At 45.6% G+C, this 253,566-nt stretch overlaps 1 long non-coding RNA gene across 1 annotated transcript; it reads right to left on the minus strand.

Moving 5' to 3' along the window:
- Positions 1-71,263: 71,263 nt before the first annotated feature.
- Positions 71,264-239,739, minus strand: LOC147662654 (uncharacterized). The gene is made up of 3 exons (XR_015305512.1): positions 239,647-239,739; positions 178,769-178,895; positions 71,264-71,410 (listed from the first exon to the last, which is right to left on the minus strand). It is a non-coding gene; the product is annotated as an uncharacterized LOC147662654 (long non-coding RNA).
- Positions 239,740-253,566: the final 13,827 nt, after the last annotated feature.

The following is a 253,566-nucleotide window of genomic DNA, read 5'->3' on the forward strand; positions in this document are numbered from 1 at the left end:
TCAAAGTAAGTACATATGTAAAACACAGTACATGTGAGAGTTGACATCTATAAATAACTGTGCATAAGAGCCAGTGAATGTGTGAGTGGCTGTATGGATCATTGTGAACATGTATCAGAGATTGTATAAGAGAGTAAAGTAAATATGTGTTAGTATATGTTTGAATAAGTAAGGTGTGTATAACTGTATAGTTGAGAAAATGGAGGTGTGATTGATTTTTGGCATAACTGACTAGGTGTGTGAGTAACTCCATGGATGAGTGACAGTCTGTGACTGTCTGTTTACACTGATTGTATCTAAGGTTATATTTGAGTCTGAAGAGGTTCATGGTATTATCACACGAATGATATCATCAGTGATGTGATCAGTCATGTCAAATGAGATGTTATCAGTGATGTCATTTGAGATGTCATCAGTGATGTCATCAGTGATGTCACTAACCATGTCATGAATGATGTAATATGTGACATCATCAGCAGTGGATTGCGGGTGCGCGATATATAGTTAGCGCATCTAACTATATATGGAATTTCAATGGTTTTATGCGAGTAAAATAAGGTTTTGTAAATGCAAATCCCTAACTATATATGGCCTAAAACCAATGGTTTTTTCATTGAATTTTCAAGGTTTTGTAAATGCAAATTCCTAACTATATATCGACTATAACCTATGGTTTTTTCTGTGAATTTCAATGGTTTTTTAATAGCAAATATCAAAAGCTGTCAAATGTCAAGTACGTGATAGGTAAAAACGTTTTTGTGTTTATGCACGCTGATGTGCTTTGAACGCTGCCCCCCCCCCACTCCCCTCTTTTCTCTTAGTAGTACTCTCTCTTTGCAGATAGTGAACGGTAGTTAACGCAGGCCTTTACCCCTGTTGTAATCCGTCGTACCTGCTTGTCTTTCCATTTGATTGATTATTATCCAAGCATTTACTGTTTTAGAATTGGTTCTCTTTGGATCATTCTCTATTTACAAACAAGCACAAAGTCGCAATACTCTGTTTAGTCTTTGCAGATAGTGAAAAATCGTGTAAAAAAATAAAAGTAATCGAGCAAAATCAGTAGACCACTAATTCGATCTCTTTTTGACCTCGGTAAAATACAAACATTAGGAACAACCCTTCATGAGAAATACGAAAATAGTGAAATGAACTGAGCTCCACACCATGAGGGCTGCAAGACAGCTCGACTCCTCCACCCACCCCGCCCAAAATAACGACAAACCTTATGCAAATATTATAAATATACACAACACACCAGCAAAGAAACAGGGTAAAACATTTTATTAAATAACTATTTACATAACTATTTCATACTTTTTATTGCCCGATCCGGCTAGCTCAATCGATCGAGCATGAAACTCATGCACTGATAGCAAGCGTTGAGAGTTTGTAGAACGATGGCTTCAGATTTTCCACATACGGTGTAGTGGCGCGAACTGGCAGGGGGCGTTTGGATTCTACCCCTTCCCCAAATAAGATTTTCATACGTGAATGTTCGTTCATGCTTTTTGTCCCTGAGTTGCTTCCATGTCACTGCCTTACACAAATGGCATAAGTCCTGGTTGTTGAGTGCCATACTTCAGAGTTCTAAGCAGCTCTTGTAACACTGTTTAAACCTTATTTGCACCTGCTGCAGCTTCACTATTCAAAGTAAGTGGGGTCCATTTGTGGACCTGACTGCATTGGAAAACAATGTGATATGGTGCCTCCCTAAACCGCTTGACGGAGGCCCCCGAGGGGCGGTGAGATGGCGCGGACTGAGAGGGGGCGCTTGGCTCCTGCCCCCTCCCCAAGTCGTGTTGCTCTGGTGTGGCCTGAGATCGCCCCCGGCATAGGCGGCCGGCTCCCGGGGTCCAGCGGAATTTTCTCCCTTTTGATGACTCTTCCATTCTGGACCTTGTCCCACAATCCGTTTGACCTGAAGACACGTTGTCGTGGGGCGCCCCTTTACCGTTTTAGTTGCCATTCCGCCCGCTTTTGGTACTCTGTGCCTCTTCCGCCATTCAGCTGTTTACCGCCCGCTCTTGCAACTACAACGTCTCGCTCACCATGTAGTTGAGTTGCTCCCGCTCTTAAGATTTAACCGAACTTTTTGGACTGCTGAAAGCGGTTGTATTCCGACCGCTGGTTGGTGGAGACATTTTGACTATATTCTGGACCTGCATTGTCGCGTAATGCGTCATATGACGCGACGCGTTAGCGCACCCGGAAGTGCTCCGGTGTGCAAGGCGCAGCTTCCCGGAAACGATCCAGAGCGCGCCGCGCAGCGCGTAACGTAAGCATAACAGGTCATGTGACTTGTTAATAAAACTTTTCATTGGTTAATTTTACTTTTCTTTTCCTAATTATGTAAGACTAGGTCATGTGACCTAAAAATAACACTTTTCATTGGATTAAAACATTTTTTTTCCCAAACGATGAAAGCCCCACCTTGTTTCTGGATGTTTCAGACTGAAGCTGGCGTCACCATGAGAGCACCACCATCTCGTAGCTCCGTCGTGGCCATTCCGCAAGCAATCATGGCAGCCGCTCCCCACCGGAAGCCTGCAGGAGTCGACGACCCCCAAGACTTTTGTACAATCTTCAAGGCTGAGGGGACGCTTTCGAGAATGGAACCCAAGCCCTGGCAGACAAGCGTCCGAGTTCCAAGGTGTCCCAGAGTCATCTTACTGGACCAGGCCCAAATCCGAAGAGCCGGCCGACATTTTAAGAGTCCTGTGGAAGCCGCCTATCGCTGCACCGCAAGAGTGGGAGCAACTCAACTACATGGTGAGCGAGACGCTCTAGCCGTAAGAGCGGGCGCTAAACAGCTGAATGGCGGAAAAGGCACAGTGTAGCAAAAGCGGGCGGAATGGCGACTGAAACGATAAAGGGGCGCCCCACTACAGCAGACAAGCCTCCGCCATGTGCTTCAAAACTGCATATGTATCTCGTGATATCAAGGTTCGGCAACCAGTACACAACAAGCAGTTACGAGTCCCATTTACACCGGCACCATTTTGGGCGCGGCCGGGCAGGTCCAGGATCTAGTCAAACATAACATATGAGGCTGACTTCTCTGAAGCAGTTGACGAACAGCAGGACCTAGCAAATAAACATGAAGTCTCTAAAGCTGTTAACTCACTGCAGGACAAAACAAGTAAACCTGAAACCTCTGGAATAATTGTCGCTCAAAAGAACAACACACAAAACTCTGTAGAGCCTGAAGAAAAAAAAACAGAAGGGCACTGTAGTTTCAGACACACTTAACACTAATGACTAAACAAAGATATCGTCTGTTTATGAAGCAGTTATCATCTTCACAGAATTGACAAAGAAGTGTGCAGACACCAATGCTATTAAGAAACACAAGGAAATCCTAACGCATCAGCATTCTCGGAAGAGGTTGACACAGATAACATCTTAAGGAACAAAGAAAGACCTGTTCACTCTTGACACCCCAGGTGCTGTGTATGTTGCACTATAGTGCTGCATCGAGAAAACGGACAACCCTATTGATGTGGATTTTTCATTATTGATTATTGTAAAGAAATGGCGACTCCCCCCTTTAGCAGATTAGCTAAATGTTTGCGTAGTTTAGGCATAAAAGTTATATTATTGTTGTTGTTATCTGTTGTGCCTGAGTTTTCCTCCTTTCCAGTTGCTCAGCCAGAGTGAGTGTTATGTCTGTGTGGAATGTTGGAGTGCGTGATGTCAGAGAGTTCAGAATGTGAGTGTGCCTGTGTGTCTGTGGAATGACAGTTGATGAGTGTGGGCTGAGCAACAACATCTAGCTCCTGGTGGGACCTTATATGACTGACTAATTTACTTTCTACTGATTAACTGATGTAACTACATGGATCTTGTACCGATCTACAAATAAACTTACATCTTGGGTAAACTACTTGGCCTCCTCTGGATTCATATCATCTTTTACCCACAACATTATCGTTATAGTTCTGGTTAATTTCAAAAAATAGTTAAATATATTTACAGTGCAGACACCAATGCTATTAAGAAACACAAGGAAATCCTAACGCATCAGCATTCTCGGAAGAGGTTGACACAGATAACATCTTAAGGAACAAAGAAAGACCTGTTCACTCTTGACACCCCAGGTGCTGTGTATGTTGCACTATAGTGCTGCATCGGGAAAACGGACAACCCTATTGATGTGGATTTTTCATTATTGATTATTGTAAAGAAATGGCGACTCCCCCCTTTAGCAGATTAGCTAAATGTTTGCGTAATTTAGGCATAAAAGTTATATTATTGTTGTTGTTGTTGTTATCGTTATAGTTCTGGTTAATTTAAAAAAATAGTTAAATATATTTACAGTGCAGACACCAATGCTATTAAGAAACACAAGGAAATCCTAACGCATCAGCATTCTCGGAAGAGGTTGACACAGATAACATCTTAAGGAACAAAGAAAGACCTGTTCACTCTTGACACCCCAGGTGCTGTGTATGTTGCACTATAGTGCTGCATCGAGAAAACGGACAACCCTATTGATGTGGATTTTTCATTATTGATTATTGTAAAGAAATGGCGACTCCCCCCTTTAGCAGATTAGCTAAATGTTTGCGTAGTTTAGGCATAAAAGTTATATTATTGTTGTTGTTGTTATCGTTATAGTTCTGGTTAATTTAAAAAAATAGTTAAATATATTTACAGTTTTTGTTGCGTTCGTTATATTTAAAAGTTAATAAAGTTTTAAAATCTATATATGTTTAAAAAATCGGGTGAATGGGGCCTTGAATCGGGTTATTGTCATGTGTGGGCTTTGCAAGTGTACTGCTACAAGATCGGACATTTCAAACTCAAATGCACGTTCTTTTTCTTACCTTTCCGAAGCATGGAGCGCAATAGCAGGCAGAGAAAGGGTGATGCACGTGTTGAACACTGCCTGGCCTGGCAAGTTGCTGACAGTGCCCCCCCGCCCGCTCCTGAAAGAGGGCACACACACACCGCCGCCCCGAGTACTTCACAAATCTTTAAAAGACCATGCGCTTGTTCATGAGGCTTAAATGGTTTATCACCCCTTCTAGAACCCCTGCATCGACCCTCTGACGTTTCCTGGAAGAATTAGCACGTAACACAATACCAAGCCCTGTCAGCTGAAACCCCCGAGAAATCATGGGGCATATTATCAAGGGGGTTTATTTCCGCTTTTTTGGCTTTAAAAGCCAAAAAAAAAAGAGATAAAATTATCTCCCTATTACCAAGCTGTCGCTAACACCAGTTAGTGACAGCTAAAAGGAGATAGCGACCATCTTGGGCCCCGCTTTGCATATCAGTGATATTTATCACTAATGACATGCAAAGTGGGCGTGCCAAGATTTTAGCGACTGGAAACAGTCCCTAACCATCGCTATCTCCTATTACCAACTTTTGGAGATATTCGCGCTAAGCGCGAATATCTCCAAAACCTAACACCTGCCCTGAGCAGTTTTTAGCCATGTTATCCAATGGGAAGTGGATAACATGGCTAAGAGCATTTGCTGGATAATGCATGAATATCGCTGACTTTTCAACAATATTCATGCATTGCGGCCGTTTTTTATCGCATTTGCGATAAACCTTGCTAATAGCAAGGTTTATGTGCGATAAAATTCGCCGATGTGCGGCGATAATTTTTGTCTCTAAACAAGTTAGAGACAAAAATTATCGCTAGTTGTTGGTAATATGCCCCCGGGTTTTTGCTTGCAGAAATCGGGAGGCGAAAGACTAGCACTGAAATCAGTAGTCTCACGCCTGAATCGGGAGGGTTGGCATGTCTGGATACTCTACAGCTGGGGCCATAAACTACATCCGCAGGGCTAGGTGATAGCCTAGGTCCGGCCTGGACAATCGGACACAGAGGAAGAGGAGTGTCAGAGGGTGCGTTAGTGAATAGGGTGAAAGGGAGGTGTCGGGCGGCCACAGGGTGTGATTCTCAGAGAAGAGCAGCGCAGATGGGGGGAAGTATATGGCCCATGCATGAGAGAGAGAGCGGGGGTGACCAGTGCGTGGGGGAGATGCTTGCGAGGGTGGGGAGCCATGCTGAGGATCGGCGGCGTGCAGAGAGTGGGCCTGGTCAAGGCATCTAAAATGGCTGCCGTGCACGACAAAATTGTGGCATTGGACAAAAACGCAAGATGGCGCAGACAATGTTTATCAATAAGGATTCATTTATAACAAAATATTCACTCGCAGTGACAAAATGGTGGTCAACACTTCCTGATTTCCATCGAATCGAACGTTAACAGACGTCACGCAGCAAAAAAAAAAAAAAAAAGCTCACGCACACAGCAGTTTTTAGCCATGTTATCCAATGGAAGGTGGATAACATGGCTAAGAGCATTTGCTGGATAATGCATGAATATCGCTGACTTTTCAGCGATATTCATGCATTGTGGCCGATGTGCGGCGATAATTTTTGTCTCTAAACAATTAAAACGAAGCACAAAATGGCGAATTCCCGTTTCGCTACCAGTTTGCGGCCCAGTTCGCGGCCCGTGAAGCGCTTCTACCGTGAAAAATCATTTTTTTTTTATTTTCCCCACGGGACCCTTTAATAACCCCAACAACATTCCTAGGGGGTCAAGAGGGGTATACCTTGCCCCCTTTCAATAAATTCCCCCTTCGTTTTTCACCTCTTCTTCTCTCTCGATCCTACCGAGAGATAAGATGGCGGCCGCTCCGGACTGTTTAGAATGTTGACAGACACCGGAGAGCCAATCAGCTTTCTGCGCGCAAAGTTCCGTTTCGCGAAAAGTAAGCGAACCGGACCGCAGCCCGGAGCGCTGTTACAGATATATATCTTGTTTTGAACGTTAATTTCTCAAAAACTACTGGAGCACATATCTTGAGACCTAGCAAAGGCACATCGGGCTAACAGTCCCTACAATTTTGCCAAGTTTCGTGCAAATCCATTCAGCCGTTCGAGCTAAAAGTGAGTCCAACCGCCCTATGGAAATTAACATGGGAAAAACGCGTTTTGGGACCCCCCTTTTTTCTCGGCCCCCCCTCGACAAACCCCCCCAAATTTTCAAGGGCTGCTCAGAAACAAAATGTGCCATTTTCCAGAAAATTTCAGCCGATTCCGTCCACAAACGCCAAAGTTATTAGACATAGAATTTTCAAAAATCCCATAGGGAATAAATCCTAACTATATATACCTACTGGCGAGACGCCAGTAGGTAATATATATATATATATATATATATATATATATATATATATATATATATATATATATATATATATATATATATATATATATATATATATAGATAGATAGATATATATATATATATACATATATATATATATAGATATATATTTAAATAATAATAAAAAAGGATAAAAAAAGATTTGCCTTAGTCAATGGTTTGAAATATCCTGAATTACAAATCTTTTTCACACGTTACATACAAAAAACACTTTCTTGTGTATTCATACAATTCTACACACAAATTATAACGACCTTCTCTTTAAAAACTGTATATTTTCTTTAATGTAGTGTCTGATTTATAAACAAACTAATGTTGACGCAGTGTTTCGGCGGCTCTTTTAATGTTCCTCCGCCTTCTTCAGGACTTAATACAATACATTTCTTGTTAAAAACCAACTTAAAATCCAAGACACCATAATTGGAAGAATATAATTTGAAGAAAATATCTTTCTAAAAAACGTGCACCACAACCGGAAGGATACGCACATTTTAAGAAAATGACCCGCTTAGGAGGTCTTGGATTTTTAGCTTGGTTTTTAATAAGAAATGTATTGTATTAAATACATTTGTACAGTTTTTAAAGTGAAGGTTTTTATAATTTGAGTGTAGAATTGCATGAATACATAAGAAAGTGTTTTTTTATACTTAAAGAAACAGTAACAGCGCTAAATTTGTTTTTTTGCATGTTGCTTAAACCTTCAGTTTCATAAAGCATCTGCTGTTTACAAAAGCTGGGTCCTTTTGATTCCCTGCTCGGCCATTGGCCTTCAACAGTACCCAACTCTGAACACTTTCATGAATTAAATGCAAGGGCTAGCGCAGAACACAAGTCCCAGCCAAGGGCAGCTCTTCGACTCCCACTGCCAAAAATGCTCTGCCTATTACATATCTCCCATCCATTTGTGGATACTCCGATGTAGTGTTCGGGGGCTTGCCAGACTTAAACAGCTTCTCCAGATTTGTGGGTTTACTGGCTTGCATCCTGGTCGTCGGAGGTTTTGGGCAAGTGAAACCTGAGCCTAACTATAACATCCCTGTAACCTTTGTTTTTGCAGTGTGTGTGTGTATCTATACGAGAGCAACAGGAGCGCTTCAGGATTGTGGACATTATAGCAGAGGTAAGCCGGTGCCAACACTGTCCATCCCTTGTGAGGGGTGGGATTGCCACACCTCGGCGGATGTTCGGTATTCCCGCCTCCCGGGGCAGCGGCGGAGCGCGGTACGATTGACACCACTGCCTATCCACTCAAAAGTCGAATCAGCACTCCGCTTGCACACAGCATTGTGTGCACGTTTATGTTTCCAATTTTTGCCACCCAGTGCCTGCATTTGCCATAACTCATTATAGGCAATTTGATATTAGCAATAAAACGAGAAAACAGACTGGTAGTTCGGCATAATAATGCTGAACTACCAGTGTGTTTTCACGTTTTATTGTATTGTAGTCATCACATGATGCACAGTTGTAATGAGTTAAAATGGTGGCAAAAACGTTATGAGATTGTTGGTGAACAAGCCTGTTTGACAGGCGAAACGCGTTCAACGATTGCAGCTGACCATTAAATTATAATTTTTCACGAAGACACAGCATCGGCTTTCTTTTATGGAAGCAGTAAAAAAATAAAATACATATATATATATATATATATCTCAAACACTCTTCTCCTTGTACAGTCAGTCATGCACCCACTGAATTATCCATACAGGCACTCATACACCCACTGATTCACCAATACACCTTGGTATATTTTTCACACATACATTTTTTTAAAACAATCAGTCCCTGGGTGATGTCATCAGTGATGTCAGTGACCATGTCATGAGTGATGTAATCTGTGAGGTCATAAGCAGTCCATTGCGGGGGCACAGGTTATAACTGCTGAATTTCACAATTTTGCATAAGTGAAACCTGAGCCTAACTCTAACATCTCTGTAACCTTTGTTTTTTTCAGTGAATTTCGAAGTTTAAAAGAAAATCAGTTTCCTGACTATAAGGGCCCTGTAACCTTTATTTTTTTCCATGAATTTCTAAGGTTTCTCAAATTATATTTCCTAACTATAATGTCCCTGTAACCTTTGGTTTTTTAAGTAAATTGCCCAGGGCTGTAGGGGTCCATGTGCCCCCCCGCCCCCATTAATGGAAGCTAAAGCCGCAGGGAGGTAGCGGCCACTTGGGCTGCAGGGAGGTCCGCTTGGCCCTCAAATTTTTTTATTGTAAAGCCTCAGGGAGTTGGCGGTCCTCAGGGCTGCGAGGGGGTCTAAGAGCCCCCCAATTAATTAAGTAAACAAGGTTGAGGTCCCCAGGGCGAAGAAATGCCAAGCCAAATCCCGCACATAAAACAAGCCAAATACCACGGGGAGGTAGTGGTCACTGGGGTTTAATTAAACCCTAGGAGAATGGCCTCGTGCACCCAGTCTTTTATTTTTATCATGCCCTCCGGGATTTGGCCCACACAGGGAATTTATTTATAACACACGAAGGAGCCCATGCACATTTTTTTTAACCAGCAGATTCGCAGCAAAATTTAAAAAAAGCTTTTAGACTTTGGTGGGGTCCCTGGAAGACAACCCTCCCCACCCCCCACTATATCTAGGGAGGTCAGGGTATTCTTATCCTTTGCCTTTACTTTATTTTTTACTTTTTTTGTGTGACTCTGCTTTAAGCCAAGTCCCAAGATGGCTGCCAACGATTCCTGGTTGAAGTGTTGGCAGCCAATCAAATTTTAGTAGGATCCGCAAGTCCACTGCAAGGACTCCCGGCCCCAGACATCTATATTTTTTATAGTGAAATATCTCTAAAACTACTGAACGTATTAACAACAAAACACAAAAAGCATGCTTTCTGGACCAACATCTATCTTGCTGCCAAATTTGGTGTAATTCCGTTGAGCAGTTTGGGCTGTAGTTATGTTTAAAAAATGAAAAATCCCCATAGACATAACATGGGGAAAACGCATTTTGAGGCCCCATTTTTTCTCGGCCCTCAGTTCACCCTAAAACTTTCAACATAACAGCTGAACCAAAAAGGGGAAGTTTAGTGAATAATTTGTGAAGATCCGTCAAGCGGCGCCAAAATTAGTGGCAAAACAAAAAAAGCTTTTCCAATGGAAACTTTGGCCCTGACTAGAACTACCTTCTGGCTATCGCAAGTAGGTGATATATATAATAAATATTACCTACTGGAAGTAGCCAGTATGTAGATATAGTTAAGACGTAGTTTCCATATGTAGAGCGTTTTTTCATTTGCCAATAACTTTGGCGTCACTTGACGAATCCTTGTAGAAAACTAGCTTGCCAGTCACTTTAGGTGCGGTCTTGAAAATTTTGGGGTGATCCGTCAAGCGGGGGCTGAGAAAAAGGGAAGGTCACAAAATGCTATTACTCCATGTTAATTTCAATAGGAAACTTTAGACACGGCTACAGCCCGAACTGCTGAACAGAAATAAACCAAATTTGGCAGAAAGGTAGTTGTTGGTCCAGAAAGCGCCCTTTTTGTTAAATGGTGTAAATCTGTTCAGTAGTTGTGGAGAAATGTTAAGATTTTTAACTATACAACAGGGGACTGGAGGATCCACGTCCCCATCTGAGATGTCCTTCTGAGATCTGATTGCCTGCAAACACTTCAAGCCACGAAGAGTTGGCTGCCATCCTGTGACTCGGTTGAACCAAGTGACTGGAAAGAAACGTTAAAAAACAGAAAAGGGGGCAGGGTAGAAATATCCTGACTCCCCTTGGCTTCTTGGGGGTGGAGGGGGTTTTTACAAGGACCCCGCAGGGCCAAAATGCATTTAAAAAACAATTATTGCGTCGGGAATTGTGCTGAATCCGTGACTCCCGCTTAAAATATATTTTTTAAACGAAGCGCGGTGGGCCAGGAACCAGGGTCCAGTGTACAATACTTAGAAGGGGGTGATTTGGCCCTCCTCCTTGGATTATCAAATCCCTGGGGACCGCCACCTCCCTGGGGCATTATGAAAATTATCTGGAGATTGCCTAGGGCAACCCCCGTACCCCGGAGAACACTTTTTATTTATTTTATTTAAGGAGTTTACTAATAATAATAATAATCCACATTTGTAAAGCGCGAACAATCACCCCTAAGGGTCTCCAGGCGCTGGGGCCGTTGGGAAGATTAAGCAAGCCATTGCCCAGAGTCACATGGTGCTGGGCTAATCTGCCACGGGCACCGGGAATCGAAACGTGATCCCCAGATCCCAGCGTCAGTCGCCCTGGCCGCGGCGCCACATCTCTCCCCTCACTACATCCCAAGGGCACATTATTGGATGTGGGGGCACTTTACATGGTCAGGACCTGGTGGATGGGGTCTTGTGGCCCAAATTTGGCCCTGGGAGAGGAGGAAGTTGTAAGGCCCCCCTCCTCTTTTTTAAAATAAAGTGGCCAGACCCCAGGGGATGGGGTTCCCGGGCCGAAATAGGCCTGAGAGGGGGACAGCATGTACCCCTCCCTTTAAATAAAAAAAAAGAAATGCCAGGCCTCCGGGGAATAGGGTCCACAGGGCTGAAATCAGACTGGGGAGGGGGGTGTGCACTGCTGGTTGGCAGATGAAGGCCCCTTGGCTCTTGAGGGTGTCAGGACTAAAGCGGACTTCTTTCCCCAACCAGCAGAGCACTAGGAAGCACGTTTGCAGAGTAGTGGAGAAAGGGGGCGTGGCTTCCAACAATCTCTTAGCAATCCAGCTTGTAGGACTTACTGGAGGTAACAGGAGAGATAGTTGGCCCCCAAGGATGCTTTGGGGGCCTACTACCCCTACTGCTACCTCCAGTAAGTCACACATAGTGGGATTGGGAAGAGGTCTTCGGGGGCCACAACCCCTTTCTCCACCACTCTACAAACACACCTCCTGGCGCACTACTGGTTGGGGGATAAAGTTCACTTTACTTTTGAGGGACCTTGAGGACCAAGAAGCCCTCCCGGTACCTCCTGTAAGTCCTACACAGTTGCTTCCTGAGAGTTGGTCGGAGGACCAGCCCCCTTTTTTCCACCACTCTGCAAATGCAACTACTACTTAAAAAAACATAGAAATTCACTGATAAAACCAAAGGTTACAGAGCCATTATAGTTAGGAAAAGTAATTTTTTAAAAACTTCTAAATTCACTGAAAAAAACAAATGTTACTGGGGTGTTATAGTTAGGCTCAGGTTTCTCATCCAAAACCAGTGAAATTCAGTAGTCATAGTTAGCTGAGTTAACTATAACTTGTGCCCCCACAATGAACTGCTTATGACCTCACATATCATATTTAAGGGTTCCTGTTTTCTGTTTTTATATATATTTACAGATAAATACAGACAGAAAACAATGTGCTTTCTCTCTGCATTTATTTTTAAAAGTGGATAAATACGGCAAATTGTACTTCTCTTGAGTGACTTACTGTGCTGTCCTTCATGAATAGTAGCTCAATGGCTGAGAAGATAGACAGCATGGGAAATTAAAAACACAGGATGAAATTTCTATAAATAATGGCATATGTCAACATGCATTTGTGGTATAATGTGAAAATGTAGTGGATGTATATGTGTTATTTTGCAGCTTAAATAGCTAAATCACAAAAGACATCAAAGTATTGAGTGCATGTCTATCAGTCAAATAAATATGGAAATGTACAGATTTACAACTTTATTTATACACAGAACACAAAATAAATATGGATAAATACAGATAAAATGCCCAGAAAATAAATATGGATGAATACAGACAGAAATGTTAAAAAAATACCATTAAACTGGGAGCCCTAATTATATCACACTTGACATTGTCAGTGACATCACTGATGACATCACTGATGAAGTCATCCACAGAATCAATGACGCACCCACTCACCCTATAGAACCTTTTTTACACCCACTACCACACAACCATTCACAAACCCATTCACAGACCCACACCAGTAATTAAACACTGCTCACTGATTCATAAATCAACACACACATCCACTCATTCACCCATACAGTCACTCATACACCCACTCAGCCCCTTTACAGCCATTGACATATCCACTCATACACCCATACAGTCATTCACACAGTCAGACACCCATGCAGGTACTCACACACCGAGTCACTCACTCATACAATCACACAGCCACTTATTCCCCCAGACAGACACACACACACTCACTTACTCATACAGATACTAACACATACTCACTCACCTATACAGTCACTGACAAGCACATACTTACCTATACAGCTACTGTCACATTCACTCACACACCCATAGTCACTTATATACCCCATCACTCATCTACACTGCCTTTCACATACCCAGTTACTCACCCATATAACACTGACACATCCACTTACCCACACAGCCATATACACACTCACCCATACACCCCTCACACACGCACTCACTAACCCATACAGCCACTGACTCATCCATACAGGTATTCACATACCCTCTCACCCACCAACACAGAAACACAGACAACAATACAGGTACTCAGACAACCAATCACTAACTGATACAGCAACTCACGTACCCACTCACACACCCATGCAGCCACTTAGGACACCAACTGACAGACTGATACAGAAATTCACACAACCAGTCACTCACCCATACATTCACTAAGACACCTAATCACTCTGTTAAATAGTCACAAACACTTGCTGAAACATTCATAAGGCACTCATACACCCACTGATTTCAGCAATACACCTTAGTATATATATATTTGGCACTCAAACTTTTTAAAAACACTCACAGTTACCAGATTATATAATCAGTGATGTCATGTGAGATGTCATCAGTGAGGTCACTGACCATGTCATGGGTGATGTAATATATGAGATCATAAGCTGTGCATTGCGGGGGAGTGAGTTATAGTTAGCTCAGCTAATTCTCACTTATGAATTTCACTGGTTTTGTAAAAGTGAAAAATGAGCCTAACTATAATGTCCCAGTAATCTTTGTTTTTTTCAGTGAATAAATTAGTGCCACTTACAAAAGTTTATTCCAGTGTCAGAGTCTGTACGCAAATCTGTCTCTTATTAAAACTCCTTGAATAACGGTTATCAGTGACTTTTAAGGACACACAAAGCTCTGTTAACACCTCAATGTCAGCAGGCAGTGAGTAGGTGCGTGGCACTGTACTGCCCTAATTTACCTGTGCACCATTTGCATGTGGTGATTCTTCCACATATTTTTGGAAACACACCACTTACTGGGGCATTTCCATAGGAAATAGTATCTAAGAGCAATCTTACACCAGAGACGTGCTACCTGCATGGCATGTGACTGATGTGCTGTTGCCAGAGCCTTCTGTCACAATGCACATCTTCTACGTAGCTGACAGTGTGAACTGCACCAGCTGCCACTCGCTGGTTTCTCTCTCCTTTAACAGTAGGTCTAAACCCAAAGTTCAATAGAAAGCTATCAATCAGAAGTGGATGGTGGGATTATCTGCAGAGCTATCCAACTAAAACACTAAGAAGTTGAGACAGACAGTGGAACAGGACAGGAGATCTGAGGAGTGTCCTGACTGCTGGCTTTCCTCTTCGCCTGGCAAGTATAGTTGTATGGAATGGTGAAAGACAGTCACTGTAGGGTAGAGGGACGCTATGATTATTGCCTTCATTCTACCCCAGGGAGAACACTATCAAGATCCCAAATAAGAGGCAACACACTGTTTGTATGTGAGGAGAAAACACAGTAGTCCAGCACATTTGAGAGACATACATTGCTATCCCTACTGATGGAAAGACTGAACCAACACTTGATAGTAGCAATGACATCCTAGCTGAGCTACCCAAAGCCTCTGTAGCACCTCTCAAAGCTGTTTTACGCAACTCTGCACTCCTTGTCATGGGATCAATAAAATCAAAGGACATTACTCCACTGGCTGTCAAGTGAGGCGAGATTGACTTTAAATTTGCCTGCCTCATGCACAAGGTGCTTCACCTTGAGCTACCGTTCTACATAGGAAATAAACTTAAGACAAAGGGTTGACCAAGAAACACCAGAGGCTAATGTACATTTCTCTATAACAATGTTTCTTTAATTCTCAACCAATCCTTATCCTCTCAAGCTTCTAGAACGTACAATAGCCTTAGTGATGAACTCAGACTCAAACTTCCTGTCCTTTTGTAGAGCTCTAAACCAACTGTTACTTGCTTGATTCTTGCTGTTTCTCGTGTAGTTTATTCTACATGTATATATAGGGTCTCTATGTTGATGTTATCTAGTTCTGTGTAGGGATAAACAGTGGAGAGTAACCCTTGAACCAAAAGGGAACTGGGTAATTCACAATATTTAAACAAAAGTGTTCCCTTGGTAAATGCCTTCTTAGTCTACTCTGAAACTCTTTTATTCAGCCTAATCACTAACATTCCACATTCCAATGTCTCTTATTCAAACCTCATTCCCATCATACTTAGACTTTACTCATCCACTGGGTGTAAGTAGAACCACAAAGGGCACTTAACCCAACAGAAAATGTTCTACCTCACAATGCCAATTGTACATTATGTTCCATTTAATTAAAACAATTAAAAACATTTTTCCTCCAATTTATCTTTTGAAGTATTCGCTCATCAGTTTATAGCAAATTCTCAAATATCTGCAGTTCAATTATGTATTTACTGCTTTGTTACACTTTACAATACATACTAATAATATTTAATATAACATGAAAAAAATATATATACACAATATTAATAAAACCACAGAGGTATATTGTCGACGCATTTTGGTGGATCCTTGCTTTCGCGCCACTTTCCTCAGGACAGTTAAAACACACTATTCTAAGTCTAAGTATGATGGGCATGAGGTTTGAATAAGAGATATTGGAATGTGGAATGTAAGTGATTAGGCTGAATACAAGAGTTTCAGAGTAGACTAAGAAGGCATTTACGAAGGGAACACCTTTGTCTAAATATCTAGTTCTGTGTAAACACTCAATTGCTCATGTGTTGAGATCTATTGTATATAAATATCTCAATAAACTAAAATAAACGGGAAGGATATGACGTTATCTTGAGTGTAACAATTCCAATTGTTAAAGACAAATAAAACATCTGTACAGTAACTGAGAGGATAAAAGGATGGAAAGATAATTTCCAAGAGAGCAAAGTTGTTGTATAGTATTTTAGGACCCTAGTGTAATTTTACCGATGTATGCCCTTATATAGGTATAAATCACCATATCCTTATATAGGTATAGAAATCATAACCATATTTAGACATAGCTCATGCAGTCCAAATACGGCATGGCTACTTCCACTAGTTCCGAAAATCCACAACGATGTCTTGGAAAACTCGGCTTCAGCAGCTAGGGACTTCCCCTTGCTTGAATATTGATTTGTCCAAGAACTCATGGAGTTTTCAAAGAACTGAGAGTCTTTGATGACGTTATTATGACCAACTTTACGTCAAACTCGGCACCTTCAAGGTATAAATATACCCACACTTGCTCAAGCAAACACACAGTGGTTTGGAGCGGTTCGACTATCTACTTGCCCGACGCATCTAGCTGCAGCAAGTGCCGAAGGTAGCCGACCCTCCAATAACGCACTGAGAGAGACGCTGACCCTGTTCACAGACCAGGCCGCTCCCACACTGCCGCACAGCTTCATCTGGGTGTCAGCCTCCCTGCTGCCCCGAGCGTGAGATCGCTCCTGCTGTGCCCTTGCTCGCGTGACGCTGTGCAAGTAGTGTGCTGCCTCTCTCCGTTACTGTATTTGTTGTTTAGTGTTAATTCTTCTTTTTCCTGTTCTTGCGCCGTTAATCCCTGTCCCCCCTCCCCCGTTTCTCTTCTGTTACCCCGCGTACCGCAGCTACTCCCCGAAGCCATGCCCCCTTGCCACCCCGCTCCCGCCTCCCAGCTGCTCCTCCCTCCATGCCTTAATTGGCGGCCGCTGCGCGACCGCGCCGCTGGCGCGCCGGAGGCACGCCAGTGGCTAGCCCGTCTGCGCCCGTTCGTGCCTGAACCGCGCCCAGCGCCAGAACCCCTGGACCCCGCGTACGCCACGATGCCAGACTCCACTACGACGTCAACACCCTCCACGATCTCCACACCGGTCGAGACCACTGCTGCTTCCTGGCCACCCGAAACGCACTCAAGGACCCTTCTCTTGCCACTTCACATGCGACAGAACCTCGAAACCCTCAAGGTTCGGACCCAACCACCTCCACTGCATACTCCTCAATACCCGCTCCGCACGCAAACACGCCGTCGAGCTCTGGGACCTGCTCGACACCTCCGCCCCAGACGTTGCCTTCCTGACCGAGACCTGGTGGAACGAGTCCTCAGCACCTGACATCGCCATTGCCATCCCGGACGGCTACAAGATCTCCCACAGAAACCGATCCAACGGAATAGGAGGAGGAATAGCCATCATCCACAAGTCCACCCTCCAGGTCCCCACCGTCCAGGTCCACACCCTCACAGACGACTCCCTCAACTCCGCCGAACACCTACATTTCCAGATTCACACAGACCCCAACACCACCCTCAGAGACCCCCCAGGCCCTCTTCAGCAACTCCATCGCCGACCTCGCCAGCACCCACGCACTCACCTCCACGGACTATATCCTCCTCGGGGATCTGAACTTCCACCTCGAGAACAACAACAACTCCAACTCGCCACTCTGAAAGACTACCTCGCCAACCTCGGACTCAGACAACTCGTCAACGAACCCACCCACGCCGCCGGCCACATGCTTGACCCGGTCTTCTCCACAAGCACCAACGTCGCCTTCAACCACACCACCGAACTCCACTGGACCGACCACTGCTACATCCATTTCACCTTCACAAAACCAACAATGCACCACTGCACTCAACAATTGCCCCGCCGTTGCTGGAGCAAAGTCACAGAAGACCACCTGTCCGCCACACTCGCCCAGAACCCATCCACCGACCCAGACACCACAGCCCGCAACCTCAGACCGTGGATCAACGACTGCGCCAACACCCTTGCCCCGCTCAAGAAATCCCCCAACAACCACACCAGCAAGAAAGCCACCTGGTTCACTGAAGAGCTCCAGACCTCCAAGCGTACACGCCGAAAACTGGAGAAGAAATGGCTCCATGAGCGCACACCATACAACCTAGCAGCCCTTAAGGACGCCACCCGCAGACACCACCACCTCATTAGAGCAGCCAAGAGATCCTCCTTCAAAGCTCGCCTGGACAACAACGCACACAACAGCAAAGAGCTCTTCAGCATAGTGAAGGAGCTCTCCAAACCCAGCGCCAACGACATCCCACCCTCACAGGATCTGTGCGACTCGCTGGCCACCTTCTTCCACCGCAAGATCGCTGACATCCACAACATCTTCAACACTGTGACCACCCAGACCACGGCAGACCTCACCCCTCCCGCAAACACCACCGGCACCAACCTCCTGACCGCCTGGTCCAACATCAACGACGAAGAGACACGCAAGATCATGAACTCCATCTACTCAGGATCACCGTCAGACCACTACCCACACCACATATTCAACAAAGCAGACACATACATCGCACCCCAACTGCGGAAGGTTATCAACATTTCCTTCGAGGCAGCGAGAATCCCTGAAAGCTGGAAGCACGCCGAAATCAACGCCCTCCTCAAGAAGCCCAAGGCGGACCCCAGGGACCTCAAGAACTTCCGGCCCATCTCCCTGCTCCCTTTTCCGGCGAAGGTCATTGAGAAAGTCGTCAACATGCAACTGGCCCGCCACCTAGAGGACAACAACATCTTAGATCCATCCCAGTCCGGCTTCAGACGAAACCACAGCACCGAGACAGCCCTCATCGCCGTCACAGACGACATCAGGCGCCAACTAGACAACGCGAAACATCAGCCCTCATCCTTCTGGACCTGTCAGCCGCTTTCGACACGGTCTGCCACCACACAACATGCCTCCAAGAACCCGGAATCCAAGAGAAGGCCCTGGACTGGACCACGTCCTTCCTCTCTGGCAGAACCCAGAGAGTCCGCCTCCCACCCTTCTGATCCGAAGCCACCGACATCATCTGCGGCGTACCCCAGGGCTCATCCCTCAGCCAGACCCTGTTCAACATCTACATGGCCACCCTCGCACAAGTGGCCCGCCAGCACGACCTCAACATCTTCTCCTACGCCAATAACACCCAGCTCATCCTATCCCTCACCAAGGACCCGCACATCGCCAAAACCAACCTCCACGAGGGAATGAAGGTAGTCGCCGAGTGGATGAGGAGCAGCCGTCTGAAACTGAACTCGGACAAGACAGAGATCCTCATCCTCGGCCCCACCCCCTCCGCCTGGGACGACTCCTGGTGGCCGCCTACAATGGGAACAGCACCGACACCCACGGACTACGCACGCAACCTAGGATTCATCCTCGATTCCTCCCTCTCCATGTCGAAGCAGGACAACACCATCTCCTCCTCCTGCTACAACACCCTCCGTATGCTCCGCAGAATCTACAAATGGATCCCAACCGAAACGAGAAGAACGGGACCCAAGTCCTCGTCAGCAGCAGTCTGGACTACGGCAACGCACTCTACGCAGGAATCTCTTTTAAACACCTATGAAGACTGTAAGGCATCCAAAACGTCTCCGCCCGACTGATCCTCAACATCCCCCGCCGCAGCCACATCACCCCCCACCTGAGAGACCTACACTGGCTCCCCGTCAACAAGAGGATCACCTTCAAGCTCCTCACCCACGCGCACAATGCACTCCACAACACGGGACCAGCCTACCTGAACAGCAGACTCAGCTTCCACATCCCCACCCGCCAACTTCGCTCCGCTAGCCTCGCCCTCGCCGCCGTCCCCCGCATCCAACGAGCGACCTCCGGGGGCAGATCCTTCTCCTTCCTCGCCGCCAAGACCTGGAACACCCTACCTACCCACCTGCGGCAGACCCAAGACCTGCTCACCTTTAGAAGACTCCTCAAGACCTGGCTCTTCGAGCAATAGCAGCACCCCCCTCCCCTCAGCGCCTTGAGACCCTCACGGGTGAGTAGTGTGCTTTAAAAATGCATTGATTGATTGATTGAACGATTTCTTGGAAAACTCGGCTTCAGCAGCTAGGGACTTCCCCTTGCTTGAATATTGATTTGTCAAAGAACTCATAGAGTTTTCAAAGAACTGAGAGTCTTTGATGACGTTATTATGTCTAACTTTACATCAAACTCGGCACCTTCAAGGTATAAATATACCCACACTTGCTCAAGCAAACGCACAGTGGTTTGGAGCAGTTAGACTATCTACTTGCCCGACGCCTCTCGCTGCAGCAAGTGCCGAAGGTAGTTGATCCTCCAGCAGACGCACTGAGAGAGACGCTGTCTTTTCTCCTGTTCTCCTGCCGAGAAATCCAGCTCCAGTGTTTCCAAGCTACCCTTGCGGGTTGTTGGGAAATCGAGTCCCGAGACAGAGAGATACTAGACCTCCTTCATTCTGAACCAAGGTACGGAGCTGATTAGACCCTAAGAGAAATCTTGGATAGATTCTTGGCAAAGAATACTAAACGTATGCTACATCTCACTTACTTCCTCCCTCGTACTAGACTTAGGTTAGGTACATTGGGTAGGCGTATTTTAGAAGCACCAGTTGAGTACTTTTAGTCTTTATTTATAAATGTATGTATTTTATGGCTTAGAAACCATACCATGCTTTTACAGTATTATTTTATAATACTCTTCTTGCTGTACGCATTGTACTTTACAGCCAGTGTTATGATTGTAGCAGTTTATTTCTTTTGCATGAGAAAGAAGACTGTTCCATAAATACTTTTTATTGAAAACACCCGTCTCTCTATTTCTCTGCACCTCTGGTGAAACTAAGCATGCACGATTGACTCAGTGAAATATCTATCTATTGTTTCCGCGACTCTAGAGATATATTTCTTATTCTTGGGGAACAAAGTTGTCATGTTTATGCAGTTGTCAGAAACTAATACCTTCTTATTTATACGAGTAAGTTTCTAGTGACCTCTGAGCTAGCTGGCACTCACAATTAAGTCTCATATATTCGATAGAGACCTAGTCGACATAAGTCCTACGTCAATTCTATAATATATATTATTCCAATGCGCAGAGCCTATTGAGAATATAGGAACTACACTACATGGCGCCCAACGTGTGGTAAGGCACTAATTTAACGCTAGATACTAAAGTAACTCAGTCCTGCTTTTCACAGAGACCCCTTTTTCCCGTAAAATACTACAATAGACATCTGGAGTGGGTAAAAGGAAAAAATATCTGCCATAACTGAGTAGGACGAAAACCCTATTTATTTGTTTTTGGCTTTGTTCAACGTTGAAGGATACAGTGTTCCAAAATACACTTTATCTTTGTTTCCTTGAAACTTGCTCTGCAAGTTTTCGGTCAACAAAATGACTGAAGACGAGAACGGTGGAGCTGCAGCAGCAGACCGACCAGGCTTTGACACAACAGGTTTTAATGAAGATGACGATGATGCTATATTCATCCCGGAAAACGTACGGAAAGCCATCACTATAAAGCTTATAACAATTTGGCCTATCATCGAGAGGTGGTAGGGTGATATTTGTCATAGAGGCACATGAATATCGGCAGACAGAGGTATTCTATTCATGGATTGTCTTTCCACAAGCAAATCCAACAACACATGTGTTTCACTTCTACAAAGAAGAGGAAACTCCAGCGGAATACGTTCCTTTCGAGGACATTGAAATTCGACTAACTTACCAAGAGCATCAGCTCTGGTTTAAAGGCGCCCTACAACATCAAAATCACATTACCAGGCTCGGTCCACTAGGTAGACCAGGAGCAACATGGCGGTACTAGCCAGCTATACGCCACATCCTGCAATTGAACAAATGACAGGTCCAGAGCTATTAGCTCAGCTAAAACAATTAATTAAAATACATAGACAATTGGTCCAATATGTCATGCAGACTTTAACAGTCCAACCGGCTATCAGGATTCCACAGCACACCCCTCACCAGGGGAACACAAATAAAATTACACCACAGACTATACAATCAGTCATTGGTAAATTGCCCGCAAAACGGGAACACATTCCATTCTGGTTAGCTCAAAAGATTACTCAAATAGAGGCAGTATTTCCCGATAGTACACCTCATGAGAAACACAGGATTCTAACAATCTGTTTACCAATGGGGATTGCACCACACCTGGAGGATTGTGACACTTGGGGTACAATCGACACAAAAACACATGGTGTTCAGTCCATGGCGGTAATACCAGACGTCCTGAAACAGATTCAAAATGAATACAGGGCAGAGCCTGCCTTAAATCTGGGTATGAAGTTACTTAAAGATTTCAGGCAGGTCTCCGCTATAATATTAGCTAATATTGAAGGTGAAGCAGCATCAGTGGCAATCCGCCAAAAACTAAAAGAACTTGAACTGAGCAACCGTATGAACTTGCCAGAATAATAGAAAAATCCTATGAAGAACTAGGTAGAGATAGTTTGGGAGGGAAACTAGTAAAACCTGAAATAACAGAAAATCCTGAAAAAGTTTATATTAAAAATAATCTCACTGCTCCAAAAAAGAAGTGGGAAAACACTAAACAGACACATCCTAAAGAGAAGCATTCTCAATCCAGAGGAAGGTTTCCCCAAAGGAAACACTCTGAAAAAAGGTATAACCTCAGAAATAGGAATAATTTGAAAAAACCTGATAGATATCAAGACACTGATACACGTTCCTCTCGTACCTTTCAGACTTCCTTGCAGAAATCCGAAATAAGAGGACAATCAGAACACAAGGAAGAACGTGTGAAGTCCAAAGACGATCAACACGTTCCAAAAAATAAGAAAACTCAATTCACCAAGAAGAAGGTAGCAAGTCTTAAAATTAGACATGCCGAGGATCTTGAGGACCCAACTCAAGAACGGGGAGTGGGCCCAGACAATGCTAGACAGCGCAGCAGAAGTTACCATAGCTCGCAAGATCCTGAAGGATCATCTGGAGACAGTGGACTTGAATGAGTACATTCAAGTTGAAACTGCAGACACCAGGGTTAGTGTACCCCATAAGTTATATGAAGTAACACTCCGGATAGAGGGGGACATAACTAGAAAAATAAGAGCACTCTTTTGAGAGAAGCTCTCTAAGGGTTATGACATTCTTCTAGCTGAAAAAGACTGGCCACCTAAATTTGTCAGGGAGTGCCCACATGGCGAAGAAGTAATTATGCCAGCCTTCTCAAATCATATTCCTGTTCATAAAAAATACACCTATGCCAGAAAATGGGCTGTAGCCCAGGCTCCAGCATTATATAAAAATCATGTGAGATGGATGAGGACTCTCCTCACCATAAGATCCAGTTACAAAATACACCTACTGCTCAGAGATAGTACCAAGTAAAGCAAGAAGCTAAAAAACAGGTCAGGGAGAGCTTATATCAACTTGAATACCAAGGGGGGATTGAAATGTGTACCTCGTCTATGAACAATCCTTTGTTTCCTGTCTCCAAACCAGACAGTACATATTGTCTAGTTTTGGACTACAGACATCTAAACTCTTATAGCAAAACTTTTTGCAGTACAAAATGCACACAGTGCAGCACAGATGAATAACATTGTGCGCAAGAAATATAAAACCACATTAGATATTTCAAACAGTTTCTTCTGTCACAACAATGCACCTGAAAACAGGTATTTGACCGCTTTCTAAATTATGGGGACACAACAACACTTTTGTCGTCTACCCCAGGGATTCAAGAAAAGTGCAGGGTTATTTTCAGCCAGAGTAACAGAGTTACTACAAACGTATGATGATGAGGCATTATCTTATGTCGATATCCATCTAACAGACGATGATTTGGACAGGCACCTGAACAGGGTGAATACCATTATACTTGGATTTGCCTCTGAAGGGTACAAATTCAACTTTAAAAAATCAAGAATTGCCCACCTCATCGTCCTATTTTTGGGATACAAACTTTCAAGTGAATGCAAGAGCCTGGCAGCAAACTTTTTAGAGATATGTGCGCTGCTCCAACCTCCAAAAACACTGAAAAACTGACAGTCAGTTCTAGGATTCCAGAATTTCGGAAGAACTTACATTCTAAATTACGCAGAAAGGGTTAAACCTCTCTAAGAACTAATCAAACCTGATTTCAAACCAACTAAATGGACTCAAAAACACACAGAAATTTTATGTTCAGTGCAAACAGACATGTTAGCAACAACACATTTACAGGCACGTGTAAACGAACGCAACCTTGTAATCCGGATCATCCCAGGGAGATGCGGATTCACGTACTTAACTTTACTTTACTTTGTGGATTTATAGAGCGCAAATGAATCATCCCCGAGGGGATCTCTCGGCGCTCTGCGAAAAGGGAGATAGATGGGGATGCATATCTAGAATAGCCATGTCTTTAAAAGTCTCTTAAAGTTGGTTAGCTCACCGCAGGACCTGGTGTTCTGTGGCAGCATATTCCAATGGTTTGCCGCCAGATAGGAAAAGGCTCTACCGCCATTACATGCCCTCCGTATTTTCTGGGTGCACAGAAGGTTGGTATTGCTGGACCATTAATGAAGATGAAAAGGTACCAATTGCTTACAAATCACACTTGTACACACAAGCTGAAATGAAATTCACTTCAACAGAAAAAATTCTGACAGCGGTTCAAACTGCAGTAGAAAAAGAGAGAGCCCTCGCACAGGGAAAACGCATAAAGGTTGTTACACCTGTACCTGCCTTAGAGGCAGTGACAAAAGCGAGCATTCCAAATGCAAAAGCTTTACATCTGAGATGGATACAATGGGTTATTTATCTTGCTGCAACAGACGTTGAATACATTTTTGATCCATTCTTGAAAACTCAAGAATTTCTCCAATATGATCAAGAATGTCCTCTGCCTAATAAGATTCTGCCTCTAGAACATTACGGATGTATAATTTATACAGACGGATCAGCCCAGGGGGAAAACAAGCTTATAGTGCTGCGTGCGCGATTGTTAAAGGTCGCTGGCGCGATGGTAAATTCCAACCTATGATCACAAAAACTCAATCCCTAGGAGACTGTACAGCTCAGCGAGCTGAACTACAGGCTTTCAAGATGGCGCTTGAAAATACAGATCGCGAATTCCCCACACTCATAGTGTGCGATTCGTATTACTGCGTACAGTCTTACAATGAATACTTGCAGAATTGGGTTCAAAACGGTTTCAAAGATGCAAAAGGTGGCACAATCAAGCATAAATTGCTTTGGGAACAAGTAGTTCTATTACAGAAAGAACTACAAAAGACTCACGTGATCCATACACTGAGTCATCAGTGTGATGGCGTTCACGTTGCAGGGAATTCATTGGCTGATGAAGCCGCGAAGGCAGCTGTGCAAACGGCTTCCGTAGCTGCAATCACTTGTTCAAAAACAAAAATAGACGGTGAAACAATGCTAGCTGTCAATGCCACAAGCAAAGGATGCGGAGCAACGTTACCTCTAAACTATCCACTCGAGTATACATACGTAATTGATGCAAACTCTGTTCCTTTTGCTCGAATCCCTGGAGTGGGGGATAGGGTAATACCAAACAGGAATCGGAGAAGTGCTTTGATTCCAGAAGCACATATGGGAGAGAGTCTGATACATCAAGGGATCTCAAAATCTCTACTAGAATTAAAAGAGATGTACTGGTGCCGGGGATGAGCGCCCAAATTTACGAATTTGGAATTAATTGTGATGTCTGTTACAGAGATCACAGCTTTGAGCGCCGCCAGATACCTGACTACAGTGTAGCCAGTCCAGTACAGACACCATTGTTAGACAGCATTAGACTTTCTACAAGCAGACATCAGCATGGAGGAATGCGGTCCCACAACTACTAGGACAAGATTCATTTGGATGTGGCCTCAGCACTCGGCTGACGCTTGAACTGTTATAAAAGATTTGCGAGTCTTTATGGGCACATACGCAATAGGCAAGCTACATTCTGACCAGGGTCCTGCGTTTAGCTCTCGAGCTTACAAGGAGGCCATGGCCAGCTTGGGCGTTGCATTGCGGTACTCAAGTCCATTCCATCCTGGGGGAAATTCGGTAGTGGAAAGAAAAAACTGTGATATAAAGCAATCTAAAACAGCTAGGGTATTAGGTTCGTGTGACGAATGGGTCAAACATCTAATAAGTGTCCAACGTAGTCTTAATAATCTGCCAAGAAGTTCTCTGGGTGGAATCACTCCATATGAAATCCTTTTTGGTACTAGAATGCTTGTCCAGGACCTTGATCGTCATACAGCGCTGCCATTGATTTATTCATTTAAATTAGCTCGCATTGTAGGAGCGCTTCATTTGCTCACACCGCTGATAGCAATTTAACCATCCCGCAGTACTGAACCGTCTGAACTGCATTCATCGCTGATAATTTCTCATTCATTTCTCACTGCACGGTTTAATTGCAAACATCGATATTAATCAACTAGCCTACTCAAATTGCAAGATTGTCATCTTTGTTATTAATGAGCCTTTAGAACGCTGAATCACCTCGCCTGCTAAGTAATTGCTGAGATATTTGTGCCTTCGCTGTGTTGCCTTGACTGACTTTTATCTCGTGTCTTCTGCAAACTTTGCATTATTTTGCCTGTTTGCTCCGTCCCGCTGGCCATTTTGTTGTTGATATTATTGTTGTCGCCCTGCCCGAGTCTCCGCCCCGCTCCCGCCTTCCCAGCTCACCCTCCCTCCCACTAAGTCTATCAGGGGCCGCTGGGAAGATCGCGCTGTGACCGTCCTGCTTTCCACAAACACGGCCGCTCCTCCACGCTGCTCCCGACCTGCCTCCCCTAACTGCCTGATATCGTTGATCTCCTCAGCTGCTTGCACTCGTCGCTACCACGATTTCATCTCGCTTTGCAGGACCGCTTATTTGCATACAGCGCTGCTATTCATTTATTTATTTAATTAGCTCGCATTGTAGGAGCGCTTCACTTGTTTGCATACAGCGCTGCTATTCATTTATTTATTTATTAGCTCGCATTGTAGGAGCGCTTCATCTGTTTGCATACAGCGCTGCTATTCATTTATTTATTTGCTCGCATTGTAGGAGCGCTTCATCTGTTTGCATACAGCGCTGCTATTCATTTATTTATTTAATTAGCTCGCATTGTAGGAGCGCTTCATTTGTTTGCATACAGCGCTGCCATTGATTTATTCATTTAAATTAGCTCGCATTGTAGGAGCGCTTCATTTGCTCACACCGCTGATAGCAATTTAACCATCCCGCAGTACTGAACCGTCTGAACTGCATTCATCGCTGATAATTTCTCATTCATTTCTCACTGCACGCTTTAATTGCAAACATCGATATTAATCAACTAGCCTACTCAAATTGCAAGATTGTCATCTTTGTTATTAATGAGCCTTTAGAACGCTGAATCACCTCGCCTGCTAAGTAATTGCTGAGATATTTGTGCCTTCGCTGTGTTGCCTTGACTGACTTTTATCTCGTGTCTTCTGCAAACTTTGCATTATTTTGCCTGTTTGCTCCGTCCCGCCGGCCATTTTGTTGTTGATATTATTGTTGTCGCCCTGCCCGAGTCTCTGCCCCGCTCCCGCCTTCCCAGCTCACCCTCCCTCGCCCCTCCCCTCCCACTATCCACATATGACAGATGCATTTGCGCGCAGCGTTCACGCGCAGCGATCGCGCCCCATTCGCGCCGAAGGTGCGCCAAAGGTAAGCCCGTCTACGCCCGTCCGCGCCTGGACCGCGCCCAGCGCCAGACCCCCTGGCCCTCGTACCACCTACCTCACCCGGATTACATACGACGCCACCACCCTCTTAGCTCTAAACCCCGGCCTTCTCCCCAACTGCGTCCAAGCCGCTCCTAGACACACCCATGGACCCTTCTCTTGCAACTCCTGCAAGTTCGACGGCACCAAGAACAACTCCTCATCCTCGAACACAAAACAGTTATCTGACCCCAACCACCTAAAATGCATCCTGCTCAACACCCGCTCGGTCCACAGGCACGCCATCGACCTCTGGAATCTACTAGACACCATCTCTCCGGACGTCGCCTTCCTAACAGAAACATGGATGAACGCCTCTTCCGCCCCAGACATCACCATTGCCATCCCGGAAGGCTACAAGATCATCCGTAAGGACCGCACCGACCAAACAGGAGGAGGCATCGCTATCATCCATAAGAACTCCATCCGCATCTCTTCCAGCTCAGACTTCAACCTTACCAGCACCGAACACCTTCACTTCCAGATCCACACCGATCCCAAGACCACACTCAGAGGCACCCTCCTCTACCGACCTCCAGGATCCCGTGCACAATTCAGCGACGACATCACTGACTTTATCACCCCTCACGCCCTCCCTTCCGAAGAATACATTCTACTGGGAGACCTCAACTTTCACCTGGAAAAGAGCAATGACAGCAACGCCACCACCCTTCTGGACAATCTCGCCAACCTCGGACTCAAACAACTTGTCACTACCCCCACCCACATCGCAGGTCACATACTCGACCCTATCTTCACCTCCAGCAAACATGTCTCCTTCAGTCACACCACAACTCTACATTGGACGGACCACAGCTGCGTTCACTTTAGCTACAATAAGACCACAACTCACAACCATCCTCAACCTACTCTGCGAAGAAACTGGAACAAAATCACCATCGACCAGATCTCCTCATCGCTTCTTCAAAACCCCCCTGTCTACTCCTCAAACCCCGACCAAGCAGCCATTAACCTCACCCAATGGCTATCCAACAGCGCCGACACCCTAGCACCATTGAAAAAACGCCAAATCAAGCTAGGCAGCAAAAGCGCCTCCTGGTTCAACGACGATCTTAAGAAATCTAAGAAACTCTGTCGCTCCCTCGAAAAGGCCTGGAAAAAAAGACCCAAACACCAGCACCAGAGACGCCTTCAAAAACGCCACCCGCATACACCACCAAATAATATGGTCTGCCAAGAAAGCCGCATTCAAAGACCGACTAGATAACAACGCCCACAACAGCAAGGAATTATTCAACATCGTCAAAGAATTTACCAACCCTTCAGCCAACTCCAACAACATCACCCCCTCTCAAGCCCTCTGCAACTCCCTAGCCTCATTTTTCCACAACAAAATCGCAGACATCCACAACAGCTTCGACAACCGATCCGGAGACCAACCCACCCAACCCTCTGCAGGACCTTCACATCCTTAATGACTGGAACCCAATCTCCACTGAGGACACCATCCGTCTGATGAACTCCATCCACTTAGGATCCCCCACTGACCCATGCCCTCACCACATCTTCAACAAAGCGGACTCCATCATAGCACCACACCTCCGAGACGTCATCAACTGCTCCTTCAACTCCGCCACCTTCCCGGAAAGCTGGAAACATGCCGAACTTAGCGCCCTTCTGAAAAAACCCACAGCTGACCCCACCGAACTCAAAAACTACCGCCCCATCTCGCTCCTTCCATTCCCGGCCAAAGTCATCGAGAAAGCTGTCAACAACCAGCTCGCCGCATTCCTCGAAACCAACAAATCCCTCAACTCCTCACAGTCCGGCTTCCGAGCCAAACACAGCACTGAGACCGCCCTCATCGCAGCCACAGACGACATTCGAACTCTACTGGACAATGGAGACACAGTCGCCCTCATCCTCCTCGACCTCTCCGCAGCCTTCGACACAGTCTGTCATAGCACCCTATTACAACGCCTCAGAAACATCGGAATCCAAGGAAAAGCACTGGATTGGATCACCTCGTTCCTCACCGGAAGAACCCAAAGAGTCCGCCTCCCACCATTCAAGTCAGAGGCCACTGAAGTCATTTGCGGTGTGCCACAAGGATCTTCACTCAGCCCCACCCTCTTCAACGTATACATGAGCCCCCTCGCGGTCATCGCACGCCAACACAACCTCAACATCATCTCATACGCTGATGACACTCAACTGATCCTATCACTCACCAAAGACCCGAACACTGCCAAAACCAACCTACATGAAGGAATGAAAGAAGTAGCCGAGTGGATGAAGCACAGCAGACTAAAACTGAACTCAGACAAAACAGAAGTCCTTATTCTAGGTACCTCCCCCTCCGCCTGGGATGACTCTTGGTGGCCAGAGGCCCTCGGAAAAGCACCCATCCCGACGGACCACGCACGGAACCTGGGCGTCATCCTGGATTCTTCACTCTCCATGTACAGACAAGTCAACGCCGTTTCATCATCCTGCTTCAATATTCTCCGCATGCTCAAAAAAACATTCCGCTGGATCCCCACTGAAACTGGAAAAACTGTCACCCACGCTTTGGTCACGAGCCGCCTGGACTACGGAAACACACTATACGCCGGTACCACCGCAAAACTCCAGAAAAAACTCCAACGTTTTCAGAACGCTTCAGCCAGACTCATACTAGACATCCCGCGTAAAGACCACATCTCTGGTCACCTGAAAAACCTCCACTGGCTCCCCGTCAATAAAAGGATTACTTTCCGCCTCCTAACCCACGCACACAAAGCACTCTACGAACTTGGACCCGAATGCCTTAACACACGACTTTCCTTCTACACCCCTTCCCGCCAACTACGATCCTCCAACCAAGCCCTTGCTACTGTACCTCGCATCAACAAAACCACCATGGGAGGCAGATCCTTCTCCTACCTGGCAGCTAAAACCTGGAACTCACTTCCCACGCACCTTTGCCTCACTCAGAACCACCTTGCATTCAGAAAGCAACTTAAAACTTGGATATTCGACAAATAATTCCCCCACCCTTCTTCAAGCGCCTTGAGACCCTCTGGGTATGTAGTGCGCTATATAAATCATTTGACTTGACTTGACTATCCATCGACCTGGTAAAACCACATCATGTGGCCGATACTCATCACCTCTGAAGAATCTGCAGTGCAAAAAGAAGGACTATGCAACAAAGTCATGGAACTTGTGCCTCTTGAGACCCAAATAACAGTTCGTCAAGACACTCCTGTCTACAATGATATAGCCTCTGACTATACTAATATGACAAGGGATCAAAAAACTCCAGCGATTTCAAGTAATCCGGATGCAATAACAACAATTGACAGAACTGCCTCTGGCTATTTCATCAACTTTGATACATTTTCTGAGGATCCCAGTGAGCCCGAAACAACGCCAGCAAATAAAACTTTCAAATACCAAGTATCAGAACTTTTTCAACAGTTTGCAAATACATATCTGGTTTCACCATGGGTTGAATTTTGGATTGTGTTAGGAGTACTTCTTCTCCTACTTTGGCTCATTCTTGTTTTAAGTTTGGGCAAGCTGACAGATGGAAAATATAGTAAAATGGACACAGCAAGTAAGAACATCAACTTGCTCCTGAAGCCACACAAATCATCTCATCGTGAACAAAGAGACCTGTCATCAGTGAATATCACAGCCATTCCTATACCAGGTGGTATAGCATGGGACAGAACTGATTATGACATTTATGGTCCTGTAGAGCTGTTTAAGATTCCACACCTATTTAAGGTTTCTTTGAGTGACTTTGTTTCACCCAACACATTTTCTGATGATTGGGACTTTGAGACTATTAATAACATGATGGCAGACTTAGAAATGTCAGCAAAATTTACAAAACATGAATACTTAGAAGGTTCATCAGATTATGAACACATGTATTGTTTTAATCACTATGGTCATCACTTTTTGCACAGATCTGCAAACCCTAGAAATGTTTTAACTTATAATCAATGGGAACATTGCCCGACGCCACCAAAGGATAGCTCAAAAAATTGTATGAAAAATATCCATACTTCTCAGGCTTCAATGTCACAAATTCGGAAACATTTTACTTTAACAATGTTAATAAGACAGGCATGAAAATGATGTTGACTAATACTAAGCAATCTTATTCTGCAGCCTTTTATGCTCAATTGTTCACATTAGGTTTTGACTTTTGGAAAGACAAAATTGAGACAAAAACTGTCTGGGGCACAAAAGACTGGCAGGTACAAGGTTTAGAAGCCTTATTCAGAGCCTGCATCATCCCAGAACAAATTATGTTTTTAAATGGCACTATTCAACAGACATCTTGTCTTGGCCTGGCTAAGATAAAAGATTTAAACAAACCGTCTATACCTAAACCCACACCTGATAGTAATAGAACTACAGATGAGGAGGTAGACGTAAATTATATTTTACAACAGAACAGTACTAAACATGATTGGAAAAATGGTTAATCTGGCCCACAGACACAAATAACTGACTAGATAGATTCCTGAACAAAACACAAGGGTTTACAGTAACTAGGCCAGACCCAAGATATGTCCAGAGACAACATCCAGGGATAATAACTACTTACAGTGTAGGAAAACTTTGCCTTGAATGGCTACGGAAATCCGCACTTCCAGATATTAAACATCACTTAACTTTACTTAAAGATGGCGTTGATTTAAGAGACTTCTTACTAGGAACTCGTAAACCACGTCATAAACGTTTCATATACGCCGGTATATATGCTGTTTAATATGAAGCATGGAAAATCACGCAAATGGAAACTGCAGAACGAATACAGGAGAATGATCGTATTAATTTAGAGAAAGCTCTTTCTGTAGTTGACAATGGTTTAACAACTCTGTCATCTAGAATTTATTCTTTAGACAGCATTGTATCCTCTGCCATAGACATATTGGAACAGGACTTGCTCATGTTACAACATGGACAGTCTCAATTGCATTCTATAATGCTGCTAGGCTGGACGTTACAAAATCTTTGTTCAGGCTATGTCCCTTGGCATCTAATCAACACCACGTCATTGTTTACTGGATTTAACCTTACAGATAAACAAATCTCTTTGGCGCAAAAGGGAGCAGACTTTACGGTGCTGAGCATAGAAAAATTGGAAAGATTACCATTAACCGTTTCTGACAAACCAGCCGTAGAATGGATAATACATGTCACCATTACGTTGCCAGTGACGATTTTCCTGTTTCAGTATTGCTTAAAACATATACCAGCAGGCCTGTATGAAAGGTTGGGTAAAGAGTACATAAAGTCAACCTGGGATTTAGCATAAAGACACAAATGTTGGAGTGGGGAAAAGGAAGTATTTCATAGTGGTTCACAATGTAACAGCGCACTAAGCGGTACACTTCTATGTCAGGGCATTAATTTACATGGAACATGCGATGGTTCTTCAACCAACTTATCGTGCCACCTGCAAGGTTCTCTGGGAGCAGTGATAGATGCAATTTTTAGGCAGCTTTCCAATGGGAGCTACATAATGTTGAATGATCACAGCTGTTGTGGAATGATGCCATGTATAGCCTATCTCGTTAGTGTGTCAGCCAGGGTCACTTGTTGTATGCAAGTATTGTTTCCTACAACAAAGACAGACGGGGAGTCGCCACTATGGCCTTCACTGAATATCTCTTCTATTCAAATTGATACTTTAAGCAGAATGAAAGCTATTCTTTTACAAAAAACTGTGCCACTGACCTCGTCCAAAGAGACGTATGATCTGCAAGTTGCAAGATCCTCTGCAGAGATACATGCCCTTTTATCGACAAACAGTCCAATACATTTCGCAGAAATGTTAGGTCGTATCTTAAACATGTCTGATACCAGTGGTATTGTACATGTATTTAAGATGATTTTTTCGGGAATGTTAACACCCTTTGAAGCAGTCCTAGGCATTTTTCAAAACTTCGTGCACTCTGTGTTCGGCGGCCTGCCTCTCATCTTGGGACTCGTAGCAGGGATTCTATTTTTATTCCTTCTGCTCCGATATGGCAAGTCCAGTAACCAGCGATACCCAGATTACCATGGAGAACGCTCTTCTGGCAATGCAGTATCATGAATGCATAACACAGATTCTTGGCTTGGCTTGTTTGAGATATCTGAATACCACATGGTTCCTATCGTTCAGACCAATCTGCCAAGATTGCATCTTACCTGTTCTACAATGCCTGCTTTGTGGAGAGGAATGTGTGTCGGATATCTGTCTGACACTCCCATCAGCACTGCCAACCGATGTTGACGCTTTGCTTGGTTCGGTAACGGCTCATGGATTGTGTTGCTCCCTACGGTTACCAATCCTGATGACGGCATTCATTGAGGTCTCACCAGCAATCCAGCTGACGGTGAGATACGTGGACCAACAGGCACACAGGTACCATCTACTACGAACATTGCTAATGCGACTGACGCGGACGGCGATGCTTCATATCTGTGTACGATTGATCTACTTAATGAAGTGGTTCAACTTTCATCTACTGTGGTAGACTACTTCTTTGCCAGCTTAGACGACTTAATGTTTTCTCCTGACACCGAGAATAACTTTTGAAGTTAGTACAGCGTTCTATGAACTCTGAATTCGACCTTCACTTTTTAAAAATATAAACTTCTAACTTTGGAAGTCTATTTTTCTACGATTTGACTTTTTTTCCCAAAATTGTACTTTATTGGGCACAAAGTAATCGGCTTAAAGTAGAACTATTCTTGGAGAACAAGAATTCTTTGAATACTTCCTAGAAACAATATTGACCTTATCTACAAACCAAAACAGTTAATATATTCTGCTATGGGATGGTCTTGAATTTTTTTTTCTGTAACTAAGAGCCATTTTCATAAATGTAATTTTCGTGATTCATTTGGTTAGCATTGCCAATATCATACTATATGCTTACAATGAAATCATTGCTTTAATGCGTACTGTACAAATGCATATCTTCGTGTACAACCACTTTAAATGCATTTTGTGTATTTTGGATGGGATTGTAAACACATGCTTTAGATATGTTTTAGTACTTAAATTTAATATTGTCGAACATAATAAAGTGGAGTGGGTGTTGTATAGCATTTTAGGACTCTAGTATAATTTTCCCGATTCATGCCCTTATACAGGTATAAATGATCATATCCTTATATAGGCATAGAAATCATAACCATATTTAGACATAGCTCATGCAGTCCAAATACGGCATGGCTACTTCCACTAGTTCCGAAAATCCACAACGATTTCTTGGAAAACTCGCCTCAGCAGTCAGGGACTTCCCCTTAATTGAATATTGATTTGTCCAAGCACTCATGGAGTTTTCAAAGAACTGAGACTCTTTGATGACGTTATTATGTCCAACTTTACATCAAACTCAGCACCTTCAAGGTATAAATATCCCCACACTTGCTTAAGCAAACACGCGGTGGTTTGGAGCAGTTCCACTATCTACTTGCCCGACGCATCTCGCTGCAGCAATTGCCGAAGGAAGCCGACCCTCCAGAAGAGGCACTGAGAGAGACGCTGTCTTTTCTCCTGCCAAGAAATCCAGCTCCAGTGTTTCCAAGCTACCCTTTCGGGTTGTTGGGAAATCAAGTCCCGAGACAGAGAGATACCAGAGCTCCTTCATTCTAAACCACGGTACGGAGCTGTTTAGACCCTAAGAGAAATCTTGGATAGATTCTTGGCAAAGAATACTAAACTTATGCTACACCTCACTTACTTTCTCCCTCGTACTAGACTTAGGTTAGGTACATTGGGGTAGGCATATTTTAGAAGCACCAGTTGAGTACTTTTAGTCTTTATTTATTAATGTATGTATTTTATGGCTTAGAAACCATACCAGGCTTTTACAGTATTATTTTATAACACTCTTCTTGCTGTACGCATTGTACTGTACAGCCAGTGTTATGATTGTAGCAGTTTATTTCTTTTGCATGAGAAAGAAGACTGTTCAATAAATACTTTTTATTGAAAACGCACGTCTCTCTATTTCTCTGCACCTCTGGTGAAACGAAGCATGCACTATTGACTGAGTGAAATATCTATCTATTGTTTGATATATTTCTTATTCTTGGGGAACAAAGTTGTCATGTTTATGAGGTTGAGCTGGCACTCACAATTAAGTCTAATATATTCGATAGGGACCTAGTTGGCATAAGTCCTACGTCAATTCTATAGTATATATTATTCCAAATCACAGAGCCTATTGGGAATATAGGAACTACACTACAAAGTGAAACAGGAGAATGATACTCTGACGTAATTTAGTGAATAAAGTCAACAAGACTTCAAAGAAAAATCTGCCTATATGAATCAATACTTGGGCTTAGTTTAGAGTTTGGTGGACAGGGTATTCCCTCAACATTAGCAGATGGACCAGCCTACCTATTGAGTGTGCCACTGATTCTATATCAGCACCGGAGGCGATGATTATGCTTTTCTTTCTTCACATTTATTGACAGCAGCCATTTTAAATTCAAATAAAAACAACCTTCCCATGAACCATAAGGAATCAACAGATAAACAATAAAATGTCTCTAGATAGGGGTTTCTTCAACTGTACCAATCAGGAGTCCCCATGGTGCCGATAGTCTCTGCCCATGCTTCCTCTTTCTTCGCTGCTTGCCTCCAAGATAAGTCACGCTTTATTTTTTTCTTATTATGCTCTGCTTATTGTGGCATTCCTTCTGTTTTCCAAGTTGTTTAAACGCTTAGTTTTTACGATCAATGTACTTGGTTATCGATATTTTACGCGTGTATCAATTGTTAACTCTGTGTCGGCCGTTTCCTCACGGCGCCCTGTTGCTGAGGCACGGGCTTTCACTCGTCTGAGGAAGCGTGCGTTCCTCAGCTGCTGCCAAGGGTTTGTTTGATCTTTTCCTCGCATGGTTGGTTTTTTGGTAATTGTGACCGTCGCTACTCGGCGGCTCGCAATAGGCCGTGGGAGCGCCTGCGCTCCCTAGCGGACGTAGTAGCGTGCCGGTTTGCGGTGGACGTGATTCCCCGCCAGAGGGTACTGGATTGCGTGCCTGTTGCGGCGAAAGCGCCTGGGATTCCACGCATTCCAAAGCCATTCGGAACCCGGAGCTGTGTTGCCGCGTGAACTTGGTCTGTGCATCTGCCCTTACGCCCCTGACCCGGGTCTGTACATTTGCAGTTAGGCAGTATATTTTTTTGTCTATTTTCACGCCCCCATTCTTGAACGCACGTTTTCTCAGAGTCTGTAAGGCAGACAGTGTCTGCAGGGGCTAGTGCGGGCAGGCTGCCCTTGTAAAAATTGTGTTTTGGCACCAGGCCTGTTGGGGTCCCAGGCTCTGCCCTACTCATTGCGAGCGCTGCCCAACCACATTTTTGGCTGACACCCAGCCCTCCTTACCTTGAGGCGCACCACCTCGTGAATCCAAGTCCTACTCAAGTACCTACCTTGTACTTACCTTTTAAATGGAGACCTGTCAGGACGACGCCTATCAAGACGATCAATGAGAGGAAGACCCTCTTGCGGCCCTCCCATGGGACGACGACTTTTAGGACGCGTCCATCTACAAAGCAGTGGAGCAGGCCATGAAGCCTTTTGAGGAGAGGCTGACCCAGAAAAATGACCAAGCCTGTAATAAGTTGGTCAGGGCCTCCCAAGCTTCTGTGAGTGATTCTTCCACCCAGTACTTCTGCTGCAGATCACCAACACCCTTCGGCCAAGCGTGCTAGGGACGCAGAGGTGGAACCTGATGCTTTCAATCGCCTGAAACAGGCTTTCTTGGCTAGTACCACTCCTCCAGTGGTTCCCTCTACCTCCGGTGATGGAGACCCGGGGATGCGGATCAAGGAGACGAGGACGACTCTACCAAACCGTCCCGCCTTTGGCGTCCTTCCAAACCGACTCAGGCGCCTGAGGAACAAAATCTTTGTGCGGACATATTGGACCCGAATGATATCCTCCATCCGAGGTCCTCCAACTGAGCCCCTTCAGACAAGGTTGCCCAATATGTGGCCAGTCGGATCCGCCGCCCACTGGAACATGCAACCCGTAACTGCCTTAGGCAGAGTGCCCTCGCCCTTTCTTGGAGGGGAAAGTAGCCACCACCCCTGATATTGACCCAGAATTGCTACCTTTCTCCAAAAATTTGTTAAAGATCCCAAGAAGGGGGGCGTGGCTTAGCCCGCGACGATGGCGGTTGCAGCTTGCTAGAGCTCCCGCCGGCCCGATATTAATCCGGCCGATTATCCTGGCCCCCGAGCCCAAACTACATACCACGTGTGGGGCAAGTGTTGCTGAAGGTGTCGGGAGTCCTCCGGTGCAATCAGCGGAGCTCCCGGATTATCTGGCGAGGCTGGGTCGCAGAGAGAGACGTGCGGCCTAGTGCGAGACGGAGAAGCCGGGGCCTTGATTTTGGCGCCTCCCGGCCAGAGAGCTTCTGCGAGGGTCGGCCGACCCGCCGATCGCCCTGAGCCTGGCCTACCCTGAAGGCTGAAGGGTGGCTGGCGTTCCCCCAGGAGCCTCGCTGGAGGGTGCAGTGATCCTTGGTGCGGGGAACTCGTCCTAAAAGAGGCTGCGGCCTATTGGATCCAGTGCAACCGGGGCCTCGAGTTTCGTGGTCCCCGCCCATCGGGATTGAAGTCGGCCTTTGACCGCAGCTGGAACGCAGCGGAGCCTAGGGAGCTGCAAACCCTTGGCGGGTGGCCCCGCCCGGAAGACTGGGCTTCCACTGCTGGACCTCTACAGGCGGCGGACCGGAGTGTGGCTGAACTGACCTGTGTAGGTCGGGCCGGTACAGGTGCTGCCCTGCGGCGGACTATAAACTGTAAGTGCCTCCCCTGGATCCCCGACATTGGACGTATTGGTGGCTGGTTCTGGGAGGCAGGGAGCTGACGCAAACAAGGTCCGCAGCACACGGCGCAGCAGGACGGATTGGCCGGAGGCGAGTGGGACACGCGGCAGTGAGCTGCAGGCCGCTGAGGACTGGGGTGTGGATCCCGGGGCCTGCTTTGGATGTCACAAGCCCACGGCCTGGCCGGGGAGCGGTGCCGGATCGGGTGTGGGAGCGCCTGGACCCCGCGGTGGGGGGAAAACTGCTGAGTGGGCCTTTATTGAACACCAAAAGCGGAATAAAAGACCCTGCGCTACCACACCCGCCTTTATCATTAGTGGCCCACGTGCGGTCTACTGCCATGACCAGAGGAGGCGGTGGCCCCACCAAACAGGGGTCCATCGATAAATTTACAGGGCCCAGTGGGGGTCCTGGACCCTCTGGAGGAGGACAAGGAGTGGGGCCGGACAATGGGGCGCTTATTGCAGCAATCACCCAGTCCAGGGACATGCTAGACGCCAAGATTGGTGCGGTGGGCGCAGATGTCACCCTGTTGCGCCAGGATTTACGGAATGCAGTGGCACGGATTACGGAGACGGAATCTAGAATTTCGGTGGTGGAGGACGACGTCGGTTCCCTGAAGAAGACAATGGCGGCGATGGAAACTGCTCAAAGGGGCCTGGCGCTCCGTGTGGAAGATGCTGAAGGGCGCGCACGCAGAAATAACCTCCGTTTCATTGGCTTTCCGGAGAGATGTGAGAAGGGGAACATGGAACAGTTTCTCTCGCAGTGCCTGGAGAGCTGGCTGCCCCCGGGGGCTCTATCCAACTGCTTTGTCATTGAGCGCGCCCATCGAGCTCTGACACAGAGGCCACCAGAGGGTGAACGGCCCAGAGCAGTGATAGCTAGACTCTTGAATTATCATGATCGGGACGCCATTTTGGAGGAAGCGAGGACCAGGGATTCTATTCTCTTCGAGAACCGAAAGATCATGATCTTTCCTGACTATACTAAGCTCGTGCAGCAGCAGCGCCACTCCTTCATGGCCGCCAAGGCGAAGTTGCGAGGCCTGAAACTCCAATACTCTCTGCTGTATCCGGCCCGCCTGAGGGTGATCTTCCAGTCGCAAACACTCTTCTTTGACACGCCGGAGGACGTGTTTAAATGGACCGACGAAACAGTGAGGATCAGGACGAATGCCCAGCCGGGACTGAACCCCGGCTCTTGGAGGGGGTCGTCGCAGGATTGAGGAGACCAGACGGCCAAGAGCAGGAGGAATCGGAGGTCCAAATCACGGAAGTGGTCAGCTTCTGTCAATGGGACGCAAGATAGTGGCAGGACGGAGGACTCAGACCAATCTGGGAAAGATCATTGAAGGCCTCGGGAAATATATGCTCCTCAGTTGTTGATGCAAGTTCCTGCTACTAGGAACGCTGTGGCCGGGGTTTCATAGTCTGGATGCATAATCACTGCCTCTGTGACTGATCGAGACTGACTTATTGAACATGTGTGGGACTGTGGGGTGGGGTTCGGGGGGCTGCTTATTAGGGGCTGCCAGTCTCCTACTAATGTGGGAGTCGTTAGGGGGGGGGGGGGTTGATTTCACTGTTTTCCGGGGAGTTGGGATCCATTGGCATGGTTGGTCCTGTGTCCTCTGTTCTGGGCCCGAGGCTGGCCATGCTGCGACAGGTACTTCAGAGTTCCGTGAGGTATAGGGGGGGGTGAAGGTAGCCGGGGAGGGGGGGTAGAGTTGGGGCTGGACGGGGTCAAGGTATGTGTGGGTAGGGGGACTGTTGTTGAGGGGGGGATTGGGGGTGAGTGGGGGAGAGCTGGAGTTGCTCTTATTGTTGTTGGGGGGTCCTGGGGTAGGTGTGGGGACTGCACGTGTTGTTTACAGATGTACTGAAGAAAGTGCGGAGTGGGTGGATTTGGCGCAGAGGGTCTACTTGGTGGGTCCCACTTGACTATGGCTGAAATGACTCATAGACTCCCCGGGGAGTCCCTACGAGTGATCACATGGAATGTCAGGGGGATGCTTGACAAGATTAAACGTGGGGCGGTTTTGCGCTGGGGGAAGAGAGAGATCGCAGACGTGCTCTTGCTCCAAGAAACACACATGATCGGATCAAAGGTGCTTAGTCTGCAAAGGTTTGGCTATCAACAGGTCTTTCACGCCGGATTTTCTAGGGGGTCCAGAGGTGTGGCTATCTTAGTACATCGCAGGGTGGCCTACGTCCACGAGAAGCAGTGGGCAGACCCACAGGGTCGCTATATCTTTGTTAAGGGAATGGTGAGCACCGAGCCGGTGGTCTTTGGAAGTGTCTACGCCCCCCCCCCCCCTCTGCAGTGGGCCGTGTCCGAGAAGCTATTCTCGGATATTGCCGAGGGGACTGTCCGATCATTCCCCAGTGTCGGTCAGGGTAGAACTCCTTAAGAAACGACAACCATTCCGATGGAGGATGTCCTCATGGCATCTTCAGCAACCTGGCTATGTCCAACATCTGCGGGAGGCGATTGACCATTATTGGCGGGAAAACCTGGTGGGTGACATTGACGCAGTAGTGGTGTGGGAGGCAATGAAGGCCACTATACGGGGTGGACATCGCGTGGTGCACTGTGGCCCGTCGAAGACGTCGGGAGACGATCACTAAAGCAGCCGCACTGGTGGAAACCTTAGAACAGCGAAGGCGGGGAGGGGGAGATGACGTTGCGATACGGTTGCTTCTCCAGGCACAGCAGTCCTATGCATCTATATTGATGGATGAGGCTAAGCAGGCGTGGCTGGCCACACGGAGTAGAATATACCAGTGGGGAGATAAGTCCTGTACAATGCTCCATAGATTATGCCAACGCAGTCTTCAACCTATCACGCTGCCAGGCCTCACTGCCGAGAATGGAGTGGCGATTACGGACCCGGCTGAGTTAGCAGAGCTTTGCTAGCTACTTCAAGGCACAATATGCTCTGCGCGATTGTCTATCTGTGGACGAGGTAGCTAAATTCATAGACGACGTGCCGCCTAAGGCGGTTTCCGATGAGACCAGGAAGGCACTCGACGTTCCCCTTACGGCGGATGAACTGGGGGAGGCACTGGGACAACTCAATGCAGGGAAGGCCCCCGGGCCGAGCGGCTACCCGTGTGAATTCTTTAGGAAATTCCAACTTCAACTAGGGTCCCATTACCGATGTGCACTTGAGACGGCGCGTGCGCGGGGCAGGTTACCTTCTGACTGGCGCCATGCTGAAGTTGTGGTTTTTCAAAAACCAGGTAGACCACCTGACAGGCATGACTCATATCGCCCCATCTCTTTGCTCAATATAGAGGCTAAAATACTAGCAAAGGCTCTGGCGAACCGTTTACTCCCATATGTAACGGACCTGGTTCACCCGGATCAGGCCGGCTTTATGCCTCATAGGGCAACACGACATAACATCCGACGCGCACAGACTGCGGTAGATGCCATGGGGGCCACGGGGGAACGGGCGGCTTTGTTGCTATCGGATATAAACAAAGCCTTTGACTCAGTTAGCTGGACGTACCTCTTTGCGCTCCTGCCCCGTCTCAATCTGGGCCCGGTATTTCTGTCATATATCAAACTGCTGTACACAGATATCACGGCTTCGGTGCGGGTCGCCGGGGCGATATCAAAAACGTTTCACATTGGACGGGGGACCCGACAGGGATGTCCACTGTCCCCATACTTATTTGCCTTAGCCATGGAGCCTCTGGCCGCTTGGGTGCGCATAGACGCACAGATGCGGGGCTTTGTGTGGACCGAGAACCTTTCAGATAGAATCGCATTATATGCGGACGTTGTCCTCTTCTTCCTTACAGATTTGTGACGCTCTGGGCCCAGGGTATTAGAAATTATGCGAATCTTCGGGGAAGTTTCGGGCCTTTACCTAAATGTACGCAAATCCACCCTGTGGGTACTGGGGGGCGGAACTGTGACAGATCCCTGGGCGTCAGGACTGCAGGTGGCGACCGAAGGATTGAAATATCTGGGAGTGTTCCTGTCGGAATCGGTGAACATTGCCTGGGAACGCAACATAGTGCCTGTTTGGGAGAAGGTTCAGGCAGATGTTAAAACGTGGTCTCGGATGCGTCTAACTATCTTCGGCAGGTCCGCGATTTTCAAAATGGTAGTGCTCCCGCGCCTCCTATACCAATTGCAGAACTATCCCCACCCCATCACTCCCCAGTGGTTTCGGCAGGTCAACTCTGTTTTAGGCCGCTTCCTGTGGGCTGGGGGGGCTGCCAGGGTGGCGCTGCGGACATGCTTCTTATCCACGTATTGTGGGGGCCTGGCCACCTCGGACCTACTGTCCTATTATCAAGCCTCCCATCTACTAATACTTAATGAATGTACGGCGACAGACGAGACCCAGCATATGCCCTGGAGCACGTACTGATGGGGGACAATACTCTGCACACGATCCTTTACTCAGCCCGTCTCCGGCGGACATTGCCAAGTGTCACGAGAATTGTTTTTACTGTGTGGCGACAGGCGCTACGTCGCATGGGCAGGTGGGGTAGACTAACTGCGGAAACGCCGCTGTGGCACAAAGGACGACTCCCCGAGCTGTCCACCCTGCAGGGGTTCGAAGGCTGGGATGCAATTGGGATCTCGTTGTTGGGACATGTAATGTCCGCGGCTACTCTCAAATCGTTCCAGGAGCTTAGAACTGAGTTCCATATGCCCCAGACCCAGTTCTTTCGCTATCTGCAGTTTCGGCATGCACTGGCACCCAGTATTGCTAACCTAGACTCGCTCCCTGAATTTAGTCCAGTTTAAGCGAAGGTCTTCATGGGAGACCTTGGAGATAAGAAGGTCTCCCGTATTTACCAAACGATGGTCACTCACTGCTCCTCCACCCTGCTTCCCCGGAGGGCGGCCTGGGAGGCAGATGTTGGTCCCCTAGATGAAGATGATTGGAGGGAAGCCCTGGAATCCCCGCGGGGGACTGCCATTGCAATGCGGCTTAGATTAATTCAATTCAAATATATCCACAGAGCCTATTACACCCGAGAGCGGCTGTGGAAGGGAGGACTGATTGGGTCACCGGAATGTCTGCGCTGTGGGGCTGCAATGGGTACGCTACTGCATACGGTATGGTCGTGTCCTAGACTAATTGGTTTCTGGAGAGGTGTATGGAGCTGCCTGTCTGAAGTTCTTGGATGGGACCTTCCACGCACCCATCGGTTAGGGTTTCTCCACATACTTGAGGGGGTTGGTGGGAACATATATAAAAGCCATTTATTGTTGTTGGGGCTTGTAGTTGCCAAAAGGGATCTGGCCCGAGCATGGAAGGATGAGCGAGCCCCCCCCCCCTGAGTCCATGGAGAGCCGGGCTGGACTATTGTATGGGTCTAGAACGACCAGTGTTTGAAGCGCGAGGATGCCCCAGTAAGCACTTTAAGATATGGAAGAGGTGGGCAGATTATAGGGGGTTGACATTAGAACCCCCGGTAGAACAAGAGGAAGATATCTAGGTGGAAGATGCCGTACGGGCCTGTGAACTGCGTCCTACCTATCACACCACGACCGCGTACAGAATGCTTACTATACACACATGCACAGGGTTAGGGAGGGATAAGGGGTGGGTAGCAGGGTGGTTGGGTAATGGGGGTTGGCGGGGGTAGGGGCGGGGGTTCCTCTTATTGTTTTTTTTCTTCTATTCTGGATTGGACATTGGTCTTGTGATGTAAACTGTACCAAGATGCTTGGTGGCGATCTCCTGACTGTGGGGAGCCACATCTTTTATTCTGCCTAATTCACTCAATAAAATTTGTTGTGAAAAAAAAAAGATCCCAAGAAGGGTATTGCCAGGTCCTGGAGGGCCTGTCAAGATAAACTGCTGGACACATTGGGACCCATTACTCAAATTCTGGATATGGCGGAAGAAGCCAAGGCCTCAGGGTCCCTAATTTCTCCCGAACACCTCTCTTCCTGGGCCCAACGCGTAGTGGTGTTCCTCGGGAACGCCAACTGCACGATTTCCACTGAGCGCCGCAGGTCTCTCCTCATCAAGGTTGACCCCAAACTTGGGGACCTGGCGGATTCCGAAGCAGGCCCCGTTGCGCAGGGTGGCCTTTTTGGCGAGCCCTTTCTCAAGGAGCTAGGGAGTTTCGTCAACACTTTCACCTCCCTAAACCGGGCGCAATCTTCTATTGGGAAAGTGTTTCACCCCGGGTTTTCAGGGGGGCCGAACGAGGTAGGGGCCGCTCGTACAGCCGTCTCTACCAGAACAGAGGTCAAGGCTCTAATCACAGACAGTACCAAGCCCAAGCTTGCTTCGGAAACTTTTACCCCACCTGTGGAAGGCGAGGCAAGAACCAAGGAGGCAGGGGAGGAGGAGGCGGCTCCAATTCCTCCGGTGAGTGTACTCCCTTCTTCCCTTCTAAGAGTGGGGGGCCGTCTGGCACATTTTTCCCAATGTGGACTTCCATCACGGGGGATGCTTGGGTCCTACAAACTGTAAAGGGCTTTCATATAGAGTTTCACGGGTCGACTTATCAGGTCACGCCTCCTCGTCCCCTCTGTTTTTCCGAGGCAGAAGCCGTTTTGATCGATCAGGAGGTCCAATCCCTCCTAGACAAGGGAGCGATTGCGGAATCTATGCCGCACCCCAGAGGCTTCATCAGCAACCTTTTTCTCGTCGACAAAGTAGACGGAGGGTGGCGCCCAGTCACCAACTTACGCAAATTCAGCGAGTGGCTGGTCTACCGCCACTTCAAGATGGAGGGCATCTTCTTCGGCCCGGCGACTGGATGGCACGCCTTGATCTCAAGGACGCCTATGTGGCGATTCCTATCTTTCCTTCCCACCGTCGGTTTCTTCAGTTTCCTTGGCGGAACAAGACTTAGGAATTATCCACCCTTCCGTTCGGTCTTTCCTCCGCTCCTTGGTGTTTCACCAAGGTTCTTCAGCCGACGATAGAGCGCTTACGGGCGTCCGGCATGAGGCTTATAGTCCACCTAGACAACATTCTGCTGATGGTGCAAGATTCAGGGACGCTTTCGCGTCAACTGCAGACCACGGCAGATCTACTTCAACCTCGGGTTCGTCATAAATGAAACCAAATCCACCCTAACCCCATCTCGAAGAGTTATTGTTCTCGGGTTTTTGATAGACTCGATGGAATCCACCCTTAGTCTTCCCTCCCGCAAGACAAAAAATTAGCACGAGATTCGGAGGGTTCTAGCTCAGACTCCGCTTTCCCTCCGTCAGGTAGCCTGTATTGTAGGTCGTCTTTCGGCTTCCATTCAAGGTATTTTTCTAGGCCCACTCCATTACAGGGCACTGCAGCGCCTCAAGGCGGCACACCTGGGCAGAGGCCGGCCTTATTCTCACAAAGTGTGCCTGACTCAAGAAGCCAGGGAGGAGCTACAGTGGTGGCTCGCCAACATGGAAGCGTGGAATGGTCGAGCCATCTTCGGATCTACGCCAGATATAGTAATTGAGTCCAACTCGAGCATGTCAAACTGGGGCGCGAGATGTGGCGACTTCACCATGGGGCGTGTGTGGTCTCCTTCGGAGCAACGTTTACACATCAACTGCCTGGAGCTTCTAGCAAGCTCATTCGAGATCAAGTGCTGGACCAAGGACTCCATACAATCTTGCGTCCTCCTCAAGATGGATAATATCTCAGCGGTCCGCTATATCAACCATCTGGGTGGAACACGCTTGAGGGCCCTTTTGGACCTAGCTGCAAATTTTTGGCAGTACTGCCTAGGCCACCGGATCTCTGTCATGGCGGAGTACATGCCCAGACAGGACGACCAGGTGGCGGAATTCCACTCGCAGAAAAACAACTATTAAGGGAGGGTCAAGGGGAGTATGTTTATAGACCATCCAAGTTCGAACCCCTATTGAGACTATAAAGAACAAAAGAACTTGAAGGTCTGAAAAAGAAGCTAAGTCCTCTAGGTCTTCAATGAAAAAAACTACAAACTGACATTGTACTGAACCAGTCCCAAGTGGTCGAAAGACACTAAATGTACTGTCTACTTTGCTGTCCACTTGTACTGTCTACTTTGCTGTGTGGTTAATAAGGCCAACATGTTTCTGCCATAAGGTGAAAGTACACCGGCATTCTTCAGGGCCACTAGTATAAAGATGCTACTGCAAATCCTCGGCCTCCCCTTCGGCAAAATCCTGAGCCGAAGGGGAGGCCTCCCCTTCGGCTCAGGATTTCGCCGAGAGGTACCGACGGAGAGAGCGGGGCCTCATTCTCCGAGCCGTTGCCGGGTGAGGTGAGGCTTGATTCCCACACATAGTTGGGGACTGCATCCTCTATCATCACATGGTTCAAGAGAATACGGTAGGATGGTCCAATTGACCACATTTACTGTTGACAGACTTATTTGGGTCTGGCACTTCACCATTTCTTTGCACTATCAATAGAGTGTATCTTTGCAGTAGCATCTTTATACTAGTGGCCCTGAAGAATGCCGGTGTACTTTCACCTTATGGCAGAAACATGTTGGCCTTATTAACCACACAGCAAAGTAGACAGTGATTTTGTCACACTGTTTTGCACCCTTTTTAATGTGACGTCCAGGTGAATAATAATAAAAGGATTTTTCTTTTGCCTTGACCGTCATTTTAACATCACTCACTCAACTTTCACTGCACTGCACTGTACCAGCACCGCCAGTGGCGTGGACACTTTCATCCTGTGAACCATAACAGTGTGATATCCAGCCAATTCATCTGGGCATGGATGCACCAAATTGGTTCTAGATGTCCTAAATGACGAGGCTCCGCCATGAGGGTGGGCTGATAGGATTTCTACTTTACATTCAGTGTCTTTCGACCACTTGGGACTGGTTCAGTACAATGTCAGTTTGTAGTTTTTTTCATTGAAGACCTAGAGGACTTAGCTTCTTTTTCAGACCTTCAAGTTCTTTTGTTCTTTATGGAATTCCACTCGCGCCACTTTCACGACCAGAGTCTTTGGCAATTGCACCCAGGAGTGTTTGCGGACCTCCAGTGCCTCTGGGGTCCTTTTTCGGTGGATCTCTTTGCCTCTCGCCTGGATCACCAGCTCCCCAGACTTTTCAGCTGGAGACCGGATCCTTTCGCAGAACAAACGGATGCTTTCCTACAGGACTGGCAGGGGGAAGCAGGCTAACCCAGGTCTCGGCCCAGGTTCTGCACCAGGGAGCGGAGGTGGTGCTCATTTCACCGATCTGGAGGTCTCAAGTGTGGTTTCTGGTTTTTCTGAACTTTCTTGGGATTCTCCAATCTCACTCCCCCTCTTTCCAACTCCTCTCCTCGATCCGGACGGATCTCCCCACCCACTGATCGAGCAGGGTGCCCTGAGGCTCATGGGATGGCGGATTACAGGGGACGATGGGCGGTCCCAGGCCTTTTGGGAGCGGCTGAGAGGTTTATGTCTAAGGCCTGGGAAGACAGAACAATAAAATGTTACCTATGTACCTGGAGACTGTGGTATTGTTCGTGTCTGCGACGGAATATCAATCCCATGGAAGCAGATGTGACCTCCATCTTACATTTTTTGTCCTCCTTGGGGGAAGACGGTTTGGCTTATCGGACCATTAATACTTTCCGGTCCGCCATATCGGCGGGACATGCAATAGTTGATAGTTCCCTGGTTGGTGAGTACCCTTTAGTTTGTCGTCTCCTTCGGGGTATCCGTCTTTCGCTTCCCCTGGAACTTCGCTAATCCCTGATATGGGATGTCAATCAGGTTCTGAATGTACTCAGTCAGTCAGTCAGTCAAAGATCTTTATTCGGATTAAAAAACATCCATAAAAGTACAAGCAAAATACAATCAAAAACAAAAACAATACAGTACAAAATAATGACATCTGGTAAACGAATCTAAGACCAGTCAATCAATATCAATTTCAATTTCATCTACATACAAATTGTCCCTCCTTACTAAAAACAGCTTTATATACAGTTAAAATTAAGTGCTAACAAACAAACAAACATGATTTAAAAATGGATGGATAGTAGCATCGTCATTAATGAGTCCACATTTAAAAAGATTTACAAAAAAGCAAAATGTGTGAAGAATTTTAAAAGTGCCTGAGAGAGTACGTGTGCAAGTATTATGCATCGGTATATAAAGTGGTTCGTGATCTGACGGCAGCTTTGAGGAAGCAGCTCACTCTGAATATTACTTCGTCAGATCCCAGTAATAAAAAAGACCTCATTGATATTCTAAAATCAATCAATTCATATTTTCTACAATAGGGCATTAAATAATGAGCGGAAAGCTTTTTGTAGAAACAACAGAAGAATAAAAAGTGCATAAGGCTCTGTTTCATGTTTGGGTTACAAGGGCAATTCAGAGTTTCCAGGTGTTTGTTGTAACCCAAAGGGAAGTTTAGTAAATTCACTATACTGCCATCTCGGAAACGAAACAGTAAGCTCCTATTCCATCTGCTGAGATACAAGCGTAAATACCTGTGTGGAGGGCCTGGATGTTTAGTGTAAGGTTCAAAGTGGCCCGTATATTTTATAACAGTGCATTTAGCCAGATTTTTCCTTTCCCGCTCTTCTGTATACAAATTGTACAGTGCCCTGAGAATAATGGTCTTGTGCGAGCTAGTTATTAAACTGGGTGTAGTAAACAGAGAACCCTGCCCTACACTATCAAGGCAATCTTTTACCGCTTTTAGCCATGGTATGTAGTGTGCCCTATCACACTTTAAACAGTCCAAAATTATATCACGGGTCAAAATGGCAGCTGGGTTAATCCATATCTTTAACCAGAAGAGTGCTGGTCTAGATCTCACAAAGTCTTCTATGTATGGGATGTTTAATTCATTGTGACATACATAGTGAGGGGAGCAAATAACCCCACCCAGCACCTTCCGGCAGAACCTATTTTCTTCAGTTTGGATATGGGTACAGTTTGTGTAACCCCAAACCTCAGCACCATAAGTGCCAGTTGGTATACATTGGGTTTGATAGATCTTAACTAGTGGTGTAATTACATCAGCATAGTTGGGTTGTTTCAAAGACGTAACACAGTTTATAGCTTTGCCCAACTTATTCCTAGCATAAGATACATGTGCATGCCACGAGCCGGTATTTGAAAATAGCAACCCCAAGTAGGGGAAAGTGCAAGTGCTTTTCAAAACATTTGACCCTGATTTAATCTCGGCAATTTTGTAATGTTTAGGACCGCAACTCATAATTAATGATTTTTTAAAATTAGTGATCAGGCCTAAGTCGGCCATAAAAAGTACGAATCCTGAGATTAAAGTGCGAAGTGCCTTTGGAGTGCGGCCCATCAGCACCGCATCGTCTGCATAAAGAAGGGTAGGGATAGGGACTCCGTTTATATGGGGTACATCTTTTGTTAAAATACTCAGTGAGCCGCTCAAATTATTGATATACAAAATAAACAGGAGGGGGGCCAGCACGCATCCCTGTCTGACCCCCCTACCTATACTAATGTCGCCAGAGACTTCACCGGATTGATTTATACGCACACGTGCTTTTAGATCACTATGTAAAAAAGCTAAAAAGTGGACCAAGTAGGCATCCAAACCATAATCAAGAAGGGTGGACCATAGGCGGGAACAGTTAACAAAATCAAATGCAGAACTTAAGTCCATAAAACCAAAATATAGAGGGGTTTTCTTAGCAATATTATACTTTGCCATAATCAGACTCAGGTTCAGGCATTGTTCCACTGTACCAACATTGCTACGGAAGCCGAGCTGGCTGGGATGTAGAATCTTACTCTCATCAGCCCAGGTTCTAATCCGTTTAAAAATAATCCGCCCCAAAACTTTCAGGGTGTTATCGATTAACGAGATGGGGCGGTAACACCCAGGATCCATCCTGTCACCTTTCTTAAAAATGAGGACGATTGTACTGCAAGACCATGTTTCTGGAATATGTTCATTTGTCAAATTGTTAAAAACATTACATAATAGTGGAGCCCAAAAATCTGGCTCGCATTTTAGCTGATCAATTGAAAGCCCATCAGGGCCAGGGGCTTTATTTCCTGCGCTTTCGGATATAGCATCCTCGACCTCAGACACAGAGATGTTAAGGGGTCTTGAAAGGGGTGAGGTTGAGGCGGGGTTGTCCGGTGTGGCATAAATTTTGGCAAAATGTTCAACCCACGTAGGTCCGGTGATGTTACAATTAATTGCCGTTAAATTTGAACCTATAGATCTTAACTTCGTTACCTCCCTCCAAAACCCAGTGGTATCTTTTAATTCGGCCGAGCGTGCCAGGGCACCCCAGTGAATCTTAAGCAGTTCGTTTGATCTGGTTCGTAGGGTAGATTTATACTCCGCTCTAAGTAATCTTATTTGGGGGGTGTCCCTGGATTCGGCTTTTAGGGCAGCTCTCAACTTCCTATTTGCCTTTGAACAAGAGGCATCAAACCATCTAGGTGTTTCCTCAGCTTTACTCGAAGCTGGTCTGGAAATCTCACCTTTTATTACAGAGCAGAGTTCAGTAAATGATGAAATTATATTACCCCCATGGCCATCATTAGTGAGACAATTTTCAATCAGAACTGGATGTTTTTTAATGATTTTTCCCAGGATTCCCCTATTATCCACGCCCCTCCAAATTACCCTCAATTTATCTGTAGAAACCTCAAGGTTTCTTGCACCTATTTCATTTCGTGAACACTTACCCCTCGAAAGTGATAGGTGAATAACAATAGGATCCATATACATTCTCCAGAGAAAGCAATATCTCTCCAATATAAAAAAGCAAAAAAGGCATTCTTCACTCTAGCAATAGACTCAGCTAAACAGAAGCAACAAACGATTTTCAATATCGTAAAATCTTTTACTCATCCCAAAGCACTGGCACTTGAAATCCCCCCCTCACAAGCCCTCTGTGATCAAATTGCTGATTTCTTTGAGGAGAAAATTAATAATATCCATAAGGACTTCCCCCCTGCACCCATTCCAACCCAAGAGCCTGACACAACTATTCCCTCACTAAATCAATTCACAGCAGTCTCCCTATTGCAAACGCACAAAGCCATACTAGCCTGCAAATCAGGTGCTCCCACTGACTCCTGCCCCCCAGTCATCTTGCACCACCTTATTGAGTCCGTCAACCCTCTAATCAATGCGATTGTGAACGAATCCCTCAACTCCGGTATTGTTCCTATTGAGTGGAAGAAGGCCACAGTCAAGCCCCTCATGAAAAAGCAAAATAAATCCCCTACTGATTTGTCTAATATGCGCCCAATCTCACTCCTCCCTGCGCTAGGCAAAATCACCGAGCAACTAGTCCATGAGGAATTAAAGAATTTTGTCAAAAATCAATGTATCCTGCACCCACAGCAATCTGGCTTCCGCCCCGGCCACTCCACAGAAACCGCTTTGATTGAGTTGTCAGACACCATCAAGTTCTTGCAGGATGAGGGCAGGCAGGCCGTCCTCATCCTGCTCGACTTAACCGCGGCCTTCGACACCATCTCACATGCCATTCTAATTAATAGGATGCGCGAGATTGGTGTCTCGGGCTCCGCGCTTGCTTGGATAACTTCATTCTTGTCTAATCGCTCTCATACGGTCTCCTTGGGCCCCTTTCTTTCTGGTGAACGATCCATCACCTCAGGGGTGCCCCAGGGTTCCATCCTGAGCCCCCTCTTTTTTAATGTATATATGGCCCCCCCTTCTCACGTTGATCGAGTCACATGGGATTCTCGTGACATCCTACGCTGACGACACCCAGCTTGTCGTCACTATCGACAAAAGACTTCCGGACGCTACCATCAGATTCCAAAACTGTCTGTCAGAAGTCTTTTCCTGGCTCAACCTGAATCATTTAAAATGCAACAGCGCCAAAACAGAAATAATTCCCCTAGGCAAAGGCACATTCTTTTCCCCCAAAGACTGGTGGCCTCATAACTCCGAAGCACCACCTAGCGCGGTCGCTTCAGCCCGCAATCTGGGCGTTCAATTTGACGCTTCCCTCAGCTTCGATGAGCACGTGCGCATTACCGCAGGGCGCTGTTTCAGTCTGATAAGGCAATTAAAGAAATTTTTTAATTTTCTGCCTATCACAGCCAGGAAATCAGTCGCGGTGGCGCTTATCCTCTCCCGGCTGGATTATTGTAACGGCCTCCTAGCAGGCATCAAGAAATCCTCTCTGAAAAAACTACAAAGTGTTCAACATGCAGCAGCCAGGCTTGTTTTGAAACTCCCCCGTAGGTCCTCGGCCTCTGCAGCCCTCAACGCCCTCCATTGGCTGCCCCTCCATAAGAGAATCTTATTCAAGCTCTTAGTTACTGTATTTAAAGCTAACAGGTGCATGGGACCATCCTACCTGACCAAGCGCTTCCAGCGTTACACTCCAACTCACTGTTTGAGGTCATCTGGCGCCAATTTCATCTCTGAACCCCGTATAAAATTAAAATCCAAGGGTGGAAAGACCTTTTCTTTTCTGGCGGCTAAGGCTTGGAACCGTCTCCCCCCCAACCTTAGGCACGCTCCCTCAGAAAGCCTATTTAGGAAATCCCTGAAAACTTGGATTTATTCTCAGTCCGATTCCTCAGTTCTCGCAGCTATTTGATCCATGCCCCCCATAGTCGACCTTCTGTGTGCTCAGCGCCAAGATGCTCCCTCCGGAGCGAAAGCAGCGCTTTACAAATGCCAATAAATAAATACAAATGCCAAAATAATGGTCGCTATACACTTTACATACAACTTCTGCCTTTGTTAAAGCATTTGCGACAGGAGGTGAAACAAAAACATAATCAATTGTGGTACCGCTCCCGTGGCCAATAAAAGTAGGAAATGGGGCGGCACTGATTTCTGTACCAACATATTCCATACAGTTTACAAGGTCTCTGGTGGCAAGGAGATTGGATAGTTCTGTACCCCTTCTACATGGGGGATTTCTCGAGTGTATATGGGCATTAAAGTCCCCTCCTAGGCAGATTCCATCAAATTTCCCGTATTTCTGTCCGACCATAATCCCATCAATAAAATCAAATAAAAGAATAAAATTACGGTTAGGTTGGGACAAAAAGTCATTATTATAGAAATTGATCAGGCATAACCTTGTCCTTTGAGTATATGATAATGCCATGAAACTTGGGCAATTAGTTTGCAGTAAATCGATTTTAACTTCTGCATGTATTTTAACCCAAACAGATAGTCCACCACTAGGGCGGCCAAAAAGGGGGACCTGAGCAGACCTATTATAACAGCTGTATCCCTCAAACAATAATAAATCATCAGTACACCAGGTTTCTTGAAACATTAATATGTCATGGCAGTTAACCCAGTCCTTCCAGGAGTTAATTTCCATCTTGGCCTTCAGGCCAGCAATGTTCCAACTGAGAATTGTCAGATTCTTATCTAACCTCAGAGAAGGACCCTGTTCAATTCCTGGGGAAGATGTTGATTTGATATGTCCCTGTTGTTCACCCAATGTTTTAAGTGCAAAAGACTTGGCTATTTGCGGAAGTACCTTAGATGATGTTCCCACTGTCTGGTCAGGGGAAAAACACACAGAAACAGGAACAGGTTCTTCAGTGGTAGGAGACAGTCAGTCCAATGATCCCAAATCATGGAACACTGAAAACCTGTTGTGCAGTGGGGGCTGCATCATTTTGTGTGGTGGACGATAAAAATAACTTAACGGTAGAGGGGTCACCACAGTAGATGGTCCATGTTGAACAGAGTTTTTATTTAGCAGAAATTTTACTGTACCTGGGTTCCTGAAGTTGATAACGATACAGTCCCCATTGATATTCTTAAAAAGAGGGCCTACCCAGGTTACTCGACGTGTGGATATGATCTCTTTGGAGATATCATAACCCACCCCCTTATGTTTCGTTAACCAGTCAATGCACTTGTTATGCAGTTGAACCCACGATTCTCCCTGACCATACCGGCCAGAACCAAGACGTAAGGACACGCCTCAGGTGGAAGGTGTAGGGCAGGGCCTTGATGTTTGACAGGCCTGGTGTCAACATGTGGGGTTTTATTATGACGCTGGCTGGAGCTTGTGGAGGCCATCTGTATTGTGGTGCCTGTGCCAGGGTTGCTTTTATTATTTTTCTTAGGGGCACTTGTAACTTCATTGAGAGAGGGGGAAGAGTTAATCATGGAATCAGGGGCGCTAATAACAGTATTAGAAAGCGGAGGAGATTTAGACGCGGAGTTAGGCGGATTGCTTCCTCTTAAGCTTTTGGCCACCACAGATGTTTTAATCACTGGTGGATTTGTAACAGCCTTGGAATCATTAGACCTGTTAGAAATTTGATCACTACTGTTGGGCGCACGACTGGTGGATTCCAAATCTTTAAGCACACGTTCCACTCTTAATTTATCCAAACATGCTATACCTTTTCTTTTGGCATCATCATTTTTGATTAAGTTTTCCAGCCTGTCAAGTCTTTTAAAAATATTATTAAATTGTTTGATCATTTGACCTTCAAGTTGTTTAAAAATTGTATCCGTGATGGTCTCAATAAGATTCCCTTCTGACTTAGAGTAGTAGTTATTTGTATTGGGGGACTCAGTCTGAGTGGAAGTAGTTATTAAATTTAAGGCATCATTATTTATTACTACAACATCACCCAGATGAGATTGATCCTGCACGGGTACAGTCTGTTGGGTTTGTTTCTGTTTCTTTCCCCTGCTCCACATACTTTGTGGTGTTGGTTGGCTTGTGTTCCTCAGGGGCTGCTTCCTTTTATTGTAGGTTGATTTCACTGGGCCCCTTTTTCGCTTGGCTCCTGTTTTCTCAGTGACCTCGATAATAACCTCAGTGCTTGGCAGTGGTGAAGCAGGGTCTGAAGCTATATATGTGACGGTATTTTCATCGTCTAAGACAATGGGCACACTGACAGCAGGAAGTGATGGTTTAACCACGATGACTTCAGGGGTTATGTCCGTGTGCATGTTTCCATTTAAACTACCTATTACACTTGATTGATTAGTGGTAGTAAGTGTACCCATTGAAAACCTCCTCTCAGTCTCAACAATCTAATTGAATGCGGTGTCTATCAATGTCTCAAAGGATGTGATGAGAGAGACAGAGGTATCAACACCCTGAGTGAGTACGTCCGTGATGTTACTGATAGCGTTACAATCGCCCATTGTGGTATCCAAGCGGGACGCTTACCTTCGAGGGGAAAGTTAGTGGGGTGGCCCGCCCGACCACTGATGACCTCTGAGGGCCTCAGAGGGCCCGCCCTTGTCCCGGGCTTCTCCCGGCGCTGCCCGCGCGCGTCCCGCGATGCGGGAGGCGTTCCTAGTTCTTAAAGCGCCTCCGGGCGCGTGCAGAGCGTCAGGGTTGGCCGCCTCCCCCGGGGCTTCTGGGGAGTGTAGTTCGCCTGGTTGAACTACCTGGCGGCGGGTCCTGCTGTTTCCCTCACGGCGCTGGCAGTAAGGAGCTGGTGCCGTTGCCCTCACGGCGCGGTGATTTCCAGTGTCTCTGCTTGCCCCCAGGAGCGTTCGCCGCTCCAAGTTCTTAAAGCGCCTCCGGGCGCGTGCAGAGCGTCAGGATTGGCCGCCTCCCCCGGGGCTTCTGGGGAGTGTAGTTCGCCTGGTTGAACTACCTGGCAGCGGGTCCTGCCGTTTCCCTCATGGCGCTGGCGGTAAGGAGCTGGTGCCGTTGCCCTCACGGCGCGGTGATTTCCAGTGTCTCTGCTTGCCCCCAGGAGCGTTCGCCGCTCCAGGTTCCTAAAGCGCCTCCGGGCGCGTGCAGAGCGTCAGGGTTGGCCGCCTCCCCCGGGGCTTCTGGGGAGTGTAGTTCGCCTGGTTGAACTACCTGGCGGCGGGTCCTGCCGTTTCCCTCACGGCGCTGGCGGTAAGGAGCTGGTGCCGTTGCCCTCACGGCGCGGTGATTTCCAGTGTCTCTGCTTGCCCCCAGGAGCGTTCGCCGCTCCAAGTTCTTAAAGCGCCTCCGGGCGCGTGCAGAGCGTCAGGGTTGGCCGCCTCCCCCGGGGCTTCTGGGGAGTGTAGTTCGCCTGGTTGAACTACCTGGCGGCGGGTTCTGCCGTTTCCCTCACGGCGCTGGCGGTAAGGAGCTGGTGCCGTTGCCCTCACGGCGCGGTGATTTCCAGTGTCTCTGCTTGCCCCCAGGAGCGTTCGCCGCTCCAAGTTCTTAAAGCGCCTCCGGGCGCGTGCAGAGCGTCAGGGTTGGCCGCCTCCCCCGGGGCTTCTGGGGAGTGTAGTTCGCCTGGTTGAACTACCTGGCGGCGGGTCCTGCCGTTTCCCTCACGGCGCTGGCGGTAAGGAGCTGGTGCCGTTGCCCTCACGGCGCGGTGATTTCCAGTGTCTCTGCTTGCCCCCAGGAGCGTTCGCCGCTCCAAGTTCTTAAAGCGCCTCCGGGCGCGTGCAGAGCGTCAGGGTTGGCCGCCTCCCCCGGGATTTCTGGGGAGTGTAGTTCGCCTGGTTGAACTACCTGGCGGCGGGTCCTGCCGTTTCCTTCACGGCGCTGGCGGTAAGGAGCTGGTGCCGTTGCCCTCACGGCGCGGTGATTTCCAGTGTCTCCGCTTGAATGTACTCATATTGTGGCAACCAAATAGATACTTTTGTCTGATATCTTGCAGACGTGTTTCAGATGTTAGGGCTCTAGATGTATCCGGTAGGATTTTTCCCCCTACCGGAGTGACGTTTACCATCCGAAGACGCACCAAGTGTGGAACGACATCTATCTCTTACCCTGCTTTCCCGGATTTTCCAAAACTGTGTGTAGTCTCCTGCCTTAAGGCTTACGAGGAGATGACAGAGGAGTTCAGGCCTCCTGGAGAGAACCAGTTGCTCATTGCACTCAGGAAACCCCACAAGGCTGTGTCCTCACCCACAATTGCATGTTGGGTTCGGTGGATAATGCAAGAAGCGGGCATTGATATGCGGGCTTTCGGCGCGCATTCTACCAGGGGTGCAATGGCCTCCAAAGTATTTGCCCTGGGAGCACGTCTACAAGACATTCTGAATGCTGCAGACTGGTCTTCAGACTCCATCTTTAAACGGTTTTATTTCAAATATGGCTCACTTGGTTGTGAGCAAGCTTTAAACGAGCATAATCCTCTTCTCCGGTCCGGACATAGAATGAAAAATTTCCTAGCTAACATGACAGAAAGTTTCAATTCTATTAAGGACTCGGAGGCGAGGATTATCCCACTTAGGGTACACATTCTTGATTCCTTGCCCTCCCTCGTATGAGAATAAGTAACTTCTGCCTTATTCCTATGTATATGGTGCAGGACTTAATGTCGTGGCTTTGACATGTTTCTCTCCTCAGGGTTAAACCTTAACCATTTTTGCCGCTTACGTTTTACTTTGCTCCTGGCAGGGATTCCAATAAAAATGACTCCTGATATGGCTTTACTGGCTGACCGAGCAACGAAAGAGGAAGCATGGGCAGAGACAGAGGACTATCGTCACCATGGGGACTCCTGATTGGTCCGGCTGAAGGGACACTCTATCTAGAGACACTCTATTGTTTGTCTGTTGATTCCCTATGGTTCATGGGAAGGTTGTTTTTATCTGACTTTAAAATGGCTGCTGTCAATAAATGTGGAGAAATAAAAGCATAATCCTCGCCTCTGAGTCCTTAATAGAATTGAAACCTTCTGTCACGTTAGCTAGGACATTTTTAATTATTATCCACTTCTACTACAGTGGATAGGACATCTGCCACAATCAACCGTTGTACTCCCTAACTTTTACAATTTACTGAGATTGTATGTCAAGATGGGGAGGAAGGACATCCATCCACTGTGGCCTTATTTTTAGGAGCCTCCTTCTCATTGCAGTCCTAGTTTGGGTACCCCTAGGGAGACCACAGTTTGAGGAGTCATACACCTACAGTAATCCTAATATAGGGACCCATTTTAAAATGGCCACCGTTTTCAGAAAAATATCTGTGAGGATTACTCAGGTTATCAACTATACACCAGATACCTTTAGGGCAGACTGCGACTAGGCAAGCATGAGGTGATAGCATCAATAGATTTGGTTTAATGTGTCAATAGGACTCTTCACTGCAAGAAACTCACTATTACACATAGTATGTTAATGAGGTACACACAGTCCACTACAAATGCTACAGTTAAAGGCGTTGAGTAGCCATTTACTTTGTTAAAGTTGCAGGTCCTTAGTGACAGCCACTTCCACTCTAACTTTCCTATTTGTCACAATACCTGGCCCTGCCCCAGCTTTTTCTGTGGCTCCTTCACTCAAACTCACATTACATAATATGTTATGTTATTTTATGTAGATGTAGATGTGTGGAGCACACTATCACCCGGGAGGGTATCCTGGTGTTGAGCAGGTGTGAGTCTAGGCACACCTATGCCCTAGTGGGACTACTCGATAAGCTTCTTGCAGAATTCAAGAAGTGAGGAGAAGGCGCTTATGTGTATATGTCGTTCCATGCTTTAGGAAGGATGTAGAAGAAGACTTAAACACCAGATATGTTTTTGCATATGCGTGGGATTTGTGCAAGTAAGAGTCTAGACGACCTGAGGTATCTGGAAGGTGTGTGAGAGCAAATATGCTTGTTGAGTTATACTGGGCCAGTGTTACGTAGTGCCTTAAAAGTGTGTGTGAGAAGTTTGAATTGTGCTTGTTTGTGAATGGGGAGCCAGTAAAGCTCCTTTCAGAAGTAGCGTGTGTGCAGTGAGAGTGATTCTGGCAGCCAAGTTCTGAATGGTCTGCAGCCGAATGATGAGTTTATTTTGGTTGGTCCTGGCATAAAGGGTGTTCCCATAGTCCAGCCTGCTTCTGACTAGTGTGTGTATAACGATTTTCCATGTGCCCAATGGGAGCCATTTGAAAATTTTCCGCTGCATCTTTAGGGTATTGAAGCAGGAGGCGGTGACTTAATTTGCGTGTCCTTGGGTTCCGAAGTCGTGTAGATGTTGGATGAGGATGGGTTGGGAAATTGTGTCAAATGCAGTTGAGGGGTCCAGGAGGATAAGAGCTGCTGTGCGACATGTGTCTAGTCATGTGGAAGTAATTTGTGGCGGTAATGAGGGCAGTTTCCATGCTGTGGTTGGGACTGAAACCAGACTGAGTGGTATCGAGCAGGTTGGTGGTTGTTGAGGTATTCGTTGAGGTGTCTGTTGATGTTGTTCTCTACCCTTGGCTGGGAATGGTAGCAGGGAGATTGGTCTGTATTTGGAAAATGCTGAAGGGTCCGCAGAGTGTTTCTTCAGCTGTGAGCTTCCAAGCATCTGGGAATGTTGTGCCAGAGGTGGAGGCATTCAGAATGGGTATGACCATGGCAATGATGGGTTGCAGTCCTCTGGTTCAGATGTGGCAGGGCGTGGGTCCGAAAGGGCCCCTGAGTCGGTGTACTTCATGGTAGAGGCAGTTTCTTCATGGGTGATGATGGGCCATGTGGTTAGCATTGGTTCATTGGCTAAGATTGGGAGGCATATGCTAAGGTCTGTCTGAAGTTGCTGCAAATGATAGTGACTTCGTTACTGAAGAATCTAAAGAGATTGTTGCAGAGGTGGATGATGGTGAGGTGAAAATCTTTCACAATGACGAAGAGCTGGCATTGAGAGGTGCGTTTGGTGGTCTGGATCATTCCGTGGTAGCGGCTTAGGGTGGATTTAACTTTCCTTCTGTCTCCATTGGTCTGGCTCATTCACCATGTGCTGTCCAGTTGTTTGCAGTAGCTTTCATCAGTCTGAGTTGTTTTCTATTCTATTCTTGGCATTTCGAAAGCACATAGCTGCCCAAGGGCCTCCCACCACTCACAGATCATACCAATGCCCCTATCCTTAAAGATTAAATAAACAAAATAGTCTTCAACTGCTTCCTAAAGCGTACCTCCTCTTTAGTCTTCCTCAACTCTGTAGGCAGTAAGTTTCTTAGTTTAGGAACCAAATAAGCAAAAGACCTTCCAATACCTCTTCATTTGTTAATCATAGGAATTGTTAACAAGCATAAAGCAGAGGAACATAGTGTTCTCTTAGGAATATAGGGACAGATCAAGTGTTACAGTAGGTGTGGGTCCTTATTATGTATAACCTGATGAGCCATGCATCGGGCCTTCACCTATACCCTCTTTAGTACGGTGAGCCAGGTGTAGAGAGGCCAATGCTGCAGAAACTGAGTTATGATGAGGTAATTTCAACAAAACCTGAGCCACAACATTTTGTACCCTTGAAGTTTTCTTACAACATACTTGGGGCTTACAAGGTAAAGAGAATTACCATAGTCAAGTTGTGATACAACTAACGCCTGAACCACCTGTCTCCAAGCAGACAGAGGTAAAAATTCGGCATTTTTTTTTAGTGTCCTCAGCAGGCCAAAAATCTAGCTTCCTAGCTTTATTGTCAATCCATACCCCCCAAACCTTTTACAACTGATTTGGTGGTAGGATGGTTCCCCTAATAAGCCTGGCCAGTGCAGCGCGGACCAGGAATTAGAATCCTTCCCAACTACTTGTGCCTCAGTTTTAACTCCATTTAGCTTTAAGAATCTGACGGATATCCATTCTGATACCTCCTTCAGGCAGAAGTTGAGCCAGTTGGAGTCTGCCACCACGTCAGGAATAAGTGGGATGACAATCTCAGTGTCATCCACATAAGACACTATCGAAAAATCATGTGAATACACTCTGCCAGATGACTAACATACGGAATGAATAAAGTTCGACTTAGTGAGGAGCCCTCGGGTACTCCACACTTAAGGGGGTATGATTCTGAACAGAAAGGTTCCTCATAGACCTTGAAGCACTGTGGTCTGGATCTTATTGCATTGCTGTGTCTGGGGAGGGGCAGGGAGGGATCCAACTATTGAAATTCTTGATGGCCCTGGGGAGGCGGTTGCTCTGACTGGGTCAGTGGGTGTTAAGAGTGTTTTTCCAGTCCTTGTCAGTAATGCAGTTCCGGTTTCGGCAGGGTGGTCTGGTGGTGGTGCATGTGTGTTGGACTGGGACACTGACGTTGAACTTGACAAGGACGAGGTCTGTCCAGGGGGCTGGTGTGGGCTTGTCAACTCGGTGATGAAGTTAGTGAAAATAGGGTCCAGGAGGCGTTCAGTGATGTGGCTAGGTCCCTTTACTCATTGAATGTGGCTCAGGCTTCCAAGATCTTCAAATAGTGCTCTTGAGTTGTGGTCGCCATGGTCTTCCAGGTGGAAGTTCAGGTCTCAGAGCAGGATGTAATTGCTTGCATCGAGGGAAAGTGGTTTGACAAAGTCTGTGATGGTGTCGGTGAAGTTGGTGCGCGGTCCTGGTGGTCTGTAGATGAGAGTGCTACTTAGGGTGAAGTTGGCTGTGATGTGAAGCTTGAACATTAGGTGTTACATGTTGGATGAGGATGCATGCATAGATTGTTTGCCATTATTAACTAATGGGGTAACCCAATCATTGTCCGCCGACCTGGGTATCATGTAGTATAGAAAACAAGTGGTCCTACACTTATTTATCACGCAATAAGTCAAAGGACGTTTATGATTTGAAATACAATTTAGGCATGCATAAGATCAGCACAAAGTACTAAATAAATATAAAGCTTTCAAATGTGCACCTTCAGGAAGATCAACGTCGCCCACAGATTCTTCTGGAAACTATATGTTTTATACCATGTTATACAGTAGTCTAGAGGTTGCTCCAAAGACAGGGAAGTGAAGGAGTAGTGCTCATGTGTGAACTAGATAAAAGTGAATAAAGGGGGTTCACAGAGTGAAGATAGTTCAACTATCTATGTTTCTGGATGTGGCACCGCAGGCGTGATGTCACGTCCTGCTGCAGCGGTCTGCCAGAGCACGGGAAGTATTTGGAAGAGGAGGAGTGACCGTCTGCTAACTGGTTTGAGGTCTGCGTAGACCACGACAATCATAGTGCTCGGCTGACAAGTTTGAAGCACTGCAGTGCTGCTCGCACCTGCCCGGTCGGGCCCCTCACGTTTGCCAGCCAAGGGGGGATAAATTATTATATATTTGACCGCCTCACAGCACCTGCAAATTGTTTGCGATCCGAGGGAGAAAATTGTGCAGCCAGTGACTGGGTCGTCACAGAGGAACTGGTTTGCAGCAGCTGACGCAGGAAGAGTTAGAGGTCGGCAGCTGGCCGAAGCCTGTACCATTGCGGGGACCGGGTCAATGGCACCGGCAACAAGATTGAGCTGCCTTGTATTTAGAGCTCAACGCGCCAGTCGCACTGCCTCCTGACTCTGAGATCAGAACACAGTGAGACTGTAAGTGTAGTAGCCACTACATTCACTTTCAATCAGTGTATAACAATTATCAAATTAAATTTGGGGGAGTGTATGATCTCATAATCTATGGAAGTTGATCCAGTGCCACACAGAACTTAAGCTGTCAGCCATACCACACAGACCCCATGAAGAGTACCGTAACACCCAACATCTGGACTACAGAATTGGTGGGCGACACAGCAAGTCGGGGCATCACTGACTGCGTTGGAAAGGTCCTTTAATTCTGCAGATCATGTTTTGGGTTAAAACAGAGCTGGCTGTCCCTTTCACCATTCTCACAGGTTTAGTGACTGAGCACCACTGAGTTGGAAAAGATGGCTTACTACACCCGGTGTCCAGCCTTTGCCCCAAATTACACTGGCCAGATTAATTAGTTGACACATAAAAAACATCAGCATATAAACGGCCTGTATGGGGGATGTTATAGACGTGACACAAGGCAGATGAAAGGAGTCGAGGTTAAGAGTCTGCAGCTGTGGTGCACCTCTCCACAAGCTCTTTAACTTAAATAAACTAGCAATTTGGCATTCATTTATCCCTACGGAACCTCCAGTGAAGTTAGTGGTCTTCCATTTCAGGTGTTTTGCATCAGTTTGAAGATGATCTTTGAATTTTTCGTTGCTCAAATGGGTATAATTTCTGATATTCTTATGTTTCCCTCGTCTTCATTGCTTGATTTTGCTTGCGAGAAAGTGTCACTCAATCAATCAATCAATCAATCAATAAACCTTTATTTCGGTTTTGCTTTTCAAACCATAAAAGTACATACAAATACAACGGGATAAAAGTCATTATTAAGAAAGCCATCATTAAGATCAACAGTACTAGATTAGCAGCAATTTATATCAGTGCATTCTTTGTTGAAGTATGTTAAATGTATCTACAAAGAAGTTTAAGCAAAAATCATTATAAATCCAAACATTTTCTGTATTTTACAACTGATTTTAAAAATTCTAATACAAAAAGAATACTATCACTATTTAATAGTTGTAAATACATCATGGCTGGTCTGATCTGATAAAAATTAAGTTGCTTTAAAAGCGGCACCAGATAGCGTTTACGGGGAAATTCATACAATGTACATAAAAACATAAAATGCAGCATATCCTGTGGAGACTTTCTGTCGCAGCCGCAGGCAGCTGTTTCTTTACTAAAAACAAGATTTTGTGGCCTAACAAGCAGATCGTAAAATTGATTCATCCGAAATCTTGCTAATAAAATTTTTTCGTATGAGGACAAGGAACCCAATAAATAAGGCTCAGTGTGTGGAGTTGTTTTTAACATAACATATGTCCTGACGCTCGGTTTCTGAACCTCTTTAGCTTCCCTCATCAGTTTCCTTTCCGCGAGGAAGGCCGTTTTTATTGCCTCCACATCCCCCTTAGTGATACATTCAGGGGTTTCAAATAACTCACCCCGCCCTAGGCTTAAAAAGCCTTTCCTGAGATATTTCAGCCAAGGTACAGCAGATGTGTTATCCATAGACAAACAGTCTTTTAAAATCATATGCGTAAGGGGGATATCAGTGTTTAACCATAATTTTATCCAACAGGATAGTGGACGCAGGGAGAAAATATCACTGACATACTGCACCCCCAGCTCTTCATGGGCAGCTAGGTTAGAAGTACCTTGAGGGAGACACAATAAACGTTTCAGGAAGATATTCTTCATAATCTGTAATCGCTCTCCCAAAATGTACCCTCAAATTTCACTACCAAATGTTGCAGTAGCCACTGATTTTGCATTATATAATTGCAACATTGCACCGATAGGCTTTTTTCCCAATTTGGATGCAAAATTAAATATTGCTGCATTCACCCTAGCAGCGTCCCCTTTCTTTTTCAAGACATGAGGGCCCCAATTCAATTTATTATCAAAAAGGACTCCAAGATACGAGAACGTGCTGGTGATGGGAATTTTTGCGCCTCCCACATTAAATTGGAAATTCCTTTTTGGTGACTGGCCTACCTGATTAATACATGATTTAGAGTTATTTACTGTTAAATCCCTGTCTGTCATGAAGGACTTGAAAGCAGTTAAAAGAGCTTGAAGGTCTCTTTCAGTCCTAGATATGAGGACCGCATCGTCCGCATATAGTAGGACCGGGATACCCTGGCACCCCACTATGGGACAGTCGGCCCCCACCTCCTGTAAAACGCTATCTAAGTCATTGATATAAAAATTAAACAAAAAGGGAGCCAAAATACATCCTTGTCAGACTCCCCTATTAATATTAAAATCCTTTGTCACGCTCAGATCTTGAGAAAACCTAACATTTGCTCTAGTATATCTATGTAGATCTTCTAAATAATCTACAATACCACCGTCAACCCCCCTTGCCCTCATGGAATGCCAGAGCTTCTTCCAATTTACACAGTCAAAATCTGAGGACAAGTCCATGAAGGCAAGGTCGATAGTCCCCTTGTGTGCCACTGTATACTTGTTTAAAATCAAGAAGAGATTAAGGCATTGGGTCGTCGTAGATCGTCCACTGCAAAACCCATACTGGGGGTCAGACATGATATTATTGTCCACTACCCATAAGGTGAGCCTTTGCAGGAGAACCCTTCCCACTACTTACACCATCGAATCTATAAGTGAAATGGGTCTATAGCAGTGCGGACTGCTTTTATCTCCTTTTTTGAAAACGGGTACTATAGTAGAAATCCCCCAAGACTGTGGGCATCCGCATTGAACCGCAGCATTAAAGACAGTTTCCAAAATTGGTGCACAGAAAGGAGGGTCAGACTTAAATAGGTCTGGGGGGATCCCATCGGGACCAGGAGCTTTACCGGCTGTTAAGCCTAGAATTACTTCCAATATTTCACCCCTCCCAAACTTAATTTTATTAACATTAGAATCAGGTATCCGTCTTTCATTCTCTTCATGGGTGCAAGCATACAACTGCTCAAAATGGGCCTCCCAATCCTCCTGTAATATGTAACATTCAAGGCCACCTCCTGTGTCTTGGACAAGAAATGTTTTTTTTATTGTACCCCAAAACTTTGAACTATTCTTAAGAGTTTCAGGATCCAATAGCTCGTTCCATGCCTCATCCCTTAAGGCCGCCTTACGCTTAGCTAATGCTGTTTTATAATTCCTGCGACATACAATTACGTCTGCTTGCACTCTGGGGCTAGAGGCTAAGGCTGCCCTCAAACTTCTTGCTGTTTTCGAACAATGCTGATCAAACCATTTAGGGCCCATATCTGTCTGTTTCTTAGCTGGTACTGACAGCAGCTCCGTAACCCTATCTGAAAGAGTTTGGAAAGCCACTAAACCCTTCGTATATTGATGGCCCCCCTGTGTGCAGACGACTATTTCATCTGCACATACAGCTTTTATGTCGTTATAAAACAGCTCCGGGGTTATTTGAGACCATCTAAGTCTCTGCTTTCCGTCAGTTGTGCTCAGTGCTCCCAGTTTAGGGTTTATTCCTGTCTTTGTTACTCAGGGGCCAGTTAGAGATAAAGATAAAGGGTTATGATCACCGAATTCGCTCTCGACAGTTAAGAAGCAATTTACAAATGTTTGCATAAGGGACGAAATCAACACAAAATCAATAAAAGTCCCCTTCCCGTGGCCCTTAAAAATGGGCACCACAAATCGAGTGTAGGGTCCCTCAGAGCCATAGTAGGTGTCATATCTAAATCATTAATCATATCGTTTAGCAACTCCCCTTCAACCGAGTGCTCAAAGTGAAATCCATGAATTTGTGGGCAGCTCATCTCAGATATGCATGAAGATGGGGGTTACCACAAGGATGGATATTAAAATCACCTACTACCATAAGATTAAGTAAGCTATGACTCATAGACTTATGAATAAAAGCATTCGAAGCAAGTATGTGACTTTGATCAAGACATAAAGAGAGTGAATTATAAAAATTTACCAGACCTACCATACAATTCCCACTATATAGTGTTAATGCAAGGATGCCCGGATCAGAGGTAGGTACTACACAAACTTTACATGCCAGAGCTACAGGACATAAATAACCAGTCCCCCCTTAGATCTCCCCCTGTTAGATACAATTGCAGGGACAAAATATGCCTTGTATCCTTCTAGAAGATCAAATTCAGCCGAAAAAGTTTCTTGCAAGCAAATTATCAGAAATTGCTTAATGTAAGTAATCCAGCTAGGGTTCTCTATCATGGCAGCTAACCCTGCAATATTCCAGGAGCTAAAATTGTTTAAACTCCCCCTATGTGGTCTATCCCCTACAGTTCCTGAGTCAGTCTTCCTCCCTCCTCCTGGAATGCAGGTTTTCCCGAGTCAATCACAGGCTTCCAAGCCAGGATTTCATATCTATTGTGAACTGGAAGTCTGCGCCCGGTGTTATTTAAACTGCTGAGTGTTGTCTGAGGTAACAAAGGGGGAGCATGCTGAAAAAGAGATCTCACCCTAGACCAACCTCCCCCCCATTGATTTTCCTCCCGGTTAGATCTTACCGAGTCCCTCCATGGTAGTGGCCTATAGAAGAACCCCAAGGGTAATAATTTAATTGCAGTACCCTTCGTTAACTGTGGGCATAAGCCCCTTGACAATAAACGACCCGCAGTGTGGGAATATCAAAGTTGATAATAATACAGTCGTCACTCCCTGTTTTATTAGATCTACCAATTCAATTGACCCTACGAGCCATTAATATGTTGATACAGAGGTTTGCTCCATCAGGGGTATTCTGACTAAGCCAATACACTATCTTAATCAGCAGGTGCTCGTAACTTTCATTCTCTCCTGGTGGGAGGGCAGGGACATGACCCAATATTACCACATATGGGGTGGCTTCTGGCGGGAGGTCAATGGCTACAGGTCTCCGAGACACACTAGGTCCCTTCTCTGACCTCTGATTTGATACGGGATTAGGAGAGTTCCTTCTAGTGCATAAGGGTTATGTTAAAGGTGTCTTTTCTCTCAAGTCTCTCCTAGGATTACATGAGCCACCTGTAACATTAGACCTTGTGCTAATCGGCACTGATTCAGCTTCCTTGTCATTGCTGCCACCTATTCTATCCATCATACTTGGGGGTTGAATATTAAAGTTCTGTGAGTCCGCTGTAACTGTAGCATTCAAAACGTTAGCCAGCGAAGACTCCAGATGCGATAACCTGGATTCCACCCCACACATTTCTAATACAATGGGTTCCAACAAGGTTTTTACCATGACCTCTAGTTTCCCCCAAAAATCTCCCTCAGCATGCCCAGTATTTGTTGTTCCTCCATTACTCTGGACGTTATTACATAGATCTCTCTGGGGCTCCTTTCCCGTGTTGTGTATTTCTACCACTGTCACCCCTTTATTTCATGAGGCTAAATGTCCCTGGTGTTTGATTACCCGGGTTTTTTTCGGAATGGCACTGGTTTTATTTTGGGCGGGTATATACTATTTTTTGTTTCTGCACTCTACCCCGTAATTTATACCTAACCGGGCTGGATATCAATTCCGGGGTCCCAGAGAGCATGCTTCCATTTAATATGGATACATCAGCCTCTATCTGAGGAACCCTTTCTTGGACTGAGGGCGGGGAAATTTGGTTCAGAGTACCTAGAAGTACTGGAGTAGCAGATAGTCTACCAAAGGTGGGGTCCAGAGATAACCTGCGCTCCGTCATTATAATCTCCTGGTTGATAACTAACTCTGTCCTGGTCAGGTAAGCATCCAGAGTCCCAACCATCCCCGGGCCTCCTCCTGCTTTCCTTCTTGCCATTGTGAAATATGGACAGTTCAAGATGACCCAATACAAGTTACTTGTAACAATAAAGTACCCTAATTCAAGATGGTCAAGACCTGGTACGGTTTGTAGGTCATAATAGCACCAACTAATTAGTACACCATCTCAATCCTAATCTACAATATAAATGCACAAAGTTATACCTTGATGATGAATGAATACCGTTGCAGTGTTAACAGTAAAGAACTATAAACCAAATATAAAATTTGCAATATTATCCTTAAAAAAAAAGCATAACCTTTAGTTCATGCAATAAGCAGTCAATGGACTGTTCCAATATTATTCTGAGTAACCAGAAGTATCAAGTTCCCAAGGTGTCTATAACATGGACCCTTCTAGTGTTACAAATTTCAGGATACCAAAGGTTTACTCACGCAGGAATAAAGACTGGTCCGAAATAGGGGATTTAGAAGGGTGGCCCAGCCTGGCCTCTTCTGGCCCCTGACGGCCCCAGACGGCCCGCCCTTCGCCCGGGCTTAGCCCGGCGACCGCCTGCGTCCCGCGGTGCGTGGGTCTGGCGCTGCTTAAATCGCGCCTCCAGTCGCGCTCTGCCGCGTCAGCCACGCGACGGAGCTGAGAACTCTGGGGGATGTAGTTCCAGGTCCTTCGTGAGCCCTGAGAGCCATTCCCCTCACGGCTGGAAAGAAGGCTCCTGCTGCGCTGGCCGTTGCCCTCACGGCGATGGTAATTATCCCCAAACTTTGGCCTGAGTCTCCAGGCACGTCACTCATAATCGTTGAATGTCACTCATAATTACACTAAAACTAAGAAAATGTCACACATAAGCAATCAGAAACCTTGGCAGCTATGCTGATGCTGAATAGCTGGAAGCAACACCGGAGGCAGGGAACGAGGGGAGCAAGTCAATGAGGCGAATAAGCAGCAGCGAGGGAGGGAGCGGTGGGGAGGCACATAGGGAGCTAGGGGGTAGAGGGGATAGGAAAAAGAAAATTGTCAAAATGGACAGAAAGGGGTGGTATTAGCAACCGACAACCTGGGGGTAGGGGAGCAACATGGAGAGAGTGGCGGTGTAAAGAGAGTGTGTTGGGGTGGTGATTCAACACAGGAAGGAGAAGGCAATAAAGAAAAGTTACACCAATGAAGTGCTAAAAGTTTCCTGACTTTAAGCAATGGGAGGATCCAAGTCATCCCAATCATAAGGATGGGAAACACACGAAATGAATGGAGAGCAATTAAATATGAAGAAAACAAATAAGATTCACAAGAAAGTCAGTCTACTTTAAACAATTGACTGATCCAAAGCCTACTATAAGTATTGGTATTGCTCACAATAAGTTTTTCAACAATAAACAGCTGTCTGTATTTTTTTGAAAAATATTTTATTGGTTTTCAACTCAAACAACGTAATAAACAGCTGTCTGTAGGAGAAACCTAAACACACTGCAGTCCTTTTACGTCATAAACATCTATTTATAAATGTCAAACCATAAAATTGCAGTCACAGAGTTTGAGAGGCATATCTACACTAATAACATACACTGGGTTTTATGGAGCTTCAACCCATACTTTTGTCATTTCTAAACACGGCAAAACATTATTAATAACTAATTCAATGCTACTCAATTTCGTGACCTCAGAAAGATGAAAGGCTGACTTGGCCGTGTCAGGATTTCAAGTCATTAGCTACATTCCACAGTAGAGGACAGAGGTAAATGTTTAATGTGCTGAACCATTCTGCCTGCTAATTATTTAGATTCAATAGATATGCAGTAGCGGTACATTTCATAATATTTGAACAGTTTTTTGCAATAACATCTATGAATTTGCCACTGTTAATACATAGTCTCCTCTGCAAACATTTTTGCTGGTTTCAGTTTCTTCAGGAAGTAGTGGATGTTAGCCATTAGAACATATGCCCCATGCGCAAGGTAACAAGAGTGGAAAGCCTGCAGTGCTTTGTCTTTGTTCTGGCATCGGTGCCAGTGCATTACCTTAGTCAAATGATCTTTCTAGTTCTCCCAAATGGAAACGCCAGTGCAATTTTGATTATTTAGCAAACAATTATAAAGTGTCATGTATGTAGAGGGACAAACATAAAAAAACACATTTGCTAGGAATCACACAGATCTTTGGGAAAGGGACAGTGGAAGGCATATAAGCGTTCGACCACAGGTCAGAGGCTTTCCGACCGACATCCTTGCTTTGAATCCCGACCACCGTATTACGATTATGGCGGTCGGAACTCAAACCGGACGGTAATTCCAGCTGGCTTCTGACAGGCAGCGCCTCTGTAAATCCCTGCACCATGTAGCGGGCACCATGAGGTGTCTGCCCTACGGTGCAAGGATTTACAGTGACTCTTATTTCTCAATGGGAGGTTGTGCTGCGGCCGGTTTCCGACCGCTGCACAAGCTCCCATAGATATATGTGAATTTGCGACCACACCATGTGCGGTCGCATCGTCACTGTGGTTTCGGACTGCCGGTCTGAGGTCGGTCGGTTACGAAACCGCATGGATGTCGGTCGGAGGCAACTCTGACCGACATCCTAATTTGGGCAAAAGTATATGGGGAGGACAAAAACAGAGCTGGTCATGGTAGAGGATGGGGCAAAGATAAATAGGAGGAGCAAAAGCACAGAATCAGGGGAGTATGCCACTTGACTGTACACTGTAGAGACGTAAGTCTATAACTCTGAGGATGCACATAAAGACACCTCTTACCCCAGGCCCTTCTTGAGAGCTTCATACACCTCATCCAAACGTTCAGGCTGCGGCACCTTAGGAGCGGGGGTCTTATGTGACATGGAGAACATCCTACTGACCCTGGAGGCAGATTTCTGTGACCCGTTGTGTGTGCTTACCACGTGCAGCGGCCTGCAGGAGACAAAAGCAAAAACAAAACTCTTTTGGTACAAAGGTATGACACACAATAAGACCAAAAGTAAAGAGTCCACACCAGCACATAGTGATATGAACGAGGAACCATATCATGAATAGCTGTGCTGGCTCAGCGCAAAGAAGAGCACATGTTTTTTGGGCAATTGTGGTGTCTAAATTTCAGACATGTAACTCAGAAATTCTCCAAGTTAATGCAAGAAATGTAAACAGCACACATCAGAAATAGTTAGCTGAGATTGACTCTATGTTTCCAATTTGTTGTCTAAAGTTAATGCATTATGTATTGGTACCTCACACCAGCCCGATGGCATAAAAGTGACACGGACCACTCCCCACCTGCTGGAGGAGTTGTGAGGCAGATGGCACACTATTACACCTGTTATGGGAATTACCTCATCTCGCAGCCTACTGGACACTGGTACTAGATGAGATCGACAGTCTCTTAGACACTACACTCTTATGCTTTCCGGAATATGTGGTCCTCGGGGTCTCTGATAGGCTTACCTACCCTCTCAAGTCCCGCAAAGGTAAACAATTTGGCGTAGCTTTGGGGGCGTCATTACAGAACATACTTTCCCTGTGGGGCACGGATAAGTCACCCACTTTCCATGGATGGCTCCACCGCCTATGGTATGTCCTGGGAATGGAGCACATCTCCTTCTCACTTCAGGGAGATGGGGCTGTTTTGCTGACGTGTGGCGACCCTTTGTCTCTCTACTATGCTCTGAGTTCTGCGAACTATCCTGCCCTAGATATCTGCATCTCTTGCGCCTCCCTATGCTGAATCCAGATGCACCCCATAGATCACCGCATTGAGCAACAACGCCCTAAGCCCAACTTTCACTCAAACAAATGCAAAGCACAGCAAAAAGATGTAAAACCATAGAAAGAACAGTGAAAAAAAGTACTAGAATTATTTTCTGATTCAGGATTAGGACAAGCTACACATGTTGGTAGTTATCTTTTTCTTTATTACTTCTCTGTTCCACGCTCCCATAATAGAAAACACAGATGTAGGCAGTCCCAGGGGTAACAAACAGGGTAGGAGTCATAAATTTACAAGCGTACTCATGCTATCATTTTTTTGCAATGCTTCAATTCTGACAGGGTGGTCTCCTTCAAATTGCTGAGTGTTCATGAATTACAGGGATGACTGTCATTGCCAACCCAAGCCTTCTTTAATTTGCCAAAACCCAAAAAGTGCACTGCCAAAGAGGATGATTTCTGGCTTCTTTGTGGACAGAAGTGTCCTGTTCTCTCATACCTACTTTAACTGTTATAACTACACACATGTATGTGACATACTGTTTAACATATGAATCCAGAGTACATTCCTATTTAATATATGGAATCAAATACCCCCTGCTGTACATTATTTTAAGGGTACAGCAAGTCATTGAGGAGGTATGTGACTACATAGAGGAATAAGGCTGAAGGCAGAGTTTCTTTATAAGGTCATGGAATTCCAAACTGACTTGCAATAATCTCATAAAGTAAGGTATAGGGTACTTTGTTCTGATTCATAGTAGTTACACCATCACCCTTTCAAAAAAACGCTTAAATCCTTGTTATGGTACTCTTTCATATGAAAGAAATAGGATATTTGTTCCAAAAAAGATGTTACAAGTCAGATTTTAAAAAAGCAGTAGCTTAAAATGTGAAGACGCATGTAGAGAGTTTATCTTTCATATAATTACCTAAAGGGAGAAAAACTATGAACATGTTGCTATAAGTATCTCCTTTCTGCTCACCACTTTTCACCGAGAAAAACGAAGTAGGAAAAGGGAATGACACATTTTGTTTTCGTTTTCCAAAGAGCAGCTTCAATTGTACTCTGTGGCTTACCTTTCCCCATGGCTAGGGGAAGCAGGCATTTCGACGTCTTAACTCAACAGTAATACGTTATTATAGTTGAGAGGCTACGACATTTCTTTATTGCAGGTGACTAGGGACGTCAGTAGTCATCTTTAATACGGGAGATAGAGGCTGGCTTGTATACAGGGATTGCAGGCTCCAATGTATTATATAGACATATTTTTGTGTGAGTAAACTGGCAAATTACATGATTTCAAAGTGACAAACTAAGAGCCGAGGATGTACGTTTGAACGGTTTAGAATATTTACAGACAAATAACATTCTTTATGTCAAGAAATGTTAGTCTTCCCACAATTCATACATATATTAGCAAATAATAGTCACATCGCCGCTGAAGAGTTGTTTATAGCTTGCTTATTCTTGGTAATTGTCTGCAATCAGCATCTAAGCAACACTCTTACATAGGATAAGGTTGTCAGCCATCGTGGCTTATGCTCAGTCTTCTTCCAACCTTTCTTGCGGCCTTTCTGAGGTAGTTAACTCTTTTCTTTGTCCGATTACTGCATGGTCATTGTCTCTCCTGCAAAGGTTCTGTGAAAATCTAGCAGAGACTCATCCAAAATAGTTCCTATTTACAAAGCGATTGGGATGAAAAACGAAAATACTCCTTCCTGTTCCTTTTCAGGAGTCTTCCTTGAACCTACATCGTCCCTCCTCAGCCACTACCTGTCAACAAGCAGTTTTGTTTTGCATGAAAGGATCCACCCCACAAATCATAGCGTGTTTGCCAGATTTCGTTTAAAAGTAGACCCATTTTTAAAGAAAGTCAACTCTGAATCTGACTCAATTTAATCGACGGTGGCTCAAGAAAAATGTCTATTTAATAGGGTAACGCTCCTGCTCTGAAAAGATCCTATAACGTTGCACTTTTGTTTTACCGGTGCTGGGCGCTAAAGAGTGGCCTAAATAAACAAGACTCCGGAAGAAACAGTTTGTACATTTGCCCAAAGCTGCCAATGACTGTGAATAAACCAAATGACAAGAAACATGCTGATTAGCAATTCTTCCGTTTTGTTCAAGCTCTACCAGTCTGGGTTGCTGAAACTTACTTTATTTGGGAACATTGGTCTATTGTTGAACTTTAAATTAACCTGCAGAAGATACAGATTTTTCTTTTTGATCTCTGTCTTTTAAATTATTGCGGTGGTTACACAAATGTCCCAATGGAGAAATGTCTCCCAAGTAAATGTCAGGTTTGCTTAATTTGTAAAATATGAAGTGCAGGTGCTCAAATGTTTGTCGGAGGCCACACCCACTTTTCTCCGGCTCCACCCACTACCTCAACTGGCTCCACCCACTTACTATAGTAGCCCCACCCACATCTTCAACTGGCACTGTTAAAAGTCCTATGTAATAACTCAGACTTAGAGATACACCTGGGCACAATGAGAGAACCAGAAAATTGAGTCAGACCAGTAGCAGGGAGTAACAATAGGCCAATTTGGGATTGCATTTCGTGTGTTGCCAACAGGTGAGTTTAAAACCTGTCATGAGGGTTCCATGTCCTCCACGTGTCGCAAAGCACCAGGCCTACACCCCATTCTATCAGACCTGTCAATGTCCCTCCTCTCCTGACCCATTGGGCGCCATACTCTTCCAGATGCCTTTTTTTCTGTTTATGTCGGGGCCATTGTGTGTTGTGTTTTCAACTCTGACACTATCTTTTTTCAGCCTGTGTTGTGCGTGTGTGTCCTGCTACCAGCCTTCAAAGTGAAAACTCAGTTTCTGTGCAAGGCAAACAGTGCTAGGCACATGCCTCACTCACCACAGCAAAGCATGAGGCAAGGACGAGAACAGGACATGCTTGTTAGACTGTGGCTCTGTCAGCTTATGTCATTGATACTCTGGGTGTGAATGTGCATTTTATGCACTGCAGACTGCAGAGGCCTACTGCCAGCCCTCTGTGTGCACAGATAGTGCCAGGCTCAAGCCTAACCAGTAATCACTCCACAGTGCTTCTCATATTGATCTTATCCTCCCCCAGTGGTGCTTCATATTGAGTAGGTTCCAAATTGCTGCCTGATCCATATTGGTCACAGCCACAGAGCGCTGCTCTGTTAAACCAGAGACCTTAAGCCCACGAGAATAACCTTATTTTAGCTGTCCTATCGAGACAGCCTCTTTTTAGGCATAGTGGCCATTTTTTGAAACCGAGCAATGATAGGTGTCAGAATTGCGGACAAGACATAGCCAGGGGGCTCCATTGTAATGTACATGCCCCACTGTCATCCATCATCCTAACCAACGTGTTCACAAGTGTATGTTGGCCTCAGCGGCAACGGCGCTGTAGTGTGCCGGCCGAACTATGTCACTCGGTAAGGTGTAGGTGGCCTCAGCAGCCCATGTGTGACTTCACTTAGGCGCAGCAGCGCAAGAGGCGCTGTGTAAGGGAAGTGAGTCACAAGTGGTCGCAATGTCGTCATCTAGTGCGCCGAGCGGAGCTCAGGATTGACTGTGGCGCTGCTTTGTGCGGTGCTCTGATCGAGGTCGGGACAGTCTATTTGAGCATTATCTGCCATCCGACTCCCGACCTCTTTATGATGTAAGTATATACATGGGACCTGCATGCATCATGCATGCTATACAAATGCCACACTGTCACAAACATACTGTTGAGACAGGCTGTGGGTGGAAAATTAGCTCCAGCGTGAGATGATTATGCATCTGACAATCATGCAGTTCTTGAAAAACACATATTAAATGCTTACATTTCATAGCATTGTTTATCCCTTTTCAAAACGTAGGAGACGTAATGCTGCCCTGGTAATGGTATATATATCTGTTTGTAAACACTGCCATTCCCTACACAAGAAAACCTGCCCAAAACATCGGGGGGGGGAGGGGTCAGGGGGGTTGACTGGGGGCGGGGGTGTGAGAGAGTGTGGGAGAGAATGTGTGTATGTGAGAAAGAATGTGCGACAACGTGTGTGTGAGAGAATGAGGGAGTGAGAGAGTGAGAGAGTGAGTGTGCGAGTGTGTGTGCGAGAGTGTGAGTGTGTGTGCGAGAGTATGAGTGTGTGTGTGTGAGGGAGAGAGAAATGTCGTCCGAATAATACACTTGCAGGCGATCCCTCTTCAACATAATATAGCCTTTGCATCAACTGAAAAGTAATTATTGAATCAGTAGACAATGCGAGGGGTGCAGCAACCAGGAAGTATGTGGGGATGGCACAATTCTGACCCTGAGCAGTTTAAAAGCGACTGAACAGTCAAGCTCCTCAAATTAACAATACGAATGAATGTAAACCAGTTTTGCTAACTAAATCAATTCGCTTGGATTCACTGTCAGATTGGATATTGAGCAAAGCATTCAAATTTAACTTGCTGGCCGCGGCGCACAGACAACAGGTGCTGTTTGTGAGTTCCTGTGCACAGACAACACAGCTCCTGCTACCGCCTGTGCGTGTTTTTTCCACGTTTTGGGAGGGGGGGGGGAATAGGTGGTGGGGGAGAAGACCAGGAAGGAGATAAGCAAATAACTTGGTAGTGGCAGCTGAAAGTAAATGTTGGCCTAAGGGCTACGTCCTAAATAGGGGTTGATAATTGGAAATGCTGCTGGTAAAGGCAACAGCTAAGCTGGATGTTTAAGAAGTAAAGACATAGGTGCAGAAAAGGGAGAGCTGAACGTGAAGGGAGACAGGGAAAGGGGCGGCTAAGAGTTGATGTCTAGTGGAAGTGTTCAGTTTCATAGAGGCCTAGGGCTTCACTCCCGATGTCAACTCAACCTGATTTTTTCATTCCAAGTGACGGAGCCTGTCTTAGGCAGTGCGGGTATTCTCTGGTGTGGTGGCAAAGCAGTGAATGCGCGCGCATTGTTGCTTGCTGTGTACAGCCCCAACGCCCACAGATTTGATCAGCCTGCCCCTGCCCTGAACCGAAACTGAATCCATTCCCAGGGTCAGCAGTATTACCGATCCATCCATCCAGGCAGCCCGGGCCGGCCCGCAACAATAGCCTAATAAAGCCACTGTACTACTGGCAAATTGATTATGATGATGATAAAAAAAAAAACGGGGGATCAAACCCTCATCATCATGATCAGAGAGACCAATGAGCCTGCATCAATATAAGTTTTAGCCTCGAGGGGGAAAACATGGCGGCAGTCGGCTGACTGCTGCAGTGCTCCGCTCCTGTCTCCGCTCCTGATGCCTGAATTCAGCTGAATTTAGCTCGCCAGCTCTACCAACATTCTGGGCTGCATCGCGCAGCTTCATCTCGGTTGGTTTGTGAGGCATTTGGGTCCCGAGCCTTTTTTCGTTTTCCGTTATTCATCCAAATTTTTGATGTGCCTCACTAAGACGGCAAGCGCCGGCACGCAGGAGAAAGGGCGCAGCGGGCGCGGCGGTTCTACGGAGTCTGCAAGCAGCGGAGGTGGAGGTGAACGCCCACGCCAAGGCAAGCTCACAGCTGAGCTGCTACGCTGGGAGCTAGCAGCCCTGGAGCTTCGTAAGTCAAGACGGATTCTGAGCCTCCGCAGCGCCACTCTAACCAGCGGCGCCTTCTACAAAAACACCCCGGCATTTGGGTTGGTTTTTCCGCCTGAGGTCTCGCTTGACGGTCTCGTCCTGCCTTCTTCCCAGGCAGCACAGGAGGGTGAAAACAAGGGGCTTATTGCAGAAAGCGACCTACACGCAAAAGCGGAAATAAACACCAGAAATCATCGTAAGGCTGCAAGTTTTTCTTTGGGACACATGAGCACTGCAGAGACTGCTAGGAAGCTAAGAGGTAAGGTTGCAGTGAAGGGCGTGTTGGGGGTTAATACATCTAGCATACCCCGCAAAAAGAGAGCTAAAGGTGCGCCACAAGTGCCACAAGTATCGGAGGAGGAGGCTGGTAGGGAGGTTTTTGAGTTTGGGAATTTAGTTTCTCCAAACTCTCCAAACTCTCCAAACTTAAACGCTGGTCGGGATACATCCTCTTATCTGTCAACTGAGGTTAAAGCAAAAAGGGGTAGGGGGCGCAGTAAAGCTAAAGTTAAAGCTAAATCCTCCACGGACTCTGCATCCAAAATAACCCCATCTCTGCGCTCATATTTTAAGGTGGTCCCCCAGATATTGAGTATTGGTAAAGAACATCCGCAACACAGCAACAACATCACGGAAACTTTGCCAGGTGCAGAGATCATGGCAGGCAGCGGGCAGGCTCTGCCTCCTGTGATAGAGGGCATAGAGTTTGCCTCTATGAACTCCTCAGAACTTCAGCCTCAATCCCTTAACTCCGACCTCTCCCACATAACAAGACTAGAAGAGGCTTCATCTGCCGCGCCTAACGTAGAGAATCTGATGATTGAAAACACTGCAGATTTAGCCGACCCAGCTATACAAAACCTTGATTTGACAAGGGAAGTAGGTGAAGGTGAAGCAGTACCTCCCTCTCTATCACAAGCAGCTAGTGCTCTTACCAGTGATGTTATTAGCATTGATCCTGCCAATATGGAAGATAATTTTGAGGCTGGCATATTTTCTGAACCACCCGAGCCACCTACAATTGTTCAAGAATCAAGTGGAGTGGCAGGGTCATCCTCATCCTCATCCTCATCCTCATCCTCAGAACCTATTTCTATGGCCTCAATACAATCAATGTTCACAGCTTTATCAGCGGAGATTAAACAAGGATTTGCTGAATCTGCCTCTAATCAAAGAGAGATAAGGAGTTTCTGCGAATCTCTTGACGAAAGAATAGTCACCTTGTCACTGAGAACCCAAGCTTTGGAGGAAACTGTGGGCCAAGTAACGATGAGGGCCGAGGGCGCTGCCGAAGATATTACCAGACTGAAAAGAGATGATCAAGCTCTGTCGGATAGAATGGAAACATTAGAAAATAATGCGAGGCGTAACAACATACGCATTTTGAATGTTCCAGAAGGAAGTGAAAGTACAGACATCAAGAGTTTTATAATTACTTTATTAAAGGAAACCTTAAATCTTTCCCATTCTACTGAGGAGTTAGCAACGGACATACAGCGCATACACCGGGATCCTTTCAGACTCAACCCACAGCGGTCTAAACCCAGGAAAATTCTGGTAAACTTTCATACCTACTCTTTGAAGGAGCATATTCTAAACCAAGCGCTTAGGCTCAAATCACAAACATATAAAGGGTTTAACTTTCAGATTCGTTCAGATTTGTCCCGGTTCACGTTAGACAAACAGTGGGAGTTAGGCCGGAGGATGGATGCTTTTCGCAAATTTGGTGCTACGGTACAGATGGGCTTCCCTGCATCGCTCAAGATAATGTTAGATAACAAAATGTACAACATTAGATCAGTGCAAGCAGCCGACGACCTCCTACTATCTTTCGGTAACAGGAAACAGAGGGAGTAAAAAATTTGAGGAGCTGAAAACGCATAATAATAGCACCAACAGTTCTGAATGCCTGTGCACAAAAGTCTTGTTAAAAATTGGAATGGTATCAAACATTGAATTACCAGAAAAAAGGAGAAAAAAAAAAAAAAAAAAAAACCACAAAACGGATTAGGGTAAAAAGGTGAAAAAGGAAAAAAAAAGATGTATCTGTAAAAAAAGAAAAAAAAAAAAAAAAAACAAAAAAAAATAATAAATAACAGATAATGATGGAAAAAAAAAAAAAAAACACAAACAAAGCAATTCACTAAGAATTTCACACAAGAATAGTATTTGCCCATAAGATGTGCAGAACTTTTAATGGCGAGTTCACACTAAATATAGTAGAGGCACACAGGGTCGAGACGGGGAAGAGCTAGGGGCACTACTTCCGGAAACTCTTCCGGGTGGTGAGTACAGGGTTTTCCCAGGGGGGGAGGGCGGGGCACGGGGGGGTGGTGGGGCATAAGCACATTTTGATAGAAGAGCTCCTTTCTTTGTGTTTAATTAAGTGTGTGGATACAAGGTTTTATACTCATCTCATCTCAGATAACATGAATCTATCCAAGCAGTCATACACTTCACTAGTCCTACAGTCTGTTTTACCAAGCAACGCAAAACCACAACATAATGAGTAAACTCAAATTATTATCCTGGAATGTTAATGGTCTCCGCACCAAGCCCCGAGCGAATAAAATTATGCAATATCTTCGTGATACTGATGCGGGGATCATTATCCTCCAGGAGACACACCTAACAGAAAGTGAGATACACGACCTGGTCCAAAGGAATAGATGGATAGAATCCTCCATTTCTACAACACAAGGTTCTAACATACGGGGGGTCTCGATCTTCTTTAAAAAATCAGTAAGGTTTAAGATAAAACAACAAAAAGTGGATTCTGGAGGGCGCTGGGTCATTGCAGCAGTTGAGTTAGGAGAAAGGAAGGTAACATTAGTGGGCTACTATGGTCCAAATATCGATGACCCCTCTGTATTGAAAACCCTCTTCAGTCACTTGCTAAATTTCCCTGATCCGGTGATTATAGCTGGGGATTTTAACATCACTTTAGATCTACTTTTAGATAAATCCCCTAACAGTAGACAAAAAACCACCTCTAAATCTAGATCGTGCTTATTAGGCTTAATGAACCAGTACGACTTTATCGACATTTGGCGGTTTAGGGAAGGCCTGAGGCAAGTCTTCTCATTCAGGAACTCTAAATACAGACACAAATCAAGAATTGATTTTATTCTTGCTAGTAGAGTTCTGGCTGACAATATTACCTCAATACATTATAATCCAATGCATCTCTCTGACCACTCCGCAATTGTGTTAGAACTAAATTTGGGCATGGCACCTCCAACAAGAATGTGGTCCTTTGATAGGTCTCTACTAGCAACAACAGAGGATATCGAATTTCTACAGTCAGAAACTTGCCACTTCTTTAATACTAATAAAGGTACAACTCCAATAGGAAATCTATGGGATGCATTTAAATGTACATTGAGAGGTCTTATTAAAAACAAAGTCGCCTATAGAAGAAGGCAATATGCAGAGGAAGTAACCGCTATCGAAAACAACATTTTAGTAGTACAGGCCGATATAGATAATATAGGTGTAATCGACAACGGTAATGATAACGGCCTCGCTGGAAAACACACTGAAAAGTAATTATTGAATCAGTAGACAATGCGAGGGGTGCAGCAACCAGGAAGTATGTGGGGATGGCACAATTCTGACCCTGAGCAGTTTAAAAGCGACTGAACAGTCAAGCTCCTCAAATTAACAATACGAATGAATGTAAACCAGTTTTGCTAACTAAATCAATTCGCTTGGATTCACTGTCAGATTGGATATTGAGCAAAGCATTAAAATTTAACTTGCTGGCCGCGGCGCACAGACAACAGGTGCTGTTTGTGAGTTCCTGTGCACAGACAACACAGCTCCTGCTACCGCCTGTGCGTGTTTTTTCCCCGTTTTGGGAGGGGGGGGGAATAGGTGGTGGGGGAGAAGACCAGGAAGGAGATAAGCAAATAACTTGGTAGTGGCAGCTGAAAGTAAATGTTGGCCTAAGGGCTACGTCCTAAATAGGGGTTGATAATTGGAAATGCTGCTGGTAAAGGCAACAGCTAAGCTGGATGTTTAAGAAGTAAAGACATAGGTGCAGAAAAGGGAGAGCTGAACGTGAAGGGAGACAGGGAAAGGGGCGGCTAAGAGTTGATGTCTAGTGGAAGTGTTCAGTTTCATAGAGGCCTAGGGCTTCACTCCCGATGTCAACTCAACCTGATTTTTTCATTCCAAGTGACGGAGCCTGTCTTAGGCAGTGCGGGTATTCTCTGGTGTGGTGGCAAAGCAGTGAATGCGCGCGCATTGTTGCTTGCTGTGTACAGCCCCAACGCCCACAGATTTGATCAGCCTGCCCCTGCCCTGAACCGAAACTGAATCCATTCCCAGGGTCAGCAGTATTACCGATCCATCCATCCAGGCAGCCCGGGCCGGCCCGCAACAATAGCCTAATAAAGCCACTGTACTACTGGCAAATTGATTATGATGATGATAAAAAAAAAAACGGGGGATCAAACCCTCATCATCATGATCAGAGAGACCAATGAGCCTGCATCAATATAAGTTTTAACGATCAAAAGTAAACTAATCACGGTGCCTACTGCATGCAGTGCAAGGCCCTGCCATGCCCTGCCTCACCTGCGCAGCCTTAATTATTTTTTTAAATGTTGATTGGCCGCCGGCCGACGCCGCCTACCCCTGTACCTCAGGCCATCATGCCCAGACTAATCAACACAAATCAACATTATGATTAAAACAACAGTATTCCCGGCGCGGGCGCCTGCGACCTGCCAGGCCCTGCCCTGCCTGCAGCCTTAAAATCATGATTTGGCCGCCGGCCTACGCCGCATACCCCAGGCCTGGCCATCATGACCGTCACCACACCAGACTATTCAACATAATAAATAATTATTTTAAAAAAAACAGTAATTACTTTCGCGCTGCCAGTCCCTGCCCTGCCTCACCTGCACAGCTTTATTTATAGGCCGCCGGCATAGCCTACTACCCCAGGCCATGCCTCGTTCGCCCTCACCTGGTGAGCGGAGCTATCCAGCAGTAGTCTGTGATTGTGTAGCCAACCTCAACGTCGTGGATCCAACCAGGTCCCGACTCCCGCTACTTTGAATGGCGGGCGGCGGCTTTGAAGTACATTAACCACTGGATACTGGTCGGTGAGGTGCGGGTATGCTGGGGTGGGTGTGCCGTGGCAAAATTAAAGAAGGCAGCAGCAAATGCACACGCATTCGAATTTCAAAATCTGCGCACGCTTGCCTGCCTCTGCCGCGCACAGCCCCAACCCCCGCAGAAGACCAGGAAGTTGAAGAAGTAAAACTGAAAGTGAGGACGGAGAAACTAAATTGAGAAGAATCTGAGTCAGTCAGTCACGTCGTCACTGTGAGACAGTCACACAGTAAGTGTTTTGTTGTCAACACGACGTGGTAACTTACACTAAATGACATATTTACAACAAGGGGTGGTGAGGGACAGAGTCTCTGAATTAAGCAGAAAGCTCTCACCCAGTCAAGAGATCAGGGCTAGATCCAACACCGTTTTTTAGCTCACTGCACCATCCCAGTTTCAGAACCTGGCTGTATGCAAATTAGTCTGTTCCTGTCCCAGTGCATGATGGGAACAGGGCAAACCAAACTACAAAAGCCAATTCTTACACTGGGAAGGAAACAAGCTCCCGGGGACCGGTTTCTGGCATTACAGCCGTCTTCGGCCCGGTTTGCTTGAATCCTGATGGTGCAATGAGCAAGGGTCTCACATCTGAGAATACCCTTCCACGCTTAGGGTGGACAAAAATATTTACAACAAGGGGTGGTGAGGGACAGAGTCTCTGAATTAAGCAGAAAGCTCTCACCCAGTCAAGAGATCAGGGCTAGATCCAACACCGTTTTTTAGCTCACTGCACCATCCCAGTTTCAGAACCTGGCTGTATGCAAATTAGTCTGTTCCTGTCCCAGTGCATGATGGGAACAGGGCAAACCAAACTACAAAAGCCAATTCTTACACTGGGAAGGAAACAAGCTCCCGGTCCCCGGTAGCTTGTCTCCTTTCTGGTGAAGAATTGGCTTGGTAGTTTAGTCTGCCCTGTTCCCATGATGCACTGGGCCAGGGACAGACTGATTTGCATATAGCCAGGTTCTGAGCTGGGATGGGGCAGTGAGATAAATAACGGTGATGGATCAAGCCCTGATCTTTGGACTGGGTAAGAGTGGTCTGTTTAACTCAGACACTCTGTTCATCACCACCCCCTTTTTGTACACTAAATGACAGCAGCAGCACTTACGTACTCCAGAAGCAGCAGCAGCAGCACAGCCCACGCTCTCTGTGCCAGTGCCACCATTCATTATTAATTACTGACGGACCGGTGCGGGTGCACTTAATGAGCGTGACTGACTGTAGAAGACCCGGCCCTGATAATTAGGTGCCGGTGCTAAGCACCGGCAAGCTCCGGCTCAAATTAAGCCCTGCCGTTTTAGTAGCTTGTATTGCTGAAACGTACTCTATTGTGAACGCTATTTTATCCATGCACTTTAACTGTAGCCACACAAAAAAACCTCATAGATGATTCAAATCTCGATTTTATTTTTTATGTTGAAATATTGAAGGATAACCTATGCTTGTCGCTTTCATCTTAGAATTGCAATGGTTATTATTAACTGTGCAAGTAAATAAAGAACTCTTCCTTTGATGAATGAGTACAAATTCAACTATTTTTTATTTCTATTAATTATGGCTTACCAGACGATCACTGCCCAGTGAAGATCTACAAAATCCTAATACCTTCTCACCGGTTCCATATTCTGCCAAGTTATTAAGACCACATGCGTGGTTAAGGCAAAGCAAGGTCTAGCTGCTACCTGCTTCCGGCGGAACCAGGAAGACCTTGCTAGAAGTGGTGTACTTCAGGGCTGGGGGGTGGGTTGTTGTATTTTAGTAGTCGGGGGAGGTGGATAGTTTTATGGGCTGGGGGTGGGTCGGGTATGTTTTGTTGGCTGGGGGTAGGTTGGGTTGTTTTGTTGGCTGGTGGTGAGTCGGGTTTGTTTTCAGGGCTGGGGTAGTTTTGTGGGCTGGGGGTGGGTCGGGGTAGTTTTGTGGACTGGGGGCAGTCAGGGTAGATTTTTGGGCTGGGGGTCGGGTACTTTTGTGGGCTAGGAGTGGGTTTGGGCTTGTTTTGTAGGCTGGGGTGGATCGAGTTTGTTTTGTGGGCTGTGCGTGGGTTGGGGTTGTTTTGTAGCCTGGGGTGGGTCGGGTTGTTCTGTGGGCTGGGGGTGGGTGTGGGTGTGGGTAGTTTTGTGGGCTGGGTCGGGGGTTGTTTTGTGGGCTGGGGGTAGGTCGGGGTAGTTTTCAGGGCTGGGGGATTGGAGGTAGATTTTAGGATTGGGTGGAGTTTGGGACTAGTTTTCAGGGCTGGGGGTCGGAGGTAGTTTTCAGGGTTAGGGGGGGTCGGAGGTAGTTTTCAGGGTTAGGGGGGGTCGGGGACGTTTTCAGGGCTGGGGGAAAATTTCAGGGCTTGGGGGGTCGGGTAGTTTTTATCTTTTTATTAGGGGTTAGGGTATTAGGCCTCAAAGCAGAGAGAGGGTAATGGGTAGTCAAGGAAGTTTTTAAGGATTAGGTGGTAGGGGTATTTGGACCTCAGGGCAGGGAGTGGGGGATTTTGTAGCTTAGGGCCAGGTGAGGAGGAGTTGCGACCTTAGCCACCCATACCCCTTTACCATTCATACCTTTGCTACAAAATTACGTGGTAAAGGCATGTGTGGTAAAAGAATGCGTGGGTAAGACGCATTTGTTGTTTAGGTTGTGTGGTAGAGGCAAGCGTGGTTTAGGCACGCATGGTTCTATAATACAACCTACTAAAAGAGTTGCATTATCATGTCTCTGCTCACAAACAGGGGCTCAGTACCTATCTGTTAAAGAGTTAATCCCTATTACCCTGAAGCCATCTTGAGGTCCACAACCTTCTACAGGTGGGTTAGACAGGCTTCCATCCCAGTCACAGCATGGAGTCCTTCATATTGGCGATTCTAAACCAACTTTGCATGTGGCAGGATGGGAGGCAAGCAGTTTGACTGCTCCAGTTGAACCTATCTCCAGATTTCAATAGTCAACCATTACATTCTTAATGGCTGCCACAGGTAATGGTGGCTTGGAAGGTTGAGCTCTTCTATAGTTCTCATGTTTGGCAAACCCCTTTTATTCGTTATTGCTCTCCCCATTCTGTTCTTCAGAAGTAGGGGGTAAATTACGGACTTTTTCGAGGATCTGCCCTGTCTCACTTTCTATTCAATCTTAATATCCATTGTATGTGCTGCTTAATTCACTCTTTCTACTTTACCAATCTTAGGTGGACTATACTCAGCTACTAATTAAATTTGATCTAATCTCGGTCACTCCATTGAGTGATTTAAAAGAGTTTGTTTGGACTGCAGGGCAAGATTTCTGTACCAATTCCAGTCACTAAGGTTAAGATCCTGGGTGTTCTTTTTGACTAGTAGGATTTGTTTCTTTCAAACCAGAAAGCATGGTCGATGGGCTTTGTCCAACTGAAAATGTTGAAAAAAATCCTTTCAGACAGACATGTCATCGAACAGCAGGCTGCGATGTATTTCTTTTCCTTTCCCTTTGATCCAGGGAGTGCATTATGTGCTTCGTTTGTGGAATTCGCTTACAATTCTGCTTGAATGGATAAAAAAGGAAGGAAATGTTTCTACCTGTTTGTGAGATGCTTTGAAAATATAAGAATTCTCTTGTTTCACCCATGAAAACATACAACGCTTGAGGATATACAAGTGAAAACCCTGTAGACGTATTCTGGACTTTCTCAGAAGGTAGATGAAAGGTAAAAAGGAGATATGACCCGATATTATAATGGTGTTTAAAATGGAGCAGCTGAAGAGGAAAAATGGAATAGCGTTGGGCAAAATTCTAATTATGCAGCACAATTTTTGGAATTTTGCAAACAAAATGTACGTGAAATTACCAAGATTATACCATTACCACACATCGCATAATTTCGAGATGTAGCGTTTGGGGAATTTTTAATGAGTGCCATTTCAGGTCGATTTTTACATGAGCAGATTTTTGGGTAATTTCTTAGCACAAAACTACAAATCCAAACATGGCTGCAGTGCTTTGAATGCAAGCAAGTAGTTCATTTAATGTCGCTGGTCAACACATATTTCAGGTAGATTTTTTACCATTGCAAACTGTTCATTAATGTTTGTGGTTTAAATGATAAAAGAAAAAGGGGTATAATGGCTCAGATGCTCAAAACTATGCGGTTGGATATAGTCTGCGTACAGGAGACTCATATTGTGTGGTCGAATAGAAGGTGGTTAAGAGATCTCGGATTGGAAGTAGTAGGATGCTCTCGTCAAAGTTCTACAATAAGAGGAGTGGCAATTTTAAAACGATTTGGATTGGGGGAAACCAAAAAAGTCAAAGAAGATTTATTAGGACGATGGGTTATTGCTGAAATTAAAATTGGAGGATTAATTACTACTATCTGCTCAATTTATGCATCTGTACTGGATGATCCCACTGCTCTTAATCTTCTAAGTGTGGAGTTAGCTCAATGGTCATCTAATATCATATTATGTGGAGACTTTAATTTACATTTAGATGAAACCTTTGATATTTATGGCAGTATTCCATATAAAGGTAGGAAGAAGAAGGTGTTTAGGGCACTTAAAGGGATAATCCAGGATTATAGAATGTTAGATGTAGGGTATGAGAAAAGGGGAGCGATGTGTGGCTATACATTTTTTTCTGCCCCGCATCAAAGACTTTTTAGGTTGGATTATTTCTTCATATCCAAATGTTTATACAATGAGCTTACTCAAGTGGAATATGAGGTTTTACCAAAAATTATTTCAGACCATAACCCCATTACTTTCAAGTTTGAATTAACTACTCCTTTCACTCCCCGATCATGGTCTTTTGACCGCAAATTATTATATGATTTATCTTATATCGATCATATGAGTAACTGGATTCCGGAATTTTTTTCACACAATAGAGGCACTGCAACTGCGGAAATAGTGTGCAATGCTTTTAAATGTGGGGTTCGGGGAGAAACGCTGAGCTATTCATTAAGAAAACAAAAGGAGGCTAGAATGCGAGAAGTATTAGAAATGAAAAATCTAAGAATGCTAGCGATTCAGCTTATGCAGGCGTATAATAAAGGATCAGCTACTGAAAGCATTATAAAGGAGCTAACGACCCTTAAAGTCAAGATTCATCAGGGATTTGCCACAAAATTTGCTCAACAAGTCTCTGCCTTTAGGACAGAGGTCTATGAAGTGGGAGAAAATGCTGGTAAACATTTGGCTAAGAGGGCTAAACAGAAAGCGATATTTGCCAGTATTGATAAAATAAATAATCTGACAGGAACGACAGTTAATAAAATAAAAGATATTCTCAAAGTATTTAGTGATTTTTACTCTACATTGTATACTGAGGATGTTAGGTCAGATTGTTCAGATCAGATTACTCAGGTTGCTGATTCAGTTATTTAGTGAGGAAAAGGGGAAATTAGATTTACCATTTACCTGGGAGGAAATTGAACTCTCTCTAATGTCTTTTAGCATCAGGAAAAGCAGCGGGCCCAGACGCTATCCCCCTAGAGTTTTTTAAACAGTTTAGATCTGTCCTAAAAACAGAATTAATGGACTTATGTCTAAGAGCTCAACAGGGAAGTGCCCCTCAATCATGGCACAATTCTATAATTACTGTGTTCCTTAAAAAAGGCAAACCCCCGTTATTACCCTCATCTTTTCGTCCCATATCTCTCATTAATGCAGATAGTAAAAAAAAATCTAAAATTCTTGCCTTACGATTGTCTAATATTATTTCTCCTTTAGTCTCTATTTATCAACATGGCTTTATTCCCGCTAGAGAAACTGCCGATCATATTCGGAGAGTGATATCATTTTTGGATTGGTCCCAAGCAACTCGGTCTAATGTAGGACTTGTATTTTTAGACGCTGAAAAAGCCTTTGACCGGGTTGCTTGGGGCTACCTGTGGGATGTTTTATTTAGGAAGGGACTAGGTCCTGGTACAATATGAGCTTTAAAAACTTTGTCTATTGCTCCTAAGGCGCATATTCAAATTAATGGGAAGATTTCCCCTCCCTTTTTAATTACCAGAGGCACCCGACAAGGATGTCCCTGTTCCCCTTTACTTTTTGCTTTTTATATCGATCCGTTAATTAACCGTTTTCTTTTGGAACAAAAAATTAAACCTATTGCTTTAGCTAATGTTAATTATCGAGTTTTAGCTTATGCTGACGATATAGTAATAACCACCACCGATGTTCAGTCAGCCTTACCGGTGACTGATGACATTGCTAGGCAGTTCAGCTTTTTTTCTGGCTACAAACTTAATTTGCAGAAAACTCAATTTTTTTGGTCAGGAGATAAACTACCTTCAAATATCTCTACTACCTCAGAGGTTACATACTTAGGAATTAAGATCTCCCTCCCCATAGAGAAGATACCAGAACGGAATATAAATCCCATAATAACGCGAATTAATGCTTCATTACAGCGTCTAGACCACTTACATTTATCCCTTTTTGGTAGACTTAACATTTTAAAAATGATGATCCTACCAAAAGTGTTGTACTTGTATCGCACAATACCATTAGAATTCCAACCGCTTTGTTTTAAAAATTTAGAAAGAAGTACTTTACGGTTTTTATGGGGTTACAAACGTCATAGGAAAGCATCAAAGAAAATGATACTGAGTAATGAATGTGGTGGATGGAATGTTGCTTACTTTCTTTTGTATTATTTTTCTGCCGTACTGCAATACATCAGTCCTTTGATTTTGGGAGATAGAGTAGAAGTGGAGAAACATCAAACTCCGTCAATCTACGAAATGATTATGGGTGAGAAAGTTAAGGGTAGCTTTCTGAGGATTGTAGAGCCCAGTTACCATAAAAAAACAAAATATAAGATATTGAAAGCGGCCTTTGGAATTTGGCAAAAAGTTCGAAAACATTTGAAATTATGTAAACTGAACTCTTATACTACCCTTATATCAAAGGGCTTGTTACCAGAATTTTTTTGTGATCTAACTATGTATAGATGGCAACATAAAGGAATATGTTATTTGGGAGATTTGTTTAGCAATGATCAAATGCTATCTCAACAAGAAGACCAAACAATTTATCAAAGAATTATTATTGTCTTGGTCACTATATATTGTGTATCATCTATATCATATATACTGCAAAAGTTATTTCTTTTGATTTGGTTTGTGTGTATAGTATGTATGGTTTTGTATGAAAGCGGTAAGAATGTTGTGCACCTGTGAAAGTTTTTGTAGGAAATGGTTGCCTCTTTTTTTTGTAATGTGAATATATGTTTTTATCACATATCTAAGAACTAAATAATATTAATGTATAAATAAATATTTTGTATTTTCCTAATTTTTGGAGTGTCACTATTGTATTTCCCTCTATTATGCTATAAGGGTTGTGCTATTTTTTGAAGTAGCCTTGAATGTTTACATAATTGTATTTTCCCGGTCTGGACGTACTTCTTACTAGTTTCAGGGGTCCCCTTCCTTTTGCGTTAACTGAATTAGATGACATGTAAGCATGGTGTGATGATCTTCCCCCTTGCCTGACCAATTAGATTTCATATTTTTACAATATTAAAACTTTAGTGGGTGGTACATGAAGAACGAAAGGTATAATTGAGATAGCTTTAGTTAGTTAGTCAGATGAAGATTTGTGGAATGCTTTAGAGCTCGGGATGTTGTCGGTTTAGCGGGTATTGCTGGGCGAGATGCTGTGAGATGCTGATGAAGAATCAAATGCAGAGCCTGAAGCAGAACTTTCTATCCTAATTTAATTGGGTTAGATCAGAAGATTGCAGAAGAATCTCGAGAAGGAAGAGAGTGTCAGAGAGGGGTGCGGTGCAATCGTCGGTATTAGAGAGGTCAACTATTTTGTCCTGAAGTCTTTGTCGCCTGAACCAGCCCTTTGGACAGGGGGTTGGTCTTTACACCATTCTTGGTAATTATAATTTTGTGTATTTGCAGATGTTCTTTTCTCTCTGTCCTCTCCCTTTCTGAACATAAGTCATTACATGAGTCGGAAGTATACATTTTGATGATTAATTAATTGAATTTTCTCTCCTACGAATGATGGTGTCTGTATTGTGTTTTTGAAGTTGTTCACATGCATTTAATTTAGATAAGAATTAAAACTTTCCAGAGTCTGTGGTTATTTACTTCGAAGTGTTGAAAAGTTAGAATTATGTTCATTATCACCATCAATTAGTTCAACTAATGGTCCATCGACCAGAGGAAATAACTTTTTGATCCATGAAGGGTTAGTAAAGATATTTTAGACTAATCCTAAACATTGTTATGAAACTTATAAAAACCCAGTCCCCAGTCCAGCGGTTTACGTGACATTACGTGTGTTTATGGGCCCAGGTGAGTATACGGTAGTACAATACCTGTTGTTGGTACACCGCTGGATCAGTTTTCTGGTAGCAGAGTTATGGTTATTATTGACTAGTTTGGTGATAAATATTGATTACTGATTTATGTTTAACAAAAGAGTTAGGGTCTTGTTTTATGTTGTCTGGTAATTCCCGGGGAAATGCATGGTGGTGACAGAAGCCACACTGCAGTGAGGTTACTCGTCTGTTGGAATAGTACTGAAAAGCTACGTAGGGCTGGCAGTGTTTAATTTGGGACTATTTCCATATAAAAGTAGGGTGTGAGTGATAGCAGAGAGTTCGCTGGTGAAACTTTGGTCTTATTTTCCAGTAGGGGTAACACTGAAGGAGTAACAGGTACTTCCAAGCTTAAATGAAAGGTAAACAGAGGTTTTTACTCGCAGTAAGAGATGAGTAATTCTGAAACTCCACAATAAGTCGAAATCTATCCTTTGTTTAGTGGAACAGGCAGAGTAGCAAATGTTTTTATGTTGTTATTAACGAATTTAAAGAAAAACATTAAGAAATACGTTTTTCGTATTACCTTTTGAAGGGGGGGTCAGTCGCAGGAGCTGTACTGACGTCAGAGAGCCGCGCTGGGATTGGTTGAAACAGCAGGCGTGAGACAGAAGCAGATTGTAAAGGAGGGGTCAGTAGAGAGGACCAATACTGACGTCACAAAAGGCTGCGCTGGCATTGGTCAGACCAAGAGTGTGAGCCTGAGTCTGATTGATTAAACAGATAGAAGATGCACTAGGATTAGTCGAAAGAGAAACTGTATGTTGGATTCTGATTTGACTGCTAGTGTGAGTCACACAGATAGTAGAGTTCAAGGGTTTGCCGAATATTCTTTCATTTATCGTTCTTCCAGAATATATGGAGAAAAGAGAAAAATGTTGTTAATAAAGAAATTTAAGAATTTCTTTATCATCAGGTAAAACTTTATTTGCATAGTTACTTAAAACCATTGCAATACATACAAAAAGAAGAAATAATTCCATTTTTAAAATGATCCAAATTTAAAATGTTCATGCTCGCTCATGAGTGTCACAGCGTGAATTGGAAAGGACTTTCTGTGTCATTACAGTTATAATGATCCGGCTAGTTATGACTTTGGGACCTATAGAAAATTTGCGAACTGCTGTAGTGGTTGGTCGACCACCTAATATAAATTGCCCCGTAGACCAATTGTCTGCAGAATGAGAGTCAGTTTGGCATTTTTGACCAAGCTGCTTCGAGGAATCTGACTAGCCTTGTGTTCAATTGTGGCGATGAAGGATCAAAGCATGCCAGGACTGCTTGTCTCGTTGTCCTGATCCCTCTTTGATTGAGAGGGATTTTTAGCAGCTGTCTCCTTTCTTGACACAGCTTCGTGCAGGTACAGATGATGTGTGTGATGTCACCTTGATCCTTATTGCACAGACTGCATTGAGTAAAAGCCTGCACCCTTTTCCAGGGAGGGAGCTGATGCGTGATTGGTAACACTTCTAGCCTGAACTTTAAAAAATGTTGTTTCAGTATTTTTGAGTATCCCAAATTAAAGTAATATTGTGGGGCTAGGGACTTATATGTGGCCAGAGTCATCCAGGCGTGCGCTCTAACCAAAAAGGTCGCCTTGTCCTCTAGCAAGGAGTGTGTCTTCAGTGTCTTCCACACCGTTTTTTTGAACGCTGAATGGAGGCAGTGTGTGTCCCATAAGGGGGAAAGGCCTGTGATTGTCAAAGCCTCCTTAAGATATTGTCCTGAAGGTGAGTTCTGCCTCTGTTGGATCTCTTGCCAGAGGAGGTGATTTAATGTGTTAGGATTTGCTGACCTAATCTTGTGCCAGCAGTTGATGAAAGCTCCGTAGCTGGCCCAGGTTTGCTTTATGAGACCAAACTCCAAACGAATTTGTGCCGGTGAGGTGTAGGTCGGGAGGCTGATCATTGTTCTATATGCTTTGACCAGTGTTTTATCCAGGAGGTTGCTAACTCTCCCACGCAGTGCCTCGGTGCCGTAGATAATAGAAGGTCATATTTTGGCCCGCGCTACCATCAAGAGTGGGTTCAGAGTGGGGCCGAGTAGTTTGGCTGATACTCCTTTCAAAGAGAGTGCGAGGATCATCCCTTTCCTTTTAATCTCCTGTTGCTGGCCGCTGATTAAATCTTCTTTGTCTATGTAGATGCCCAAATACTTATAAGCCTCTGCTGGCTCACTGTGTTTGCTACCCAGGTGCCATTGATAGGACTTTTTTCGTTTCTTGTTGATTGTCATGGTCCTTGTTTTGCTTAAGTTTATTAAGAGACTGTTTTCTTCTGCATAGACCTCTAGGCAATTCAGGAGATGTTGCAGGCCCACTGACGTGCAGCTGAGTAGGACAACGTCGTCTGCGTAAAGTAAATTAGATATTGGGGAACCCCCTAATCTGGGTGCGTGCGAATTGCATTTATCGAGTGCAAGGGTTAGGTCTGTCATGAATAGATTGAATAACATGGGGGCCAGCACGCAGCCCTGTTTCAGCCCTTTCGATGTTTTGATTTTCCTTGAGAGGTGCGTTCCCGAGCCCAGTTTTACTTGAACCCAGGTGTGGGAGTGTAGGAGCATGATCATTGATAGGAGGTGGTTGGGAATGCCCCATCTGATTAGCTTGGACCATAATTTGGGCCTGTCCACATTGTCAAAAGCGGCACTATAGTCAATAAAGCAGACATGGAGCTGCATTTTCCTGATTTTTGCCATGTCGATTAACAGTGACATTGCCATAATATTAGTTGTTGTACCGGAGCATTTTCGGAATCCTGTCTGGTTTAACAGGATTATTTTGTTTTCTGCCCAGATTGACAGTTCCTCCAGCAATGTGCCCGCAAAATATTTGGCTTAGTTATCGATCAGGGCTACTAATCGATAGTTGGCTGGTGAATTCTTGCTGCCCGTTTTGTGGATTGGGACGATTATCGACCCTTTCCATGAGTCTGGAATTATGCCCAGATATCGTACTTCCAGAAATAGTGAGTGGAGTATTTTTGCCCAGTCCTCCGGTTTTCGTTAAACACTGCTGGTGGGATTCCGTTCGGCCCTGGTACTCCCTCTTTTTTACCCTTCTTGATCTGTTTTTTGATTAAGAGCGGTTCAGTGGCGGATGAACATTTGTTGCTGTATAGCTTTCCTCCAGCAGGTTGAGATGTGCTAATTGTCTTTAAGCAAAAGCCAGCTTCGTGGTTTGCGGGAGGGTAGCTACCGCTTACCCTGCTACAGTTGATGGAATCAACTGGTTCCTTGGCTATTTTGATCTTCCCCGGCGTTAAGTCAATAAGACTTTGGCTGTTAAAGTGGAACTTTAGATAGCTTGCCCATGTTTCCTCTAGTATGAAGGAGGTAAGGCCCCCATGGTTCTGGTATATTATCTTATTGACCGGGTTAGCAGCGCTGTGAGGAGGTAGAATTAAGCTCTAATGGAGCATGAGGGAGTAAGGCATAAGTAGTCACGATATCCCTGATGAAGGGAACATTCCAGAAATGCATTGGATTTATAAATAAAGTATTGTGACCGGTGGAAACGTTTTACTCTTCTGTGGTCTACAAAAGACTTTCTCAAGGGAAGAGGAATGTATAAAATGAATTGAAAATAAGGAGAAAATGGATGAGTAAGGGGGATACTTACAGATTTGGAGGGGGGAGGCGAGGAGGCCCCCACAGCAGCCGCCACCGCCAGGAGTCAATTTGTGCTGGCCACAGCGCCGCCGCCCTGGGACTACATCTCCCGGCAGCCTTAGCGGCGGCGCTGCTTCCTGACAGCACGGGAGCGCCAGGAGGCGCCTAAAAGCAGCGCTCTGCTCCGCTCCGCGGGACGCCGGGCGAAGTCCGGGCAAAGGGCGGGCCCTCTACGGCCCTCAGAGGCCAGAGGAGGACGGGACGGGCAACCCCACTTGGCTCTATCCAAGGAGGAGGTACAGAGACGTTTTTAACTTCTTATTAATCTCGCATTGTACTGCCTACTGTCGCTTTTGGAGTTCTGCTTGCCATTAATTATGTCCATCTGGGAGGAGCTGAATGCCCTGTGTGGCACAAAGTATGTCCCGGACGTATCAACCCCCCCTATAGTGGGTAGAGACACTGACCAATTAAATTGCACTCCACAGGATGTACCTTTATCCCCCAATAAAACCCTTTCTCAAGTCAACACACCGTCCTGGGGTTTAAACTGTAAAAGGAAGCATGAGGAGGAAAATGATAATGTCAATGAGAATCTATCCAATGCTGACAAACTGTGCACTAGTCCCTCATCATCCCCCTCCAACCCAACTATATTAACGTCGGACAAGGCTGTGAATAGAATACATGACTCTGTATCGCCCCTCCAATTGACCTTACTGTCTCAGATTGAGCAATTGTTAATATCTGCACTATCAGCTCTGGTCACAAAAATCAACGATATAGGGGACAGGTTGACCAGTATTGAAAAAACAATAAAAAGGAACTATCTACCATCTGAAAAAACTGCTATACCCAATTGCCCTATTCCCTCTATCAACAACGAAAAGCTTAAGTCCACTGCACGCAGGAAAGTTCAAACTCTTGAATCCCCTCTTACTACACCCATTCCAAGTGGCCTGAACGTTACTTTTAACCGCATCGCTGCGGCGGCTTTTCCCGCTGTGCGCGGCATTTTCAAAAATCCCGCGTAACGTGACAAAGCCAGCTCGTCATCCGCGCAGCGCAGGTAACGCCCATGACGAGCTGGCTTTGTCATTAGCGTCGAAGGGGTTAAGCCTGCATTCGTACATCATAAAGCTCCCAGGACCGCTCTAGAAAGAAGGCATCGCATTAATCTACCTCCCGAAGCCGCTCCATACGTGACTGTTCTCTCTGGGGTCCCTGTATTTAGCCAGGGCAAACTTGAAACACACCAGGACCTGCTAAACAAAGCCATTTTCTGGCTGAAACACAACAGACCGTTGCCACCTGCCCTAGATGGTGGAATCCTGAGCGTCAGGAGGGTGGGGTGGCTAGGTACGCTGCCCAAAGACATCTCGGGGGATTTGATTTTAATTAAATTCAAGAATAGGAACATTGTCCCCTACCTATGATCTTGCCAGCACAAAGAAGGAGATGGCCCCATTTGTATCTGGGACTTGTATGATTTTTATCCCGGCCCCCGACACAATCCGTTACCAAGACAAATGTCATTGAATCATAATTCTTGGTGAAAGGGGATTCCGTGTACCCTGTGCTATTAACCCTCTACCCTCTAATTAGGCTTGATTATGCACGTACATGGTTTAGTTGATTCGTCAAATTGATTTAATCTTGCTTTAATAGTCGGTTTCTTTTTACCTTATAATGAAATGATGAGTTATCTATGCATGTGTTGCTTTTATGGTTTTAAACTAAAAACCGAATAAAGCTTATGTGATTTGATTTGACCGTTTTCCAAATCTGTCACTGGCATTATGCTTGATGTTATGCAAGAGTTTGGCCCAGAGGTCCTGTTCATTGTTGTTGTTAATATTCAATTTCAGCCTCTTTAGTGTGGTTCCGCACGTTAGAGGTAAGCGTAATATTACATGGGTCCAGGCGTAAAGATCTTAGCAAGCCGTTTATTGATTTTTTTAAGTCCTTTTACTTTTAATCTTTGACTCGTAGATAGTTTATTCGGTTGTGACTGCCCGTAAGAGGGCCTTGGTTTGGTAGCTGTTGCTTTTACAGCGCTAAGGTTACTTTTAAAGCGTTCCCAGGAATTGATCTGGTTCTCGCCAGGTGATTGAGCCGATATAAGGTTGTATCTGTTAAGGTCTTTAAGAAAGATAAGCCTGTATTGACTAGAGAGGGAATTCCTATTCCGCCACCAAAAACACCTGATTCTTTTATGATGATGGAAAGAGGATATCATACTTGTGTATGGTTGGAAAATTGGCTAGAATATACGAAAGGCGATGGAGTGCTAGCTTTTCCAGAACATTGTATGTTTAATGGGAGAATTCTTCAGAATTTGAGGATGAGAATGAATGATTTGGAACCAAGACCTAGGTTAACCCAGTATGAGGCTTTAGAAGAATGGGAGACTGAATCATATGAATGAGAGAAATGCAGAGGTGGGAGATTTAAAAGATTTTCCCCTGATATTTGTGTGAGTCACGTGAAGGTCAGATGAAGCAATGGAGAAGAGCTATGGTATCGGAAGGTTTATACCCATTGTTAGTGGCTGAGGAACAGTCGCGAAGCAAGTGTAAGGAGAAAACAAAACATATAAATGTGTCAGGATATGGTGAATCTGATGACGAATTGTTGGTGCATATGTTAAATAAATATCCTACACCATATCAAGAAGGACCAGGTAGAGTCACCCCAAGCGCACCGGTAATGAGAACACCCTTAATACCTCAAATTTTACATGATACATCAGTTAATAGGGTGCTTCAAGATAAAGAAAGAGAAGCATTAAATAGCAATAGAGAGGAACTAATACAGAAAATAAGTCAAGTGAATTTAAATCCTGAAGCATTGACAGTACCAGTGACTATAGGTCCTGTTATCCCTTTATATGGAGAAAAAATTAGTTGCCCAAAACCCCAAGCTGTAACAACTCCTTTGAGTAATCCAAGAAAAGAGATAGTAATATCTGATGATCAGGCCAGTGAGTGCGATTCAGTCATATCATTAATGGATATTCCAATAAGAGAACCTGTAATTGAAACCCCAAAAAGAGTCACACCCAGAAGTTCAAAAGAAAAAGGGTCTATGGTACATTTAGGTACCAGAAGCTTAACAGCGGTCACTCCAGAGGATTTAGAAAGATGGGCACAGGGAATAGAAAAGCGAAGTTCAACACCAAAGATTTTAGATATTTACAGATTGAAAGTAGAGTTGGAAGAAATGATAGCTGGAAATGTGTGAATAGACAGGTTGAATATTTACAATGAGGAGGAGGAGTTGTTTATATGTAGGAGCATAACCAGAAATGCAAAATTGTTTCATGAGAGATTGATAGAGCTTCCTTCAGAGATTGGAGTGGATACAGGGAGATCAAAATTGTTACAGAAACCATACAGTGTGGAGTTTACTGATAAGGATTTGGAGAATATGAATGTGTCTGGAAGAAAAGTACAGATAAAGAGTTATTGAACATTTTGCAGAAGTGGGGAGACATTGACAAGTGGAGAACTAGGTGGACAAGAAAGAAGGAGGAAGCACAAGCACAGGAAGCGTCATCTGCATTCTTACTGAAGGAATCAGAAAAAGCAGAAAGATTGTGTCTCATGAGAGAGGTTCCTGGTGAGGGATATGTTCATGTTCCATGGAGCAGACAGGATATTTTGTCATTTCAAATGAGTTCCCTAGATTAAGAGAAAGCCTGTTGAATGGTACAAACAGGTTGAAAGATTTGTGAAAGTTTCAAAGGTTCTGTTTAGGGATCTGGATGGTATGGTTGATATAGTGGTACCTGCTGATTTATGGACAGAGTGTAAGGTCGAGTTGATTGGCCAAGTGAGGAGTATGCTTGAGACTCGAAAACAGGAGAACCCTCAGATAAGGCGATGAAGAAATATCACCAAGTGTTTACTTTTCTGAAAGGGAAAATCCCTCCTAAAGAAACTGATTGGGTAAAGATAGCTAGAACAACTCAAGAGCCAAATGAGTCTGTACGTGCATATTATGAACGGTTGCTACAAGTGTTTAAGCAGTATAGTGGCTTTGAGAACATTGGTGATAAGGATATGGGACATTTTGTGTATTGATTTGTGCATGGTCTGAAACCAGAGAATAGTCAGATGATTCAACGGCACATATTGTGCTGGCAGAGTAAGACGATAGATGAGATTTTGAAATACGCAAAGTATTGCGGGGATGATATTGAGGCAAGGCGTAGAAAGTTGAAAGAGAAAATGATGTGGGCACAAGTGAAATTGGTAGAACAGCAGAAAAATCAATTAAATACCCAGATAGATAGTCAGGTTATGTTATGTTATGTTACGATTATTTATTGTGCGCACAGATACTCCAGCCAAGGAGCGTCCTGGCGCAGAGGTGAAAGAGCAGAATCAGAATGATCAAGCGCCGAATGGTGGTAAAGTAAGAGGACGAATGAATAGAGAGGAAGCGAAGAAGAAGTTTCCTTGTCATGCGTGTGGAAAGCTTGAACATTGGAAGAATGAGTGTAAGAATATTCAGAATAATAATGGGCCAAACCGTAAGATCATAGAAGCACCTTCTTTCACACTGTCTGTGGGTGCACACATGTACAGATATATTGGGGCATGCTGCTGAAGGAGCTGGGGCTAATATTGCAAGAATCAATACCCCCAGATCCTACATTGATTTTCCGGGTATACACACAGAGATTGATCTTCCCAAAGTGAAGCAGACATTGCTTCAGCTGGGCCTGGGGGTAGCCAAAAGAGACATGGTGAGGGCATGGGGTGTTGCGACTAATCCAACGCTAGAAGAATGGCGTAGAGGGATGGGCATGTATATGCTAGGGGAGAAAACAACCTATAAAGCAAGGGGGTGCCCAAAACAATTCTGGAAAATATAGAAGCCATGGTTAACTTATTATGGCCTTGCACTCACGGATTCGCTGTAGACTGGGGGGAGGGGGTACAGATGGGGGATCCCATTGACAGACACTATTTGATATTGTTGATTATCTATGTGACAATACTGTCGGACTTCGCCCTGCTTGTACTGAAAACAGAAATGAGATGCTTTGAATATCTGATGTGGTTTTGTACTGTAACTGAGAAAATGGCAATAAATATATATAAAAAAAAATATTGGGCCAAACCAAAATTTTAATTCACAAGCGCAGAATGAAGTGATTATGAATCAGATGCAGCAGGTAGTTACTCCAAAGTATCAGGGGCCACCAGCTCCTATGCCAAACTTTGTGAACCAACAAAAATACAGCGCGAATGCCTGATTTCACAGAGAAAGTGGTAAGAAAAATTCTGGGGTTTCACAATCTGTTTTACAGAATAATGATGACAAGATAGATTATGAGCAATGACGGTGCCTGAGGGGGGAGGAAGAGGAGTGCATCCTTGGCGCATCCTTGCCGGTAGATCAGTCAGGTACATTTATTGATGGGAAAGTGGAAGGTAGTGATATCACTTTACTGCTGGATACTGGTGCTACCCGGTCTACTGTGAGAACAGCAGACATCCCAAACCTACCCCTCTCGGGAGAATCCATCCAAGTTGTAAGACTATCAAGTCAACAGATTAGAACCCCAATCACAAAACCAATGGAAGTACATATTGGAAATTTTAAAGACCTGCATCGATTTGTAGTTTGTGATTCCAGTCCAGTAAATCTGTTAGGGAGAGATCTCCTGTACAAAATGTATTGCACGATCTACTGTACACCAGATGGTGTCGCTTTCCTAACCCCTGATGACGACATTGTATATAAAATGATGCTAGCTAAGCTAGGTACTGAAGTAGAAGAGATGTTTTCACTAATAACTGAAAGTGAATTGCCAGAAGAGTTAAGAACTACAGTAAACCCAGAAGTATGGGATTTTACAGGAAAAGAGATTCGGTGGATGTCAAATGTAGACCCAGTGAAAGTAACAGTGAAAGAAGGTGCAGTTTATCTAAACACACGACAATACAAAATGAGTCCATAAGTGAAAGCAGGAGTTGCTTCAGAAATTGACCGAATGATTAAGCAGGGTATTTTAAAGGAAATACTGAGTTGTCCTTGTAATTTCGCCAATAATGGGACTTTAAAAACCTAGCGGAAAATACAGGGTAATGCAAGATTTGAGACAAAACAATCAAATTGTAGTGCCTTGTTGCCCAGTAGTGCCAAATTCAGCAGTAATCCTTCATAAAATACCTTGGAATACAGGCTGGTTTACAGAAATTGATTTGTGCCAAGTCTTTTTCTCTATTCCTTTGCACCCAGACAACCAATATCTGTTCGCATTCAAATTCGAAGATTGTTCAAGTTCAAGTTCGAGCATTTGTATAGCGCACTACTCATCCAGAGGGTCTCAAGGCGCTAGGGGAAGGGGCTTGTCATGGTGCCGAGTTCTTCAAGGGTATACAGAAAGTATTTCAATTTTAATTCAAATCCTGAAGAAATGATTAGAAACATTGGTCATTCCCAGAAATTCAGTTTTGGTTCAGTATATTGATGACCTATTGGTGGTATCAAGATCACAAGAAGATTGTGTCACGGATACAATTGCATTACTGAACCATTTGGCCGTAGGACACAAGGTGTCTCTAGAGAAATTGCAGTTTTGTCAGCAAGAAGTCAAATATTTAGGTCCCAAAATAGAAAGAGGAGTTAGAAAAGTGACCCCAGAAAGGATAAAAATAATCAAGCAAATGCAACTACCTCAGACGCAATGGGAGGTGAGAATGTTTCTAGGAGTAGTTGGGTAATGTAGGCAGTGGATCATTGGGTTTTCCCTGCTGGCTAAACCATTGATTCAGTTAACTCAGAAAAGAGCAAAGGATCTGATTGTCTGGAATGATGAGTGTGTGGAAGCATTTGTAAAATTGCGGAATTGTCTGTGTGAGGCCCCTGCCTTAGGCATGCCTGATTATACGAAAGAATCTGCACTGTTCTCCTGTGAGAGAGAAGGTTGTACACTTTGGGTTTTGACCCAAAGACATGGATAACGTCTACGTCCAGTAGCATATTTTTCTGCTACTTTGGATCCTGTGGCTTCAGCTTTACCTGGCTGCTTAAAAGCAGTAGCTGCTACTTGTAGGAGTCTGGAGCAAAGTGAATCGATTCTGCTGGGACATCCAGACAAATTTTACGTCCCACATTCAGTTGAAATTCTTTTGATAAGAACCCGAACACAGCACCTAACCCCAAGTCGGATAACTAAGCATGAAAGAGTGATTCTGGGAGCACAGAATGTGACAGTAATAAGATGTACAATAATTAATCCTGAATGTACAACAAGAGAGGAAGGGAATAATGGCTACTCTCCTACCCCAAATTCTATAACTTATATCAACAAAAGAGCGCCTACAGAAGTGAATTAGCTATACAACAATTTGTCACAAGTAGAAATCTACAACGCAGTGAATTAATTAAACTACTCTAGTTCAAGTGGTCAAAAAACTAAAAGGGGCAACAGTGGAGGAAAATCTTTTATTTTCTAAAAGAACGCTCACTCACCCTAGTGGTGACATGCTTCATCATGGGGTTCAGTCACAGGTAGGGCCGACTATCCCCACCTGTGTGCTTCAACGCCTGAGAGTGCAGCGGAGCAGGTGTGTGTGAAAAAGTGATCAGTGAAGGGAAGTGTATGTAAAAGATCACAACTGTGCCTCGACACACTTTATTAAGGGCCAGTTGTTCACAATAAAAACAATAAAGTTGCTGGGATTTTGAATTATAATACCAGCAACTTAGTGTGGATGGTCGACATGTTTCTGCTGGTGATGCTGTTTCAGCTCAGCTTTCTTCAGGACCAAGAAAAAGAAGGAAAAGAATCCTACGGGGGTCCAAGCACGCTAAGGCCTGCCCACACCGTTAGGATTAGAAGAGAGAAGAAACAATAAATGTTACTCTCCTCATCAAACTCACGGTTTTACCCGTCTTCAGGCGTTGAAGCACACAGGTGGGGATAGTCGGCCCTACCTGTGACTGAACCCCATGATGAAGCATGTCACCACTAGGGTGAGTGAGGGTTCTTTTAGAAAATAATAGATTTTCCGCCACTGTTGCCCCGTTTAGTTTTTTGACCACTTGAACTAGAGTAGTTTAATTAATTCACTGCGTTATAGATTTCTACTTGTGACAAACTGTTGTATAGCTAATTCACTTCTGTAGGCAATAATTAATCCTGCCACATTATTACCAGACCCATGTTGTGAAGAAGTGAAAGATGAAGTGGATCATGATTGTCTAGATGTGACTGAGATGTGTACTAATCCCCGACCAGACATAAAGGAAGTGCCCTTAAAGGAGCCAGATCATGAACTATTTGTAGATGGGTCATGCATGAGAACAGAGGGAGGAGGACTCAGTGCAGCATACGCCATATGTAAAGTATTGTGGGTCATTGAAGCATCCTGTTTACAGGGAGTCAAGCCTGCACATGTGGCTGAATTAGTGGCTTTAACAAAGGCATGCAAAATTGGGAAAAAGTGGAGAATAACCATATTCATAGATAGTCAATATGGTTTCGGGGTTGTGCACGACTTCGGCCAGCTCTGGATGCAGAGGTGATTTCTGAGTTCTTCAGGTTCTCCAATAAGAAATGGGAAAAATGTAAAAGAGTTATTGGAAGCAATACAATTGCCAAAAGAAATAGCAGTGGCAAGTGTGCTGCTCACCAGTCAGGAAATGACTATGTGGTGGCAGGTAACCAATATGCAGACCAAATTGCTCAAAATTGTGCAAGAAATAACAAGGCACTAAACAGAAAAATTGAAACAAGTGAAATCAGCTGCCAACTTATGTTTTTCTCAGCTCTAGAAACATGGGATGAGGTGAGACAGTTGCAGGATGAAGTTGAGATGAAAGAAAAGGAAATCTGGATAAAGACAGGTTGTGAAAGAAGGACAGAAGATGATGTATGGGTGTACACTGATGGCAGACCAGTCGTGCCAGACTGCCTACTCTCTCAAATGGCAAGAATGTGTCATGGGGACACATATGTTGGTAGGGATGCCATGATTAGACTATTCAGACAAAATTGGTACAATCCAAAGTTTAGGGTCGTCACAGAGAGCCTTTCTCAGAGATGCTTAATTTGTCAGCAGCTAAATCCAGGCAGAAAGACAGTGGTCAGTTGGGGAGAAATTGGAAAGGCAGAAGGACCATTCACAAGATTGCAATTAGATTTCATTGAGTTGCCTCCGAGCAATGGATTGAAGTATGTATTTGTCATAGTGTGCCTATTCTAGAGATGGGTAGAGGCATACTCCCACAAGAAGATATGACAGCCTTACAGTTGCTAAACCACTGTTGAGGGAGTTGATACCTCGCTTTGGTTTTCCAGTCACTTTGGAACCCGATAGAGGACCTCATTTTAATAATGAAATAATTTGATTAATCTGTGAAGCATTTAATATTGAACAAAAACTGCACTGTGCACACGCCCAGAGGCTTCCAGAGTGGTTGAGCAATTAAATGGAACAATCAAGTCAAGGTTAGGGAAAGCGTTTTACAGTTTTTTTTACAGTGTGTGCATCCACATCACTGAAATGGCCAGATGCATTGCCTCTTGTGTTGATGGGACTCCAAAGAATTCCTGACAGAAAAACAGGATTGAGTCCAAATGTAATACTCATGGGAAGGGCAATGAGACAAGCATTTATTCCTGGACATAAATTGAGGAGTATAACTGATGAACTGGTTTGGACTATTGCAAAGGATTGGCTGACCTAGTGCGTTCTGTCTCTCATCAGGTTGGAGAAGACGCATTTGCCTGGCAGCCAACACAGGCGCATGATTTGAATCCTGGAGACTGGGTGGTAATGAAGAAACACGCCAGAAAGTCGTGCCTAGCACCCAGGTGGGATAAAAGTCATACTGGTCACTACTACAGCTGTGAAGTGTGCAGGTTTACCCAATTGGATTCATGCGAACCATACCAAAAGAATTCCAGGCCCCAATGAAGAAGAACAGCAACTGAATGAACCAGTTGAGACAGCTGAAGGTTGTGAAGTCGAAGAAGCTAGAGTTATAGATTTTGAAGTAATAGATGAGGAAAAACAAAGCACAAGTCTGGGGGAATGGATACCAGTGATTGACATACCTGAAGTAGTTATACAAACAAGAAGAAGAACCAGATTAGAAAGACAGGAAAGTAGTGAGGATAAGATAGGTGTAGAAGAACACGCTCAGGTAGAAGTGAACAAAGGTGACATAACTATTAAAATACCTGAGCAGGGACAGACAGGAAAAGAAGAACACGTTCAGGTAGTAGAAGAACAAATTGTAGTAAGACCTGAACAGGACCAGTTAGGAGAAGAACAACAAGTTTGGGCAGAAGAAGAAGATCAATTTGAAACAAGACCCAAACAGGACCAGACAGAGGAAGAAAAAGAAGAGGTTCAGGCAGATGAAATAAGACCTGAACAGGAACAGGTAGAGAGTAATTCAGAAGAAGAACAGATTGTGCCTAGACACTCTGAAAATAAAAGAACTTTAGAAAAAGACGAAGATGGTGAAAGTGCAGTCCAGGTTAAAAGGGTCAGAAAAGGTGACAACTGGCCAGGTGGAGTGAAAAGATTGAAATAATATATGAGAAAAACAAGAGAAACACCAGAGCAAGTGAATGAGGTTACTAGTCAAACTCAGTGTAAACAGTTGATTGTGAGAAACACTCAAAGAAGTTCAAGACTGAGAATTTTGAACAACAAATACAAGGGCCCTGAGTGGACCTATGTAATATTCAAAGAATTTGAGAATTTAGATGTGAGTAAGGAATCAGAAGAAGTAGATGCTACAGAGATTGATGAAAGAAAAGTAAGACCACCTTAAAAATAAGAGTCTGAATTTCCAGGTGAAAAAAGACAAGAAGAGAAATCTTCTTAGATTAAAATGGCGAAAAACCAAGTCACTGAGCAACCAAAACGAAGTTTAAAAAAAGATGCTGTAGAGCTTGCATATGTAGTATTTTGTTAGGGGTCTCAGTATGGCTATTTCGAACAGTAGCAGTTCCTTATTTCATGATAGCAATTAAGAAGAATGATAAAGATGCTAATGAGAAAATAGCTACCATAAAAGGAGATAGAGTAGAATTAGAAGCAGCAGTTGATACAGATTTACTTCACACAGTATTAGATAATGATATGTCTTTAAATGTTTTCGCAAAATTGTTATTTGAATATATAGATACAATGGAGATTAGTGATTGTTATGTCTGTATGAAATTATCAGCGTCAGTGTCAGAAGCAGTTACACATCACCATTTACCCCGAACATATGGTATATCATGTAGTGTACTAGCAAGTCTGTTTCATAGAAGGGGGGGCGTGGCCTAACAAGATGGCCGACTAGACGTGTTTGACCCAAGCTTCTGCCCCATTATGAAATTAATCCTATAGCAATCCTGGCGCAGCGGTGTGATAGAGCGGAATCCTGCTGTGGGGGTCCCCCCTGACCCATCCCGTAAACCCGGAGCCGAGATTGCGCCGTTGCTTACCTTGTGAGGGCAGCGCGCGGCCCTGGACGGACCCGCCGGAGCCCGGCCCTTGCAAATGGCGACCACCGCAGTTTGCTGAGGGAGAGACGCGCCGCGGAGTGGGAGGCGGCACCGGCGAGAGGAGCTGCTCTCCCGGAGGTCGGGTCGTGAAGCGAGACCTGGCGGGAGAGTGCCGGTAATTGCAGGTGGCGGAGCTCGGCTGACGGGCTGCCCGCCGTGGAACCGGGGGCGGTGCTCACGTGAGACCGGTGCTGTGGGGCCTGCGCGCGCCCCGGTTTTTGATATCAGAGAGCGGAGTGGAGGCCTGTACTGTGCTCTGTGCGGGTGAAGACTGCGCGACCCCCCGCCCCCCCCTCCACTGGAGAACAGTGAGGCCCTGCTGCTCCTGCTGCTGGTGAAGGAGTGCAGCAGTGGTGGGCTGAGGAAGGCCTCCACGTGGCGAGACTGGGGAGGGAGTGGGGCCTGAGGACATCCGGGCGGTGGCGGCCTGGCGGAGGTGCGGAGGTCTGGGCGCTCCCTCGCTGATGCTGATGACCGGCCTGACAGCAGAAGAGTTTTTCCCCCTCTGTGGCAGTCCGGGTGTGCATGGGCGGTCCTCCAGCCCGTAGCAAGGCGACAGCAGGTGCTCCAGCGACTGGTGAACAACTGGGAGATACCCTGAGGCCTGGTGCGGGGTCTCCAGGGAACCGGGGTGTTGCGACCTATAGTCGCCCTGGTGGGGTCGGCCGGACTGTGCCTGGAAGACGCGAGCGGCGTCCAGTGCATTGGTGCCCGGACGGAGGGGTCACTGGTGAGTCGTGGTGTGGTGGGGCCGGAGGAGGCCCTTTGACAGAACGTAGCCGGCCTGGACTGCGAGAAAGAGTCTGGGACATCGTCATTGAGACCGGAGTGTGGCCCACGGGGAGGTCCCAGCCGTGTGTGGGACTGGAGGACAGTTGGCTGGGTCGCGAAAGACGCCTAGGTGACCTGTGAGGTGACCACTACGCCCGGGGAACCCGCCTGCTGTCAACACAACACCCTGACGTGGTATTCTGGATAGGCCACATTGGATATCTAGCTCACCTAACTGTGAGCTGTTCAACCTGATAGTATTATTTTATTTTAGGTAATACGTCTAAAATATTGTATATTTAATTTCGTTTTATGAACTTGTATGATACGCCAATAGTGTCTTAACTTGTGTGAAAGAGAATACTTACTGTATACTAGAGTAACTTTACTTAGTTCAAAAGTCTCTTTTTATAATTGGGGTATCAACTTTTTTAATATTGTCAAAGCATATAGTGTTTTAATGTATTTATTATATATATTATATATAAAGTTTTTTTTTTTTTTAGCTACATTGTATGTACATTTGCTGTCTTTTATGATGAAATATTTTGAATAAAGACGTATGAATACTGACTTATAGGTGTATATGTGTCCAGATATAGGTATACTATATCTAAGCAAGGGGTGATTACACCACCTTGCCCCAGCTGAGTGATCAGCCAGTTGTGTCAATTTGGATAGCCAGCCAGGGGTGGCAAAAGATATGCTGCAGCCCCTGGTAGGTCTTGGATGCACCTATGCCCTGGGTACCTATAGCACACACTATCTTCTGCAAGCTGTTTTCGCCGTTCTGGGAGCCACAGACAGAGCCTGCCTTTGTTTAAGTGCGGAGGAAACATCGGATTAGCACCAGCACCAGCTCCTTGCCGGACCCGCTGCGCTGTTTCCCTCTGTGTGCCTTTGTGTGGGAGCTGCAGGGCTGCGAGCTGACCCGCAGGGACTCGATCTACCAGGAGTCCCTACGTGAGGTCGAGACCCGCAACACCTGGGTCGCTCTCCCTGCCTGCCCCGCCCCTCGCCTCAGCAGATAAGGACCTGCTGCACCGCCCCTTGCTGGGATCTTCTGCAAGCTGTTTTCGCCGTTCTGGGAGCCACAGACAGAGCCTGCCTTTGTTTAAGTGCGGAGGAAACATCGGATTAGCACCAGCACCAGCTCCTTGCCGGACCCGCTGCGCTGTTTCCCTCTGTGTGCCTTTGTGTGGGAGCTGCAGGGCTGCGAGCTGACCCGCAGGGACTCGATCTACCAGGAGTCCCTACGTGAGGTCGAGACCCGCAACACCTGGGTCGCTCTCCCTGCCTGCCCCGCCCCTCGCCTCAGCAGATAAGGACCTGCTGCACCGCCCCTCGCTGGGATCTTCTGCAAGCTGTTTTCGCCGTTCTGGGAGCCACAGGCAGAGCCTGCCTTTGTTTAAGTGCGGAGGAAACATCGGATTAGCACCAGCACCAGCACCAGCTCCTTGCCGGACCCGCTGCGCGGGTCCCGCTGCACTGTTTCCCTCTGTGTGCCTTTGTGTGGGAGCTGCAGGGCTGCGAGCTGACCCGCAGGGACTCGATCTACCAGGAGTCCCTGCGTGAGGTCGAGACCCGCAACACCTGGGTCGCTCTCCCTGCCTGCCCCGCCCCTCGCCTCAGCAGATAAGGACCTGCTGCACCGCCCCTCGCTGGGATCTTCTGCAAGCTGTTTTCGCCGTTCTGGGAGCCACAGACAGAGCCTGCCTTTGTTTAAGTGCGGAGGAAACATCGGATTAGCACCAGCACCAGCTCCTTGCCGGACCCGCTGCGCGGGTCCCGCTGCGCTGTTTCCCTCTGTGTGTCTTTGTGTGGGAGCTGCAGGGCTGCGAGCTGACCCGCAGGGACTCGATCTACCAGGAGTCCCTGCGTGAGGTCGAGACCCGCAACACCTGGGTCGCTCTCCCTGCCTGCCCCGCCCCTCGCCTCAGCAGATAAGGACCTGCTGCACCGCCCCTCGCTGGGATCTTCTGCAAGCTGTTTTCGCCGTTTTGGGAGCCACAGACAGAGCCTGCCTTTGTTTAAGTGCGGAGGAAACATCGGATTAGCACCAGCACCAGCTCCTTTCCGGACCCGCTGAGCGGGTCCCGCTGCGCTGTTTCCCTCTGTGTGCCTTTGTGTGGGAGCTGCAGGGCTGCGAGCTGACCAGCAGGGACTCGATCTACCAGGAGTCCCTGCGTGAGGTCGAGACCCGCAACACCTGGGTCGCTCTCCCTGCCTGCCCCGCCCCTCGCCTTACCTCGCCCTTATTATTGTCTCAAAGCGCCCGGGGCGAAGCCCGGGCAAAGGGCGGGCCGTCTAAGGTCGTCCAAGGTCGAACAAGGACGGGTCGGGCCACTCCCTTAACAACTATCGACTATTTCCTGGTAAGATTCCATACATTTTTCCCTCATCCGTCAGGAATCGTTTATTGACTCACGCACTTCGAGACAACGTGTATCGTTGTACGGCTGTTCTTGTCCTATTTACTTGCACATATACCAACGTGTAACCATGTCTTCAGACTCTGGAAAACCCAGAAACATAACTGTGAACACATCAAAGGGGCCAGTAACAGGGACTATTGATCAATTTTTTAAAAGGGTAACGATTGTCCTAGAAAAAGAAATAGCGGATACTGAAAAGCGCTTATCCATGGACTTATTAACTGGTAAGCGCTCTTCCCTAGGATTGATTGGGAAAGCTACCTCACCTAGTGTGACTGTCTCACATTCCCTGACTCCCATCATAACCCCCATTGACATTGATTCACTTACTCCCCTGGGAACTGAGGCAAGAGAGGGGACAAGTCAGACAATAAGCAATGAACCTGAGCCACCCCCAGAAATCCCTCTAGTTAGCCCTAGCACATCCAGATTATCTAGTTCTCCTAATCTGTCCGTTTCTTCTCTAACTTCTTCGGAATTACTAAATAACCATCCGAAGCAAAGAAAGAGACAACCTTCCCCCTCATCCCCAATTACAATCACTACTCCGAACATAACCCCTCCACCTATACCACCCTCTAAGGCTAGTATGGTGCAGAAAAAGAACATTACATCAGGACTACTCCCCGAAATGGAGACTAACTTCTCTCCAGGATAGAAGTAATAGTCAAGGCACTTATGCTTCCTCTTCTGGAGAGAACAAGACTCATGAGTATGCATTTAGAAAAGTTGGGTAAACAAATTGAAGAAAATACTATGGCCATCACCAACCTATTGCCTCAATTTAATAAACACCCCACACAAAACTCCACTGCCCCTAACGTCATACTATCAGAGCAACCGTCCACTAGTGGCGTATCGTTAAAACCTGGAAATGCTCCAGGAAAAAAAGCAGTGGCTAAATCTTTAAAAGAAACAACTAACAATGTAAACTCTAAACCACCTAATAACATCCAGGTTAAAGATGGGGCAAAAACCAATGTAAGAGGGAAAAGTACAGAAGAGAAGAACCCTGTAGAAAGAATTCCCCCCGGACCAACTACTAACCCTAAACCAGCCACGAATACCATACCAAGTAGGGAGGTGGGCGAGCAGTCACCACAACGCCAAAAAAGATCTAGACGTAGGATAGTAGATTTACCCCCTGAATCAGCCCCATACACAATTGTAATGGCAGGAGTACCAGAACTAATAGATGGGGCAAGAGAGAATTATCACGCCTTAAAAAATAAAACCATTTACTGGTTAAAGCAGAATAGACCCCTCCCTGCACACGTCAACGGAGAAATCCTGTCAGTAAGGCGTGCTCTCTGGGTAGGTTCAAGGCCAAAAGATAAAAGGGGGGACGTGATAATTATTAATTTTAAGGACCATAGGGCGGTTAGAACGATAGGAGATTGGTATGAGGCCATAGGGGGGGATAATATTTCCACACACTATGTCAGTTATTTCTACCCCCGGGAATTGTTAAATAATCCCAAACACCACCATAACAGAAGGCCACGTCCAGACTGGAGAGAAGTAGGGTACCAATCCTCCCAGAATCACTACCTGAGCCAACCTCCACAACTTCTCTACCCCCAGCCATACTGGAGTAATCTGAATAACAATTACCAAACAACTTTCCCAGATTTTAACATACCAACATTTAACTCTTTTTCAATGTTGTGTGGTCTAGAGGGAATAGATTGACTCGATAGCAACTCTTCTTTGATGCAAGAATCCCCCATGATAGAAAAAGATACTACCTCTGGCGACACTACCTTAAATACCACGGCTGAAACTTGTAGTACTAGAGGACCGTGTCCGAGGGAGGGGGAAAACCTTATCAGGCAGAGTAAAATAAAAATAACTATACCACCTACCTCAACCCATAAGGAACATAACCTAGATACAGAGACATCAGTGATAGACAAAGAAAATAGGGCAAGCAAAAGACAGGTCCCTGTTAGTAGACCAGAAAAATTCCAAATAATGTTTTGGAATGTTGCGGGCCTCCGTGAAATAATCTTGGACGGAAGTTTCCAAGAATTTACTAAAGAATGCCAAGTTCTGGCTCTCCAGGAGACCTGGCTCACGAAAGAAATGCACCTGACAGGGTATAAAACCTACTTCTCACCAGGAATCGCAGGAACACATGGGAGAGCTAAAGGTGGGCTGATAACCTATATATCAAATACTATAGCAGCCCTGGCAGTTACTGTACTTAGTCTAGAACCACACTATCAAATCCTACGATTAGCATCCAAGACAAAGGGGACTGTTCTTTTCGTTAATTTATACGATAATCTAGCGGAAAATGAGAGAGTAAACATACGGGGGGCCCTCCGCAAGAAATTGCATAGTGGCATGAAAGTAACACAAGGGCTGGAACCCCCAAGTATTCTCTGGGGAGGCGATTTTAACCATCACCCCTGTGAGAAGCTCAATAGTAATGTTTGCGGGATGGGGGTTGAAACAGAAGAGCAAATAACCCATTTCAGTCACTCGGTAGTGGGGGATTTCTTAAATGAAACTATGTCAAGTCTGGACCTAGTTATACTAAATCAAATAAACCCTTCATCCGGGAAATTGGATCTCACATACCTCGGTAGGGGTAGTGAAACAACTATCGATTACATTCTTATAACACCGACTCTTGTTAATAGGCATATGAATTTTAAAGTTAAAATCAACACGTTGAGCGATCACTCAGCTTTGGTTTTTATATTATCCTTAGACAATGGTCAACCACTTTCCCAAACCATAATGTCCACCCTCGCCCAGAATAACTTACAGCTTATAAAAACAAATGGCTATACCTTGGGGTGGGGGAAGATCGATCCAAATGAATTAACAAATAGGGTCGTAACTGGAGCACAATCGGCAATAATGAAATGCTTAGACATGGAGGCAAGCGAAGAGGAAGTCCTGCTTCATTTTAACTTAATTCTAGGAAAAGTGAATGAACGTCTCACCGTAAATCAGAAAGGGACTAAGGAAAGGAAAAAAGGTTGGTTTAATCACGATTGTACAGATGCCCATAAAAAGCTAAAGAGAGCTCTATCGAAACCAATAAGAGACCAAGAGGAGATTAGGACCTTGAGAAAAACGTATAGGCTCACGTGTAAAGCACGAAAAGAAGAACTTAAAAAAGCCTTATGGGATCAGTTGCATGAAAGCTCTAGAAATAAAGATAGCGACCTATTCTGGAAGGTGGTAAAAGCACCTTTTTTAACTGACACAGAAGATCATCCCAGCGTATAAGTGGCCATTGAGGGACAAACGTGGGTAAATCACTTCGCAAAAATTTTCAGCCAACCCCCAGTAGTACCCCTCATAGACAACAATAGCCCAAATCACGATAATCTATTTCCAATCCCATTGAGAGTTGACCTACTTGAGGTAACAGCTGCAGTCAATGCCAGTAAAAGCAGAAAAGCCCCTGGCCCAGATGGGGTGCCAGTCGATTTTTTTTAAATTTAAATTAGATCTGTGGGCTCCCATCATAACAAGGGTATTTGACGCAACAATTAAGTGTGGCTTACTCCCCTCTTGGTCCCAATCTATATTGGTACCCATTTTTAAAAAGGGAAACAGAGAGGAGGTGACCTGTTACCGACCAATTTCCCTCCTGGACTCACTGGGGAAAGTACTGGGTAGAGTGGTACTCCAGCGTCTACAGGAGTGGGCGGAAGACACCGGGACCCTCTCGGATATCCAGTATGGCTTCCGAGAGGGACTCGGAACAACGGAACAAGCCCTGAACCTGGCCCTACTGATGGGGAAATACGTGTCTGCAAAACGCGAGAAGCTCTACATGGTATATGTCGACCTCTCTGCGGCTTTCGACTGCGTTTCCCACGCTAAATTATGGTCTGTGTTATCTAATATGGGAATTGATAAGGCCCTTTTGACTCTACTTAGGGAATTCTATTCCAACGCTTCCTCCAGGGTTCGCTTTGGAGTACGAGGCGAGCTGTCGGAATCTTTTCCCGTGGAGCGTGGGGTCAGGCAGGGGTGCGTCCTCGCCCCTTTCTCTTCTCCCTCTACACCAATGGTCTTGAGGTAGAGATGTTGAGGGGGGGGCCTGGACTTGCCCCGGGTGAAAGATCGACTGGTCCCCGCGCTCCTGTACGCGGATGACGCGGTCATCATAGCACGCACCCCACGTGAGCTTCAAAAATCCCTGAACAGCTATGCGAAATTTATGAGTGACTTGGATCTTCATATAAACATAAAAAAACCTATGTCATGGTAGCTGGTCAATCTAGGAAACAGGGAAAAAACATCTACCTTAATAACGAAAAACTGGACACCACCCCCCAGTATCCCTATTTAGGGATTATGATAGATGAGAGGCTCAACTGGAAAGCGGCAATAGAAGTGCGTAAACACCAACTTTTGCGCTCCACTGCCGCTCTCATGAAATTCGCACAGAAGCTAGGGAAAAAGCCCCCGGTCGAACTTCTACAGATCTATAGAGCCAAAGGCCATTCCATCGCACTTTACGGGGCGGGCCTGTGGGGACATAAAAACACGAAAGCCCTCCAGGTTGCGGAGAACACTTTTACGAGATTTCTACTTGCGGTTCCAAAAAGAGTTTCCACTTTTGCCTGCCATGCAGAACTGGGGCTACCACACATTGAGGACTTGGCCAAAATCGAACCTGTACTCCTATGGCGCCGAATATGGGTTTCAACAAAAAATACTCTTACCAAAGATATTATTGCGGACTGTATGACCCTAGACTATGCTGAAAAAATAGATTGGTTAACATATGTAAAAAAACTTTTTATCGATCTAGGAATGGCAGACTTTTATTATGAACCTGAATCCATTGCTGAAATTACCAAAAAAGAATTAAAGGCAAAGGCGCTGAGCCACTTCGAAGAATTACGTATTTCTGTGGAAATTAAGAAACCATCTGTACAGCACTCCCTAGCGGTCATGACCACCTTGGATATGGAACCATATTTAACTTATGTCGACTTGCAGTTTGAACGATTCCTACTAGCGAGATTCAGGCTGAACATTTTCCATAGGGTTGTAGCATTTCCCAACAGAAACAGCTGGGAAGAAAGTTTAATGGCTTGCCCATGCGATGGACTATCTGAGCAGACAACAATCCACACAGTACTGTTTTGCAAATTTTATTCGGCACATCGTAAACTTTGGCTAACCCCCTTGCTCCGAAATTCAGGCCTTCGAAGGTGTCGCCCTGCAATGTTGTGGCTGCAATTTTTAATCTCTGAATATGCATGTAAAGTTGTAAGCACCTTTCTGAAATGTATTTTTAAGCACAGGTTAAACCTACAAAACAATAATCTTCAATCTCCGCGATAAATTAATGGTGCTATAAATTTTAAAATGAACTGAATATGTTTTAGAAATGTTATAATGAAATTAAATGTATGAAAGCTTTTATGGTTTCTTTGTAAAATTACAAACCGAATAAAGATTTTTATTACTATAGCACACACTACAGGGACTCATAAGGTGACCCAATATCCAATTGGAGATGTACCTAAGGTACATGGAGCCCATTTTACAGAGAGAGCAGATAGCCTGGGTTCCTCATTAGCAGGATCCCAGGCCAACTAAGTCGAAAACCAGTTAAACACTAGGCAAAAAAAATCTGGGGTAACCATAGTCAGGTATCCACCTTCCTACACACAGTTCCAGTGAGCCAAGGAGATTCTACACCAGCAGGGAAGAACTCCAACATTGGCACTGGAGAAACCCTAACTGACTCACAAAAAGACCTGACTAGTCAGGCAACTGCTCAGTTTGAGTTGGTGGATACTCAGCTGACAGAGGAGAGAGTGGAAGAAGGGTGCTCATCACCAGAAATGGTGACCTCCCACTCCCAATTGCCAAGCCAGGTGGAGAAAGGAGGCCTGTTGAGTTATGCAGCGCAGACAATGAGTCTGTGGCTAATCCCATCTGGAATAATTGTAGGGGGGTACGATAAATTCGATTCAAGAATTTAAAATGGATTAGTCTTAATCTATAGTTCAGGAGAGAAGCTTCAACTGCCTGCAGCAAAAGGAGCAAGTTGCACCCACGGATGACTGAAGACAAAAATTGCAAATCAAAAACAAGTTACATGTGAGACGATATTACAACATCTGATCCTCCAGAAGTGGAAGTCTGTGAATCAATTTTGAAAATAATGTACGGACTATTGTTTGGTTTGGACTATACATTAACACTGAGTGTTTAAATTGAGCGTTTATTAACATACACAATGTGCTAGAAACTGTAAGAGCAGAAATGGATTATTTCATTACCGATGTATGTGACAATCATTTATGGGCGGGCGGGCTCTTCAGTTGAGGTGCTCGAGGGAATTTAGTGAGTATAGGGAACAGGTGACTGTATTCGAACTGTGGTTGCTATTGTGGGAGTAGGTGATCGGGGCAACAGAAACAGCGCCTTATGGGACTCGTAGTAATGAGGAAGGTGGTTTTTAACGGTCAGTTGAAAGTGATAGGCCGATTGGGATGGGAGGAGCTTTAGTCAAGTGAGCTAATAAGGATATTGACAGTATTGAGGGTAACACTGCTTTGTCGCGCTGTGAAGGAGATAACATTAACAGAGAATGAAGGTATGGGGATGGTTTACATCGTGCGGTTGATGGGGAATGGTTAACCGAGGATATGACTTAACACGAGTACAAGGGTTATGGTTATGGGGAGTTCCTGATTAGAAAGCGGTTGAATACTAAAGCGTCAAGTTTCCGAGAGCGGTTTTCTTGGGAACATGTTGATAGTGTGTATTCACACACTTAGAGGGAAAACGTTGGTTATGGGAAGAACTGTAAAAACATTATGATGTTCTTAGATGAATTGTTTTGCATTGAGTATACGTAGAAGTCCGAATTTACAATCTAATGTTGGTTTTTTCAAACTTGTAGTGAACCCCTGAAGAAGGCTTATGGAAAAGCCGAAATGCATTGGGTTAACAGGATCAATCACTAAGGATGAATTATGTATGTGTCATGCTGTGGAAAAAGGCCTGGATGGGCATATCTGCTGCATTTGAAGCTTGTCATACATAAAGCGCCTCACATGTAACATGATAAAAGGAAACAAGCATTATAAAACTTGGAAATATGTTAAATAAACTGTATAGAACGTGGATGAATTTATGGCATTTTCATTAAGAAATATTGATTGCGCTGTGCATCCGGTTTGGAATGAAATTTCGCTCCATTTTTCATGGTATCAGCACCTGTAGGGCCAGGGGGAGTAGGAAAAGTGTCATGCAGTGCGCTACCCGATGCTCGTAGCTGAAAATATATCAAGGTGACAAGAAGCCTGATGAGTTGAGAAATTTAATTTCACAGGGTTGAGAGGAACTGTCCATCTGTTATGTTTGTGTGCTTGCAGAATGGTTCCCGTCTGTAAAAGTGGAGGTAGCAAGGGATTATGGGCGAGAGGGAGAGAGTGTAAAGACAGTCCAGTTTTGCTCTCCCTCTCAAGCCCTCCCCTGGCCAGGGGAAACATTCAATGGTTTTGATCTCCTTCCTGGGATTTTTATAAGGACAATATAGCGCTGTAGTTAGAGGGTATGGGGTAGTGCGATCCGTCTCTATGGCCATGTGAGGTTGGAAAGGAGTATGGTAAAGCCACTAGTGCAAATATTTGTCCTGGGAGCAGGAAGCATATAGTAGCAAGTTGGGTGCTCCCAGTCCACCTTATGTTAGTGGGAGAGTGAGGACTTTCCATGAGATTGTGAGATGTTTACCCGCACATAGTAAGCAATCATATTGGACTTTAAGCAGTTGAGAAAGTGAGCTGTGCAGGGGGATATTAACAAATAGATAACGGAGTTTGGGAAGGAAACCATTTTAGTTATTCCAATTCGTCCAGCGAGAGACAAGGGTAGCCTAGACCATATATTTATCCTGTACCCAAGTCACAGCCCGGCCGTAGTTCAAAATTAATAGCTTGTCCGTGTCCCGGATGAGCCATATGCCCAGATAACAAACTGGGCCATCGGCTTACAGCAGAGGGTACCCCAAAATAAATCATTGTGTTTTAATTGTAATGGGGAATAGTATGGATTTGGCTCAGTTAATTTGTGCCCATATATCTATCAATATAACAAAATGGGGTTGCCAGGGCTCGAATTTCGTACAAAGCTGCTCTTTATTTAGCAGTTCTGGGCCTCCGTTTCATAGATTCCGAAGGCTCTTGTATTAATTCATACAATACTATGCATTTCAACTTATTTGCATTGTTCACAAACGTCAGAGGTTTTCACCGACCTTAACAATTAAAATAGTTGATACAAACAATAATCTTGTAAATGATACTCATTGCAAACATAAATGATGACATTTAATAACAGTTACACAAGTGGATAATAAAAACCGAAAGGCCCATTGTGTTCAGTTTCATTCATTTGGTACATTATGATTTGCACAGAAATAAGTACGGTGTACCATATTGAGTTGTTTTATCACCACAATTGATATAATCCACTTGTGTAACCCTATTGTGAGGATGTATTTAGGACACCAAACGTCAGATAGGTGATTGTCCTGAGCGATCATGCTTTGTGTTGCTGTGGATGCAGATTTTGGAGGTGCTGGAATGATCCAGCTGATCATTCATTACAGCATTAAAATCACCTCCCCCTATAATTGTATGTATACCAAAATTGAAGACTTTTGTCCGTACACTGCAGCCAACTCCACCGGTCGCCTGTGCAGTAAGCCAGCTAATGTTAATGTTATAGGTGTCTTATATAGCGCTCGGCTACTCCAAGGAGTGTCCCGGCGCTTTCAAACCCACAAACGGCTACAAGAAGGCAGACAAAAGGACAAAAGGAATCAGGCAAATTACTGTGCATAAAGCCACGTCTTCAGACCCTTTCTGAAGGTCAACAGATTCGAAGTACAGCGGAGTGATAAAGGGAGAGTGTTCCACAGCTAGGGCGCCAGGCGTTTGAAGGAACGCCCCCCGCCCTTGCTTTCTTCACAGCAGGAACAACGGCAAGACCTAGAGATTCTGATCTTAGGGATCTGGTTGGCTTATAGAAAGCAAGACGTTTTTGAAGATATTCCGCTCCCACAGCATGGAGTGCCTTATGCGCCAGCGTGAGTGCTTTAAAAACAATCCGCTTCCGAATGGGCAGCCAGTGTAGGGAGTGGAGAAGATCCGAGGCTCTTGCTCGGCGCGGAAGGCAAAAAAATCGTCCGTGCCGCCGAGTTTTGGACCACCTGGAGTCTCTGGAGTAGATAATCGGGAAGCCCAAGGTATAGGAAATTTGAATAGTCCAGCCTAGAACACACCAGTGCCTGGACCGTAGTTTTCCTATGCTCCAGCGGGAGCAGGGGAAGAAATTTACGCAGCATTTTGAGGAGGCCATAGCAGGTGCCAGACAGTCCGAGGATGTGGGACTTAAGCGACAAGTTGTTATCCATTTTGACCCCCAAGTTCTTCGCAACCAGAGAGGAAGAGGCGGGCGGGAACATGTTCACCGGCCACCAATCCTGCCAGCTCGGGTCAGCCTGACACTCGAAAAAAAATAATATAACATAAAAGCTAATATAACATACCTGCCTTCTGGGTCGACGATAGAGTGATTTGTTTTCCAAGGGAGTCCCCTGTGTAGTAGCCTGTTGACATAGGCATGGACCAGTCTCATCTTCCTGTGGTCGTACAGCCCACAAATATTCCATGTGATGGAAGAAATGGTAACCAAACTATTTGTGTGGAGTTGGTAAAGTACATGTCCGTGAATGGTTGGTATTTGTGGCCAGCATTGGACAATGGGACACTTGGATATTGTGACAGTGTTTCGGGCTATAGGGAGGGAAAAAAGACATAAGAACAAACAACAACTCAACCCCGTAAATTCCCTCTTCCCACATCAATCCCCCAATCTAGTTGCATTGTTCTAGCCCCATATCCAAGCCTGCCCCCCCCCCCCCCCCCCGGAATATTTGAGGTTATACAGAAAGCTAGAATGGGAATCATTCCACAGAGACAGCAAAACACTGGGCAAATGGCCTCATTTGTAGCGGCGAGGTGGTCGAACTGAGGAGAGACAGAGCAACCTGGTCAGTGAGACAGTAGTGTGTTTAGCACAAAATATGCCAGAGTGAATAACAAAAAGTGTGAATAAGAGAAATCACTGAATAATATTGCAATGTAGCTCACTGACAATCCTACCCAATAACCCAGAGGAAGAGGAAGTAGGTAAGTATGCCCAGCGACATTTTCTATCAATCGTTACCGATGAGCCAGGTATCAATCTATTAACGAGCTGAGTTCTCCTGAAAGCTTTGCTCCTTGCAGATGTGTTTTGAAAATTTCAGCTCAGATTTAGCATTTGTAAAGAAATGCATTTTACATTCATAGGAGACTCGCAGCTAGGCAGGATACAGTAGAGAATATGGTATTCCAGCTTTCTTAACATTTTAGCAGCAGGTAGGAAATCTCGATGGCCCGCCTGTACTAATAGAGTGCAGGTAGGAAATCTCGATGGCCCGACTGTACTAATAGAGTGAAGTCTGGGTAGAATAAAATGGTGTTGCCTTGGTTGGTGATAGAGCCTCATTCTCCTGCCAGTAGCAGGACTGCATCACGGTCACTACCCTTTAACAAGTGGGCAACTATGTGGTGCGCAGGTGTACCCACTGAAGGTTTGGGATCAAGAGAGCGCTGGACACACTCAACTATGAAGACCGCTGAGAGGCCCTCCCCAAACAGTTTGCGTAACATGGTCTCAACAAAGTCTTCTATTCTGGAGATGGCAGTAGATTCTGGAATCCCAGTAATCCAAAGGTTATTTCATCTGGATCTCGCTTCCAGGTCTTTATGAGGTTGAAGACTTTATCCATGCGTAATAAGTGTTCTTTCGAATCAGTATCTGAGACTAGGTTTTCCAACTGATCCATTGGTGTTTCGTGTTTGTCAACGCATTGTTTGACATGGTCAAGGCAGCTAGTGAGTAGATCTAGCTTAGAATCAATATTTTTAAGGCTGGTTATTCACTTCTATGAGGAGCACACGGAGATCAATGTCCTGTGTGTTGCTGTCCTCAATAGGAGCCGTGCTGTGACCTGGATATTGCCACTGGTCTGCATGACAAGTGAGCCGTCCACTCTCAAATGAAAGTTTGGACCGCTTTGTATCATGTTTGCGACCAGCAGTAAAGGAACCAGGAAAGGAAGGGGTCTCTCCCTTTAGTAAAGGTGGGGTCACAGTGCAATAGTATGGCTCCAGCTGAATGAAGATCTGCGGAGCCCAGCCACACCCTGCACGACCCTGGGACTTGGGAGGCACGAGCAGCCTCAGCAGTAAGGCAGGTAGCTAACGTCACGGCCACTGGCCAAGAATGCAGCAGGTACAATGCAACTGAATAGTTAGTTCAGGGCACCATGAATCCAGACCTTTCAGACTGTCATTGGGACAAATATAATATACAGAGGTCACACCCTTCATATGGATCAAAGTCTGCAAATTAACCTGAGGCCTCAAGGGGCCCGCTACTGTAAAGTGCTATGTAAATAGAGTGTTAGTGGTATCGGGATGTAAATGTGGTTTCCCAGGAATAATACAGTGGGTGCCTCGCAGGCCACGGACCAGTTCTCAAGTCCAGCAGCAGCATGCAATATGATCATGAGCCACTCAACCAAATCTAGCAGGGCGGCAGTGAAGAATGAACTGCTCCCCCAGGCAGCCGCCGCGCTCCCCTTGTGCACAACTATGGGGTCAATTAGGGCCCATCAATATTCATCGCAGTACACCAGCTGGGCAGCAAATCGACCCCAGAAGGGGCAGAGGGCCGGCGGGGCCGGGGACCCCAAGCACTCACTAGTAGCCGCCGCCAGGTCCAGGTCCACCGAGTCCACCTTCGCCGACCTGGTCCCACTGCCACCGCAACGTCTTTGTTCGTGGTCGACTGGATAGCCGTGAATTGGCCACACCAACAAGATGCTAAACCAAACTAGATGTACCTAAGTGTACCTAGCATGTATGTAGGTGTATAGCCAAGAATACCCCTAGGATAGAGCCAACCCCATTATCTGATGTGAAAGAACGAAAGACCCCATCTTGGTCTAGAGAAGGACAACCCGCGAGGGATGTTAGACCACTGCGTGCTGGAATATCTGCGTGCAAGGACTTCAGCTTCTCGTGTGAGCATGGAAGCTTCTCCACTGGTTTGCCCAGCGAAGATGTGGTACATGTATACCCTAAAGGGAACCTTCAGGAGTTCTACCTAGATGTGTCATGATACAGTGGGCCTGTCAGCCAAGGATGACGACAGTGGTGACGTTGGTATGGAGTTATTATGCAGAAGATGGTAATCCTGCTGTGATGTTAAGAATCCAAATGCATAATAAATTAGGCTAGTTTTCGAAGAAAACCGCACAACATTTATTCAGCATCTAACTAGGTAAAAGGTCAGCACCGGAGCTGATATGTAGAGCAAGGTAGGACAAATGTAGGTAATAGGTTGTGCCACAACCTAGGCCTGTATTGGGGTACATTGGGATTCATAATATCCACTCCTCATCCGACTGGATGACAAAATTAACAAATGCTAAAATATGCCTGTTTAAAAAGCATAAAAGATATTGCTAAAATATGAGTTTAAAAACGTCTAAAAACATGGTATGTGTTAAAAAGCGAAGCAAAAGTTATAAAAGCTCTATAAGTACTATAAATAGTAAATAAACTGTTAGACCAACTAAGCACGCAAAAAAACCATAGTGCTCAGTGAGAGCAAAAGAGAAAAATAAAACTAAGATGGTGTTGCCGAATTCCAATTTGGGTTGTTTTGGAAAAAGGCCCAATTGTTCCCATCACATGGAGAGCCAAAAGTGTATGTGTCCTGTGTGGGAGACGCTGCTTGCCTTCGTAGACGTTGGTCCCAGTAACACTTCTTGGATCAGGTCAATGGAGCAAAGGTGATCTTCTCCGGTTCCCACAGTCGCTGCTGAGGAAGCACTTGACAACTGTGAGCCTGTTTTAGAGCCAGTGTCCATTCCAAAAGGAACTGAAACATCCTGTGGTGGCTCCAAAAATGGAGTCATCAACATTGGAATACGCTGAGGACACTGCACTATGTGGGCCTTTAATGCTTCCAGCAGTACGTCCACGTCCTGAGGCGCAACCAATGGAAGTGCTAGATATATGTCTAACACGCATTTGTATCCGCAGAAAAGGCAGAAGAGTACAGGCAAGACGCAGTCAATCCAGACTGATCTAAACAATAGGAACCAATACCCACTTAGCTCCCGAAACCGAGGTGTGCCCAGATGGAGTACCATGCGTTCATGGTACCGTCACACCAGAAGGGCTTTTTCCATCTCTTTGGAGGCTGGGACGTCCATTGCATAGCAGGAAAATTCAAATCAGGATAGCCACTACAAGTAGTAGGACCAGCGGAAGCCCTCTAAAACGCTTCCCAATACAGAGTGTATAAATGATTGATTAGCTCTGAAGATCGTCTGAAAGCTGCTTAATAAGCCAGAACCTATGCTCTTAAATAGGTGTACTATCGCACTTGTATAAGACATGTTAAAGATACGATGTACCATTTACCCGAAATGGAGCGGGAAGTTAGTTCGAACTAGTGCCTGTATCTCAGCCGAAGACCTAGCAACCTGGAGATCAAAAGTCTCTTGGGCTGAGGTTAAGGCCACATCCTTCTGTAAAGGTAGGGCGTTCCGTCTGCTCAGAGAATCAAACCGTATAAGGGAAACATTCAATGAAGGCCATAGCGGCGCCTCCCTGACTGTGTGGGTCAGTGGAAACAATACTTGCATACAGCAAGTAACCCTGGAACTTACTGCAACCAGATTTGTGATGCCTGGCAGCGTCCCACAACAACCTTCATTATTCAACATCAAATAACTCCCATTCGAGAGCAGTTTGAACAACGGATAAATCACTGCAGCTGGGGATCCTTTCAAGCGACATGATAGGTTTGCAACCAAAGCTTTACAAGCTTCGTGAAGCATAATATCTGGAAAAATTAGAGACCCACTTAAAAAAGTCTGAATCGCTGATAGACTTCAGTGTCCCCATTCCTGCATCTAAATGTGTACGGTAATTCCCAAGATTCATGTATGTATTCCTTACCCAATGCTTCATACCTGCCTACTTGATGATACTGTAGACAATATGGAAATTGGAATTTTGTGACTTGCAGTGTAATATTTCCATAGATTAACCATTCTGTGGAGGGTGATTCAGCCACTGTGAAAGGTAATTGGTTAAATTTTTCAATGTGCAGCATTGTATACTTTGCATCTCTTTGTGACGTTGTTGTCTGTCTTTCTGTTAGATTGAATGCAGAAAACAGAGATGTATTGTTGATATTCCGCCAGGGCACATGACCAGAGTGCAATGATTGTAACGTCCAGCTCAATAATAGAATGGATCGCAATTGCGATTGTCCGTGTTGAAGAATAGACAAATCCTGTTGCATTATATCTATTGCAGAAGATACAATGTTTCCCAGTGAATAAATATTAGATGTTAGTGTGATCATGTCATTGTCGATCAATGCCAAAGCCTTTTCTAGGTTAACCCTGTAAATTTCAGGCAATCTCTGCAGCTTTATGTTAAGAGATTTTCCATACTTCAATATAAATAGCATTTAAGAAGTGTTTCTGACATGTTGTCTGGGGACCTAACCAAAAATTCCTAAGATCCATGGCATCTGACAATAAGGACAAGTGTTGTTTCACCTGGGACAGTGTTGAGGTTTTTAGCCACTCTAGGCATAACTTCCCAACACTGTAAGATGTCACCACCCCGAGTGTTCTCATTGTACGTAGCATTGGTCAGGCATATGGATACGAATCCCTTCAGTGGAACCCCTGAATCTTGACACATCTATTTGTGTTGATGAGCCAAACCATCCATCCCTTCTCATTAAGGTGTGAAGAATTGTATGAACCATCATGTATAATGTCATCTAGTGTATCCTCCCTATGTTGTGTATAGTTTTGCTATCCTTCAAAGTGTAAAAGCGAGGGAATCCGAGGTGTGTTCAAGTCCTTGATCTTGGCTAGTCCAAGACAGGAAGTCTGTTGCACTGTGTTATTCAGGAAGCTAATTTGCTGTAGAATGAGGCATGCTTTAAATAAGGCCTCAGTTCCCTGAACTTGCCAATCTTTAGTCCCTCAGACACATTTTGTGTCTATGGTGTCCATCCAAAGAACGAAACCCTGTAAAGACAGCTGGGAAATAAAGGAAGCAAAGTATATCTGTTTCATGTTGGTGAGCATATTTTTCTTTGCAGGTGCAAGCTTATAATATGTCGGGTCTGAAGTGTTAAACCCCCAAAAATAGGTAAACTTCTGTGCAAACGTTTGTGAACTACCTTTCAGTGGTGTGGGGCAATGTTCCCATTGATAAGTGAAAACATTAAGTGGGACACTTGCTTTGTGCAAGACATTAGAACCATAGTGTTAGTAACAATACATGGTGTCAAAATCAGATGTATCATCATACAATTCATTACTAGAGAATGCAGCAGATTATTTTAAATCAGACAGCATAGAATTTACAGTTTCAAAGTCCCGACCATCAGAGAAAGTATTGGAGGTGATGATGCCATTCAAAGAAATTTTTAAAAAAATGTGGTATTTTCAAAAGTTCAGTGGGATCAAATACATAGTATGAAACCCTATCCCAACTATTCCTTCAGGAACGGGAACTGTCATAATGTTCACAAAGGACAGGTCTCTTTGTTCACGATGAGATGATGTATGTGGTTTTAGGACAAGTTCACATGTTGTACTGCGGAGCATTCTGGGAGATAGTGTCCATTCAAGAGCAGGAAAAAGACAGTCAATAAACCTATCCAAAGGACTAGGAAAAGTAGGCCAACTGTAATCCAGAGCTGCAGCCAGGGAGAAACAAGTTAAGTCTTTTTCAGCCAAAGATAGATATTATATATTTTCTCTGCTGGAAACAGAAGCCGGCGGGGACTCGGGTTCACTCAGGTCCAGAGAGAAGGTATCAAAAACGATGAAGTAGCCAGACGCTGTTCGGTCTAGCTTTGGTAGCTCAGCAGGTTGTGTATAACTATCTGTTGACTTGTTTCAAGACATATTCACCTAGATGTTGGTATTAGCCCAAATTGAGATCTGTGTTTCATTTATATTTTGTAGCTGTTCAATTTCAGCAGATACTAGTCCCATTCCATTGTTTGTAACACCATTACTTTGTATAGTAGAAGCTTCAAAAGTTATTAGTCTTTCTGTCTGAACTTCCTTTATGGTAGCGATAGGGGATCAGCGACTACCCAGGAGCCCACGCGGCCTTCTATTCAGTATCGGCCACATAGTGTGGTTTGATCAAATCAATGAAGACAAACCTTTTTTTTTTTTTACTGGCAAGGGGCAGAAGACATACTGTTCTTGTTCCTTCGACAGCCAGGACAGGTACAGGCGCTCTGTAAGATCGCCTAAATTCTTTTTTGTCCACAATCTTTTCTCTGACCAGGTCCCTGATCTTCAGGACCCAGGAAGGTCTTGCCAGAACAGCTTTCACTCCCCAGTGGTGCGTTTTACTCTGACGTTGCTTTGTAATTCATTGAGTTTCGGTAATACAGCCAAATGATCATTGATGTCAAATGCTTTTTCATCCATCACTATGCTGCCACAATCAAGGTCGGGTACCCACATTCTCATCCCAAATAGGACCTCATATGGAGTACAGCTAGAGAACTTCTTGGCATGTTATTAAATGCCCTCTAGACTCCATATAGGTGAATGACCCAACTGCCACCCAAGCCTAATACCCTTGCTCTTAAGGACTGCTTTAAGTCCCAGTTTTTCCTCTCCAGAATCGAATCTCCCTCAGAATGATACGGGGAGGAGTACTGCAGGACCACACCCAAGCTTCCCATAGTTGCTTTGTAAGCTTGAGAGCTAAACGTAGGGCCAAGGTCCCAATGTGATGTACCAATTGTGAATGTCCCTATAAAGAATCGCAAATCCTTTATAACAGTTTGAGCGTAAGCCGATCGCTAGGGACAAAGCAACGGGAAGCTACAGCATGAATCCACTGCCACCAAGATGTACTTGTAAGTGGAGAGGTGTGGTGCAGCGGCCAGTGCAGCTGACTTCGGAGCATAGGGCTCACGGTTCGATCCCCGGCTCCGACGGCAGCGCAGCTCAGCACCGTGTGGCTCTGGGCAATACCTCACTTAATTTCCACGATGGCCCTCAGCGCCTTGAGACCCGTTAGGGTGAGTAGTTTGCGCTTTACAAATCACAGTAAGCCCCATCAGATTGTAAGGGGGCACAATGGTCCAAATAGACACATGCGATGTTGTTTGTGGTGGACGTGCTACAGTGGAACCCTTTATCTGCTGTCAGATGTCGCACTTAAGGACAAAGCCCTTGGTCTCCTTGGTAAGACCCCGCCACCAATAACGTTGTGTCAGTAGTGAAACCGTTGCAGTAATACCTGAATGTGCTGAACTCAGAACCCTGTATGCAGCTGGAATTAAACCTAATCTGTGATCCATGTTTGGTATTACTCTTTCCCCACTCCTGGAATTTGAGCATATGGAATATTTTGCACATCTAACTTGTAGGAGTACGTGAGTGGAAAGCCTTTTTGCAAGGCTGAGCTGTTATTACGCGTAGCGTTGACAGCTACCATTATCTGTCTGTCTATCCTTGTGCTAGAACGAGTGATTGCAGCAACAGCAGCAGTTCTCACTGTCGCCTTGGCAGCTTCATCAGCCTATGAATTCCCTTCAACGTGCACGCCAACACGCTGATGGCTCAGCATATGAACCACATGAGCCAGTAACATGCCTTTTTTCAGCTCTGCCACTTGTTCCCGAAGCAACTTGTGCCTTATTGTGCAACCTTTGGAATCTCTAAATCCATTCTGACCCCAGTGTCTGCGTATCCATGGGATGGAATTTACTTTCCCGCATATGTCCCTTTACAATCGCACATGCGGCGCTGTATTGCTGTTTACTTCATACGGCAGGTTGGGTAGATCCGACAGTGTAGATGATGTATTCATACTGATCTAGAGGCATTATTTCATTCAGGAGCGGTTATTCTTGTTTGTACAGCAGGAATGATTGTGTTTTTAATGTAGAATCAAATATGTAGTCTACACCTACTGCAATGAGAAAATTAGCCCATTGTGGATGTAATGCTTTTGCGTTTGTTACGCTTGCTTTTGTAACAGCCTCCAAGGTTGTTAGTGGAGTCACAAAGATTATTCTTTTACCCTGAATCAGTGCTCTCTCTCTCTCTCTCTCTCTACATCAGTCTGTACACTGCTGTCCACATTTTTTCAGTGGATGCAAAGTGCATCTCAGCATTTGTATACAAATGTGATTTATATGCAATGGGTACTGTTTTGCCTTTATTAAAGGTGAGCTAAGTGTACACGGATTGACCTGCGACTACCCGGACATTTGTGGTTTTATCATATGTGTGCAAGTGTTTGGAAGTTATCATGTCATCTTGTAAGGAATGTAGTATTTCTGTGTGTTCCTGTGTCCTATGTCAAACTGAAAAATCAGGTCTAATTAAGTCGTACAAAGGGTGTACCTTTTCTGTGTAATCCACAATGTATGCTCTGCCAAAATTTAGGAATCCTAAAATGGATTGTACGTTTTTCAGAGTCTTTGGAGATTGAAGCAGTGCGTGTTTTTCTAAATAATTAGCTGCTAGGCTTTTCCCTTAACTTGAGAGTTCATATCCTGCAAAAAAGACACTGAGGTGGGCAATTTTAGATTTTTTAAAGTAAATTTATAGCCCTCAAAGGCGAATCATAGAAAAATATTGCTCACCCTGATCAAATGATCCACCTGTTCAAATGATCCAATAGTTCATCCTCCGTCATTTAAATATAATCTACAAAGAACAATGCCTCCTCATCAAAACTTACAAATAACTCTAATACTCTTCCTGAGAACAACCTGGGGCTATTCATATATCCTTGGGGCAGTCTACTGAATTGGCGTTTAGAGCCGAGGGCTGAAAATGCTGTCAAATATCTGCTTTCAGGTGCTATATATTTGGCAGAAGAATATATTTGAGATATCTAATGTTTTGTATTTCTTCCGCACAATGTTGTTCATTAATGTGGCAGTGTGTGCATTCTGTACTTCAAATGTTTTTGTGCAGATGTTCAAATGCCTGTAGTCTAACACTAGACGGTATGAATTGTCGGGTTTCATTATGGGAAACAAAGGATTATTCATAGAGGAGGTGCAATTTTCAATAACACCTTGGTATTCAAGTTGATCTAACATCTCCCTGATTTTTCGTTTTGCGTCATGTTTTATTGGGTTTCAATTTGTGGAGTTGAAGTAGTTTTACCTGGGATTTCATGGTGGGGTGACCCAGCATCCCACCCTACATGACTGCGGTATAATGCAGGAATTAGTGCTACCGCCCACTCCTGCACGTATGAATGTTTCAGTAATTCTGGAATGAGGTCGGAGAAGGTTAGTAATATTACGGCTTCAATTTTTGAGCAATCCATAACAAACTCATATGGGCACTCTTTTTCAGCAAAAATTAAATTGTATCCAAAAGTCAGGTTCTCCTAAAAGAGACCTTTCACTTTTCTTGGTATGTCCCCCTCCATTTGGAGTGTTATTCCAGGGTGGGCGGAGGTTGTGGAGTTTAACTCAGCCGAATTAGAAGGAGTGATCTAAAAACTCTGTGAAATTCTGTGGAGTTTTGTGCATAGGTGGAGTGCTGCCCGGTCCTAAATGTTACTTTCATTTCGTTCATAACATTTCACCCATTCAAGATTAAATAACTGCAGTGCCAAATGTATTGAAATGTATGTTTTTTTTTCTCACCTCAATGTTTTGATTGTTTGGCTGTAAACACTTCTGGCACCCAAGCACCAGGAATAAGAAGGCCACTTGTCATGCACAACCCAACATGGCTGCGGCAGAGCACAAACAGTAGACATGAAAGGTCAAGCACACGCCTGGAGCAGGGGGCTCAAAAGGGCAATTCTGATTCTTGGCACACAGACAGTATCATCAATGGGACCAGCCACAAAGGAGATATACTGTGAAGAAGAGCACAGACACCTCACTTAAGGCCTCAGCAACGAGTGCTGGATTTGGCGGAGAAGGCGGCAGCATCTTAGGCACTATTAGGTCAGGGGTCTGTTCCACTGTGGACAAGCATGCCATGTGGAATGTGATTGTGTAGTTCTTCAGTGCTCATGTGGTGGGACGTGACCCTGAGCAAGGACTGCTGCTGCATTAAGGGAGAAGCTGTTTAATTAATGACTAGGTAAAGCGCATTTCATTTCAATAGTTGGTTTGTTTTCCCCTAGATAACACAGACCATTCATAGGTTTACAATCTGTGCGAGAGTAGCATCGAGGCTGCGAGCAGAACCCGAGACAGCTCAGACAAGCTGAAATCGGGACAGGCACAGCTCAGAGAGGCTGAAATCAGGAGCAGGCATAGCTCAGGGAGGCTGAGAGCAATAGCACTGCAGCACGCCGGTAAAACTTCACCCCGCTTGTGGCCGGCTGAGTTTTTTTTTTGCAGAACTCCACTTGGAGTGCAGAGTCCCAAAACTCTGAACTCAGTCAGCGGAGCTGAGGTCATAGCCCACTGTTAGTGTTATTTCATGTAACTGATGTGGGACACTTACTCTTGTATCTGGTGTTTCTTCTGTGATATGTTCATTCAAAGCTGCTGTCACCAGAAATTCCATCAGGTTGTGGCGAGCTATTGTTACTTCAGCTGCGCTGCTTAGCATTGTCAGAGCCCATTCCCCGTTAAATAGTTGAGTCCTTAGTAGCCTGGGCATTTCTTATTTTAAGGCCAACTACCTTCTTTTTAAACTGAGGTTTAGTTTTGGGTTGATCTTCTTGTTTGATAATGTAGTGTGAAGTGCGATGGGGGTCTCTTTTCTTGACTTTCTCTTCTGATATGCGTTCTGACCGTGTTCCCTCTCAGAGGTTTTGGATGAACCCTGAAAAGAACAAGAAGAACGTGTATCAGTATCCTGATACCGGTCAGGTTTCTTAATATTGTCATGGTTTCTAAGGTTATATTACCTGTCAAGAGGGTTCCTGTTGAGGAGAATCACCCTGTGATTGTGATGCATTCTGCTTGTTTTTTATTGTTTGTTATTCCGTTTCTTTTGAGACAGTAACCTATCTCTACTGATATATTTATTTTTTATGCAATTTACAGCAAGAAAATGGAAGCACAACAGAAAGAAAATAATATTTCCTTTCAAATAAAGATTGAAAACAATCCAAATGAAGAAAATTATGAAAATGACTTTTTGGATGACACATTAGACGAAGAATTAATTGAATGTGTAGAAGAATATGAATCATGGAATGAAAAGGAGGACATACCTGATGAATTGATGTTACAAATTCTTTTAGATTTTGAAAAATCTGAACAATAAATTTAAATTTTAAAATTAAAAATTGTTTGAGACATTATTCTTTTTTATATGTAAATTATGAAATAGTACCAAAATAGATATAATATAAAGTGAGACTTAAAATATACTGTACAACTTGTTTGTGTTACATAGTAAGTTTGCTCATAGTTACTTCCTTTCTCCAACTATATTATCTCCAATGTGTACTTAACATCTCTTTATCATCTCCTGCCTCCATATTGTTTCGGCTTTCCAGACAGACTATGGTATGAATTCCATATACCACAATAACTTCTGAAACAACTTGCAAGATATCTACAAAGGACACGGCGTTTATTTATTTTTAGACTCTGCATTGGTACCTACATGTTGCTACGTAAATAAAAAAAACAAAAACAACAAAACAACAAAACGAACAATCAATAAACATACAATATTTAAATTCGAAGGTAAGCGGCCCACCTAATGCGGGGAACCCAAAATCTGCAAATTTTAAAGGAAGTGCATTTCTGCAATTGTCAGAAATTGTTATAGCACCTGTAGGAGAGTAGGGTCTGCTTCCTATCGTTACCCCCACTTTTTGCTGTGCTTCACTGGTTTTTCGACTTTAGTATGGCTGTGGCCCTACTATTCAGGCCCACAGCCTAGCTGTACTCTCTCTAAATTGATACCATGTACTTTAGGTACATACCAGATTGGTTACTGAGTCACCCTTGGAAGCCCCTGTATAGTGTACCTTAGGTATCCTGCTGCAGCATGTATTGTGCCACCCCTGGTTAGCCTTCCAAACTGGCACCACAGGTCTGCCCTGGCAGCCTCGGTAAGGTGGTGTAATCAATATATATATATATATATATAGACTATTTTTTTACAAGAATTGGTTAAAGAGATGCCATCATACTTAAAAGACACTGGAGAATTTTTATCTCGGATTGATAACTTTGATTGGACAGAGGATATGCTGCTGTTGACTCTAGACATAGAGTCTTTATATACGAGCATTAAGCATGAACAAGGTTTGAAAGGAGTCGAACATTTTCTTAAAACTCGTCCTGCTGAATACGTGTTACACAACAAAATGATAATGTCACTAATCAAATGGTGTCTTGACAACAATTATTTTGCCTTTGGTAAGGACTACTACAGACAAAAGAGAGGAGTGGCCATGGAGGCCTGCTTTTCCCCGAGCTATGCGTGTTTGCATGTAGGGTTCTGGGAGAAGCAGGTCCTCATGGGCCAATATCAATATGAAATGGAGAATAGGATTTGTTTATGGTTGCGTTTTATAGACGATGTTTTTGTTATTTGGAGAGGAGACAGTCTGAGTGCCATGGAATTTGTAGATAAAATCAATGTAAATGACTACAATCTATTCTTTACTTCGCATCAAAGCACCTGTAAAATTGAGTTTCTTGATGTTCAAGTAATGGTAATTAATAACAAACTGGCAAAAACTGCTTACAGAAAACCGACAGCAGGGAATGCAATCCTCCATGCGTCTAGCGCACACCCCAAGCATCTGATAGCAAGCATACCCTATGGCGAGGTATTGCGACTAAAGCGGATTTGTAGTTCCCCGAAGAGTATGTGAAGTGTAGGAATGAAAGCATAGATAGACTCCGTGCCAGAGGATACCCACAAGAAATGCTGAATACAGCCATCAGTAGAGCTGATAATAAAACACGAGAAGAACTACTGCCTACACAGAGAGAATCTGAGGGCGATATAGAATCAGAAAAAGATACAGATACACCGAGATTAATAACTACATTCAGCAAACAAGAGCGCAAGATAAGAGCCATATTAAATAGAAACTGGCCAATTGTGCTGACTGACAGCATCCTGAAAGAAGATCTCCCTAACAAGCCACAGGTAACCTTCAGGAGATGTAAGAACATGGCTGCTCACCTGACGCAACTATCAGGGGCTAGGGTAGCTGCACCAACTTGGATGCCAGTTAAACAAGGCTTCTTCAAATGCTCCACATGTCGAGCATGTACCGTTGGTGTAAATACCAGCAAATACAGTACTCCCTTTAGTAAGAACGAGTTGAAAATAAAGGGGAACTTTGACTGCCGCACAGAATTCGCTGTGTATATTCTCACGTGCACCTGTGACCTCAGGTACATGGGCAGCACCATAAAGCCGGTGCACGTGAGAATACTACAACATATTAGAGCAATCATCAATAGCGACCCCACCTACCTGGTAGCTAGACACTTTAAGGCGACACATGACAAAAACATTAAGTGTCTATCCTATTATGTTATCGATGCAGTACCTATTCCCAAAAGAGGTGGGGATAGAGAAAGTATGCTAAGGCAGTTGGAGACTAAATACATACTAAACATACTAAACCTCAACAGTAAGTCTCCCAATGGATTAAACACCACTGAGGACATGCACACGTTTCTGTAGTAGATCTGGAATGAAATTTGAACCAAAACTATATCTGAAATCATTTGAATAATATTATGTACAAGTATGTCATTTATTAACCTCTAATTTCTTATTTTAAAAAAATCACTTATTTTTTTCATATATGCACAGCACTATGCACTTTCTGTTGACTCAATGAATTTTAATATCTTATGAGTTTTTAGGGGGGGGTGGTTTTAGATATCCAGGCTTGGATTTTTTAATGCCATGTAACCCAATTTTAGCTCATATGGAATTAATTATTACAGTTTACATTGAAAATATAGGTTCTGATAAAAATGGTTTGTTGTTTACTAATTTATTTAGCTGCAGCAATTGCACAGAAACATGATTTGCACTAGAAAGCGTAATTTTGCACACATTGGTTTTATAGGCATTCATGCCGATATGTTTTAACTCTATATTGAATATTTTTATAGAATTATTAGTATAAGATGTTTACATAACCTATGCGTCATATTGCACATAATAATCTTAGGCATTCATGCTGTTATTTTCATTATATACGAAATTCTGCGCTCAAATATAATGGTGCAAAAATAATGAAAACGAGAATTAAATCTCCATATATATAGTTTTTAGTTATTTATTGTGGAATGTTGTACATTGTTATATAATGCATTAATGCAGTAATACATATATAACATCACTACTCAGAACCTGTCCAATGTTTAAGCTGGTCACTATTGACATATTAGAACATAATGTCAACAGAAGTATTTTTTCACTGTTTATCGTCACATGACTAAAATGCTTGAAAAAATTAGTATTTAAAGATGTAACAAACTGCAATGTCGCTATGTGATCAAGGTTACTAGTTAACAGTCTATTTTGTGAAAGCAAATAAATCTTCCCACTTAAGACTCATCTGCTGCTTTGGGGTCCTTCTTTCTGTTTGGTGTGGAATCGCTTTACGGGAGTCCTCCATTTTGTATTTCGGTAGAATTGAGATACAAGATGGAGGGTAAATAATGTTCAGAATGGGTAGAAGGGGGCACCGTAGACGTATCCTGACCCCCTAGGTTTTCTGAGGGTGGCTGAGGAGGCTCATATATGTCGAAAAAATTTGGGGGAATTTTTCGCGCGGTTAGCTGCCGGTACGCGAACCGGGTAGCGAACCGGGAAGCGAACATAAGTGAAAATTAGTGAAAAAAGGTACATTCGAAATTTTAAAAGAGTAATTAAAGTTAAGGTAGCTCTGAAAAGAGCTTTTGGGTTCCGTGTAAGTTCTAGGTACTTATAAGTAGGTACCAATACACAGTCTTAAATTTTGTATGAAAACTCCGTTCCCCTCATCTGAGAAGTGCACACCATCTCCTCTGTAGATATCTTGCATGTAGTAACGCAAGTTATTGTTGTAGATGCAGCCCATTCCATGGTCTCTCATGTAAGCTGAAACAGACTTATTTACATGCTTCCTCGATTTCTCAATTTGTGGACAAAATTGATTGGACCACCTCCATTTTTGTCTTTGGCATATATTGGAATATACCAAGGCAGTTTGAGGAAAAAGTGCCATCAATTGCTCAAAGGTGTCCTTTAAGAGCATTTCCAGACCTACCCCAGTCAAAGTGCCCAAATCATTTCCTCCACAGTGCACTATTATGATGTCAGGGTTTGGCAAATGTAAAACGTTTTTCACCAATGGTATCAATTGGTGACATTTCAATCCTCTTTGGCCAATCCATTTGATTTCCACATTTTGTAAATTGAGGTTGTGTAAATTTCTGTTATCAGCATACCTGTGAGCCCAGTGGATGTAGCTATGTCCTAGAATCCAGACAGAAAACATGGCGAGAGGAGGTTCTGCTGCAGTCAGATGAAGTGTGGGAATGAAATGGCAGTTGAAACAGTGGAGTTTGTAAAGAAAAAAAACTGTGGAGTTTGAGTGCTAATGATTCATTAGCAGTGATTGGTGGATTTCCATTGCTGAAAACAGAAAGTTAGGGTGCATGGATGTGTTCTTTGAAAGATGTAATTTGATTGGTTAATAAAAAATGATGTTATGAAAGATTGCAGTGGATTAGCAGGTGTACTGAGAGTTCAGAGTTCATTTGAAACATTGTTGTGTGAACTTGTGTGAACTTGTAAACATGAGAGGTCTGGCAGGCGGTAGTTGCTATGGAAAAAGGGCAGAAAGGGCAGAGGGGAAGGGTGTTGATTTGAAAAAAGTGAGGGAAGAGTTTTGATTGGCTGACATGAGAGATATGTGTGATGAATATCAGCATTTCAGTGCCTTTGTTGGTCCCAGCCTCTGGAGTGCATACCTTTTGTTCTGCTAAAGAAAAATTGGTGTGTTTCTGAGACTGTTTTGAAATTCAAAAAGCATTTGTTAAGGTGAGATATCGTTTCTTTATTTTAGATAGAGACTAGTATGCTTTTTTGAGAAAATAAGAAAGCCAGCTGTGCATTTAAAATGATGTTTTGAGTCAAGTGTTTGCATTATGTTTTCAAAGAAGATTTTGCATTCTTTTACCAATTGTAATTGCAGATAATGTAAAGTATTAGTACTGACAAGGTGTGGTTGTACATAGGAGCTGTGCTGTGTTTTCAAATTATGATCAGAAAATCGTTTTTAAGGAAAAGGAATGCTTTTAAAATTTATGAAAATTTATTTACTTGCGATGTGACTCCTGCAATGCGTCGCTTTTGCGGAACAGATGCATGATGCATCTGTGTTGTTATTGCCCCATGGTGCTCCACAGTGTACATGTTAAAAGTGATGCATAAGTGGTGCAAGGGCCTTGTAAATACACCCCTATGTGTGCTTAGCCATTTCAAGTCATTTCCCCCTGGTTCAAGGGCCTTGTAAATACGTCCCCATGTGTGTTTGGTCATTTGTAGTCACTTTCCCCGTGGTGCAAGGTCCTTGTAAATACGCCCCCATGTGTGCTTGGCAAATTTTGATTTTGATTGTTTGAGTTACATAGCCATGTTAAAAGTGATGGAAAAAAAGGTGCAAGGACCTTAAAAAAACGTTTTCATGTGCATTAGGGCATTTTAAGTCAGTTCCCCATGAATGTAGGTATATAATTGTTTTACATAAAAGGTTTAAAAACGTTTTTTGAAATCAATTAGGTTTCTTGATATGTACTGCTAGTGTTTCATAGGTTGTTTGGGGCATATTTACAAGGCCTTTGAGTCCCTTTGATGTAATTTTTCCAATTTTAATTTAAGACATTTCCCCTGGAGCAAGGTCCTTGTAAATACGCTCCCATGTGTGCTTGGGTAATTTAAGTATTGATAGGGTGTGCTTCTACATAGGACGTAGACTACATCTGCACAATGAGATAACTAAGCTGAAGAAATACAGGTGATGTGATTGTTAAATGTGCAAAAATATTTGCACGTTTTTCAATTATATGACTTGTGTTTCCTAACATTACGAATCACATTGTGCAGATGAGGTTTAGGCGTGTTCAGGGAGATAGAGGAGGTCTGGCCTTTGTTCAAGAGTGCAGTGGACATGATTCACTTCATTGGTAGGCCTGTACATGTATTATCACCTCTGTACTCTTCAACATGCCTAAATTTCATCTGCAACCCTGAGTAGGTCTCACCTCAAACAAACTTCTAGATAGTCCACACCTTATCGTCATCCTGAATCAATCATTTAAAGTGTTAGGGGCAGATTTATGATGGCTGTGCGCCTATTTTGTGCTGCTGTTGCGTCACTTTTATAATGCAGGAGAGATTTTCAAGATGCACCATGTTGCAAGATAGCAGCCGTGGGTCGTGAAGGGAGTTACGGTGGGGCAGGGAGGCGGGGAGGGGGAGGGGCAGGGTGGAGGGACCTAAACACTGGCATATGGATTATTGCAGGTAAGTACACAATTTAATGTGCGTCAAGTTTCATGTGGGCTTTTTGTTGCAGGGTGGGCAGTCATTTGCATGAAAGCCCTGTAAAACTATCACAGTAAAATTAAGAAGATTTCACTGAATCATCTTTATGGCATTGCTCAATCAAATACTTACTGTTATTGATTTACTGTTTGGTAATAGTGGTTAATAACATTTTTTATTATATTTTACCACAGATTCAACTGCAGATTATTTAGAAATTAGACAATGCCGTCTAAGGATAGAATCCGAAAGGCTACGAAACGTCAAAGACAGCAGATTACTAAATGCTTGCAGCAGTCCTCTACATTAAAATCTCGTCAACGCACGAAGAAAGCACCGGGTAAGAGAACAAAATCATTCCTTAGAAACATTTGTAGAAACAAAAGTATAACTACAGAACAAGTTTAAGTCCAGAAAAAGAGAGCCAATTTAAATGGAAAGGAAAGGCCCGTCAAAAAAGTTTCTGCTAGAGCAGGAGATAACTCTGTGCATGGCAGTAGAAGGGAAAATACATTCAGGGACATTCGTAGGCGAATGTTCCGCAACAGGGTAATTGTCAATTTGCTAAAACAATTTAAGAAAGGCCAACAGAAAGTGGCATTTTATTAGAAAAAGAAAAATTTAGAGAAAATTATTGATCAGGTTTTCGAAATTAAGCGAAAGTTATTTATTTTGGTAATTAATAGAATTAGGAAACTAAACAAGGTAATTTATGTTTTCAAATCAAATAGTAGATGGAAGAGAGTAGTTAATCGAAGTAATTGTTGTGAAGTTTTCTCAGGAGAATGGATGCATAGTTCAAATAGTGAGGCATTTTTTAATGAGGAGAGTTATTTTCAGGACAATGATTTGGTGCATGCAGTTGACAGCAGTGGTCGAGCATATGAGGTAAAAGATGGTCGTCCGGTTGAAAAAGAAAAACTTGTGTCTGCAGATGCAGAAGAGGTGTTAAGTGATGAGGTTTTAGGGAGACATCATAAGGGACCAGTGTACACCTGGAAGTGTAGTTCTATTTCGAACCCAGTATCTGTGCGTTCGGCAAGATTGCATTATAGAAAGGCAATTATAGCCGCAAAAAGGGCGCAGGAAGAGTCCCACTGGGAAAATCTCAGAGATGCAAGTAGAAATAGGGATGCTGATTTGTTTTGGTCATTAGTTAGAAAATCATCTGGGTGCAGCTCGAACCAAATTCCAAACCATATCACGGATAGTGAATGGTTTGAATATTTTTCTAGGCTATATGGAGGGATTGACCTGCCCGGAGTCCCCGGGCATTTGAGCGGTGCTTTGGTTGATGGTTCCGGTCAGCTCACGCCAACTATAGTTAATAAAAAAGAGGTTCTCGCTGCAATAGCCAAAATAGTTTCCGCCAAAGCCCCAGGACAGGACGGAGTCCCTGGTGACCTTTTTAAAGCTAACCCCGAAGGTTGGGCAACGTATTTCACCATCTTTATAAATGCATTGATGGCAGGCTCTCCAGTCCCTAGTTCCTGGAAAGCGGCCGAGGTGATTCCCATTTATAAGAAGGGCCCCAGGGAGAACCCTGCCAACTACCGTCCAATTAGTCTGATAGACGCGGGACAGAAGTTAGTTGGCAGGGTTCTCCTTGAAAGGATCCTCTCGTGGGCAGAGGAAAACAAAATCATTTCCCCTTACCAGGCTGGTTTCAGGGCATGTACTGGTACAACTGACCAAGCATTTAGGTTGCTCCTCCTCCACTGGAAGGTGGTTACCATCGGCAAAGGCGGTCTTTATTTGGCATTTATTGACTTGAAGACCGCCTTTGACCTGGTTCCTCGAGATCGATTGTGGACTATACTGGAGGAGATGGGTATCCCGCTTCCAATCCTAAACCTCTTGATACGCATGCATGAAGTCACTTATGTCCGCATTAGATGGGGCTCTCAAGGGCAAAATAACGATAGGATTCCTGTTAAGCGTGGGGTTAGACAGGGGTGCGTGTTAGCCCCAACACTTTTTTCTTTGTTTGTAAATGGTGTTGTCTCTTTTTTACTTGAAACTGACGCAGATGCCCCGGTTCTGGCAGGCGATAAAGTGCCCACCCTACTTTTCGCAGATAACACCTTGCTGGTTTCAAAAACCCCTGTGGGCTTGCAAAAATTGTTGAATCGCTTTAGTCTGTTTTGCGAACTTAGGGGCCTAGTCATTAACACCACCAAAACTAAGCTTCTCTATTTCAACCCAAGTAAGTCCTCCAGGTCCACCCTCTTTCTTGATGGAGAACCATTGGAGCGCATAAAAGAATTTGATTATCTGGGAATTAGAATTTCTCATAATTTGAAGTGGCAGCCCCATATTGATAAAATGCTTTTGAACCACAAAAGGGTGACTGGTGTTTTGGGGCGGGAACATCGCATGTCCATCTCTAAGCCCATTGCCCCTGCCCTAGATATATATGCTGCAAAGGCTGTGGGCAGCGCCCTTTATGGTGCCGAGCTGTGGGGATTCGAATGTATTAGTGCACTTACCACTTCTGAAAATAAGTTCCTTAGAGAGTTAGCATCCCTTCCGATGGGTACCCCCATCAAAGCATTATTGAGTGATCTGGGCCGCCGCCCTATTCGGGACTTAGCTAGGCTACGACCTCTTTTATACTGGGCCAGGTTATGGCGGACCCCTGAGCTCAATCAATCAATCAGTGACACTTATAAAGCGCGCTACATACCCGTAGGGTCTCAAGGCGCTGGGGGGGGAGGTGCCGCTACTGCTCGAACAGCCTGGTCTTCAGCTTCTTCCTGAAGGAGAGGTGATCTTGGGTCAGGCGCAGGTCGGTCGGGAGGGAGTTCCAGGTCTTGGCGGCCAGGTAGGAGAAGGACCTTCCTCCTGTCGTCGCTCTTCGGATGCGGGGGACGGCGGCGAGGGCGTGGTTGGCTGATCGGAGGTGGCGTTTGGGAGCGTAGAAGTTGACTCGGCTGTTGAGGTAGCTCGGGCCTTGGTCGTGTAGGGCTTTGTGTGCGTGGGTGAGGAGGCGGAAGGTGATTCTTTTGTTGACGGGGAGCCAGTGAAGGTCTCTCAGATGTCCGGAGATGTGGCTGGTTCGTGGGATGTCGAGGATGAGTCTGGCTGAGGCGTTCTGGATCCGCTGGAGTCTCTTCTGGAGCTTGGCGGTGGTGCCGGCGTAGAGGGCGTTGCCGTAGTCCAGTCGGCTGGTGACGAGGGCCTGGGTGACGGTCTTTCTGGTCTCGGTGGGGATCCACCAGAAGATCTTCCGTAGCATGCGTAGGATGTTGAAGCATGCCGAGGAGACGTTGTTGACTTGCCTGGTCATGGAGAGGGAGGAGTCCAGGATGACGCCCAGGTTTCGTGCATGGTCTGTCGGATTGGGTGCGGTGCCCAGGGCGGGAGGCCACCAGGAGTCGTCCCAGGCGGAGGGTGAGGAGCCCAGGATGAGGACCTCCGTCTTGTCCGAGTTCAGTTTCAGGCGGCTGGTAGTCATCCACTCGGCTACCTCTTTCATCCCTTCGTGCAGGTTGGCTCTGGCGGTGGCGGGGTCGTTGGTCAGGGAGAGGATCAGCTGGGTGTCGTCGGCGTAGGAGATTATGCTGAGGTTGTGTTTGCGTACGATGGCCGCGAGGGGGCTCATGTAGACATTGAAGAGGGTGGGGCTCAGAGATGATCCTTGGGGGACGCCGCAGATGACTTCGGAGGCCTCTGACTTGTAAGGTGGTAGGCGGACTCTCTGTGTTCTTCCGTCGAGGAAGGAGGTGATCCATTCCAGCGCCTTGTCCTGGATGCCGATGTTGCTGAGGCGCCGTACTAGGGTGCGGTGGCAGACCGTGTCGAATGCCGCGGAGAGGTCTAGGAGGATGAGGGCCGCTGTTTCTCCATTGTCCATCAGGGCTCGGATGTCATCGGTGGCGGCGATGAGGGCGGTCTCGGTGCTGTGGTTGGCTCGGAAGCCGGACTGTGAGGGGTCGAGGGATCCGTTCGTCTCGAGGAAGGCGGCCATCTGCTTGTTGACGGTCTTCTCGATGACTTTGGCTGGAAACGGGAGGAGCGAGATGGGGCGGTAATTCTTGAGTTCGGTGGGGTCCGCTGTGGGTTTCTTGAGTAGAGCGCTGAGTTCGGCGTGCTTCCAGCTCTCGGGGAAGGTGGCTGTGTCGAAGGATGTGTTGATGATGTCTCGCAGGTGGGGTGCGATGACAGCGTCGTCCTTGTTGAAGACGTGGTGAGGGCAGAATCGGTCGTGATCCGGAGTGGATGGAGTTCATCGTGCGGATGGTGTCTTCGGTGCTGATCGGGGTCCAGGCGTGGAGGGTGGTGGTGGGGGGGGGGTGGTTGTTCGGTCATGGTGTGCGTTGGTTGGTTGTTGAAGCTGTTGTGTATGTCCGCGATCTTGTTGTGGAAGTATGAAGCGAGGGAGTTGCAGAGGTCTTGCGATGGGATGATGTCGTTGTTTCCTGCGCTGGGGTTGGAAAGCTCTTTCACGATGTTGAAGAGTTCCTTGCAGTTGTGTGCGTTGTTGTCCAACCGGTCCTTGAAAGCTGTTTTCTTGGCGGCGCGGATCAGCTGGTGGTGTTTCCGGGTGGCAAGTTTGAAGGAGGTCCTGTTGTCCGGTGTCGGTTCCCTTCTCCAGACTTTCTCGAGGGCTCGGCAGTTCTTCTTGGAGCTCTTGAGTTCGTCGGTGAACCAAGGGGCCTTCTTGCTGCCGGGTCTGCTAGGCGGGGTCCTCAGTGGGGCGAGTTCGTCCGCGCAGCTGCTGATCCACTTCGTGAGGTTGTCGGCGGCCTGGCTGGGGTTCGCTGAGCTGGCAGGAGGGTGCTGGCTCAGGGAGGTGGCGAGCTGGTCTGCTGTGATCTTGTTCCAGCTTCTGCGGGCGGTCTGTTTCTGGTGGTGGTGGGTCGTCGTTCTCTTGAAGGTGAAGTGGACGCAGCTGTGGTCCGTCCATAGAAGCTCAGTGGCGTGGCTGAGGTTGATGTCTGTGCTGGAAGAGAAGACTGCGTCGAGTGTGTGTCCGGCGAGGTGGGTGGGGGTGGACACCAGTTGCTTGAGTCCCAGGTTGGCGAGGTTGTCGAGCAGGGTGCTGGTGTTGCGGTCGTTGTTGTTCTCCAGATGGAAGTTGAGGTCTCCCAGGAGGATGTAGTCAGCGGAGGGGAGGGCATGCGGGCTGACGAAGTCGGCGATGTCCTCGCTGAATTGCGTGCGTGGTCCCGGGGGTCGGTAGATCAGGGTGCCTCTGAGGGTGGTGTTCGGGTTGGTGTGGATCTGGAAATGCAGGTGTTCGGCGCTGGTCAGGGTGTTGTCGGTGCTGGTCGTGAGACGGATGGTGCTCCTGTGGACGATAGCGATGCCTCCTCCCATCTGGTTGGCGTTTCGGTCCCTCCGGACGATCTTGTAGCCCTCTGGGATAGCGATGGCGATGTCGGGAGCTGAAGAGGTGTTCATCCAGGTCTCCGTGAGGAAGGCAACGTCAGGGGCTGTGGCGTCTAGGAGGTTCCAGAGTTAGATGGCGTGTCTGTGGACGGAGCGGGTGTTGAGCAGGATGCACTTGAGGTGGGTGCTGCTGGTGTTTGACTTGGCGGGTGTTGGTGCGAGGCAGGTCCGGGTGCAGGAGAACTTGCAGGCGTGGCAGCTGAAGGGACCGTGGGTGCGTCGTGGAGTGGCTTGGTGGCACTCTGGGCGTCGGCCGGTGTTGAGTGCGATGAGGGTGGCGGCAGAGTACGTCAGGCGGGTCGGTCGGGGTCTTCGGGGGCCAGGGGTCCTGGCGCTGGTCGCGATCCGGTCGCGGACGGGCGCAGACGGGCTTACCTTTGGCGCGCCTTTGGCGCACAATCGGCGCGCCCGCTGCGCGTGACCACTGCGCGTTCGCACGGTCGCCATTTAAGGCGAAGTGCGCGGGTGGGCGGAGCAGCTGGGAGGCGGGAGCGGGGAGGGTTACAGAAGAGAAAAAAGGGGCGGGGACAAGCGGCGGTGGCGGGAAGGGAGGGCGGGGGGCGGCTAGGTAGGCGGACAACAAGGAAGGAAGGTCAAAACACGGGCCAAATAAAATTCGGCAACACAGGCACAAAAAATCGGCAAAACAAGGAAAAAACAGAGGTTAAGCACAACAGGCACAAATGCTTGACAAAACAAGGCAAAAACAATCCCCGCAGCGGAGGCAGCCGGCAGCCGGCAAAACGAGGCAGCAGCGAGGCAGAGGGCAGGCAGGGGCACACGCAGCAGCTGGTGGCCGTGCGGCGCGGGGGTGTCCCACAAGTGGGTCACACTCACCTGCGTCGCACGGTCGCCATTTGAGGCCAAGTGCGCGGGTGGGCGGAGCAGCTGGGAGGCGGGAGCGGGGAGGGTTACAGAAGAGAAAAAAGGGGCGGGGACAAGCGGCGGTGGCGGGAAGGGAGGGCGGGGGGCGGCTAGGTAGGCGGACAACAAGGAAGGAAGGTCAAAACACGGGCCAAATAAAATTCGGCAACACAGGCACAAAAAATCGGCAAAACAAGGAAAAAACAGAGGTTAAGCACAACAGGCACAAATGCTTGACAAAACAAGGCAAAAACAATCCCCGCAGCGGAGGCAGCCGGCAACCGGCAAAACGAGGCAGCAGCGAGGCAGAGGGCAGGCAGGGGCACACGCAGCAGCTGGTGGCCGTGCGGCGCGGGGGTGTCCCACAAGAGCTCTCTAAGTACCTTGATGGCTTGATAGAGGTTATGAACCTTAATGGTTCTCATAAAGTCAGTTGGATCCGCAACATTAAGAAGCTTTTGAGTGAAATTGGTTTGCCAATAAGTTGGGAGCGTGGAGCTTCCGTATCCAAGCTTGAACTTAAGCGAGTCTACTGGAACTGGGTGGATGAGCAAGATCTAAGGGACCCAAACCAGGGTAGGCTGACCGAGGAGTTTAAACAGCATAAAATCAAGCCTCGCTTGGAGCCTTACCTGGACTTTATTGTAAAACCAAGGGATAGATCGCTGTTCATCCAGTTCAGGTTGGGAAATTTACCTTTACATGAACACACTTGTAAGTGGAAGCCCCCGTACCAAACCCCATCCGAGTGCCCTACCTATAATGGCGTCACTGAAACTATTGCCCATGTTTTTTTTGTGTGCCCAGCCTACGCAAAGCTGAGACAGAGATGGCTAAAACCTACATGTTTACTGCTCGGTACCAGGAATCATTCCGTAGCTTTGAGAATTCTAAAGACCGACACCAGCACACGTCTAGTTTGTGGGGTTGCTAAATTCTTGAGTTGGGCCTGGGTAATAAGAGCAAAATCTTTGAGATGACTCAGTTTTTAACCAAACCTTCTTAATTTTTACTTTTACAAAGCTTCTACTGTTTAATATGCCTCTTAACCTATTTATTGTATTATGGATGTTTTTATTGTAACTAATTCTGCAAACGGTAAAGACCTATGAATTGTGGTCTTCTTTTTATTTTTTATCCCGTGTATGTGCTTTTATGATATCACGTGTTTATCGAAATAAAGCTTTGAACTTGAACTGTTTGGTAATAGTGGTTAATAACATTTTTTATTATATTTTACCACAGATTCAACTGCAGATTATTTAGAAATTAGACAATGCCGTCTAAGGATAGAATCCGAAAGGCTACGAAACGTCAAAGACAGCAGATTACTAAATGCTTGCAGCAGTCCTCTACATTAAAATCTCGTCAACGCACGAAGAAAGCTCCGGGTAAGAGAACGAAATCATTCCTTAGAAACATTTGTGGAAACAAAAGTATAACTACAGAACAAGTTTAAGTCCAGAAAAAGAGAGCCAATTTAAATGGAAAGGAAAGGCCCGTCAAAAAAAGTTTCTGCTAGAGCAGGAGATAACTCTGTGCATGGCAGTAGAAGGGAAAATACATTCAGGGACATTCGTAGGCGAATGTTCCGCAACAGGGTAATTGTCAATTTGCTAAAACAATTTAAGAAAGGCCAACAGAAAGTGGCATTTTATTAGAAAAAGAAAAATGTAGAGAAAATTATTGATCAGGCTTTCGAAATTAAGCGAAAGTTATTTATTTTGGTAATTAATAGAATTAGGAAACTAAACAAGGTAATTTATGTTTTCAAATCAAATAGTAGATGGAATAGAGTAGTTAATCGAAGTAATTTTTGTGAAGTTTTCTCAGGAGAATGGATGCATAGTTCAAATAGTGAGGCATTTTTTAATGAGGAGAGTTATTTTCAGGACAATAATTTGGTGCATGCAGTTGACAGCAGTGGTCGAGCATATGAGGTAAAAGATGGTCGTCCGGTTGAAAAAGAAAAACTTGTGTCTGCAGATGCAGAAGAGGTGTTAAGTGATGAGGTTTTAGGGAGACATCATAAGGGACCAGTGTACACCTGGAAGTGTAGTTCTATTTCGAACCCAGTATCTGTGCGTTCGGCAAGATTGCATTATAGAAAGGCAATTATAGCCGCAAAAAGGGCTTGGGAAGAGTCCCACTGGGAAAATCTCAGAGATGCAAGTAGAAATAGGGATGCTGATTTGTTTTGGTCATTAGTTAGAAAATCATCTGGGTGCAGCTCGAACCAAATTCCAAACCATATCACGGATAGTGAATGGTTTGAATATTTTTCTAGGCTATATGGAGGGATTGACCTGCCCGGAGTCCCCGGGCATTTGAGCGGTGCTTTGGTTGATGGTTCCGGTCAGCTCACGCCAACTATAGTTAATAAAAAAGAGGTTCTCGCTGCAATAGCCAAAATAGTTTCCGCCAAAGCCCCAGGACAGGACGGAGTCCCTGGTGACCTTTTTAAAGCTAACCCCGAAGGTTGGGCAACGTATTTCACCATCTTTATAAATGCATTGATGGCAGGCTCTCCAGTCCCTAGTTCCTGGAAAGCGGCCGAGGTGATTCCCATTTATAGGAAGGGCCCCAGGGAGAACCCTGCCAACTACCGTCCAATTAGTCTGATAGACGCGGGACAGAAGTTAGTTGGCAGGGTTCTCCTTGAAAGGATCCTCTCGTGGGCAGAGGAAAACAAAATCATTTCCCCTTACCAGGCTGGTTTCAGGGCATGTACTGGTACAACTGATCAAGCATTTAGGTTGCTCCTCCTCCACTGGAAGGTGGTTACCATCGGCAAAGGCGGTCTTTATTTGGCATTTATTGACTTGAAGACCGCCTTTGACCTGGTTCCTCGAGATCGATTGTGGACTATACTGGAGGAGATGGGTATCCCGCTTCCAATCCTAAACCTCTTGATACGCATGCATGAAGTCACTTATGTCCGCATTAGATGGGGCTCTCAAGGGCAAAATAACGATAGGATTCCTGTTAAGCGTGGGGTTAGACAGGGGTGCGTGTTAGCCCCAACACTTTTTTCTTTGTTTGTAAATGGTGTTGTCTCTTTTTTACTTGAAACTGACGCAGATGCCCCGGTTCTGGCAGGCGATAAAGTGCCCACCCTACTTTTCGCAGATAACACCTTGCTGGTTTCAAAAACCCCTGTGGCTTGCAAAAATTGTTGAATCGCTTTAGTCTGTTTTGCGAACTTAGGGGCCTAGTCATTAACACCACCAAAACTAAGCTTCTCTATTTCAACCCAAGTAAGTCCTCCAGGTCCACCCTCTTTCTTGATGGAGAACCATTGGAGCGCATAAAAGAATTTGATTATCTGGGAATTAGAATTTCTCATAATTTGAAGTGGCAGCCCCATATTGATGAAATGCTTTTGAACCACAAAAGGGTGACTGGTGTTTTGGGGCGGGAACATCGCATGTCCATCTCTAAGCCCATTGCCTCTGCCCTAGACATATATGCTGCAAAGGCTGTGGGCAGCGCCCTTTATGGTGCCGAGCTGTGGGGATTCGAATGTATTAGTGCACTTACCACTTCTGAAAATAAGTTCCTTAGAGAGTTAGCATCCCTTTCGATGGGTACCCCCATCAAAGCATTATTGAGTGATCTGGGCCGCCGCCCTATTCAGGACTTAGCTAGGCTACGACCTCTTTTATACTGGGCCAGGTTATGGCGGACCCCCGAGCTCTCTAAGTACCTTGATGGCTTGATAGAGGTTATGAACCTTAATGGTTCTCATAAAGTCAGTTGGATCCGCAACATTAAGAAGCTTTTGAGTGAAATTGGTTTGCCAATAAGTTGGGAGCGTGGAGCTTCCGTATCCAAGCTTGAACTTAAGCGAGTCTACTGGAACTGGGTGGATGAGCAAGATCTAAGGGACCCAAACCAGGGTAGGCTGACCGAGGAGTTTAAACAGCATAAAATCAAGCCTCGCTTGGAGCCTTACCTGGACTTTATTGTAAAACCAAGGGATAGATCGCTGTTCATCCAGTTCAGGTTGGGAAATTTACCTTTTTGAAAAGGTATATGCCCAGGCAGACTTATACTACAAGGAGCTGGCTAAATCTTAACACAACATGATCATAACAGATGATAACCACATGAATGATAAAAAACAATTAATACAACAGACTGCTAAGATATAAAAAATATATTTTTAATCTCGATACGTTTTTTTTAAAAAAGTAACATAGTAAAACGATTCAGAAAATGTTGCTATGTGAATATAATGAATTTGATACAATGATTATGAAATAACAAATCTGATACATTTTCTTTAAAAAAATGACAAACAAATATAAAAATCTAATTTCCAGGGTATTCCTTCAGATATTGTTAGACTTGGGCTGTGTCAACGCGTTTCGACAATCTTTTGTCTTCATCAGGACTTAAAATATGCAGCCACTTTTTTTCTAAATAAAATAAAACAGATTTTAGATAAATGTAAAGTTAACACTTTCTAGGTAGTATGTAGCAACTTCTATTTCAGACTGACCAAAAATGGCCAACAAATCATAACGTTTCATGACATTTTATAACAGTCTGTTGACAGTTTTCTTAAAAAATGTTGATAATAAACATATGCTGAGCATTTGCTCTAAAAAAGGAGTTAATGGTTTAGAATAACATTCCTTAGCCAGACTTCTATATACATGGGAGTGATAATACAGAATCGTAGAAACTACAAAATACGAAACTCATTGGTAGTAAACTTTTTATGATTAAACCAGGAGAGAAGAGGAGGTAATCTTTCGTGAGTCGTGTAAAGGGGAAAACTTATTGGCAAAACTAAATTAAGGGCTTGTTTATTTTGGGGAACCTGGGTGATGTAACGAAAATTATCCTGTTAGATCCTTCCTTTTAGAACAGGCTCATTGTCTAATACGTTATTATTGTAACCGCTATTCACTTTTAATTGTATGTCTATGTTATATCTTCTTTTAATAATGTCATTAGATAGTGTCTTACCTAAAACAAGGGGTTTAGTAGTATCCTTCCACTGTGCTCTATTGTAGAAAGCTGTACAAAAAAGGTTTTGGGGGACTATGAGACACCTTTTCTGTGTTGATTGTGTAATATTTAATATCTGTTGAAAACCAAAAGACAACATATATTGGTATTCCAGTTCTTTAGTTCTATCTCTGTTAGTTTAATCTATAACCATGAGCGCAAAGCGGGTTGTTTATTCTGACTACTTATTCTTCTTCATTCAAAGCTTTACCTGTAGAAGTAGTAGTAGATGAGCACTTGTTAATCCTGCCTTTGTGGTCTTCTCAGTACTCTTTTATCATAGGGTAGAGTCAACAGATGGTTACATTTGGGCAAAAGATGCAGAGCGGTCCGTTAAAATATTTTTAGGTAGCACGCTCCTGTGTAGAAAAAACGGAGGTTCAAATCTACTTGCACTTTAAGCTAATGTTATCAGGACAGATATGGATGTCATTGTTAATTGCTAGTCCTTATTTAAGTAATGATTTACCTTAATCAAAGCGCATAAATGCCCAGAAATAGATCGAGCACGATGAAGAGGCCAGCAGAAAGATGTATGCTGTCGTCTTTAAGATATGTTTTTCAGATGCCACCGCTCCCTCTATTTTCACGAGTGACCGTGGTTAAAACTTGAATTGATAATGAAATTTAAAAATGAACCACATCCTGCAAATTAGGCGAGAAAAAGAACGTTTTAGTATTTAATTCCTCACGGGGTAGGGTTGAAGGTTAGTTTGGTGTCTATCCGTGTCATTTTGCGTTTATTTACCTTTCGGAATTCAAACAGTAGATTCGCCTGGGCATATACCTTTTCAAAAATTATTGTTTCCCTGACCCAGGAGCTAGATCCTAACAGGGGGTCCCTGATACTTACCCAACTGGGAAATTTACCTTTACATGAACACACTTGTAAGTGGAAGCCCCCGTAGCAAACCCCATCCGAGTGCCCTACCTGTAATGGCGTCACTGAAACTATTGCCCATGTTTTTTTTGTGTGCCCAGCCTACGCAAAGCCGAGACAGAGATGGCTAAAACCTACATGTTTACTGCTCGGTACCAGGAATCATTCCGTAGCTTTGAGAATTCTAAAGACCGACACCAGCACACGTCTAGTTTGTGGGGTTGCTAAATTCTTGAGTTGGGCCTGGGTAATAAGAGCAAAATCTTTGAGATGACTTTATGGATGTTTTTATTGTAACTAATTCTGCAAACTGTAAAGACCTATGAATTGTGGTCTTCTTTTTATTTTTTATCCCGTGTATGTGCTTTTATGATATCACGTGTTTATCGAAATAAAGCTTTGAACTTGAACTGTTTGGTAATAGTGGTTAATAACATTTTTTATTATATTTTACCACAGATTCAACTGCAGATTATTTAGAAATTAGACAATGCCGTCTAAGGATAGAATCCGAAAGGCTACGAAACGTCAAAGACAGCAGATTACTAAATGCTTGCAGCAGTCCTCTACATTAAAATCTCGTCAACGCACGAAGAAAGCTCCGGGTAAGAGAACGAAATCATTCCTTAGAAACATTTGTAGAAACAAAAGTATAACTACAGAACAAGTTTAAGTCCAGAAAAAGAGAGCCAATTTAAATGGAAAGGAAAGGCCCGTCAAAAAAAGTTTCTGCTAGAGCAGGAGATAACTCTGTGCATGGCAGTAGAAGGGAACATACATTCAGGGACATTCATAGGCGAATGTTCCGCAACAGGGTAATTGTCAATTTGCTAAAACTATTTAAGAAAGGCCAACAGAAAGTGGCTTTTTATTAGAAAAAGAAAAATGTAGAGAAAATTTTTGATCAGGCTTTCGAAATTAAGCGAAAGTTATTTATTTTGGTAATTAATAGAATTAGGAAACTAAACAAGGTAATTTATGTTTTCAAATCAAATAGTAGATGGAAGAGAGTAGTTAATCGAAGTAATTTTTGTGAAGTTTTCTCAGGAGAATGGATGCATAGTTCAAATAGTGAGGCATTTTTTAATGAGGAGAGTTATTTTCAGGACAATAATTTGGTGCATGCAGTTGACAGCAGTGGTCGAGCATATGAGGTAAAAGATGGTCGTCCGGTTGAAAAAGAAAAACTTGTGTCTGCAGATGAAGAAGAGGTGTTAAGTGATGAGGTTTTAGGGAGACATCATAAGGGACCAGTGTACACCTGGAAGTGTAGTTCTATTTGCAGTGTGCGACAGGATTCCATCAATTTGCTTTGTGATTTTGTACGGACATTTAATAAGAAAAGTTTAAAACAAAAAATAAAGTTGTTGCAAGAATTAGATCCTTGTAGAGTGAGACAAGTGACAGGCTTGCATGGTCATTCACTGGCTTGTCTTTCCAGGAGAGTATGCCAGAGTGTTTTTCATCATTTCAAGATGCTAGCAGTGCATCATAATAAAGTGAGGAAATTAGTTAGAATGTTGTATTATGCTAAGAGTCCAGCAATTATGCTTAAACAATTAAGCAGTGCTCTTTTGCATGGTTCTGAAGTAGATGTGAAGAATATTTGTCAAGAAATTGAGTTCTGTTACTTTGCTGGTAAAGAGAACAATGTTGAAATTGACCCACTAGAAGAAGGTAATGTGAAAGAGAGTGTACAGATTTTCAGTACACATAAGTTTCACAAGGAAATTTCCACGTTTATGGTGAAATCAAGTGAGAGGCCTAATTTCACTTGTGTGTGTTGTCGACGTACTTATTATAAGAATCAGACTAAGTTAGTGGATTTATATGCAAAAAGGGATATGGAAAACAATAGTGAATGGAAGGATTTTGCCACATACTTGATGGTAGAAAATTGTTTTGATTTGGGAGCGAAGCAACGTATGTGTACTTATTGTTATAACAAATTAAACCAAAACCAGATGCCTGCTAGAGCGGTTTATAATAATCTGGAATTGGTTGACATTCCTTCTGAATTGAAGGATTTAAATACTTATGAATCTATTTTGATTCAAAGTGTCCATCCCTTCCAGGCTATTGTACGAATGGAGCCAAAAACAGGGAAATTGCCTCCATCAGATTTACAGAGAGGATTAAAGGGAAGAGTTGTTTATTTGCCTTTAGATTTGAAGAAAAACATTAATACAATTGGAGTAGAGAAAGTGGAAGAGGAACCTCTGGTTATCATAGTTAATGGGGTTCCGACAAAGAGTAAGAAAATCTGGCAAGATTTAGTGGATGTTAGGAAAGTCAAAAAGGCAACATTGTATTTGATAAAAAACAATGAGTACTACAAGAATGTATGTGTTGCAGAAGAGGAAGTAAGTGAAGAAGAGGACAGCGATTTGTGTGCTGGACAAATTGAGAAAGTAGAAGCCTCTAAAAATGAAGAAATATATGAACATTATAGTGTTCATCCTTTGCATTCCAAGGAAGTCATGGGGAATGCTATTGAGTTGTTTCAAATGAAACAAGCCAAAGGGAGTCCCATTAGTGTTTGGGAGGAAAGTTTGGAAGCTCGATGTTTCCCACAGTTATTTCCCACAGGTCGAGGAGGACGATATGATGAGCGACCTGTTCAAATTCCTGCTTCAGAATACCGGACTTTACGATTGTATGCAGAAGATCCTAGGTTTCGTCAATGCATTCCCTATTTATTTCATCTACTGTTTGAAAGTGATCTCTCTGTATTGTCTTATGCAGTGAACCACATCTTGAAAAGTGGTGTACAACTGCGAAATATCTCGGCAAGGGACTTTATGGATAAAGTCAATGTGCAAGACAGTATTTTGGATTCTCACCTGATTAATCTCATGGCTTGTCAGCGTGGTACTAATGAGTATTGGTACCGCCGTCATGGTGACTTAAAATGTATGCTGAGGAACTTAGGAACTCCCACATGGTTCCTCACTCTCAGCTGTGCTGAGTATGGCTGGGAAGACTTACTTGAATTTCTACGAGAGGCAAATGGAAACATTGAAAATATCGAATTCAAGACACCCGGAGAACTGTGCTCTTTGGATCCAGTGAATGTATGCAGATACTTCAATCATAGATTTGAAGCTATGATGTCTTTCATCACGAACAAGAAAAATCCACCTCTTGGAGAGGTGTTGGATTTCTTCCGGAGAAAGGAGTATCAAGCAAGAGGTGCTCCTCATATACATATGCTGCTATGGATCAAAGATGCACCCAAATTTGGAACAGATCTGGATGACTTAGTGATGAGTTTCATAGAACAGTATGCTACATGTGCTGTTCCAAAGACAAACGAAGATAAAAGTCTAAGAGAACAAGTTTTACGGTTTCAAAGCCATCGTTGTGGAAAGTACTGTCGTTGTAAATTCAGAAACAAGGACAAGTACTACACCAAATGTCGTTTTGCATTTCCACGGTCGGTGATATCTAAAGGAAGAGTGAACAATTTGATGTCTTCGCTGCGACATAATGTGACAAGGAAATCACCCCAAAACACATACAATTTGAAAAGAAACGAAGAGTACATTAACGACTACAACCCAGTGATTTTGTCCATGTGGAATGCTAACATGGATATACAGTTTGTGGCTGACAACTGTATGGCTGTGGCTCGGTATGTGACATCTTAAATCACCAAAAAAGAAAAGACAGAACTGAAGGATATGTGGGAGGATATTTCCCATGAAAAGAGCCTCAGTAAGAAGTTGTACAGTTTCAGTCTGAAGATGTTGTCGCATCGAGAAATCGGAGCTTACGAATGTTCTGACCGGTTATCTTCAGCAAGTCTCTATGCCAAATCTAGGAGTATCATTTGGGCGAGTCTTGGTCTTGCTGCAACGCGTAATCGAGTTCTGAAACCTGTACGGGCAATTGAGTATTTGGCGGAGAAGGAGCCAAGCAGTACAGATATTTTGAAGACCAACATGTTGGATACATATTATCCAAATAGAAGCAGTCACCTGGAGAATGTTTGTCTGTATGATGTTCTACAAAATTACATTTTCAAGAGGAACATCAAAGAAGATATTGATAAAGGAGTGTATGCTGTAATTGGAAGTGAGGGATGTCTGGTCAAGCAAAAAAAATGTAATTTGGTAAATCATCGAAAATTGAATTGCGAATCTCCAGAAAGAAAAGAGTTTTTCTATTTAGCTCTTTTGCAACTTTTCAAGCCTTGGCGTGCAGAAGAGGAACTGCTTGGAGATTTCCTCTGTTACGAAGACTCTTTTAATGCAGCCAAGGAGCCCATAGAATGTCCTGTTTTCCCAAAATATCTAGAAATGTTGAATGCAGAAATCGAGCAGGAAGCAACAATTGCAGCTGAGATTGCTAGAGACAGTTCTCAGGACAGTCAGAGTTCTGTTTCATTGAGTCAGGATCCACTAGGAGATCCAGTTATCGAAAATGAAGCTGCCACTGCTATGATTGAAGTGGAAAGAGCCATGGCACATGCTCAGAAGGATGCGGTTAACTTAGAAGATTTGGAAAGACAACTCAACGTTGAGCAGAGGAAAATATATGACGAAGTTACCAACCAAATTGATCATGGATTAAGTCATGAGAAGAAAGAGTGCTCATGTACGTCGTTGAAGCCTGTCCGACTGTACGTGAGTGGAGAAGCAGGAACTGGAAAAAGTTTCCTCATTAAAGCAATTTCATGTTATCTGCAGAAAAGGACTGAGTCATCGCTGTCTTGTGTTGTCACCGCTCCAACTGGACTGGCAGCACATAACATTAAAGGGATTACTTTGCATCGGCTACTGATGCTGCCAATGGAGCATGATAACAAATTACAATACCACAAGTTATCTGGGGATGCTTGTTGTGAAGTATCTAGAGTCCTGAAGAAGATGAAACTTCTTATCATTGACGAAGTAAGCATGGTTTCCAATGTCATGCTTGCCTTTCTGCATTTGAGAATGCAGGAAGTTCTTAAAACAGAGTATGATGTGTTATTCGGTGGCAAACACATCATTGTTTTCGGTGATCTTCTGCAGCGGACACCAGTGAAAGGACAACCAGTGTTTAAACTGCTTACGCGTGAAGATACCAGGAAGTGCCTAGGGAGCATTGGCAACGTTAACATATGGTTAAACTTCAATTATGCTGAGCTGCGTGAAAATATGCGTCAGGCGAAGGACGAAGATTACAAGAATATTCTACAAGATGTTAGAATCTGGAAAGTGACTGAGCGTGGGAAAGAAGCTTTACATGCACGATTACTGTCAAATTTGTATCCAGAAGAAGACGTTCTGCCAGAGGATATTTTTCAGAAAATTACTGAGAAAAAATCTGGAATATGTTTGATGCCAACTCTTGCAGAATGTTCCATCTTCAATAACAAAATGTTGAATTTAGAAAACCAAGAGATTGTGAAACTGGAAGCTATTGACAGAATAGAGCATATGGGTGCAACAATTGTTTTGTCTGAGAATTTGAAATCTAAATTGGATTCATTAGAGAAGACTATATCTAAAACTGCGGGTTTTGAAAAGACTCTGAATGTGTGCTTAAATTGCCGTATCATTTTGAGAAGAAATTTACATGTTGAAAGAGGTCTGGTAAATGGATCAGTGGGTAATGTTGTTGATTTTGAGAAATACAGAAGTAGAGATGGAATTGAATTTTTAAAAATTAAATTTGATGGCATTGAGGAAGTACAGCTAATTGGTCGTTGCACAGCTAGGTTTTTGCTTGTAAAAGACTTATATGTTCGCCGTAAGCAGTTTCCTGTTTGCTTGGCATATGCGGTGACAATTCATAAATCGCAAGGTTTAAGTGTAGACACTGCTTTAGTGAATATTGGCAGTTCTGTGTTCAAAGAGGGTATGGCTTATGTAGCATTGTTACGAGTCAGAACTTTATCGGGATTGTACTTGATTGACTGTGATGTCACAAACCTTTGTGCGGATCTAGATTGTGTTAAGGAATACAATAGGTTAAGAAGAGAGTATGCGCCACATTTGCCTCAATATCCTTTGTTTGAGAAACGTGTGGTAGGCCGGAAACGAAGAAATATCAGTAATAGTAGGGTGGTTGTAGCAAAAAGACCAAAAGTCGATGAACCAAAAATTGTAAGCAGAAATAAAATGAATTCTGTTGAAGATGTTGTTGGTTTTCAATTTGAAAATAGTTCTGGTGTCAACTGCTATGCTAATGTAGTGGTTAATGTTCTCTTTTCACTAGAGACTTTAAAAGAACAGATTGTGATCAATTCGGAACAAAGTTTATGCTGTTTGTTGAATTCTGTGTTAGAGAAATGTAGCGCTGATAGAAGAAGAGTAGAAAGTGTGTCTGAAATTCGTTATCTGTTAGACGAATGTTCAGGTCAAACACAATTCTCTCAAAATATTCAGCAGGATTGTCAGGAGTTTTTAATGTATATGCTTGATGTATTGCAAGATGAAGGTGTAGATGTAGATTATCTGTTTGGCCTTTCTTATCAATGGCAGCATGATTGCGAGAACTGTAGGCTATCAAGTACTACTAGTGTAGACTCAGAAAGATTTATATATTTAACTTTGCCTGACAGTAAATCAGTATCCTTCAATAAGCTAGTAAAGGCAGCCGATCAAAACATGGAGTGTAGCCAATGTAAGTCTGCAATGCTGTCCACGTTAATTATACGAAGTTAAGGCCAGTATGTCATTTTAATGTTCCAACGATGTAGGCCTGATGGAACTAAATTGATAACTTTAATTAATAATTTTGTGGCTTTGCAGTTGTCAATATCAGGAAGGACGTTTGTAACTACAGCAATTATATATCATGACGGTCCTTCAACTACTTCAGGACATTACACAGCTTATTTAAAATCTGGAAACGGCTGGTCATTCTGCAATGATTCTGTTTTAACTTTCAAAAAAAGATTGCCTTTCCACCTTCAAAATTCTTACCTGGTGTTCTTACAACCAACATTTTAGGAAAGGAATCTTGGGATTTGTTCTGAGGAATTTCAAGAGGTTCTAATGGCTCCTACTCTATATGGCCTTGTGGATAAGTGTAGTACAGAGCGAAAACTGTTTGTGTTTATAAGCTAATTCAAGCAGCAGATCAAAACAAGGAGTAGAGGAAATGTAAGTCTGCAATGCTGTCCATATTATTTATGGAAACTTATGGGTGAAATGTCATTTTACAATTTCAACTACATAAACTGGATGAAAAAAAGTTGTTAAGTCTAATTAAAAATGTTTTGGCTATACAGTCATCGATTTCAGGAAGAACATTTGCAACTGCAGCTATTATATATTAAGATGGTCCTTTGAGAACATCAGGATATTACACAGCTTATTTGAAATTTAAAAAAGGCTAGTCTTTCAGCAAACATTACCAATTGAGTATGAAGCAATGTTGCCTTTTGACTTGTTTTCTGAAGTGAGAATTTAGGGTAGGTAACTGGACTATAATGATTCTAGGTGTTGCTGTAATTTAGTGTGCTGTTTTAAATTGCTTTGTATGTCTCATTTTTCTTAAAACGATGGAGTTTATCTTTCAGAAAGTGGCGGGCAGAAAATAGTAACAGCACAACAGAGTATAAGCTGTTCATAGGACATCCTTTGACGTCATAGAAAGTAAGTTACTTTTGAGGAGTTCTTATTTCTGATTGATTATATTTTAAGGTTTTTTTTTCCCCGCTGTTATATGATGAATTCCTTCAACTCACTGTTTTCAGTGAAATTTGATATATTCTGAGAACAGCAAAAATAAACCATTAAATATGTATAATTAATTTTGTACTTTGAATTGTGATTTATAATATGTATTCATCTTGTCTCATGCTCACTCTTTTTTTACTACCTTCTATTAATTTACATTTTTTTGTTCTTTCTTACACAGATTAAAAGTATAAAAATTACAATTGACTAAATTAACGACAATTATAAGGTAAGTGTTTAGTACTCTTTACGTTACATCTCTATCAAATTTAACTTTTATTAGTTCCACTGCTTCATTTCTTTAACCTTCAGTTTCCTGCCTTTGCTACTTCCCTCATTTCTTTTTCTATTACTTACTTATACAACTCTTTCCACTCCTTTTCTCAGTCCCTCTTTCAACAGTAACTGTGTGTTACTCCCTCTATTTGTCTTTCTTTTAACATTACTCTCTGTTTACTTACTCTTCTTTTTAAAAAAAAAATTTTTTTTTTAGTTCGCTTCCAGTTCGCGTACCGGCACGCGAACCGGGAAGCGAATCAAAAGAAATAGAGGTTGCTAGAGTGCTAAACATTCTAGCAATTTTTCATAAAGGGAAGGTAGTTCTGAAAAGAACTTTTTTTTATTATTTTTGTTGTTTTATATTTTTTTTGTTTTTTTTGGGGGGGGGGGAAACAAAAATGATTCATTAGAAAGGGCTCAACAGGAGCAACAACAAAAAAAGAAAATTTAGTTTCTGGGACGTTTTGTACATTGATGATGTTCAAAAGCTCTATTGATTAGAGTTACACTCCTCTCTCCACAGGAAATTAATTTGCCGCAAGTTAAACATGTTAATTTCATTTGGCCAAAGTTCTTCTGTAGATTTGGGACCGTTTCCCTTGCCTCTGATTCCGTCACTGCCACTTCATTGGTGGATGTACTGGCAGGTCGGGGGTTATCCACCAAATCACGTATTTGGGCAGCGCTGTAATTTATCGGGTGCCACCTCTCCATATGGCGATGCATGGTATAATTACCATAACTGTATTTTTTTTCGGTTCCTCTGGACAGTTCATTGTGGCAGATGAGGCAGGTAACGTACGGGGCATTTACCTTTTTTTGATGTGGAGGAAATGAAAAAAATTGCCAAATAAAATTTTCTTTTATATGGGACCTCCTTGGCTGTTCTTTTAAAAACCTCCTTGTCCCTTGCTCCTCTTCCTCTTCTTCCTCTTCTTCCTCCTCTTGTTGGAGGATGACCTGAGGAGGTGGTCCTCTCTTCCTTGGAGGTGGTGGTGGTGCTGGGGGTCCACCAGCTGCAGCTACTACAGATGCCATGACTGAACAAGCAGAAACAGGTCTTTCTCTCATAAAAATGAAAGTCAGAGTGAGGAAAAAAGGTGGGACTTTCATCATTTGGGGAAAAAAAATGTTCTAAACCAATGAAAAGTGTTAATTTTAAGTCATATGACCAAGCCTTCCATCATTAGGAAACTAAAAGTAAAATGAACCAATGAAAAGTTTTATAAACTAGTCACATGACCTGTTATGCTTACGTTACGCGCTCCGCGCCGCGCCTCGCCTCGGATCGTTTCCGGGGCTCTGCGTTTCGCGCCTTGGTTCGCATTCCGGAGCGCATCCGGGTGCGCTAACGCGGCGCGTCATAAGACGCATTACGCAGTAGCGCGATACGTTGCGATTACGCGACGCGTCACGATGTTGCTTTCTAACGCGGCACTTGCGCTAACGGAACGTTTACCGGTTGGCGGACCGGGTCTCGGAACAAATTGAAGCTAACGGGAAGCTGCCTGGTTCGCGGACCGGCAGCGAAACAATAAAAAATAAATAAATAAATATTTAAATTAAAAAAATATAATACAAAAATATAAAAAATATATTTTTGAATTAGAATAAGAATACATTTTACAGGTTTTGATATTTACTATTAAAAAAACATTGAAATTCACTGAAAAAACCATAGGTTATAGACCATATATAGTTAGGAATTAGCATTTACAAAACCTTGAAAATTCACTGAAAAAACCATAGGTTATAGACCATATATAGTTAGGGATTAGCATTTACTAAACCTTATTTTACTCACACAAAACCATTGAAATTCGCATATATAGTTAGTTGCACTAACTATATATCGCGCACCCGCAATCCACTGCTGATGATGTCACATATTACATCATTCATGACATGGTCAGTGACATCACTGATGACATCACTGATGACATCTCAAATGACATCACTGATGACATCACTGATGACACCTCAAATGACATCACTGATGACATCACTAATAACATCTCATTTGACATTACTGATCACATCACTGATGACATCTCAAATGACATCACTGATGACATCTCAAATGACATCACTGATGACATCTCATTTGACATTACTGATCACATCACTGATGACATCATTCATGTGGTAATACGATGAACCTCTTCAGTCTCTAATATAACCTTAGATACACTCAGTGTAAACAGACACTCACAGACTGTCACTCATCCATGGAGTTACTCACACACCTAGTCAGTCATGCAAAGAATCAATCACACCCCCATTTCCTCAACTATACAGTTATACACACCTTACTTATTCAAACATATATTAACACATATTTACTCTCTTATACAATCCCTGATACAAGTTCACAATGATTCATACAGCCACTCACACATTCACTGGCTTTTATGCACAGTTATTTATATATGCCAACTCTCACATGTACTGTGTTTTACATATGTACTTACTTTGACATGTAGCACTGAGATATCCATTCACTCACCAATACACTCATGCACACAGTCAACCGCCCATACAGCTATTTCCACATGCACTTTTGAACCCATACATCTAGTGAATCAGCCACCCACACACACACTCAGTCTCCCATACAAATACTTGGGCAACCAATCAATAACCCATATAGTTATTCATATAGCTACTGATCAACACATGCAGCAGTTTACAGAACAGACATAATGATGCACAAATTAAGACAGTTTAGTCACTAACTCATGCACTCAGTGAGACACATTTAATCACTCACTCATACAGTCAGTCATGCACCTACTAAATCCTTCATCCAGACACTTATACATCCACTAATTCTTCAATATGTAAGACATATTTTAACTTTACAGAAACATACAGTCACTGGATGTTGTCATCAGTGATGTCATCAGTGATGTCATTTGAGATGTCATCAGTGATGTCATCAGTGATGTCACTGACCATGTCATGAATGATGTAATATGTGACATCATCAGCAGTGGTTTGCGGGTGCGCGATATATAGTTAGTGCAACTAACTATATATGCGAATTTCAATGGTTTTGTGTGAGTAAAATAAGGTTTAGTAAATGCTAATCCCTAACTATATATGGTCTATTTTTTTTGTGAAAATTTCTTTATTAGCAGGATATATGAAGGTATAGTAAGCAGAGCATAACAGTTTGGTACATAAGTCACATATTTGCATCATATGGTCGCACTGACAGGATATACCCATTTTTCATTTTTCATTATGTCACTATAACACCCAAACTAAACTCCCCCCACCCTCGCCCTCCACCCTCCAGGCACTTCCTCTTCACTTTTATACCAGCCTGTGATGTCGGACATTCCTACACGCGTATATGGCGTGTGTTACGGTATCCCTGTTGTATGCGCACTAGGGGCATGTGGGGTTAGACACTGTCGTGTGAGTGCCGTCTGAGGTCGTGCACCTGTAGATTCGTGCAATGGGTCCTACCTGTTGGCGGGCGCCGCATAAGTGTCAGTCTATGATGTGGAACTACCCTCATTCCTGGTGTCCCAAGTCTATGGTGTGTTCTGAGTCTGAATCGTTCCCCGACTCCAAGGACCCCAGCAAAGCATTCCAGTCTAGGGAGATGGGATGCTTCCTAAGCCCTCTGCGTTCTTCGCGCTGCAACGTCGTACTTTCAGCCTTTCCCCACCTCACCAGCTCCGCCCTCCACATCTCACGGTCTGGTGGCTTGGGGGACTTCCACCTCATGGTGATCGCGCGCTTCGCTAAGATCATGGCTAAGTCTGTGAACCGTGTACCTACGGTCTTTCTCCGCTCCACAGGGCCCAGTCCCAGGAGGGTATATTCCAATGTGTTGTATGGTTTGGAAGGGACTAGTCTAGCTAAATCAGACTGTACTGAGGTCCAGTAGTACCCCAGCTTAGGGCAAGCCCATAGCATGTGAACCAGTCGGGCATCCTCCCCCCCCACACCTTGGGCATGTATTAGGAGTGTCTGGGAACATAGTGTGCAGGCGGTGAGGCGTCAGATATGCTCGATGGAGGAGCATGAGCTGTATGAATTTAAACTTCTGGTTCCTCGATACCTTTTTGGGGTATTTAAAGATCCTGTCCCATTCTTTATCTCCGAGCGTTCTCCCAATGTCGTGTTCCCACTTATCTCGTAATGGTTGCAGTAAGATGGCCCTGCCCTCTCTTATACCATGCGTTATCCACCTGGTCAGGTGGCCGCCAGTCCCCATGAGATACAGCATCGTGATTAGTGGGTTTGTGGGTGGCTCCGTCCCGTCAGGGGCCCATGCCTGTACTATGTAACCTTTCACACCTGCGTGTAGCAAGAACGACCTCCCAGGTGAGTGGTGTGTAATGCGAAAGTCCTCAAAAGTCATCATCTTGCCACCATTAAAGAAATCCCCCACCTGTGTCACTCCCAAGTCGTGCCAATCTGTAAGCATGTGGTTTGATAGTGTTCGCAGCCCAGCTGGTAACCCTAGTAGTGGTATCGTAGGGGCGTAAGTTGATGTGGGAGACGCGTATTTCACAGCCCGCCTCCAGTGTTCAATCGCTATGCGGAGAAGGGGGGGTGTGGACCTCGGGATCCCCGCCTTCTGGAGCAATAGGGCGTGAACCCTCCCTCTGTTCCATTCTGAGCCAGACATATCAATTTCGTGCAAATTGCGTCCTGCCAGCCAGTAGGCGAGCCATTGCAGGTGACATGCGAAGTTATATGCCCGGAGGTCCGGGACCCCCATACCACCCGCAGACGTGGGAAGCTGCAACTTCTTAAGGCTAATACGTCGCCTCCCGGTGCCCGAGACCAATTCAGTCAACAGGGTGTCAAGTGTTTTGAATACCGCGGCAGGGATTTTCAGCGAAGTCGGTAAAGTAGTACAGCAGACGAGGCAGGACCACCATCTTGGTAATAGTCACCCTGCCTGCCACTGCTAACGGGAGCGTGATCCAAAATCGCACCTGTGCTCTCAGCTTCGTAATTGCCCTTCCTACGTTGCCCTCTAGTAGGTCCCTTGGATCTCTATACACTTGTAACCCTAGGTAACGGAAGGTGTGCTCCGCCACCTGGAATGAGTAAGGTGCAAAGGGAAGATGAGTTTCCATCCTGGCTGCAGAGAAGAAAAACCCATATGACTTGGGTTCACTAATCGTAAGGCCCGACATGGTGCTAAAGGTATTAAATATTTCGGGCACAGGGTCCAAGTCCCCTCCTAGGTTTCCGAAGTAGAGTATAATGTCGTCCGCGTAGGCTGATATCACATGCCTCGTCTCACCCCTCGGTACACCTCTGTGTTGCGCGGACTCTCGGAGTTTGCACAGTAGGGGCTCTAACGCTAGTATAAACAATAGCGGGGATAATGGGCATCCCTGCCTGGTACCCTTAGCCACTGCCAATTGCGCCGATATGCACCTATTTGTGCGGACCCGTGCAGTTGGATATGTGTAAAGTAGTTTCACCCAACTAATGTACTCTATCGGCAACCCAAAATATTCGAGTACCGCAAACATGTAGTCCCACTTGATGGAGTCGAAGGCCTGCTTCAAGTCTACCGATACGCAGCCCTCCGTCCCCGCCCCTCCCGGTGTACCTAGCATGATTTGGCTGAGGCGCCGCAGGTTCATAGCAGTGCTTCTGCCCGGGACAAAGCCACACTGGTCTGGGTGTATGAGCGATGGAATGTATTGAGCCAGTCTGTTCGCTAGTAGTTTACTTAATATTTTGTAATCCGTGTTTAGTAGTGATAACGGTCTGTAATTTGCTATGCATAGGCTGTCCCTGTCTGGTTTCAGCAGTGATACTATTAGGGCTTGTAGTGTGGACTGTGGAAGACCCCGGGCCTTAAGTGCCTCCCTATATACCTCTAGTAGTCGTGGTGCCAGAAGATCTATGAAGGGTCCATAGAATTCCACTAGAAGGCCATCCGTGCCCGGGGCTTTGTTCCGTGGGAGGGCGCGAATGGCCTGTCGAATTTCTGCTATCGTGATAGGCCTCGCCAACTCTTTCCTCTGTCTCTCCTCTAGCTTCGGTATTTCCAACCCCCTCATGAAGTCCCCGAGGGCCCCATCCACCATAGGGTCGTGTGGGCCGTATAACGTCCCATAGTAGTCTTGAAACGCTGCGTTCACACTCAGCTGCGTTGTTGCCATTGTCCCCCCCCCTGGTCAAGTACCTCCATTATGGGCAAGTGTATCGGGTCGTCTTTTACCAGCCGGGCTAATAAAGGTCCTGCCTTATCTACCTGCGCATGTTGTCTACTCGTGTACTCTCGGTAGTCAAGGATACGCAGTTCCTCTAACAGTTCTGCATGTTGGATGTGTGCTTCCTGTAGGGGCGTGAAAGGCACATTCGTGCCGGCAGCTTCACTCTCCAGTAGTGCTAGGCGTCCCTCTACATCCCGGAGTTTGTCCATCACAGTGTGCCTCATGCCCACCCGTGTGCTCATCGCTTCACCCCGAATCGTGACCTTAAAAGCATCCCACTCCACCTGGCGGGCGCTCGCTGACCCACCGTTTATGTCAAAGTAAGTTACAATGGCCATCACTAGTGATGCGCGGAAAGTCGTGTCCTCTAATAGGTCTGGGTTAAGGCGCCAGGTTGGTATGGGAGTTGGGATCCTACCCCACTGAAAAGTGACTTCCACCGGGTTGTGGTCTGAGAAAGTTTTTCCCATGTGTTCCGCCGTTAAAATCGACCCTAAGAGTGGCGTGGTGCAGAATACATGATCTATTCTGGTGTGCAACTTGTGTGGTGGTGAATAGAATGTATATTCCCTGTCCAATATGTGTTTGCCACGCCATGCATCTGTTAATTGCCAACCCTCTGCCCACTGCGCTAGCGCCTCAGCCTGTTTTCTACTTTCCGTGGCCTGTAATGGTGGGTGCGATCTATCCATTGATACATCCAGCACAGCATTAAAATCCCCTCCCAGAAACCAGGGAAAATCAGCCCAATCAGCCAGCACTCCGCCAAGCGTCACCAGGAACGCTGATTGGTTCGAGTTCGGTGCATATACACTTCCCAGCACAACAGGGCAACCATCCAACAACCCTCGGACAAATACATATCTGCCATTCGTATCCGCCCTCAGTTCCACCAGTTTGAAGGGGACCGAATTCCTCAGCCACACAGCTGCCCCTCTCGAGAAGGCTGAGTAAGAGGTGGCGAACAATTGACCCTTCCACTTTTTAAGCAATTTCCCACTTTCTGAGGTCGTTAAATGGGTTTCCTGAAGGCAGGCAATATTGACCTTCCTGCGATTCAGTTGAGCTAAGATTCTATGTCTTTTGTGGACCGACCCCATGCCACGAACATTCCAAGTGCACAATTTATAGTCATTAAGGGTCCCCATCCCTAGCGGCAGCAGGTGTAGCCGGTGGATTCCGCACCATGGAGCAGGTATAATTAAACAACCATAAGTCTTGTGCCCGTACAAGAAACAACCCCGTAACTCCCAGGTCCCCGAACAAAACCTTTCGGGATCCAAACAGTATAGCCCAACGTGGGCATGCCTTACAGTTAAACATGTCTATATGGTGGGGGTCTGGGGCCTCTTACACCAGTCCAGAGTCTGTTGGCAGCACTCCATCTCACCAAGAGCAAAGAAGGCCCCCCGATCGCCTTGCAGATAGTTCATACGTTACCATCCGGCTTGTCGCCCAGCCACAGTCACAGGTCATGTGCTTCTTGTGCCGTGATCTTGGGAAACAGCTGCAGGCTATCAGCAGACCCCGACACCTCAGTGTGGATGGCAGAGCGGCTGGCTGAGGCGGCAGGGTCCCGGGCGTCGTGTTCAGCTAAGGCGGCCGATGTCAGTTGCCCCAGCCCCTCGGTCCTGGCCGATGACGGTCCCCCAGAGTCCGCGTGTCGGTGCGTGTGATCCTTGGTCGCTCCCTGCTGGTGTCGGCCTCCCCGGCGCGATGATCCCTCACCGTGATCCTCCCCAAAGGGGGCCTGCGAGTTCGGGGGCGTCAGTGTCACCTCAATCCATTCCGCCGCTTCCTCCGGTGATTCGAAAAAGTAGGACCAATTGTTGTAAAGCACCTTGAGTCGTGCCGGAAACAGCAGTGCGTACTTCAGATCCCTGTCCCGCAGCAAGCGCTTAACTCCCAGGAACGTCGAGCGGGCCCTCTGCACCGCCGGGGTGAAATCTGGATACACCGAAATAGTCTTGTCCTCAAAGCGCAATGGCGCTTTCTCTCTTGCGGCCCTCAGGACCGAGTCACGGTCTTTGTAGTGTAGCAGGCGGGCAATTAAGGGGCGCGGTGACGCTCCTAGTTTAGGCGGCCTCGCCGGCATCCGGTGCGCTCTCTCCACACTATATAGTGGCGTGAGGTCTTGGGGATCCACTATCTTCTTTAGCCAATCCTCTACGAATTGGGTGGGGTCCTTCCCCTCGCTTTTCTCTGGAATACCCAGTATGCGCACGTTATTGCGGCGGGCCCGCCCTTCCGCATCATCCAGCTTGTCCCATATCATTTTGATCTGCTTGTCCATTTGCTCGAGTTTCGTAGAATGGGATGTTTGTTGTGGTATGAGGTCGTCTAGCGCTATTTTGTGCTCCTTGACTTTCTCCGCCAGCTTCGTATGGTCCACCTTGAGCAGTGAGAGGCTTGTTGCCATGTTGTCCATTCGGGATTCTAGCGCCTCCCTGGACGCCTTGATTTCAACTAGTATAAGGTCCAGTTTCGCATCTTGTGAGGTTTTGCCCGTCGGGGGAATCATCTCCACGTTCGAGGACGCCAGCGGGTCCTCTGAGCCCGTGGACTGAAGATCAGCTCCAGCTCCGTGGTCCTGCGCCTTGGCCCGGTTCCTGCCCATATTGCGCGTTGGATGTGTCCCCAGTGCTACTGGTCTGGGCGAGCGGCGAGTGAGTCCCAGTCGAGTGATATGCCGGTGTCCCCCACGTACAGCCGCCAGGGAGAGGTCACCCGTCGTCGTCCTGCCGCGTCCAGCGTGTGCAGGAGGCCTCACCAGCCCCCCCCCCCCCCCCCCCAGGTCTCAGCAGTCACGGTTAAAAAAGTTCGGGAATGGCGGCCCACACAGCTCTCTCATAAGCTGGTATCTCACGCCGTTATTACGCCAGTGAAGGGGGGTAGGGGGCCACTCAAAGGCTAAATGCGTGGTGGGGTGCCTATTATCCCGCTGCCGCTCCGTGCACTGTACCTTCTGTCTGGCGGCCCGATTCAACAGGCAGGGTCCTCGCAGTGCTGGGGAGGGGGAGGGGGGGGGGGGCCCTCCGTCCGGCCCGCCACCGTCAATGTCTCGCGCAGCCCCTCCGGGTAGCGGCACTCGGGGTAGGTCAGTCGCGGCAGCGTCCTCAGGGGGTCCGCCGAGCGCGGCGGGGGCAGGCGCGCTCAGGCGGGATCTAACGCGGTCAGCGCCGCTTCCTCACCAGGCAGACAGGGCGTAATGGCAGTCCTCACAGGCAGCGCCCTTGCTGGTTTCGGGCGTTCGGGGGGTTCGGCAGGTCACTGTTATGTATCCCTCCCGTGGGTCTTCCGCTGGCGTGTTCCGGCTCACCGCCCCTCAGCAGCCCAGGTCGCACCCGCAGCTGCCCTAGTCGGCTCCGGCCGCCTCCTCACGCCAGTCCGCTGCTCCACCACGAGGGCCAGGCCGCTCCCAAATCACCGCCCGTAGGCAGCCGTCTGCAGTCGTCCTCAGCCGCCGATCGGCGTCGGGGGTCCGCACCGCCTCCCGGGACCGGGGGGTGTATCGTGGCAATCGGGGGGGTAGGGGGATAAAGGATATTTAGCTAGTGTTGGTGGTTATGGACGGAGCCTCGTTAGATCACGTCCGCCATGTTCGGTCCTTGGCCACGCCCCCTATATATGGTCTATAACCTATGGTTTTTTCAGTGAATTTTCAAGGTTTTGTAAATGCTAATTCCTAACTATATATGGTCTATAACCTATGGTTTTTTCAGTGAATATATATATATATATATATATATATATATATATATATATATATATATATATATATATATATTCCAATCGTCCCTTTCTCCAGAAACGATAACGCACTCACGGGGGCTATGTTTGCAGTTCTTTATTTCGGCTTTTCTGACAAGACAAACAGACGCGTTTCAGACCTCAAGTCCTTCGTCAGTGTTCGCATGTGCCGCGTTACCCAACACAATATATACAATTCGCTTCCTGTTAGATGAAAAGGAATGAAGGACAAATCGTGTAAATACATACAAAAGGGCAGCCATTACTAAGTGGGTTAAATTCTTCACACAGTGACATATTCGCAATGTGTTATAACCCCTGTGGTATACTAATGCCGATTTCACTAGATTAGAGTGAATTTAATCTTGCTGTGTATCAGCATATCATGGCATCTCAATGGCCCTATTTACAAATATTTACAATATATTGCAGAAGATTCGAACACCATTTTGGACAATGCGATCGTCATCTAGTTGCACAGGGAATTTAGTGATTTCTATCATTGTTAATTAACATATGACTTAATCCCAAATCGGTGAGAATTGATGTAATCTCGCCGTGTATCGGCCCATCACCGACTGGAGCAACATCGGCAAGATCGCAGTCCAAAAAGGCCATCACCTTTGTAACATCGTTTTTCGTTATTTACAATTTTTTACAATTTACAATTCAACTCATTAATTCTTCCAATAGGATATGCCAAGAGAATACATCCGGGATATATCAAATTGCACTCTCATAATTAAGCCGTGAATCGGCTTTCCCAAATACATAGATTCATAATCAACCCCAATTTCAATTTCAAAGAAACTATCGTGTATCAAAACAGAACCTGATTCAATCCAAAGATCGGATAATCATAAACCCAACAGTCTCAGATTCTAAGTCATGTGGATCGGTATGAAATAAAAGAGAGCCAAATAAAACTTATACCCGTATCCAACTGGCAAAACTTCATGTGACAAGAAAGAGAGAAGAGCGAACAGAAAAAAAAGAAAATTATATAACAATACATATGAGAAAATATACATACACGAGAAATATATATATGAAAAGTATAGAAATATATATATATATATATATATATATATATATATATATATAAATATATATATATATATATATATATATATACGTGTAGGGGAGAGAGAAAAGAAGAGAGGAAGAAGAGGAAAGAAAAAAGGAAAGGTAGATATAAACTTCAACAGAAAAGCTAGAGAATGCAAAAAGGAGAATAGATCAAATATAAGGACAATACATCTGCAAGGAATACAGTTCTTAATTCATGAAAATCTACTTGCATTCATCAATTCACATAACCTCCACCTACAGACTGGTTATTTTCCCAGGTGTACACCAAGTTCCTCTCCAATGTTGAGCCCACCCGGCTGTTTTGTCTGCATGTCAATTATATGACGCGACTCTAGTCTGCGTAGGCGTGTTAATCTGTCCCCCCCTCTGGGATTAGATGGTACGTGGTCCAAACCAAAGTATTTGAGTAACTCTCGATTACTCTGGTGCGCTTGGGCGAAATGCCTGGCCACAGGATAGGACACATCTTTATTCATTATGGCCCGTTGGTGTTCCAATACTCGCATCTTCACACCATTGATTGTACTCCCTATATATTTGTGACCACAGGGACATATAAGACAGTACACCACATATGGTGTCGTGCAGGTAATGAAATGCTTGATCTTTTTGGGTCGGACTAAGCCTGGAATTGAGTAGGAAAGCACCCTCCGGCTATGTTCTCATGCGCGGCATTTGCCACAAGGGAAAAACCCCGCCATGTCTCTCAGCGTGCCCTGTCCGGTTGTTTTAGTTGGTGCAAGGTGACTATGGACTACCATATCTTTTATGGATCATGATTTTCGGAAGGTGATAAGCGGTCTATCGGGAACATCACATCCGATCACTGGATCCGTGCGCAGTATGTGCCAACTTTTCGAGAGCATGCCTCTCAGGGCATTAGCCCCATCTGAAAATGTTGTAATCATCCTAAATGTATTTACATTTGTGGTATCTTCTGTTCTTTTTGGGTTACATACAAGCAATTGTTGTCTGGGAATCCTTATCACTTTTTTGAGGGTTCGATCTAGCATGTCTTGATCATATCCTCTCATGCGAAACCTCTGCACGCTCTCATTTGCTGCTATCATGAAATCAACATCACGGGAGCAATTCCTTTTAAACCTCAGCAATTCACCATAGGGTATACTTTTTACTAGGCTAGGTGGATGACTACTTTCAGCATGGAGTATGCTGTTTCCTGCCGTTGGTTTTCTATAAAGGGCAGTTTGCAGTTTGTCCTCACTCACAAAGACTCTTAAATCTAGGTAGTGTACTTCTTCACTGCTGATATCAGCAGTAAATTTCAAATGTTGATCGTTTGTGTTTAGGTCCTTGACAAAATCATTAGCTTCTGTGGAGGAGCCCCAAGACACCACAAACAGGTCGTCGATGTAAGGACGCCACATCACAATATTCTCTGCCCATTTGTTGTTTTCACCGGCAAAGGCCACCTGCTCCTCCCACCAGCCCACGAAAAGGTTCGCGTAGCTGGGGGCGAAGCAGGTTCCCATCGCCGTCCCAGAGGTTTGTTTAAAGAAAGTACTTTGGAACAAAAAAATATTGTTTTGTAAACAAAACTCTAGCATCTCAATTAACATTGTACCATGCTCTCGGTATTTCCCAGGTCTCATATCGAGAAAATATTTAACAGCCTCGACCCCCTTATCGTGCTTTATGCAAGTGTCAGGATTCTACTGGTCGCGCCTGCAATACCATGTTCTAGTAGCGCGAGCGAGAGCTTCAAGAACTCTGTAGTCACAAACAGAGCCCGAACTACATTACCCAGAACTCCCGGCATTGTAGAGAGTATTTGTTGGTCACACGCACGCTTCCTGTTGCGTGTAATTCTAGGCGTTTCCGCTTCCAGGTGACGCCTGCCTGAGACGCCGGTTCCCCGACGCTGCACAGGACGGATCCTGCTGGTAGCGGGTTTGTTTGTCGCCGCAGCATAGGACTTTGCCCACAGACCTTCATTCGAGGTAGGAGTGGGACTACAGCAGTGGTAGGGTTCCTGATCGGCGAGCGTCTTGTCGCGTTCAGGTAACCTCACGGCAGAGAAAGCGGAGCGCGGTGGTAGGTTGCCATGCGTTGCCGTTTGTCTCCATCACGTAGTGCATGAACTACGAGGAGTCCTTCTTGTATTTCCCTGGGTGCAGGGTCGCGGAGCGCTGTGGTGAAGGACAACCACATGCTGCCGGGCCCCCGTTATTACAGAGACTGTTTAATGTTCTAGCAATGGATTACTTCCTCTATCAGTGACTTGCACTGGTTACGGCTTTACCAGTAACTTTCAGGATTGTCTTGTACAAACTTTCTTTGGGCTCAAGTCGACCTTATGCACAGTAGAGCGGAGTGCTGTGGTTCTTGCTTCCCACGCACTGCCGATTCTACAAATAAGGAGGAGAGGATTTCCTGTTTTGGATACAGATCATTGTTTATTTTATTTTCTTCAATACCTTTCATAACAGATTCCAAGTTACCACTCTCTGGCATTCATTTCCTGGTATGTTAGACGTAAGGGGTTTGAGTCCTACTGTAAGGGAGTCTTTTGAGGATAACAGTTCTTTGACCTACGTTTATGTGTCCCTGTAGGTACATAGGGTGTCAAGAGAGGTTGCGGTGTTGTACCACAGCTGTTTCTTCTGTTTTATAAGGTATCTACAACACATATTAGCGAGACTTAATGAGAGTAGACTGTGATTGATGAAGTATTAATAGCTGTGTATGTGTTCTGTCGTTTCAGGTATATCCCTTCCCAGCTGTCCCCTTCCTTTCCCTTCCTGGTTCATTTATCCCTCGCCTAATGGCTCAAGGCCTCTGTGTGATTAAAACTAGAGGTCTTGTGACGTTTGGAGGTGGACCCTTGTAAGCTACAATCGAGTTCCGTGGAGCAGATCCGGACAGAATTACACGCCCACGAAATAGGCTCCGCCCGACTCGATTGTGGTTACAATGGCTACATTAGAGGATGTATTGCATGCCTTGGTGCTGGTGCAGCAAGAGCTAGCAGCCTCTAAGACTGAGGCGGCCGCCTTGAGAGACAAGGTGGACAGATTGAGTAGAAACCCTTTTGATGCGTCTACTGCACAAGTGCAGGTTATAGTACCATCTCCCATACCGTTGGCTAGCCCGGAAAGGTATTCGGGCGACCCAGCTAAAACGCAGGTGTTTCTCACGCAAATAATGCTTCATTTCTCCTGCAAGCCGGCCTCCTTTCCGAACCATCATTCGAGGGTAGCTTTCGCCATTTCCTACCTGATCGGAGATGCGGCCAATTGGGCTGTACCTTTGGTGAGAAAGAATGACGCCATCCTCTCGGATTGGGCTGCGTTTCGTGCCGAATTCGAGAGGGTATTCGATAGGCGGGCCACGACCTTTAGTGCAGACAGAGAGTTGCTCACCCTCCGACAGGGTAGGAGGGATTTGATTTCCTAGCTAGTGATGTCTAGAGTAATTAGCTATATATATATATATATATATAACTATAAGTCACTCCTATGGTAGGCCTTAACAATCCTGGAGGCAGAGTGCTTGGTTTTGTGTGAGAGGGTGCCCTAGCCGAGCCCCTCTGCAGCTTTCCGAACCAACTCTGAACCAGCTGTTCTATGATATAGCCATACCATATACTCTTAAGTGCATTATAATCCTCCGGTTAATGCTAGCTATGGTTTGGCTTTATCAAAACATGTCGTGTAAGGTGTCAAACACTTTGGAATACTATCCCCCCCTAGCATTCTAGAGGGAGAAGACATTAAGTTACTGGTTTCAGAGCCCCAGCATCACATAGTGGATGCTGCTGTCACAGACACAAGTCTGCCCTCCTGCTACTGGACGAAACTCCGGCAGGGGAAGCTTGGACAATAGACGGAAGAAATCTCCCTTGTGGAAAAGGAGTGACCACCCTGTTCAAACAGGACCAACTGCATCTTTGCCGGTCTGCATTGTCGAGGCTCCCTGCGGATCCCGCAGACTCTGAGACACAAGACACGTACTTCCAGATGTCAATTTGTCACCCAACTGGAACCACGCTGCAGGAGCGACGATATGCCCTTCTCTCTACCCCCACACAGACTGCAGGCCACGATGTAAATACCAATGCACACTACAGCCTGAGCCAGGAGAGAGGGAAGGGTAAAAATAACAAACCCGGGGAGGAAGAAGGCTTCGGGAACCCAGTAAGTCTCCTGCTTGCTCTCATAAATCTCAAGGGCTTACAAAGAACCTCGCACCCTGCAGAGGAGAGATAAACAAAAAGAACAACTATAAGTAATCACCACTAAAGTCTCTCTCTTTACGCACATACTATAATCAGGACCAAACACAACCCTCTTCCCTCCTTCTTACCCGATGAATGCAACAGCACTGCTGCATAGGAGACTCCGTTCCTCTGTTGCCATACGGAAGCCTTCAAGAGTGAACGCCACTCTGGGTTAGTTTTCCTCGCATTGATATACCGTATGCGTTAGGGGAAAAAGTCACGAGATTGAAAAAAACCCTTTTCTCAAATACTTCGTGCAAAACAAACGTCCCGCTTACCCCGCTTCCCGAAAAATCGGTGGCCACAAAGATAAACAAAGAAAAAAACGTTAACAAGCAGCCGGTTCGTACACAGAACCCAAAGTTCTCTCACAAGAACGCCGAGAGAAATCCAACACCCGGAAATGACTACACCGGCGTAATTACTATGTCCGTACGCAGCCGCGCACAGGAATCCACCGCCGATCCGGAGCAAGTTGTTGTGTCACTTGCAATATCCAGAACTCCCAAGCACGTTATTCAATTCCGGAATCCAGAAGAAAGTTCGTTAAGGTTAGAACGAAGCCTCGCTCTGTCACCCAAATCAGTCCCAGGGTGAAAACACGAACTCAGCCAAATAATCCCATTAGCACGGTCACCAATAAAAGACAACGTGACCGGTTTCAAAACCAAGCGCAGACTGCCCGGTTACTCTCCATTAAGAGCGATCACATGGGTAAGGAGGGAGGGGTGTAAACGTCAGCATGCGCATAGAGAGAAGACTGGGTGCAGCCCGATCTAAATCCCAACAGTACCTCCCCGCAAAGGCCTCCCTACCGGACGGGGCTTGGAAGGGTGACGTAAATGGAAAAGCTCACCAATCTAGGGGCATGTACCCCACTTGCTGCCTCCCAAGTCCGATCTTCAGGGGGATATCCCTTCCAATCAATCAAATACATGAGTTTCCCATTCCTTCTTCTGGAATCCAAGATGGCACTAACTTCAAACTCCTCATCCTCACCTACCATCACAGGAGGAGGGGGAGGCAAAACCTGCGTGGTAGCTATGTAAGGTTTCAAAAGGGAGGTATGAAAGACAGGATGAATCCCATACTCATCTGGTAACCCCAACTTCATTGCCACAGAATTTACCACTTTAACAATAGGAAAAGGACCCACAAATCTAGGCTGTAATTTACGTGACCCCCCTAATCTCAAGTTCTTGGTGGAAAGCCACACCTTATCCCCCACCCGGTAGGAAGGAGCAGGGGCCCTATGTTTGTCTGCCTACTTCTTCATGTCCGCCTTGGCTCTCTCTAGGTGTTCCAATGCCGTGTTCCAAATCTGCACCAATGAGAGCCCCAATGTAGTCACTGCAGGTACCTGGCCGGAGGGTTGAATAGGGATTGCTCTGGGGTGAAACCCCATGGAACAAAAGAAAGGGGTCATTCCAACAGCTGAATGTACACTGTTGTTATATGCGAATTCAGCCAGAGGGAGAGCCACAACCCAACTGCATGACAATGATGTTACAAGACACCTCAAGTATTGTTCCATGGTCTGATTGGTGCGCTCAGTCTGACCATCCGATTGAGGATGATATGCGGAGGACAGACACAGTTTCATCCGTAAAGCAGCACACAACTCAGTCCAGAAATGGGAAATAAACTGAGCCCCCCTATCCGATACAATTGCCAAAGGCAAACCATGCAGGTGTACCACAGAAGACACAAAGATCATGGCCAATTCCCCCGCAGTGGGTAACTTACCTAAGGGCACAAAATGCGCCATCTTGGTGAATTAATCCACTACGACTAATATGGCTGTGAAGCCAGACTCCAAGGGTAAGTCTGTCACAAAATCCATACTTATTGTTTGCCATGGAGCGTTGGGAACCGGGAGAGGATGCAACAACCCTGAAGGCTTATTATGGGTCGGTTTATTTACAGCGCACACAGGACAGGCCTTAACATACGACTGGACATCTCTAGCCACTGACTCCCACCAAAACCACTGCAAACAAAACTCAATGGTTTTGTTCGTACCAGGGTGCCCACTACCCGTTCCGGAGCAATGAATGAACCCCTCTCTTTCTCAACCAACTGGTCAGTGTGTTTCATATGGATATGGGATAATGCATCTGACTTTAGTTGCTGCACTGCGGGCCTATAGGTGATGATAAAATCATACTCATTAAAAAATGAAACCCACCGCATCTGGCGAGGGGTTAAAGCTTGCGCTGAATGGAAGAACTCCAAGTTCTTGTGGTCAGTGAAAATCGTTATTGGATGCCGAGCACCCCACAGATGATGACGCCACTCTTCAAAAGATAGTTTAATGGCCAACAATTCACGCTCGGCCACAGTATAATTCCTTTCGGCTGGCAGCAAGGTTTTAGAGAAGTAAGCAATTGGATGCATGTATCCATTCTCCACGTCTCTCTGGGACAACACCCCTCCCACGGCGCACAAAGAGGCATCCGCCTCAACAAAAAAAGGCAATGTAGGATCAGGGTGAACCAAAACAGGGGCCGAAGTGAACCTTTCAATCAATAGATTCAAAGCTGATTGAGCATGATCTGACCAAACAAAAGGCACCCCTTTCCTTAACAACACCGTCATGGGGGCTATAATCTCTGAAAAATGCGAGATAAACCGCCGATAGAAATTGGCGAACCCAAGTAAGACCTGAATATCTCTCACACAAATTGGCGACGGCCAAGAAGTGATAGCTTCTATTTTCTTGGGATCCATCATGATCCCCTCCGCTGAAATCACAAACCCCAAAAACTCCACTTTAGATGTGTGAAAACTACACTTCTCTAGTCGTACATACAACTGGTGTTCTTTCAGGCGCTGCAATACCTGCCCAACATGGACTTCGTGTTCCTCAACAGTGTTAGAGAACACAAGGATATCGTCTATGTAGACTATGACGCTCAAATCCAAATATTCCCTCAGCACCTCGTTGATGAAAAACTGAAAAGCAGCCGGAGCGTTACATAGCCCAAAGGGCATAACGCAATATTCGTAAAGGCCGAATTTGGTCCGGAAGGCAGTTTTCCATTCATCGCCTTCACGGACACGGATGAGATGATAAGCACCCCTAAGATCTAACTTAGTGAAAACCGTCGCATGCTTCAGTTGATCAAGTAACACAGGTATCAAGGGAAGAGGGTACTTGTTCTTAATCGTACCCTTGTTGAGCGCGCTATAGTATACACAATCCTGGAAGGGCACCCTCCTTCTTCGGAATAAAGACGATCGCCGATGACACAGGCGAAGAGGAAGGATGTATGAACCCTTTCTCCAACATCTCTCTGATGTACTCCTTCAAATGCTGTTCTTCAGGGCCCGACAAAGCATAAACACGACTACAAGGTAGCGTAGCCCCTGGCATCAAATCAATCCGACAATCGAAAGGGCGGTGAGGGGGAAGGTCTCTAGCCTTTACTTTATCAAACACCTCACTGAAGACGAATAGGTTTCAGAGACCCCTAACTCTTCTTCTCCCTTCCGCTCCGACAACCTGTGATTCAATTTCATAACCAGATCAATAAACTCAGTACAATCTGAAGGAGGATTAACCACCTGGGAGACCACATCCTTCAGTTCCTCACATAACCCCTGATAAAATAATGAGGTTCTCTTGTCTAATGGCCAGTGCGTTTCAGACACCAATCTATTGAAGGTAGACATATAAGTAAGCAGATCTTGTTTGCCCTGTCGTAACTTCAATAGCTCAGCATCACTAGCTTGCATGAACGCATGTTTAGCGAAAAGGCCATGCATCATTTCTTTAAATAAGTCATAGTTGTTCAACACCGGATCGTCATTCTCCACTAACGGCACAGCCCAAGTAGCAGCCGTCCCCGCTAAATAAGAGATAACAAATGCCACCTTGGCTGCATCATTCGGGAAGGCTGTAGCTCTGCACAGGAAATGGAGATGGCACTGATTCATAAAGACAGCAAATTTGTTCGAATCCCCCGTAAAACGTTCAGGAACAGCAAGAGGAACAGGAGTAGGAGTAGTGACGTTCACAGTCATAGGAGCGGCGCTACTCCCAGCTCCTCTGTCATACTGAAAGGTAGCGGGTTGCAGCAAGGGTTTTCCCATTCCCCAACTCCCCTGATCCCGTGACCTAGCCATGTTTAGCTCCTGACGCAACCCCATGTTCTCCTGTTTTAGGTCCTGTAATTGCGTCTGTAAAGCAGTAACTGCGCCCATCAGTTCCTGCATAGTGGGGACCCTCTCTTCCTGACCACTATCCTCAGTTTTATCAATATCCATCCTCGCTCGGGCAGCGTAACTATTCGTGGGCTTGGTTATCTGTCAATTTGTCACCCAACTGGAACCACGCTGCAGGAGCGACGATATTCCCTTCTCTCTACCCCCACACAGACTGCAGGCCACGATGTAAATACCAATGCACACTACAGCCTGAGCCAGGAGAGAGGGAAGGGTAAAAATAACAAACCCGGGGAGGAAGAAGGCTTCGGGAACCCAGTAAGTCTCCTGCTTGCTCTCATAAATCTCAAGGGCTTACAAAGAACCTCGCACCCTGCAGAGGAGAGATAAACAAAAAGAACAACTATAAGTAATCACCACTAAAGTCTCTCTCTCTACGCACATACTATAATCAGGACCAAACGTAACCCTCTTCCCTCTTTCTTATCCGATGAATGCAACCGCAGTGCTGCATAGGAGACTCCGTTCCTCTGTTGCTATACAGAAGCCTTCAAGAGTGAACACCACTCTGGGTTAGTTTTCCTCGCATTGATATATGCGTTAGGGGAAAAAGTCACGAGACTGAAAAAACCCCTTTTCTCAAATACTTCGTGCAAAACAAACGTCCCGCTTACCCCGCTTCCCGAAAAATCAGTGGCCACAAAGATAAACAAAGACAAAACGTTAACAAGCAGCCGGTTCGTACACAGAACCCAAAGTTCTCTCACAAAAACGCCAAGAGAAATCCAACACCCGGAAATGACTACACCGGCGTAATTACTATGTCCGTACGCAGTCGCGCACAGGAATCCACCGCCGATCCGGAGCAAGTTGTTGTGTCACTTGCAATATCCAGAACTCCCAAGCACGTTATTCAATTCCGGAATCCAGAAGAAAGTTTGTTAAGGTTAGAACGAAGCCTCGCTCTGTCACCCAAATCAGACCCAGGGTGAAAACGCGAACTCAGCCTAACAATCCCATTAGCACGGTCACCAATAAAAGACAACGTGACCGGTTTCAAAACCAAGCACAGACTGCCCGGTTACTCTCCATTAAGAGCGATCACATGGGTAAGGAGGGAGGGGTGTAAACTTCAGCATGCGCATAGAGAGAGGACTGGGTGCAGCCCGATCTAAATCCCAACACCAGACATCTCTAGGGGCCTCACAAACCATATACTAAAATAGTGGTATAAGAACCACGTGAGGAATAGAAAGGAGGCCTAGGGCCTGTGGAATCGCTGGGGCTACTCAGAACAAACCAAGGTTAGGATATAGGAGGCCCACGGGAGACGCGTGCAGTGTCTAAACACAGCCGCAGGTTACCATTGACTTTCTATGGAGAACGAACAAGTTACAGTTTTAAAGATTAAGGGTACAAGGAGGTGAACTGCTATGGAACCCTTTTAGACTAAGACACTTGGAGAGTCAATACCCACGGGAGCACCGGAGTACTCGAGATACCTCACCCAGGGAAGCCGGGTGCATAGATGTCTTTTTGTGTCGGGTTTCGTCGTCAGTTCCAATTGAGAGCTGGGAAGAAGTGCTGCAGGCGACCAGAGGAAAAGTGTCCGGGTGGATTCAAGGGTGGATCAGAGATCTGAAGAACCTGAAAGCAGAAGGGACAGAGTCTGGGTCACTAGCCAGTGACCAGGATGGCGATGGGAAGCTGCCAGCCAATGTTGGGTGATTTCAGGTGAAAAGGTGAAATTTGTCTGTTCAGCCACGAGGACCAGGAGGCGTCGACGACGACCAAGAGCTGGATTCGAGCTGTCCCACGAAGGATCTAGTTACCTCATGCCTGGTCAGACTTACCTATCAAACATTTAAACAAGCACGCTTACACCATGTTGGGGAAGAATCCCCACACAAACACAAACAGATTATCATTTTAGATGTTGATATGATTTCCCACACAAAGCACCAGGGTAGGTCTCTGAAGACGACGGTACCCACCTGCAAGGCTTTTCCTTTGAAGAGTTGACTCCAGCGAAGGAATGGCTCCTAGTGATGGATGCGGAGAGAATCCGTCGTTGAGGCCTGACTGAGAGCGACATTGTGGACAGCGTACACGGTGAGCCTCCTGCAGAGACAAAAATAAATAAACTTGGGTAAAGGGGTGGGACACAAAGAACAGCTTGCAGATTGTGCAGGAATCAAAGTAAGGCCCAACTAATTAATCCCTTCTCGATACCATGGTTATGGTAAGATTATGTAACTGAGGAAAAAACGTATATAACATCTCGTATTGGAGGAACATTTAAGACATCAGTAAATAATTATGTTTTGCAGAGAAAGCAATGACAGACATAGGTTATGTATCAGTTTGTGAGGCTTTCAGAATAACAGTGCCTTCTTGGTGCTGAAAGCAAAGTCACCCAAAGTCAACTCAGTAACAAAATAGTTCAAATGAATGCAGCAGTATTTCTTGGACCTATACAAGAAGGGCGTTCCACAAAGTTGGAACTAATATAAAGCAGGAAAGCACACCTTTCCATACCAGATTAGAACAGTGAAAATACAAGAAAACTGCCAGACTAACTCTATTCAGGAAACATTAGGCTTAATGAGTATGAAAAAAACAGTGCAGCCTAAAAGGCAATGGCATAGTCTTGTCTTTTCTATGAGCTGCAACCAATAGTCAAGCAACCACATTCTGAACAACCCTGAGACTTCTGAAAAACAGATCTCAGAACTTATGGCAATTAAGGTGGATAATAATGCGGCTATTACTCACGCTTTTCAGGTAATGACAACATTGGAAATCTATATGAACACATCACAGGCCTGAAAATGCCACCACTTGAATATGGGAGAACACAAAGAGATCCTCATCTGAATTGAACTCTAAATTCTGCATCACAGCGGCTGAGGTGAGACATGGATCCAGTTCTAATGGCCTAATTAATCTGGTCAATGGAGCTTGTTTTATGTCCATCATCATCATCAGTCCAGGCCTCACCTTAAGCGCCGCAGTCCCAATCATTCACTAATGGCTCCCAAAAATATAAGTAAGGTAAAAGAAAACTTTGGAGCAGCATCCAGCCAGATGCTGATCTAAGAATCATTTCTAAACCCGAATAATTAAAGTCCAAACATCTGCTAAGGTGAGCCTAAAGACACAGAAACATATTAAACAGCAGATGTGAAACAAGCATTGAAAATGCAATAGGTCTCGCCTTTGATTAAGTTAAAGCCAATTACTTTGCTAATGGTATTGTATAGAACCGCTAATGGCTTTAACTTAATGAAAGGTGAGACCAAATGTTAGTCAGTGTCAGTCAGTCAGTCAGTCAGTCTTAGTCCGTCTCAGTCAGTGTCAGTCAGTCAGTGTCATTCATGTCAGTCAGTTTCAGTCAGTGTCAGTCAGTCAGTGTCAGTCAGTCAGTGTCAGTCAGTCAGTATCTATGAATCAGTCAGTATCTATGAATCAGTCAGTGTCAGTCAGTCATTGTCAGTCAGTCAGTCAGTCAGTCAGTCAGTGTGTCCGTCAGTCAGTGTCAGTCAGTGTGTGTCAGTGTGTGTCAGTGTGTGTCAGTCAGTGTGAGCCAATGTGTGTCAGTCAGTCAGTGTCAGTCAGTCAGTCAGGGTCAGTCAGTGTCAGTGAGTGTCAGTCAGTGTCAGTCAGTCCTTGTCCAGTCAGTGTCAGTCAGTCAGTGTCAGTGAATCAGTGTCAGTCAGTCAGTGTGTGTCAGTCAGTCAGTGGCAGTAAGTCAGTGTCAGTCAGTCAGTGTCAGTCAATCAGTGTCAGTCAGTGTCAGTCAGTCAGTGTCAGTCAGTCAGAGTCAGTCAGTGTCAGTCATTCAGTGTCAGTCAGTCAGTCAGTTAGTGTCAGTCAGTCAGTGTCAGTAAGTCAGTGTCAGTCAGTCAGTCAGTGTCAGTAAGTCAGTGTCAGTGCCCAGTTAGTATCCAGTCAGTGTCCAGTCAGTGTCAGTCAGTCAGTGTCCAGTCAGTCAGTGTCAGTCAGTGTCAGCCAGTCAGTGTCAGTCAGTCAGTCAGTGTCAGTCATTGTCAGTCAGTCAGTGTCAGTCAGTATCAGTCAAGTGTCAGTCACAGTCAGTATCAGTCAGTCAGTGTCAGTCAGTCACAGTCAGTGTCAGTCTGTCAGTGTCAGTCTGTCAGTGTCAGTCTGTCAGTGTCCAGTCAGTGTCAGTCTGTCAGTGTCCAGCCAGTGTCAGTCAGTCAGTGTCAGTCAGTCAGTGTCAGTCAGTCAGTGTCAGTCAGTCAGTATCAGTCAGTCAGTGTCAGTCAGTCAGTGTCAGTCAGTATCAGTCAGTCAGTGTCAGTCAGTCACAGTCAGTGTCAGTGTCAGTCTGTCAGTGTGTCCGTCAGTCAGTGTGAGTCAGTGTGAGTCAGTGTGAGTCAGTGTGTGTCAGTGTGTGTCAGTGTGTGTCGGTGTCAGTCAGTCAGTGTGAGCCAATGTGTGTCAGTCAGTCAGGGTCAGTCAGTCAGTCAGTTAGTGTCAGTCAGTCAGTCAGTTTCAGTCAGTCAGTGTCAGTCAGTCAGTTAGTGTCAGTCAGTCACTGTCAGTAAGACAGTGTCAGTCAGTCAGTGTCAGTAAGTCAGTGTCAGTGCCCAGTTAGTATCCAGTCAGTGTCCAGTCAGTGTCAGTCAGTCAGTGTCCATTCAGTGTCCAGTCAGTCAGTGTCAGTCAGTGTCAGCCAGTCAGTGTCAGTCAGTCAGTCATTGTCAGTCAGTCAGTGTCAGTCAGTGTCAGTCAATCAGTGTCAGTCAGTCAGTGTCAGTCAGTCAGTGTCAGTCAGTCAGTGTAGGTCAGTCAGTGTCAGTCAGTCAGTGTCAGTCAGAGTCAGACAGTCAGTGTCAGTCAGTGTCCAGTCAGTGTCAGTCAGAGTCAGTCAGTGTCAGTAAGTCAGTGTCAGTGTCCAGTTAGTGTCCAGTCAGTGTCAGTCAGTCAGTGTCAGTCAGAGTCAGTCAGTGTCAGTCAGTCAGTCAGTGTCAGTCAGTTAGTGTCAGTCAGTCAGTGTCAGTCAGTCAGTGTCAGTAAGTCAGTGTCAGTCAGTCAGTGTCAGTCAGTCAGTGTCAGTGCCCAGTTAGTATCCAGTCAGTGTCCAGTCAGTGTCAGTCAGTCAGTGTCCAGTCAGTGTCCAGTCAGTCAGTGTCAGTCAGTGTCAGCCAGTCAGTGTCAGTCAGTCAGTCAGTGTCAGTCATTGTCAGTCAGTCAGTGTCAGTCAGTATCAGTCAAGTGTCAGTCACAGTCAGTATCAGTCAGTCAGTGTCAGTCAGTCACAGTCAGTATCAGTCGGTCAGTGTCAGTCTGTCAGTGTCCAGTCAGTGTCAGTCTGTCAGTGTCCAGTCAGTGTCAGTCTGTCAGTGTCCAGTCAGTGTCAGTCTGTCAGTGTCCAGTCAGTGTCAGTCAGTCAGTGTCAGTCAGTCAGTGTCAGTCAGTGTCAGTCAGTCAGTTTCAGTCAGTATCAGTCAGTTAGTCAGTGTCAGTCAGTCACAGTCAGTGTCAGTCTGTCAGTGTCAGTCTGTCAGTGTCAGTCTGTCAGTGTCCAGTCAGTGTCAGTCAGTCGGTGTCAGTGTCCAGTTAGTATCCAGTCAGGGTCCAGTCAGTGCCCAGTCAGTCAGTGTCAGTCAGTGTCAGTCAGTCAGTCAGTGTCAGTCAGTATCAGAAAGTGTCAGTCACAATCAGTATCAGTCAGTCAGAGTCAGTGTCAGTCACAGTCAGTGTCAGTCAGCCAGTGTCAGAAGGTGTCAGTCAATCAGCGTCAGTCAGGATCAGACTGTGTCAGCAGTCAGTGTCAGTCAGTCAGTGTCAGTCAGTCAGTATCAGTCAGTGTCAGCCAGTCAGTCAGTGTAATTCAGTGTCAGCCAGTCAGTCTCAGTCAGTGTCAGTCAGTCAGTGTCATTCATGTCAGTCAGTTTGTCAGTCAGTTTCAGTCAGTGTCAGTCAGTCATTGTCAGTCAGTCAGTGTGTCAGTCAGTCAGTGTCAGTCAGTGTCAGTCAGTGTCAGTCAGTGTGAGTCAGTGTGTGTCAGTATGTGTCAGTGTCAGTCAGTGTGAGCCAGTGTGTGTCAGTGTCAGTCAGTCAGTGTCAGTCAGTCAGTGTCAGTCAGTCAGTCAGTGTCAGTCAGTCAGTCAGTGTCAGTCAGTCAGGGTGAGTCAGTTTAAGTCAGTCAGTTTCAGACAGTGTCAGTCAGTCCTTGTCCAGTCAGTGTCAGTCAGTCAGTGTCAGTGAATCAGTGTCAGTCAGTCAGTGAGTGTCAGTCAGTCAGTGTCAGTCAGTCCGTATCAGTCAGTCAGTGTCAGTCAGTCAGAGTCAGTCAGAGTCAGGCAGTCAGTGTCAGTCAGTGTCCAGTCAGTGTCAGTCGGTCAGAGTCAGTCAGTCAGGGTCAGTAAGTGTCAGTCAGCCAGTCAGTGTCAGTCAGAGTCAGACAGTGTCAGTCAGTCAGTGTCAGTAAGTCAGTGTCAGTGTCCAGTTAGTGTCCAGTCAGAGTCAGTCAGTCAGTCAGTGTCAGTCACTCAGTGTCAGTAAGTCAGTGTCAGTAAGTCAGTGTCAGTAAGTCAGTGTCAGTAAGTCAGTGTCAGTAAGTCAGTGTCAGTGTCCAGTTAGTGTCCAGTCAGTGTCCAGTCAGTGTCAGTCAGTCAGTGTCAGTCAGTTAGTCAGTGTCAGTCATTGTCAGTCAGTCAGTGTCAGTCAGTATCCGTCAGTCAGTGTCAGTCACAGTCAGTATCAGTCAGTCAGTGTCAGTCACAGTCAGTGTCAGTCACAGTCAGTGTCAGTCAGTCAGTGTCAGTCAGTATCAGTCAAGTGTCAGTCACAGTCAGTATCAGTCAGTCAGTGTCAGTCAGTCACAGTCAGTATCAGTCGGTCAGTGTCAGTCTGTCAGTGTCCAGTCAGTGTCAGTCTGTCAGTGTCCAGTCAGTGTCAGTCTGTCAGTGTCCAGTCAGTGTCAGTCTGTCAGTGTCCAGTCAGTGTCAGTCAGTCAGTGTCAGTCAGTGTCAGTCAGTCAGTTTCAGTCAGTATCAGTCAGTTAGTCAGTGTCAGTCAGTCACAGTCAGTGTCAGTCTGTCAGTGTCAGTCTGTCAGTGTCAGTCTGTCAGTGTCCAGTCAGTGTCAGTCAGTCGGTGTCAGTGTCCAGTTAGTATCCAGTCAGGGTCCAGTCAGTGCCCAGTCAGTCAGTGTCAGTCAGTGTCAGTCAGTCAGTCAGTGTCAGTCAGTATCAGAAAGTGTCAGTCACAATCAGTATCAGTCAGTCAGAGTCAGTGTCAGTCACAGTCAGTGTCAGTCAGCCAGTGTCAGAAGGTGTCAGTCAATCAGCGTCAGTCAGGATCAGACTGTGTCAGCAGTCAGTGTCAGTCAGTCAGTGTCAGTCAGTCAGTATCAGTCAGTGTCAGCCAGTCAGTCAGTGTAATTCAGTGTCAGCCAGTCAGTCTCAGTCAGTGTCAGTCAGTCAGTGTCATTCATGTCAGTCAGTTTGTCAGTCAGTTTCAGTCAGTGTCAGTCAGTCATTGTCAGTCAGTCAGTGTGTCAGTCAGTCAGTGTCAGTCAGTGTCAGTCAGTGTCAGTCAGTGTGAGTCAGTGTGTGTCAGTATGTGTCAGTGTCAGTCAGTGTGAGCCAGTGTGTGTCAGTGTCAGTCAGTCAGTGTCAGTCAGTCAGTGTCAGTCAGTCAGTCAGTGTCAGTCAGTCAGTCAGTGTCAGTCAGTCAGGGTGAGTCAGTTTAAGTCAGTCAGTTTCAGACAGTGTCAGTCAGTCCTTGTCCAGTCAGTGTCAGTCAGTCAGTGTCAGTGAATCAGTGTCAGTCAGTCAGTGAGTGTCAGTCAGTCAGTGTCAGTCAGTCCGTATCAGTCAGTCAGTGTCAGTCAGTCAGAGTCAGTCAGAGTCAGGCAGTCAGTGTCAGTCAGTGTCCAGTCAGTGTCAGTCGGTCAGAGTCAGTCAGTCAGGGTCAGTAAGTGTCAGTCAGCCAGTCAGTGTCAGTCAGAGTCAGACAGTGTCAGTCAGTCAGTGTCAGTAAGTCAGTGTCAGTGTCCAGTTAGTGTCCAGTCAGAGTCAGTCAGTCAGTCAGTGTCAGTCACTCAGTGTCAGTAAGTCAGTGTCAGTAAGTCAGTGTCAGTAAGTCAGTGTCAGTAAGTCAGTGTCAGTAAGTCAGTGTCAGTGTCCAGTTAGTGTCCAGTCAGTGTCCAGTCAGTGTCAGTCAGTCAGTGTCAGTCAGTTAGTCAGTGTCAGTCATTGTCAGTCAGTCAGTGTCAGTCAGTATCCGTCAGTCAGTGTCAGTCACAGTCAGTATCAGTCAGTCAGTGTCAGTCACAGTCAGTGTCAGTCACAGTCAGTGTCAGTCACAGTCAGTGTCAGTCACAGCCAGTCAGTCCGTGTCAGTCATAGTCAGCCAGTGTCAGTCAGCCAGTGTCAGTCAGCCAGTGTCAGTCAGCCAGTGTCAGTCAATCAGTGTCAGTCAGTGCCAGACTGTGTCAGCAGTCAGTGTCCAGTCAGTGTCAGTCAGCCAGTATCAGTCAGTCAGTCAGTGTCAGTAAGTCAGTGTCAGTCAGTCAGTGTATGTCAGTCAGTGTATGTCAGTCAGTCGGTGTCAGTCAGTGTCAGTCAGTATCAGTCAGTGTCAGCCAGTCAGTCAGTGTCATTCAATGTCAGCCAGTCAGTCAGAATCAGCCAGTCAGAATCAGCCAGTCAGTGTCAGTCAGTCAGTGTCAGTCAGAGTCAATCAGTGTCAGTCATTGTCAGTCAGTGTCAGTCAGTCATTGTCAGTCATTGTCAGTCAGTCAGCGTCAGTCATTGTCAGTCAGTCAGTGTCAGTCAGTCAGCGTCAGTCAGCCAGTGTCAGTAAGTCAGTGTCAGTCAGTGTCCAGTCAGTGTAAGTCAGTCAGTGTCAGTCAGTCAGTGTCAAACACGGTCAGTCAGTGTCAGTCAGTCAGTATCAGTCAGTCAGTATCAGTCAGTCCGTATCAGTCAGTCAGTCAGTGTCAGTCAGTCAGTGTCAGTCAGTGTCCAGTCAGTGTAAGTCAGTCAGTGTCAGTCAGTCAGTGTCAAACACGGTCAGTCAGTGTCAGTCAGTCAGTATCAGTCAGTCAGTATCAGTCAGTCCGTGTCAGTCAGTCAGTGTCAGTCAGTCAGTGTCAGTCAGTCAGTATCAGTCAGTCAATGTCTGTCAGTCAGTCAGTGTCAGTCAGTCAGTGTCAGTCAGTGTCAGTCAGTCAGTGTCAGTCAGTCAGTGTCAGTCAGCCAGTCAGTCAGAGTCAGTCAGTCAGTGTCAGTCAGAGTCAGTCAGTCAGTCAGTCAGTGTCAGTCAGTCAGTGTCAGTAAGTCAGTGTCAGTCAGAGTCAGTCAGTCAGTGTCAGTCAGTCAGTCAGTGTCAGTCAGTGTCAGTCAGTCAGTGTCAGTCAGTCAGTGTCAGTCAGTCAGTCCGTATCAGTCAGTCAGTCAGTGTCAGTCAGTCAGTCAGTGTCAGTCAGTCAGTCAGTGTCAAACACGGTCAGTCAGTGTCAGTCAGTCAGTCAGTGTCAGTCAGTCAGTCAGTCAGTCAGTATCAGTCAGTCAGTATCAGTCAGTCAGTGTCAGTCAGTCAGTGTCAGTCAGTCAGTGTCAGCCAGTCAGTGTCAGTTAGTCAGTCATTGTCAGTCATTCAGTGAGTCAGTGTCAGTCAATCAGTGCCAGTCAGTCAGTGTCAGTCAGTCAGTCAGTGTCAGTCAGCCAGTCAGTCAGAGTCAGTCAGTCAGTGTCAGTCAGTCAGTCAGTCAGAGTCAGTCAGTCAGTCAGTCAGTGTCAGTAAGTCAGTGTCAGTCAGTCAGTGTCAGTAAGTCAGTGTCAGTAAGTCAGTGTCAGTCGGTCAGTCAGTCAGTATCAGTCAGTCAGTATCAGTCAGTCTGTGTCAGTCAGTCAGTGTCAGTCAGTCAGTATCAGTCAGTCAATGTCTGTCAGTCAGTGTCAGTCAGTCAGTGTCAGTCAGAGTCAGTCAGTCAGAGTCAGTCAGTCAGTGTCAGTCAGTCAGTGTCAGTCAGTCAGTGTTAGTCAGTCAGTGTCAGTCAGTCAGTGTCAGTCAGCCAGTCAGTCAGAGTCAGTCAGTCAGTGTCAGTCAGTCAGTCAGTCAGAGTCAGTCAGTCAGAGTCAGTCAGTCAGAGTCAGTCAGTCAGAGTCAGTCAGTCAGTCAGTCAGTCAGTTAGTGTCAGTCAGTCAGTGTCTATCAGTCAGTCAGTGTCTGTCAGTGTCAGTCAGTCAGTGTCAGTCAGTCAGTGTCAGTTATTGTCAGTCAGCCAGTCAGTATCAGTCAGTGTAAGTCAGTCAGTCAGTGTAAGTCAGTCAGGGTCAGTCAGTCAGTGTCAGCTAGAGCAGCTCTGCTGACCTGGTTCTCTGGCTCCAAAGCAGCTCTGCTGACCTGGTTCTCATGCACTAAAGCAGCTCTGCTGAGCTGGTTTCCCTGGCTCTAGAGCAGCTCTGCTGACCTGGTTTCTATGGCTCTACAGCAGCTCTGCTGACCTGGTTCTCTGGCTCTAGAGTAGCTCTGCTGACCTGGTTCTTAAGCTCTAGAGCAGCTCTGCTGACATGGTTCTCTGGCTCTAGTGCAGCTCTGCCGACCTGGCTCTATGGATCTAAAGCAGCTCTGCTGACCTGGTTCTCTGGCTCTAGAGCAGCTCTGCTGACCTGGTTCTCTGGCTCTAAAGCAGCTCTGCTGACCTGGTTTCTCTGGCTCTACAGCAGCTCTGCTCACCTGCTTCTTGTGCTCTAAATCAGCTCTGCTGACCTGGTTTCTCTGGCTTTACAACAGCTCTGCTGACCTGGTTCTATGGCTCTAAAGCAGCTCCGCTGACCTGGTTCTCTGGCTCTAGAGCAACTCTGCTGACCTGGTTCTAAGGCTCTAGGGCAGCTCTGCTGACCTGGTTCTCGGGCTCTTCACGCCTCTGCTGACCTGGTTCTCTGGCTCTAAAGCAGCTCTGCTGACCTGGTTCCATGGCTCTAAATCAGCACTGCTGACCTGGTTCTCTGGTTTTACAGCAGCTCTGCTGCCCTGGTTCTCTGGCTCTAAAGCAACTCTGCTGACCTGGTTCTCTGCCTCTAGAGAAGCTCTGCTGACCTGGTTCTTAAGCTCTAGAGCAGCTCTGCTGACCTGGTTCTCTGGCTCTAAAGCAGCTCTGCTGACCTGGCTCTCTGGTTATAGAGCAGCTCTGCTGCCCTGGTTCTAAAGCAGCTCTGCTGACCTGGTTCTCTGCCTCTAGAGCAGCTCTGCTGACCTGGTTCTCTGGCTCTACAACTGCTCTGCTGACCTGGTTCTCTGGTAGCTCTGCTGACCTGGTTCTCTGGTAGCTCTGCTGACCTGGTTCTCTGGCTCTAAGGCAGCTCTGCTGACCTGGTTCTATGGCTCTAAAGCAGCTCTGCTGATCTGGTTCTCTGGCTCTAGAGCAGCTCTGCTGACCTGGTTCTCTGGCTCTAAAGTAGCTCTGCTGACCTGGTTTCTCTGGCTCGACCGCAGCTCTGCCGACCTGCTTCTCTGCCTCTAGAGCAGCTCTGCTGACCTGCTTCTTAGGCTCTAGAGCAGCTCTGCTGACCTGGTTTTCTGGCTCTACAACGGCTCTGCTGACCTGGTTCTCTGCCTCTAGAGCAGCTCTGCCGAGCTGGTTCTTAGCTCTAGAGCAGCTCTGCTGACCTGGTTCTCTGGCTCTAAAGCAGCTTTGCTTGCCTGATTCTATCGCTCTAAATCAGCTCTTCTGACCTGGTTCTCTGCCTCTAGAGCAGCTCTGCTGACCTGCTTCTTAGGCTCTAGAGCAGCTCTGCTGACCTGGTTTTCTGGCTCTACAACGGCTCTGCTGACCTGGTTCTCTGCCTCTAGAGCAGCTCTGCCGAGCTGGTTCTTAGCTCTAGAGCAGCTCTGCTGACCTGGTTCTCTGGCTCTAAAGCAGCTCTGCTTGCCTGGTTCTATCGCTCTAAATCAGCTCTTCTGACCTCGTTCTCTGGTTCTAGAGCAGCTCTGCTGCCCTGGTTCTCTGGCTCTAAAGCAGCTCTGCTGACCTGGTTCTCTGCCTCTAGAGCAGCTCTGCTGATCTGGTTCTCTGGCTCTACAATGGCTCTGCTGACCTGGTTCTCTGGCTCTAAAGCAGCTCTGCTGACCTGGTTCTCTGCCTCTAGAGCAGCTCGGCTGACCTGGTTCTTAGGCTCTAATGCAGCTCTGCTGACCTGGTTCTCTGGCTCTAAAGCAGCTCTGCTGACCTGGTTCTCTGCCTCTAAGAGCAGCTCTGCTGACCTGGTTCTTAGGCTCTAGAGCAGCTCTGCTGACCTGCTTCTTAGGCTCTAAAGCCGCTCTGCTGACCTGGTTCTTAAGCTCTAAAGCAGCTCTGCTGACCTGGTTCTCTGGCTCTAAAGCAGCTCCGCTGACCTAATTCTCTGGCTCTAAAGGCTCTGACCATTCAAACATACCTCTGTAGTACAACCCCGCCTCACACGAAATATACTGGTCAGCTCATCATAATGCGCAAATGAATGCATGAATAGATTGCTTTAAAAAGCAAAACACCAGAGAGATAAGGTGCGTTGATGACACAGCAGAATTCCACATTTTGCTAGGGTGGTGTGCTGAAGCAGGAGGGGCTGTCAGCGGACATTACAAGCGTGTGGACGGCGCTGCAAATTGGAGAAAAAAAAGAGAGCTTCGAGTTCTTTAAAGGAAAGAGTGTAAACCCACCCGTAAACGATCCAATCCCAGTGGGCGTGCCTAAAAGGAGACAGGGTGGCAACAAGGAATCATTGACATGCCTTCAGTGCAATCATTGCACTGCTTTAGGCATAATTCGTGAAGCCAAACGACGCGCACAAATGAAAGCTGAAGGCAGAGCTGGAACGAGGCTTCTGGAATCGTATCGATTCCAAGACGTCTCGTATGACGAGAGCAGTGCATGCGCTACTGACGTTGGCCGCGACCTACAAACACAATGGAAGAAAAACTGCACATATCAAGTGATGGACTTGATGTTTCTATGGAGATAGTAGAATAAATTGTATCTGGTTTACTAAAATGGGAATTATAAGAGTATTGATAAACGATTCTCTAATAGAGCGTGCACTGCTGATCTGAGGTCAAGGTTTGTTGCCGTGCTCCTGGGTATCGCTCCCTGATCAAGAGCGTAATTATATATCACTATGGTAGCATCCCCAATGCGAGGGGTATGTCTCCCAAGGCACTGGTCAAAGAGCTCTCAATAAATCTTTTCTGTTTCCAATGAATATGCTTTTCCAAAAAGTTCTCTTCAAGAGTTCATTTCATTGTACATTGTTTTATTCACAATTTTTCTTTTGGGTAAACTTCAATTCCCACAATACATCATTCCCAGATTGACATTAATATTTATCCCAATGCATTTTGTCCACCTGGCCTTCGTCTGGGGAGTATCTATAAAGTTAAATTATCCCTGGTTAATTTCTGAGGATAACCACTGAGCTATTGGTTAGTAGTGACACTGTGTACAAACAAAATATATGTGTCCGCTCATAGTGCCCATATCGTGAAAGTATTAACTTCTGTGGGGACGTGTTTTCTCATTTCATGTCTACACTCGACTTTACTATGTTTTTAAAGTCATATTTATTTAAACAGATTAAGTTGTGAGGCTAACGTGCCGCTGGTATTCGTGCTCTTAGGTGACGAGTTTAGTGAGTGAATTAGAAAGACCGTTACGTGCCTAAAGTCAACTAGTAGTTTACAACACAAATGAACCAGCATGCTGTATGAAACGAACAGTTTAAAACAGTTTAAAACGGAAATCGGCAAGTCTTTGGTGTGGAACTAGAGAGAGTTCTAGGAGCGTTGTGAACCACGGTTGGCGTGCCCATGTGGGAGCTACTAGGATAATTTTGAGAGACTGTTGTTTTAGCTTTTGCACTACTGGTGGTTTTAGTGGGAGTGGCAGAAAAGTGTCCGCAAATCTGCCTGACCAGTTCATCCATATTGCATTGCCCTTGGACAGCGGGTGTTGAAATCTGGCGGCAAAGGTTGGGCATTTTGCGTTTTCGTGTGTGGCAAACAGATCTATGTCTGGGTGACCACATTTGTGAAAGAATGGTAGAAGAACTTGCAGATTTAGTTCCCATTCGTGAATCTGTTGTGTCTGATAGCCTGGCTGATGAGGATTATGAATCCGAAACCGGTCCCAGGATGCTTGTTTACGGTCCAGGGAAGACATGGCTTGGCAGTTCGGGCTGGACTGTTCCCATGAGGCACAGGGTCAGACTGATTTACATATGGCCATGTCTGAACTGGGGTGGTGGAGTGAGCTAAAAAATGGTGATGGATTAAACCCAGATCAGTTGACTGGGGGTGAGTGTTTGATTTGCTCAAACGCTTCGTCCATCATCCCCTTTGGTATCGCTGTGTCTGTCGACTTAACATCTGCCTGGGGGAATCTGCCTGAACTGCATGTAACTTTGGCCAGCCGACGGATACCTTTGCTGCATTACCGGCGCCCTCCCGCCGCCGCACACTTGTTTAATCTAAGTGTGGCTGCTGTGTGGAGGACGGGGCCGGACCAGGGAACCACAACTCCCACCAGCCTGTGCAGCCGGAAGCCGCGACCCGGGCAAGTGCGCCAGGAGGCGCTCAAATTGCGGCACCATACCCGGTGGAGCGGGGAATCTGCCTGAACTGCATGTAACTTTGGCCAGGCGACGGATACCTTTGCTGCATTACCGGCGCCCTCCCGCCGCCGCACACTTGTTTAATTTAAGTGCGGCTGCTGTGTGGAGGACGGGGCCGGACCAGGGAACCACAACTCCCACCAGCCTGTGCGGCTGGAAGCCGCCACCCCGGGAAAGCGCGCCAGGAGGCGCTCAAATTGCAGCGCCATACCCGGTGGAGTGGGGAATCTGCCTGAACTGCATGTAACTTTGGCCAGCCGACGGATACCTTTGCTGCATTACCGGCGCCCTCCCGCCGCCGCACACTTGTTTAATCTAAGTGCGGCTGCTGTGTGGAGGACGGGGCCGGACCAGGGAACCACAACTCCCACCAGCCTGTGCGGCCAGAAGCCGCGACCCGGGCAAGCGCGCCAGGAGGCGCTCAAATTGCGGCGCCATACCGGGATAATTTTAAGGTACTTTTACTTATTCTGCATTATCATGTGAACTATGGGCAAGAACACTCCTATGACTACGCGATCCAGCTCAAGGCGCAAACAATGCACTACCACCCCTTTGCCAACCCTTACTGCAATAGATAGGATGTTACAGAACACTATAGGGGTGGTCGTCACTGCTATCGAGAGAACTGAGAGACGGCTCTCGTTGCCCCCGAACATGTGTTTACCTTCACTAACTACTAACACCTCTGTAACATTGGCAAATATCTCAGACTCAATGCTCATGGATTCCTTTGCAGAGTGGGTGAAGCATTTTGGAGAATTATACTCTGCTGAATGCCCGCTAGGAGATTGTTCATTCTCTGTAACTCCTAATATAGTAGATTCCCACTTAAAGAATACCCTGGCACATGATGATTTCTCAATAGAAGAAGTCAGCGCTAGTATCAAGGCAAGTTTGGGGGGCAAGGCACCAGGCCCTGACGGGGTCCCGGTAGATCGATACAAAAATGACATTGATTCATGGGCCCCGATCTTGGCTAGAGTTTTTAACTTTACCTTTCACAATGGTCCCCTGCCATCATGGCGCGAATCATTGATAGTTCCTATATTTAAAAAAGGGAACAGACTTAGCTGTCAATGCTATCGTCTTATTTCACTTCTTGACAGCACTATTAAAGTTTTTGGACGGGTTATTTTAAACAGACTTCAAATATGGGCGGACGAAAATAACATAATCAGTGATCTACAATACGGGTTCCGGAAAGGGCTTAATACAACTGACCAGTGTTTGAATCTACACATTTTAACAGAGAAATATATAAAGGCCAAAGAGGGTCGAATATTTTTAACTTTCATAGATTTAACATCTGCATTCGACTGTGTCTCACATAACAAACTTTGGATGGTTCTGAGCAATATGGGGGTAGATATTTTAATCATAAACTTTTTAAGGGAATTGTATCAGGGCGCATCTGCGAGAATTAGATTTGGAAAAAACGGTGAATGCACCGACTCATTTGCTATAGCCAGGGGCGTACGACAAGGCTGTGTGCTAGCCCCACTACTCTTCACACTCTATATCAACGATGTGGAGAAAATTATTTTGAAGGAATGTAGGGATTTGCCTATGATAGGAGATAGACCAGTGCCCGCATTATTGTACGCCGATGATGCCGTTCTGATGGCCCGAACCCCATTGGTCATGCAAGCCCTAGTTACCTCCTTTGCAAATTTTAAGAATGGACTAAATTTAAAGATAAATTGTTCAAAAACTTTTACTATGATTTGTGGTGGTGCCACAAACAAAAAGAGGAAAGCAGTTTTTATTGGTACGACCCCAGTTGATTTTACTCCAACTTTTTCCTATTTAGGAGTTTTGTTTGATCACAATGGCAATTGGAATATTACAATCAAGACAAGAAAACTGTTGTTTTGTAAAACCATAATGGCGCAAAAAAATTTTAGCCATAAAATTGGAAGGAAGCCTATAGGGGAAATGCTAACTGTATATAAGGCCACTTGTCTAGCAATAGTGACCTATGGCGCGGGCTTGTGGGGACATACTAACGTGACATGTCTACAGGTGGTAGAAAATCTTTTTATGAAGTATCTTCTGGGTCTCCCGAGAAGTGTATCCACGTACTCTTGCCATATAGAACTTGGGGAACCATATTTAGTAGATACTCTAAGAACCACTCCGATATTGCTATGGCATAGAATCTGGACGGCGGATGAATGTGGTCTGAATCGCCTGATTTTGAATAATGCGCTAGGCCTAGAAAAGAAGAATAAAAGTTGTTGGTTGTCATACATGAAGAAATGTCTCGAGGATCTGGGAACCATATATTATTTTAATAACCCAACCTCTCTAAGTAATATCTCAAGGAAAGCTCTGAAAGAAAAGTGTATGGGATACTTACATGAACGCAGAGCACAAATAGAAATAAAAAAGAAAACTGTAATGGCACATGCGCAAACTGTTATTTCTGATAAAATGCAGCCATATGTCAAACTCCAGATGAGCGATTACGAGAGGTTTTTATTAACTCGTTTTAGCTTTAATTTATTGTTTCGATTATTTAGTTTTCCAGACATGAAGGACTGGTCAAAACATCTGATCAAATTCCCCTGTGACAACCTGTCAGAGCAATCAGACATGCATATTCTTTTCTTTTGCAAATTTTATATTAAGCCTAGACGAAAATTGGTCATTCCCCTACTGCCTTTTTAGCTGTACAGAAACTGGACAATATTTTAACTGTCGTATTTATTTCCTCGTTTTTAAAAAATTCTTTTAAACTACGAAAAATGATGGTATTCTGAAATTCTAATGTACCGTCTATGAAATTACGCTGAATTGTTTATGGAACTATGTAGAAGTTTTTTTTGTTGTTTTTTTTTGGTATTATGACAAAAATGTTTATGTACTTATGATAATTTGACAATGGTGCTCATAATGAATTTATTAATTGAATGTGATTTTATATGAACTTTTATGGTTATTCTGTTTTAATAACCGAATAAAGAATTTGAATGAATAACAGACCTGCAATCTGATTGTGAACCCCTGGAAGGTGTTCTGCTAGCAGATATATGTTTTTGGGAATATCCCATCTCCAAATGTTTTTTTCAAGCTGGGACAGTTGCAGAGAATGTGTGCCTCCTTGTTTTTGAATGTAGTACATGGCTGTCATGTTGTCTGTCCGGATCAAGACAGCTTTGTTCTGCACATGTACTTGGAAGGACTTGAGTGCTAGGAATATTGCTAGCAGCTCTAGGTGATTGATGTGGAGCACTTTTTGTTGAGTGGTCCATTTTCCCTGAGTTGTATGGTGTAGGAGATGGGCTCCCCATCCTGTCAGGGATGCGTCTGTTGTGAGTACTATCTGTGGAACTGGCTCGTGGAACTGCTACCCTCTGGACAAGTTTTTGGTGTTCCACCACTGCAGAGAGCGATGTGTGCGGCTGTCTACCAACACCAGGTCTGTAAGTTGTCCTTTAGCCTGGTTCCACTGTTGTGCTAGACACTCCTGCAGTGGGCGTACAATAAAAATGCAAGATGCTATCATGCCTATTAGTTGCATGAACACTCTGGCTGGGAGAGAGTGTTGGTCCTGAAACCTTGTGACTAAGGCTTGAATGCTCTGTATCCTGGCTGGATTGGATAAGCTAGAGCTGTAGAAGTGTTAATTGTGGCCCCGAGGTATTGTGGAAGTAGGCATTCTTGAGATCTAGTGTAGTAAGGAAATCGCCTTGTTGCAACAATGAGAGCACTTGTTGTAAAGTGATCATATGAAAATGATCTGAGTGTATATACAGATTGAGGGGCCTGAGGTCGAGAATTGGCCTCAGTGTCCCGTCCTTCTTGGGTATTAGGAAATACAGTGAGTACACCCCTGTCCCTTGCTGTTGTAATGGAACTATTTCTACTGCGCCTTTTTACAGCAATGATAGAACCTCTTGTTTGAGCAGCGCAAGATGTTCTGTAGACATTGGGCGCTGTCTGGTTGGTATATGTGGAGGGGTAGCTGTGAGTTCTATGCAGTAGCCATATTGGAGGTTCGATTGTTGTTATTACCTTTCCCTCTGCCTTTGTTGTTATTGCCTCTGTAGCCTCCTCTAAAATATCCTCTATTGAAGGATGATTGTGTATTGTTTTTAAAGGAAGCTGAATTGTCTGCTCCAGCTTGTTTGGAGCCTCCTCTATAAAAGGAGCGACGAAAGGAGCCTCTTGTTTGTGTGGACTGCAAAGCGCCCATGGATTTGGCAGTCTCAGTATCTATTTTCATTTTTTCAACGGCTGTGTCTACAGCTAGGCCAAAAAGCTGCTGTTGATTAAATGGTTGATTTAATATGGTAGTTTGTACCTCTTGCTTAAATCCTGAGATGCGTAGCCATGCATGTCGCCTGAGGAGGACGCTGGTATTTATTTCTCTAGATGCAGTGTCTGCTGCAACAAGTGCACACTTGATGGAAGCGTTAGAAATTAGCATACCCTCTTGTATACAGTCATTAGCCTGTGCTTAATATTGGTCAGGTAGATGCTGTAGGAGTGTTTCTAGCTGATCATAATGAGCCCTGTCGTATCTTGCGAGGAGGGCTTGTGTATTAGCTATGCGCCATGTGTTACCTGCTTGGGCAGCTATTCTCTTGCCAAAAGCGTCTATAATTTTTAACTCCTTATCAGGAGGTGGTGCATCACCTGATGTTTGGGAGTTTGCTCTTTTTCTAGCGTTGGAAACGACTAGTGAGTCTAACGGTAACTGTCCTTTAATGTATGCAGGATCCCCAGGAGCAGGCCTATATTTCTTTTCTATTCTGGGGTTTATGATCCTAGCCCATACAGGATCTTTAAACACTTCTGGTGCGTGCTTAATTACTCCTTTCATCATAGGTAGAATTTGCACTGATCTCTGGGATTGCTCAAAAGTGTCAAGTAGAAAATCCTCTTCTGCCTCATCTGAGTGCATTGTGACCCCATGATGGATGGCAGCTCTATTGAGCAAGTGTCCAAACCCACTGTTATCTTCAGGAGGAGAAGGTTTGGATGGGTATGCATATGGATCAGGGATATCTGGTACATCCTGTGGAATATTTGGTGGGATTGGGTACTCCCAGTCAGGTGGATCCGTTGGGTAGTTAAAAGGGTCATTTGGGTCGTCCCCTCCCCCTATAATATCATCATCGTCATTATGAGGAGGTGTATGTTGTGGTGAGAAATGAGTTGGAGAATTTTGAGGTGGTGAAGGAAGAGGGGGAGAGATAGATTGAGGTATAGGAGAAGAAGGTCGCATAGGTGATGTAGCAGAGTCCTTCTTCTTTACAGGCACTGGATGTGGAGGTGCTGTATCCAATTTCCTCTTTCTGTGTGGCCCAGTAGACACATGTCCTGTGTCTGGGTCAATATAGATTTTTTTTGTCGTGGATCAGGGTGAAAAAGCTCCTCTTCTTCAGGAACTGCTTTCGATGATGATTTTTTGGGTTCCGAGCGGGGTTGTGTCCTTTGTGTGTCTTTAGCCTTAGGAGTCGTGGCAGAGTCCTTTGGCGTAGAACTTGGCACCGAAGATTTTGGCTTTGAAACCGAAACTGGTTTCGTCGGCGTGGAAGCGTCGGAAGCAGACGGTTTCAGAGTTATTTTCGGGACCGGGACTTCTTTCGTTGTCGGTGCCGATGGATCTGGTGGTATCGGCACATGCGGTTTGCTCAGTCCCGAGCTAACGGAAGGCTTTTGTATTTTCTTCGGAGCCGAGCCCGAAGGTGGGGCTTCTGAAGTCGTTTTTCGGTCGCAACTGGGCCCCGGAGGCGGAGTGTTGACCTTTGCCTTCGATTTGTGTGTTGGGGTTGGGGCAGGGGCAGTAGTACTCACGCGTTGACCCGAAGGTATGGAGTCGTCTGCCTCAGATACGATTTTGAGATCTTCGGAATTTTCCTCGGGGACATCTGGACCTTCGTCGAAGATGTCTTCCGGTTCCGGAGCTGATCTATGCATGATTTGTCGACGGGCCCTTCGATCTCTAATAGTCTTCTTGGATCGAAAGGATGCGCAGGCCGGACAGCTGGACTCGTTGTGTTCTGGTGATAAGCACAGGTTACAGACCTTGCGATGGTCACTGTGCGGGAATTTTGCTCCACACTGTGGGCATTTCTTGAACGGCGTCCTTTCCATGAGCTGTAGGCCTCACGGCGTGGATAGACCCAACGGCCCGTGTTGACGACCGGAATCGAGCGGATGAGATGTAGTTGATGTTTCTTGATGTCGAAAGATGTTTAGAAGAGTTTGAAGTAAGTTTTCTGACGCGTTGAACTACGTAGAAGTAGTTTCGAACCGGAGCGGAAAAGTTGCATCCGAACCCAGTGGCGGAAAAAAACATTCTAAGAATGGAGTCGATGCCCATGCGCACTATCGTCCAAGGGAGGAGTCACCTATCCCGTGACTACAAAGACTTCTTCCAAGACGACAACAACATGCAATCATCCGAGCCCAACACCAGGTGGCGATCTAATGCACAGTGTGAGATCTGCAGCTCATATGCCTCGAACATATGTTTATCCCTCAATAAATCTCCTTGCTAGAATATGAGGAGGCTCCTAATCACAAACGGTTGTTCACACCACCAGTAGAGTAGAAAGGAGGGGGGGTCTGTGGTAACCGAGACTAGCACTCAGAATAATCATTACTGATAAGTAATCCAACCAGTACTGCATCTGCATCAATCCTCTTCGTCATACAAGTCATCACCGCATTGTGACATAAAATGCAGGGATCTCAATTCCTACAACCGACATACACCATAGGCTACTGCCAACACACAAGAGGTTAATGCACACATATAAGTAAAAACAGGAATCAAATGTTTGAATCTGAAACAAAAGGACGAACCTAACATGCAGTTCTAAGAGCGAACATGTAATTGATAACTTTGCACAAACTTGTAGCATATTCTGCCAGAGGGGCTACACTGTACTTCATTCAGGAAGTGGCCTGGTCCACGTCAACCTCCCCTGAAAATCAGCCAAGGAAAGTCAACTTTTGTGAGATTAAATGCCGTTCAGATAGCTAGTCTCACACACAAAAAAAAATCTGAGTCTGCACAGGCAAGGTAAATTTACTCAGATCATGAAACATCTAATATACCTGCTAGATCAGTTAGCTACAATAGACTCAAAATGGTATGGAAGAATAATCCCATGAAAGGGATGAAAGTAGGACATCACCTTAGACAAAGTGAAGAAGAGGGACATCTTTCAAAATCTAATAGAAGAAGCCATAGGCAAAGGTCCCTACAAAGCAGGTGGGCCAGTTTTTCCATGCCTGAAGCAGAATTAACAGCCATCAGCAACAAGCATTGGCATAGCCAATAGGTTGCGCCTTTGGGAACTTATAAGTGTTTAGCCATGCAACAGTTGATGTTGTTGCACCAAGGATATTGTGCTGCATAACTAAATACTTATAAGGTCCCAAACGCGAGACCTATTGGATATGCCAATGCTTGTTTTATCAATACCTCCACATGCCAGTTTATATTCAAATCTCGCAAGAGATCGCGCATGCGTGATTGCTCGAGACAGGTTCGCTTAGAGTGGGCCAGAGCCGCCCATTACCTATTACTGGCTGGCTTAATTGTCACCCTGTGTGCTTGCTTCTAATTTGAAACTGACATGTAAAAGCTCACGCCATCTTCTTGTGTTTGATCCTCTCCTGAAGCAATGGCAAAGTACTCTTATCATTCCATTGCTTGTGTTGTGGGAGCAACTTTTTTCTGTTGTGTGGGAGTCCTGTATGCAAGTGCATGTGTTTAACAAATGTACATATTACTAGTGGTTATATTTTTGTATGTTTAACATGTATATAGGGAACTGCATACAAAAGTAAATTTTTATAACAACTATTCATCTACAACTGCTTCACTATTGGGGGAAGGAAGAAAAAATGTATGTGTGTATATATATATATATATATATATATATATATATATATATATATATATATATATATATATATATATACATACATATATACATATATATATATATATATATATATACATATATCACGAAACCAAGGTTGCCCCCATTGAAGATGCCACACACGGGGGGAAAACGCAAATACACCAACGACGGAAAAGATACCAGCATGACCTCCCGCTCTCCAAATCGGCTGCCAAGCGCGTTTCGAGCACGCCATGTGCTCTTGATCACTGGCTTAAGAAATGAAGGAAGCAAGCGTGTTCGGCAAACAGGTATTTTTTTAAATGTAGGTCCCGCCCCAATGGGCGTCTGCAACATAGCCTTGTGGGCATGGTAGTCCCATAAATCTTCCTGCAAGGACTCATTTGCCGAAAGTAAAACCCAAGTGGGTAAATACCTTAGATCCCAGAATCAAACATTTCCGTGGATTCTTCGTGCTCTTTCGAAAAGGCGCTCTGTGTGCTATGCTGCTACGAGCACGAAGAATCCACGGATATGTTTGATTCCGGGGTCTGATGAGCCCATCCGTTGAAAGGAGGTGTGATTGCCCCTGGTGTATACTACATGAAGGTGACATCATTGAGTGCTTAACGCATGAGGAAAACTGTGCACGACGTGCCGATTTACTTTTAATAGAATCATTCGTGGCAGGGTGCCCCTAACATTGTCACTACCTTTCGGTGCCACAGAATATCCAATCTAAGAGGACCAATGAGCACGATGTGCTGGATTTCCCATTGATCAGGAGGCTGTATTTCACTGACCATTTTTGAGTGCCAATGCGAATACGACCACAGAGGGTTTGAATACAAGTCCAAGAAGTTTGGATGGGTATGCATATGGATCAGGGATATCTGGTACATCCTGTGGAATATTTGGTGGGATTGGGTACTCCCAGTCAGGTGGATCCGTTGGGTAGTTAAAAGGGTCATTTGGGTCGTCCCCTCCCCCTATAATATCATCATCGTCATTATGAGGAGGTGTATGTTGTGGTGAGAAATGAGTTGGAGAATTTTGAATTTGAATTCCTGATTGTGCAAAACTGTTTTAGCGGTGTCCAGTACTGCAAAGCCTGCAAAATTCAGAAAGATTTAACTTTTGTTTCCCCACGTCCCACCTGCCCAGGTATGAAGGATTCTGGGAGTTGTAGTCTCCAACGACGCTACATCTTGGTGGACGATCACATGGTTGGGGGAGGCGTCTGCTTCTCAACTGCTGATTCAATAAAGAAACCTCCTTCGAATTCCCTGCCTGTGGCCTCTTCCTTCTGCGTGCTGGAGGTTCCCTTGGATAAAATTTGTGTCAACCAGAGACACACAAAGAGGTCCCGTTCTGCAAATTGGCTGCCATCGTTACTGGTTCCTGCGCAAGCAGCTTTTCTTTATGTCAAGGTATTGACACGAGGCAGCCTACCTGCTGAGGGTGAGAAAAGCCAGGCACGCTGCCAAACGGCGGTCTGTGACTTCACAGAGGATACTGACCCACTGCATTCAGCCCACGACCCGGCGGAATTGCTCTCACCAGGTTGGTACGGCGTGCGGGGACTCGAGAGGTTTCCTGATTGTACAAAACTGTTTTAGCGGTGTCCAGTACTGCAAAGCCTGCAAAATTCAGAAAGATTTAACTTTTGTTTCCCCACGTCCCACCTGCCCAGGTATGAAGGATTCTGGGAGTTGTAGTCTCCAACGACGCTACATCTTGGTGGACGATCACATGGTTGGGGGAGGCATCTGCTTCTCACTCGACAGCAGTGCAGATCTACATAAACTGGGCAAAACTTACCTGCAGTTCGACAGCGGCATCCGAAGAAGGCGTACCAAGCCGAAATGCATCATGCCACAACTGCTGATTCAATAAAGAAACCTCATTCGAATTCCCTGCCTGTGGCCTCTTCCTTCTGCGTGCTGGAGGTTCCCTTGGATAAAATTTGTGTCAACCAGAGACACACAAAGAGGTCCCGTTCTGCAAATTGGCTGCCATCGTTACTGGTTCCTGCGCAAGCAGCTTTTCTTTATGTCAAGGTATTGACACGAGGCAGCCTACCTGCTGAGGGTGAGAAAAGCCAGGCACGCTGCCAAACGGCGGTCTGTGACTTCACAGAGGATACTGACCCACTGCATTCAGCCCACGACCCGGCGGAATTGCTCTCACCAGGTTGGAACGGCGTGCGGGGACTCGAGAGGTTTCCTGATTGTACAAAACTGTTTTAGCGGTGTCCAGTACTGCAAAGCCTGCAAAATTCAGAAAGATTTAACTTTTGTTTCCCCACGTCCCACCTGCCCAGGTATGAAGGATTCTGGGAGTTGTAGTCTCCAACGACGCTACATCTTGGTGGACGATCACATGGTTGGGGGAGGCGTCTGCTTCTCACTCGACAGCAGTGCAGATCTACATAAACTGGGCAAAACTTACCTGCAGTTCGACAGCGGCATCCGAAGAAGGCGTACCAAGCCGAAATGCATCATGCCACAACTGCTGATTCAATAAAGAAACCTCATTCGAATTCCCTGCCTGTGGCCTCTTCCTTCTGCGTGCTGGAGGTTCCCTTGGATAAAATTTGTGTCAACCAGAGACACACAAAGAGGTCCCGTTCTGCAAATTGGCTGCCATCGTTACTGGTTCCTGCGCAAGCAGCTTTTCTTTATGTCAAGGTATTGACACGAGGCAGCCTACCTGCTGAGGGTGAGAAAAGCCAGGCACGCTGCCAAACGGCGGTCTGTGACTTCACAGAGGATACTGACCCACTGCATTCAGCCCACGACCCGGCGGAATTGCTCTCACCAGGTTGGAACGGCGTGCGGGGACTCGAGAGGTTTCCTGATTGTACAAAACTGTTTTAGCGGTGTCCAGTACTGCAAAGCCTGCAAAATTCAGAAAGATTTAACTTTTGTTTCCCCACGTCCCACCTGCCCAGGTATGAAGGATTCTGGGAGTTGTAGTCTCCAACGACGCTACATCTTGGTGGACGATCACATGGTTGGGGGAGGCGTCTGCTTCTCACTCGACAGCAGTGCAGATCTACATAAACTGGGCAAAACTTACCTGCAGTTCGACAGCGGCATCCGAAGAAGGCGTACCAAGCCGAAATGCATCATGCCACAACTGCTGATTCAATAAAGAAACCTCATTCGAATTCCCTGCCTGTGGCCTCTTCCTTCTGCGTGCTGGAGGTTCCCTAGGATAAAATTTGTGTCAACCAGAGACACACAAAGAGGTCCCGTTCTGCAAATTGGCTGCCATCGTTACTGGTTCCTGCGCAAGCAGCTTTTCTTTATGTCAAGGTATTGACACGAGGCAGCCTACCTGCTGAGGGTGAGAAAAGCCAGGCACGCTGCCAAACGGCGGTCTGTGACTTCACAGAGGATACTGACCCACTGCATTCAGCCCACGACCCGGCGGAATTGCTCTCACCAGGTTGGAACGGCGTGCGGGGACTCGAGAGGTTTCCTGATTGTACAAAACTGTTTTAGCGGTGTCCAGTACTGCAAAGCCTGCAAAATTCAGAAAGATTTAACTTTTGTTTCCCCACGTCCCACCTGCCCAGGTATGAAGGATTCTGGGAGTTGTAGTCTCCAACGACGCTACATCTTGGTGGACGATCACATGGTTGGGGGAGGCGTCTGCTTCTCACTCGACAGCAGTGCAGATCTACATAAACTGGGCAAAACTTACCTGCAGTTCGACAGCGGCATCCGAAGAAGGCGTACCAAGCCGAAATGCATCATGCCACAACTGCTGATTCAATAAAGAAACCTCATTCGAATTCCCTGCCTGTGGCCTCTTCCTTCTGCGTGCTGGAGGTTCCCTTGGATAAAATTTGTGTCAACCAGAGACACACAAAGAGGTCCCGTTCTGCAAATTGGCTGCCATCGTTACTGGTTCCTGCGCAAGCAGCTTTTCTTTATGTCAAGGTATTGACACGAGGCAGCCTACCTGCTGAGGGTGAGAAAAGCCAGGCACGCTGCCAAACGGCGGTCTGTGACTTCACAGAGGATACTGACCCACTGCATTCAGCCCACGACCCGGCGGAATTGCTCTCACCAGGTTGGAACGGCGTGCGGGGACTCGAGAGGTTTCCTGATTGTACAAAACTGTTTTAGCGGTGTCCAGTACTGCAAAGCCTGCAAAATTCAGAAAGATTTAACTTTTGTTTCCCCACGTCCCACCTGCCCAGGTATGAAGGATTCTGGGAGTTGTAGTCTCCAACGACGCTACATCTTGGTGGATGATCACATGGTTGGGGGAGGCGTCTGCTTCTCACTCGACAGCAGTGCAGATCTACATAAACTGGGCAAAACTTACCTGCAGTTCGACAGCGGCATCCGAAGAAGGCGTACCAAGCCGAAATGCATCATGCCACAACTGCTGATTCAATAAAGAAACCTCATTCGAATTCCCTGCCTGTGGCCTCTTCCTTCTGCGTGCTGGAGGTTCCCTTGGATAAAATTTGTGTCAACCAGAGACACACAAAGAGGTCCCGTTCTGCAAATTGGCTGCCATTGTTACTGGTTCCTGCGCAAGCAGCTTTTCTTTATGTCAAGGTATTGACACGAGGCAGCCTACCTGCTGAGGGTGAGAAAAGCCAGGCACGCTGCCAAACGGCGGTCTGTGACTTCACAGAGGATACTGACCCACTGCATTCAGCCCACGACCCGGCGGAATTGCTCTCACCAGGTTGGAATGGCGTGCGGGGACTCGAGAGGTTTCCTGATTGTACAAAACTGTTTTAGCGGTGTCCAGTACTGCAAAGCCTGCAAAATTCAGAAAGATTTAACTTTTGTTTCCCCACGTCCCACCTGCCCAGGTATGAAGGATTCTGGGAGTTGTAGTCTCCAACGACGCTACATCTTGGTGGACGATCACATGGTTGGGGGAGGCGTCTGCTTCTCACTCGACAGCAGTGCAGATCTACATAAACTGGGCAAAACTTACCTGCAGTTCGACAGCGGCATCCGAAGAAGGCGTACCAAGCCGAAATGCATCATGCCACAACTGCTGATTCAATAAAGAAACCTCATTCGAATTCCCTGCCTGTGACCTCTTCCTTCTGCGTGCTGGAGGTTCCCTTGGATAAAATTTGTGTCAACCAGAGACACACAAAGAGGTCCCGTTCTGCAAATTGGCTGCCATCGTTACTGGTTCCTGCGCAAGCAGCTTTTCTTTATGTCAAGGTATTGACACGAGGCAGCCTACCTGCTGAGGGTGAGAAAAGCCAGGCACGCTGCCAAACGGCGGTCTGTGACTTCACAGAGGATACTGACCCACTGCATTCAGCCCACGACCCGGCGGAATTGCTCTCACCAGGTTGGAACGGCATGCGGGGACTCGAGAGGTTTCCTGATTGTACAAAACTGTTTTAGCGGTGTCCAGTACTGCAAAGCCTGCAAAATTCAGAAAGATTTAACTTTTGTTTCCCCACGTCCCACCTGCCCAGGTATGAAGGATTCTGGGAGTTGTAGTCTCCAACGACGCTACATCTTGGTGGACGATCACATGGTTGGGGGAGGCGTCTGCTTCTCACTCGACAGCAGTGCAGATCTACATAAACTGGGCAAAACGTACCTGCAGTTCGACAGCGGCATCCGAAGAAGGCGTACCAAGCCGAAATGCATCATGCCACAACTGCTGATTCAATAAAGAAACCTCATTCGAATTCCCTGCCTGTGGCCTCTTCCTTCTGCGTGCTGGAGGTTCCCTTGGATAAAATTTGTGTCAACCAGAGACACACAAAGAGGTCCCGTTCTGCAAATTGGCTGCCATCGTTACTGGTTCCTGCGCAAGCAGCTTTTCTTTATGTCAAGGTATTGACACGAGGCAGCCTACCTGCTGAGGGTGAGAAAAGCCAGGCACGCTGCCAAACGGCGGTCTGTGACTTCACAGAGGATACTGACCCACTGCATTCAGCCCACGACCCGGCGGAATTGCTCTCACCAGGTTGGAACGGCGTGCGGGGACTCGAGAGGTTTCCTGATTGTACAAAACTGTTTTAGCGGTGTCCAGTACTGCAAAGCCTGCAAAATTCAGAAAGATTTAACTTTTGTTTCCCCACGTCCCACCTGCCCAGGTATGAAGGATTCTGGGAGTTGTAGTCTCCAACGACGCTACATCTTGGTGGACGATCACATGGTTGGGGGAGGCGTCTGCTTCTCACTCGACAGCAGTGCAGATCTACATAAACTGGGCAAAACTTACCTGCAGTTCGACAGCGGCATCCGAAGAAGGCGTACCAAGCCGAAATGCATCATGCCACAACTGCTGATTCAATAAAGAAACCTCATTCGAATTCCCTGCCTGTGGCCTCTTCCTTCTGCGTGCTGGAGGTTCCCTTGGATATATATATATATATATACATACATATATACATATATATATATATATATATACATATATCACGAAACCAAGGTTGCCCCCATTGAAGATGCCACACACGGGGGGAAAACGCAAATACACCAACGACGGAAAAGATACCAGCATGACCTCCCGCTCTCCAAATCGGCTGCCAAGCGCGTTTCGAGCACGCCATGTGCTCTTGATCACTGGCTTAAGAAATGAAGGAAGCAAGCGTGTTCGGCAAACAGGTATTTTTTTAAATGTAGGTCCCGCCCCAATGGGCGTCTGCAACATAGCCTTGTGGGCATGGTAGTCCCATAAATCTTCCTGCAAGGACTCATTTGCCGAAAGTAAAACCCAAGTGGGTAAATACCTTAGATCCCAGAATCAAACATTTCCGTGGATTCTTCGTGCTCTTTCGAAAAGGCGCTCTGTGTGCTATGCTGCTACGAGCACGAAGAATCCACGGATATGTTTGATTCCGGGGTCTGATGAGCCCATCCGTTGAAAGGAGGTGTGATTGCCCCTGGTGTATACTACATGAAGGTGACATCATTGAGTGCTTAACGCATGAGGAAAACTGTGCACGACGTGCCGATTTACTTTTAATAGAATCATTCGTGGCAGGGTGCCCCTAACATTGTCACTACCTTTCGGTGCCACAGAATATCCAATCTAAGAGGACCAATGAGCACGATGTGCTGGATTTCCCATTGATCAGGAGGCTGTATTTCACTGACCATTTTTGAGTGCCAATGCGAATACGACCACAGAGGGTTTGAATACAAGTCCAAGAAGTTTTTGCACGAGCTACAGGAGTTAGCAATAATAAGCATCCTATACTCCACAGGAATTCAAAGTTTAATAGGCTATACATAAGATATCTTTCTCTTCATCCTGAAGAAGACCCAGCACTTATAACAGGTTCGAAATGTCTACGCATCCGAGAAGCATCACAATCCGAAATGACCAAAACAAAAAGAATGCAATTCTAGGTCACTTTGAGATTCAGTATATGTTCTCACTCCATTCCTGAATGTAATGTCACACAATGTTTTGTATTTATATGTAATTTGTTGTGATATATGTAACTCACACTTAACTTCCTTGCTTTCACCTTGACCTTGAGAATATATCCTGTATTCCAAGTCTACATAATTTTTTTTCTTATAAATTATGGTTACATTGAAATTAACATAATTGGTTTGTGTTTTTCAAATAAGACGTGTTTAGACAAATGGGTGCTTTTCACATTAATTGTAGAAGAAGTAAAATAATTCTTGATTTTGTTAAGTGTGTTCCACTGTACGTTTAAAGCAATAGTCTGGCTGCTAGCAAAGCCTTGTTTGGCCACCTAGTGACTGCAACAAAATCAACAGGTCAAGTTCGCACATGGATGCAGACCTATTGGGTCAGTGGTGTAGCGCCTGCCCTGAGCAGGAAGCAGCAAGGAATAATGCCATACATATGTGTGTGTATTAGAAAGAGGATGGGCACTGCTATTAGGATGTGCACATAGACGAAATGCTGTGGGGCTGATATTGACGAGGCAATGCCTAATGCCTATCGAACCACAACAGCCTTTCAATATATATTTGAGTATGTTGGGTGATGACAATATTTGGCAACAAACTTGACAATACCTGTTGTCGACACGTGATGTGTCGAGGCCGATTTGTTGAGAGGTGCCTGTGAGTTAGGCAAATACTTCTATACAATGCTCACACTGCCACATACTTTATAACTATATGTTATGGGAATGTGATGTTGTTTTGCCATTAAGACGGTCGTGTATTAGGATTCTCTATGCTACTGGTTAGCAACAAAAGAATAATATTAAAATGCTGACTACAGATAACACATTTCCTGTAATGAAATGTAGGCACGATGTATTTGTAACGTGTTCAAGTCACCATGTTAATATTTGTTTGGTCAGGAAATAATAAAGGTTAGAAAAATAGCATACAAGCTGTGCCAAAGGAAATCGGGTTAGCTTTCAAGTCGTGCACTGATTGGGAAAAATCATACAAAAGTATTCAGTACATAGAGGTCGACAATAAAATGCTAAGGTCCACAGAGGGTTGATGTTAATAAGGGATTTGAAGAATTAAGGCGACAGACTCAGTGTATAATTCATTATGAAAACAATATGAAGTCTAAAAAACAAACGTACGTGTTTAATGGCAACATGGTGGGTTGTGTTTATTTTTGTCCTACCATCTTTACCTTAACTAAGGATGAAAAACACCAAAACGTATCTTAATGTGTTGGGCGGAAAGCAAGATTGCAGACGGTGCCTACAAGGAGAAGGAACGGGGCTCACAATGTTCAGCATTGGCAGGGGTGTGGCAATCGTTGGCAGGTAAAATGAGGCTGCGAGCGCCTTCTCTCTGCACCTCAAGTACAGATGTTTTAGATTCGCAACAAGAGGAACGGGGCGTTTCCCATGCTTGCGTTTGAAACAATGGCAGTGATGGCACCATTGAAACGCCACTGGCCAAGGAACAAACAGCTGCAGCCAATACTGCTGAAGACCACACGTTACACCAACTGGCTTCATTCACTGCCCCACACAGAGCTGGGAAACCGCTTCCAAAGGTTGTTGCACAGCTCAAAAAAACATCATCTCCGCTCACTGAATAGACCCTTGAGAGAGGATTCATCTCAAAACTGAGTGTTTGAAGAGTTGCTTTAAAAGGAACAGAGCGGTACAAAAGGGGGTGGTGATGGACGGAGCATCTGAACCAATCAAACACTCACACCCAGTCAACAGATCTGGGTTTAATCCATCACCGTTCTTTAGGCCACTCTGCCACCCCAGTTCAGACATGGCCATATGCAAATCAGTCTGACTCTGTGCCTCATGGGAACAGTCCAGCCCGAACTGCCAAGCCATGTCTTCCCTGGACCGGAAACAAGCTTCCGAGGACCGGTTTCTGGCATTCCAGCCGTCTTCTGCCAGGCTTGCTTGAATCCAGTGGCAAAGTGAGCAAGGGACTCATGTCTGAGCATACCTTGCTAACTTATGGCGAACAAAGCGGACCGGTTTCTGGCTATCAGCCGTCTTCAGCCAGGATAGCTTGACTCAAGTGGCCTAGTGAGCACAGGACCCACGTCTGGGCATACCCTTCCCACATAGGGTGAACAGCAAAACAACCATGATAATGGACGGAATGTTGCACAATGGTAAAACATTCACCCCCAGTCACAGATCTGTGTTTAATCCATCGTTATTTTGCTCACCAAACCACCCCAGTTCAGACATGGCCATGTGCAAATCAGTCTTGACACTGTGCCTCATGGGAACAGTCCAGCCCAAACTGCCATGTCTGAACTGGGGTGGCTTGGTGAGCAAAATAACGATGGATTAAACCCAGATCTGTGGCTGGGGGTGAATGTTTTGCCATTGTGCAACATTCCATCCATCATCTTGTTTGTTTTGCTGTTCACCCTATGTGGGAAGGGTATGCCCAGACGTGGGTCCCTTGCTCATGACGCCACTGGAGTCAAGCTATCCTGGCTGAAGCCGGCTGATAGCGAGAAACCGGTCCTAGGATGCTTGATTCCGGTCCAGGGAAGATATGGCTTGGCAGTTCGGGCTGGACTGTTCTCATGAGGCACAGGGTCAAGGCTGATTTGCATATGGCCATGTCTGAACTGGGGTGGTGTGGTGAGCAAAAAAACTATGGATTTAGGCCCAGATCTCTGTACTGGGGTGAATGTAAGACATTGTTCTGCATTCTGTCCGTCAACTGTTGTTTTTGCATTTGTCACCCCGAGTGGGATGGGTATGCTCAGACGTGAGTCCCATGCTCTCCACACCACTGGAGTCAAGCTATCCTGGCTGAAGCCGGCTGATAGCCAGAAACCGGTCCTAGGATGCTTGTTTCCGGTCCAGGGAAGACATGGCTTGGCAGTTCGGGCTGGACTGTTCTCATGAGGCACAGGGTCAAGGCTGATTTGCATATGGCCATGTCTGAACTGGGGTGGTGTGGTGAGCAAAAAAACGATGGATTTAGGCCCAGATCTCTGTACTGGGGTGAATGTAAGACATTGTTCTGCATTCTGTCCGTCAACTGTTGTTTTTGCATTTGTCACCCCGAGTGGGATGGGCATGCTCAGACGTGATTCCCATGCTCTCCACACCACTGGAGTCAAGCTATCCTGGCTGAAGACGGCTGATAGCCAGAAACCGGTCCTAGGATGATTGATTCCGGTCCAGGAAAGTCATGGCTTGGCAGTTCGAGTTAGACTGTTCCCATGAGGCACAGGGTCAAGGCTGATTTGCATATGGCCATGTCTGAACTGGTGTGGTGTGGAGTGCAAAAAAACGATGGATTTAGGCCCAGATCTCTGTACTGGGGTGAATGTATGACATTGTTCTGCATTCTGTCCATCAACTGTTGTTTTTGCATTTGTCACCCCGAGTGGGATGGGTATGCTCAGACGTGAGTCCCATGCTCTCCACACCACTGAATTCAAGCTATCCTGGCTGAAGACAGCTGATAGCCAGAAACCGGTCCTAGGATGCTTGATTCCGGTCCGGGAAAGACATGGTTTGGCAGTTCGGGCTGGACTGTTCCCATGAGGCACAGGGTCAAGGCTAATTTGCATACGGCCATGTCTGACGTGGGGTGGTGTGGAGTGCAAAAAAACGATGGATTTGGGCCCAGATCTCTGTACTGGGGTGAATGTATGACATTGTTCTGCCTTCTGTCCATCAACTGTTGTTTTTGCATTTGTCACCCTGAGTGGGATGGGTATGCTCAGACGTGAGTCCCATGCTCTCCACACCACTGTAGTCAAGCTATCCTGGCTGAAGACGGCTGATAGCCAGAAACCGGTCCTAGGATGCTTGATTCCGCTCCAGGAAAGACATGGCTTGGCAGTTCGGGCTGGACTGTTCCCATGAGGCACAGGGTCAAGGCTGATTTGCATATGGCCATGTCTGAACTGGGGTGGTGTGGAGTGCAAAAAAACGATGGATTTAGGCCCAGATGTCTGTACTGGGGTGAATGTATGACATTGTTCTGCCTTCTGTCCATCAACTGTTGTTTTTGCATTTGTCACCCTGAGTGGGATGGGTATGCTCAGACGTGAGTCCCATGCTCTCCACACCACTGTAGTCAAGCTATCCTGGCTGAAGACGGCTGATAGCCAGAAACCGGTCCTAGGATGCTTGTTTCCGGTCCAGGGAAGACATGGCTTGGCAGTTCGGGCTGGACTGTTCCCATGAGGCACAGGGTCAGACTGCTGTGCATATAGCCATGTCTGAACTGGGGTAGCAGAGTGGGCTAAAGAACAGTGATTGATTAAACCCAGATCTTTTGACTGGGTGTGAGTGTTTGATTGATTCAGATGCTCCGTCCATCACCACCCCCTTTTTTACCGCTTTTGGCCGCCATAAGTGTGGCAGGGTATGCTGAGACGTGAGTCCCTTGCTCACTTAGCCACTGGATTCAAGCAAGCCGGGCAGAAGACGGCTGGAATGCCAGAAACCGGTCCTCGGAAGCTTGTTTCCGGTCCAGGGAAGACATGGCTTGGCAGTTCGGGCTGGACTGTTCCCATGAGGCACAGGGTCAGACTGATTTGCCTATAGCCATGTCTGAACTGGGGTTGCAGAGTGGGCTAAAGAACGGTGAAGGATTAAACCCAGATTTTTTGACTGGGTGTGAGTGTTTGATTGATTCAGATGCTCCGTCCATCACCACCCCCTTTTGTACCGCTTTTGGCCGCCATAAGTGTGGCAGGGTATGCTCAGACGTGAGTCCCTTGCTCACTTTGCCACTGGATTCAAGTAAGCCGGGCTGAAGACGGCTGGAATGCCAGAAACCGGTCCTCCGAAGCTTGTTTCCGGTCCAGGGAAGACATGGCTTGGCAGTTCGGGCTGGTCTGTTCCCATGAGGCACAGGGTCAGACTGATTTGCATATAGCCATGTCTGAACTGGGGTGGCAGAGTGGGCTAAAGAACGGTGATGGATTAAACCCAGATCTTTTGACTGGGTGTGAGTGTTTGATTGATTCAGATGCTCCGTCCATCACCACCCCCTTTTGTACCGTGTATGACATTATTCTGCATTCTGTCCATCAACTGTTGTTTTTGCATTTGTCACCCCGAGTGGGATGTGTATGCTCAGACGTGAGTCCCATGCTCTCCACATCACTGGAGTCAAGCTATCCTGGCTGAAGACGGCTGATAGCCAGATACCGGTCCTAGGATGCTCGATTCCGGTCCAGGAAAGACATGGCTTGGCAGTTCGGGCTGGACTGTTACCATGAGGCACAGGGTCAAGGCTGATTTGCATATGGCCATGTCTGAACAGGGGTGGTGTGGAGTGCAAAAAAACTATGGATTTAGGCCCAGATCTCTGTACTGGGGTGAATGTATGACATTGTTCTGAATTTTGTCCATCAACTGTTGTTTTTGCATTAAAAGGAACAGAGGCACCAAGTGCAAAATAATCGAGATTAACATCTTATAGAAATCCAACACAATGGGTGCCAATTCAACTGTGTAACCTCAAGATCACGCTTCAGCCAACCACAAACACATACAATAATGATTTATTGACCAGACAATACTGCTGTCAAACGTGCATCAGCTGGCACCACGGCTGAGGGTCAGTTCGCTATGCACCAATTTTGAAAAGAAGAGCTAGGGTCCGATCGCAATGTTCAACCTGCTGAGTTGTACTGTTCGAACAAGTGGGGGCAACGTCAGAATCCAAGGCTACACTCACTGTGTGGTATGGCCAAATGAGGTGCTGCAACTAGTGCCACAGCATTACACTTCCCCTTCAGGGTCCACAGTTACCCAGGCACAGCAACTACTACCAACAATGGGAGAGGTCTAAAAATAATGTATAGGAACCGTGTCCTGTGTGAAGAAGCCCCTACTCTGCAAACTCCAGACAATACAGAACACCGCCGTCCGACTCGTCCTCTGCATCCCCTGGCACAAACCCATCAGCCAACACCTACGAAGACTCCACTGGCTCCCCGTGGAGAAAAGAGTCACCTTCAAGATCCTCACGCACGCCTACAAATGCCTACACAACAATGGACTCAAATACCTCAACAACAGAATCAACTTCCACGTACCCAAAATAAACCTCCAATCTTCCAACCTTACACTGATCGAAACCCCGCGGATCCACAGAGCCAGACTGGAATGAGCTACCGGCAGACATCAGACACTCCCCCTCCCTGAACACCTTCAGGAAGACCCTCAAGACCTGGCTCTTCTGCTAGGCAGATCTGCGTACCCCCCAGCGCCTGACTAATTGACTGTGATTCTAAGTGCAATGCTGGTTACTGGGTTGCGATCATTGGGACTAAGGGAGGGGTCAAATCTTTAGTCAAGAACAGCAAACTACACGTTACTTTGTGGTCCTTTCGCCTATAGGGAACAGCATATGAAATAATGGATCAAACTACACACTTAACTGATAGCTGAACAATTTTTTCTTGATTTTAAAGCATTCATTGTTGACATTTGAAGATATTAATACAATTTACCAGCCACAGAATCACTGTCAGCGCTTTGGGAGATGGAGCTATGGACCTAGAATCTGAACATGTGGCTTTCGGATTACACACAGATTTCTGCACTACATATATACCCACTGGGCTTCATCACTATGATAGGAACATGTGCCTGATATGCCAGCAGCAAATCTCTGTAATGTATTAATTAACGCTCTGTGCTTTCTTGTAATCAGAATCATTGGCCTCTAGTATGTCCTGGATCGAAATGGCATTGAGGGCAATCAGGCAGTGCTGGGTAGGCTGGGGTGACATTTAAGTGTGTGTAGCCGACCTTTGCTCAGTCCGGGTCCACTCACCACCTCACCCACATTTTGTCCTAGCTGTAGCCTACAACTTTCTATAGAAGATAAAGTGCAAGCCATTCACTGCATTGACTTTTTAAATAAATGTTTTCTTTGCATCTTGGTGCTTGTAGTCAGGCATTTATTCCGAGGACAAAGAAAACTGCAAGTACTACAATGCAAAGAGAAACTGTAGAACTTAATGGAATATCACTAAACATATTACAGTAAATTTGCAAACGTTATTTGACCAGAAAGACTGAAACTTTTCTAAGTTTGGAAAACAATAATTGGTAGCTATGGTTCAGCTGCTCCGAACTAAGACCTTCACTGCCTGCTGTCGTGTCCCACCTCATCTTCCAAGAGCTAAAAAAAATAACTCTTGGAAGACCTAGAACATCTAAACCTCAGGGCTCTCAAAGGCAGATTCCCTGAGGATTCTCCCCCCGTTCCCTCACATTACACTAACTCATCATGTTCAACTTTAGATTACACGTTCGCAAGCCTCTCAATGTTCCCCTTCATCTATGGGTTCAGAATGGGGGACAAGGGGGATACCAACCATCATCCACGGGAAATTCTACTGTCAGCCACCGTAACCTTCGCCATCTAACAAGAATTAGCTTTGGTGCCGTACACCTCAAATTTAAGGAGGATCAAATGCGCAGCAACAACTACAGAGTCTCTGTTAAAAACAGCAACCAAGCCTTTTTAGTCAATAGCAACAAGTACAACTGACCGAATAGAACACTGGGAGCACTTTACTGCAAAGCTCTTAAGCCTCCGAGGCACAACAGTGCCGAAAGCAGACTCTTGCTGGATAACCGGCCCGAGAAACAGGATCCCCAAAGCTCAAAAGGGACCAACTGAAAACGCTGAAGAAATCAATAAACTCCACCCTAAGGCGCCTGAGGAAAAATCCAGAGGAATTAAGCGCTCGCACAATTTTGCGAGACCGACTGAAGCTTTTGAAGAAACTGAACTGGGAAATCAAGAAAGAGCAGGACAACAAAATCTGAGCACAGCTGCTTCATGATGATAACCACAACGACAGCGCCCGATTCTGGAATAAAGGTGAATGCGATAATCCGCCCCCACCACGAGGGAATCTTGCCCAACATTTCAGAGAAAATATGGTTTACATTTCTATTCAAGCACTTTAACAACGGCGCCGGGGACATCTGCTCAATGGACCTAAACGTTTGGATGCCATCCGATAACCCAGGGGCAGGCCCGAGGTGAGGCTGGCGCGGAATACACCTGATCTGATCCAGCAAAAGTATCAGGGCGCGAGCCAGGCTACCCACCCGCATCGGCCAGCAAGAATCAAATCGCAAAAGGGAGAAAAAGAGGGGGCTCCGGCGGAAATGGAATCCCATCTGCCCCGTTTAAACACAAACCGGCCGACTGGGCTAACTCCCTGCAACCTCTATTGTTGGTAATCCGGTCACAAGGCAGAATACCCGTATCATGGAAAGGCTCAACAATCGCGCCAATCTACAAGTGTGGCGACAAGGCCTGGCCTAGCAGCTATGCCTAGTGGCCCTGATTGAAAATGAGGCAAAGTATTTTGCAAAACAAGACTGGCTTCTCCAAAAGGACTGGTACGACAACAAACATCCTTCTTATTGATGCGACCAACACAGCCAACCTGCAACTACATCTATGCTTCATTGATTTTAGTGCGGCATTCGATAACGTTGAGAGGGGGAAACTCTGGGGGAAGCTGGCAAGCTGGGGAATCCCTCAGGACATCCTGCTGCTTCTACACACTGACACCTGGGTCCAGGTGAAACTGGGAGGGGGATCTCATCTCCCTAGAAATGCTCCTACAACCAAAGGCTTGAAGCAGGGCTACATGCTGGCACCCGCTCTGTTCAACCTCTATATGGCTGACCTCCCTCAAACTCTCAAGATCAACAACGCACATGCCCCCAGGCTTGGTGGAAGACCACTGACAAACCTTATGTATGCTGATGACGCGGTTGTGCTCAGCCATACATATGTCGGTCTTCAACATCTACTCGATGAAATGAAGAACTACGCCGCAGAGAATAGTCTAAAATTTTATTTCAAGAAAACTTGGACTATGACGGTAAATAACAGAAGAAGGCGGCAGAAGAGGTGACACAAGGGAGGTGCTCTTATTGTGCTATATTTCATATCAGTACCCCGATATAGGTCCAGGGAACATCGTACACTTTCCCTACATCATCTCCCCGTCATTTCATATGAACAAGCCTTATAAGGACATAACGCCTTATAAGTACTGTAGCCTTTTATGGACTTAACCTCAGCTACTTCCATGCAGAGGGTGGGTTTTTCCCAATCGATATTGCTAAGACGTCATCCTTAGCACATATGACTAATTTATGAGTACACTCTCCAGGAGGTACACTTCACCTCTCCCGTTGACGCACAAGGTTTAATCCCCAACGTCATCCTCATACTGAACAATGGGGAACACACGCACATAGACTGTATAAATACAGCACCTCTTGCTATCAGAAAGCAGGAGGTAACCAAGACTTCAAGGCCAAAACACTGACCAGAGACGCTGCGGCTCTGGCACGCCATCGTTCCAGCTGACAGTGGTCTGACGATCCCTTGCGGGGTGTCCAGCTCAAGTCCAAGACGAAGTCGCACACTCTCACTATTCAGTATTGGGGGGGCCGACCGAATCCTAGTGGGATTCTTGGCTCTTAGACTTAGGCCCTTAGGCTTATGCTCTTTCGCACCTACTCACATGCTAGATACACTTAGGTACATCTAGACAGGCATCTTAGGAGTACGCACTATATTTTATAAACGCATTCCATATTCATGTATGTGTTCGTGACTATTCCAAATTGGTAGAACAATACTATTTCTTTGTATTCACTGTATTATTGGTTCTATATCTCTGCTACTGTGTTACAGTTGTAGCAGCGCACTTATTTTACATGAGAAGAACAACGGTACTATAAATTCTTATTGTAAACACGCTCAACTGGTTCTTCTGTGCATCTCTCTGAGAGCATGAGTGACAGTAGTATATTGTTTCCACGAGTCTCAGGTTATTATGTTCTGAGGTTGTCAAAACTAATCTCTCTGATAACAAGAGATTCTAGTGGCACTGCGTGCTAGCTAATGCGAAAACATAGGCTGACATATTAGGTGGGGGTGTACAGAGTCAGTTTGCCACCAAGCCCACAGTATAGGTTATCCGTAAACAGCGTAGGTCCTGCATGAAAGGGTACTATCGTAACTACACTACAATTGAACCCACCACTGATTACAAATACCTAGGTGTCATTATTGATAATGAAGGATCCTTTACACGCCAGAAAGAAGAAATCAGAAGGAGAGGGCAGGTAATAACAATGACGTTTAAAAATCTGTGTTCAAAACTCATGGGACCCTCAATATGCCCCCTCTTGAAGTTAGCACAGGTCAAGCTACTCCCCACGCTAACCTAAAGCAGCGAAGCAATGCGGGGGAGAGATGCCAAGCAACTGGACAGCTCCTTGATAAGGGCATACAGAACCATGTTCAGCCTCCCAAAATAGACTTCACCTGCTCCGATAAGGCTGGAGTACAGCTTAGTAAAACAGTCGCTGGCCAGGCATGTCACTAACATAATCTGCTGGAACAAGAGAAGACTCTCTGACTCAAGCACTCTAAAGCAGCAGCTATGGCAAGAACTCCAGCATAGGGATACCTCTCCGGTCAGACGCTACCTACAAGAATCTCTTGAAATCACAAGGCTCACTAATCTCTGGAATACTCAGCTACAACACACATCCTTTAAAAAATTGGTCTGGAAGTCTTTAAAACAAATCTCACTGCTGGAAGACAAGGCTCTCTTCTCAGCCAGATCTCATGCCTGGATGACCCTAAAATCCTACAAATCATCTGCATCCCAAAAATACTTCAATCAGGGTTATCCCAAAACTCTCAAGATAAAAGTTTTTAAAGCACCCCCTGGGCATTCTACCATGAGCCAAACACCTTCCATCATGGCAGAGGGCATGCGCACTTACAGTCTGTGCGACACAGGCCCAGGAGACATTCTGCACTTAATTTGCACATGCATGGCGCTGCAGCAAGAGAGGATACAGCAGCTTAAGTTCCCACTCAAGCAGTCAGGAATCCGCACCAGGCGGCAGGCGGTGCTGGCATGTTTCGATTCAGGGGCCACACAACTGAACTGCAGAGTAGTCACATTTCTCACACTGGCGGAACAAAAAAATGAATCAACATCATAGGAGCACACAAAGTATCCCAGCTTTAAGCTGACAATGAAGAACCCGATATGCCAACCGGAAGCTACCTCCCTAAATTTAATTTTAACAACTCAAAAAAGCCCACCAAGATTGGAAATTCCGTCCTGCTGCTCAGCCATCAGGAGCCTCCTCCTGATATGAACACACTTTTGCACTCTGCCCTGTGGCTGTCTGGCACTATTGCCTTATACAATAGATTTCCACCGTAGGCCACACTAACCATTATCATTACAGCCATGTAGTACTGTAGTGCACACTTCATATGGCCCCTGTTTTTATTTTTACATTCACATTTTTTGCTTTCATCAAATGGTTTCATGAGTCTTTTTGTATATGTGTATGTAAGCACTGCTTCAAACAATAGGAGAGTCAAGGTGTAGACAATCACTCTTTTACCCCTAAGATCAAACTTTTGTTAACAACGGAAGAGTGATAAATACAAAACACCTCAAGTGGCAATTCAATGAGAAAACCAATGAGAAAACAAGAAAACCAAAAATAGCTAAACCTGGTGAAGGAACACAAAAGTTAATTCATGTCACAACCTGGTGGTGACATGCGTCATCATTGGGTTCCCACTGGAAGGACCGAATGTCCTCCCAGTGTGCTACTACGCCTGTTTACAGCGGAGCTGGTTCTTTTGTGTGTTGATGCAGTGAAAACCCAAAAGTGATAAATGAGTGCAAAACTTAAAAAATGCGTAGTTGTGACTGTCAACTACTTTATTAATAGTCCAACCAGCATTAGTTAAAAACAGGTGAATTTGGGACTAACAAGTAGGTTTTTTTAAATGAAAACCCTTAGTCCTCTGAAAAATTGGTCAACATGTTTCAGCTTAAGAGCCAGAATCGCTCAGCATTCGTCAGGACCATAAATGTAATCCTTCGGCGGTATGCACGCGCTAAGGCGCACCCAACCGTGAGGATATAAATGTGAAAAAAAAATGTTTTGTAAAAATTGTAGTGAATTACTCACTGATTTACCCGTGGGGGCACACTCAGTAATTTACTGGGGCCTTCTATCTGTAGGGAGGAAGCAGAGCAGTAATTCAAGAGACATATTAATCATATGATTACATTCATCCCTTGTAACAGAAATCACAAGGCAGTGTTTCCAAACCCTTGCCTTCACCAGCTGACACCCATTATGGTGGCACACTATTCATGCAAGCATATATTGTGCTTAAGTTGCCAAGAAATGAACTTTTCTTCACTTCTTGGTATTGCCATATTGCAACAAATCGACTGTTATTGAGAAGTTAAAGAGTGAATTTATGGCGACTATAATTGTCGCAGTAATTCGTCTGAGGCTGCAAAATATTCAAACTATTCAGTAGAAAAGAATCACGCCTCAGGTCATACAAAGAAAATTATTAGTAATAGCAGTGCACGCTGTTTAAAATCATAGACTAACCGTAACAAACCCCGTGAGAGCTCCGTTATTAGTTAAAATCATGGAAGGAAAAACAACCTCTCCTGGGACTTACAAAATGCGCTTTTTGTCCGCATGTCATGGGCATACACGGCAGGGGTTTCCTTCACGCCGTGCAATCTGTAATTGGATTAGTGAGAAAGCTGTTAATATCTCCCCGCAACGTCCGCGATGCTTAGACTTTCTCACTCCTATTCGCATTGCCTCTCAAAACTCCCGCCTTGCTACCCCACAGGACTTTTATCATGTGTATCAATGTTTTTACGGCTGAACCATAATTACTTTTTATTCTGACAGCACACAACTGTGCAATGGTTTTTAAAAACTATGCATAATAAATATAAACTTGAAACTCATCTTCCTCCCTAGTGTTAAATAAAATGTGACAACAGGGGTCCTTTTGTATTCAATGCGCAGGCTTTGGCTTATTTCACAAACGGCCCCACTCCTCCCCCAACATCACCTGATTCATTGAGGCCAGAGCCAAAGGTTAAAAGATGGGAGTGTGAAAAAAAAAGGGAGGGGGAGAAGATGTTAAAGAGGGGCACATGCAGCCTGTAAAAGAAAACAAGCATTTGCAATGCAATAGGTGTCACATTTATGAGAGTTTGAGCTATTGGCATTATAAATGACAATGCTTTTATTAATGTGTTGTTTTTAAAACAGATACATAAAAGGCATTGTCAAAAGCTTAAACTCTCGCAAATGCAAGACCTATTGCATTGCAAATGTGTGCTATAAAGTTGTGATAAAAGACTAGTAGCCAAAGATTAACTATGAAGATTATTGATTAGAGTTAGTTGCAGGGTGGTATCCTAGTAAAGAAGCCCACCAGGAGCAGCCTGCCTGCTGCTCAGCCCATACTCCAACTGTCACACCTCACCACATAGGCCCCCCAACCAGTCTATTCAACTCCATCAAAGCAAAATTCCACTCAGAACACTCACACTGGCTGAGTAGCTAGGATCCAAGGTAACAGGGGAGATGCAAGAATACACAAGCAAGATATAACACATTTGCAATGCAATAGGTCTAGCATTTATGAGAGTTTGAGCTAATGGCAGTATAAATGACAATGCCTTTTATTTATGTTTTGTTTTTAAAACAAACAGATAACTAGAAGGCATTGTCAACTTTTCAACATATACATGGAACCCCTCACCACCATATTCAAAAAATCTAACATTCCCTATTTATTTATTTATTTATTTCAAGATTTCTAAAGCGCGTAGCTGCCCTTGAGCGTCCCAGCGCTGACCCATTACTAATGAAGTAGGAGTAGGGACGCTCACGGGAACAACCACGTCTTCAGTGCTTTCCGAAATGCTAGCAGATTGGGTTGTGCACGAAGGTCCTGTGAGAGCTCCGTTATTAGTTAAAATCATGGAAGGAAAAACAACCTCTCCTGGGACTTACAAAATGCGCTTTTTGTCTGCATGTCATGGGCATACACGGCAGGGGTTTCCTTCACGCCGTGCAATCTGTAATTGGATTAGTGAGAAAGCTGTTAATATCTCCCCGCAACGTCCGCGTTGCTTAGACTTTCTCACTCCTATTCGCATTGCCTCTCAAAACTCCCGCCTTGCTACCCCACAGGACTTTTATCATGTGTATCAATGTTTTTACGGCTGAACCATAATTACTTTTTATTCTGACAGCACACAACTGTGCAATGGTTTTTAAAAACTATGCATAATAAATATAAACTTGAAACTCATCTTCCTCCCTAGTGTTAAATAAAATGTGACAACAGGGGTCCTTTTGTATTCAATGCGCAGGATTTGGCTTATTTCACAAACAGCCCCACTCCTCCCCCAACATCACCTGATTCATTGAGGCCAGAGCCAAAGGTTAAGAGATGGGAGTGTGAAAAAAAAGGGAGGGGGAGAAGATGTTAAAGAGGGGCACATGCAGCCTGTAAAAGAAAACAAGCATTTGCAATGCAATAGGTGTCACATTTATGAGAGTTTGAGCTATTGGCATTATAAATGACAATGCTTTTATTAATGTGTTGTTTTTAAAACAGATACATAAAAGGCATTGTCAAAAGCTTAAACTCTCGCAAATGCAAGACCTATTGCATTGCAAATGTGTGCTATAAAGTTGTGATAAAAGACTAGTAGCCAAAGATTAACTATGAAGATTATTGATTAGAGTTAGTTGCAGGGTGGTATCCTAGTAAAGAAGCCCACCAGGAGCAGCCTGCCTGCTGCTCAGCCCATACTCCAACTGTCACACCTCACCACATAGGCCCCCCAACCAGTCTATTCAACTCCATCAAAGCAAAATTCCACTCAGAACACTCACACTGGCTGAGTAGCTAGGATCCAAGGTAACAGGGGAGATGCAAGAATACACAAGCAAGATATAACACATTTGCAATGCAATAGGTCTAGCATTTATGAGAGTTTGAGCTAATGGCAGTATAAATGACAATGCCTTTTATTTATGTTTTGTTTTTAAAACAGATAACTAGAAGGCATTGTCAACTTTTCAACATATACATGGAACCCCTCACCACCATATTCAAAAAATCTAACATTCCCTATTTATTTATTTATTTATTTCAAGATTTCTAAAGCGCGTAGCTGCCCTTGAGCGTCCCAGCGCTGACCCATTACTAATGAAGTAGGAGTAGGGACGCTCACGGGAACAACCACGTCTTCAGTGCTTTCCGAAATGCTAGCAGATTGGGTTGTGCACGAAGGTCCTGTGAGAGCTCCGTTATTAGTTAAAATCATGGAAGGAAAAACAACCTCTCCTGGGACTTACAAAATGCGCTTTTTGTCTGCATGTCATGGGCATACACGGCAGGGGTTTCCTTCACGCCGTGCAATCTGTAATTGGATTAGTGAGAAAGCTGTTAATATCTCCCCGCAACGTCCGCGTTGCTTAGACTTTCTCACTCCTATTCGCATTGCCTCTCAAAACTCCCGCCTTGCTACCCCACAGGACTTTTATCATGTGTATCAATGTTTTTACGGCTGAACCATAATTACTTTTTATTCTGACAGCACACAACTGTGCAATGGTTTTTAAAAACTATGCATAATAAATATAAACTTGAAACTCATCTTCCTCCCTAGTGTTAAATAAAATGTGACAACAGGGGTCCTTTTGTATTCAATGCGCAGGATTTGGCTTATTTCACAAACAGCCCCACTCCTCCCCCAACATCACCTGATTCATTGAGGCCAGAGCCAAAGGTTAAGAGATGGGAGTGTGAAAAAAAAGGGAGGGGGAGAAGATGTTAAAGAGGGGCACATGCAGCCTGTAAAAGAAAACAAGCATTTGCAATGCAATAGGTGTCACATTTATGAGAGTTTGAGCTATTGGCATTATAAATGACAATGCTTTTATTAATGTGTTGTTTTTAAAACAGATACATAAAAGGCATTGTCAAAAGCTTAAACTCTCGCAAACGCAAGACCTATTGCATTGCAAATGTGTGCTATAAAGTTGTGATAAAAGACTAGTAGCCAAAGATTAACTATGAAGATTATTGATTAGAGTTAGTTGCAGGGTGGTATCCTAGTAAAGAAGCCCACCAGGAGCAGCCTGCCTGCTGCTCAGCCCATACTCCAACTGTCACACCTCACCACATAGGCCCCCCAACCAGTCTATTCAACTCCATCAAAGCAAAATTCCACTCAGAACACTCACACTGGCTGAGTAGCTAGGATCCAAGGTAACAGGGGAGATGCAAGAATACACAAGCAAGATATAACACATTTGCAATGCAATAGGTCTAGCATTTATGAGAGTTTGAGCTAATGGCAGTATAAATGACAATGCCTTTTATTTATGTTTTGTTTTTAAAACAGATAACTAGAAGGCATTGTCAACTTTTCAACATATACATGGAACCCCTCACCACCATATTCAAAAAATCTAACATTCCCTATTTATTTATTTATTTATTTCAAGATTTCTAAAGCGCGTAGCTGCCCTTGAGCGTCCCAGCGCTGACCCATTACTAATGAAGTAGGAGTAGGGACGCTCACGGGAACAACCACGTCTTCAGTGCTTTCCGAAATGCTAGCAGATTGGGTTGTGCACGAAGGTCAGAGGGCAGGGAGTTCCACAATTTAGGCCCATTGTAGGAAAAACAGCGGCCTCCTGCTCGTGCTCTGTTGATCTTAGGAACTCGTGCGAGGTGGGCATTAGAGGATCGGAGGGGTCTAGAGGTACTATAAGGAGTGACCAGATCTTTGAGTATGGGGGGGGGGGGCTTTCCATTAAGAATTTTGTGAGTAAGGCACAGTGCTATGAACTTCACTCTCTCTATGATGGGTAGCCAGTGTAGTTCGCGGATAGCTGGTTTGGCCGAGCAACGGGTCTTGGTGTTGGTCAGCATCCTCGCGGCTGCGTTTTGCACTACTTGAAGTTGAGTTGTAACCTTTTGGGGTACACCCAGGTATAGTGCGTTGCCGTAGTCCAGCCTTGATAGGACGAGACCTTGAATCAAGAGTTTCCTTGATTGGAAAGGGAGCAATGACAGGATTTTTCGGGTGGATCGTAGGAGACCGATGTAGACTCCCGCCGTTTTCCTAGCTTGGGTTTGCAAGGTGAGGTTTTTATCAAGCCATAGACCAAGACTTTTGATCTCTGGCTTGGGGGTAGGGGGTTTACCCATGCAGGGGGGCCAGAGGGAATTAGGATGGAAATGGGCTTGGTTCCCCATCACCATGATCTCGGTCTTGTCGCTATTCAACTTCAAGTGAGAAGCGTCTATCCAGCTGACTATGTTTTTTAGGCAGGAGTAGAGGTCTGTGGTGGGATTTTTCTGCTGGGATATGGACACCACCGGCTGCGTGTCATCCGCGTATGTCAGGAGCTTTATCCCATATGCGGTGACTATCTTTTCCAGGGGGGACATATATACGTTGAAGAGTGTAGGGCTCAAGGAGGAGCCCTGTGGCACTCCACATCGTATAGGGGTCTCTTTAGATGTATAATTGCCCTCTATGACCTGGAATGAGCGATCCTGCAGGAATGATGTTAGCCAAGACAGGGCTATGCCTGCGATCCCAAGATCGCTGAGTCGCTGGGCCAGGACCTGATGGTTGACTGTGTCGAAGGCCGCACTTAGGTCCCTTTCACCTCTATGCAGACGATACCAGATATATATGGAAACCTCCTCCATTGAAGACATTAAGAGATTGAACGGCACTCTAAGAGAAGTCCAACGCTGGCTATCACGCAACCACCTAAAACTCAACCAAGACTAGACAGAAATCCTCCTAATCTCAAATGATGAGAAAAAGAAAAAAAAATCTCAGAATGGCTTAAAGTGATCGATGCGCTCATACAACCTAACCTTAGCAGACTCTGCTAAATTGCTAGGAATCACCCTGGTCCCCAATTAGACATGAACAAACACATAAAGAACACCGCAAAGAACGCCTTCCTCAACCTGAAACTACTCAGCAAAATAAAACCATTCATCCCTCAGAACGACCTCAAACAAGCAACTCAATCTCTGGTACTGTCCAGACTGGACTACGGGATTGCAACCCTCACAGGATCAGCTAAATCTCACCAAGCTCTCCTCAGATCAACTCTGAACGCAGCAGTCAGAATGGTCACCGGTGTAAGGAAACATGAACACATCTCCCCTGCGCTCAGAGAGCTCAAATGGCTTCCAATCGAAATGAGGGCCACTTTCAAACACGCCTACCTGGCCGCCAAACTCCAGAAGGCTGGTCAGACAAGAAGCCTAAGGAGTACCAACACTCTACTCTTTATCCCTCCAAGAACTCGCAAACAAAAAACCGCATCCCGATCCTTCACAGGAAATGCTACCAAAATTTGGAACTCCAGACCAGTCCACATCAGGACCACCCCTCCTACCTACAATTCAGAAGGCAGCTCAAAGAACTCTTCCCCAACCGATCTCTCCTATATGGATAGCTACAACTTAACCATCGAAGCAGGCCCACAACTGCTCACAAGACACTTTGACATTAAGAACTCTACCTCACTATCCCCTATACCCCCCGGGCCAATCCCGTCACGAGTCACAGCGCTCTCTCTTACAAGGCTGTGTACAACTACTGTGATAACATATTCTGCAAGTGACATTGTGCACTCTGCGACAATATTACTATGATACGTCTGGAGCCATTGTATATACTAGTATGTCTAAGTATTGTCTATGTATCTTACGAGTGATCAAGATGTAAAGCGCTCCAGTACCTTCGGGTCTGGCCAGCGCTCTATAAATCTCCAAAACAAATAAACATTTATAATGCCAATAGCTTAAACTCTTGCAAATGCGAGACCTTTTGCAACCTATTGCATTGCAAATGTGTGATATAAATTTTATAAAAAGTGTTAGGAAAGAGAGTGCCCTGCCTGTAACAGCAGGCAGGACACAGCTATTTGAGAAAATAGTGCTCAGAGGCTGTAATTAAAGCCTACCGAGCAACAACACATGTAATAGGGGGAGTCACCATGGGAGGTTACAAATTGAGACAAGAATGGACATTATTAAGAATGGACAACTAAGTCTTTTGACCAATAAACAGCCACAGTTTACAGTGGACAGTGACAAAAGCCAATAAAAAAATATGGGCGGAGAGTGGGTGGAGCTTCAAGTCCCTACCTCAATAAAGCATGCCTCTCAGTACATGCGCTGCCTAGGCTCGACCTAAAAACCGGGACAGTCCAGGTAAATCCAGGACACCTGGTCACCCTGCAATAGTCCTGGCTTGTTGTAGGTGTAATGTTACTTGTTGTATCATATATCTGGATGCAATGACAAAAATACAAAATACCAGTTGGGTGGCACACTATGCTAAGCACAGATTTTTACCTTGTTTTTAAGATACGCCCTTAAATACACAGGCCACCCCCCCCTTTGAAAACCCCCCTCCCCAATGTTTTCATCCCACTTGAAGCCCTGAAGAATACCATAACCGTATGAACAGGTTAAGAGCCACTAGCCAGCTCTCCATTATGAAGCCATCTTTTAGACATGGTGACTCTACATCCCCAACTGAAAAAAGTTGATGGGAGGCCTTTAGATTTTGTCATTCTCCCCTGATCACTACTTGATGCCGCCTGGTAGAAGGAAAAAAATCTCAGATTATTTCATTTGTAAAGATTTATCCCAGCCGTCCGGACTGCCAGTTCGTGGAATCCTCAAATATGAGAAATCCTGTCCTGTCTCGCTCCCAAAGGCCTCACTCTCGACGGCTCTCACTTGCCCTCATGATCACAAGAGGTGCCTCTTCACAAATAAAATAAATGGAGATGTGGAACGATGCACAGCAGGGATTTGGCTGTTTTAAAAGTACTCGTTTGGACCTGACCGGACGAGACTGCACGCCACACTTTGGTTCTGGAACTCTGTCCCCCACCAGGCATGCCGCACTTAGCTTTGAGATTGCATTCCACCACAAAGCTTCGCGCTAGGAGGTACCACTGTCTTGCAGACGTGCACGGAGGCGCATAAAAACAGCTCAGGGGTCCAGCAGCGCAGGAGCCCGTTTGGACCCCACCTGATCCGACCGCACGTCGCACTTCTTTTTTCCGGGCGTTCTGTCCCCGACCAGGCACGCCGTACTTTGCTTCGGGGACTCCATTCCCCAAAGGCTTCACGCCAGGAGGAACCATTGTGTTGCAGGCGCGCTCGGAAGCACATAAAAACAGCCCAGGGCTTTGCTGGAGCACGTTTGGACCTGACCCGACCGCACACAGCACTTTGTTTCTGGGGCTCTGTCCCCCACTAGGCACGCTGCATTTTGCTTCGGGGGCTGCATTCCCCACAAGGCTTCACGCCAGAAAGCGTCATCGTGTTGCAGATGCGCCCGGAGGTGCATAAAAACAGCCCAGGGAAGGGGCGTTGCCAAGATGGCGGCGTGATCGGACGCACCTTACCGGAGCTCCCGCTGACAGTAAACTTTAGCACGGGCCTACGGCCATCAAAGCAGCAGTCCGTTCCCGGTATTGGCAGGATATACTCCTGCGGGCTCGAGAGACAGTGGGCCGCCGGCAGACATTGTCGTGGCGGAGTTTGGCGCCTATTACCGGCGGCCGAGTGGGAGCGGAGGCCGGCAGGGGCGGAGTGAAAGGCGAACGGCGAGCTGGTGGGAGTGCGCGGTTTAGCGCCCGACCGAGTAACGGACCGGCAGCGGAAGAGGTGAGGGGCCGGAGGGGCGCTGGAGCGCAATCAGAGGAGCGGAACGCGGCATCCCTCACCGAAAACGGAAGAGGTGACGGCGATCCGGCCGCCCGCCATTTTTGTGAGAGTCGGCAGCTTCAGTGACGTGGGCGAGTAACTAGCGAACCTAAGGAGCACAATTCGGCAGCTGCGGCAGTACTGCTCCAGGGGAGGCGGCCAGATCAGTGGCCGGTGCCAGAAGCTGCCTGGATAGCTGGCGGACGTCTGTTGTCGACCCGGGCCAGTCTGCATTACACAAGAGGTGAGCCGCCATCTTGGGATTGGGCCTATAGGCCACGGCAGCAGAGACTACGGAGTGCGGCAGCCTGCTGGGTCGAGGAGGCAGGAGTGGGCGGCGGAAGGGCCGGATCGGTGCCGGTGCGGGGCCCTCCCTTGACAGTTCTTGTGGCTCCCCGGTTGGCAGAACTGGCTGGCAGACGCTGGGGACAGTAGGGGGTCCTGACGGCTGACGGAGGGATATTCCCGCAGTGATGAGGCCCCGGAGCTCGGAGCCTTTGGTTGGCGCACCCCCCAGCGGGGCCCCGCATTGCGGCCTCAGCGGAGAGATCCCCTAGAAAGAGCGAGAAGGGCCGGCATTGCCCCCCCCAGGCTCGAGGTGGTTGGCGCAGGGACAGTGCCTTGAAGCGGGGGAGTTGCGTGGTGAGGAGGAGGCAGAGGCGGTGGAGTGCACTGGAGGCCCGGGTGAGAGAAGCAAGAATAGGCAAGCGCCCTAGGCCGGTGAGGGGGAGCGGTGTGCCCCGAGGGGTTGGCAGTGGAGAGAGGCGGACGGCGTCATCCTCTTGCAGACCGGGCGGTGTGAAGCAGGACGTGAGGACTTGGCACCATATAGCGGCTGCGGAGCAGACTGACGGCGGGATAGATTGCTTTTGGGTACTTTGGCGCAGCCTCGGAGCCCGCTCGGTGACCTGCGGCGAGGGACCTCATGGCAGGATAGCGGCTGGTGGTGCGGAGGGGGAGGCCTGACGTAGTGAGTGGGTTTGAGCTGTGAAGGTCTCCCCTGTCATGCCCGGTCCAGTCTGGGAACAGAGATGTCCAACGCAAGGGGCCGGAAGGAAAAGACGGTTAAGGACCTCTTTGCTAAGGCCCAATCAAATCAGTAGGTCAAGGATATGGCGGCGAGCACAGCTCACACAGCGACGGAGCAGGCAGAAGGTACGGAGCCGATCACTAAAGCATTCCTAGAATCGCTTTTTACCTCTCTGCGGGAGGACATTCACACCTTGCAGAAGGAGTTCGCGGACGAGATCAAAGACGTCTGCAGGGACGTGGAAGGCATAGGGGAGCGAGTGGCTGATTTGGAGACCAAAAGTGACTCCCGAGATTCTGAGATGGAGGCGCTGAGCTAGGAGATAGTTCGGATTCATTACCAGCAGGTGGACTTACAGACACATATGGAAGACTTGGAGAACCACTCCCGTCGCCACAACGTCCGTATCCGGGGCGTGACAATGTCCGAGGAAACCAGGGATCTATTTGGTTTCACCAGCACTCTGTTTAACCACATCTTAGGACGCCCAGCGGAGACGGAGGTACGGCTAGACCGCGTTCACAGAGTGGGTCCCCCACGCTCTCCCTCGGCTCCCCCTCCTGACATCCTTGCATGTGTGCAGGATTTTCGCACCAAGGAAGAGATCTTGCAGAAGGCGCGGCAGAAGCATCCCTTATCCTTCCAGGGGCAAGCTTCGGTTTTGTTTCAGGATTTGTCCGCTCTCACCCTGCAGAAACAGCGGTTCTTCAGGCCCGTCACGACCTTCCTTCAGCAACAAAACATTTCCTACAGCTGGGGTCATCCCTTCCGCTTGATTTTCAAAAAGGATAATAAGCTTCACCAACTTCGGTTCTTGAAAGAGGCATGCCGACTGCTAGGACTGAGGGGCCTACAACGGAGCCGATGACGGCAGACCTCGTTGGCGGCAACAGAATAGAAGACGTCGGGTCCGGAAACCCCCAGTGGCGGAGATCAGAGATGGTCAGCGGGCAGCAGTGGAGGCGGTATCTTCGGGCTCGGAAGGGTCCCATCCTAGCTGAGTTCCGAGTTGAGTCATATCATCGCTGGGCCTCTATGTTTGCTATGACTTACACTGTCCGCGGGAGGGAGGGTTTTCTCTGCGCTGATAGACTACCCCGATGTTGTACTTTACCAATCACCTCAGGATGATGGACGATGAAGATGATTATGGTTTAAATGTTGGAGGGATGTTATTTTTTCTTTACTGAGATTTAACAGGGCTAGAGTTGTTGGGGAAGGGGGAGGGGGGGGGGGGGGTTCCAGATCCATGAGTGCAGGTATGTGTGCGGTAGAATGGGGTTCCTGTTGTTTGGCAGGTGGCAATGGTGGGGCGGCCTTTGGCAGAGTAGTCAGATCCTCGGGGCTAGGTATGCCACAGGAGCGTCGCAGAGTTGGGACACAGAGGGTACAGGGCTAGTAATTTGCTATGCAAGCGACTGAATTACGTCTCCTCACTTTGAATGTCCGGGGCCTCAACAACCCTGTGAAGCGGAGGGCAGTCCTATCGTTCCTGGAAAGCTCAAAGGCTGATATTTGTCTTCTCCAGGACTGTCATAGGCTGAAATCACGCAGCTTTCCATTCCAATTCTTCTCCTCAGCCCCCACTAAAACGCGGGGGTGGCGATACTACTGGCCCAGCATTTCAGGGGGAGGGTGTTGCAGAAGGTAGCCGAAATACGAGGGAGACTGCTCTCCTATAGATTTTCTCTGGGCAAGCCACATTTACAGTTAGTTCAGTTTATGCACCCAATCAGGGTCAAGAGAAGTTTTTCCACCAGGCGCTTAGTGAGGCGGTTGCAACACCCGACAGGCACGTCTTAGTTGGTGGGGACCTCAACTTGGTATTTGACAATCTACTGGACAGATCAGGGCAGACCTCCTCACAAGCAGGAACTCTATCTGGGGGGGGGGGGGGGGGGTGGCTAGACTGGAGGAGTTGGGGATGGTTGATCTTTGGCGCAGCTTTCATCTAGGAGTCAGGGAATATTCATATTATTCTAATGCCCATAAAACCTATGCGCGGCTGGACTACTTTTTGTCTTCGGCATCCCTAAAGGCGCTTGCGACAGGGGTAGAGATAGGAGCTGCGGCGCTCTCAGACCATGCACCGCTTTCTGTGGTGTTCTCCTTCCCACCTGTGACTCGTGCTACGCATTGTTGGAGGTTGCGCGATACGCTGCTATACCACAAGGACACTGCAGAGAAAATCAAAGAGGCCATTACGGACTATTTATCACATAACCACACCTCAGACACCTCCTTAGCCACACACTGGGTGGCGCTTAAGCGGTGTTGCAAGGCGAATCTATTGCAGTCTCGGCGGCGGAAAACACGGAGAGGGCACGCAAAAGAGAAGAGCTCACGTTACGGACGCGAGAGCTGGAGCAGATGCACCAAAGAACTGGCGCACCTCGGGTATGGAAGCAGCTTCGCCTGGCGCGACAGCAGCTGGCCGCATTGGATCAGGATCGAGCGGAATTCGCGGCCCTGCGAGTGAGGCACATGTACTACACTGGGGGGGACAGGTGCGGGCGCCTGCTGGGGAGTGCGCTCCGGGAAACTCAGCAGCGACACATGGTGCAGGAGATTGCTACACGGGGCAGGTTACCGAAGACGGTGATATAGCGAAGGCCTTTAGTGACTTTTATACCTCCCTCTATGCAGGGGCGCGGCTTGACCCCGCCGAACGCAAAGCTTTCTTAGAGTCCACTCCTCTTCCTGCCTTGTCAAAAGACCATTGCAAAAAACACAGTTGATGGACAGAATGTAGAACAATGTCATACATTCACCCCAGTACAAGGATCTTGGCCTAAATCCATTATTTTTTTGCACTCCACACCACCCTGGGTTAGACACTGGCTATATGCAAATCAGCTCTGACCCTGTGCCTCATGGGAACAGTCCAGTCCGAACTACCAAGCCATGTCCTTCCCAGACCGGAATCAAGCATCCAAGGACCGGTTTCTGGCTATCAGCCTTCATCAGCCTGGATAGCTTGACTCCAGTGGTGTGGAGAGCCTGGGACTCACGTCTGAGCATACCCAGCCCACTCGGGTGAAAATTGCAAAAAACACAGTTGATGGTCAGAATGTAGAACAATGTCATACATTCACCCCAGTACAAGGATCTGGGCCTAAATCCATCGTTTTTTTGCACTCCACACCACCCTGGGTTAGACACTGGCTATATGCAAATCAGCTCTGACCCTGTGCCTCATGGGAACAGTCCAGTCCGAACTACCAAGCCATGTCTTTCCCAGACCGGAATCAAGCATCCAAGGACCGGTTTCTGGCTATCAGCCTTCATCAGCCTGGATAGCTTGACTCCAGTGGTGTGGAGAGCCTGGGACTCACGTCTGAGCATACCCAGCCCACTCAGGGTGAACATTGCAAAAAACACAGTTGATGGACAGAATGTAGAACAATGTCATACATTCACCCCAGTACAAGGATCTGGGCCTAAATCCATCATTTTTTTGCACTCCACACCACCCTGGGTTAGACACTGGCTATATGCAAATCAGCTCTGACCCTGTGCCTCATGGGAACAGTCTAGTCCGAACTACCAAGCCATGTCTTTCCCAGACAGGAATCAAGCATCCAAGGACCGGTTTCTGGCTATCAGCCTTCATAAGCCTGGATAGCTTGACTCCAGTGGTGTGGAGAGCCTGGGACTCACGTCTGAGCATACCCAGCCCACTCGGGGTGAACATTGCAAAAAACACAGTTGATGGACAGAATGTAGAACAATGTCATACATTCACCCCAGTACAAGGATCTGGGCCTAAATCCATCATTTTTTTGCACTCCACACCACCGTGCGTTAGACAATGGCTATATGCAAATCCGCTCTGACCCTGTGCCTCATGGGAACAGTCCAGTCCGAACTACCGAGCCATATCTTTCCCAGACCGGAATCAAGCATCCAAGGACCGGTTTCTGGCTATCAGCCTTCATCAGCCTGGATAGCTTGACTCCAGTGGTGTGGAGAGCCTGGGACTCACGTCTGAGCATACCCAGCCCACTCGGGGTGAAAATTGCAAAAAACACAGTTGATGGACAGAATGTAGAACAATGTCATACATTCACCCCAGTACAAGGATCTGGGCCTAAATCCATCGTTTTTTTGCACTCCACAGCACCCTGGGTTAGACACTGGCTATATGCAAATCAGCTCTGACCCTGTGCCTCATGGGAACAGTCCAGTCCGAACTACCAAGCCATGTCTTTCCCAGACCGGAATCAAGCATCCAAGGACCGGCTTCTGGCTATCAGCCTTCATCAGCCTGGATAGCTTGACTCCAGTGGTGTGGAGAGCCTGGGACTCACGTCTGAGCATACCCAGCCCACTCGGGGTGAAAATTGCAAAAAACACAGTTGATGGACAGAATGTAGAACAATGTCATACATTCACCCCAGTACAAGGATCTGGGCCTAAATCCATCGTTTTTTTGCACTCCACACCACCCTGGGGTAGACACTGGCTATATGCAAATCAGCTCTGACCCTGTGCCTCATGGGAACAGTCCAGTCCGAACTACCAAGCCATGTCTTTCCCAGACCGGAATCAAGCATCCAAGGACCGGTTTCTGGCTATCAGCCTTCATCAGCCTGGATAGCTTGACTCCAGTGGTGTGGAGAGCCTGGGACTCACGTCTGAGCATACCCAGCCCACTCGGGGTGAAAATTGCAAAAAACACAGTTGATGGGCAAAATGTAGAACAATGTCATACATTCACCCCAGTACAAGGATCTGGGCCTAAATCCATCGTTGTTTTGCACTCCACACCACTGGAGTCAAGCTATCCAGGCTGAATGAAGGCTGATAGCCAGAAACCGGTCCTTGGATGCTTGATTCCGGTCTGGGAAAGACATGGCTTGGTAGTTCGGACTGGACTGTTCCCATGGGGCACAGGGTCAGAGCTGATTTGCATATAGTCAGTGTCTAACCCAGGGTGGTGTGGAGTGCAAAAAAACGATGGATTTAGGCCCAGATCCTTGTACTGGGGTGAATGTATGACATTGTTCTACATTCTGTCCATCAACTGTGTTTTTTTGCAATTTTCACCCCGAGTGTGCTGGGTATACTCAGACGTGAGTCCCAGGCTCTCCACACCACTGGAGTCAAGCTATCCAGGCTGAATGAAGGCTGATAGCCAGAAACCGGTCCTTGGATGCTTGATTCCGGTCTGGGAAAGACATGGCTTGGTTGTTCGGACTGGACTGTTCTCATGGGGCACAGGGTCAGATCTGATTTGCATATAGCCAGTGTCTAACCCAGGGTGGTGTGGAGTGCAAAAAAACGATGGATTTAGGCCCAGATCCTTGTACTGGGGTGAATGTATGACATTGTTCTACATTCTGTCCATCAACTGTGTTTTTTTGCAATTTTCACCCCGAGTGTGCTGGGTATACTCAGACGTGAGTCCCAGGCTCTCCACACCACTGGAGTCAAGCTATCCAGGCTGAATGAAGGCTGATAGCCAGAAACCGGTCCTTGGATGCTTGATTCCGGTCTGGGAAAGACATGGCTTGGTAGTTCGGACTGGACTGTTCCCATGGGGCACAGGGTCAGAGCTGATTTGCATATAGCCAGTGTCTAACCCAGGGTGGTGTGGAGTGCAAAAACACGATGGATTTAGGCCCAGATCCTTGTACTGGGGTGAATGTATGACATTGTTCTACATTCTGTCCATCAACTGTGTTTTTTGCAATTTTCACCCCGAGTGTGCTGGGTATACTCAGACGTGAGTCCCAGGCTCTCCACACCACTGCAGTCAAGCTATCCAGGCTGAATGAAGGCTGATAGCCAGAAACCGGTCCTTGGATGCTTGATTCCGGTCTAGGAAAGACTTGGCTTGGTAGTTCGGACTGGACTGGTCCCATGGGGCACAGGGTCAGATCTGATTTGCATATAGCCAGTGTCTAACCCAGGGTGGTGTGGAGTGCAAAAAAACGATGGATTTAGGCCCAGATCCTTGTACTGGGGTGAATGTATGACATTGTTCCACATTCTGTCCATCAACTGGGTTTTTTTGCAATTTTCACCCCGAGTGTGCTGGGTATACTCAGACGTGAGTCCCAGGCTCTCCACACCGCTGGAGTCAAGCTATCCAGGCTGAATGAAGGCTGATAGCCAGAAACGAGGTGCGAGGAGCACCCGTTGACTCGCACTGTCGCTGTAGAGAAGGTGTAACAATTCAAGACCCAGGTTCGAAATTTCACTCCCATCCCCGCCTTTATCAGGACTTGCTCCAAATATGGCCAGTGGACCCGATCGAACGCTTTTTCGGAGTCGATCGCGAACATCATGTATTCCCCTGACGTTCGCATAGCCTTTTCTATCAGGTGTAGAGCCCTCTTAGTATTGTCGGCAGTTTGTCGCTCCGGAATAAACCCTGCCTGGTCCGGCTCTATCAGCCCTTGCATGAGCGGTGCCAGCCTCGCTGCCAGAATGGTAGTATAGATTTTGAGATCGATATTAAGGAGGGATATGGGGCGATAGGCTCCGCACTGTGTGCGATCCTTTCCCGGTTTAGGGATGACCGATATGGTGGCGTCTAACAAGTCCCTCGGGATTGCGTCGGTATCTGCAAACGAGTTGAAAAGGGCGGTCAGTAACGGCACTATCTGAGGACAAAATGTTTTATAAAAAATTGCCGTAAAACCGTCCGGCCCCGGAGCCTTAGCCAATTTGAGGCGCGAGATCGCCAATATCACGTCCTCGGGACGAATCTTGCTGTCCACGAGATCTGTTTGGTCTTTTGACAATTGCAAAAAACACAGTTGATGGACAGAATGTAGAACAATGTCATACATTCACCCCAGTACAAGGATCTGGGCCTAAATCCATCGTTTTTTTGCACTCCACACCACCCTGGGTTAGACACTGGCTATATGCAAATCAACTGTGACCCTGTGCCCCATGGGAACAGTCCAGTCCGAACTACCAAGCCATGTCTTTCCCAGACCGGAATCAAGCATCCAAGGACCGGTTTCTGGCTATCAGCCTTCATTCAGCCTGGATAGCTTGACTCCAGTGGTGCGGAGAGCCTGGGACTCACGTCTGAGTATACCCAGCACACTCGGGGTGAAAATTGCAAAAAACACAGTTGATGGACAGAATGTAGAACAATGTCATACATTCACCCCAGTACAAGGATCTGGGCCTAAATCCATCGTTTTTTTGCACTCCACACCACCCTGGGTTAGACACTGGCTATATGCAAATCAGCTCTGACCCTGTGCCCCATGGGAACAGTCCAGTCCGAACTACCAAGCCATGTCTTTCCCAGACCGGAATCAAGCATCCAAGGACCGGTTTCTGGCTATCAGCCTTCATTCAGCCTGGATAGCTTGACTCCAGTGGTGTGGAGAGCCTGGGACTCACGTCTGAGTATACCCAGCACACTCTGGGTGAAAATTGCAAAAAACACAGTTGATGGACAGAATGTAGAACAATATCATACATTCACCCCAGTACAAGGATCTGGGCCTAAATCCATCGTGTTTTTGCACTCCACACCACCCTGGGTTAGACACTGGCTATATGCAAATCAGCTCTGACCCTGTGCCCCATGGGAACAGTCCAGTCCGAACTACCAAGCCATGTCTTTCCCAGACCGGAATCAAGCATCCAAGGACCGGTTTCTGGCTATCAGCCTTCATTCAGCCTGGATAGCTTGACTCCAGCGGGGGACGCGGCAGGGGTGCCCGCTGTCGCCTCTGCTCTTTGCGCTCTATATCGAGCCGTTGGCACAGGCAATGCGATTAGACCCGAGAGTGAAGGGGATTAAGTTTGGTGCATACGTGCATACAATCAGCTTATACGCGGATGATGTCCTCCTTTCCCTAGCCTCCCCTAGTGATTCCCTGCCGGCCTGTGTCGAGATCCTGGAAACGTTTGCTGGTGCGGCAGGCTTTAAACTTAACATGACAAAGTCGGTGGCGCTGGACCTCTCGCTTGAGGGGCATACCCAGGCATACCTGCAGGAGCATTTCCCCTTCCGCTGGGCGTCGGAGGCTGTCCGTACCTGGGGATTCAGCTGGCGGCTACTCTGCAGGATACGGTGCATATCAATTATGCCAGGCTTTGTCAGACACTCCATAAGGAGTTGGGTAGATGGAGACATCTCCCGTTCTCTTGGCTGGGCAGAGTAGCTGCCATAGAAAGGACCATTCTTCCGCAAATCCTGTACATATTTCGCGCCATTCCGCTCTGTCCCCCCGAGGGCTGGATCCGTCAAACTCAGTCGGAGCTCGCTCAGTTCATTTGGAACGGTAAGCGTCCTAGAATGAAGCTTAGGCTGGCAATGTTGCCCCCGGAGAAGGGAGGCCTAGGTCTGCCTGACCTGATGCTATACTATCAGGCGGCCCAACTCTGGACCCTGGTGTAGTGGAGCAGGTGGTAGTCAGAAAAACACTGGCTCTTTCAGGATCAGGCAGTGGCGGTCCGCCCGTTGCAGGAGGTTCCATTCCTCCATAGGCAGCACCGACCCCCCAACTTGTATGCCTCGTACATCACGAGAGTCCCGTTAGAGGTGTGGGACCAGACCAGTACGAAGCATGACTTGATTACATTTCCGTCTCCCCTTACGCCGTTGCTGGAGAACCCGGATTTTGGGCCTGGGCGAGACATCCAGGCTTTTGCTCGGTGGCGCCCAGCGGGGTGTAGATTTCTGTTCCACTTATATACAGGGGAGGGGGTAGCTCCCTTCGAGAGTTTGAGACGGGAATTTGGCTGCTGGAAACAGAACGGCTTCGCTATCTGCACGTGCATCACTGGGCACTCAATGCCCATGTCAGGGAAGGGGCAGAACGAAGACTCAGACCTTACGAATATTGGCTAATTACGCGGACGGCGGATAAACAGCTCATATCGGATTTATACCGCATGCTACTAGATCGGTACTCACGCGTTTATAACTCAGGAAGGGTCCGCTGGGAGAGGGAGCTGGGGCGGGTGTTGAGCAACAAGGAATGGGAGGGCATCTACTATCGAGCACAACACTCCGCCTACCACATGGGGCTGACAGACACCTTCACTAAGCTGGTGACGTACTGGTACTACACGCCAGAGAGGTTGCACGAGATGGATCATACAAGGGAGGCCTCCTGCTGGCGGGGATGTGGTGAGAGAGGTACGTTGGTCCATCTATTGTGGGACTGTGCCCAGATTCAGGGGTACTGGAAGACGGTCCTTGATGAGATAGACGCACACTTTGACACGGAAATCCCAAGGTTTCCCGCCTACGTCCTGCTAGGTTTACCTAATGCTATCACCTACCCGTTGAGATCACGCAGGGGCAGATTAATTGCTATTGCTCTGGGTTCCGCCGTTCAGAATGTGTTGCCCTTTTGGCACACCCTGCATATCCCCACGTTCCAGGGTTGGTTGCATCGCCTTTGGTCAGTTCTGGGTATGAAAAGGTTGTCACTAATTAAGGCAGGGAGAGGTGCCAAGCATGCGCAATTGTGGCAGCCATTCTTGTCCTTGTTGGCTACAGAATTTAGAGAGGTGAAATGCCCCCAGTATGTGCGTTTGCTACGCCTGTCACAGGTCGATTCTTGAGACACTCTGGAGTGGATGGATGCGTTGACATAGAGGGGTACTGGACCTGGAACGTGGGTGGTGGGAGGGTAGGCGGAGGGGTGGTGTGGAGGTGGGGGCTGGGGGATTGGATCTTGTTCTTGTTTTTTCTTTTGAATGCAGGCTCGCTTATACAGAACTGTCAGGTGTGGAGAGAGCCTCGTAGGTCAACTGGGCTCAACATAAGTTCTTGTCACTGTGTTTCCATACCATTTTCTTATACATTGAATGTCTTCCGATCTATGGGAAGTTCTACTGTCTGTGTGCGAGCTGTTTTTTCAATAAAAAGATTTAATACTAAAAACAGCCCAGGGCTCCCGCAGCGCGGGATGCGCGTGTGCGTCCCCGGGCCAAGGGCGGGCCCGGAGGAGGGTGGGCTGGGCCCCCTTCCTAACATCCAACTAGTGAGACAGCGGATTGAGGCTTCATAGATAGCAGGTACTGTGGTAATTAGTGTTATAAACCCCTATTGATTATTGTAACTTCTGCTGTACAGGGTTTTTAGCTCTTGAAATTTGGATTCCATAATGAGTGAGCGTAAGGGAGAAGTGGGGACTTTGGATGCCTTTATTATCAGGGCTGAATCAATGCTCAGTCATGAGATTGAGCTGACGGGATGGCGATTGTCATTAGACCCTCTTACCCTGCAGAGACGCTTATCACCAGGTACTTTTACCTTGGGTGGTGATTTACAAACCTGTCTGACCACGAACCCACAGAGTTTATCACAAAGTTCGTCTCAGCCCCCCTCCGTACCTGATTTGGATATACCCATTGTGGCTACTCTAGACGGACCAAGTAGATCCACAAGGGCAAGGACTTCTAAACCCCATAGTGAGGAAAAGAAGAGAGCGACTGTGGAAAAGAGAAAGAGGGGTGTGGGTACACAGAAACAAAAATATCAAAAAGGGTCCCAAGCTGCGCTGCCAGAGGCAGTACAAACTAATTTCATTAGTACGCAGACTGATATTGTTCCCCTTGCTTCTAACACTGAGTTTCCCTGTAGATGCTGCTCCCAATACTGCTGCAGATGCGGCCTTGGTACAAAAAAAGGGGGGTATACCCAATATAGTCACTGGGACCTGGGTAATAATTGGTACAGATATAGGGGGTCCCAGCGTGGAACCATTTAGGAAGACAGAGAAACACAGTGGAGACTTTTAAAAGGAAAAGTAAAGGCAATAGGGATTCAATGTTATATACTCACAACGAATCAATAAACAATGTATGGTTCACAATTTAATGAAATAACACAAAAGGTTCATTAATTTACAAATGACCAAACAGCAGCAGTGCCCCAGGGAGGGAGAGGTAAAAGTGCAGGGAGGGTGTGTGGGGAGATAGTGCTGGTCAATATGAGCCGATTCATACAATGATTGCAGAACGTGTTGGATTATGAGCTCACCCACACTTTATACATGAATGTTTCAAGACATTACATCACAAGCCATCAAAGATAACCATTTGGGTCAATTCAAATATGGTTGGTTTGTAAGCAGAAAGAATGGTCGTCGACGTTTCGACCCCTCTAGTTCTAGGTGGCAATGTAAACTTAGGCTGGGGTCTTCATCAGGACAAAGGAGGAAGGGGCAGGGAACCTGTGAGAGGGGGGGCACAGAGTCAGTAAGAGGCGATGAGTAAATGAAATAGACAGAAATCTTAGGTAATTTAAAACCAAATGGGGATTGTTTACCGTGAATGTCAATCATCAAGGGTCTGAAATTTCATGGTAGGTGTGGGCCAGGAGGCTCCATGCGCGAGAAAAATTAAGATGTAATGATCTCTGAAAACGCAAATTCAAACACATTAGAAAGGAGAGGTTTTGAGCGGGTCTCAAAACCACAGTGTGCAAATAAATACATTTGAACTCACTTAATGTTATTTAATGAACAACATGGTAACATCAAATAAAGTGCGCCGCCTAGGAACGGTCGGCCAATACCATAACCTGTAGGGGAGAGGAGGACCAACACTTAGTATGTCAACAGCGGTCCTGAGACCGAACTTAAAACGTCTGCAAATGGCTGAGCAGAATAAACAGGGCTATGTGCAAAGAGAAACTCAACGGTGCGCTACAGAGTCAAGATGGAAGAACATCTGTATGTCAACCAACATAGGCGCGAAAAATACCACAAATGAGCCGCTTAATCCCAACACCTGTGTGCAGCAATACTAGACATAGGGTTGAATGAAACTACATATGTGGCGCGTTATCAATGGCTTAATCTAATGGCAGAGCAAACGGAAGGTAACCTAGCTAATCACACAGTGTATCCGTCCGTGGTGCCCCTGTTAAAAAAGTTAAAGAGATTGCCATCTGGCATGCAGTTAGGTGAGCAGGATGAGGGCATGACCAGGTGTAAGGTAACCAATACGTGCAGAGTCAAAAATAAGACAATGTATGCCTACTAAAATTAGCGCGATTATACAAAAGGCCAAAAACCCGTGTGTGGTCGTACTAAAAACAGGGTTAAACAGGTGGCACATTAACCACATGACTGCTAGGCTGATTCATCTCCTGTGCTGGAAATTGTTAAATGCCATGGTTCATGACGAGCTCAGCTCGTCATGAGCACACGACCAGTGTACTGCATGACGAGCTGAGCTCGTCATGAGCAGCGAAGGGGTTAACAACTGTAAGCGCTCAAGATGGAGAAACCTGGATACTCACACAATGCATCCGTTTGTGATGCAATTGTTAGAGGAAAGGGGTTTCCCCCGGTCAAGGTCGGGACTCGCGTTCTATACATAACGAGAAAGACCAACGGTTCAGAGATCATGTTCACAAGTAGTTCGCACACGATTAATACCAAACGGGGGTGGGCGTCAGATCACTCACCAGCTACCTGGGGAAAAGACTGCAGTAAAGTCAGTCACTTCGGGTAGAGGAACTGGCTCAGACTGGCCAGTAATTTAAAAGCAGGCAGGCGCGTCCCAGAGTGTGTGCATTACGTGAGGAGAGACGCATGGGCGTCATGTCAGACTACGATTAAGACCGGACTGTATCGATCGTGTTACTATGGTTACCCAGAACTAATGGGAACTTAAATGTACTGGAAATGAGGCCGTTACGGAACGCGGAATTGCATCAGCAAGGTCTTGGCAATACTAGAAATAAAAAGACAGAGGCAAAAGACGATTAGGCGGAAGTGGCCAGCGAAGGGTCTGGTTAGATATAGGGAAATGCCTATATGTATATTAATCAGGGGCAAGCATAATTTAGACAAAGTCTTGTGTGCATTAAGGATATGTACATCTCAAAAAGGAGTATCGACTTACACAATGGTAAAAACATTGCATATGCGAAACCGTTGAAGGATTCACTTAATAGGCGCATACCTTCTACATAAAAGGATGTCGGCGACTGAAAGGGTCCCAGTACAACGTAATGGAAAAAAACATCATAATGAAATCTCAATTGTAATTGCCAGCGTCTCTCAACACAGGAGGGCGAATGACGTCTACACGTGGCAGAGATGTCCGTTAGAATAGGTGACAGAGGTGGCGACTGAAATACATTTAAAGACAAAAGTACATCACAGTAACGGGAAATCCATATCATTTAGAATTTTAAAGGATAAATGCCAGCGCCTCTCAACGCAGGAGGACGGAAGGCATCTAGATGAGTCAGATTGTCTGAAGGTAAAATAACAATGATATTAATGACCACTGGGACACCGGAGCCTCTCAACACAGGGGGCATAGGCGTACATAAGGGGCAACCCTCAAGAGTGTAAGAGAGATGAAGGAGACTTAGCTTGGCCCAGTAGGTGAGGCCTCAGTACAGTACAGACATAGATTAGGTGACAAAATGTCTAGAGTAATAGTACAGCCAATTGTGCTTGACTGCTGTCCATTTCATTCAAACCATTGTCCACAGAGTCAAATAGGAACATCCATTTTGATTCCCTGTTATTTAGTATGGTCCGGATATCACCGCCCAGGGGCCCCAGGGTGGCTTTTTCAAGCACAAGCCAGCGGAATGAATCAGGTGCGTGTCCCATGGCCTTAAAGTGTTCCACAAGGGGTGCGCCAACAACTTCACACCGAATTCTGCTATAGTGCTGTAGTATTCTGGCCATGACTTTTTGCTGCGTTTGGCCAATGTATGCCAGATCACAAGGGCACAAGATCAGGTAAATCACTTTTTCTGTATTGCAGTTCGTGAAAGTTTTAAGTTTTACTTTGAGCTGTTTATAATCAAGATCCTTTGTTTGTATGGTCATGGCGCAAGCTTTGCAATTCCCGCTTCGATGATGGCCCATAACCGGTGGAAGGTCCTACATAGATTGTATTGAGGGAGGGTCGGGTGTCCAAAAATGAACGAACTATATGGTCACGGATACTCTTGGCCTTCTTGAAAGAGTGCATCGGAGGTACTGGTTGGTCTATGTCGTCCGACACAAGATTCCAATGTTTATTTACAACTTTTTTAATGGCATTACTGTGAGTTGAAAAGGTTGACACGCAGATCATTCTTTGGTTGGCGGTATCCTCCCGTTACTTGGGTTGTAAGAGGGTCTCACGGGGTTAAACCATGCCCGTTTCCTGGCCCTTTTTACTAATCTCCCTGGATAGCCACGCTCGATCAAACGATCCATGAGATCCTCAGATTCCATCATAAAGTTGGTTTGGTCAGAGCAGTTCCTCCTGATCCAAAGAAACTGCCCGAAAGGAAGGTTATCTCTGAGCCCACGGGGTGGTGGCTGGTGTACTGCAGAAGTGAATTTCGGTCAGCAGCCTTCCGATACAGTGTGGTGTGTAGACTGTCACTTTCGGCATAGATGGTGATATCCAGAAAGGCAATTTTTTGTGGATCAGATTGTATGCTGAATTGTATGTCAGAGCTGCGTTTGTTCAGCCACACGTGGAAGTTCTTAAGCTCAGCCGTTGTCCCTGTCCAGATAATGAGAATATCGTGTCCCTGTCCAGATAATAAGAATATCGTCTATGTATTGCCTCCAGAGTTTCAGTTGAGAGACGAAGGGGTTGACTGTGTTGAGCACATGGGTGCGTTCAAAGTGATACATATATATAATGGCCAGATCTGGAGCAAAAGTTGCACCCATGGCTACTCCTTTTGTCTGCAAATAGAATGTTCCTTGGAACACAAAAAAGTTACGCATCATAGCAATTCGCAGGAGGGTAATAATGAAGTCCGTCGGTACAAAACATGAGGCTGGTCTCTGGTTGAGGACCTCCTCCATCACATCCAAAGCTGATTGTTGAGGGATGCTGGTATATAGAGGGACGATGTCACACTTGGCTAGCAGTTGTTTGGTTGTACCAAATGGTAGGCCATCCACTATATTAATGGTTTGCATAGTGTCACAGAGGTAGGCCTATGTACACTCTGCAATTGGTTTCAGGAAGTAGCCAATATACTTGCATAGAGGCTCAAGGATGGAACCACAGCCCGACACGATCGGGCGTCCAGGGGGGTTGGTCAGGTCTTTGTGTATCTTCGGGAGTGTATAGTTCGTCGGCAGACGTGGGTACTTTTGGTTCAAGAAGTCGCTCTCCAGATCACTTAAAAATCCCTGTTCGATGCCATCCTTAGTCACCAACATTATATCATGGGCTAGATCTGTGGATGGATCTGAAATTAGTTTCCTGTAGCTCACTCCGTCATGCAGTTGTCGTAGGATCTCCTGTTGATAACATGTCCTATCCTGCAACACGATAGCTCCCACTTTGTCGACGGGTTTGATGATCACGCTCCTGTTGTCCTTGAGGGAATTGATAGCTGTATTCTCGGACCTACTAATGTTGAACCTAGTAAACTTTGGTTCATCCAAAAGTTTGCAAACGTCTCTCAGTACTACACTTTCGTACGCCAGTATCCTGCTCGACATAGCTTGTCTGGGGGGCACAAAAGTGGATGGAGGCCTCAAGCCAGTGTATGAGCTCTTCGCTGAAGAGACTGAGTTCTTGAAAAAGTATCGGAGTCGTATTTTTCGGAAAAATGTATGCAGTTCCGTCTTAATAGAGAATCTATCAGGGAGTGCAGTGGGGACAAATGATAGCCCTTTACTAAGGAGACGTAGTACCTCATGCTTCAGTTAGTATGTGGAGATATTGACCACTGGGTGGACTGTGGGCTTCACCATCAGTATACCTTGCTCGCGTGGAAATCTCTCTGTGTTGTTCTGGCTGGAAACGGACCTGCTTGGGGCTCCGCCCCCGTCCGCCATCCCAGTTCATGTTGGATGATTGTTGGCTGCCCTGTTGACCTCAAGGCCAGTAATTCCCTCGTTCCCGTTGTGGCCTCCATCCGCCCGATCCTAAAAAAGGGGGGGACCTTGTTGTGGGGGACCGTATTGTGGGGGACCGTATTCTTGATTACCGTACCCTGTGCTTGGACCCGCTTGTGCACTATCACCTTCAGAACTGTAGGAGGAGTCCGAAAAAGTTGTGTAGTTCCTTCGTCCTAAGTAATTGCCCCTGCCGCGGTTTGTAAAGCGGCCTTGGGTGTCTTGCTTATAGTAGTCCTCAGAAACGTACGGGTAAGTACTCATCTTATCGTATGCCCGGACGTCTCGTGCCAGCTTCTCAATTTTCCTTGTTTGTGTTGTTAACTCAAAGTCTTTGAGGGTTGCTTCCAGCTGCTGTAGAGCGTCCTTAGCAATGGTTAAAGCGAAATCTCCAAGTATTTCCGCTTTCAGGGTTGCGATTTCTCTAGTCAGTACTTGTACCTGCTCCGCCGCTGTCTCTACTCCCAGCACCATCCAGTGCCGGGAGCAGTTATTGGTAACAAAGCTTAATCACTCACGGAATTTAGGTACATCTATAAAGATGGCAGGTTCAATTCGGATTTGGAGGCCCACTGGAATGATATTCGCCTGCCAATATTGTGATAATAGGTGGCCATGTAGTCTGGTGCGCACCAATTTTTTCTCGAGTCGTTCAAGGTGAGCAACTTTTTAGTTGAGCGTAAAGTCTATGTTAGGTGTGCTGGCAGACAAAAAAGTGTAGGTTTGGTCCCGTAGAAGTTGATTAATATATTCTTCAGTATAGGAAAGTAACTCGCTTTCAACCATGATGTAGTGTTGTATCTCTACAAAGATACCTTGCAGGTGTGCACCTGCTCATATAATGGTACAAAAAAAGGGGGGTATACCCAATATAGTCACTGGGACCTGGGTAGGAATTGGTAAAGATATAGGGGGTCACAGCGTGGAACCATTTAGGATGACAGAGAAACACAGTGGAGACTTATTTTTTAAAGGAAAAGTAAAGGAAATAGGGATTCAGTGTTATATACTCACAATGAATCAATAAACAATATATGGTTCACAATTTAATGAAATCACACAAAAGGTTCATTAATTTACAAATGACCAAACAGCAGCAGTGCCCCAGGGATGGAGAGGTAAAAGTGCAGGGAGGGTGTGTGGGTTTTTGGGAAAAATGGGGAAATGGTGCTGGTCAATATCACCCGATTCATACAATGATTGCAAAACGTGTTGGCTTATAAGTTCAACCACACTTTATGCATGAATGTTTCAAGACTTACATCACAAGCCATCAAAGATAACCATTTGGGTCAATTCAACAATATGGTTGGTTTGTAGACAGAAAGAATGGTCGTCGACGGTTCGACCCCTCTAGTTCTAGGTGGCAATGTAACCTTAGGTTGGGGTCTTCATCAGGACAAAGGAGGAAGTGGCAGGGAACCTGTGAGAGGGGAGGCACAGAGTCCGTAAGAGGCGATGAGTAAATGAAATAGACATAACTCTTAGGTAATTAAAAAACAAACGGGGATTGTTTACCGTGAATGTCAATCATCACGGGTCTGAAATTTCATGGTAGGTGTGGGCCAGGAGGCTCCATGCGCGAGAAAAATAAAGATCGAATGAATCTCTGAAAATGCGAATTCAAGCACAGATGCCATCTTGGACATTGTTCTTGCACAGTTTAAGGAACTGTTAGATAGGAACTTCACTTACCTTTGGGATCGTTTGGATCTTTTGGAAACTGTGATGAATAATACAAGTGGTCAAAGGGAGTCCTCTCAGAAAGTTGCTATTGCAGGGGGCGTGCTGCCTATTGGCCCAGATGTTGGTTCAGGACCTGACTCTCTGATCTCATTAATTCAAAATACTTTATTCAGTTTTAAAGATAAAACCATAAAAGTTTCACAGCACAATACAACCATTTAAAACAATACAGACATTTCTTAAAAATCCGATTACAGTACAATGAAGTTAAAATATAGGCACCAATACCAAGTTATAAAACAAGTACAGGCTAAACGGTCAATGTACAAAATACAAACTCATGAGGCAAAAGGTGATAATACAGAAGGTGACTATCAATGTTCCATACATTATCTAGATCGCAGGGCTGATTTTAAAAAACCTGCTACAAAAGGGGTTACAGTCTGGTTTTAACAATTGTAAATAAAAAAGAGCAGGGCAACCTGATTAAAATTCAGTTTCTTTAATAATGGTGTTAAAAAATATCTACGGGGGACAATGTAAAAAGTGCAGGAAAACACAAAGTGCAGCAGGTCCTGTGGAGACACTCCGTCGCAGCCACAGGGGACCTAGCACTTGTCCCCTGCAGCACCGCTAAAAGCAAATGATAATAATCCAAACGAAACCTGATCAATAAAAACCTCTCATGAGTAGACAATGGCCACAGAAGGTATGGTTCCATGGTAGGAATTGTTTTTAGCATCACATATTTACGAACACTTTGTTTCCCCAGTTCAATGTGATCTCTCGCGAGCTCCTTGGTCATTGTACAAGTCTTCTTAATGTAGCCCACATCCTCTATTGTGATGAGATCAGGTTTTCAAAAATAAATCTGGCCGCCCAAAACAACTCTTTATGAATTTCAACCACGGAATCCGTAGCATGAAATCCAGACTCAAGATATCCCTTAAAATCTGGTGATTAAGGGCTAACTCATCATTCAGCCGACAGTTGAGCCAGAGCATCAAGGGGTGCAAAGCCAAGTTGTCACTGATGTATGGCAGCCCCACTTCTTCGTGGACCACCAAATTGGAGGTAACCCTAGGCACTCCAAGGAGGCGTTTTAAAAAGTTATTCTCCGCCACCTGTATGGCATCAGTGGCGGTGTAGCCCCATAGACCACTCCCACAGCTCGCAAATGCCACACTTTTCGCTTGGTATAACTTCAACATTGCTGCAACGGGTCGCTTACCCCTTTTGGTGGCAAAGTTAAAGATTGCTGTGTTGGCCCGTGTAACCTCCCCTTTAGTCCTCTGGTTGAGCGGCCCCAGTTACGTTTGCCATCCATCAGGACGCCCAAATAAGAAAATGTCGTTGTCAGGGGCAAACTGTCAATGCCTACTTTAAAAGGGTATACTTTCTTGGGGCGGGACCCGACCAACATAATATATGATTTGGAATTATTGATTGAAAGGTCACGATTCTCCATGAAACTCCGGAAGGAATCAAGCAGGGTCTGCAAACCCTTCGCGGTTCTAGCAATAAGTACTGCATTGCCCGTGTAAAGCGGGACGGGCAGACCCCGACTACCCACGTAAGAAAAATCGTCCCCTGTTGATACCAACATCTTATGTAGGTCATTAATGTAAAGGTTGAATAAAATGGGGCCAGGATGCAGCCCTGCCGAACGCCCCTCTCTATATTAAAATCCCTGGAGACCCGAAGGTCGTTGGCGTATCTAACATTTGCCCTGGTATCCCTGTGCAGGTCCTCAAGAAATCCAACCAAGTTATCCTCTACCCCCATAGCCCTCATGGATTGCCACAGTTTCCCCCGATTGACACAGTCAAAAGCGGAGGATAAATCTATGAAGGCCATGTAAAGAGTGCCCTGACGGGAGATTGTATATTTACTCTGGATCAAATATAAGTTAAGGCATTGGGATATGGTGGAATGCCCCGAGCGGAACCCATACTGGATGTCTGTAATTATCGCATTTTGCTCCGCCCAGGAGGCTAATCTTCTCAGTATTACCCCACCAACAACCTTGACCACAGAATCAAGAAGGGAGATTGGTCTGTAGCACAAAGTGCTATTTTGGTCCCCCTTCTTGAAAACCGGCACAATCGTGGACGTACCCCAGGACTCTGGACACCCGACCATGGCCGCAGCGTTAATCACGCCCGCCAGTACCAGGGCCCAAATTGGGGGTTGGACTTAAAGAGGTCTGGCGGTATACCATCCGGTCCTGGCGCTTTATTGCTAGATAGTCCTCGGACGCCCAACTCCACCTCCTTCTGCACGAATACTATTGGAGCAGATAAAATTCCCCTATCTCTGGGTCTTTCAAGATCCCGCCCACCCTTAAAAATAGAAGTAAAATGTGCCACCCAATCGCTCTCAGTTATGTTAGTACCCATTTCTCCCTCCCGTGACTTCTCAAACAGGGGGCGATTAATAATACCCCAAAATCTTAAACTGCTAGCTAAGTTACTGGGCTCTAGTAATTCATGCCAGATTTCCTCCTTCAATTCTCTCTTTATCGAGTCCAGGGCCTGCTTATATAAGCGGCGTCAGGCACTAATAATGGATTGATCTCTTGGTGTGATTTTTAAGGCTTCTTTTAAGAGTCTAACAGCTTTAGAACAAGAAGCATCGAACCACCTAGGTTCGGAGGGCAGGGGTTTATGTTGAGGAGCACTTAACAAGGTCCCTACTTTAAAAGTAATATCATCAAAGGCCCTAAGGACACCCCCGGGACAAGTATCGGTGGATATGCAGGATGCAATCTCAGCAGCACATATAGTTTTCACCTCGCTATAAAATAAATCTGGGGCGATCTGTGTCCACTTTATTCTACGCCTACCATCTCTGATCTCATTACCAGCTACGCTTACAGGTTTTCCATCTGGTAATTCATGTGTAACTTGTAGCAAAGTTAAGGATCTTTTTGTACCTAAGCCTAATGAAGCACCAGGAAAGCAGCACCATGTTACTAACACACGTAATATATCCAGGATTCCTCAGAATTTGCCCTCTACCAGCCTGCCTAACCCAGTTATTTGTTTATCTAGAGAGAACCCCAAGTCAGGTAATGGATCTTCGAATATTATGAGAAAGGGTCACTATGATTCAAATGTGGAGGTCTTGGGATTACCACCAGAGGCTTGTCCATACGTCCTAGTGTTGGCAGGGGTACCAACTCTCAAGAAAGAACAGGGGGAAACATGGCTTCAACTATGAAATAAATGTGCGGATTGGCTATCTTATTACAGGAGGTTTAAGGTGTCACACATGTATAACATCCTTTTGGTTAGAAGAGTTGGGTGGTTGCGGGGGGTCACCAAAGAATATTGAGGGGGACTGCATAGTGATTAACTTTCGCAGTCCGCCCATGGTCAGATCACTTCTGAGGGCATGGGAAGATTTTATTTTTAATTCCACACATATTTGCACATTACCGTTGGGCTATCTATAAGCCAGTTCCTGGGTGTACGAGAGTAGGATCTGCTTCTTATAGTTACCCCCACTTTTTGCTGATGTTTCCCTGTTTTTGACTTAGTCTGGCTATTCAGGACCCCAGCCTAGCTGCTTTCTCTTATAAACTGATTGCATGTAACATGTCCGTATTGAAATGAACAATTGAAATAGTCAGTTGAGAATTTACCGAACCAATCGTACTTGCTGTGTTGAGGCATTTGAAGAATAGGAGGTACAACTGGCACTCCTGTTTAGAGTGAGGGATCAAGTAGAATTTCAGAAAAGGTAAAGAAATGAATTAAGGAATACTAATATTATTGTTATTGCCCTGAAGAAGACCTTCTGGGTCGAAACGTGTTGGCTATGGTCGCTTTTAAGAAGATTTTTTCAATAAAGAAACCAAGAAATACGAACCTGCTGAACCCATGTGCCTTTTCTTACGTTGCTTCTATTTGCAAATTATATTAACATCTTGACTTGTTGGAGTGCGGAATCATTGTTTTTGAGGCATTAAAGATTTGATGAACTAATTCTCCAAAATTCAGGGGAAGATTGGTGTTTAACAATGACTGTATTTCACTAGAAGTTCTAGCCACCTGCAATTCGACGGTCTTGCAAGCCTATGTAAGAGATAATACCAGGAAAAGAAGGCAGACAGGAGGGCGTAAATCAGCAACAGAGAGATCTTGGTGAATTTGGTGTGGGGAGCACCCTCGAGGCTCTTGTAGGATCGATTACTGCGATGAGAGATGAAATAAGACACGATTTTGCAGTTTCTAAAGCTAACCAGATCGAGATAAGGGCGTCCTGCGACATACTGGAGAAGAAAGTCAACAGTCTTTGTGAAAGAACCGAAACATTAGAGAGTTCAGTGGGAGTCCTGACGTCAAACTTGGAGGCTGCAAGATCCAAAATTAATACTCTCCAAAAAGATGGAGAGAGCATGCGGGAGCGAATTGAAGGGTTGGAAAACTTTTCCAGACGTAATAACATCCGGCTTTTGAAAATTCCGGAGGGAAAAGAGGGGGGCGACCTTAAGACCTTCATAGTAAAGCTATTAAAGGAATCCCTCAATCTGGATGAGCCTGCAGAAATCCTTGAGAACGATATACAGCGAATTCACCGTGACCCATTTCGTCTGAACCCAGCAAGAAATAAGCCCAGAAAAGTCTTAGTTAATTTTCTGACTTATGCCTTAAAGGAAAAGGTTCTGAATCTGGCACTGAAGGCAAAAACATTACAGGGCCCCGATTTTCCCTTTGAGATTCGGTCAGACTTATCAAAAACCACACTTGATAGACAATGGGAACTAGGACAGCGTATGGAGAAATTCAGATCATTAGGAGCTAGTGTTCAGATGAGATTTCCTGCATTCCTCCGGGTTATGTATAATAATAAGATGTATAATATCCGCTCTACACAAGATGCAGATGAACTACTAGAAAGTATAAGTGACCATGCTCAGGCCCAGGCCCAGAAAGCTACGTAAGCTAGCTTTAGGAAATAAGGTGAATAAAATATTAAAAAAAAAAAAAAATTAAAAAAAGTATATAAGTGTGCTTTAAAAGGAAAAAATACTTAAAGGGTGAGAGGGAAGGGAAAAAAAAAAAAAAAACCCTAAACTACAAAAAAAAAAAAAAAAAAAAAAACCAAAGGGAAACATACAAAAAAATAAATAAATAAATAACCGGAAAAAGGTGGATAGGAAAAAGAGAAACAAAATAATAAAACAATTAAACAAAGGGAAGAGGGAAAAAATCCAAAAAAAAAGGGGGGGAAAAACGGGAAAAAAGAAAGAAAGAAAAAGACCTAAACAGGAAGGGGAAAAAAAAAATATACACACACATAGAAAAAAAAAAAAAAAAAAAGGTATAAAAGTTTTATCAGAGACAATGAGCTAAAGGCCCTTTGCACACCTATACCTTTTTAATGGGCTGACAATAGCTCAAAATCTAAAAATTAACTGCAGTGAGGATAAATGAGCATAGCTGCAGCGGGCGTGAAGATGGCCAGACATCAGGCCACAGTAAGTAGGGGGGGTTTTCCCAGGGGGGAGGGAGGGTGGGGGGGAAGTGGAGATAAAATAAAAAGTCCTCAAATGCCTAACCAAAACTGTAGTCTAGTGTGCCTTAGGTGTAACAAATTAAAATATAGATGTTACCAGTGGATGAAAAGTAACATGAAGGAGGGGGAGGGAGAGGAAGATAAAATAAAATGACATCAATCCAATATATATCTTGGAATGTCAATGGACTCCGGGTGAGGGACAGAAGAGAGCGTATCTTACAATACTTGAGAGATTCTCAGGCACAGATTATTGTCCTCCAAGAGTCACATCTACTTAAATCAGAGGCTGACCTGATACTTAAGAAACACAAATGGATAGACAAATTTTGTTCTACAGATCATAATGCAAACATCAGGGGGATAATCTTTATCTTTAAGAAATCAGTAAAAGCTCAAATCCTAGATTATAAAGAGGATCACACAGGGAGATGGCTAATACTGAGAGTATCACTGGACGGGCATATTTGCACCCTGGTGGGCTATTACGGCCCCAATTCGGACGATCCTTCACATTTAGATGCTGTCAGGAGTCATTTGATATCAGTTCAGGACCCAGTGATCTGGATGGGTGATTTTAACATCGTACTTGATCCCAAGCTGGATAAATCTACAAAATCTAAAAGCTGTAGCTCCTTTAAATCTAGGCAAACCCTCTTGACAATAATGAATCATCTAGGTCTTGCAGACCTGTGGAGAGAGAAAGTTGGTAACAAAATGGGGGTGTCTTTTCGAAATAGCCGGTTTAAGCACAAGTCAAGAATTGACTATGCTTTCTTCAGCTACTCGTTGAAAGAATTTCTGATAACAATAGATTACCTCCCATCACATCTTTCAGATCACTCCGCATTAATATTCACAATGAAATTAGATAGCAAGACTACATTTTCAACGTGGTCTTTTGACCGGACACTACTGCTTGAAGACGAAGAGGTCAAGTTTCTGGCAGTAGAGTCCTCAACTTTTTTTGACTTAAATTTAGGCTCCTCAAGATTGGAGGTTGTCTGGGAAGCTTTTAAAGCCTTTTTGAGAGGCCAGATTACTAACAGGGCCTCTTACAGGCATAAAATATATAGAGAAAGAATAGCCAACCTGGAGCAGGAAATGAGATTATTAGAACAACAAATTGACACACTACAGGTAAACTCACTAGAGCAGACAAAGCTAGTAGAAAAAAAGGCAGAATTGGAAAATATCCTACAAGAAAGAGTCAACAAAAGATGGGAAGCAAGTAAGATCTCCCAATTAGAATTTGGAGAAGCTGCTGGGAAAGTTCTGGCCTGGAAAATTAAGTCAGATCAAGCTCTCAAATATATTAGAGAGATACAGGTAGAGGGGGAGGCTACAGTAAGATCATCAAACTTAGAGATAGGTAAGGCCTTCCATGATTTCTTTGAGGAAATATATAGAGAAGAACTTCCCAACAACCAACAGACTAGGGATAACTGGCTCAAAGACATTCTGCTCCCTGCTCTTTCAACAGCACAGAATAAAGCTCTGGAGAGTGAGATAACAGAGGATGAAGTGAGGAAAGCTCTACGTCAATCCAAAAAAGGGAAGGCGGCCGGCCCAGATGGCCTCCCAGGAGAGATATATAGAGCCCTGGAAGATGTTATCACTCCGGTGTTGAAGGTTTTATTTAATGACATTTTAATAGAAGGGAATCCAACACCTAAATCATGGGGGGAAGCTACAATTGTGCTTATTCCGAAACCAGGCAAATCGCCTCGGGAATGTGGGTCATATCGACCCATATCCCTGCTCAACAACGATTATAAAATCTTTACAACCATAATGTCAACAAGATTGAGTAGTGTAATAAGTAATATAACACACAAAGATCAAAAGAGCTTTATTAAAGGCCGACAACTATCGGAATTAACTCACGACCTGATAGGAGCCATAGACATTGCATCAGCCTTTTCTTTACCTCTGGCCACTCTCACGTTAGATGCAACCAAGGCGTTTGATAGAGTTAACTGGCCCTACCTCGAAGATGTTCTTAAAAAATTTAACTTTGGAAGTAGATTCTGTAGAGCGATATTCCAACTATACACTGCTCCTTCGGCCAGGATATTGATCAACGGTGTCTTGACGGAGGCATTTCATATCACCAGAGGTACAAGACAGGGCTGTCCGCTCTCCCCACT

Source organism: Lissotriton vulgaris, unplaced genomic scaffold (genome assembly GCF_964263255.1).
Source record: "Lissotriton vulgaris unplaced genomic scaffold, aLisVul1.2 SCAFFOLD_3202, whole genome shotgun sequence".
Classification (NCBI taxonomy): domain Eukaryota; kingdom Metazoa; phylum Chordata; class Amphibia; order Caudata; family Salamandridae; genus Lissotriton; species Lissotriton vulgaris.